The sequence below is a fragment of the Dunckerocampus dactyliophorus genome, chromosome 10, assembly GCF_027744805.1.
Source record: "Dunckerocampus dactyliophorus isolate RoL2022-P2 chromosome 10, RoL_Ddac_1.1, whole genome shotgun sequence".
NCBI classification, from domain to species: domain Eukaryota; kingdom Metazoa; phylum Chordata; class Actinopteri; order Syngnathiformes; family Syngnathidae; genus Dunckerocampus; species Dunckerocampus dactyliophorus.
In genome coordinates this window covers 10,976,468-11,259,203 of record NC_072828.1, presented here as the reverse complement: position 1 = coordinate 11,259,203, position 282,736 = coordinate 10,976,468, and the positions used below count along the sequence as shown (strand labels likewise).

The following is a 282,736-nucleotide window of genomic DNA, read 5'->3' as shown; positions in this document are numbered from 1 at the left end:
GTGCGGTGGTGACTTGTCACTGGAAGGGATTTCGCAGCAACAGCGCAGGGCCGAGCGCTCAGCATCTGAGCTCTCCTCTCCGGAGCATAGCAACCGGAGCTGTTACCATAGCAATAGTAGCCAAAAAATCCACCACAACCCCCTCCTCTCTGTCTCTCTCAGGCTTTCCATCAATTTCCCACAGAATAATGCAGTGGAAGTATATTTTACTCACGCGGCCTGCCAAACGAGCAGAACCGCCAGCGTAAAAACCCACCAACATGTCGGCGGAACATGGCGTTCTCGGGAAGTCATTCGAGAGGTTCCCGCCCGTCCAATTTAACAGCTGCCATCTTTAGATTAAAGGGCGGCCCACGTGGTCGCACACTGGCATCCCACACATGCCTCTGGAGGCTGTTTTGTGAAGAGGGCCGATGCACTGACCTGTTTTCAGTTCTAGGTGAAGTTTGTCTGCGTTGGCGTTGAAAGGCCGAGACAGCGTGAGCCATATGACGAATGTCTGTCCCCTTCGCACGATACAGTTGTCGCTTTGGTAGAGATCAGTGTGGTGCTCCAAGCGGTTCTGTGCCATTTTGCCATTTTTCATCAGATCTATTGATTTCACATTGAGGGGTAGCTCTGTGGAATGGAGCACGGAGGACATTGGAGTTTAGGCGGAGACAATAAACAATACGTGGGAGATGCCAAGTCGGTACCGCTGAGCTCGCTATCTTCCGTCGCAGGTTTTTCGCCGGCCTCCCCATCATCCACCGCTGTGACCAGCGTGTCCTTGATGTCGTCCTCCTCCGACTCGGGACAGCAGCACAGGCCGACGCCGCGCAGCCACCGCCGACACGCATTGTCCTTTCCTTCAGGTGCCTCCTCGTCATCGTCAGCCAAAGCCAGGTTGACGCTTGGAAATCGACCCACGGCTGACGAGTCTCTGAGCGAGCGCGTCTCCACGGGCATCCTGGGGACACAGCATCTGTAAACAGCTACCGGGTGGAGACAGCTGTCACTCAGGCTCAGCCCTAATTGGAGAAGTCAACAGCTTCAGCTTGGTTAAAAGCTCAACATCTGCAGTGACCGAGGAGTTCATTCAATTAGTGCAATCATGTGGAAGACCTGATGCGTCGGTTCATTCAGCTGAGCTCAGCAGCTCCTATAAGCCATCTTATTAAAACGCCAGCCATTACGGATGACTCACTGTTAATTAGCGCTATCCTCCTTTTTGTTTCCTGACAGCGAGGCCACCTCCTGATCGCACTGAAATCCTCAGACAATGTCTGCTGTTGCTTTCCCAGTAAATAAACCCTTGAATCATCTGCTGCAGAAAATGATCAACATGCTCCAAAAAAAAAAAAAAAAAAGCAGATAGAAGAGAAGCAGCATCAAAAGCTCTTTTCATGGCTGAATGAACAGTGCAGCATTAGGGCAATGACAGCCATGCTTTTGTCTCTTCACAATCCTCTGTAAATATTTGGTGACAACATTGGATCAGTTACGTAATTCACAATTCACTTGGAAAGAAATGTGAAACTATTGACAATAAAGCGATGCTCAAACGTGCAACTGCGAATCGAACTAAAGCAGGGGTGTCCAAATATTTTCCACTGCGGGCCACATACTAAATGAAAGTATGCAACGGTCACAAAATTTGGTAATGCTAAGAAGTTGTACACATATATATATATATATATATATATATATATATATATATATATATATATATATATATGTATATATGTATATATATATATATATATATATATGTATATATGTATATATATATATATATATATATATATATATATATATATATATATATATATTTCAAGAAAATACTGCATCTCAGCTTTGTAAGATAGGTGAAAAAGCCTAATTGTTATCAACTTCACTCGTTGCTCTTTTTTTTCCCATTTTTGCTGTTGTTTTTTTGTGTGTGTTTTTGTGTACATTTGTTATATATATGTCATATATATATTATATATATGACTTTATTCACATAAAATTACAACTTTTCCCCCACCTAATGTTCCAAAAATTACAACTTGTTTTTTTTCATAATATTAAAATTTTTTAAATAACATATTTTTTTCTTAATATTTATAGTATAGAGTTTCTTCTTCTTAATATTTTGACGTCATTCTCCTAAAATTACAGCGTTTTTGGAAAATTAAAACAACAAACACATCAGAAATGTTGTTTTAATTTTCCAACTATTTCAACTTTTTTCTTGTAGATTTTGTTCTCAACATTCCCATAATGTTTGGCTTTTATTTATTTGGTTTAATCTGGTTTAATTTAATTTCGAACATGCATATGTCCGAAAAGGAGTAGGAAGGAGCAGAGCTGATTTAATCCTATCGCCTTTTTGTAGCACATCAACTGCTAATACATACATGTGTGTACATACACATACAAACACGCACATACATATATATATACACTTACATCTGTACCTACACAAGTACGCACATATATACATATACAGTATACACATATACAGTATACAGGTACACAAATGATAAAAAAAAAAAAAAAAAAAAAATTCCTCCTTTTCCTTTCCTTCTGTTTATCTGTTTATCCTGTCCTTCCTCTCCTGTTGATATATAGTCATATGATCTTTAACATGTTCCCAGATCACTGATGTCTTGGACAACAAGCACTCTTGCGACTCCTGGACCTCCTTTTAGTTTGATGTAGATTTTCCCGTTAGTGCTCCAAGTGCTTTGTATCTTTCCCTGCTTCCTCAGGTCTCATGCTTTCTTGGCGATGTCGGAATTGCGTTTTGTGAGATGCTAATTCATGTAGACGTTGGTGCCTCTTAGCTTCTTTCCCTGTTTCAGCAGTGCTGTTTTGAATTCCCTGTTGGTGAACTTAATGATGACAGATGTGGTGTTGTTTCTGCCATGGAGTGGGACGCAAGTGTCAATACTGTTGACATCGACATCCACCTCCTTCGATTGTAGGAAGTTAGCAATCTATTGCTTGATTGAGGGAACATCTCTTGACTTGGGTTTGATTTGGAGCCCTGTGAGGACCACATCATTCATTCGTGCCATCTGATCCATCTCATCAATGAAGTTTGTAATTTGCTCTTTGATATTCTCCTTTTCTTCTTTCTCTTCCTCAAGTGTGGTGCGAAAGTCAGCATTGTCCTTCAATAGTGCCTTGATATCATCCTGTAGAATGTTGATATCATTGCATAATGCTCTATTTTCTTCCCTGGGGTCTTTAGCGTCCTTAAGATCAGTACATGAGGTGGCTTCCATATGGTTTATAGCTTCCTTGACAACAGTGCACAAGGCAGCGTTATCTTCCAATAATGCCCTGATATCATCCTGCAGAACCCTAACATCCTTGCATAATGCTGTATTTTCTTTACGGTTTATCGCTTCCTGAAGAGCAGAGCGCAAGGCAGCATTGTCATTCAGCAGTACCTTAATGTCGTCCTGCAGAGCCTTGATATCTTCCAAAGGGTATTTAACCTCCTTAAGAGCAGCAGTTTCATCTTGCAACTTCTTGACTTCTTTTCTTAGTTTTTTGATATACTTGTTCTGTGCTCTACTTTCTTCAGACTGTATCTCTGCCGTTGAATGCAGCTTCTCAATTGCTCGCATTATTTGTGGTAGAGTGATCTCTCTACTCTTGAAGCTACTATCTAAGGTTTCGTTGAAGCTCTTGACAGCATTTTGCAACTCTTGGTATCCTGGACTAGCTAGGTATTCTGCCAATGTTTTTATTTCCATGTCCACTTTGAATTCAGAGCCAGAATCATTTTCCTCTGCAAGTTCAGAGCCAGAATAATTGTCCTTTGTGTTTGACATTGTTGCTAAGCAACCTCTTTGAACTTCAGCAGTTCGCTAGTTAGCTAGACTTGCTAGCAGTATCGATACTTGTATCTGTACCTCTCGACTATCCAAGTTAAAGTTGGGGGATTCAGCCAGCAGCACTGATCTTGTGTTCATGAAGTGTCGTCAGGAAAGCACCAAAATAGTTAAAATTTCCAGTATCATCAACAGAGCTCCTGCCATACACGTCCTTCCCCCGAAAAACAAAAAATATATATATATAACATTGTAACTTTTTCCACAACCTAATTTTTCAAATATTGCTTTGTTTTGTTGCTACTCATAATATTATGACTTTAATAAAACAATGTCTTTGTTTAATATTTCAACTTAATGCTACTACAAGCACATTCCATTTTTTAGAAGATCCCGCAGGCTAATAAAAAACAGCTGCGGGTCACAAAAGGCCCCTTGAACTGAACTGAACTGAAGTGTAAACGTCATCCTATTTGCACATTCATCATTTATCATCTTTCCCCCAAAGTCAGCTGGGATCGGCTTGTCAGCTTGCCCACATAATGACGACAAGCGCTATAGAAAATGGATGGATGGATAAAAAAGTTTCCAATTGACAAGGTCAATATGATACTTTTACAAATATAATATGATTAAAGGGATAGTTCGGATTTTTTGACATGAAGTTGTTCCGCTGTGGAACACATACGTAAACAAGATGGCTGCGGCGGGAGACAAATATATAACGACAAGCGTTTTGTGAGGTATGATTTTTTGGAGAAGGCATTTTTGTGATGCAAATGTATTAATCCTTTGAACGCATATTGTTTTTAGAAGCCAAAGTCTTTACTTAATTGTCCCCAGCAACTAAGTGGAACTCCGTTCTTCATCACGGAAATCTGACCAGAACTGTACTTCGGAGACCAAGTGGGGGGTAAGTCTCTGTTATTGGACTACAGTGCTGATGGGGACGTCATACAACTTCATGGCAAAACATCCGACCTATTCCTATAATAGTTGCCTTTAGACAGTGTTTAGGTTCATGTGGAAATTTTGATATTCACATGTGAAAATGACAAATTAGGACTATTAGGAGTATTCTTCTAACATTACAACTTTATTCTAGGAAGATTTTGCAATTTTTGGGGGGGGATTTTATTGTTGTTATTGTGTTCCGTACAACGGTGGCACAGTGAAACGGTTCAGAGCTAGAATTGTTATTTCCCCCGTATATCAAATAAATTCGTTCAAATGCCATATTACACGTTTCATGTGACTTTGTTTTTGATATTAGGACTTTATACTTTCAACATTATGACCTTAGTCTTGTAACAAAGAGTCCCCCCCTCCCCCACCACACACACACACACATAATTTTTCTTTGTGTTATTCCGCGCAGTGTGACACTGGCATAATTACAGGAGTTGAGAACATTCAGAGGAGGATTCTCTCATTCTGAAAATAATAAATATAATTTAAAAAAAATAATTAATTTTTTTAAAAATTTAACTGATTTTTTTCTTCTTTTTGTATTCTGCTCAATACAACATGAGCATGGAAACAGGAGTTCAGAACAACAAGAGAGAAATCCTATTCCATTCAAAATAATACTTAAAATGCCAAAGTTGTTCTTGTTGAATTTCCCCACAGTTGATCAAACAAATTCAGTAAAATGTCACTAACTCTACATTATTACACAACTTTTTGTCTTCATGATATTAATTGCTTTTCCCTTGCATCCCTGCTGCCTTTTTTTTTTTTTTTTGCTTTTTGTGTTATTCTGTTCCACGTGACACTGAGAAGGATACAGGAATCCAGAACAATCCCCTTCAAGGATGCAGACACTCACACCTGCCTTCACTCCTTAGTTTATGATGCCATCAAAAGATGTCCACATGTGATTTCTTGATGCCGACTTTGACTGATGAGTGGAACAAAGCCTTCGGGAAGTCAGTGTGTGCTCTGATTTACAAGTGTGCTCACACTGGCACGTCTTCCTAAGAGAGATTAGCACCTCCTTCCTGAGCAAACATTTCTCTCAATGTGCCAGTTTAGCCAATTGACTCATTTTCAACTGCAGTTTAATGCAGTGCTGTGAAGTCACAAACAGGGCTTTAAACAAAAAGCAGCAGCAACAATGGGCTCGCACCGCACTCATTTGAAAATGGCACTAAGACAAGGAGTGGGCTGCAGACAGGCAGGCAGGCAGGCAGTGAAGAAAACACCTCCTTGCAGCTCGAGTGTGTCATCCTGCCGCTGAATGGCTCGCGCCCTTTATCAATGCACTCACACAGAAACAACCTGATGAAGAGCCAAGATATGTGCAGAAGATCACATTCTTCTTTTGGCAGCACCATGAACTCTTGCTGGCAGCACAAAGTAGATATTTGTGCGATGCACTATTGAGTAAAGTAAAAAAAAAAAAAAAAAAAAAAAAATGTATCAAAAAACTATAAATATATTTTTGCATCTAAATTATGATGTTTTTTCTACTTGTAATATTTATCTCTTTTCATAGGTTAATGCAATTGAATTGTGTTAGTTTCTAGAGGAAATTATCTTTCATTTTTAAAAAATATACACAGTATTTTGCATTGCATTGATTTATTTATTTTAAAAATTTTTGTATTTAAAAAACAAAAAAAATCAGCATTTTGTTAGATTTAAATATTTATACATTATTGCATTTTTTGTTGCTTTTATTTCATTGATGGCATGGATGAATCATTTACTCTGTGACTCCCACCATAAGGGTTTTCAGCGCATTTTTTCCTGCGCGTATACGACTCAAAACGTTTTCTTACGATTTCAAATCGACCTTTGCAATAAAACATTGAACGTTGCTTAGTTCCAGCTCCAATCACACTCTCCTCTCTTAGTCGCCATTCTTCACTAGCGGCTAGGAAGGCTAACAAGCTAAATAGGCTACGAGAGTCATGGTTGCTCACTGAGTTGAATCGTTGACTCAAACACCACCCCTAGTGTTTCGGCTGAGAGTTCTATGGCTCAACCCTGACGCAGAACTTGGAAAGGATCAAGAAGGGAAGGGACTGGCGTCGTGACTACGCAGAAGCATAAACCAACCTGTACTTTGCAACTTTTTTCACAGCGTCGCCATCTGCTGGCCCTTGTGGATCACTGCTCCACTCAGCCTCAATACAAGCAGACTTGCAAAGAGGAAAAGTGGAAAGTCCTGCACCAAAATTGAATGGCTTCTTGCTTGGGCCAAGTGCCAACCCTCTAGAACGCTTTAAGTAGAGATGCACGATATCTTTTTTTTTTTTCAAACCGATATTGATATCTTTCCGCTTCTCAAGACCAATATGGAATCAATAACTGATAACCTTTTAATCGGGGTGTAACGATTAGTTGTATTAGACGATTCGATTCGTATCACGATTCGTGGTTGCTCATACAATTCAAGGACCGTATTGGTTTATTTAGAACGATACGATCTGAAACGATTCATTAACGATGACGTCACAGACTGAATCGAGTAATGTTTAACGTCTTTGCCGTTAAAAGTGCTCCAAAAACACACATCCATATAAAGCCTGCTGTGCTTAAATCCAATGCTTTATTTCCTAGTGTCGAGTCAATCGCTTGATTTCCTTTTAAACGATGTTAGATCGATATACTGTATGTCGCCCGTAATGGAAACTTGCTAAACACACATCGATGTAGTTGGATCATAGGAATCTAAATTGATGCATCGATGTAGTGGATGAATCGTTACACCCTTACTTTTTAATATCTACTTTTTAGATTTAAATGTAATTTGTGCACAACTGCAGGTAAGAAGGACTCAAACAAATTTGGGATTTGACCAACTGTACCTGTTGATTTGTCCGAATCAAATATCATAACATTACTACTACCACATTACTACACAGGGAGCCACCTGCTGTGGCCCAGCAAAGTGCACTATATGCAGCCTGTGTGCCGCCACAGAGGTCAGGAGAACCAGAGTATAGAGCGGGAGGAGCCACCCGGCGTGGCCCAGTAAGGTGCACTGTATTCAGGCACACGCTCCGAGCAGCCGTGTGACGCCACAGAGGCAAACCTTTTTCACTTTTCAAACCCCTTAGCCTTCAGGTGGCTGATAAGGTTTTTTGTGTGCTCAGTGGGATTTATTCCCCTCTTCGTGGCACATTTGGTACAACTAGCACGCAAAATGTCTTCTCCGGAAAGTAAATGTTCGTTTACATGTGGGGAAGTTATGACAGGCTGTTATGTCACAGGCAGGAGAAAAAAGGGTAACGTAATGGGTAATGTCGCCTCATTGGGGCATTTTTTTTCAAATGATGGGTTATCTGAGCTACTTTTAATGTTAGCGAATTTATCAGTAAGACGTCATAATTCCCTCCTGTCAAAAATTATCGGTCCGATAATTGTCATGCACCCCTAGTTTTAATGAAATCGATTGTGTACAGTTGGTACTACGAAAGCAAGCATGACAAGCACCACAAGAGGCCATAGGGCTGTGTTCCACGTGTGTACATTCCCACCCACGTACCACCACAAGCTGGATTTATAGCAGAATGGGCCCTCTCAGACTAAAGTGAAAATTTAATCCAAGTTGGCACTTGCCTCGCTGCCAAAAAAATATGAGGCAACTACAGTGGAAGGCGAGCGTGGAACAACGCTTTACTGTATAAGGGCTGGATTAAAGTCTGCTGCCGGGCTTTTTTTGACCGAGAAACGGGACAGACACGCCCACGACGCAGATAGCACAACTCTCGCATGCGGCAGCCAATTGATAAATGTCAGTGTAGTCACACATTTTTTTAATTACCTGGTGTGCAACATTCCAACCAACCAGGCGCCTGCTGTCACACTATTGCATCAGATCTAGAAAATTCCATGAATGATTTTCATTTGGCAAACAAACGCTCAGATCCAGCATAACATCGTTTCCCTGCAGGAGGGTGGTGATGCAGCCAGGCTGCACCCTTCAACTCGCACTCATGACCAATTTGCCTGCAGGCTGCTCCTTGTGCACCGCTGGGACTAACAAAGCAACATTCACTCTTGGCATGTTACACTTAGAAGCTTCCCAGGGTTCCTCGCACTGACTCGGTATGCTTGTTATGATCTCGTCATAGCGTCATTCCACACCGTCGCACACGCTGTACATATTTAATTACACGTCACTGGATGTCGGTGTCTTTAAAATATTACCTGCTACTATTACATACACATGTACCATCATTTCCGGTGTGTGAGCCGCTACTTTTTTTCTATTTATGACCATGTTCTAATCTCATGACATCGCTTTGAGGGTTGGGCATCGTTTGAATCTGAGCGATTCCGGTTCCGATTCAGATTCTTTTCAAAAGGTAAGGTCATAAAAGTTTGCATGGTCTAAATGAGGGCGCTAACCAAAGTTCTTATATGAAATGTCTGACTGTCTCCATGACGTTTTCTTTAATGATATGAACTTTTTAGGAATCACTTTACTGTGAATATCTCACAGGGCTGTTATTAACCAATATCTAAATATCCAACAATTGAACATGAACATAAATGTTTCTTTACATAGGAGTACACGTTCACAAGGCATTTTTACTTTTGCAAACCTCATGAAAACAACAGGTACGCATACAGGTACATATCCTGTTTATGTGTTGGAGAGTGTCTTGTGATGCAGAATAGAGAAAGTGTGACTTGACCATGAGTTCCGGCTAACCTGCGTGCAGAATATCAAAGAGGTAAGGTGAAATCGAGTAACACTTAATGTGGGGTGTAGTCAACTTCCTGGCTAAAGCTAGCCTTAACATCAGGTCAAGTACACATTATGTTAGCTGGATATTGGAGTTGGCCACCGTATTATTTTGCTGCTTCAACGTTGGCATAAGATCGACATAATTTATTGTTTTACTGACAGGTTGGAAGTAGTCCGGCGTAGTGCGTAAAAAACGGGGCACTCTGTACAGCATGAATACAGAGGTTTTTAATCTTGTGAGGGGTGCACCATTCTTTGCATGATGGCGTCGCAAATGTTTCACGGCGCCGACCGTTCATTTTTTAGCAGGATTTCAGCAAAATTTTCCAGCGCGGTCGCACACTGTCCATAGCTGAAATGGGTCCACACAAATGCTTCTTGCCGTTTCTACTTCGTGGGTGTTTGCCGACTTCTTTTTGGTTGGTGTTATGCGTCCACTTTGCCGCTCAGCGGGCTGGATCACCAAATGTAAGGGTTGAAATTTTTAAAAAATGATTCCGGGAGAATCGGAATGTAAGTCCCGGTTCCCATTGATACTCGATGCCCAACCCGCCTTGGCTTCAGAACTAATACTAATCATTTAAATACTGTGCCGCTCGCGAATCAGTGAGGAAACGATAGCTTTCTTTGGCAGGAGCCAATCACGAGCTATAAGGGAACTTATGACGAGCTTGTCAACGCATCGGAAATCGCAGGTCATTCCTAAAAATAACAGTCTGACTCACGATGTCATCTTGAATAGAAGGCTAAAATCGTCACACAGCAACTTAACACTAAAAAGGTAGCTAAGAAATATACAAGAAAAGCACCAATACAAGTTTAAAATAAAAAACTCTTAACGTCTTTAAACAATGCATTTCTTCCCAGCACAGCAGTTCATTGGCCAAGGCTGCCTGGGCGCTGCGATGATTCATTCAGCTGCCTGTGTCCATCAGAGGAAGCTCATGAGCAAGGGATGCTGTGTTACTTTCACTTGCAGCCATTACCTCAGTTCAGAGGAGTCCCTCACCCATAGTGGCATTTGGCATGGTACCCCCAACCAAACCTTTCACTGCCATCCTATGTCACCGACATTGTGGCTTTTCTCAGCTCGCTTGCAAAGAGGGCTGCCCTAATGTGCTGGAAGAATTGGACGCATTAATATAACCGCCATTATTATTATGAAATAATAAAATTATTATTACCATTCTTCAAATCATAGTTCAACACAGATTTCTTCCAATATATCAGTTACTACACAATCGCATCGTCATACTGTTAGTATCGGTGACATAATGTCACTATTATACTGTATTGCGATTCCCTTCCCCGTGGTTTTATCTAAAGCATGTACATCCAAGTTTTTATTTTTTCCCCCCTTTCCGATTTAAGATACAATTTGGGGATACAGTGTTCCCTCGCTCTATCGCGGTTCACCTTTCGCAGATTTTTTTTGTGCTTTCCCGTATGGACACTGTTACAGGCCGAGCCCTGGCCCTTTAAAAAGAAGTGCATTGTGGGAAGTTGAGTGTCTCTCTCTTCCCTCTCTCGTCTGTCTGTACTGCCCATTGTCTTCTGCGCCCTGATTGGCTGTAGACCATTGTCAATCAATCTCCTTCGTGCCGCCCTGCCGTGTCTCCTGTCATCGCTAGCTTGCTTGCTTACCAGCTTGCAGTCTTTGCAAGTTTGTTTGCAAGTTTCTCAAAACCCACAACGTCGACGAACATTTCTGCATCCAAAAGGAAGAGGAGGATGCAAACCATCACACAAAAGCTTGGACGTCTGGACATGCTGAAGGAATGTAGCACTTACGCGGCTATACGGCGCCATTGTGGAATACTGTAAATGAGTCTTCGGGTTGAAGGAGGACTGCAACAGGAGGAATACTGCAGCAATATGTTTTAACAAGGATACAAAAACGCTACAGCACAGCGGAACGGCGCCAGGACAAAAAGGCATAGAACTGAAATGCACGTGAGTCACTTCATAATTTCTTGTGTCCAACCTGTAGGTTCATCATTAAAATTCAAACGAATGTTTGAATTTTTTGAGAGTTTAAACAATGCGAGAACATGTTATTGCCTTTCTGGGAAAAGTGTATAAAGTGTATGATGAGAGGGTTTACAGCCTTAAAACATATATAATCATTGTAAACAAATAAAGTTGGCTATTCCGCAGATTTCACTCAGTGCGGACTATTTTCTGAACCTATCCCCCATGATAAAGGAGGGAACACTGTACATGTTTGACATTGTGCTGCAACAGCTGTACTATATTGACTAGTCTTTGTGACTCTTGCTCTGTAAAAGATGCTATTCCTTGTTTACCCCATATACTGTAAATGTAATATTTTATGTACAAGGAAAGGCAATCAAATGGCAACCAGTGAAAGTCATTGCATACGATCGATCAGCGTGGCAATTCAAACAACACTTTGAGTGAATTATTGTGCATGAAATCTGTGGGAACTCTTGTTTAGCAGGTTTGAACGCACAATTATTTCTTTTTCATTTATTAAACAAATGCTATTACACACAGAGACACAAAGTCACACTCACTCAAGTCAATGAAGGAAGAAATCGTCTGTTCCGCGAAGCTTTGTGGTTTTTCCTCTCTTGGACCAGTTGCATGTTCACGTCTCTTTTAAACACATGGGACACACTGAGGACACACCCTCTTACTGTACACGCACACGCATACATGCACGCACATGCACACAATGGTGCTGGGAGTTTCCATAGTGGGTCTACAACTAAACTACTTATTCCTGATGACACCTCTTGTATACTCAGAAAAAATGCAAGTCTGATATGAACCCCCCCACCCCGTGATCCTAATAAGGAGAAGCGGCATAGAAAATGGATGGATGGATATTAAAACCAAAACTTTTTCAAGATTCTACAACATTTTGATGCTTTACCTCTGTGCATCCTCTTTGCTTGTCCTGTCGCTTTATGTCAACACCTGAGTCACTTTGTAAGAGCAAGGGGGGGAAGAGGAGAGGACGAGGTGGCGGTCCATCTACTATGCAATTAGATCGAGACGACACAACGTAACGTCAATGAGTGATTCATCTGCTATCCACACAGACTGGTTAAGTTGGTTCTTGCAAGAATTCGACGGAGCAATAGGTTAACTCAGCAAGGACACAATTCATAGAGGGTACATAACAAAAGGTTAAGTATTTGTGGAATGCCACATTTTAGCAGAGTAAGTCATTTCACTGTCATGCCAAAGTGGGTCAATGTTGTTAACAGAAGTGGCTTGGTGATAATCGCTCACTGGCCTACTGTCACGGTATAACAATTGAAGGGTGTGACAACATTAAACAGAATAGCAGCAACTGAGTCAGACAACACTCCTTTCAAACCTGAACACACATTCGTAAAAAATACCAGAGCATGTAATTCAATTATGGAGCCACACATAAACCACACAAGAAGCTTTCAGATAAGGCAAGTGATACAATTTAATGTTTTTTTTTTTGTACATATATATCTGTGAGTACCGGGCGTTGTTTTTCTTTTTTTTTTTTTGGACATACAATAAATGGTTTTGCATCACCACTTGAAAACGTGTGACAACGATAGGCAACACCGTGATCATCGGTTATAAGCTTCCCATGTTAAAGCAACAATAAGAACATTTCATAAAAGTTACCGCAAAAAAATCTGTTTAGTTTGGGGCAGCCTTTCTGCCATCCTAGCTGAACACTGACTACTCTAAAGTATATCCAAGTTTACTTTCTGTAGTATTGTAGTATACGTTCTGTAGCTTCAAATGATATGCTATAATAAAATACTTGAAACGTGAGGGTACTTTTGTAAGACACTGTACATTCAGCCGTCCCTTGTTTATTGTTGTTGGTTTATAATTGGGTCCAGAGTCAACTGCAATAAGTGAATTTCAATTAGAATAAATGTAATATTTTCGTAATTATGGCATAGAAAACCTGTTTACAATCTTCTAAATATGGTTTAGAGCCCTCTAGAGATGAAATAACACCCGTGTAGTCACCTTTACATTTGTATTACCCAGTATAGTACAGTGGTACCCCAGTTCACGTCCACCCCGGTTAGCGCATTTTTCCGGTAACATCCCAAATTTTTGCTAAATTTTTTCCTTGGTTTGCGTCCTGCCGATGTTGGCATTCAAAATGGGTGCGGTTTGTATACACCGCTATGACGAAATCTCGCGATTCTTGCACATGATCATGCAATGCATTGTTCTGTGGCCAAAGAGGGATACACGACGTAACAAACACATTGAACGCCCAAAAGACAACGGTGATGGACCGTCCCAAGACATTTCAGAGGTATGTAAACACATGGCCGCGCTGTGTCGGCACAAAATGACCGCACTCCTGAACAACTTTACACATTGTCAAGTAGTGTTTACGTATAGCGCATGAGTATGCATTGTCACCACCACTTCCCGCTCAAGTCTGGTCCTTGTCTCACCGAACCCCGATACCCAGTAGCTAATTTAGAATACCATTCACAATTACAAAGCTTCTTCTGCTTTGTATTGGTATTTCAGTTCATTTAGTTAGATTATTTAGCCATTTTTATGCTTGAAAATTATTAATGTAGGCCAAGAACAAGTACAATTTGCTTAAAAATGCATTTCTTTTTTTTACTAATAATAAGCTTTATTCAACCATGAAACAACGCTAATTTATTAATTACTGAAAAACGTGTGTGGGCGCAGTGTTCGAACCGTGATGTAGCAAGGGACGTCTGTGCTATTTATATAGGAAACACATTTATTAATGAATGCATTAATTCATGTATTTAGCCCCTTTCACACTGCCTGCAAAAGTGAACATTTTACCTGCCTTTTTTCCTACATCACTTTCTGTATAAGCAGCACTGACACAAATGTGGAGGGGGACGAAGTGTGGGAAAAAACCCAATAATTTGCCCCTTGTCTGTGTTATAGATCTATAACTGCATTTTAAAAACATTTGGATGAGTAACTTCAGCATGACCCAAGGATTAACTGTCAATCACAACCTGGATGCAGAATTTGAACAGCTCCATTCAATTTCCTTACTGTTGCTTTAACTAATTTAAAAGCTTATAAAACACACAGATGCATCCACATACAGTCAATTAGATCCATGATTGAGGAGGAGGGTTTCAGCATGCACTTGGAGGTATTACGAGTCCTTCATTCATACGCACATTTTCAGAAATGTAACAGTGGTGATGACTCATGCACGCACGCACGCACACGCACGCACACAAACAACAAATAGACTTTTCATTAAAGTTGTTTTGATATACGCCTTCAGAGGCATTCAGACGTGTGGGGGCTGTTTTGAATTTCTACCAAACAAGTGGAAGTGACAACACACTTGGAAAAACATCCACTCACTCCTTCACAAACGGCCCGGCGGTGTCGGCGGTGGCAGCGTTTTGAGTGGCGGCTCCCGACTCCTTCCCCTCATCAGAGCAGCAGACACGTGACGGCAGGCAGCAGCTCTGACAGCTCCGATTCCACGCCGGCCACCTGAGCAACGGGGTTTCCACGAAGATCCAGGTGCCTCAACTTGGGGCAGGAAGTGAGGGGCTGCAGAGCTGCCAATGTGGAGATTTCTGCACAATTAGGTTAAAGGAGAAGCCTTTAGGCGACGTGGTGTGACAAACAGGCCATCATCTGGGCTGAACACGGCCCAGTGACACACTAAATCAAAACATTCAGGCCAAACAGAGAAACAGATAATGAACACACCCATGTTAAAATAGCATGAAATATAGACCGCTATACTGTAAATCATTTCAGAACTGGCTGCATCAGTGTGCACACCCTCAAACCAATACTTTAATGAAGCACATGTTGCTTTAGGATAGCATCCGGTGTTTTCGACTCGATTACCGTGGCACAGCTTGACTTCTTTTGCCTTAAATGTGTCAGACTATGAGGGCATCTCTTGCGCAAAGTCCCTTTTACACACCCCAGCAGGTTTTGGATTGGATTTACAGTACAGAGGAACCTCTGTTAGCATCATAGAAGGTCCGACTGAAACCAAAATGTATTTTAACCGAATAAATGCTTCCCATAAGTAATAATGCAAATCCAATTAATGCAACAATGAAAACAATGCAAAATACATATAAAGACATTATAAAAGACAAATTAAATGGATAAATGAACATTTAAGGTCCCTTTTACCTTGACTAAAGGCCTTTGTTTACAAAGGCAGTGATGATGTGCAGCGAGGGAGCAGATATTCACACATATGACGGCTTCATATTGTGAGTTATTTCTTCAATTCAATAGTGTTTCTCACCTTCTTTATCAAAATGCTGGCACTTGCAATTTTCTTGGCTCCATTGTGGATATTTTTGCAGTTGTGATCAATCAAGAAAGTACAGCGCCAACAGCAGATGACGTGATAGACGGGCGACGGCGCTAGGGCACAATGGCGCCCGGTTCCGGTTTCCATTCTGCGAGCATGCTTAACATGCTAACGTTTTGTAATAAAGACACGTTATGAAAACAGATGGACTCACGCACTGTATTAGCAACATGACAAGGTGTGCACCATATCTTACACTAACGTACGTGAACTAAGGAAACATTTTCGCCGTAAACCAAAAAACCGGGGTGTACGCCGACCAAACAGGGCCTTTCTTCCGACAAGTGCCCTTCTCACAAAAAGTTAGGGATAGTCTACTTGAGTCCAATTTCAGGATGAACCTAAAATGCCCTGTTACAGTCTCACCATAATTCTGTTGATGACACTCTGACACCCTCAAAGGAAAACTACTTTTTTGGGAATTTTGCCCATCATCCCCAATCCTTATGTGAGCTCATTACTGCAAGTACTGGGACACACCAAGAGCGCTATTAAAACACCTCCAAAAACCTTCAACAATGTTTTATGGTTTGATATGCATGCTGTAACCATGTAGTAACAGGTCTTTCATGATATCATGTAATACTTTGAGTATTTTGCCGTATTTTGGTCTTTTTAAGCATTACCGGAACTCCCTTCCTGGGCACATTGATTTCATATAGCAAAATAGACACGCCTACACCTAGCATTAACTTTCCAAAGTCAAAATTAAAGAAACAGCAGCAGTGGCAGCCGCTGCAATATGTAGCATTACCTTTTTGGTAGTGGTCTAGGGCATTGAGAGCGCGACGCTGACGCACTGTGGGCAAGTTTGTGGTGAAGCTAGTCGCTAGACGACTAGTGGCTAGCCGGTGTGGTGTGGCAAGGTGTCAATACGCCAGTAACGTAGATAGATCGGCTAACAATGTTAATAATGATAACAATATCGCTGTACCTTGGTTTATGTGCACGTCACATTATATGTAAATGGGACGTTTTTGGCGCTTTTTGGAGTGTTTTCAGAAGGCTTTATAGGTGGAATAAGTGTTTCCCCATTACGTGCATTCTTACCTGCGTTTTGGTTTTTTTTTTTTACCTGTTTTTATATCTTTAGACCGCACAGAAAAGAGAAAGACATATCTGTTCATATCTCACATAAGGATCGTGGCTGATGGGGAAAAATTCCAAAAAAGTGCAGTTTGCCTTTAGGCTCAGTGGCCACTTCCTTCTGAGAGCATCCTGTTTGAAGCCTGGCAATGGCGAGGTACTGTGGATCAACTGTTTGGTGTTGTCTTGGTCTCATGAAGGCAACAGCATGATGAAGAGTACTGTTATCGTGCATTTGAGGTTCATTTAGATATGTCATACCCCTAACTTGTTGTGAGTACATTTTGTTTATGTTTGTGGAACGAAAACACGCTGTACACCACCAGAAGAACGCCACAGGCCCAGTGAAGCATGACGGTCATTGTGAAGATGGAAGGCCTTATGAGCAGCTCCAAATTGGCCCAAGACATTCAGACGCCTGCCAGAGCTGAAGAGACTGACATTGAGAATGATGTTGGCAAGCACCCAACCATATTAACAATAATGGTTTCACCAGGAGAAAATGTATGCTTTGGAGTGGCCCAGCTGACCTAAATTCATCTGAAAATGTGTAGGTTGTTCTGAAGCGAGGGGGCTCTCAGAGTCTGACACATTTTTGGAGTGCTTCTGCCAAGTCAAGATGCTGGTAAAATACTGTCATTAAAGCAAAAAGTGCTTCAACAAAGTGACAAAGAAAAAGAAAGGTATTTACTCTCTACATCCATTGTATTTCCACACTACACCTGTGCAAACAAAGACAAACAATGTGTATACAACATAAGCACCCTAACCTGCAAAGCTCATTAATCCCCCCCCTAAGATTATGAGAGGAAATGAAGCGTGAAGGGGAAGGTGCTGCGCTGATTTCATGATGCTGTTTGCTCTGCGAAATGGCAAACTTGAGTTTTAGTCATTCAAACTCTTAAGTCAGGGAGAAAAAAAAAAAGTCGTGAGAGTGCCGCAATCTCTCAAAAGTCTGTAAACAGCATTTTTCCTTACGTGGCGGTGCTCTTCACACACCACCGGATGCTAGCAGTCTTCTAGCGGGGTTGTTTTGCAGCACTGAGCCTGGCACTCTGGGCTGATTCACACATTTCCTGAGTCACTGCTAACTGTGAGTGGGGAGGAAATAGAACACTGAACTTTAACACTGCTGGTGTCCACTAGATTCTATGTTTTGATTTTGGCACGTATTAAATTTCCGATCTCGCCTTAGTGTGGTAAAGAATTTCCACTTTGCAATCAATAAAATGTAATAAACAGAAAACAAGTTTTTCTGTTCCGCTCCAATCATGTGGGTGGCATTAATGAATATTACAAAGGACTGGAGTCATGTCAAAAAGCACACACAACATTCTTGATTCACTTCCCCACTTGGCCCAATGCAAGCGGACTGTAGCAGCGTAAAAAGTGAAACTAAACTCCTCCATTTGCACTTTTATACCGATTTGTACAGTATTTATCAGCTTCTCCTTGACCCATGTACAAGGGTTAAAACTGGTTATGCCATCCTTCTATAACCAAATAAACCTGGGGTGTCCAAAGTGCTGCCCAGGGGTTCGTTTTTTTTTATTGTCCTGCGGCACACTATAGATTTTTTTTTTTTTTAACTAGGAAGGAAAAAGACAAAATGTAAAAAGAGAAAGTTGAAATATTGATACTAATAATAACACAAAACTTTTCTTAATCATTAAAATTTTTTATATTTTTATATATTTTTTACAATATTTAAAAAATATATCCGAGTGCGCCGCCCCCCATCCTTTGATTTTACCATATGTGCAACCCTCAGTCGAAAAAGTTTGAACACCCCTGTAATAAGGCATGGGTGTCCAAAGTGTGGCCCGGGGTCCATTTTCTGCAATTTTTATTTTAAAAACTGACCCAAGCCATATTCTGAAAATAAAATATTTATTATATATGATTGGATATTATACCAATTTGTTTTATCTCCTATAAAACATCCTAATGTGGATGTTTTGCTCAGATATCTTAGCATACACTGACTTACATTGGATTGTTTTTTGCATTTTCAATGCACAAAATGCATCAAGGTAATCCCCACATCCTTCAATTTTTCGATATGAAGCCCTCGGTGGATAATTTTTGGACACCCCTGTAATAAGGTAATAAATACATCAATCATGATTATCTGGTTTGTGCCTCCCCCAAGTGACCAATAAAACTTGGAAGGATACTGTTATTCTTCAAGAGGACCTCCTCCAGTTTGGGAAGGCAGTAGACTCCTTCCAAGTGTTCTATGGAGTTCTCATCCGCCTCCAACACCTGTGGTGAAAGTCAGGGATGTAAACTGGAATGCAATATACAATACAGGCCAAAGGTTTGGACACACACAATACTACCCCATTGTCCCAAACCCATTAACAATGCAAGAAATTCCACTAAGTAACCCGGACAAGGCACACCTGTGAAGTGAAAACCAGGTGACTAATTCATGAAACACAGTGGTTTGCAGTGCAATCCAAAAAATTATAAGACATAAAATATATGTCTAAAATATAAGACATATTTAGAGTTATTTAACACTTTTTTGTTAAGTACATATTTCCACATGTATTTATTCATAGTTTTGAGAATCTACAATGTAAATAGTCATGAAAATAAAGAAAACGCATGTAATGAGAAGGTATGTCCAAACTTTTGGCCTGTACTGCACTTCAAGGCACATACACAATAACAAATATAAAACACAAGCAGAAACTTTAGGGCTCATTTTTCACCTCCAGGCACTGCAACATGGCAAAGTGAGCGGGAATGCGCCGCAGCTGGTTGGAGGACAGGTTGATATGGGTCACGAGGAGCAGCTGGTCCAAATGGCACAATGTGGTCAGGTTCTGTCGGGGATGTAAAAGCTAACAGTGACTTTCTGAACAAAAAAGAGGGTTTGGTTTATTGATCATTTGATGCAAACCTTGTCAGCTACACTGAAGACGCGCACTTCGGCATACTCCATTTTCAAAATGGTGTTTTCGATCATGAATTTGCTGCACAGGTCACTGTAATAGGCTGAGCGCATTGAATCCACTTCCTGAGGGAGAGGAGGTGTTGTGTGTGAAATAAATTAATCTTCAGTTACTGTAAACGGACATTAAAATTCCCTGTGCTCACTTTGAGAGTTTGGAAATGAGCGAGCGTCTCCTTCTCATATCCGAGGGGGTCTAGCGCCCTCATCAGTAGGATGATGGTCAGCAAGCACCCTGCAGAGGAAAACACAGACATAGAAACTCATAGTACTTGTAGCAGTTAACTAACTTAACAGAATTACCTCAGCCCAGGTTCTGATGATGAAACCACACACTGCCAAGTTAACGGACACAAGCCAGATCTGGTTGGCCCTAGACCAATGGCCAAACCTAGAGCTCTCTGCTGCCCTTCCTGGGAGGCAGCAGCAGCAGCATGAACACCACCACCACCACCACTGCAGCCCAGGCCAGGTATGGGTCTGAGCCAGCTCCGGCTGATATTAAAAGCCAAGTGCTGAGTTCTGGAGGAATCGTTTTGTGCTCGTGACAGATGCATTGGCCAGAGAGCCACACTGATCTCTCTGCAGTGGGATTGAATTCAATCGCAAACCTTCTGTTTATGCAGACTGCATTTTTGACTCATGTGAATAGCAACAGGGCGATTTGAAGGTGACATGAAATGATAAACAATCGGTCCAAGTGTTCTTCTTTCAACACATGACATGAGTAACACCATATCTTCTACAGTACAGGCTGTATACAGACAAAAGTATGGAGATGAGGTTGGACTAGACCAGTGGTTCTCCAACTTTTGATACCAAGTGCTACTGGTACTTCAAACATGTTTGCTTCGCAAGTAGTACCGCTTACCATCACAGTTTAACTTGGAACATGTGGCTTGGACTCACAGGTTTTTGGCTTGTGCCGTATAAGGTGAGCGAAACATTAATATTTCAGCAAAGGAATTTAGTTTTTTCAGCGAATCTTTGGTTAATACATTTGTATTTGTACAATTATTGCATAATGTAAACGTAATAAAATATGATCCGGTTTTCCTGAGTACCACTAAAAGGCGTAACTGTACCACCTGTGGTAGTCAGACTGCAGTTTGAGAATTCATGGGCTAGGACCAGTGGTTCTCAAGTGGATTGGCTGCAGGACCCACCATCACCCCTTAATGACAAGCGGAGAACCAAAAAGTAGATGTAAAGGCTATCAATACATGGTTATCTGGGGATTTGAATAAGAACAACTGGACTTGGACCTGGAAGTTAAATACAGTGGAATCTTGGTTGCCGTCATTAATTGGGTCCAGAAGATCCAACTCTAACCAAAAGGGAGGCTAAAGGAATTAATTTTTCTCATAAGAAATTATGTTAATCCAATGAAAATTCTGAATGAAAGGGTTAAATGAACATTTAAGTTAACTTTTACCTTAATTGGAGCTGTGATTGTTGACGTGTTCCCAAAGAAGCCATGTGGCAGTGAGCTCAGCACCTTCCTCTTAAGCGCCACCTTCCTGTTTTGCCAAATTGAATTCAATAGTGTTTCTCACCTCAATAGCTCAAAATGGAGCCAAAGAAGGTCAAAGGTAAAAGTAACCTTATCTGTTAATTTAGCCATCACATTCATTTGTATGTGTATAGAATTGTTTTATGCATGTAAAACTAGAATTGTAAAACTATAAAACCGTGTTTTGTGTTAACATTTTTGCGAATCAAATGCTGATGACATCATAGACGGGTGACAATTGAAAAATATTTAAATATACAAATTTAAGGATTTAAAATCTTTTACATTTTTTCTCTGATTAACTCTGTAAGTTTAATAATAAAAGAGGGACATTTCTTCTGTAGACCACCCCTCTGCCTGAGCCAATAGATCAAATTGGGCATGAAACACCCCCAGTTCACTCTACTGTCATACCTGGGAGTCTCAACTGTGGGCGTAATTCCCCCAAGGAATCCAACGTGCGCTGTGGGGATGAGACAGGGTCTCTCTTATGGAGCGCTCTTCTCCCACTGCAGCACCCCACTACTCCTTAAGTCCCCACTCAATGTCCTTTCCCGCCCAATCAAGCTTGACAAAGTCGGCCATCAAACATGGCATGCACCTCGTGGCGACATAGCAAATAGCACAGACAAGAACGCAAGGCGCATTCACAAACAACGTGCAGTTACGCTATTTTCCTTTTTTTTTTTTTTGCCTAGGGAAACACCCATGACCCACCAGAAAACAGGTCTGCGACCTACCAGTTGAGGATCACTGAACTAGACTCTTTGTTTTAGCCTTCAATCTTAATTCTTCATCCCAGCAAGATATTTTGCACAGTTGAATGCGTCCAATTCTGTGGGAACAGTTTGCGGCAGATGTTTGTCTGTTCTCAGCGCACTTGTGTGTCTTAGCCCTGTGTCGGAATACATTTTCTCCACACAGCCCAAGTGCAAACTGCACCTTTGCTGCAAGGTGTTTATAAAACATATTTCTTAATCTCTCTTAACAACCCCCCTGTACTGTACAGTACATGACTTCTCAGCTTGGTGAAGGACAAGAACAAAAAAACAAACAAAAACTGAGTTAAAAAAAAAAAACAACTTACACTTATTGAGCGGCTCCAGTTCTTGTAGCTGATTGCATGATTGTAGCTCAGACTGCAGCACAGAGCTCTTTTCCACAGAGAGCTCACTCCTATGGAAGAATGAAGAACACTCAGATAGTCGATTAAATCCTTGGAGGGGAAAAGAGAATCACTATTTCATGATCTAATATATAATTACCTGAACAGTTCCTGATCAGTGGCAGAGTCACGACACCAGCTCTCAGTTCGACCTGAGAAAATCAACTTTGTTTTTAAAGCTTCCAGAACAGTTGCGGTCTTTTAAATTTGCCCAGTCTGCCTTAGTCAAAATGGATAATAGAATCAAAAGGGGTACAGCACAGAGCAGTGGAAAATGTCAAGGTGATACTTAAACACTGAAAGTTTTTTGAGCTTGTACAGTGGAACCTCCAAAGTCGGTCAAACTACCGTAATTTCCAGTGTATAAGCCGCTACTTTTCTCTCATGCTTTTAACTCTGCAGCTTATACAGTGATGCGGCTAATAAGGTCACGTTCTGGACTCGTGACATCTCGTGTTCTTCCGAGCACTGTCCTCATCATAGATAAAGTGTGGAGAGGTGCCGAGAAGACCATGCAGTAAACTGTAATCCCAAATGTGACCAGCTGATATAGTTATATCCTCAGTAATGTTGAGCAAATGTCTGAAGAAGACGCTTAGTTACATATTCTGGCAAGAGAACATGGCAGCAAACCGAGAGCCTGGAGAGTGTGTGTCCAACCACAGTGCACCTTGCTGGGCCAGGTGCCATGTTCCATCGCACGCTCATTCAACAAGATGTCTACTCTTTTAAAGAGAAGGATCAAGACGGCAATAAATGTGCAACTTTTCTGGTGGGCTACTGTTTACAGTCACGACGTGGAAACATGCGGCTTGTAGACGGGTGTGGCTTATCTATTGAAACATCACTTTTTTTCTTTAAATTTAGTGGGTGCGGTTTAAATACCGGCATGTTCTATAGTCTGGACATTACAGCAAGTGTTTTCGTTGAAAACATGGCTCAGAGTGTGATGATAACCACAGAACCAGACAAAGCATTTACTGCAACATAGGAAAGGGTCTTTTTTTCTTTAAATTTAGTGGGTGCGGTTTAAATACCGGCATGTTCTATAGTCTGGACATTACAGCAAGTGTTTTCGTTGAAAACATGGCTCAGAGTGTGATGATAACCACAGAACCAGACAAAGCATTTACTGCAACATAGGAAAGGGTCTTACTGGTCCGTCCAATATTATCAATACAGTCAATTAAAGTCTAGGTCACAAATGGACAGATTTTTTTGATTGTACGATTTGTGACGCTCCACAAATTGCAGCGGTTTTTTTTTTGGTCATGCAGAACATAGCTGTGGTGACCAAGAAGGAGTAAGATCACCGCGCACCCAAAGTAAACAGTACAACTGAACGTGCAGACCACGCACAAAATCTGAGGCTGACACTAGCATGCTAAACTAAGCTAACCCCACTAGCTTCCATTCCCGCTCCGTAAAAGGAGGTTCCGCCATGTTTAGTTCAGGAGGAGGCGGTTTAGTGTTTATAATGCCACGATTTAGCGGTCCGCCTAGTAAATACTTCCCCACACGAACGTTCCTTCTCCTTACAAAGACAGAATTTCATTCACATTATGTCAATTTCCGCGAGATTCCATGTTAATCATTAAATTCTGTTTTTATTGGCCAATTCCGCGATTCCATTGACACGGAAATCAGAAATCATAGGGCCCTATATAAAAGGCATAAAGTCTGAATTCAACAGTTTTAACAAAAAACTACTCAGAGTTGAAGAAATATTCTTTGAGCCTTTGTGAGCTACTCAAAATCTATGTAGTATTCTACACTGGTCACTAGGTGTCAGTAATGCTACTGTAATGTTCGGTGAGACACACAAGCACCAGACTTGATCAACAGAACAACAGGCTTTTATTGCACGTTTGAATTATCCCAGGCACGATAATCCCTACTAAAAACACAAGCTACTGTTCTGGCCATAACCCATGCCAAAGTAAATCTCAACTCAGAACCCCCAGGTTCACTTCCTGTCCGTCCCCCCACTCCGCTCCCCTAGCACCGGAACACATTTACAGCAATATACACCAGCACGAGTCTTATTTGTGTCTTAAATGGCTTATTTTTTGTTATTATGTCCATTATATTGGGTAATAAGAATGTAAAGGTGACAAAAGGAGTGTTATTTAATGTCCAGAGGGCACTAATAATTTAAAAACTGTACAGTATTTGGAAGGTTCTATACAGGCTTTCTATGCTCTAACTACGAAAATGTCTAAATTAGGAATCCTACTTTACAAATATTAACTGATCACGGTTGTGTCTGAAACCAACTGACTGTGATAAACGAGGGATTACTGTAATAGGAGCAGTACCTATAAAATGCCACGTGGTGCCAGTGTTGCTGTGCAAACACCTTCGTGCTCCCTCTCCCTGAAGAGTCTTCTCCTGAAGAGTTATTTTATGATAAAGTTAATTTGTTTTGATCCTGGGAAAAACACATATTTCCTATGGGAAATTCAGTTTCAAATTAGTATCTCTTTTTGTCCTCTCCCTGTCCTAAACTTGAGTAGACCAATTCCATGTTAACAAACATTAGCTCTGGTTTATCACACGACATGCACCCTTTTGCCCATTTAATCATTTAGACCAGTGATCCCCAACCCCCCAATTTCCATGATGTTTTATTTTGAAACGTGGCCGGATTCTCTCTGTTACATCCGTGTCACTTGACGCATGTCCATCGTGCGTGTGCCAACTTTCTCTCTACTGCTGCTGTATTTTGGGCATTTTTCTTTCACCTCATATTTGGTCTCAAATGCTGATACTATGTGGGAATGCATAAAGGTAAGTTTTGATGACTTATTGAGTGCTAATGTGCACATTTGTCTCAAGTTAATTCATGCTAGCATACTGCCTTTTACCACACATGTCAAACAGCGATGTAATAATCTCTCTGGAAAAAGTCCAGGCTTGAACTGGTAGATGGTGGGTCGGCATTCATTGTGTGCTTTTAATTTGATGTTGTTCATGTCTTAGTTTTACACAAAACATAATAAATCGTTATAATGTACGAACTCGCCACCACCCAGTCCGCGGGAGATTTGTGGGAACACAAGCCGGTCCATGGGTCAAAAAAGGTTAGGGACCACTGATTTAGATCCCAAAAGACAGATAGACCAAATGTGGCAGAACATGCTTTACCTGTGTATAGCGCACAGTCTCTATGAATGTATTTTTCGGACCAGTGCACCGTCACATTGTGCTCATTCGCGATGTCACCGACAGATCCAGGAGGAAGATCACATATCTGCGCAGTAGTTAAGAAAGTTTACCAGAGCAGAGAAAAACTCACACCAAATTTAGACAAAAAGTGACAACGGAAAGTTCAGATCTAATCAGCCATGGAAACAGAAAACTTAGGGGTCCTGCAGCGTCAGTCTGCATACTAACGTGGCTCGTTACTACAGACTTGGTGTTGAGGGATTTATTTCTGAAGCCACTAATGGCGGAACACTAACTTAAAGCAAGCAGTCTCAATCACCTGCACCTCTCAAAGGATATTAGATTTATGCCACTGCTGGTTTGTAGGTTTGCAGGATTAAGTGGCTGATTTTTACAGGACAAATAGGCCAGAGGATCAGGTATAGGAAAAACACCAGCTGCTCTGAAGTGGACATTTCTGCCGTCGTACGGTAAGAACTTTCTGGCCTGTGTCCGACTGCCCCAGTGAGTCCATGAGCGTGAGAGGCACATGTGTCTTTGCATTAACTTTGCTCAGCGAGGCATAACTAGAAAGATTCAGTCTGTGAATTTTGCGAAGGTCTTTGTGCAGCGCTGGAGTGCAGAACGTGGCATGATGACAAAAGCAGAATAAAAAGCAAGGAAGTGTAAACGCTCACTGTATCATATCATAAAACTACATTTCATGACAGACTACAGTGCAATTGCGGCCATGTTTTTATCTGGTAAAATAAAGCATTGATGCTGAGGACAAATTCCTCATTAAGTCGATTACAAATAAGAAAGGTGACCAAAAAAAGTGTGATTAACTGACTTTTCCAGAAGCTCCAATTTGAGAGAGGACCCCGGTGAGTTCAAGTTCAGCAAAACGTCCTAAAATAAGGATCGCTGTAGAATGACATACATTTACAAAATATTTGCAATGTTGTTTGACTTTCTCATTTACAGCAAATTGTTGAGCAATTAGTAGTGTCGTGTTCACCGTTCACTGCACATAAAAGGGTAAAAATGTGCCAAAATATTCACCACCACTGAGTTGCCGATGCTGTTATTGTTTTGACAACCCCAAAGTTTGACCTCCATAAGTCAGATTGAGGTGAAATTTTTCACACCACTCTACAAAACACCTGCTGAAATATTAAGGTCCAATCACAATTTGGTACAAATCTTTAGGGGACTGCACATGTGTAAAATTTGCCATCAAGCTAAATATCTTTAGAGGGGCACAGGTGGGACTTTGCAACTAACTGCCCATAAGTCATTTGTCTACTGATTATAAAACTTTGATGACATTTGTATTACATGTATACTCATGCGTTCCAAAGCATTTTGACCACAATCCATAGGGGGCGCCACGCCCGTCATTTCTAATCACGACAGTATCTGGCTTTTCGTGGAGGTACCAAAGGTTCAATTGTCACTCAAAGCAATCACCCCATGATAGACTGGTGACCAATGCAGGGGAAAGATGCCTTTTGCCTTATGTTCGCTAGAAAGCAGTTCGATGAAAAACTTCTTTCTACGTCTGGCTATGGACTTACACCGCCTTCTGCTTGTGTATGTGCTGCAGCGAGCCAGACCTACCTGAAGAGCTGCAGGGAAATCAGAGACTTAATGGAACTGCACTTCAGAAAAGCAGGTCCCTCCCAAAAGACATGAGTTGTCTATGTGTCTAGGTTAACACAGCAGTGAATGTGTCAGCATTCCCAAACAAGTTCAATAAAGAAAAGCAAAGTTTTTTGCTATACAAGTAAAAGCAAGAACATTTCATTTCAGTAGCAGACAATCTTATCAGCATTCAAGGAGTGTGTGAAGGGTGTCACAAGTATTCTGTTCAGGTATTCACTACACTTGGCAGCAACCAGCAACAGGGGACGCAAGTAATTCAGGTATTCAGGTAAGTAGTTATCTGATTAAAAAGACTGGTGCAATATTTTTTGGAATGGAGTGAAAAGGATACCCATACAGGACTGTGTTTAAAACGTGGATGGACACTCCTCCATTCCACTCTCTGTGGCTGACCGTCAAGCACCAGCAGAAGGCCACCAGACTGTGCCTAAACAGAGACGCAGTGAGGAAGGTCATTAGCTGTAAAACAAAACAAAAACAAAACAAAACAAAAAAAAATCAGCTCCTAAGTGTACACTCACATTGACCGGCCTTGAGAAGGCAACGGCCACCCTTTCCTCATCACGGCCGATATAAACACAGCTTATCATCTCTTCACGCTCAGCTGTCACACAGAAAGAAAGTTGCATTAGGTTTCATTTGTGACCATAAAGGTGCTGCAGGCGTACACACACACCTCTGCCCAGCAACCAACGGTAATAGAACCAAGCGCTCTGGTCATTGGGGTCGGTGAAGAAAGCATTCTGCACAAGCTCATATTCTGGACAAACAAAAAGATCATTAAGTATAGTCAATAAACAATTGCAGTATATTACTTTTTACATGACTGTATGTCTTTGTGGGTGTAAGCTAACACTTCTACTCCTGAACCACTGCACACAAAAGGGTGAAAATGTGTCACAACATGCACCCTACTGTGTTCTCTGTGCTGTTATTTTTCTGACAAATACACGACAATGGGGCACTGTTATTAAATGCCCAAATTTTACCCCATAAATGTGATTGATTTGAAATTTCTCACACAGCTTAATATGCTCTACAAAACATCCACTGTAACTTTAGGGTGTTTAGTTGACTCACCATAGAATTTGGTACACACCTTTAGGGGACTGACAAGCACATGTGCGCAAAATTTGAGCAAGACTGATTGAAAAACCTGGCCACCATCAAGCAAAGCATCTTTGCAGTGGCACAGACAGAACTTAGCAAGTAACTGTCAATATGTCATTGACCATTTGTCGAATGACTATTCAACTTTGAGGATATCTGCAGTACATGTATGCTAGCATGTCTTCCACAGCATTTTGAGAAGCAACTAACATATTAGCATGGTATCACTCTTTTAGAATCACACTGCCGCCTGTGGGTGGATTTGATGTATTGCTGGCTGTATAACCTTAACCTTTGAGTAGCTGTTCTTCACACACACGATGCGAGTGTGTTTGTGGTGAGGGCGGAGATGAGGTGACTTCAGGAGACTCTGGGTGGAGCAATGGCAGTAGGGTGCTGCGGTAATGCCAGCTGGAGTAGTTGGAAAAGTTGGAGCCAATCAAACGATGTGTAAACTCCAACTCCTTTTCTACAGGAACGGCAGACTTCTTCACAACGATCCGGCGGTAATCCCAGCAGTGGACTGGTGGAGATAAAGAAACATGGGCATTAAACCAGCAGCTCAGGGGAATAATTTTTAATGGCATCACTCACAGTTGCGGTCATCGAGGCTGAGGCAGCGATCGCACAGACTCAACTCTCGGGACCAGTCCATTTGAGGTACGCGTTCCGAGATCCAGCTTCGATGGTGCCAGCTGCCGTAAGACTTCGGGTTCACTTTCAGGCAGGACTCCAGAAATGACAGCTCAGACTCGTACATCTTTTGCACTTCACTCTCATCTCTGAAGCAGATTGCCGCAGAACCAACACATGATCTCTTTGAATAGACTTTGTAGGCTTTTAATATGAATCTGTATTGGAGGGGGTGCTTACTTGACAGTCTCCTGATGCGTAAGGATCTCTCTTCTGTAATTCCATAGGGTTGCAAAGTCAGGATTAGATGATAGTAGCTGCTGGGTCAAGTGGAGGGCCTCTTCATCACAAACGCCCTCCTTCCTCTGTCATGACAAGCACAATCTTAGCATGAAGACTCTTTCATAAGTCAGGTGTGTTGGCTTAAAGCACCTTGGAAAAACAAGCATCCCTTGCCGCTGTGTATATCTTCAGTTTCTTCTCACGTTCCTTTCTTTTCTCCTCCTCTTGCTGGGCGGTGGATTTAACCTTGACTCGACCGTGCTGCCAAAATTACCAGGATTGAGAATTACAATGAATGGTTGCATTTGTAATATACAAATACAGCACTCTGAATGACAAGTTAGAAACAAATGGGAACTAGATCTCTCACCATCTTTTATTTTTTTATGCAGACTTCCCTCAGTATCTGTCGACACATACGAGGAAAGACACTCAAGGTTAGGCCTGAGAAATCTGACAGTATGACGAACTTGCTTATACTGAAGTAAATAAAATGAGAACAACGAATACACAACAGAGAAGGGAGTTGGCTTGCGAACTGGCCGCGTTGCAAGTAAACACCAGAGCTCTTTCAATGAATCCAGCACAGAATGACATCACTCTTCTACTGAAAACAGAACCATGTTGTCATACATTGCGACTAAATGAATCGCTGTATTGCGGTATTCGGAAAGCGCTCACCTTTACCGTGCTTTGCCTCGCTGGGTGTGTTTTTTAAACAGAAATTTGGTTTGTCATGACAGTCATCAGTGTTGGATTGTTGTACTTCCGGCTCATGAAAAGGACGTCACAAGGTGTGCCTCCGTTCTCACGGTAGTTTGCTGCCCTCTAGTGGAGATAAAAACAACACCGGCACCACTGCAATTAATTAAAATGTTTTATACAGTATATACTGTATATATAGTAACGGCCGCATCAATTAATCACGTGATGGGTTAAGATTCCTTAAGCCTACATGTTGGCCAAACCTCATTCTATGTTTCCAACTCCATAGGTGTACTGAACATGCGTTTCCATGCTGCTTTTGTTCACAATGTATGAGTTGTAGTATTCTACCATGCACCACTGGGTGTCAGTAGTGTTACTTGGATGAGACAACAGCCATTGGCAGAACAGAAAGTGAAACAAACAAGGAACTGATGTTATTCCTCATGCCTTATCGTTATTAACTATTTATGTAAAAAAAAAAAACCTAATGTAATGCCATCAATGGAAATCGAAGACAATATAAAAATACTGTTTATTGAAGAGAACCAAACAGTATGTGGTCACATTAAAAGACAGCCTGTTTTAAAAATCATTTGTCATAGGCAAGGCAAGAAGGCAAGAAGCAAAACGCACGATAATGAAAGTCATGTGACACTGTTTATTTTACTGCTGTTGAGAGAGTGAACCACACTTTGTCAGAGAATAAAAAAAACTTTTCTGCTTTTGGAATTGCCTTCAAATAAAGACCTGACTTGGAGGAGGCCTGGGGTTTCCTACTGGAGAGCCAGGAGCACTGGGCGCACACTCTGGGAGACGCCGGGAATAGTTTAGTCCACAGGAGGGAAAGAATTGTTTCACTAAACTGCAAAAAGGGTGTAATGGATAAAAGCCAGAACAGAGCAGTCCGTATGTGCGGCACAAACCATAAAGAATAATCCAGCATCTCCCAGGTGCAATCCCTCATCTTAAATGAGGTCGGCGATCATCAGGGGCAGGTGCGCCCAGTAGTCCCGCCAGTCAGTCCACTTGTTGAGTAGAAGCTGTGTTATCTAGCGTAGCCATGGAACTGTATTCTGACGAGTGCAAAAGGTTGGAGGTCATCTGATCAACTTTCCATTCCAGCCATTCCAGAACATTCTCAGAGTCTGGTGGTCTTGTGCTCACTGCAAATGGAGGCATGACATTGTGAGACATTCATTGGTGATTCACATGCACATTTCAATAAGATCCAATTCAAACAATAGTAGTAATATTATGATGCTCTGTTCAAAAAATAAATGTGAGACATAAAAAATTACAAACAATGGTTCACCGTGGTGTACAGCAGCACTGCATCATGGTGACAGCTGTTTGTAATAGTAAGCAAAAATGTTAATAAAGACTATTCATATTCTTATATTGTATAATAACATTAAAAATGATTACAACATTATGCAATAAACCATTGTTATACATTATATTGCCATTTTTCCCAATTAAGAGTTCCCTTACGTGTATATTTTCATAGAGAATTTTCTTTTTTTCCTGATGACAAATAAAAAATGAACTATGTAAGTCCCAGTTTCATAATGATCCTGTTTCTATTCTTAGTCTAACAATTACAGAACAGAATAACACTCGCACACTTGTTAAACAAAGCAGCATTCATTTCAATATAATACTGTATATAATATAAAGTGTACATACTAGTAGGCTGTAGGAAGTCCATGCTGTTCCGATTTGTTAATTTCATAACAGCCTTATCCAGCTCTTCAATCTCCTGATTAATTTTTGACAGCACACACTCCTTCTTGTCATTGTCCTTTCTGGTGATGCCTTTGTCAAAAAAAATGTCAGGAAAAAACATGAAACCGGTGGAAAATGTACTTGATTTGTCACTGAATTTAATGGTACTCACCCAGCAGCTTTTGGTGGCTTCCGCCAGGTAAGTCAGTTATGTCCTTTTGCAGCTGCAGGAACTTGTCTTTGAAGGATACCATCAGCTGCAACTCACGCCTTCTGAACATCTCCTCCATCACATACTCCAGCTGATTTGTGACTTTCCTCTTTTGGAACTTTTCTTCAATCCTGAGGTTGATGTCCTTCATGTCAGGGCGGAAGAGGTGGCCCCCGTTCTTTGCTGACATCTCTTCTATCTTCTCAAACAGTTGGGTGAGCTGGCTCGAGCTTGCTTTCCTTGTGACGTTCAAGTAGTGGTATTTGTTTTGACACTTGTCCACCAGCCACTGCAGCGCACTGTGCTCCAACTCAATGTACTCCTCTAGTGATATATCCGCCAGGGTGTCCATATTTGTGAACAGAACCATAGTGTGGTTCCAGATGGTGTCACCAAAAAGCTTCATATGATCCTCTAGGGCGTCCTGCTCAGCCTCCTTGAATTTCATGTCTAATGGGATCACAATCAGAACCGCGTGGACACCCTTTGGGCTCAAGGTCAGACCTCTGACTATTTCTCGGTCCTGCTTCTCGATGCAACGTGAGGAGTCACGATACCAACCCGTGGTGTCGACCACTGTGACCTCCTTATCAGCAACCTGCGCTGTCCCCACCCGACACTCGTCATTTGGATGGGTGGGGAACAAAATGCTCTGCAGGAGGTAATTTGCTACTGATGTCTTTCCAGCTGTCTTGTGACCAAGTATCATTAGTCTCAGCTCTTTCAATTTGCGGGTGGGACCTAAGAGGAAACCAAAAAAAAAGTGACACATTACGGCACATGCTGCCAACAATCCTTTACATTTTGGAACAGTGAGGCCAATTCCTTTATTTTTGATGTAGGTTTGACATCAAAAGACCAGACAGCAACATTTCAGCTTTCATTTCCAGGTATCCAGTCTTTAACTGAGTGGTGACATTCAGTGTTACTTAGGATTGACTTGACACCTGTCAGTCACATGTTCCAATACTTTTGCTCACATGTAAAACTGGGATGGGTTCAATCAGAAGCTGCCATCTTCTGAATTGTGCATCTGACCCCGACGTAAATACCTGAAAATAATACCTAAAATGTTGCTCTTTGGTCTCATATTTGTCTTTTGATATCAAACTCCAATTGTTTCAGTCCACAGCAAAATAAAGGAATTGGCCTCACTGTTCCAATACTTCTGAAGGGCGCTGGGAATTCCTACTAGAAAATCCTGCCTAGAACACCAAATATTGTAACCATTACAGGACCAAACCAAAGTGCATTAACAAATAAGCCAGGGAGAGCAGTACCTTTCCCAATTTCTCTTGTAGCCTTCACTTGACTTTGTCTCTGTTTGGCAGCCTCTTCCACTTGTCTTTTTTTTGCCATCAGGGTCACCAGCATCTGCTTATTAGGTACAAAATGCCGGCCTTGGTTCCCTGCCGTTGTCAGAGCGATTTTCTCCATCAGCTCGTTGACCTGAGTGCCATCATCTTCGTTGCTGTTGTCCAGAACGTGATATCTGTTGCCGCATCGATCCACTAGTGACTGCAGGGCTTTCCCCTCACCCTCGATGTATTCCTCTATGGTGCGCTCTCCCAGCCAGTCCCCTTTGGTGAAAACCACCATGGTGTGTTCCCACACGCCCTCCCCAAGTAGCTCCACATGACTTGTGGCTGCATCCAGGTGTTTGGTGTTGAAGGAGGCTTCTGCGTCTATCACCAGCAGGAAGACGTGCGGCCCTGGAGAACACATGAACATGCTGTGCTTCACCTCATCCTTGATCACCTCTGGGGTGTCGCAAGCCGGGTAGCTTTTCCACCAGCCCGGCGTGTCCACAATTGTTATCTCAGTCCGACCCACAGAGCCCTGTTGGACAAGCGAGCGAGTTGTCCTTCTTCCTTCTTCATGCTCTGTGATTCCCAAGATGGTGTTCCCTACGGAGGTTTTTCCCACGAATCGACTGCCCAGGAGAACTAGCTGAAGTTTTCGAATGGGTGTCATTTCTACATGTGTCAGACAAAAGAAGATATTTCTTTTATTTCAAACTTGACAGAAGTTCATTCATGATATAACAAATCAAGTTCCCGATGAGCCTGCTAAATGAGATACAGTAAGTCACAGAAGTCATGGAAAGTCAGTGCAATAGATTTGGTTATTCTATCTCATCAGGTAAAACAAAATAATTGCAATGCAACCTCTCTATGCTGACATTCTGAATTTGAAATCAAAACTAGCCATTGCTTTCACATCTATTTATGACTTTGGCCAGAGACATCAGGAGCATGGGTGATGATAAAGGATTTTTTAACCTCTGGCAGTTTGTTAGCATTTTCCTCCATTTGTTCACATTTTTAATCCCCTGTTCACGGGGGTTATGTTGGATGCATTTTGTTAGTTACTGTGGTTAAGACTACCATGCCTTTATTTTGAAGCTTGCTTTGCACTGAACAGGAAGTCACTGTATGCATATTTTAATGCTGTGTAACTAGACAGTAGCTATGTTGCTGTTGTCCTTTAACGCTGCCAAGCAACAGTGATTAAATTGGCGTTACTACAACACGTCAGCATAAATGAACCAATTTTTCATAGAAATGGCCCCTTTGGGTCTCAGCCATGTATGCTGATGTTGACTTAAAGATGCTGTCTGCCTTGGTTAAGTACTGCATTGTGCTAACTTTCCAATGTTCTTTAAGCATTATAAGCCTGCCCTCTTCCTGCTCTGCCGTTGTAAGCCATGCGCCATGTAACACACACACACGCACTGGTTATCTTTGTTGTCAACTAAAAAACAGCAATTTTAGCCGAGTTTAGCTACTAACACTAGCTATTATTGAATTTATAGCCTATCATAACCACACAATGACTTCAAGTTGTCAGTCTCTTCTCTGATATTATGAATACTATTTGTTTTAGACACGCTTAACAAGTAACATTAAGGAACATCGCGTATTTACATTTGCACAATTCATGTCTAAAAAGGAGTTGGGAGAAGCAGAGACCATTTAAACCTTCCCCTCCTCCATCTCTATCACTGCTAATTCATTCACACCATATCTTTTACATGTTGACACTCTAATACACAGGTGTCAAACTGAAGGCCCGGGGGCCAGATTTGGCCCGGCAGATCATTTTATGCGGCCTGCGAAAGCCTTGAAATAATGCATGTCAAAAGGACAGTTATTTTAATATTTTAAAAAATATTTGTATATATATTGTAATTTTGTTATTAATATTAATTTTGTCTTTATTTATTTTTCATTATTTTACTTTTATACTATTGTAAAATGACATTTATATTATTGTATTTTTATATGTATGCTGTATGCTGTAATTTAATATTTTTGATTTAATATAAATGTATTTAAATAAGTCTGTGCCTGTGTAGGCTCTCAGTCGTACAGGAGTTGTCCGAAGAAGGTGTCGGACGTCCGACACCTTTTTCACAGAAGTACAGATGACATCTCAGAAGCCTTTTCCTCAATGTATTTAAATAAGTAAAAATTTGTATATATAAAAATATTTTTACAATAATACAAAAAAATGTAATAGTTAAAACATTGTTACAATAATGTAATAAACATTTACAATAAATAAAATAATATATTAAAGTAAAGACAAAATTAATATTACTAACAAAAACAACTTTAAAAAATATTTTTTTCAAATCAAAAAGACAAATGTATTTGTTGTCAATATTGACAGAAAACCTTATTTTTTTTTGTTGTCAAATCCAATTTAAAATGACTTTTTTTTTTATTAATGAAAAATGTATGTAATAATTAATTAACGACATCCTAAAAGAGAATTATAAAAAGTGGCCCGGTGAGGATAACCATAACTGCGATGTGGCCCACAGTGAAAACGAGTTTGACGCCCCTGCTCTAATATTTCAATTGCTCACATTTTGTCACTTCCTGTGTGAAAAGAAAAGAAACGGTGTAGAACCTAAAATATATATGAAGAAGCAAATAGGAGTTAAAATACTGACACCACAAACCTTGTACAGTGTTAAGGAAAAGCAATTTGGGGGTAAGTCACTGTTGATCGACTACACTGCTGATGGGGATGTCATTCAACTTCATGTAAAAAAACTATCCCATTAATAAAAGTGATAAAATACAATACATCCAAAACATTGAGGATAAATACATGAATACTAGAGTATACAATTTATTTACAATTTATAAGTCATATCTGTATATAAATTGGGGCTACACGGTGACCTAGTGGTTAGCATATTGGCCAATACAGTAACAGTCTGGAGATCGGCAAGCCTTGGGTTCGATTCTCCCTTGGGCATTTCTGTGTGGAGTTTGCATGTTCTCCCAGTGTGTGGGTTTTCTCCGGGTACTCCGGTTTCCTCCCACATTCCAAAAACATGCATGTTAGGTTAACTGGCGACTCTAAATTGTCCATAGGTATGAATGTGTGAATGTGTGAATGGTTGTCTATATGTGCCCTGCGATTGGCTGGCGACCAGTCCAGCGCCTGTCACCCAAAGTCAGCTGGGATAGGCTCCAGCATGCCCTCCGCGACCCTAAAGAGGAGAAGCGGTATAGAAAATGGATGGATGGATATAAATTGACCAACGGCTTATTGGTGATAATCAAGACATTAAATGTGTTTCTTAATATTGTTGAATTTGTCATCATCTAGTGTATGTTATTGTGGAGTTGTTATTGTCGATTGTTGTTTACTGCCAACTTCCTACAAGTCTTTGGGAGTTGTGTCTCTAATTTCCTTGTAATCGAGATGATGACTCAGCAGGAGTCAGGACGTCAAGCGTAACTCCAGAATCAAGCGGCGCTAACTATACCTCATTTTTGCATATCTGCTTAGTCTTTCGGTCTAGATACTACCGTTTACGTCAGCACCTGTGCCATTATGGTACCGAGCATTGCTACCCATACCTGTTCATGAGTTGGTCCTTTTCTTTATTTTGTGTTTTTGGGATAAAGGAGAGGTTTAAGTGTTTTCTTTTTTTAGTTAATTCATCAATAAACTTGGTGACTTGATTTTCCTCCCCTCCTGTGTCCTCAATGAATATGTTATGCTCCCCTGGGTCGCAACACTAATGCTTACCTGACCTGACCCCTTCCAACTGCTTTCTTTGCTCATCTGCCCGCCTCTTTCTCTCTACGGCCCTCTTAGCCACTTCTTCTTGCTTTTTCTCAATGGTGAGAAGTGTGTGCTCGTCTAGCTCGTAGAAGCTGTCTTCATTGTCCTCCACCAGCTCATCAATCTTCTTCATCAGCTGAGTGACCTGAGATAAGTTGCTCTTATCCTTGTTGCTGAACACGTGATACCTGTCGTTGCACTTCTCTATCAACCACTTGAGTGCCGGGCCCTCGCTCTCGATGTGCTGCTCAATGGTCTTCTCTGCCAGGAAGTCTCCACAAGTGAACAGCACCATGCTGTATCTCCACGCCCGCTCCCCCAGGAGCTTCATGTGTTCCTGCACGGTCTTCCTCTGGTCAACAGAAAAGGCTGAATCAATAGGAACGACAAGGAGGAAAGCATGAGGTCCAGGCAGGCATTTGGAGGCGTTGAGTTTGAATCGCTGTTTGTCTCCCTCTGGGATCTCTCTGAGGGACCGCGAGGTCTTCCAACCCGGAGCATCAACCACCACCAGATTCCGGCCCTCCACTTCTTCATGTCTGACTTCGGACTGAGTTGTTCTCGTCCGGCCACACTCAAAACTTTCTTTCCTCAGTATGGTGTTGCCACAGGAGCTTTTACCAGACCATCGATCACCAATCAGCACCATTCGTCTCTCGGGTATATACTCTGCAAAGTAAAAAAATATTGAAGCTTTGAGTTAATATTAATATTGGCTGTGCACCAGAAATCATAACTATCACTTCCCCAGGCATAAATTATTTTTTGAAACATTTGTTAGTGGTTGGGATGGGTATGACAATCGAGAATTTGTAGAATTTGTTATAAGGAGAGGCAAAATGCAGTGCACTGATGGCTACCACCGAAAGAGACGCTGTAGCGTCCATTTCAAGTACTTAAGAAGCACAACTATGGAAAGTTGAACTACAGCCAAGCAGACCTCCGCCTGGCAACATTATTCTGTTCAAAGAAACAGGAGTTGAGAACATGCCACTCAAAATAATACTGATACAATAATAGTCAATTAATACATTGGAAAATTAGAAATGTGGCAATGGGGGCCTGTATGCAACCTGCTCCAAATTACATTTTTTGGAACCAAAGAATATAAGAAAAACCACCACCACCGGCTAGCATGTTACCCATAGTGGTTTAAAAAGGAAATTGTACCAAAAAAAGTCTATATTTTTCCCACAATTACGAATTATACTGCATAAAAATTGTTGTACATTTTTGTTCGCCACAAACAAATCATGGAAGTCACTCAGAGCTGTTGGCATTCTTGTATATGGCCATGGCACGTACACACACACACACACACACAAAAGCAGTCTATTTGAAGCAATCAATAATTTGCAGTCATGTTGTTGTTATGATAAGCTGTTTCGTCAATGATAGCTAATGTTATGGCTGAATTCTGCCAAATTGCTATCAATGGCTGACAACAAACAAAGCGGGAAGAGGTGGGATTTCATGGTAGCAGTATGTTTCAGTGTTGGAAGAACTTGCTGCATGTAGTGTCTTTAAAACGTCACAATAAAGTAAGTAAGTAAAGTAAATTGGAAAAATATAAAAGACCGTCACACTTATTGAATACATTCCCTGTTTCTGAAAAACAAGTCACACCAACTCTATCTTCCTCTTACGCCCAGTTTCATCAGCAAAGCACCAACCATGCATCCATGAATCAATTTGCTTTACTGTCTATACTTTTCATGGGAAAGTTGGAACCTATTCCAGAACATACAAATACGGTATTGCAGTATTTATAGCATATATAAAAACAAACTACAGAATTTTGTACATAGTCAAACTTAAGTTTTCATACGCCCCGGTGTTATGATTTTTGACAACATTTTGCCAAGGTTTTTGTACAAAATTGCACGTAACAAATTAGTCCATTTGCCCTGTACTGTATTGTTCCCACCCCATGCATTGCTGACTCACTGCTAAATAACCCGCCATCGGGCTAAAGAAAGTTGTGAGTGGCAGCAATTTGATAAGGAAGGTGAGAAACACTATTGATTTTGATCCCATCAGGAAATTCTGCGTCAACAACAAAGTTCCATTCATCCATCATTTATAAATATTTTGCATTGTTGTGCTCCATGTAAAACTATCATAATTCTATGCAAAACAAAAGTATTTTCATTAAAATTTTTGGGGCTCTGGCACGGATCAAGGGGATTTACATTATTTCGTATGGGAAAAATTGCCTCGGTTTTCATAGGTTGCATTTTTCATAGAACCTTTTGGCGCAAATGAATAACTAAAACCGAGGTACCTTTGTAGTCTTGTTTGTGTCAGTTATCTACACTTTAATGAAGGGATACTCACTCTCCACATTGCTTAGCTTCTGCTGTGTTTGGACTATCATATGTTCTTATGTTTTGCAACTAGAGAATTTACATCTGATTTTGTCCTCGGAAGAGTTTTTAAATACAACTTTAGGCATCTCAGCACACAAACAACACACTTGTCTCGAGTTCAAGTGTATCAAGAGTTCTTGTTGTTCCTGTCTTTCAACTTCACCACCAAATATGTTCTTGACCAAAAATCACTCCACACTCTGTACTGTTCCTTAGTATTACCATATCTAACGTATTGTGTGGAGATATGGGGAAATAATTACAAAAGCAATCTTCACTCACTCACTGTACTGCAAAAAAGATCTGTAAGGATCATTCACAATGCCAAGTATAGAGAACATACAAACCCTCTATTTTTAAAATCGCAGATATTAAAATTTGCAGATTTAGTACACTTTCAAATCGCTAGAATAATGTTTAAAGTTAATAACAACTCGTTACCCCAAAACCTCATACAGTATTTCTCAATCAGAGAGGAGAAATATGATCTTAGAGGAAAATTAAACCTAAAACATTTATACGCGAGAACTACGCTGAAAACCCACAGCATTTCCGTGTGTGGAATTAAATTATGGAACGGATTGAGTAAGGAACTCAAACAATGTACAGAGATGAGCAAATTCAAAAAACAATACAAGCAGTTGATGTTTGCTAAATACAAGGCAGAAGAGTCTTGATTGTTCTGTCAGGTTTGTTATGTTTTTGTTTTTTTTGTTTATAAAAAAAATCTTTATTTATTTATTTATTAATTATTGTTATTATTATTATTATTATTATTATTATTATTATTATTATTATTAATGTATATGTATATATATATTTAATTTTTTTTTTTTTTTTTTGGGAGGGCTGTCTTACCGTTATCTATTATGTATTATCCTGATTATCACAGAAAACACGACATGGAATGCAGGAAGTGAACTACATGTACTGTACAAGATGTAGATTTGGATGGGGGGTAGGATTAAATAAGCTTTGCTTCTTCCTACTCCTTTTGGACATGTGGAACTGTCAAAGAATGATTCATGAGATGTATTCCATTGTAACCTTCATGTTCAAATAAACTAAACCAAACCAAACTATTTAGACTAAGTTACCATTCCCTGCAATGACAGATGGTGTGTCTTGGTGCACACCCAATGCAACCAAATAAAACAAAGAATATACATCGTGAAAAGATATTTTACTCAACTAAATATGTAAAGCTACTTACTAGTATATATACATTACACTAGGTTCCCAACTTACGAACACAATTGGTTCCAGACGACCGTTCGCAAGTCGATTTGTTCGCAAGTCCAACAAAAGGTAATTTACCAATGATATAGGTACTACATGTACGTGTATACATATATGCGTATGTATGTAAATATGAGTTTGGATCCAGTAGTAATATCAGCAATATGATTATAGTTTTTACAATGATATGCATTATAGTTATTGTCATTCTGTTGACTATCATAGTTCATTTCATGGCTACTATTATGTGTGACTGTTTCAATGCTGTATTGTCACTGTAGTTGTTTATATTATTTTGTCCTTTCCATCATGGTCTTTATCGTCATCACAGACATTTGCTGATGTAGTCCTGTATGTTTCTGTTGTTGTTGTCACAATTGTTGTTGCTGTTGTTGTCCTTGTCTCTGTCTTTTTTTTTGTCCCCCTCTTATCTCCGCACACCCCCCTCTGTTTTCTTTTCTCTTCTTCTCTGTCCCCTCCTGCTCTGGTCCGGCCGCTCCAAATTTGCATAATAACAAGCATCCAAGTCAAATAAATTCTGTATAACAGGGGAAGTGTATATCACACTTCTCCCTGGCAGAGTAAATCTGTTGAGCACTTGAGGGCATTTAGATCTACAAGTCTATCTGCCTTAAAGGCTGGACAGGACAGGGGAAGCAAAAAAAAAAAAAAAATAGTAGTAATATTAAACGAGGATAATGAAGAAAAGAAATAATAATAAAAATGATATAATAATACGTAATGAGAAATGTTATTTACCTTTGAACAGGAGTGGCCGAGCATACGTCGTTGGTTGTACAGTAGTGGTGGTGGAGGAGGAGGAGTTTTTGAAAAAAGTAAAAATCATCGTCGTCGTTACACTCGTTCAGGGGAAACTACTGAGGTGGAAGGAATTGGCGACGAAGGTGTAGGCATTGATGGCGAGTCACTTGGTGACGACGGTGCAGGAGTAGCAGATCTACGTTTGAAGAAGCTTTCAATGGAAGTTTGTTTGGTCTTCCTTTTCTTCTCCTCGTAGATCACGTGTCAAACTCATTCCATGGAGGGCTGCAGGTTTTCTCTCCAACCAGTTTCTTCAGCAGGTGATTTAATTGATGAGCTCCTTCCCTCAAACTGAAAGTGTTGATCATTAAAATCACCTGTTTTAGTGACTGGCTGGAAAGAAAACCTGCAGTGTCTCGGCCCTCCATGGCACGTGTTTGACACCCCTGTCGTAGATGATATGGTAGCACTGTAAAACGCCATTTTCTGTAAAACGCCAAAATATCGCAATTTTCGACAAAATACATGAAAATATAGACCAGTCAGCTTGCGTTCGTATCTCCAAATGTTCGTAAGTAGAGAACCCAGTGTATATAATAATACTGTCTATATATAAAAACACATGAATCTATTCCACAATATGAAGAACAGAGTTATACTCACCCCTGTCTGCCATTCTTCTCTTCAGGGTCTTTAAATGAAATGAGAGCCCTGCCAAGTCAAGGAAACATTGAGAAGCACCGGAGTTAGATGGCGTTTTACCTTTTATCACTTGTCCCAGGACAAGTCTGACAAGCTACCTCAGGTCTGGATTATGTGGTTGTTGAGTTGAGGCAAAGCTGTCTGACCGGTTTAGGTCAAGAAGATTTCACTTTCACTTTTTGCACGTCCTGATGTGACATTAGACTCAAATGTCCTGTACTTAAACACCAAAATCCAGACATTTGTTGTCATTCCAGACATTCCACACACACAAATATTGTAGTACTATTACAAAACTTTGTTATAACACAGTACTTTAATACTGTTAGGGATGGGCACTTTTTTGTGTGCCTCACAATGCTGTGTTTTCAGGAAGCGGCTGATTGGCCCCGCCCTCTGTAGAACATACCAATGTGTGCAGGTGTGCTTTGCTCTGTCGCTTTGCTCCCTGTTGAACAGGAAGAATCCCAAAGTGTTTGATACAATTAACTCTCTTGTATCCCCAGCTGCACCGATTAACCATGTATTTTGTAAAGCTGACAGCAATGCCTTCCTGAGATTTTTTATTGACAAAATCAAGACGATTAAGGATAAAATCTCACTCCTTTCATGTGGTACCTCTGCTGTCGGTGAGCTTGCCCCCGGCATTTAAGGCAGTGAAACTTGCGGATATTTCGGCCCTGGTATCCAGGATGAAACACTCTTCATGCTTATCCCATGTCCTTCAATTCAGGCCTTTTTCAAAAAGTGTTTGTTGTTATTGGTCCCTGGGTTACTAAAATGGTAAAAATGCTCGCTCTCTTCAGGTGTGTTTCCCAATGTTTTTAAACACGCTATAGTGGAGCCTTTATTTAAAAAAGGCAGGGTTGGACCTGACTGACCCCAACAACTTCAGGCCTATTTCCAAGCTCCTGTTCTTGTCTAAGATCTTAGAGAAGGTGGATTTTGAGCATCTTGACCGATATAATATCCATGAGGCATTTCAATCTGGTTTCTGTAAATTTCACTCCACGGAAACTGCTTTACTGAAAGTGCTGAGTGATATTCTGATGTCGATTCAGGGAAATGCACTGTCTTGGTCCTTCTGGATCTGTCGTCAGCTTTTGACACAGTTGACCACCAGATCGTGTTGGGAAGGCTGACACATCATGTAGGTCTGTCGTCAGTCCTACTTTGGTTTGCTTCCTAACTATCTGGCCGTAGCTTTAGTGTTGCAGTGAACAAAGTAGAGTCTGATTCAGCAGAACTGCTGTGTGGCGTCCCTCAAGGTTCTGTTTTGGGTCGTACTCTCTTTGTGTTGTATCTGCTCCCCTTGCGAAAGATCATCCAAAAATTCAGGGATGTTTCTTACCATCTGTTTGCTGATGATATCCAGCTTTACTGCTCCTTCAATTCATCTGAGGTTCACAAGTTTGACTCCCTGAAAAGCTGTTTAGAGGAAATCAAGCATTGGTGGAGTGCTAACTCCCTGCAGCTAAATGCTAACAAAACTGAAACACTGATTATTGCCCCGGATGACTCAATCCCAGGAATTAAGCAGTACTTAAGTGACTCAGGCGAATTATCGAAAACCGTCCCTAAGAAACTGGGATGTTACTTTTGACAGGGACATGTCATTAGAGCAGCACTGTAAACAGCTGATGAGAAACTGTTTCAATTAAGAAAAATTTCCAAAGTCACAAACATGGTGTCACATGACAATCTGGAGCTAATCATTCATGACTTTGTTTCTTCGCGACCTGCCAACAGGTCCAAGGAAGGACGATGTTTTGGTAATCCACGTCATTGTTATTGTTCACTGTGTCTATTTAAGGGTGAACGGAATAAACGGGGTATCCTTTTCCCTCAACTGCATACGAGTTGTGTTGTGCCTCTTATTATTCCACAACAACTACTGTCATAGTCTCTTCTCATGTCTAGGCAAGAAAGGGCTATCTCGCCTACAATTGGTGCAAAACTCTGCCGCAAATAGGAGGACATTCTAAAAACTCGTCATTGGCTGCTAGTTTCCTATTGAAAACATTTTAAAATTCTAGTTCTTACTTTTAGAGCGGCGCATGGTCAGGTCCCTTTTTACAGTGATCTGATTCAGCCCTATACCCCCGTTCGCACTCTGAGGTCTGTGGATCAGAAACTACTGATGGTTCCACATACTCGTTTCCGGACCAGAAGAGACCGATCTTTCCAGGCTGTTGCTTCGAGGCTTTGGAATCATCTTCCTCTCTTTCTGCATTCATTAGACTCTGTTGATGATTTAAAATCCCAACTTAAATGTTTATTTGTTAAAGCTTTCTGATTGGGCTGATGTGACTGTGTTGTTTTATTTGTGATTTTTAAAATGATTGTCAAGCACTTTGTGACTTTGTCTGTGAAAGGTGCTACATAAGTCAATTTTACTTACTTGCTTACTTACTTACTGTTCTGCTTGTGCTGAAGGCTCATTTCCAACTCCTCGTGACGCTCAGTGCTCCTCCACTAGATAGCAGAATGTCATGAGCTTTGGGTAGTGACCGAAAGGACAAGACTGCAGGTACAAGTGGCCCAAATGAGTTTTCTCCGTAGGGTGGCTGGGCTCTCCGTTAGAGATAAGGTGAGAAGCACTGTCATCCGGGAGAAGCTCGAAGTCGAACCGCTGCTCCTCCGCATTGAGAGGAGCCAGGTGAGATGGCTCGGGCATCTGCTCAGGATGCCTGCCGGACGCCTCCTTAGGGAGGTGTTCAGGGAACATCCGACTGGTAGGAGGCCTCAGGGAAGACCCTGGACACATTGGAGAGACGATGTCTCTCAACTGGCCTAAGAACGCCTCGGGATCTGCCGGGATGAGTTGGACGAAGTAGCCGGGAGACAGAAGTTTGGGCTTCCCTGCTTAGGCTTCTGCCCCCACGACTTGACCCCGTATAAGCGGAAGAAGATGGATGGATAAAGCACTGTTTTAAACAGCAATAAATTAGACAGTGATACTCCAGTGCTGTGTTTTACATATTTTTTTTCAACCAACAATGCTTTTCTCTTGTTAAGGGGTACTTGGCTGAAATACATATTCTTCAGGGGGTTGGTTGAAGATAGATACTTTATTTATCTCCAAGATTCCAAGATTAAGAGACTCAAGGAGGCGAGGCGAGCTGACAAGCACATTGAGTGGGAAAAGATGTAAAACGCACACTGCCAACCAACAAGGATGCACGGCAACACAAAGACAAGAATCCATACTGGACATACTGTATATAACAAATATGAAGTAAATGTGTTTTATGCAAAAATGTCACACACAAATTCAGACTGCTGAGTCTTTGAAATGAAATCATTTAAACTGCCATTTAGCTTGTTGGTGCATATTTGACAAATCAAAGGATTACTACAGTATGCTACATAGACTTGTACTGTAAATGCTCAGCTGCTTATCCATAATAGAGGTGAGAGAGAACCTTCATGTGTGCGAGAGTAGATTGGACATCTCCATCCAGGACAGATCCCATTGTACCTCTGTTACATCCTGCTTGGTGGCTGGAAGCGCCGTCGCTGGAGATTCCTCACCAGAAGGCGTCCAACAGCTCTGGGTGTAGATCATCTTGTACCTTCACATGAAACGACAAAATGATTGTCAGTCCCTCAAATGCCTTTTGTCTCCCAGTGAGAACTCGGATGTCTTATATCAGGGGTGTCCAAACTTTTTCCAACGAGCACCGCATACAGAAAACTAAAGCATGTGGCGGCCACTGTGATACATTATGTACATTAAAGGTGCTAAAACTAGGCTGCATGGTGGCCTAGTGGTTAGCATGGACTCAGACAATGAATGAATATGTGAAGGTGCTTAAACCAATCCAATGTAGGTCAATATATGGTCAGCTGTCTGAATAAAACATCCACATCTTAGCCTAGTGTCATAGGTGACATAGCAAATTAATGTTATATCTAATAATATATCTCATTAAAAATGACTCAATTTTATTTTTACAATATGTTGAGGGCCAATAAAAACGAGCTATGCCCACACTTTGGACACCCAGCATGTCTTTGAAAGGCCACCTACTTGAAGTAATGAATTAGCCAGATAGCCACCAGGATGAAGAGGATACAAACGCATGAACCAATCCAATATCCTGTTGAGAAAAAACACTCATATTTGTTTAAATACAGGTAGTCCTCAGGTTACAAACAAGTTCTGTTCCTAGACTGTGATGTAAGTCGAGTTTTTAAGTCGAATCTTATACCTAATTTAACTCCTAAGTCACTCACGCTGTACACATAATGCATGAAATACAAATAAAATAGAGTAATAAAAATACAACATACAATAATTAAATGAAACCGGAATAAAAAAAGAGAATTCCTTACTTTTATCCCCGTGGTTTTCTTGCACACTGGGCGGGTGTTACAAAACGTGAGAGACAGGCTTATTGGGAGGAGGAAATTTCAATAATGAGACTACTATGCCGTTATCACTGTCCTTTCTATAGGAGCAGAGCCTTTCACATGTTCAAGAACACCATCTTTATCCTCCATGATGTTTGCTACATTTCAGCAGCTTGTACCACGCATGCAACCAAGATTGCTTTATCCACTGAGTGTATTTCAATTTTACTTTCACGCGCTACCCCAGACAAGTCTTGGGTAGCCTTGGGAGTCATAATGGAGGTTTAACCTAAATAGTTAACTAAAAAGAAGGAAAGTGACATTCTCCTTCCTCGGTGTAGCGACGCTTTTATCCGCCAGTGCGCCAATGTATTCATCCGGTTTCACATTACTTTGCCGTGACCAAGTAACTACTTTATTTTATCTTGTACAGTATTAACGGCAGTGCATACGTAACTACGAAAACGCCGTAAACCGGAGACCGCCTGTATGTACTAGGGCAGAGGTCTCTTTTATCCTCCTGCTGTGGCTCCAGCTGGTTTATGCTTCTGTGTAGTCACTAAGCAGTCACTTCTGACGCCGTCCTGAGCATTTCAAAGTTCTGTGTTCAGAGTTGAGCATGTGCCAAGCAATTCTGCACCAAAGTGCTAGAGGCAGTGTTGAGTCGGTGAGAAACCACGCTGGTCAAAAATTTCGCTTGTTAGCTTCCTTTGTCGCTAATGAACAATGACAAGCAACATGGAGAGTGGTAGTGGAACTGAAACATTTTTATTGTGAAAGCTGATCCGAAATCAGTAAAATATTACAAGATAAAGTAATACTTTTGCAAGATCTATGTGAAGCTACAGGACACACTTCCAGTCATGGCTTGCCTTCACATCGTAAAAATAATCCCTTACCGCACAAATGTAGCGGTATAAAGTGATACTGTAACTACAGGAACCAGTTTTCGATTCCATGATGGTTATTCGGTTCATCTTTTGAAAATAAAACGCTAACATCCGGTTCGAGCTTGTGTTGCTGGAAAGATATCTCTTTGAGTAGTGGTACTCGAAAGGAGCCAGTACATCAGATTCTTTCACTTGTGTGCACCGCTTGTGCTATAAGTAAACAGTCATATCAGAAACTCAACATCTGCTCTGAACATGGAACTTTTGCAAGATCTCGCAAAAATCCTTTTTTTTTTTACCCGTTTTTTTTTTTGAAAAGTTGTGGAAGTTTTCCGATTTAAGATACGAGAGAGAGGTAGCTGTGCCTAGCAGTATCCCCCTATGACCTCTACATCGACGAGGAAAAGCAGCCGCTTCACCCTTCTCAGCTTGAGAGACCGAGGGGGTATACGGCGAAAGTAGCTCCACAAACCCAGGCTGGGTATGCTGGAGCCTATCCCAGCTGACTTCGGGCGTGAGGCGGGGTACACCGTGGACTGGTCGCCAGCCAATCGCAGGGCACATATAGACAAACATTCACGCTCAAATTCATACCTATGGACAACTAATCGCCAATTAAACTAACATGCATGTTTTTGGAGTGTGGGAGGAAACCAACACATGCACGGGGATAACATGCAAACTCTGCACAGAGATGCCCAACAGAGAATTGAACCCAGGTCTTCCGTGGCCAACATGGTAACACATGCCCGAATGCGCAAGTTAACACTGATTATTATAAAAACTATACCCTACTAGTCTTTTCATTTATCAACACTCAAAATTGCACAACTTTGACATATTAACACTTATCCATTTAAAAAATATATACATTGGAGCAACAACTTTTGTTTTTAATGCTATAAGTTGACAAAATATTTGAATCTGTATCTCGTGACCACTAGATGGCAGTGTTTTGTGTGTGACGTGTTTTGTGGAGACTTCCCCCCCCCCTTTTTATAATAAAACAAGTGTTTTAGAGTGTTTATTCAGAGTGTTTATTCCTCCAGCAAATATTGGAATATAAGAAGACTAACAGGCTTAGTGTTCACGCAAGGACGGCAATGACATTTACATCAGCTAACATTAATTTTTAGTATTTTATATTGCATTTTATTTCTGGTGCTTGCGTGAGCATATCTAGCGTATTCCCTCATCTGAAAATCGATCTCACTTAGAGATGGATAATATCATCAGGGGATGCTCTTTTCTTAATTTTTTTTCCCCATGTCCCCTCGAGAAACTCATAGGTTCGAAATAAATGGTGAAGCCATCTCTGAATTAGTTAAATAGTGAAACAGCGGCACTTTCATAGCTGATTTTAAGTATGGGATGACCTTTAAGAAACACCACCAGGTGTGGCTCATCACTCCGCCAGGAGGAACAATTTGGTGGAACCGGGCCCAAATGGCTCTTTTGATGCTGAAGGTTGCTGACTACTGTGCAGTAGGGTCAAAGTATTATAGTGCAAACTAAAAGTGAAGCGATGTAGTGTGAAGCAATGGCCATAACCCAAGCTAACAATGGTCAAAGTCAGTTTACCAGGATTGGAGCCAGCTGACAAATCGGCAGATAATGAGTGGCCTAAAACACACAACAGTAAGCTTTTAGTGACTAACTTGCAACACAAAAAAAAACACAACAATGTATGGCTTACGTCTAACTGATAACCAGCTCTCTGCGCTCTCCAGCTTTCTGTCCTGAGAAGCACACTTGTAGAAGCCTTGGTGCGCCTCTGTCACATTCGCTATGGTCAGCTTTATGTCTCTACCAGGACTGGAAGAACTGGTAGTGCACATTTCAATACCATTCCTGAAAAATGTGCTTTTAGTGTGGTTGCCTCTCCAGTAGTGACAGGATAAGACGGCACTACTCCCCTGTGGTACAGCAAAGGCAGGAGTCCTCATAATGACCGGACCAGCTGCGGGACACAGACACGATGAAAGACTACAGTAAGATGTGTTACGTGTTATGCTGTGTTCCCATCTTTACAAGACTCACAGCTTACGGTGATGTGGACGGCCTTGCTGCGGCCTTCAGCATCCTCGCACCAGTACAGCCCGGCATGCCTCCTCGCGGCAGAGAGGACACAGGTGCCAGATCTGGCTGCACCAATAGAGCCCTCCAGCGGTGAACATGCAGCAGTCTTGGAGTCATAGGTCCTTGTTCCGTGGCTGGGGGAGGTTTGCCTCAGCACCCAAGATGAGGAACTTGTCTGAGGCTCAGGGCACCGGATGGTGAAGGTGTCACCAATGAACATGTGACGTGTGCTTGGTGTCAGAGTGAGTGAGGGAAGAAGTAGCTCTGAGGCAGACACAAAGAATTAAAGCAACAAATCAATTAAATGCTCATGAACCAAGGATCATCACAGGCCATTTTGATACTTCTAATTCAGTTTTTTAATTTTATGTCAGCTTTGTGTTGTAGGTGACAAAGCATATTATTGTATCAAAATATCAGCCTTTTCTCATTGCATTAAGCATTTTTACTCTTTGTTTTTTATCTTTTTCTTGGACCCCCCAAGTTTGCAAGAAAAAAAAAAACTGTAAATCATACGAAAATAACGCCAAGAAATTCTACGGTAATATCCATGACAAGAACATGTTGTAACTGCCGTATTACAATAAAAATGTGTAACGTTACAAGAGTAAAGTTGTAACATTACAAGAAAAAGAGATATTGCTGTAACATTATGAGAACAAAATAGTCACAAGAGCATACTGTAAATGTATACCAAGATGAGGACTGTGCAGAATTATAGCTACATAATGTTCAAACATATCAGCATGATGTAGTACATCGCTGCAAACTACAACTACAACAAACATTTTGTTGAATTTATCCCTCTCTGACAATGTCAATGTATTATCTTATTTGTAAAGTGGTTGCAGTGCTGTGGGTGGCACAGGACATACAGTATACAATACATACAGCCGTACGTACAGCGTGAGTCTGTCAAATCATTAACTACTGTATTTAAATGTATGTTTGCACTGGACTAAGTGATCTTTAGCTTCTATATACAGTGACCAACATGGCAAATGTGCAGCAACATTCAAACGCTCCAAACAGAATCACATCCAAAACACAATGCAAAATAAAATGCAAGTTCAAATAACAAAACAGAAGTTAGCCCGGGCACCAGGAGAGCCACACCAGAGGGATGTGCGTCTTTCAAATATATTCAAGAAAGCTGGCTGACTTTTGAAGGGGCGGAATGAAAAGGTACATTTTTCTTTATGTCTCTGTTCAACACCTGGGTGTAATATTCTACAATATTATAGAGACTAGGAAGAAAGAAGAGAGAGGGACATGAAGTTGTTCATTGTTCAGTGTGAGATTTATAAACAAATAAGTTTAATGATTGTGTTGTGCATTGAGAGTGTTTTAAGCTAAGGATTTTATTTATTTTTTTATTTGTGTGCTAAATGACAGCCGCTCTTATGTTGTACTGTGACTTATCAGCTATGAGCCTGTACTTTGTTTCTTGACTGGATGCACTGACTAGTACAGGGGTCACCAGCGTTTTTCCTTGTGAGAGCTACTTTTACAAAATGAAAATGGCCAAGAGCTACTCATTTTTGTAACATTTTCAGAGCTTATTTTAAACCCAAACAAAGCAAATATGCTTGTTTTACCAGAACATTAACAAAATGCTGGTGTCCACAACTCTCATTTTGTATTTCAGAATGCATTTCTTTCAACAGTTCTTTCATTATTAACTGAAAAGCTGAATGAAAAGCAGGCTTGCGGGCACCTCATGTGGTCGTGGGGGGCTACCTGGTGCCCGTGGGCACCACGTTGGTGACCCCTGAACTAGTATATGTGCAGTTGAAATATGAGCCACTGGGTTTTTTTTAGCAACAATTTTGTCAAGCATGTGTTTTAAAGGTTTGTGTGTGTGTTTTTGGCATCATTTTTCTTTTGCATTTGTTTTTTGAGCTTGCCGAGTATGCGATTGCGGCATTTATAATTATCAGCATTTTCCTGTTGCGTTTGTTTTATGGTGTTTTGTGTGGGTTTGGTTTTGATCATTTCTGTGTTTGGAGGGTTTTCAGACGTTTTTATTTTTAGCCGTATGGCGCCTCCCAGAGGAGGATAATGTGATAAGCTCGTGGCCAGGACAGGAGTGCTCCTTTCATTCATCTAGTTTCACAGTTATCTTCAAGAACAGGACATTTTGAGTTGTGTCCCTGTCCAAACAAATTCTTAGACACTAAAAATGATATATTTAAAATGGTATAGTGTGTCGCAACGGCCATGAGAAAATTAAGTAGTAAAATTGTACAGTGCACAGGTCAATATGCGTGATTATGCTTTGCTGATAGGCAAGACCTCAGAGCATGCAGTCCATTGCACAGTGACTGTTACTATGCCTGATATAACATAAACATGCAAAGGTTTTGTTTCAAATCTGATGCCACTGTTCTCCTACTCACCAGACACACTCAGCGTGGTGGGTCCACTCAGGAGCACCACGGTGCCGTTGCTGTCGGAACGCTCGGCCCGACACCAGTAACTCCCTGCATCCTCCCACGTCACAGCCGTGATTGAGTAGCTGCCTCCAGAGACCATGTGCCGTGGGTTCTCTTGAGTCTTCTGGACTGTGTCGGGTTTGTGCCGGAACCAGCGGTAGCGCCACACGAAAGTGGAGTTCGACGCCACCGTGCACTGCAACAGCACGCACTCCTCGAGGAAGACCTCTGACCCCGGCGGCCACACGGATACGCTGACCTTCAAGTCTTCTGGTTTGAAAGTAGACTTGTTTTTATGGTGTTATTTTGCGAATGGTGAGAAACAATCAATCACTCATACTAATGTCTGTGTAACTGATGGGGGCATGGGTTTTACTGTAGATTGTATCATTTTTTTCCCCATGCTCCTAGAGCAGGGGTGTCCAAAGTGCATGTTGCAATGTATTGCTATAGGCATAACAGGCCTCAGATCATTTTGTCATTTCAAATAACTCTCTTTTCTGACGGACTTTCAATTAATGTGTCATTGTGTTTACCTTTAGATGCTGTAGCTGGAAGCACAAATGCTGCTACACCTGAAATAGAAGGAACTTATTTTACACATACAGTCTCAGCTTGGTCTTTTACAAAAAAACAGGCTGCATAGTGTGTAATGTGCTTTGCTGCCAGTCAAGCATAAAATGAATAAGACTGTTAATGACCTTCTATACAGGGGCACACTATAATGTTGCTGCTAGACTGATGTAACACAGCACTTCTCACTCGTTAAGCTAAATTTACAGTCTCTTTGTCCCCATGGGAACGCAAAGAATGTGCATGCACTCTGTGTTTTGCTGTTACACACACACACAAACCCACATACAGCACGCGATTCATTAATTAAATCATTTCCATTCACAAGAGAAATGCATAGTTGTAGACAATAACAGAGCATTCAATTAGCTAGGTTACAACATGGCAACCGGAACCGGAAGTTACTGTACATTGCCCATCTGTGATGTCAGTGGTTGTCTCAAAAATGAACACAATTAGTTTTACAATTATAGTTTAGGAATATGCCAAAGGAAACGGATAAATGAACTGATGATCTCCTAAGGCCACACCCTCCCTCAGTACACACATGCACATCACCTGGTATGCTTCAACCCAATAGGCATTCAAGTTTATTCAGCTTGGGGTTGGAAAATATGCATAAAAATGACAATATGGTCAAAATACTAATTTGCCTAATAATTGTGCACACAGTGTAATGAATTTGCTCACCACTAGACCACTGTGACAATTTGCATACCCCTGGGGTACCCCACTTTGGGAAGCTGTAGAGGGACATGAATGTACCGTAATGTATTTCCCTGATTCCACATTTCCCTGCAGTGGGATACTAACAGTGGCAAGAGTTTTAGATAAGTCATCAAAAAGCATTTGTTTCTCAAGCAATTATTACACACACAAACAAATAATGTTCATGATGTAAATACTGTCGATAGACGTACTCACCAAACAGTGACGACATGAGGATGATGTTCATTCCTTCCAGCGTTTTGGGATCTATTTCACCAAAAAAAAAAAAAAAAGTTAACACTGTACAGTATATATACAGTACACTATGTTTTTTTTATCGCTAATTTGTCTTGTCCGACTCGCGTGTTTCAATTTTTGGAGTCGTGGCATCAGTCTCGGGAGCGACAGTGGACAGTCACAGCAGACAGAGATGGTCATCTTGGTGGAGACATTTCCTTCCTGTGACAAACAGACGGAGCCTCACGTAACAAAAACAGAGCCTCACAACCACTTTTCAAGTAAAAGGACATGTCATCAGAACATATTGCCTCGGTTACTTAGTTCTGTCTGTACAGTATTCTGTAATACCAACTTTAATTATTTGGCTTTTGTACAATATTACACTTCAATTTAAATACATAATTTGGTTAATATAATGATTTCTATATTCATTAATTCAATATCTAGTTAAGGCACATTATAACAGTTCAACGACAGCTGTGAACCTCCAGCTTAGCAAGCGGGAGCTAAGTCCAGACAGGGTCAAATGAATGTAATATTACAAAGAGAATATACACTTAAGACATCTTACATTCAAACTATGTCACATAAAACCATCCCAGTATCACATTTATGATTACAATTGACCGCAACCTAGACTACTAATCACTGCTAACATGTCAGCATACACTTGTGTTTTGCATTATAGCCGTTATCAGCAGTAGCATTAATAATATTCCACATCTGGATATTAAAAAAAAGCACACTTTTTTGCCCAAACAATGAACAGCTTTGATGTTTTAGGCAAGAGTTGTGAAAGTTTCATCCAGTGGCTGGCGTCGAGAAAGGGAGCTCACCTGATGGTGATTGGACCCCAATGCAGAGAAGGCTACATACAAAAACAAAATACAAACTAAAACTAGCGGGGGAAGTCACACTAACCAGAGAACAAAAAGCGCTGCTGGCAAAAGCCAAGCAGGAACAGAAGTTAACATACACTCAACAAAAATATAAACGCAACACTTTTGTTTTTTGCTCGCATTTTTTATGAGATGATCTCAAAGATCTAAAACCTTTTTCACATACACAATATCACCATTTCTCTCTCAAATATTGTTCCCAAATCTGTCTAAATCTGTGATAGTGAGCACTTCTCCTTTGCTGAGATAATCCATCCCACCTCACAGGTGTGCCATATCAAGATGCTGATTAGACACCATGATTAGTGCACAGGTGTGCCTTAGACTGCCCACAATAAAAGGCCACTGAAGTGTGCAGTTTTGTTTTATTGGGGGGGGGCACCAAACACGCTGTCTGCCATCTGCCCTGAACAGTGTAAACCAGGATTCATCCTTGAAGAGAACACCTCTCCAACGTGCCAGATGCCATCGAATGTGAGCATTTGCCCACTCAAGTCGGTTACGACGACGAACTGGAGTCAGGTCGAGACCCCGATAAGGACGACGAGCATGCAGATGAGCTTCCCTGAGAGGGTTTGAGAGAGTTTGTGCAGAAATTCTTTGATTATGCAAACTGATTGTTTCAGCAGCTGTCCGAGTGGCTGGTCTCAGACGATCTTGGAGGTGAACATGCTGGATGTGGAGGTCCTGGGCTGGTGTGGTTACACGTGGTCTGCGGTTGTGAGGCTGGTTGGATGTACTGCCAAATTCTCTGAAACGCCTTTGGAGACGGCTTATGGTAGAGAAATGAACATTCAATACACGAGCAACAGCTCTGGTTGACATTCCTGCTGTCAGCATGCCAATTGCACACTCCCTCAAATCTTGCGACATCTGTGGCATTGTGCTGTGTGATAAAACCGCACATTTCAGAGTGGCCTTTTGTTGTGGGCAGTCTAAGGCACACCTGTGCACTAATCATGGTGTCTAATCAGCATCTTGATATGGCACACCTGTGAGGTGGGATGGATTATCTCAGCAAAGGGGAAGTGCTCACTATCACAGATTTAGAAACAATATTTGAGGGAAATGGTGATATTGTGTATGTGGAAAAGGTTTGAGATCTTTGAGTTCATCTCATAAAAAATGGGAGTGTTGCGTTTATATTTTTGTTGAGTGTAAATTTTAACAGAGTAAAAATACAAAAAGCTAACCAAAAATGCAAGATAACAAAAGGAGAAAGCTAAGCAGAACAAATTACCCAAAATGCTAGTAGAGCAAGTGTACAGAAAGTAGCTACACACATGGAAGCACAACACAAAGCAATGGTTGAGCAGAGAATGAACGAAGTCAAGGTAACAATCTGGCAACAGGTGAGTCTCCCAGCATGGCTTATGAAAGCCTGATCATGATTGCCTTCAGGTGTGCTCAGGTGGTCACAGGCTTGAGGCGGGACACGTAGAAGACCAGGTGCAACTTGAGTGACGGCGGCAGCTTGAGCTTCATCGAGGGGGAGTTGATGACAGAATCGATGACATAAGGTCCCACAAACCAAAACTTCTTGCTGGTACCTGAGAGCCTCCTGAGAGGTAAATAGCGGATACCCGCTTCAAGATTGTTGATACCTGAAGGCAGATTTAAAGGGTGACATACCTGTAGCCAAACAAGTGAGTTGTGGGCACACTCAACCCAAGAGAGGTGGGAGGAGCAGGAAGAAGGGTGTCGGTGACATACGCAACGATGCGCCGCTTCGAAGTCCTGATTCGCTTTCTCTGTCTGGCCGTTGGTCTGGGGGTGGTAACCAGAAGATAGACTGGCCGAAGCACCAACGCGCTGCAGAAGGTCTTCCACACCAAGTCTATCGGTATGCCGTGAATGCGGAACACATGTCTCACCAGCAGTTGGGCTGTCTCCAGGGACGACGGCAATTTAGGCACAGCAATGAAGTGTGCCATCTTGGAGAACCGATCGACCACATTAAGGATGACCGTGTTGCCACGAGAATGGGGAAGGCCAGTAATAAAGTCCAGTGTGTGATGTGAGACCAAGGGAGAGAAGGGATGAGCAGCGGCCCCAGGAGCCCAGCAGGCGGACGATGAGACGACTTGCTCCTGGTGCAGACAGAGATAGAAAAGTCAAAACGAGTCAAGAATAGGGACCATCGTGTCTGGCGTGAATTGAATCTTTGCGCTGTGCTGTGCTCTTGTGATCGGTTACCACCAGGAATGGAAGGGCCGCGCCCTCCAACCAATGCCTCCAACCCTGCAACGTGAAAACGATGGCCAGCAGCTCCCTATTTCCCAAGTCGTAGTTACCCTCAGCAGAGGTTCTGCGACGCAAGAAGAATGCACATGGGTGAGCTTCTGGTCCACTGGGAAACCCTGGGACAGGACCACTCCCACTCTTGTATCTGACACGTCCACTTCTACAACACATTGCAAAGCGGGATCAGGATTAGATAGTACTGGAGCAGTAGTAAATAGTACTTTTAGCTTAGCGAATGCTGTCTCCGCTTCTGGGGTCCCTACAAAAGGTACTTTAGTGGATGTAAGCCTTGTAACAGGTTTGGCCTTGCTGCTAAAATTGCGGATAAACCGTCTGTAAAATCTGTCTCTTCATTGACACATAGCATGTATTTAAAAAAAATAAAAAATACAGTACAGTGTTTTTTTTCTTTTGGTAGATTGTAGCAAAACCATCATGAGAGAAAAAAAATAGATTCTTCAAAATGATCAAATTATATTTCAGATTTTAATCAATTAATGGACAACTGAATAAACGTGTTCATGTTTTACTTATTTATTTGGTTTCTCCAAATTAAATTTGTCAACTTTTTACGTTTAAAACGTAAATACTCTCCCACAGGTGACCCCGCCCCTCCCTCCTCCCTTCCTGTCTCCCTCCCTCTTTACGTCCTCTCCTCCCTCACATCCATTCTCCCAGCATCCATAGGTTTTCTTCCAGGAAGCGAGGATGCTCTGCAGGAATGCCTGCAAGACAGACCATTGTTTTTGTGTGTGACTGAGGTGGGGAGCTAGAAGGGAGGGTGAAGAAGAAGAAGAGGGTGGCTACATACGACGAAGAAGAAGGACTGCGAGCTGCAGCCATGGCCGCGAAAGAGATCACCGCTTTCGGCTTCGTGTGTGTGAACAAGGACATGACAGGTGGGTCTTGTAGTCCGCCTTGCTGCGGACTCGAACCTCCTGCTTGGAGTGCCCGCTTCTCTCAAGCGACCGAACACACGCAGTTGTTGTCATGGCATCCTTTTTTTCTGTGCATGCATGCTTGTGCAGAATGCACGGAGGGAAATATGGTCCTTAACATGCAGGTTCTTTCAAATAACATCTGCATTGGCCTGAATTGAGGGGAAGAAATCACGGGTGCATGGTTTTTAGGCAATATGGAGGTGATTTATTCATATATATATATATACTGTATATGAGTGTGTGTGTTAGTTTTTGTTTTTTCTTCTTAATCCACGCCAGTAAGCCACCATATGAAGGAGGAGGAGTGGTTGTTGTGGTGGTGGTGGTGAGGGGGCCCTGAGGCAGATGTTCAATGCATCTGGTCAGCAATAATACCTGAGCAACGCCCAAAAGTGTTGTAAATTCGGAGTATTTTGTGTTTTCTAATGACCACTCATGCTGTGTTAATTAGTCCTAATGGCTCTTTTAGTGAGGATTTAACCAAGCACCTCTTAATTTAAGTCCTGGGTAGGCTTAGTAGGGCTGCTCCCAGTCTACCCTAGGTTCCGGAGTGCTGCAGGCCGGCACAAGGTCATCTATACTTGATTTTTTTTTGTAATTTTTTTAATGGAGCAACATCACTGCCACATGCCAATTTTTGTCAACAAAATTTTCGAAAAGAGGACTTTATTCATCATATTTTAGATTTTGAATATAAAACACAGAAGAAGGGAGATTAAATAAATTCTGCATCTTCCTACACCTTTTCAGAGTCTGTTAAATTGTGCAAATGTAAACATGTGATGTTCCTCAGTGTACCTTTTTCAGCATGTCCGGAACAAATAAACCATTACCATTACCATAATTTACTGCAGTAAAAATAGAAAGCAGCACCTCACTGTTGATGATGAAAGCAGCTCAAGAGTAAGACATCTCTCCTCCTTTCTGTCTCTGCTGAGCGTTGCACATGTACAATCCATTCAAAGGCCAGCCTGGTAACAAATGATATCAAGTTGAGTTCACAAACATTGATGGGTCACATTGCATTGCATTGCATCACGGCAATGTGCTAAAAAGCCATTACTAAAATTACATCTCTCTTTCATCCACAGAAAGCATCAGGAAGATTATTGAGATGTCGTCCATCAAGTTCATTTGTGGAATTAAGCTGGACACCAAGGGTGGTAAAACAGAGGACCGAATTTTGGTAAGTTTGCAACCATCACAGGAGTAATATAGATGGGAAGATACTGTACCTTACTTCCTTCTCATGGAGCTGGATTGTGATTTTTATAGTTAAAGTCTGGATTGTTTGCTCACTTCAGCAGTGTTTCCCCTTACCTGTCCAGTCCGCTTCAGCTCGCCGCGGTAGAGTTTGTAACTGTAAATCCAGGGATGCCATCTACTTAGTCGTGACTTTGGCCAGAGACATAAGGAGAATGGGCGATAAAAGAACTTACCACAGTTTGTTGACATTGTTTTCCTTCTTTTGTGCATATTTTTATTTTTATTCTAGTTTATACTCTTATCTAACAGCTGCTGTGGTAACTTTGCTGTATGTCTTGACTGCCATGACAATAAAGTTTTCATACATGCGCACATTTTTCTTCCTGCGACTAACAAGCTAAAAAAATTAAATGGGTGTATTTTATTAGTTGCTGTGGTAGATTTATTTTGACGCTTACTCTGCACTGAACAGGAAGTCACTGTGTGCACATTTTAATGTAACCAGACAGTCGTATATTTATTTATTATTATTTGTTTCAAGGTGCTCAGCGATAATGACCATGAACAGATCTCTTTTTTACAGAAATGACCCCTCAACATCAACTTAAATGAATACTATTATCTTAAAAACACATATTTTTGTTTGTCTTTTGGGCTCTCGTCCACACACTAATGCAAGTTTTTGTTCTTTAAAACTGAGCTTTTGGAAAACTCAAGAGTGAAGAGTTTAAAAAACGCAGACTCGGCATTTGTGCATGGATGAGTAAAACTGAGCTTTTTGGTTTGTGACATAATAAATGTCACATTATCTCGTGTTTTTTAACCTTATTTAACAACAGAACATGAAGTTATTGTCTTACAGGTGTTGGTTTCATTTTGTGTGTGCCTTATAACACAATTTTTTGATAAACTACTGGATATTCGTGTTTGCGTGGACACGGCCTTAAGCGGGCACTTTTTAGTAATAAAAGGGTGATGAGTTGGGTGACATAGAGAGACTGTTGATATAAGCGGGACCGTTTTAAGCAGGTTCCACTGCAGTACAACAAGGAATTATGGAAACCACGCCACCTTGAATGCTAACAAACAACAGCAATGGAGGAGGGGTCTGTTGGCCACAGTAAGGAGACATTTTATCCAAGAGGAGACTGAGGGCAGCAAGAAAACGGAATGCTGAAGTAAGAATGCTGGAGTATAGAATACTGCAGTATAAGTACGTAGTATAAAGAGGGAGTGTCGGTAGGTTTTCTCGGTGCGTGGATGACTCTCAGCCCTACCATGGAATCAGTGGAGAGGGCTGAGGGGTTCACACCGTTTGATTCCGGGCCTCTTTCATCTGGAAATATGGGGCAGAGATGCAAGATCTTTTTTTTTCCAGGAGTGAAGCAGTGCCAGCTATCTAGATTCAATCTGGGGCAATCAGCTTGTTCTCTATGAACTTGGGACAGGAAGCTGGAAGGTTGAAGGAATACCTCTATCTCATCCATCTCAGCTTTTATTTATGTATAGGAATCAGATCAGAATTTATACAACTTTATACAACAACGGCAAAGAAAGTCAGTTTTGGTTTTATAAGCTAAAACCTACAGTAGCCCCCGTTGGCCTTCCTGCAAACCCCAGTAGAGCCAATGAGCTTTCATCCCAGGCCGAGCGTGTCTTGCCTTTGGCAGCTTTTTGCTCCATGGATGTGTTAATGATTCATCGTGTGGCAAGAGCAGACAGTTATTTTTTTTTTTGGGGTTGCATGTGCTTCCTTTGATTTTGCCACTTTGATATGTCTATCTAGCGGAAAAATCCTCCCCATCATCTTCCTCCAAAGCACCTCTCATTTACTGCTTCCTCTTCTAAAAAGGTGAAGCCGGATTTATGCCGCCCCTGCTGTGCTCGCGTAGTAGAACTTTAGCGCTAGATCTGAGCTTGATCAGTCACGCCGGCTAAACGTGCTTTCGTGTCGTGCACAAACTCCACAAGACCATCGGGTGGGCGGATTGACCGGAGTGCGAAGTCGGTTGAGTCAAAGATCTGTGCTAGTGCTCGACACATGAAAGAGTGTAGACGATCTTTTCAGAAGACTTCGCTTCTGTCGTAGTAGTGGTGGTAATGACATCCCTCCTGCTGTGTCTGCATGCTTTACATCCGCTTACTCTTAACTATACCTCCAACTGCCAACTCATTACTGTAATGTGATACAATCAGCTTTAATCGACCCTGTCTATGTATTGAGCGGGCTTCTCTTGCAAGCACTCCACCTCAGAAGACAATGGACAAGAAACACAACAGAAAATCAAAACAAACAAACTTGGTAAGCCGCTCTATGAATAAGCTAAAAAAATGCGGAAGAATGCTGGTTTCTAAATCACAACACACCACAGCAATACTCAACACCTACATAGGCGCTGTGCCACATCGTTGTCCTTTTCTAAATACAGTAATCCCTCGCCAATTTGCGCTTCGAATTTTGTGGCTTCACTTTATCACAGTTTTTCAAAAATATATTAATTAATGCCATTTCACGGTTGAATTGGTTGCCTATTATTAGTAAAATTATGCATATTTAAACAAAAGTTGCATATTCTTTGCCTAAATTAAGCATTTCCAAGCATAAAAATGACTAAAAACTAAAATACAAATATAAATGCATACAGAACACGCATTCAGAGAGGTGATGATATATAGTACACTAAGTCCCCAACTTACGAACACAATTGGTTCCAGACGACCGTTCTTATGTTGAATTGTTCTTAAGTAGGGGAAAAGGTAATATTACCAATGATATAGGTACTTCATGTACGTGTATACATATACAGTATATGCGTATGTATGTAAATATGAGTTTGGATGCAGTAGTAATATTAAACGAGGATAATTAATGAAAAAAACAATAATAAAAGTGATATAATAATACGTAATGATAAATGTTATTTACCTTTGAAGAGGAGTGGTCGAGCATACATCGTTGTGGTGGAGTTGGAGGAGGAGTTATTGAAAAAAGGACAAATCGTCGTCTTCGTTACACTCTTCTAAAAGAGTAGTGGTCTGTGGGTGGTGTAGAATTAAGCAGGCCTATTAACACTTCATGAACTTTAATCACACGCTCTGTCCGGGTTGTATAATTTAGCTTTTCATTCTGCATTAGCAGTGTCACAGTGCCCTCTACTGGTCAAGCATGTACAGTAGCAGTATAAATACTGATTGAGCGACTGACTACAAGGCAAAATCAAATAAAATTTAGACCAGTCGGCTTGTGTTCGTATCCGCGAGCGTTCGCTACTCGGGTGTTCGTAAGTTGGGGACCTAGTGTATTCTATACTGGTCACTAGGTGTCAGTAATGTTATTCTAATGTTCAGTAAGACACACAAGCACCAGACTTGATCACGGGAACAGCAGGCTTTTATGGCAGGTTTGAATTTGATTTTGAAAACAGGCACAATAATCCCTAATAAAAATACAGTCTACTATTGTGGGCGTAACCCACGCCAAGCTAAAACTCAACTCAGAACCCCCAAGTTCACTTCCTGTCCGCCCCTCCACTCAGCTCCCCTTGCACCAGAACACATTTGCAGCAACACACACAAGCATGAGTTTTAATTTATGTCTTAAATTGCTTATTTTCTGTTATTATGTCTGCTATATTGGGTAATATGACTGTATAGGTGACTAGAGGGGTGTTATTTCATGTCTTGAGGGCTCTAATAATGTTAAAACCGTATTTAGAAGGTTGTATACATTCTATGCTCTAACTACGAAAATATTCTATTTATAAATAAGGAGTCCTACATTGCGGAAAATCATTTATCACGGTTTGTCTGGAACCATTTACCAATCGTAATAAATGACAGATTACTGTACAGTATATCAGAAACAAATTTCTCCTTTAAATTTAATAAAATCATCGGTCAAATATGCATTTTTAAACTTAAATGTGTTTACTTAAAACTGCAATAAAGATGTGCTAGAATGAGAATGCTACAACAAGTACTTTGAGCATTGATCTGCAATTGAGTGAGTTTGCTATCTGACGTGATCTCTCTTACCTCGGCAGTAGCACAGATGCTACGGTAAATCTTCACTGAGCATCAGCACATGGAAGCTCACAGCAAGGAAGCATGACCTTATTTGGATAAACAGCAAAAAACGTCACGTTATTGGGAAGCTGAGCTTCACTGGGGGTCTACGGAGCAGCGGGCCCTTCATTTTGACTGACAGCAGCCATGGCAGTGAGCGGCGTGAGCAGTTTCCCCTGCCCCCGCATGTGACACAGTCACGCAGATTCAGCGGTCAGGGCAGACGTGAAGATTGTTCCGGAGGCAATTATTTCACAGCTATTCAATTCTACAGCTATGTACTCCCTTTGTACATACTACATTGTAAACGACATAATCCCAATGTTATTGTCTTTTGTTTGTTCATTGGTTCATTAAATCATACCACCGTTGAGGGAGAAGTACTTTGCTATTCAGCCCAGCCGCAACGTCAGCAGCCAGCGTTGCTAAAATCATATTAAATGGATGTCAGGCCCCAATGAGCTTCCCTTGTTTCAAGAGCCAGTAGCTGCCACTGATCAGAACCAACATGTTTTTTAGACTTAAAGAAACAACCTCTCCAGTTTTTCATTCAAATCCATTGAAGAGTCAGGATGCCATTAGGTGCCACTAAAAGAGGGCCGCATACAGGGAAATTTCGGTACTTTGATATGTTTTATGCGTTATTATTATCCAATTTCACTTACTTGCTCAGAAAATTATTAGTGTTTATGTATATGTTTGTTCGTCTAGCTATGACAGCGATGCATAGTAACATGCCGCCAGACAGCAAAAGGTACATAATTAAAATGTGTATCCACCTGTTGCTATTCAACATTTCTGTATGGTGCTGTGCAATGAGATTTTTCTAATATAAAATATGTGCCTTGTCTCAATGAAATGTTGGGAAACACTGCATTTAAGATGCTAAAACCAATCCAATGCACGTCTATAGATGGTAATCTATCTGAATTACTTTGCGTTACAGGTGACAAAGCAGATTAGTGTAAAATCGAATAATATACATTAATAATTAATTGATTTTATTTTGACAGTATGCCGATAAAAAACAAGCTACAGGCTGGAAATGGCCAGCAGGCCATACTGTGGACACTACTGTGTTTAAAGCTCATAAATTAAAATGGATGTATGTTCAACCTCGAAGCTTTCCAAGTCGTAAACAAATTGTTTGTAAAGAGATTGTCAGCACTGGGGTTGGGAATTGCAATCAAGACCATTTCTGTATAGATCAATGATTCTCAGCTGTTGGGTCTGGACCCGAAAATGGGTCGCGGTTCCATTCTTGGTGGGTTGCAGACAGCTAGTCAAAAGTTACATTTAAATATGTAATATACAACCACTGTCTGAATTTTTTTTCAGTAAAATGTTTTATTTATCTTCCTTATTGGTCTACTGCATACTCATTGCACAATAATAAGTAAACTGATTTTCATGGTTTTATTTAGTGCAATTTTGTACATTTTTCCTTAAAAGTTCCTTATTAAGTTATTTTAAAATGTGCTTTGGATATGTAATTATGTGTAATAATGTTTAAAAATGACATTTGCTTGGTTTGTCCTACATAAAAGTGGGTTGCGACTTATTGATTATTAGGAAATGTGGGTCCCAAGTTGAGACCATTTGAGAACCTGGTATAGATCATTCTCAAACTGTAATACGAACTTTGGCTCCATACTGTGGTACAGTAATCCCTTCTTTATCACGATTAAATGAATTTCCACAAAGTAAGATTTAATATTAATAAACTGAATATTTTCATAGTCAGAGCATAGAAAACCTGTTTATGACTTGCTAAATATAATTTTTTACATCATTAGAGCCCTCTAGACATTAAATAACACCCCTATAGTCTTTACATTCACATTAACCTATAAAGTAGATATAATCAGAGAAAATAAGCCATTTAAGACATAAATATGACTGGTGCTTGTGTGTGTTTCAATAAATGTTTTCCAGTTGTGTGGACAGGAAGTGACGCCGAGGATTCAGAATTGAGTTTTAGCTGGAGTACGGCCACAACAGTAGCCCATGTTATTATTATGATAATGATGATGACTATTGTTATTATGCTATTATTGTTTTGTTTATATAAATAACTATAAAATAATAAAAACCTGTCGTTGGCAATCAAGTCTGGTGCGTGTTACTAGTGACACCTAGTGGCCAGACCACAGTTCATCAACAACTTGTATTGCCTTTAAATGTACTTTAGTTCATTTTTATTAATTCAGGCCAAGAATACGTAACATTGGCTTAAATTTGCAATTTTTATTTTACTAATTATAGGTCAAATTCAACCATGAAAAAGCGATCATTTATTAATTAATTAATTTTTGGAAAGCCACAATGGAGTGAGGGAGCAATGTTTGAACTGCCATGGAGCGAGGGACAATTGTACACAATAGAAATAGAAATATATACATGCAATATGTATTAAATAATCATACAAATACAAATGCATTCACCAAAGATTTCCTGAAATTCAAACCGAATTCTCCTTTGAAATATTGTTAAATCACCTCAAGTGGTGTGCTAAACTGCGACGGCAAGTGAATGCAGCAAAACATTTCTGATGTGGTACTTGGTGTAAATGGTGTCGATGTACCAGCCATTTTGCAGATGTCACAAGATGAAGATATAATGCGAAAGATACAGCAAACCACAGTTTTTTTGCCTGAATCTATAAACGACAGGCAACACATCGCCGACCCTGAGGGCTTTTAGTGGGATCAATATGTGAACATGGAAAGAAAGAAAGAGTGCAGTCATTGTTATTGTGCAGATCATCCTTTCACTACCATTACAGCCTTTAAAACCCCGTGACTGTTTTCTTTAGGATTGAGGAGCAATTGTTTTGCCCCGTTTATCAATATGTCTGTCAATAGGTGCTGACCACGTGGCGTCTCTACTTCCTGGCGCCCAAGGTTCCCGTCAAGGTACACTTTTTTTCCAGTTGGAAGCATTTTTTTTTTACATTACTGGTCTTTATTGGAATCTAACTTAATATTTGATGACAGATCGAGTCCACGTTTAACTTCTTGGAGATCCGAGCTTTGAATTCTCACCCTGAACACCAGGTAAATTATTATTGAGTTTTGTATCTATGCATGCCCGGCCCCTGCAAATTGTTGCTTTGTTGAATAAAGATAACCCCAGAGATGAGCAATACCCACAATACAACAGTAGGTACACCAATAATATTCAATGCAAAAGCTGGATCCAAAATTCTGCCATTGAAAAGATAATAATGCACAGTTTTGATTGGCTGTGTCATCAAAACAATATGTTTGTTAGGATTTTAATATGGTAACAGGCGGCAAAGTTCTAACCAGATCCAGTATTTCATTCTGGATAAAAGGGAACAAAATGTCAAAACTACAGTCAAAGCTCTTCTCATTGATAATACTCATTCACTTTGAAAACTGTGGATTTTTGATGCAAATCTTGTATTGGATCTCATTATATTGTACAGGTGTAGCTAATGTACAGTATGTTTGTTGCATGTTCCGCGCAGGTCATTATTGACACTGACAAGTCCAGCTGCTCCCTGAGGTTCGAGTCACGTGATCACCTCAACCACGTGGTCAGCCACATCAATTACGCTCTCTCGCGAATATTCAACAACTCTGTATTCGCGTAAGCGTCACCAGATGAAAATGAAATACTAAATGAAATAGTTCACAGCTTACCTCTTTTGCGTTTTCTTACCTTTTGCAGCCCATCCATCTGCCACTCAGACAGTGACCTTTCGGACGGCAGCAGGAAATATTCACCCAGTTCGGAGACGTCGGTGGAAACCCAGCGGGCGTGCGGTAAAGGAAATATTAAACATATAAAAAACACATTAGAGGAAGTTACAGTATCTCACATAAGTGATTACACCCTTCATATTTCAGCCAATATTTTACTACAGCTTGATACTGATATACAAGCTGTACACAGACTACTGTAAACTGTATCCAAGTTTACTTTCTATAATGTTGTCCCTTGAGGAGATACACTCTAATAAAAATGTTTGATGGAATGTGAGGGTCAACTTTTGTCAGATACTGTTGCTCGCACTCGCAGACGTTCTTTTGCATTATACGTTTGTTGCCGCCCTCAGGAGGCTTTTCAGAGACGTACGCCGCATTGTGCGACTACAATAGCATCAGTTGCAAGGAGGAAGTGCAGTGGGTAAGAGTTGCGTCTCTCTTGAGGTATTTTGGAATGCCGCACGACTCCCCACGGGCTCATGGCTGATGTCGCCCTCTAGGACGTGGACACCATCTACCACTCCCAAGACAACCGAGAGTTTAACCTGATGGACTTCAGCCACCTGGAAAGCAGGTAAGACTGTAGAAAAACTGCAAAAACAAAATCAGAAACTGCTACAGTAAATCGCTGCTATCTACAGGGGTGATCTTCCAAGAAAAAAACACTACCCAGCAAACATGAAAAATACTAAAAATGCCCATTTTTGATACTCTCAACCTTATAATATGGCTCTCACACTTAACACATTTTGAAAGATTTTTTACAAGGGATGCTCTGATCGATTGGCCACCGATCAGTACCAGCCGATTTCCATGAAAAATCACGTGATCGGCATACGCCAATAAATGCCTTTCGATGCCGATGACAAATGCCGATCTATGGCTCGTACTGTTGCAGCCTAGTGCAACCCCTGCATGCAGTCTAGTGGCTTGCCCTATCTAACGTCTTTGGCAGCATCGTCCTCCCACATTCCTTCACACTGCGCAGAACAAAAACAAAAACAATACTGTAATTTCTGCCGTGTGGAACTTAACTGACAACACCTGCCACAAAAACTATTTTGCGGGGGTAGCACGTTAAAAAGCTGAATACGGCATTTGAAGAACACTTGACGGAGTATGGTGAGTTTTCAAGGCTCACGATGTGATCATCTGTCAAACGGCAGCTAACGCAGCCAAAACGGTGGACAACACCCGCCCGTATGTGGGTGACAGTCAGAAGGCTAAGCAAATAACTCGAAAAATAATTGAATTAATCGGAAGAGATGACCAGCCTTTCTCAGCGGTAGAAGACACTGGGTCTCCGACTACTCTCTCACTTACCTGGAAGTCCTGCTAGAGCTCCACCAATGTACTCTCACATCTAAAGTCCCCTTAAAGAAGCCGTCTCGTCCTCTGTTTCACTAGTGATATATGGTTACTTGAAAAAGTAAGTAAAATATGTTTTTATTAAGGTGATTTTATGGTTCTTTTTTTCATATCATATAGCTAGTAGCAGCAGTGCAGCCAGGAATTTTGGGTCCAATGGAAAAAAAATCACGTTGCACCACCTTTATTAATTAATTACTAATTTGATTAGTAATTATCTATTTTTGGGCCCCCTGGCAGTCAAGGGACTTTGGGATTGTCCTGACTTTTCTCGTTTATACGGCACCCCTGGCCAACAGCAGTCATTATAAATAAATTGAAAAATGTATAATTAATGTATAATTGATCCTGCTGATTTCAGTCCTGGATGATCAGTATCGGAATCGGCAGCATAAAACCCTGATCGGAACATCCCTCAGTTTTTACACATTAACAAACAATTATAGGCATACAGTGTACAGTATTTGTGCACTTACGCAACATCACGTCTTGTCAAAGCATCTTCCTGCTGGAAAGTATTGAGTGAATTGACAATGCCCTGTGCTGGATTCATGGATGCAGTACTCTTTTTTTCCCCTGCAGATAGAGCCATAAAACCACTTTCTAATTAAGTTACCATTAAAAAAATAATCATTATTTACAATTTAAAGCAGAGAAAAGAAGTCTGCGAATAGGTGGGGAGCTACAGTACTTCCGAAAGGTGCCGCTGGGTTTATCTGATGTTTGTCGTCGGCAGGGATTTGGCGGTGATCGTAGCTTCGGTGGCGTACAACACGTGGTTCACTAAGCTGTACTGCAAAGATCTACGATTGGTAAGTGGCAGCTATCTTACACCTCTTTGTTTCAGGGAAACTGACGTGTTGTTATGTGTTGACTGGTGTTAGGGGTCAGAGGTCATGGAACAGGTCCTGCACACAGTGAGCAAATCATCCAGCCTGGAGGAGATCACACTGGAGAACGCCGGGTTAAAATCGTAAGCTTGAAAATCTTTTTTTTTTTTTTTTTTTTTTTGTTAAACCAGAGGGGCTCTACATCAAAGTGATCTCAAGTTGAACTGCAAATATTTAGCACATAAAACTTTGGAAGAGCTTGAATGGAAAGCCAGATGGATACTAAGCCGCGCCCGTGCCCCTGAAAAGACATTTTGCTAAAGGGGGCCTGTGTTTTTCAACCAATCTTGCTTAAGTTCTACACACATGTGCTTGTCAGTCCTGTAAAATGGCTAAATACCCTAAAGTTCCAGCGGGTGTTTGAAGAGCTGTGTGAGAAATTTCAAGTCAATCCAACTTTTCGGTTTAATAACAACACCACCATGTGGTGTATTTGCAAAAGAAATAATAGCACAGGCAGCATAGTGGACTCAGTGGACCCAGGGTAGAGGTCAGCGCTAAATTGGAACACCCAGGGGTAGAGAGAGTCATAGGCAGCAGCTTGAGAAAATTAAAGAAAAAAAATCAGTTTCAACTGTATAGTGGAACCTCAGTTAGTGTACACCCCAGTTAGTGGATTTTCTGTTTTTATGTAAAAATGTTGCCTCGGTTTGTGTATATTTCCCGGTTAGCATACAATATGGCGTACATCTGGTTGTGTTATTAATACACTGCGTGAGTTCAAACTGTCCAAACTTTCCGTCCCCCAGCTTCGTTGCCCGTCTATGACGTCACTGGCGGTTGACTCTGTAGTTCTTTGCTAACTAACACAGTTACGACTCAACAATTGATCACGGCTGCAGAATAACCCACAATGGAGCAAGAGAAAGTTGCAAGAGCCAGTATTTGATAACAAAGGTGGGAAACCCTTTGGAATTCAAAAAATAACTCATTAGCAAAAGACGAAGGCGGTGTCGTTGTGGATCTCGCCTCATACCCATCTTTGTCAACAATCACGTCTTCAGTCGAGGTAAAAATGATGTTAAATGTTCATTTATCCCTTTCATTCGTCATTTATATGGTTTACAAATCGTTTTCTACATCTGAACCTATAAAAAAAAGTGTTTTGTGTTATGATTTTGGGGATTCCGAAAGGGATTAATTGGATTTACATTATTTCTTATTGGAAAACTTGATTTGGTTAGAGTCCGTTTCGGTTTGAGTCGGACCTTCTAGAACCGAGGTTCCACTTTATTACCTCATGGGCCAGCCGGGTCTGATTTGGGTGTAGTCACATTCGGAATACAAAAATCCAGGAAAGTGTAATTGTCTCGCCTTATAATAGGCACTAAAGGTGTGACTGTCTTGCATTGAGTGAGACCCTAAATTTGTTGGCCTCTGCAGAGACTTCCCACAGAAGATGTCGGCTGCTCTCTCTGAGAACCCCGCCTCTGTCATCCATTCGCTCAACCTGTCCCACAATTCTCTGGACAACCAAGGTAGGGAGGTGGAAGTAACCAATCACATCATCGTTTTTACATTTGCAGTGTACGATAAGAAAGAAGTGTTTGAAAAAGCAATAGGCTCTTTGCTGGACTGTCACTACAAGGAGGTGCTAGCGTCCGTTATCAAAACAATCAAATGCTAAATGCGCCTGATGAACTGACTGTCACCACGCATGACGGCCTCTTGTCGCTACCAGTGTGTGACTGTGACTGTGGGTGTTAATGTGTGACTGGCTGAACAGGAGGCAACACTTATCAGACATGCTGTATAAATGTCCTCTCTCCTTCTGGTTGCAGGCATGGCCAACCTAATCCAGCAGATGTGTCGCCTCAGCAAGGGTCTTCGTCTCCTCAACCTCTCCAAGACCTCGCTCACCTCCAAAGGTTTGTCAAGAGGCCGCTTTCGCTGTTTTTATGTGATATCCTGCAGTGTCATACCCATCAAGGATGAAATGTGGAAATTAGCAGAAAGAGGAAGCCACAGCTGACAAGGATAGGACAGGATTAGAGGGCGAATTCATTAAAGCAGGGCTGTATTTACTCATTTTCGAGGCCCAAGGCAAACCTAGTCATTGGGGCCCTCCGCATCCTTTTTTTATTTTATTTTTTACTAATTTTGTATGTAATTTAGGCCACTTTTTTCTAGCTCTTGAAATCTGTTACAGTTAACAGTTACACAGCCATGTTTATATACCCCCCCAAAACGATTTTAAATATTAATGTTTATCATCTACTAACAAATCAAAGTCTTAATATACTCACATCTTTGTGATAAAAAGCATCAATCTCAGCTTCATATCTAAAACTACTGCATCCTCAGCTGCCACTCATAGTAATATGTACTTTAAATCGAATTTAAAAGTCAATTCTTTTTTATGAGACGTTTGGGGGCCCTGGAAATCACGGAGCCCTTGGCAATTACTTGTGTTTGCCTAATGGTAAGTCCTCCCTTGCATTAACGCAGTAGTTCTCAGTTATTTTCTGTCATGCCATCATTGTCAGACATGAAACCAGCAAAATGCAACAAAATGGAGAGCAGTGAAGCATACAAGCATATTCAAGGGTCATGCTGAGTGATTGCATGCTGAGTACGACAAATTCATACATGTTGGCAGGTCTGCAGTAATATTGAAAGTCCTCCCTGACTCTCACGCCCCACCCGACAGTTCACCGCACCCCATACACGTTTTGGCACATTTTCACCCTTTCGTGTGCAATTAAGTAGCGCAAGTAAGGAACTCAAACAATGCACTAAAATGAGCGATTTCAAGAAACAGTACAAGCAGTTGATGTTTTTAAAGTAGAAGGAAGAAGACACCTGAACCACTGTGCACATACAATGCAATGTCTAACCAGTCTTGCACTGACTACAAACTCTTCATTTTCGGTGGGTACATTGTCTGTACTCACTCACCATCAAACTGAGTCTCTGTCAACTATTCCATCAGCTATTATCAATTTCTTACCATGATAAGGTCGGTTGTACATTGAACAAATGTATTGCAACTGATGTGAAACTGATGAGGGGGAGGATTAAATAAGCTTTGCTTCTTCCTACTCCTTTTTGGACATGCAGAATTGTGAATTGTGTTATGTGATGAGATCCACTGTAATTGTGCACATGTTCTAGATTAATTAAACTATTACCATTACTGTCTTCAGAAGCAGAGTAAAAAAGTTCCACCATGGGGTATCCTAATTTCCTCACGACTTTATGTACTATATATGTAACACTGAGCAGTAATTCAGCAAATTAGGAATTCATTTTCACTGTTTTCAGAAAATGCCCATTATTCTTATAGGTAGTGCTGCTTTTGGAGTACAGTAAACCCTTGTTTATCAAGATCGTGAGAAGTGAATTTCCGAAGTAGGATTCCTTATTTATTAATGAAATATTTTTTTGTTACAAAACCTGTTTTCGACCTTCTAAATATGTTTTTTTAACATTATTAGAGCCCTCTACACATGAAATAACACCCCTATAGTCACCATTACACTCACAGACATAAAAAGAGAAAATATTGTTTGTATTTTATTTACGGAATAATTTGTTCCGGTAATAGGGGAGCTGAGTGGGGAGCAGATAGGATGTGACGTCGGGGGTTCAGGGTTAAGTTTTAGCTTGGCGTAGGTTACAGTAGCCTGTTGTTCCGGTGATCAATTGTGCTTGTGTGTCTCACCGAACATTAGTTACAATTCTGACACCTAGTGACCAGTGTAGAATACTACATATCATCACAATGTTTTTGAATGCGTCGTCTGAATACGTTTTGTATCTTAGTTTATTTTTATGCTTGTAAATATGTCATATGTGCTTAAATATGTATTTTTTTTACTAATAATAGGCCCTACTCAACCTCAAAACAGCATAATAAATTATTTATATTATTAATTCTTTTTAAATTATAATTAATTAATATATGTAGACAAATCTGAAGCTGCAATATTTGAAGCGGTGAGGGTTTACTGTACTGTTTGGCAGCCTTGTGGGCATGACTGGCTGGTATATGCCATTTTTTTTCTTTCATGCACAAAGGACGACGCTCCATGAAATCTGACTAGCAACAAGTGGTCAGGAAAAAGAATCCAAGCAATTGTTGGTAGATGTTGTTGCAAATCTTGGCAAAAAAACTGTAGTAGGACAGCTTGTATCTCCAAATTTGTGCACCTTTTTTATGTGAAAAAATAATATTGGTTGTTTTTCTGATACAAATTGTGGCAATTTTCTTTGGTGGCGAGAGAACCTGTGCTCCACCTTTTCCGTACAAAATGTCACTGATAAGGATGCATCAGGTTAGATGAGAGTTTAGTAAATTTGTCATTCCACTAATCTACCCTAATCTACTAATTACCTTCAGGGTTGATGTCGCTCTCGCTGGCTCTGAACTCCAGCGACCAATACTCCAACTCACTCCTGCACCTGGACCTGAGCAAGAACCCTGGGGTCCTGTCTGGTGATGATGCCTCAGTGAGGAAGCGCAGTGCAGGAAATGTGTTTAATTTAGGCACTTTTCCGTCTTCATATGATGACTGTGTCTCTCTGTGTTTGCAGAGCTTGTATCTCTTCCTGTCGCAGCCCAACTGCCTGGTGCATTTGGACCTGTCAGGCACAGATTGCTCTGTGGACTCAGTAAGGCTTTCATGGCGGTGCTTTCAAAAGAAATGCATCTGTGGAACCAGATTAACCATTTCCCCCCCTTGTCTTACGCAGCTATTTGGGGCTCTTCTGAGGGGGTGCTGTGCTGATCTCGCCTTTCTGAATCTTTCCAAAAATTCCTTCTCCCACAGGTTAGTCCCGTGTTGGTAGGGTGGTCCGGGCACTGAAGGCTTAAACCTGGGGAGAACTTCATCTGTCCTTGTCTCCTCATTTTGCTGTGATTTACCTTCCAGATTGAGAAAAAATGCAAAGTGGTTTAAAAAAGAGAGTTAGGGTACCTGGACTGGTCGCCAGCCAATCGGAGGGCACATTTGTATCGGCAGCTCATTAATAATTAGGGGTGTTGCAAGATTAAAACGTGGCAAGAGTTCTCGTTCAGAAAAAAGATGTCTCATGAGCACTAAATGAGGAAAAACATATTTAAATAAATACAAAAATTCCTAAACAGAGTCAGTGGTGGGTTTTTGGGGACGAACCTTCCTGATTGTTAACAAATGCATATCAGTTTAAAAAATGACATTTTATAACTGGAGGGGATGCAAAAATGCTTTAATGGGGAATCATAAATGTGAAAATCCCTGTAATTGTGTTTTTTTTCCCTATGGCTGCGGTTAAAGAGCTCTCAGCGTGCATGAATATTTAAGTAGCGTCAGCCATCATTTGACCTCACTCATTGGCTGTCTTTGCATCTTTTGTATGCCGTGTGTGTTCTCTGCACTCAGCATGTCAACAACGCCCGTATGGCCACTCTCATCCATTTCCCTCCATTATTCCCTCTTACAGGTCTTTGTTGTTGTTTCATTTGACAGAAAAGCGAAAGACACGCTGCCGTTATTCCGTCAGTTCTTCAGCTCCGCCTTCAGCCTCACCCATGTCAGCCTGGCCGCCATGAAGATGCCCCCAGAAGTTCTCAGGTACACGCCGCCATTTCCACTTTTCTATGATTCTGTGAGGTGAGAAATGATTTCAAGAACATCACAGCACATCAGGGCAATAAACACAAAGAGCCTTGAGGCAATGCCAGGGAACCATTGGCAGAAAAAATCCACTATTAATTAAGTGACACACAACAGCATCCTCACAACAAAGGCAGACTTAAAGGGTCACTGACATGATTTATCAACTTTTCTTAAATATGTTGAATACTGTACTGATTGTTATTATGTTCTACATTGTTTGTTTTTTGACAGCGAACAATAAATTTGCCAAAAATTACGTTTATAGGCAGCCATGACGAACACGTTGCAGCAAAGCGTAATTTCCGGAAGTGACATAAACGGAGTAACACCTCTCAACTACACAAACATAGTGGTGTGCAAGACAGAGATTGTTTACAGCGAAAATTTGTGTCAATAGTTTTTGAGGAGAAAAGAAGGGAGAAACATTTGGAGATGAAATAGAGAACTTGCAGAACATGGACTTAGCCTTAAGACATGAAGATGAAGATTGGTTGCCTTTAAAACACAGAATGGTAAGTGTAAATTACTCTGGAGTTGCTTATCCTTCAATTATTGTTTTAAATCGGCTTATTAATGAGCATAAAGGGGTCTTTACAGCCTGATTTATTTCATATTTCGTCACTGCCGCCGCCCCGCACCATCAACATATCGCTATGAAAAGATGTTTATATAACATGTATAATGCTTTGCAGCATTGTCACTATGGTAAAATAATGTTTAGAATACAATACGTAAACAAGACATGATTTAACTCTGTTCTGTGGTAACTTTGACGTAGTGGCCGTTCCTCTCTTTTTTTCCCCCGTGTACTGGCCAGTACTGTTCCGCGGGCGGAATAGCATTCTTTTCAAAATGTGTTTATACAGTACTTTCAAGCCAAATGCTTCTTGTAAAGGTGTTCCTTCAAAGCAGTCATCAGTGAAATGAACACTGCAAAAAAAGAACTCCAGGTGCGCTTCCATCTGTCTCTCTTTCTCTGCACTTATTTCGTCCATATTTGTCATGAACCTTCCTCTTTTGGAAAAGAAAAACTTAGCGTATCACTCGGATACTGTAAACATCCAGCAGCAAAACAACATTTTGGCATGACTACTATTTTGATGAAAAATATACCGAACAAAGTCCACGAGCTACCTCGAGAAGCGTTTGTTTGTTCGGCTTTAGCTGAGAGGTGTTACTCCACTGATGTCACTTCCTGAAATGACGCGACAACAAGTTCATCACGGCTGGTGCTATGGACTATAAATGTATTTTTAGCAAATTTACCATTTGTTTTAAAAAAACGAACAATGTACATAGTAAACATAATTACAAACAATATATAACATATTTTGAGCAAAGTTGATAAATCATGTCAGTACTCAGGTTCTTCCTCCTGGCTCCACAGGGCTCTCCTAATGGGCTTAACATCCAACCCTCACATCAACGACCTCCACCTGGACATCAGCGGCTGTGAGGTAAGCATCCACAATGAGACATCCATCACAAGTGGAGAAATTCAGTGGATGATTCTATGACTGACATATCATAGTTCTATATGGTCTCGCGCTGGTAAAACAACAAATCTATTTTTCAACTATTTTAGTTGTGGAGGTCCCACAATAGTGTATTAGAAGTGTGCTGGCCAAAATATAACCTTCATGCTGGAATTTTGACAGTTTAAAAGTGCTTTTAGTAAGCCCTACAGGTAATATGCTGTATTATGTGTCTGTAGCTTTCATGCTAATGAGCTGTTTGTCCAGAGTGTGTCTTCAAAATGCTCTATTTTATTCACTTTTTACATTTATACCATACTGTATATCACACAGAACAACGTAACATTAAGGAATGGGACAGGAGGACATAAACGTTAGCGACACAGCATAGCTATGTGAGCTACTGTGCTAACATTACAGTACATTCACCTTTCAACAGCAACATCATGCGAGGTGAGACTATTCACAAAAAAAAAACAAAATGATCAAACTTCCGAAACTCCTACGTCTGTAGCTGACTGACGGATAGGGTTGGGAATCGTTTGAATTTGAACGATTCCAGTTCCTTATGATTCTCAAATCCGATGCTTTTAAGAGGCAGGGTCATAAAAGTTTGCATGGTTTAAATAAGCCAGAGTTCTTTTTGGATTAAATGTTTGAACTTCCCAATGAATTTTTTTAATGATATGAACTAGGGATGCCCCGATTGGCTGCCGATCCGCTGCATTTTGAAGATCCGGTTGCCGTATAACGCTGGTAACTCTAGGCCACATCCCAACATGGTAGGTGCGGTAATGCGCCTCAAAGCTGGTTGCCACTCAACTCCCGCCACTCGCAAAAAGAAGAAAACGCAACATCACCGTGGTCAAGTTACTTTCACGTTGGACGTTGGATATTGGGCTCCATAGCTACAGCGGTAGTTCCCCCTCACTGTGCCTGGACTGCTGTGTCATTGTGCGGGGAGCTTGCACGGGAAGTGTCGCTGTAACCGCTGGTTGTTTATACTAGGGACCGTCAATAAATTACTATTGCATTGAAGAGACTTTGTCAAAAAAGAAAAAATACATATATTTATTCAAAATCACACCACAAATTGATCTGTGACCATGTCGAATGATTAGTCCTTCCCTAAAAGTTTTTTGCACGCCCATTTTTTCCAGTTTTATTTTTTATTGGATGGACTTTTATTGGATGTTTTATAGGATTAGGGACCTGACTGAGAGAGGTTTGTTACAAAAGCCAAACAATATTGTTGGTCATGCTGTGTAATAAAAAAGTAAATTCAGCAATAGTTTGGTTGCATTATTTTTAATGCTTGTAAGAGCTTTTTTCATAACCTTATTGAATTCCACAAATTCATATTTGTAACAAAAGCTTATTACTACATAATTTTAAAAAGGGATCGGTACCGGATTGGGTCGGCAACAATATTAAAAAAAAGTCTCGGATCGGAAGCCAAAAAATCCCTAATATGAACTTTTTATCAACTTTACTATGACTTCATCACATATCTATTTTCACCTGACAACACTTTCACAAAAGATGTTCACTTCTGAAAAGTTAATGAAAAAACATTTCCATATATGCTGTTGTTTATGTGTTAGTGAGTGTGTGATGCTGCGGGCACTTAAACAGCAATTCTGCCTGGGTGCAGAATATCAAACAACTTGTAAAAGCTTTGTCTATGAGTTATGAGTCTTGTCCTACCATATTAGCACAATGACGTCTGATTTTTAACAAAGTGATGGGTGTATACACAGGGCATGCTCATCTAGCTAGGGACATGTCAGAGAACATCATTTAAAAGTAATGTATGCATATTGGGTGACCTTTAATGACATCCTTGACCATTTTCTTCAGCAAAAGTGCTTGTGCTTCATACCAATGACCATAGCAGCAGCTATCCATCCAGTCTCACATATATATATATATATATATATATATATATATATATATATATATATATATATATACATGAATAACTCCACAGTGACCCTCAATGAATAACTGTGTTTGTTTTGTTTGTCCTTTTCATCCTCTGCTTGTCTTCTTATCTTAGCTACGATCTGCAGGAGCGGCTGTTCTACAGGAGCTCTTCCCCAGAGTCTCCTCCATCGGCACTCTAGATATCTCCGACAACGGTACACCGGTGACATGAGGCGACACCTCTCTCCTCTGACCTTGACTTTTTTCCTTCTTGTTTTGTCCTGGCGCTGAGCTGTGCTTGTGTTGATAGGTTTGGATGCAGACTTACTCACGGTGCTGCCAGCCCTATCCAGACACTCTTCCCTGAAACACCTTCATCTCGGCAAGAACTTCAACATCAAAAACAGGTGCTGCCGGTGCTCTGCTTGGCTCGCTTTCATGCGGTTATTTGCGCCTCAGTTGTGCGTATGCATGCATGCAAAAAAAGAGAAAAACAACACATTGGAGTGCAGCATATGCCAGCCTGAATTAACGGTTCTGTTCACTCTACTTCACTTTTTTCATACGCCGCTGCTCTGAGTGCAGCTGCAGGAAATGGTAATAATTAACGTCAGCTCATTCAGTCTCACGTCTTACATCCGCAGGGTTCTGGATGAAGTCCTGCAGAAACTGGTGCAACTCATACAAGAGGAGGAATGTGTGAGTGAGGACGGAATAACCGTCCTATATCTTTGTGCAGGGGTAACACTGACCGAGAAGAATGCCAATAACTTTTGTTGTGGCTCTAGATAGCAGCTCCATGAATTTATTATTATATAAAAAAAACCTCAAATGCACAGAAGATAGCATACATGACTTATTCACTTTTTCTTCCTCTGGTCAAGCACTTTCAAATGAATACTACTCCCAATTGGATATCCTGTATATGCAATTACACTTACTATGGATCTACTTACTTACTCTTGGTCAGTGTACAGCTTTTATAGCAGTGTAGATTTACTTTCCACTGAAAATTACTGTAACTACAGCTCCCCAGTGCTGGCAGCACTTGTGCAGCCCCAGAATGACGCTACCACCACAATGCCGACTGTAGGCGAAACACAATTATCTTGCTACTCACTTGTGTTGCCAGCTATTTAGACAAAAATGGCTGGGTGTTCACACATTTTCAATGCATAGTAAATCTATACTGCAATGCAAGCTTTAGACTGGCTACTCTGAAGTATACCCTTCTGTATGGTATTGTCCCTTCACAACAAAACTAAACTGTAGCAAAAATGCAACATTAATTATTGCTGTGTTTGCCCCTTCTCCATGTCACTGCACACACATATAATCAATAATTCATACATGCAGTATGTGAAGTCGTGTCGACGCGTGTTTCCAATGCACATCCTGTGTTCATCTGCAGGCTCTGCAGACTCTGTCACTCACCGACTCGCGCCTCCGCTCTCGAGGCACGGTCCTGGTCAACGCCCTGGGCAGCAACACCTGCCTGAGAAAAGTGGATCTGAGCGGAAACAACATGGACGACATTGGCGCCAAAATGCTGAGCAAAGCCCTGCAGATCAACACCACGTTACGGTAAAGCTGTGTATAGGGTGAAGGGATGTAGTTACACACACACACACACAGCAGTGGGATTGTCTGACTTAAAAAAGGATGTGGTAGTGTTCAACACGACTTCTGCCCTGCAGGAGCGTGACATGGGATCGCAACAACACCTCCGCATCCGGATTTCTGGATGTAGCCCGAGCACTTGAACAGTAAGAATAAGCATCTGTTTTTCTATGTTTATCGCGAGAGAATAGTCGAACACCCACAAAAGACCAACAATTTGTCATAATTTGTCCCTGTTTAGTCATAAAAACTCATAAAACAGAAGCACACCGTTTACCCTGGCCAAAGACCCTTTATATGACACAAGTTCTCTGATTTTTTTAAGGACCCACTGCAAAAAAAGCTATTTGATGATCCTCTGTATGACAGGCTCCACTGAAACAATAACAACACCAAAAAAACGCAAGTCAAAGATCCTCTTTCTGGCTGGAGTGCTCTGCTGTTTTTAAAAACCTACAGCAAAAAACACTAGTCAGAGATCCTCTATATGGCAGGAGAACTCTGCTGTTTTCAAGAACATGCAGCAAAAAAAAATATGATCCTTTAGGTGACAGTGCTGTGCTGCAAAAATGTTAGGCCCAAGTTTTGAACAAAACTCTTGGGCCAGGGCCGCCAGTTGAATAGCTCTGACTTGAAGGATTATCTCCACAAATGCGGTTTGCTTTTTCTTTGGCTTTTTTTGCGTTTTTGTTGATGCCATCTGATATGTGTCATTTGAAAGTAGATGTAATAATACTAGATAAACTATTTGGGCTTTAACATAGATGCAGCCTCAGCCCAAATCGGCAGCATGAGCCCAGCAAATAGTTGCTGTCCACTTTCCTATCTTTAAAGGTTCAAGTTTTCCTTCAGGCCAACTTGAAGAGAGCATTACTCCGTAGTGAAGTGGAATATTTATGGGTTGAGCTTGTCCAGTGGGGATATTGAACTTAACCAACCCTTAAATATGGAGGCAACTGTGGAGGAATGATTTTAAATGCTCATCTTTGACCAAAGAATGATTTGCCCACACATTCATGGCTGAGGTGCTCTTGAGCAAGGTGCATATTGTGTGAAATGCATGTAAGACATAGAATTGTGACAATAAGATTATGAAGTAATATTTTATCCTCTCTCAGTAATTTCACCCTGCAGTATATGCCTCTTCCCCTGAGTGACATCAGCCAGGCGTACCGCAGCACTCCCGAGAGGACGGAGCAGGCATTGACCAAGGTGGGCACCCTCCTGGTTAAGAGCGCTGCCTCTGACTGCAGAGCTTAATTCCTTGCTTCCTCACTCATGCACAGATCCAGCGGGCTCTAGTGAGGAACAACCAGACTCAGCGCTTTTCTCAGCGTCAGGCTCTGCGACTGCACCAAGGCCTGGTCACCAGCACCGCCGAGCAGGTAGCGCTGGTGGTGTTTAGTTGGGTGGTTTTATTTGGAACGAACAGAGGGACCATTTCATTACTGTCGGTAGGCTAGTATAACTATCAATGTAAATGAACTCAAATGCAGATTCTATTTTCTGGTCACACATTTGAAAGACCAGTGTTGCTAGTCAGTCGGTAATGATAGCATAATAGCTTTTTCTTGTGGATCTGGTGTGGTATAGCCACTGTGTGTTTAAAGGTTATACCATTTTTTTAAACAATTTTAAATACGTGTCCAAGGCTTGATGCTGGAATTTAGACAGTTTTAAAATGTTTTTATTAACTCCTACCGGGAACAGAGCATTCTGTGTGTCTCTGGCTTTAATGCTAATGAGCTGTGTTTGTCCACGCCTATCTCCAACAGTGTGCGGCTCCAAGAAGCGCTATTGTGCACTTTATACACTGTAACTCCGCACTCGTCCAACATAATAGACGCCATACTGTATATCACATCAAACAACGTAACATTAAGGAGTAGGAAAGGACACAAACATTAGTCACACTAGCATAGCTATGTGAGCTACAGTGCTAACATTACATTGACATTATAACCGCGACATCATGCTAGGTTTGCCTATTCACTGAAGAAAAACAACATGATGAAACTTACAGCTCCCACGTCTGTAGCTGACAGACGGACAGTTGGCAGAGCTCCACGCTGCATTTTAAGATGTGTAGCAAAATTTTATTTTTAAAAAGTGGTGGGTGTGTACACGGGCTCATCTAGGTAGGGGCGGGTCAGAGGCGGTCTTCAAAAGCGAATGTTCTCGGACACATACAGTATTGCTGTTATTACCTTTAACTCTCCTGCCTGTGTGTGTGTTTGTGATTCTGAGGTGATGGAGCGGCTGTGTGCACGTGTCCAGCAGCAGGTGTGCATGCTGCGAGGTGTCGGAGAGGTGGAGGACATTCAAGCTGCCAAACAAGTGTTGAAGGAGGCTAGGAATTCCCGTGCGGTGAGCGATGAGAAATTCACGAAAGGTGGCCATGTGTGCTTGTGTCACTGGCAAAAAAATGAATGCATACTTCCTCCTCAAGCTGTACCCCTCCCTGTGTGAGCTGGCCCACGTCCTGTCCGTGGAAGGGCCCGTGCGTCAGAAGCTGGACTCGCTGGCTGGCGATCTTGCCAAAGCTGCAGACAAGGAGCTTCAGGTGCCTTCATAGCTCCTTTACACCATAATGTGTTAATAAAGTGATGATACTCAGTGGTGGCATTCTATGCAGGTGATTGTCGACTCCATGGTGTCTCTCTGCCGTGAGCTTTGTCCTTTGTCGTCTGCTGCAGCGGAACAGCTGAGCCCGCCACTTTCATCTGTCTCGGAGCGTGTGTCCATCCCACGCTCCGCCATCCGCACGGCCTTGACGGAACGAGCAGCGCAGGACATTCACCGAGCTTTAGAGTAAGACGAGTTGCAGAAGTACTGTAAATGCAATTCAATTGACTGCAGAGTCTCCTGTAGTCGCCCGGTGCGTTGTCAAAATTTAAGCCCAGGTCTCTAAAGAACATTGCCATTAACAGCTGTTATTATTATGGGCGCCCAGCAGCATTGTCTGTTACTATTATGGGCGCCCGGCAGCATTGTCTCGCTCTGCATGCGCTTTAAAATGTCAGTTGTACCACTAAACAAAACACATGCATACACTTGCCGTACTGTTGTTGACAATGAACTCATCAGTGCTATTCATGCTGGCTGAGCAGGGTGCTCCTTAAGGCTATTGAAACATTGGTTTTGGTTGATGCTGTGTTGTGCAATATACTTGTTAATAAATGACCACGTGGTCAAAAATAACTTTCTCATGCACTCACAAGTCATTCTAAAAAAATTAACCTGTTATAAAAGAGAGTTTTATTGTCATGTGTAAAAGATGAGTTCTGTCCTAGTCAGGCCTGCTTCCAATTAACACCTTGTCCTCTTTGCAGTTTAGGTAAGTCATGTTATTAATGGCGGTAGCTCGTTCTGCAAGAACATGGGATTTGGGATTGGGTGATGCAAGTTCAAGACCCACAAATGACAGAGACAAATTGTAGACTGTTGGGACGAGTTGTTACAACTGATTATTTTTTTTCTCAGCTTTTTTGTCTTTATTTTCCGCAGAGAAGTCAAGCTCTCCGTGGTCTCCTATCTCACCAACTCCATCGTCGACCAAATCCTGCAGGAGCTCTACGCCACCCACAAGACGCTGGTGAATACGGACTTGTAAAAGATTTTATGAGGCTGCAAGGCCAAACTTTAACAGCGCTGCCCATCTCAGACCAGACAGGTGTCTTGTCATGTTAAACGCTGGGAGGGGATGTGCGAAGACGGGACAGGCTGGAGGTTCAACAGGCACCGGGACTCTCTGGACATCACGGATGAGGAGCTCGGCACCAGCATAGTAAGTGAGGGGAAACTGTGAGGAAATAGGGGTTCTGTCCCTGTCGCTGTAACCTACAATTATCTACACCAGTGATTCCCAAACTTTTTACAGTCGTGTACTCCTTCAGACATTTGACTTGAAGCCTTGTACCCCCTACCGCCGCACACTTAAAAAACATAAACCATTTTTACATTTCATTAAATTGAAATATTAAACATGATTAATTGGTCAATTAATTTTTATAGTAAGAAATCGTGGTTCAAAAATTTGTATTGTTCAAGGTTAAATTTTTATAAAGGTTTTACATGAGCACTGATAAATAGATGTGAAGTTCTCTTGGAGATGAATAAAGTATCTAATTATTTGTCCTACATATCTTTTATTTCAGCCGGTGTCAGATAAAATATGAACCCTATAAAATTTGCACCGGTTTTGCGGATGCTCTAAAATCAGCAGTACCTATATGTTTTATGACGCTATTTTAATGAATCTGTCCCCTAACTCTATAAATGGGTTGAACTTCACTTTTGTCCACTTGCAATCGCTATGATTTAAATCTGCATATTAATTTGATCCCAAATTTAAAGGGAAAGTTGAACAAATGAACAAACATGATAAAGCAGTATACAAAGTACAAAAATACATATAAGCAGCAATAAAGCCTCATTTTCAGAGGAATCTCCACTCTCTCGTCCTGACGCACATACATTGACAGGTTTTCACAGTGCAGGGATTGAAATATCAATATAAATTAAACCTTGAAGATTAATTAAACACTTTTAATACACAACATAATCATCAAACTTGCTTAATTATTCACATAACTCACACAGAGTAATGAAGAATTTCATGCCCTGTCTCCTTCCGTCTTTCTGCTATGATGGTGCACGTTCAGGTGCGCTCATAATTGTGAGTGTTAGGCGCTAATTGTTTTTCATTTTTATTCACGTACCCCCAATGACAGCTGGCGTACCCCACTTTTTCTCGTGAAAAAAGGTATGTCTGCAAGTTGAATGTTCAAGTGTCAAGATTTATTTATAAAGCATATTTAAAACCCCAAAGTGCTGTACAGGTCAAGAAAATAAAACATTTAAGAAAATAGGAAACATGTACCAAGTTATTAAATAAAATAAAATAACAGGAACAAGTATAACAACAAATAAAATGTTTGACACAAAGAATTATAATTACATAAATAGATAGTCAAAAAAACACTGCGTGATTAAAAAAAGATGAAAGCCAGTGTATAAATGTGCGTTTTTAGGGCTGATTTAAAGCACTCTACAGAAGGAGCAGTTTTGAGTTGCAAATGGATAGAGTTCCATAATTTAGGGCCTGCCACTGCAAAAGCTGTCTCCTCTTGTTTTTACTCTAGTCATGTGACAATGTAAAAGAGACTGGTTGCAGGACCTCAGTGCAAAGTCAGCAAATCAGTGGAGTGAAGCAAGCACAGGGGTAATGTGTTCATAACGTTTTATCCCAGTGAGTGCGAGCAGCTGCATTTTGTACCAGTTGAAGTCTATGAATGGAAGACTGTAAAGGGACAAAGTAAAGGGAGTTACAATAGCCCAGATGTGAGGAAATGAGCATACTAAGACCCTTACAAATTGGTTTACAGGTAGGTATAGCTTCACCTTAGCAAGAATCCTGAGCTGAAAGAAACTTGCTTTGATCACTGAACTCATTTGGTTGTCAAGATTAAAAGAGCTGTCAATAAAAACACCAAAGTTTTTAACAAAAGGGCGGCAGAAGATGAAAGACAGCCTACAGCACTGTTTTATACCAGAGAGGACTGTGTCACCAAAAATCACAAGCTCCGTTTTCTTTTCATTTAGATTGAGAAAATTGATAGACAGCCAGGTTTTTACATCATGGAGGCAGTTTTTTAAGGCCCTAAAGCAGGGGTGTCAAACTTGTGCCATGGAGAGCTAAGACACTGCAGGTTTTCTTTCCAGCCAGTCACTAAAACAGGTGATTTTAATGATCAACACCTTCAGTTTGAGGGAAGGAGCTCATCAATTAAATCAACTGCTGAAGAAACCGGTTGGAGAGAAAACCTGCAGCGTCTCGGCCCTCCAGGGCACGAGTTTAACACATGTGCCGTAAAGGAATCAGTTTTGTGTTTTAGGGGTAGATATATTTGGATATCATCGGAAAAACAATGAAAGGAAATGTTACGTTTTTTAAAAAATTGAACCCAATGGCAGCAAGTACAATAAAAAAAAGACAGGATCTAAAATAGAACTTTGGGGCAGCCCATAGCCAAGAGGGGAAGTCTTTGATGAAAATGGACCAAGACTTACAGAGAAGGACCGTTCAGTTAGGTACGAGTGAAACCAATGGAGGACAGTCCCTTTAAGTCCTAGACATGTCTCTAGGCGGGATATGTGTACGATATAAATACATATGTGTAGGGTCATGGAAAAAACTACAGTATTAGACCACCCTTGTTTCTTCAGTTTCTTGTTCATTTTGTATTGTATTTGTACTTTATTTATTCCACAGCGAGGAAATTCACTTGTTACAGCAGCAAGCAAGATACGCAAGTAAAGAGTACAGTGTAAAGAATGCATATTGACTACAACATGGTTCAGGTGGTGCAGGTGTTGTAGAGCCTGACAGCGGTCGGTATGAAGGACCTGCGAAACCTCTCCTTCTTACACCGTGGGTGTAACAGTCTGCTGCTGAAGGAACTGCCCAGGGAAACAACAGTGTCATGTAGCGGGTGAGAGGTGTTGTCCATGATGGATGTCAGCTTAGCCAACATCCTTCTCTCCCCCACTTCCTCCACGGAGTCCAGAGGACCGTCCAGTACAGAGCTCGCTCTCCTGATCAGTCTATTGATTCTGCTCCTGTCCCTGTCCGTGCTGCCCCCTCTCCAGCAGCCCACAGAATAGAAGATGGCCGAAGCCACCACAGAGTCATAAAAGGTCCGTAAAAGAGTCCTGCACACACCAAAGGACCTCAGTCTCCTCAGCAGGTGGAGGCGACTCTGGCCCTTCTTGTAGAGGGAGTGGGTGTTGACGGACCAGTCCAGTTTGTAGTTAAGGTGAACACCCAGGAATTTGTAGCTGTCTACCAACTCTATGTCCGCTCCCTGGATGTTCACCGGTATGAAGTGAGATGTTTTCCTCTGGAAGTTAATGATCATCTCCTTTGTCTTGCTGGTGTTGAGTTGCAGCTGGTTAAGCTCACTCCAGCTGACAAAGTCCCTGATGACCGTCCTGTATTCCAGATCATTCCCCTCTGAAACACAACCCACAATGGCTGTTTCATCGGAGAACTTCTGGATGTGACACTGTGTGGAGTTGTGTGTGAAGTCCGAGGTGTAGAGGGTGAAGAGGAAAGGGGAGAGCACCGTGCCCTGACGGGCACCTGTGCTGCAGAGTACCATGTCAGACACACAGTGACGGAGCCTCACATACTGTGGTCTGTTGGTGAGGTAGTCTATAACCCATGCAGTCAGGTGTTGTCGTCCATGTTGTGAAGATGGAGAGTGTGGGAGTAGACCAGGTCTACTCCCACACTCGCCATCTTCACTCTGAGTAGTGACGGCTGGATAGTGTTAAAGGCACTGGATAAGTAAAAAAACATGACCCTCACAGCGCTCCCGCTGTTTTTTAATGCCAGATACTAAACTAAAGGGACCTTTGTTTGGACAAATATAACAATGACAACAAAAATAGCTCATAAGATTTCAATTTTTGGCAGTACAATGCTCTAGCTATTCATGTAAGATTGATTTTGGTTATTATCAAGAAAACCATGGAAGTTGCTAGATATCAGCTCTTCAATTCAACTCCTATGATCTATATTTGTTATCATCATAATGTTTGTCCAAACAAATGTACCTTTAGTTGTTCAAGGCATTCAAATGGATCAATAAGCTGAAGAAACAAGAGTGATCTAATCATTTTTTCCATGACTGTGTGTTGGACTTAAAGGCACTGTCAAGGGTATAAAGGCCTTTGAAGGGGACCACCCATTGACAAGACTGTTGCCGGGTGAACCAACATCCGGCAAAATTCATTTAGCTTATATTGTTGAGCTTTTTAGAGCAAGTCTATTTTAGAGCAGGGTCCATTTTTTGTCATTTTAACATACAGTAGGTGTGCAGTTGCTCAGTAAACTTATCAGGATTTTCACTAACAAGCATTTAAGGACTGTCATGTTGGTTTAGAAGTTGTTCTCAGCATCGCTCGTCTTACTGAATGGAAGGTTTTTGCACATCTATGCTTTCAATAGAAATGCATTAGCATTAGAAATGTCATGTGCCTTCTTCATCGCTATTTATATTTAGCTCTTTGTCGCTATTTATATTTAGCTCTCCCTGTTCAATTATCATCAACATTTGTACAGAACATTGCTCAAGGCGTTCAGTATTTTCCCTCTCTTCCAGGACACAATAGCCATTAAGAAGCGCAGCTCAAGAACAAGACGGATACGTCCTGTCTCCACCAGGCTGAGTGAGTACTGCTCGTCTGCCTCCTCTTTCCCGTCAGAGCGCCGACCCCATGCTGTGAAAGTAATTGCTCCATTAGTGAACTTTTCTGATGAGTCTTTTTTTTTTCCTGTCTTTCCATTTGAGAAGTGACTTCATGGTTGTGTGGTCGAACTCCGGATGGGCATTTTTGAAGAAATGATTGATGACAGGCAAATGTGATGATGAAAGAATGATTGATAACAGTAACATGAACCTTATGGAACTAAAGCAACTCTGAGGTAAACGTTAATGGGGGTGTAGGGCTTCATACATTATAGCGATCTAATGCTATTTATTTATGTCTTGTGTAAACCTAAGCCAGGAACAGCATCAAATTAAAAGCACAAAATGAATATAGATCCACCATCCACCAGTATGAGCCTGGCGTTTATTTTTCAGAGAGAAAATTATAACATCTCTGTTTGGTGTGTGTGGGAACAGGCAGTGTGCTAGCATGAGTTAACTAGGGTTGGGCATCGCTTGAATATAAGCGATTCCAGTTCCGATTCAGATTCCTCATTTCGATTCCAGTTCCAAACGATCCTCGATTCCGATTGTTTTCAGAGGTAGGGTCATAAAAATTGGCATGGTTTAAATGAGGGCGCTAACCAAAGATCTTGGATGAAGTATCTGAATGTCCGCATGATTTTTTTTTTTTAATTATATGAACTTTTTATAAATTGCTTTACTATGAATTTCTCACATGGCTATTTATATATATATATATATAATAACCAATAACCAATATATAATAACCAATATATATCTAGAAGATACAATGTTTCAAAGTCTCTTTACATAGGGGTAGATGTATTTTTGAAAAGCTCATGAAAAAATGAAATGACACATATCCTGTTGTTTATGTGTTGGAGAGTGTCTTATGATGCAGAATACACCAAGTGTAACTTAACCATGTTACTGAGGTGCTACTAACCTGCGTGCAGAAGATCAAACAAGTACAGTGAATGGAGTAACACTTAGAGTAGCATAGAGTCTGGTCAAGTTCCTGGCTAAAGCTAGAGCTAACGTCAGGTCGTTTGTCTACGGAAAAAGTACACAGCCTTACATTAGCTGGATATTTGAGTTAGCCACCGTATTTGGAGTATAAAGTACAATGGGTTTGCTGCTTCAATGTTGGCATAAGATCAACGTGATTTATAGTTATATTCACCTGACTGGTTGGAAGAAGTCCGGCGCAGCGTGTCAAAAACAGAGCACTCGGTACACCGTGAATCCAAAGGTGTTTTAATCATGTTAGTGGTGCATCCTCCTTTGCATGATACGATGGCGTTGCAAATGTTGCATTGCACCGACATTTTTTTGTTGGCGGGGTGGGGGTGGGGGGTGGGTTGAGAATTTCAGCCAAACTAGCTAAGTCTGTCGCACACTGTCCATGTTTGAAATGGACGAACACAAACGCTTCCTACCGCTTCTCCTTCTTTGTTGTTGGCCAGTTTCTTCCGCGTTGGTGTCCTGCTGCCATTTTTTCCTGTCAGCGCGCTTGTCAATAACGAAGGCATCAAAATTTTAAAAAATGAACCATTCCAGAAGAATCGGAATGTTAGTTACGGTTACCATCGATGCCTCGAGTTAACACAATGAAACAAAACAACATAAACATGCAAAAATTATGGGATGTCTAACTGCATATTCTTTTTTGAATAAAATAATTGCTCATATTTCTAAAAAAGGTTATGCTTTTACATAAAATTCAATGGAGTTATTTACAGATTTATTTTAGTGTGTTTTGGTTTTTTTTATCATTCGGCCTGAAAGTTTCCCTTGTTACCCTGGCCGAGTGGTTGGGGACCGCTGCTCTACAATATGTCGACATAAACGGACCAACTTTTCACCTCTTGGGGTCTCAAAGTTTATCAACAAAAGGGGTTGACCATATATGCCCACGTCGACTTAAGCAGGCACTTTAGTAATAAGATGAGTTGGTCGACAGACAGTTTGGCAACAAAAATGGGACTTAAACTGGTTCCACTGTAGTTACATGCATACGGTGATACTGTATATCAATAAATGGATTTATCATGCCAGTCCAATTATGTCATATCCGTCGTCTTGGCCCACAGGCCTCTGTGACGACTCCAGCTCCTCACCACCCCCTTCCATACCACCCTACTCCACACCGCTATCCCGTTCTGCATCCTGGGAGGGTCTGTCAGAGCTACCCACACAGGGACTGCCTCTCCATCACGTGACACGGGTCCGTCCGAGGCCTCCGCGGAGGCACAAAGGAGGATACCTACCTGCCGACATGGTAAGGGCCGTTCATTCCGGGAAGCCTTTAACTCCCAAGTACCTACTTTCTACTCCTGACATTCCTATTTCTCAATGCACATGCCTGCTGGCAGTGCCGGCTGTCTCAGTTAGGGGTGATCTATACAGATTAGACGGTTGCATATGGATTATGTCACTTTACCGGAGATAGTAATACATTTCTTTGCTTATATGCAGAACATTTAGAAAAGGAAGCCACTCTAAGTGGCCTGTCAAAAACAGAATGTATTCATCTTCTGCGTGTGTGCTCAGCATTGCAGTGAAAATGGAGGAATAAGCCCTTTGGATGACGGACTGCCAGATTTCTACACTAAAAGAGTCCTTCCCGATAGGCAAGTGCTTCTACACTGTCTCCACATGTGCAACTCACAGTGCATAGTGCAGAGCCCAATCATGATGTGCAGCAAATTATGCTTGATGGGTAATTTTTAAGTAACAGAAACAGAAACAGAAGTCCTAATATCTGAATGATTAGTTATTTAATAGAAGAATGTCTGGCAAAGATAAACCACTGTGTACCGAACAAGAGCTGTTGCCTAGCAACAGTCCAGAAGCTGCTGTTGAGGCGACATAGAAGATAAACACCCAGCGTGATTAAATTCGCTGAGATCTTGGACATACTAGGAGATCATTCCAGACAGAACCGCATGTGTGACATACAACCTCTGACCTTCTCCAGTCAGCTATCCTCTCTGCACACCACGCACTCGCTGAGGAGGAAGAAGAGGAAGAACGTTCTGGCCATCTTTGGCTTCCGCAGAAACCGCAATCAAACTCTGTCCAACCAGGAGGCGGAGTTCGACTATTATGCTGATGGGAGTCACACCATGGCCACAGCACCCACAGGGTTTGTATACTTATAGTTACAGTATATTAATAATTATTTCAACCTTGGAAAGTTGTTGGCTTTTCTGTTTGATCTTTTGTATTATATTTCTTAATAATTCAATACCCACCATACAAATTCCTGCCCACCATTTTTTACATATCAAATTGGTATTTTTTATGATGGACAACTACAGTATTATCCAAACAATATCCCCATTAAATATAGTTTTATTTTGATTCATTTTATTTGCAAATGTGTATTATAATTTATTTTTTTAAGTTGCATTTTAAGATATTTTTTTTCATTCCATCCCATTCCTTTCTTGTGGGTGAACATTTAACTGAATCATATTTATTAAATTGTATCCTATTATCACAAAAGTTGTCCTTGGATCAAATAAATTGAATCCAGATTATCGAGACAAACTTTTACAATCCCATTGTAAAGGATTTGTTGCACTTCCTTGTTGACCCCAGAAGCGTCCCAACATGCGCCCGAGGGCCATTTTCGGCCTGCAGATTGCTTTTTTATTGGCCCACAGCACATTCCAAAAATTAAGTTAAATAACTTAAATATATATTATTAGAAATTACACTAATTTGCTTTATCACCTAAAACACAAAGCCAGCGATTTTCCACCTTTAGAGGTAACGTATGTCGTGGATAAATGAATGCTGCAATGCCAGGACCAGAGTTAAAATTTTAACACTAAGGACTCACTTCTGACCTGTTGTGTTGAAAGCAATTGCCACTGTCCACCAAGTATTTTTTGCATCATTGCAGAAATGACCTGATTACAGAATGCCGTGTCGCTGCGTAGAAGTGCAATATCACGCTTTGCTAGGTTCTGTCTTAATGGCAAAGGTGGCTGGCTCACCGGATCTCTGTGTGAAAGATGCTGTTTATTCTCAGTAGACTCTCATCCTTGAACATTCAACTCAGTGTTTCTAATGAAGCACCAGAAATGAGGTCTTATGACACAAAAGATATTCAGCTCCACATTGTTATCAAATCTGTGGTGCTTCATGGTTTGTTTGAGGACAGCCATGAATCTTAATGATCCCTGAAAAATATCTCCCTCATCTTTCTAAATACACCAAGCGGCTCATTTTGTTTGACCACAGTAAAGGAAGCGTGTGTACACAGGTGTAGATGACAGCCGGCGGCTCGCATCCTTAATCTGGTGGCGCTGTCATTCAACACCCAAACTTTGACTCACATAAGTCGTATTGACTTGAAATTTCTCTCACAGTTCACTGCGCTCCACAAAACACCCACTGTAACTTTAGGGTGTTTCACCACCAAATTTGGCACTGACAAGCCCGTGTGTGTAAAATTTGAGCAATTGGTTACAAAACATGGGCGCCATCAAGCAAATCATCTTTGCAGAGGCACATGTGAGACTTAGCTATTAATTGTCCATAAGTCATTGACTATTTATGTAATGATTATAAAACTTTGAGGATATTTGTATTACATGTACTTGTATGCAGTCATGTTTCCCTAAGCATTTTGACAACAACCACAGGGGGCGCCACAAATGACATTTGACAATTGGGATGCCCCATGCTGTAAGTTGTGCTGTTGATGTGCTTTTGTGTTTTATCTTCAGGACTGCCACAGAGAACGTTTACACTCTCCTTCAGCCCCCGAGGTCCTCCACCAGAGCTGGGTCTCCCGGAGACGTGGCTGATGGAAAAAATACTCTTGTTTTGAGTCCTCCGCCTGTGCCGGGCATGCCGCACCCAGGTGTGGGAGGAAGCAAACACCCCTTTTACTCTCCTACTGAGGTACATTCACTGCATACCCACCTCACATTTGGACCTTCAACTAAAACTTTCAAAATCATTGCAATTATTGTTTGTGTGGCTTCTACCTTCTTTTTTCGCCAGCGATCTGAAAAGGACACTGTGCCAGAACAGTCCACAGAGGCCGACAAGTACTGGGCGGACGACAAGCAGAGGACGAGCGAGGTGCTTCAGGCGGCGGATCTTTGGATGGACGGCAGGCGGACTGATCAACACGCGGAGAAATCGTCAGAGAGACGGCGCTCGGACGAGAAACTGCACGAAAGAACTTTCGGAGAGGCGAGAACCGTGGACAGGCAGTGGACTGAGGGAAGACAAGTGGACAGACAATGGACCGTGGACAGACATACACAGTGGCAGATTGACAGAAAAATGGAAAGACAGTGGATGGGCGGCAGACAGATAGACCGCTCGTGGTCGGAGGGCAAGCAGACGGACGTACAGCCGGACCCTCAGTGGACAGACAGAAGTGGCTGGAGGACGGACAGACAGGCCCAGGCACTTCATTTCGCTCAAAGGCCGCTGCCACCGTACCCTTCAGACAGAACGCCTTCGCCTAAACAGGAAGTAAACATCGGAGTCGACTCACAAGGGGAAAGGCGTTTAAGTCCAGATGCTGAAGGATGGAGGGGCAGCATAGGAGGAGCCTACACAGGGCGCCCTGCCCCCTGTGGGGCAAAACCCGAACCCCCACCTCAAAGTAGCAAGCCTAACTTGTCCAAACTGAGGCAGAGAAATCGACTGGAGAGCTCTGACACGCTACCTGGTAGGACATATGTCGTGTTTTAATGTTAAAGGAAAACTGCACTTTTTATTTTAAATTTGCCCGTCATTCACAATCCTTATGTGAGACATGAACACACACGCCTTTCTCGTCGCTGTGCGTTCAAAAGATATAAAAACAGATAAAGAGACTCTTACTCATTACTGCATGCAGTGGGACATACCTCTGAGGCCTACAAAGACCGCTATTATCTGAGGCGTTGCTGATGCGCTGCCGGCGAGTCTGTGGTGAGGCTAGTTGCTAGTGTCAGTGTGCCAGTAATGTAGTTCGATCGCCTTAACAATGTTAATAATGATATACTGTAACAATGTCGATGTAGCTTGGTTAATATGCACGTGACATTTCATGTAAATGGAGCCTTGTTGGTGCTTTTTGGAGCCTTTTTCAGAAGGCTTTATAGGCGCAATAAATGGTTCCCATACATACAGTAATGAGCCGTCTCTTTTTTCTGTTTGTATATCTTTATAAGGCACAGAAAAGAGGAAGACGTGTGTTCATGTCTCACATAAGGATTATGGGTGATGGGCAAAATAAAAAAAAGTGCAGGTTTCGTCTAAGGTCAGAAATGAATGACGAAATGATTTCTTTGTAAAACATTTTTTGAACATTCTGCTTAATGTGTCCCTAAAGAGGAGGACGGAGATGCAGAGAAGGATTTTACAAAAATGGACAAGCTAGAGCGAGAAAGGAGAAGAGATCTAGAGAGTCAACCGCCCCCCATTCCTGAAAAGGTGCAGGTCAACTATTAAACTCTATATTGTGCAAGTTAATGATCCCATATTATGACATCTTAAATGAGTCTCAGAGGTCCCACAATAGTGAATTTGGAAGTGTGCTGTCCAAAATCTAGCCTTCATGCTGGGATTTAGAACATATAAAAGTACTTTGCATCACATACAACAACGTAACATTAAGGTAGTGCTTCTAGTGCAGACCTGCCAACATGTATGAATTTGTCGTACTTAACATGCAGTTTGACTCTTGAATACGTTTGTATGCTTCACTGCTCTCAATTTTGTTACATTTCACCGATTTCAGTTTTGAGTTCAGTCTTTACAACGCAGATAAATAGATATTATCAGTTTCTCAATAGTATTTCAAATCGAGGGGCGCAAAAACATTTCTGTCCCCCAGTGGGGGCGTGACAGAAAATAATTGAGAACCACTGCATTAAGGAGTGGAACAGGAGGAAACAGTCATTAGCAACACTACCATAGCTATGTGAGTTACAGCTCTAACATCACATTTTAACAGCAACATTTCATCATGCAAGTTTAGCCTAAAACCAAAACAATTGAACTTACAGCTCTCACATCTGTAGCCGACTGAGCGATTGTTGGCAGAGCTGCAGGCTGCATTTTAAGATCTATAGCGAAGCCTGCTTTGTTTGGGGTTTTTTTTAGTTGCGGGCGGATACAGAGGGGTTGTTTCACCGAGCTAGGGGCGAGTCAGAGTCATGAAAAGCCGCAACTTCAAAAGCAAGCATTTGAGTGCCTCTTCTCTTAAATGTGGCAAAAACAAGTGAGGGAGATGACTAGGGACACATACAGTAATACTGTTAAAACATCATTAAAAAGTCACTTTTGCATAATAGGGATCTTTAATGTGCCCTTGTGATTCAAGTCTTCTTCTTCTGTTGGGGAAAAACAGCCAAAGACAACTTCATATGTGACCTTCCCAAAAGAATCAGCCATGGATAGGAGCTTGCCACCTCCCCCCGTGCCCCCTCCTGTCAGCAGGCCTCTGCTCGGGCTGCCGGACAGAGCCGCAAGTCAAGGTCAGTGCAGCAGCCATCGACTCAGCATGCATGATCAACATGCACTAATTTAAGCCTCTTTTGTATCAGTTTGGTAGCTCACTCCAAACGATTTCAATTTCTTTGTAATTTTGTTCAGCCCCTTAAAAGCGCTGAGGGACAGTAGGTGACAATCAGAAAGACAGCAGTGTCAATGTTCTCATTTTACTATAAATAGCCTATTTTGCACAATGCTTGTCAAAACCTGAGGTGAAAATAACACTCTCTCATGTAACAACAAAAATAAAGGATTGTTGTTGCTCTGCATTACATAAAAATACACACTTTTCATTACTGTAAAAATGCTCTCATTATATTATTTATTTACCTAAACCGTAATGATGGAAGCAGGCAGAACATTTTTGAAATGTGATTTTTTAATTTTAATTTTTAGTTTTAGAGTACATGAGAAAGTAGAACGGAAAAAGCAGCTCCCTTTGACCACATGGTCATTTATTAACAAGTGTATCGCACAAAACAGCAGCAACAGAACCAATGTTGTAATAGCTGTAAGGAGCAAACTGTTCAGACAGCATTAATACCGCTGACAAAGTCATTGTAAACAACAGTACGGCAAGTGTAACTTAGAGTTTCACACCAGCAGCAGAGTAGCGCAACCAACATTTGAAAGTGCATGCAGAGGTAGATAAAACTGCTGGATGATGACCACTCAGTGTACTTCAAATGCAGTTCAATTTTGTGGCATTAGTAAAAAAAAACATCAGGCGGTTGCCAAGAGCCACAGCTTTTAATGCCAATGTTATTTTGTCACCTCACTCAGGCGAAGAAGGACTGAGACCGCAGGCGCCCGTGAAGCCACAACGGAGCCGAAAAGCGATGTCATGTGACGCAGGTATCATGGTCTCTTGTAGTAAATGACAGATAGGTACCAACTGTAGTATATCTAATGTTATGTCCGCTAAGTGTACACGTCGAGCTGTGTGTATATCTAACCTTGCTATAACGTTGCTTCATGCCTCCTGTCCTTCATGTCTCAACTCAGGCACTGACAGGGAAAGCCCCAATAACATTGAGAAGCCCCCAAATCGCAAACCCCCTGAGAAAAAACCTAGACTGCCCCAAAACAGAAATAAGTCACTGGACTTGTCTGGTATATGTTTGTTTTTATACATATATATGTGTGTGTGTGCCAGTCTGTGCATGTGTGTGTTTGTTTCAGTGTATTGGCTGATGTTTGTTCTGGAAGTATGCTGCCCCCTACTGATTTGGAGTGAACCTGCAACGGCCAACAGTCATTGTTGCTGTCCAGTGACAGCCCGCCATGTCCAATTACCATCGTTTTTTTAAATCAGGATTTTTAAAATTACAATGTTTCATAAAAAAAAAACACTACAAATTGGACAGGAAATGTAAATCTCGGTGTTTGCATGTTTTTATGAATCGTTTAGCTCATCTTTCGACCAAACATGGAGGACAATGTGGATTATCTGATAAGAATACTGGTAAACAAAAGTTTTCACACCAACTGCTGGGTAGCACAAACAACATATTAAACCCCATGCAGAGGTAGATAAATCTGATGGATGCTGACCACTCATGATACTTCAGATTGATTTAAAAAAAAAACAAAAAAAAACAGGAGGTTGCACAAAGCCGCAGCTCATTACAATGTTTGTTTGTTTTTTTTTACCCTGGTGGTTATTTGCTTTTGAAGATACAGCGTAGTCTAGTCATTGGACAGCAATGATGTGTCAAAAATGCCATATGTAAGCCAAACATGATGCAGTGGATGTATTGTGTATGCCACTGCATGAAAACAGTACCTGTCATTTGTTGAGTTTGTCTGAAGCTGATGGTGTCTTCCACAGACTGCTTCAACACAGGACCGGGTCACAGTGAGCTGGTGTGATGATGGCCTTTCAGCATTTCCTTCAAAGACAAGACAAATAGGGAGGAGTAACAAAGTGTCAATCACACACGCTGATACACTCTTCTCGTGCTGCCTGCCTCGTTTTAACAGTGTTTGCTTCTTCAGAGGATCCATTATCATTATCACCCATCCCTTGTCTTATGGGAGCGCTCCACTTGTGGCTTGTAAAGTGTCTTTTTTATTTTATTATGATTATTAGAATGTGATTTCTACAACTTGAGTGCATTTTGAGCTGCTTGACACAGCCAGCCGACTGCCTTGGTCCACACTTGAACATGAGTTGCTTCTTATCAGATGAAACTTGAGGATTTATATTAGGAAAGGTAATAATATATTTTATAGAAAAAAACAATATTGTCTATGAGCACCCCTCTCAAACACACACTGTATAAATAAAACTGGAATGGAGGAACACTTTTTTCTTGTTTTTTTTTTTACAGTTCGTGCTTGCTGTACTTAGATAAAAGTGAACCTAGTTCATCTCGAAGGTGTTCAACAGAGAGATCATCAAACAAATGTAAATATTAGTCAAAGACAACACAAACACAAAATGCAGTTTTTAAATGTAACTTGTTATTATTAAGGGGAAAAAAATCCAAACATACATAGCCCTGTGTGAAAAAGTGATTCTCTCCCCCACCCTTCTAAAGCTTAGGGACTCCAGCGAACCACAAGGAGAGCCATTATCCACAAATGGCGAAAACATGGAACAGTGGTGAACCTTCCCAGGAGTGGCCGGCCAACCAAAATGACCCCAAGAGCACAGCGACGAATCATCCAAGAGGTCACAAAAGACCCCAAAAACATCATAAGAACTGCAAGCTTCACTTGCCTTAGTGATCATGACTCTACCATAAGAAAGACACTCGGCAAAAACAGCTTGCACGGCAGAGTTCCAAGACCAAAACCACTGCTGAACAAAAACAACATTAAGGCTCGTCTCATTTTGGCCAGAAAACATCTTTATGGTCTGCAAGACCTTAGGGAAAATACTCTGACAAGACAAAAGTTGTAGTTATTGGAAGGTGTCCCATTACATCTGCCGTAAACGTAACGCCGCATTTCAGAAAAAGAACATCATCCCAACAGTAAAATATGGTGGTGGTAGTGTGAAGGTCTGGAGCTGTTTTGCTGCTTCAGGACCTGGAAGACTGACTTGCTGTTATAAATGGAACCATAAATTCTGAAGGAGAATGTCCGGCCATCTGTTTGTGACCTCAAGCTGAACGAACTTGGTTTCTCCAGCAGGACAAGGATCCAAAACAGCAAGTCCACCTCTGAGTTGCAGAAGAAAAACAAAATGAAGACTTTGGAGTGGCCGAGTCAACGTCCTGACCTGAATTCTATTGAGATGCTGTGGCATGATCTTAAAAAGGTGGTTCATGCTGGAAAAGCCTCCAAAGTGGCTGAATTACAACAATTCTGCAAAGATGGGCGAGCTAAATTTCCTCCACGGTGCGGTAAGAGACTCATTGCAAGTTATCGCAAATGCTTGATTGCATTTGTTGCTGCTAAGGGTGTCCCAACCAGTTATTAGGTTTAGGGGGCAATCACCTTTTCACACAGGGCCATGTAGGTTTGGATCTTTTTCTCCCTTCATAATTAAAGGTTTATTTTAAAAACTGCATCTTGTGTTCGGTTATGTTGTCATTGGCTACATTTACATGTGTTTGATGATCTGAAACATTTAAGTGTGACAAATATGCAGAAAAATAAGAAATCAGGAAGGAACACTTTCTAACACCACTGTAGTCTCTGAGAGGTAATAATGATAATAGTGATGCTGAATGACATGGGAGGCAATGTCAATGGAAGAAGAGATAAACAGCATGATGACATGCAGTACTTAACGAAACGCATTAAGGAAGTGAAGAACGATATTGCATCAATTCATACGCAGATGGACGTGCTGGAAGAAAAAGTGGTTGTGCTTGAAGAGAAAGTGGACGCTTTAAAGAAGCTAAATGTACCTAAGAGTTGGATAAAGGTGCTCACCGATGTGTACATGCAAAAGTTCTTGTCATCCAAAAATGATTTCCAAAAAGTGTCAGTGAAGCGGCTCGCATCAATGACCAAACCACTCCTGGCTCCGACATCCACCCACACGCTCCTCTGAACAGATGCAGCAAGTTCTCCACAAACTGCTATAGCCAAAAATCTTGCCCTCTTTCTTCTTAATCATTTGCCGAGGAGAGCACAAATTGAGGCAAACTTCATAAACACACGGCAGGAGCGTGTGACACCGCTCTTTTGTGCATGACACTTTGCATTCACAAGTCGCATTTTTCGGTAATGTTAACGACCACATTAAAGATGGGATTTTAACAAAAAATCCGAATCGGGCATCATACCCTGCAGTGTGAACGTAGCCTTATAGCAGGGCAGCTGATTACGAGATGATGTTACTTCACAGAGCAGCAGCTGGCCAACTTTCTACAATCCAATAGGGTGGATGCGGATATCAACATTGCTTCATGCCTTCCATCGACTTCCAGCAATAACACCACACACGTCATCATCATAAAGTTCACCACCAAAAAAACAAGGTAGCATTGCTGAGGCAAGGAGGCATGCTGGAACTAATGTTTACATCAGTGAGCATCTGACAAAACGCAACGCTGACATCGCCAAGAAAGCACGCATCTGTATTTATATCTTCTCAATGTCTTGCTCTACATATCATGAATGTCTACATCGATTTATTTATTTGTTATTATTTGGAATGTTTATTTGAACATGACAACAAAATGTATTCCAATTTTATTACTTTTGTTACATTTTAATCTTTACTTTAGCCTTACTTTTAGCATTTATTCCTTTTCCTTAACGTTGCACAAACACCTCCACCTACAATATTAACCTAAAGAGTCACTCCTGATACATTAACATGTCCAAAACACTACGGCTGTAAATGGCATCTTCAAAGTTGCAAATCGCCACATTATCTACCTCTAATTAGTCCACTAGCATTTTAAAAAGGTGGTAAACATCCATTGGAGGCGCTAATGACTTACAAGCGGCTGCTTTGATTTTCATCCTCACAGGTGGATGCTAAATATACTCAGGAGAAATGCCCACCATCAGTTGGCATGGCAACCGTATTTCCATCCACAAGCCAAATAATGTAAAAAAAAAAAAAAGAAAGAAAGAAAAAAACAGCAGGGGGCGACTAATCCTTACAAATAGACGCAAAGACACACACACACACACACACACACACACACACACACACGCACACACGCTGTTAGCGTAGAATAGCAGCCTTACGCGTTGTCATTAGCAACCGTGCCCTGACCTTTTCTCCATTTCTGCTGTAATGAGTCAGAAACAAGTTGGGACACGGCCGTCCAGTGCAGTTTGGTGAAGAAAAGGAGATCAAAGCCAGAGACACACACAAAGTTTAAATACGAAGGAAGATTTTTAGATGGCCAGGTTTCGACACGTTAAGTAATCTCTACATCATTCATCCTCATCTGGTGCAGCTCCTCTAATAGTGGCCTCCACTCTAATAGATGCCGTCCCCCAATTAATTGCCATGTGATACCACTTGGTAACTTTACTGTAACTACGTTTCCACCAAGCGCACGGTTCGGTTTGGGTACAAAACACCCTTATTTGGCTAGCATGTTCATGAGGCGTTAACTCAAGAGACATTGCTATCACAATACTATTAATATTATAATATAGCAATCGATATACAGTATATTGAGGGGAAATCTCATAATACCAGAAGGGAAGACTACAGAATTAGGCTATTTTCATCAAAAATGTAACCATGTTAAAATATAAATATAACAGCAATTAAATATCTACACATACTGCAAGTATTCAATCTTTACTGGAAATTAGCTTTTGTATAAATAGATGCACAATTAAAGAAAAACTTGATTCTAATACTGCATGCGATGTGTTCAGCTATCTAAATTTTTCTTGTTTTGTTTTGAATGTGTACTGCAAGCTCATAAACTTTGCAAACAAATAGAATTTACAATGAGGAGTTGAATAATTTGGGGTGTAACTGTGTTTGATGAACACTTTGCGTAGTTAAACTAGATACTAAAAACATGATATAATGAGCAATACGTGATATTTGATAGTGGGGTATGAATACTACAGTACAGGGCATTACAGTATTACCTGTATATAGCAGATCCCTGCTATTCATGGGGGTTACCTTCCAAGACACCCCATGAATGGCACAAAAAAAAAAGTGATTCATGGATGCACCCATTAAAAGCCTAAGAAACGATTTTTTTCATATTCTAAACCTGCCTCTCACAGTTATTAAATGTTTTAAATTCAGTTTTGCACATTAAAAAATCAATTACAGTCATACAGTACACAGCATTGTATTTACAAAACGTACAGTTACACAACATAACATCTTGCCAACGCATCTTCCGGTGCTGATGTTGCATGAATCGACGTGTGAGACGGCACCCTCTGCTGGATTCATAGCTGCAGCACTCTTTTTCCACTGCAGGTAGCGCCATCAAACCGTTTTCTACTTAAGTAACCATTACAAAATATATTTACTATTCAAAGCAGAGAAAAGAAAAAAGCATGGGAGCGAATGTTCAAAATTTTATTTAAAAAAAAAAAAATTACACATCAGCATGGTCTCACAGCCATACAGCAACAGCAAACTTCAACATACAGTCGGTACCCGGGAGTCATATGTGACAGTGCAGAAACATGATAGTTTGAGGGAAGAGTTGCTGCTTATATCGCTATCGGTAATGATTTGCCAAACAATATGGATATATTGGATATCGGTAAGCAAGCCAATATTGAGTATCTCTAGTATTATCCTATGGAATGAGGTCGAAACAAACTGGCCTATCAACTTACAGCAGCGTGTTTAGCTCCACCCACACAAAGCCATTTGTACAGATGAAGACCTCTCAAATAAAAGCCTGAGTAAAAAGAGGTTATACGCTGTTTTGCAGTGGATTCATCTGTACGGTCTGGTGATAAGTCCAATTTAACAGCCTCTTTTCAAGCAACACAAATTTGGATATATGACATGATTAGAGTTTGTGTGCTGTTGGCCCTGCAACAATGCAGTGAAATACTACAAACACAAAGACAGTGTGTGAAGTTTTAAACACTGTCCGCTTTGGATCGGTGTCATGTCATACTTTTTTTTTTAAAGAGGAAGTGCCTCATTCATCATCGAGTTGTCTTTCAGCAGGTGACGCAAAGGCCACCACCATTATCATCATCATCATCATCACCACAGGAGGCGCCCAAACACATCCTCCTTTTTCCTCATCATTCTTTGGGTCGTTACCAGGCAACATGATCGCATAAAGGCCCAGGGAAAACGGGAGCTGGCTGGATGCAGAACATGTGTGGGTAGAGGATGGAAGGAGGAGAAAATAAATGGATGTGAGCTTTTTTTTTTTTTTTTTTTTTTGGTCAAGCCACGTGCACCATGTTGCTCGTCGTTTGCACAACCCCCGTACTACCACGCACACAAATTCTGGGAGATTGCCACTGCGCACGACCTGATTTAACGCTGAACACATATACCAAATATCATCAAGCATCGTGTTGTGAAATGACGGCTATCTGACCAGGAGGGGGCGCCCGTGTCTGTGGAAACACAAGAGGAAACTCGTGCCAGGGCGGCGGCATGGCTCAAGAAAACAAAAAACAGACTGCGATAGGATGCAGACTAGTTTAATGTGGTTACCGCCATGTGTCTACGAAAGGTCATACGTGGGCTGCTCTGTCAGGTCGTCATGGGAACCGTCTTCCACAATGGACGACAGGGGCCCGCCTTGACGGATATGGATGCAGGATGATGTCATTACATTTCATATACAGTAGATGGATGCAGTACCTCACAAAAGTGAGTACAGCCCTCACATCTCAGCAACCATTTTATTATGTCTTGTCAAGGGACAAAACAGTACAAATAGGAGTAGTGAACAGCTTGTATAGCAGTATAAATTTACTATCCACTGAAAATAGTCACAACACAGCCATTATTGTCTAAATAGCTGACTACGTAAGTGAGTTCACTGCACAGTGATGTCCAAATTGTGCCTAAAGTGTCAATATTTAGTGTCAGCACCATTGTTATCCGTTGTAGTGTTTCACACAGGACTGTGACCTATCTGTGGCAGTGTGTTTGGGGGGGTTAGGTTCATCGTCTAATTCACAAAATTGGCTATGACGTGTCGCATGAATGCTTTGAGGCCATGAACGCACAAATATATTTTAGTTATAAATATTTTAAAAGTTTTTGCCTGTCGTCCACATGCAAATGTAGTTATTGTCCTTCAAAACTGAGCTTTTGGAAAGCAAATAATAATACATTTTACTTCTATTGCACTTTTCATTTTAGCAATTTCAAAGTGCTACAGAGTGAAAAAAAGGGTCATAAACAAAGCACAAGTATAGTTATAAAATCCAAATTAAAACTAAACCTATACACGATATTTAAAAAAATGCTTTTTTAAAAAGATGGGTTTTTAGGTCCCGTTTAAAAGCCGCTACAGTTTGTGGGGTCCTTACGTGGTCAGGGATGGCATTCCACAGCTTTGGAGCCGCAGAGGAGAAGGCCCGCTTGCCCATGGTGTGAAGCTTGGTTCTGGGGACTTGAAGGGTGTTTTGGGTTATAGACCGGAGGGTGCATAAGGAAGTCTGAGGGGTGAGGAGTTCCTTTAAGTACTGGGGGGCATGTCCATGAATGCACTGATGGGTGACGAGGAAGACCTTGTAGTCCTTTCTAAGTGGGACTGGAAGCCAGTGAAGAGATTTCACAACGGGGGTGATTTGATCATATTTGCAGATCCTCATTAGGATCCTGGCAGCCTTGTTCTGGATGTACTGTAGTCTCTGTCTGCCCTTGCCAGGGATCCCGGTGAGAAGTGCATTGCAGTAGTCCTGCCCGGAGGAGACAGAGGCGTGGACGAGCTTCTCTGCATCTGCCAGGGTAAGTGGCGGATGAAGTTTGGTGATGTTCCTGAGGTGGTAGAAGGAGATCTTACAGGAGATATTAGGTAAGTTGAGGATCCATTTTAACAACCAAATTAGTGATGGATGTGGAAAGGGGGATGTTTTGGCCAGAATAAATGACACAGGTAATGGTGGAAGAGTGGAGCTGATGTGGTGTACCAATTAGTATAGCTTCTGTTTTGGAACTGTTCAGCTGAAGAAAACTGAGCCTCATCCATGCCTCTATCTCCTGCAGACAGGTGGTCAGTGTAGATGTTGAAGAAGAAGAAGAAGTGGGGGTTGTTCCTAAATATAATGTGTCATCAGCATAGCTCCGCACAGAGTAAAGATTTTCAAAACGCCGCCTCAGTGTTTGTGTGTGGAGGGTGGAAACTGAGCTTGTGTCATATGCAATATGCAACATATTTTTAAGCCTTTGGGCATGATGATCACTTATTAACATAAATGCACATGAAGATCCAAGAGGCTACAGAAATTACTTGAGAATTCCCCCCTTGCTCCATGCGGTAGGGGAAAAGTATTGTTCACAGTATTGTTCATTCGCGTTGTGTTCACGTTGCATTCAAAACTAGTTTACGGAAATTATGCGTGCCACAAATTTCGAACATTTCCAAATTTTCTTTGCACACGCAGCCCCGCACAGTTTTCACTTACTTCCCCCTGTTTACGACCAATTTACTCATTGGCACACAAAATTGCGTACTACTGATGAGACAAAATGCGTGCAAGTGTAAACCCAGCTTTACCATGCCATCTACTGTTCAGAGTTGTGACAACATGCCACACAGACAGTCCCATGTGTTTATGAGCGAGCAGGTAACGCCAAATCTATTTGTGGTCGTCAGCACTCGTGCGGCCCCAGACCATGATACTACCACCACCATGTTTAACTGTAAAACACAATTATCCTGCTATGCACTTGTGTTGTCAGCTTCCTAGGCTGTGAGACATAATCCCTCCAGCGTGTCCTAGGTCTGCCCCGGGGCCTTCTCCCGGCTGGGCATCCGGGCTAGATGCCCGAGCCACCTCAATATGAAGGAGCAACGGCTCTACTCTGAGCCCCTCCCAGATGACCGAGCTCCTCACCCTATTTCTGAGTCCAGCCACCCTACGGAGGAAACTCATTTCAGCCGCTTGTATCCGTAATTTCGTTCTTTCAGTCACGACCCAAAGCTCATGACCATAGGTGGGGGTGGGAATCGGCCGGTAAATTGAGAGCTTTGCCTTCCAGCTCAGCTCTCTCACCACGGCAGTCTGGCATAGCAAAGGCATTACTGCAGACGCTGCGCCGATCCGACCTCACGCTCCAAACTTCCCTCACTCGTGAACAAGACCCCGAGATACAGTACTTAAAATCTTCCACCTGTGGCAGGACTTCATTCCCAACCCGGAAGGAGCACTCCACCCTTTTCCTACTGAGAACCATGGCCTCAGATTTGGAGGTGCTGAATCTCATCCCAGAAGCTTCACACTCAGCTGCAAACCAGCCCAGTAAACATTGAAGGTCACAACCTGATGAGGCCATCAGGACCACAACGTCTGCAAATTGCAGAGACGAGATCCTAAGGCCCCTGAACTGTACTCTCTCGATGCCTTGGCTGTGCCTGGAAATTCTGTCCATGAAAATTATGAACAGAATCCGTGAAAAGGACAGCTTTGGAGGAGGCCAACGTTCACAGGTCGACTTACTGCTGGCAATGCAAACCAGGCTGCTGCTCCGGTTGTACAAGGACCGAATGGCGCGTAGTAACCTGCCACCAATCCTGTACTCCCGGAGCACCCCCCACAGGACATCGCGAGGGACATGGTCAAATGCCTTTTCCAAGTCCACAAAGCACACGTAGACCGGTTGGGCAAACTCCCATGTACCCTCCAGTACCCTTGCAAGGGTGTAGAGCTGGTATAGTGTTCCGCGACCAGGACAAAAACCAAATTGCACCTCCTGTAGCCGAACTTTGACAAATGGTCATACCCTTTTCTCCAGCACCCTGGAATAGACTTTCCCAGGTAGGCTGAGGAATGTGATCCCCCTTTGTTTGGAACACACCCTCTGGTCAACCTTCTTAAAAAGGGGGACCACCACCCCGGTCTGCCAATTCAGAGGTACTGTTCCAAACTTTCACGCAATGTTAAAGAGACGTGTCAGCCAAGACAGTCCCTCAACATCTAGAGCCTTGAGAAATTCAGGGCAAAACTCATCCACCCCCGGAGCCACTGGGGAGCATTTTCACTACCAGATACCTCAGCCACAGTGATGGAACTCTCCGCGTTTGGCTCCTCAAACTCTGCTTCCTCTCTGGAAGGTATGTCAGTGGGATTGAGAGGGGCCTCAAAGTATTCCTTCCACCATTCAACTATATCCTCATTCGAGATCAGCAGGCTTCCTTCCTCACTGTAAACAGTGTGGACCGGCCACTGCTTCCCCTTTCTGTTTAATGAGAAGGATTTGATATTATGTGGCCTGCAAACACAGATTGAAAATGTACAATCACAGAATAACAGCCTCAAGTGGAGTTTCTCTGAGATCCAGGATGAGGTCAAAAGCCTTAAAGAGGAAAACAGAGCACTGGGCAATGAAATCAAGGTACTATAGGATGATAATGCTGCCTTGTAAGGTGTTCTTAAGGAGGTAAAATGCACAAATGAACAACGTGATTCTCACAGTTTCAAATTATACCCAGGTCAAATGCCAGGGCAGTCCAGAACAGTGGAGATCCAGATGAAATGAATTTTGCTTCCACAAAGCAACAAATTGCCAATTTTCTACAATGAAAGGAGGTGGATGTAGATATCAACACCATCGATACATGCATTCCACTGTTAAGTTCATCAACAGGGAATTTAATAGCGCACTGCTGAAACAGGGAAAGAAGCTGAAAGGTACAAACGTCTATACAGTATGAATGAGCATCTGCCAAAACGCAACGCTGACATCGCCAAGACAGCACAAGACTTGAGGAAGCAGGGAAAGATATCAAAGATCTGGATAAAGATCAAAGATCACACCGTGACAGCAAGGAAAATGAAAGACACAAACAAAGAACGATGCAGTTGGAAAGATTATTTTCATCAACATTTGACATTTGATTTGATTTGAAACATTTATTTCATTCAAGAAAGAAGAAAACAAACAAACAAACAGTATTAGAACAATATGACATTAAAACAAACACTCTTCAAACCAGAATGAAAGGGAGCAGAAAGAAGACAAGTCTTATTATCTCTGCCCCTTTTTCAATCACAAACACGGACGTACTTAAAAACAACAATATAAACAAAAAATATACATATAGCAGCCAGCCACGCAGATGGTTACATATGTCCTCAATTACAACTCAACCAATGCCATTTCCCACAATAAAAATAACCATAGTATGACAGTCGATATTATTTATTTATTTATTTCATATTTCCTCAACAGACTCATTTTAACCATTTTTTAAAAATATATATCTGACTTGGATTCTTTAGTCTCTTTATTTAGATTGTTCCATAAATTGACTCCTTTTACAGAAACACAACGTTCCATCATTTTAGTCCTGAATTTTGTTTTTTTGAAAATCACTGTACCTTTAAACAAATACTTGCTTTCTCTTTTTTCAAATCTTTTCTGAATATTAATTGGCAAAGTTTTTTATAAGCTTTCAGCATAATTTGCAATATATTATAATCTACTAATTCATGAAATTTCAATAGTTTTAACCGAAGAAATAATGGATTTGTTGGGTCTCTGTATTGTTTTCTACTAATTATCCTTATTGCTCTTTTTTGCAAAATAAATATTGACTGAGTATATGTTTTACAAGCATTTCCCCATACTTCAATGCAATAGGTCAGATATGGAACAATCATGGGATTGTACAACATATACATTGCTTTGTTATCCAGTGGATCCTTTACTTTATGTAACAATGCTATTATTTTGGATATTTTTACCTTCGTATACTGTATATGTGATTTCCAACACAACCTGTCATCCAGAATTACACCCAAAAACTTGGTTTCCTTTACTCAATTAATTTCAATACCATCTATATTAACTGACATCACTATCATGTTGCAAGGGCCTGCTCAACAAGATGTACTTAATTAGGAACCCATATGTCTGCATTGAACGACATTCACAACTTGGAAGACTTGGAAGTGGAAATCTTTTGCTATCCAGACTGGATTGAAGAATGGTATAAGCCGAGGTCACAACGAAGCATACAATTTTTTGATGTTCTCCAAATCGCTTTTTTTTTTTGTTCGTGGAGGACGTAGTTGTGGTGACCATCAAGACGTAAGATCCTGACACGCATGGAGGACGTACAAAATATCTGAACGTGCATTGGCCGCACTAATTCTGTATGTGGGGTGTACGACACACACATACGAAAAAGTGAAATTTTGCCCAAATCTGACACCAGCAAAACGTACGAATGACACACATTGGCCGTACGGACCACACACGAAGACATACGTATTGCGTACGTTTGTCTTGCAACCTGAAAAAAAGGTAAGCACCCCAGTAGCGTTTGAGATGACAAAGAACCTCTGCGTACAGTCTGCGGCTCGAAAATCAGCAAGTCACACATGCGTCCTCCGTGTGTTTCTTGCGTTTCTTTGCACGTAAACAAGCCATGGAAGCCCATACGACTGGTTGTGATCTAATCTATACATACCATATATTTGTACATACCAGACAACAACAAAGGATTTATTTAAAATTAGAAACTACTGCTTTTATAACATGGAGGAAAAACAAAACAATAACATTAAACCCGACAAGAAATGATCAGTTATAGATATCAGCAGCAGCAGCACGTATGGAAACGATAATAACATCAAGCTATATTTGAGACAATTATTTGAACCCTTCAAAGTAATTGCAATCTCAGAAACTTGGAACAGGAACAATAAGAGTGGAGGGAACATTCAATTATTTCTTGATCCACAAACCATCGCTCTACTGTAACACATTGTTTATACATCCTGATCCTTTTCTTACGTTACTTCAGATTTGGTAAATAGTATATGTTGAATACAGGAGGTGAACAAATGTATTAGCATTTGATGTGAAAAGGATTAAAAGATTAAATAAGTGCTGCTTCTTCCTACTCCTACATGTGGAATTGTGATTTGTAATGAGTATTCCGATGTAACCTGTATGCATGTTCCAAAAAATGATACCATAACATACCTCTACGCAAGCTATACGCTGACTACTCGAAAGTACAGTCGTCCCTCATTTATCACGGTTAATTGGTTCTAGAGTCGACCGCGATAGGTGAATTTAGGATTCAATATGAATAAATATAGAATATTATTGTAATTATGGTATCGAAAACCTGTTTACGATCTTCTCAATATGTTTTGTAACATTAGTAGAGCCCTTTACACATGAAATAGCACCCATATAGTCACCTTTACGTTTGTATTACCCAATATAGTAGATATAATCTGAAAAAATAAGACATATTAGACATAAATAAGATAAGAGAACTCACACTTTAGCAGTTCCTTTTTTCTGGACAGTGTATTTCCTGCGGTGGCTATTGTCTCATCAATGTATTCTAATGGCGGCTTTCCACTCATATTACCATATATAGTAGACATAATAAGAGTAAACAAGCCATTTAAGACGTAAATAAAACTCCTGCATGTGTTTTGCTGTAAATGTGTTTCCAAGGGGACCTTAGTGGCGGGCAGACAGATGTGTGCAGAACAGGAAGTGACCTCTGAGGTCTTAGCTTGTCATGGGTTATGGCCCCAACAATAGTGTTATTATTATGATTATTACGTTATTATTATTGTGCCTGTTGTGAGATAATTTAAACTTCCAATAAATGCCTGTTCTGGCAATCACGTCTCGTGCTTGCTTCACCGAACAATCACTGACACCTAGTGGCCAATGTAGAATACTACATTCACAATTAGAATGCTTCTTTTGCCTATAGTTCATGTTAGGTTAATCGGAGACTCTAAATTGTCCATAGGTATGAATGTGAGTGTGAATGATCGTTTGTCTATATGTGCCCTGCCATTGGCTGGCGACCAGTCCAGGGTGTACCATGCCTCTTGCCCAAAGTCAGCTAGGATAGGCTCCAGCATAGCCCGCGACCCTAGTGAGGACAAGCAGCATAGAAAATGAATGAACGAATGAATGAAAGTTAGTTAATTTAGCAATTTTATGCTTAATTTAGGCCAATAATAAGTACAATTTGCTTAAATTGTGATTTTTTTAAAAAATAATAATAGGCTCAAACACAAAACAGTGATTATTTATTAATATTTTTTTATAAAACTGCAATAGAGTGAGGGCACGATGTTCAAACCGCAATGTAGCGAGGGATGACAATCCAAGTTTAGTTTCTATATACTGTTGTCCCTAGAGAAGATATGATAAAAACGGCTGCTGAAATGTGAGGGGTGTACTCACATTTGTCAGATATGTTTCAAATCTGTGTGAGGATGAGGGAGAGGAGCAAGAGAAGGGGGGGCTGAGGAGGAGGAGGGTGCAACAGGGGGAATGAATTAACAGATTTAGTGTCATCTCTCAGTCTGGGAGGGGAGCCAAAGTATCGACCACCTTAATCCCCTCATCATCCCTCTCTTCCTCCTCCTCATCCGCCTCTACAGTTTGGGTCTGTCTGCCGCCACCCCCTGATTTTCCACCTCTGTTCATCTGTGTGTTTTTTCCTTACCTTCAGATTAAAGACATTTGTTTGTACGTGTCAGCGTCTACGCTCTAAGCCTATACCAGACTCAACACGACTACAGATGCCCTTATAGACACTGGCGACTGGTCATGGTTTTATTGGTTTCGGACATGCTTAACATATTACATAAAAATACAACAACATGTCTGAAAAGAAGAGGGAAGAAGCAGATCTTATTTAATCCGACCGCTTTGCCCCCATGTCTAAGCAATTACTGATAGTTTGTTCACTTCCTGTGTGTAACATGTCACCATGTCAGGGCGGAAAAAAGAATGAAGAATGTGTAACAATAGATGCAGTGATGCAAGAAAATGGAATAAGAAAAAGTAGACAAACATAATGAATACAGGAATAAAAAAGTGCCAACGATTGTGTAATGCAAGCTATATCGCAATTACCTATTAATCATGATACATGAATGGAATACATTCCTTCATATTGTTGCATCCATGCCGCTGAAATGTAAAACCGATCACTTCTCGTCAGATTTAATATTGCTGGTGTCGTCCACAAACAAATTCATATTGGAGATGTTTTTGAGAGGCTACATTCATAGAAATATGACTTTCGAAAACTTTAGAAATGTTCCTCTTACTTTTTTATTGACTGACTCACGGGAGGTCCGACAGGCACCAAGATGTCAGCGTGTGAACGGAAGCGGTTCGATGGCGATAAGTGGGGGCATTGATCCGAGGCCCGGATCGACGGTCGAAGGCGCTGGGTGGGGGCGGGGGTGAGGTAATAGCCGGGGGCTCCTCACAGCTTATGTCTTCATTACAGACAGTTTATGAAGACACGGGTATCTGTTAATCTGACACTAGTTTCAGGGGGAGAATCAGCGTTAATCCCATGACTAGCCTGATAAGTCCACTCACAATAAGACCCCACATGTGGACACCAACGCACACAAACATAAACAAGTGGTGTGTTTGTGTCAGGCGCCATCAAGGGTGGAAAAACAATAAAAAAAACATGTTACTGACATTGACATTTAGTGTTAGATATTTTCAGATATAATTCACACAAGGTCCTTGAGGAAAGAAGACTACAGCTATCTTGGAAAAAAAAGGGATATCAATTCATATCAGTATCATTTTTTTCTGCTAATAATAATAATATCACAGCCGGAGTGATGACGCACATGACACAGCAACAAGCTGGCTAGCTTAGAATGTCCGTGTCTGAAATGATTTCCAAGTTTCACCTTTGGATTGTAAATATGCAATTTGCAATGGTGGTAAAGTTGGCTATGTGTATTCCGTTAATAAAGGGGTGTCCAAACTTTTTCCAGAAAGGGCCACATACTGAAAAATGAAAGGATGGCCACTTTGATATTTTGTAAAGCAACACGTAGAGATATGCTAAGAAGCTATACGTAGCTCAACAAAAAACATAATTTCACCTTTGTAATAGGTGAAATGCAACTAAAAACGATGTTTTTTTCCATAATAATACGAGTTTATTCCTGTAAAATTGCGACTTTTGTTTTTCATTCGATTATGACTTTTTTTCTTAATATTTTGACTTTATTCCCATAAAATTACAACAGTTTTTTTCCCATTTCTGCTGGGGTTTTTTTCCCAACTACAGTATATCATTTCAGCTTTCTTCTTGTAAATTTTCTTCTCGTAATTATAACTTTAAAATGTATCTTTACTTTATTTCAACATTGTTACTAAAATGATATTTTTCCTCATTTTACAAGTTTATTCTCAGAAAATCGCAGTTATTCTATTTTTTTCTCTTAATATTTTGACTTTATTCTGGTAAAAATTCAGCTGTTTTTTGGTATAATTTTGTAAATATTTCAACTTTCTTTGAATATTTTGACTTTATTCCAATGTTATAAATTTACACACAAAAAATACAACTTTATTCATTGTTTTTGACTTTTAAACATTTTTTTTTTATTTCAACTTCATGCTACTAAAATGAAATTTTTCCTCATACTATTACCTTATTCTTCTGAAAGTATGGCTTTTTTTCCTTGCTAGATTACAACTATTCTCTTATTTTTTTTACTTTTGATTGATTTTCCCATTCTTGCTGTTGTTTTTTTTAAGTTTCCTTGTTAAATTAAATTTTTAGACTGTGCTGCGGGCCAATAAAATCACAGCCGCGGGCCGCAAATGGCGCCCGGCCCGCACTTTGGACACCCCCGCTTTAATACTTCTAATCTAATATATTTTGTTCATGTTGCGTTATTGCAGCAAAATAACAAGCAGCCACATGTGATGTGATGAATGAGCCCATTTTATAATTTCACTGATTGTATTAGTTCATAGTTTCATACTTTGCACTTTACACTGTTCTTACACGGATGTTTGTGCCACGTAGAAATGTGCAGCTTTCCAAATTGTATCATTTCCAGCATTATTTATTTGGATTCTTACTTGTGAATTTATTAAGACTAACCTGTCTTACTTGTTGACAGAAGAACAAGTTATTTTAGCTGACAATTGTCACGATTCTTTAATGACTTTTGTTGAGACAGAATGTTTAAAATAAATGTGCGTATTTACATTGCGTATTGGAGTATTTGTATTATTTTGCTGTTTATTCATGAAATGCATAGAGTCATGTCACAGTAAAAAAAAAAGCATCATGTGTTCATTCATTACAGGGCATGTGACCTGACATTAGTTTGAGGCAGTGGTGTCCAAAGTGCGGCCTGGGGGCCATACGTGGCCTGCGGCTGTGTTTTTATTGGCTTGCGGCACATTCTAAAAATATAATTTAACAAGACAAGTTAAAAAAACAATCAATAACAAAAGCAAAAACTGAGGAATCAGCAGCAATTTTCCAAGCATAGAGTCAAAATATTAATACAAAAAAGTTGTAATCTGATGAGAAAAAGTCGGAAGAATAAGTCAGAGAATAACGTTGTAATGTTAGGAGGAAAAATAACGTTAAAAAGCCTTTTTTTTTTTTTTAAGTCGCAATATTATGAGAAACAAACAAAACAACGAATAAAGTTGTGATTTTTGGAAAATTCGATTGGGGAAAAAGTTATAATATTGTGGTAAATTTAGTATAGTTGCTAAATTGTATTATTTGAAGTTATTATTACAATTTATTACACTACATTTTATTATTTAGTATTAAGTTATTAAAGTGAATGTCATATAGTTGGAACATTTTGACATTTGCTGAAAAACGGCTGTAACGTTAATAGATTAAAGTGAAAATGAAAAAAGTCGCAATTTTAGAAGAACAATAACAATATTATGCCAAAAAATAATATCATTTTAGTAGCGTATATTTGATATATTGGTCATGATATTATTAAGGAACAAAACTAAATAAAAATAACATTTTTGGAAAATTAGGTTGGAGAAAAAGTTATATGAGTGGGCCTTACATCCTTTCATTTCTCAGTATGTGGCCCTTGGTGGAAAAACTGTAGATGCTCCTGGTTTGAAGGAAGAGCTGCAGCCAATATTGAACCGGTGGATATCGGTATCAGTAATAAAGTGTTGGACAGTATCGGTATAATCTGATATCGGCATATCAAGCATCTCCCATTCAAATCAATCCAGTGTAAGTCAATATATGCTAAGCTATTTGAACAAAACCTCAGCATCTTAGCTCTGTGTGTGACAAACTAAATTAGTGTAACATCTAATAATACATCTCATTAATCATTAATTCATTTTTACAATATGCCGAGGGCGCACTTTAGACTCCCATACCCGTCACACAGTCTTTTGCCACTTTATTGTGTCATTTCCAACTAAACGTTACCCCGTCAACAAATATAAATTCACTTTAACTTGAAATTTGACCAGTGGCGAAATAATCTTTTTTGTCGTCATTTTTTCACGACATTTGCGGCGCCCTCAATGGGCTAGCATGCTATCATACTGAATACTGCACAATATGTAGTTTTATAATGATTAGACAAACGATCAATAACTTATGGGAAATTAGTTGCTCAGTCCTGTCCGCGCCCCTGCAAAGTCGTTTTGCTTGATGGTGGCCATGTTTTTCAACCGATTTTGTTCCAATTTTACACACACATGCTTGTCTGTCCTCTAAAGCTGTGTACCAAATTTCAGATCATCCCAACTTTGAGGTTTAATAACGTCACCGTGTGGTGTATTTGTCAAAAAATGTCCCGTGTCACAATAATGATGACACATTTTCACTGTTTGGTGTGAAGCGTTTCAGAAGGAGAAGCATTAGCTCACACGAGCAAATAAATACATGCAGTATGTGCAGGCTTTTCACATTTATTGACATTATGTTAGCTAGTTTGCCTTTGCGATGCCACTTTGAGGCATCCTTGAGGGCGCGAGCTGCAAATATAAGTTGTCCCTTTAAAAATGGCTATCCCCCGTCATTGGCCCCTCTGTCACCTTGTTAAAAGCTTTGATAGCCTTCATCCTTTATCCGCTGAGTGGCTCTAAAGGTCAAGCGGGGTTATGAAACAGGAGCCCACACGATGGAGTGAATCTCAAGCTGTTTCCTTATAAGAGACATTATCGTCAATACAAATATAATGTAATGAGGGCGTGACAGCACTATGAGGATAGACTCCGGTGGTGGTAATCGTTGGGGCGAAGTGGAGAGGTGGTGGTCCGCAGGATCTCAACTAACTCGGCCTGATCCCACAGATACATGTCCTAATCCGGGCTAACGCGACTACAAGCATCAAGCTTACACGTCTCACCTCACAAGGGGCCACCTCCCACCCTCGCACTGACGAGCTGTCTCCTTCACTCTCTACACACACGTGGCGCACACACACGCGCATGCAGAAGCTATTGATACGTTAGTGGTAAGAAAACTAAAGGGAGTTTGGTTCAAGTGTCCAACAATTTCTTTGAAAGCTTTGAATTAGTATGTACCGCTAGTTAAATACTGCTACTATCTCCAGTGTAGCCATGGGCCGGGTTACCAGTTTCAAGGTAAACCACGGTATGAAAAAGTCACGCTTTCAATACCACTAAATTTGTCCCTCATACCATTTTTGCGGTATGAGAGAAAGTGGAGGTCCAGCACGGCCACTACGTGGAAATGCTTTGCCACATTGTTCGCAGTTGGAACTGGGCTTTGCTGTGTTGCCAAAAGTAGGGCATAGACAGCACCGGCGTTAGCTGCCTCGTTAGCACTGTTGTCGCCGTTGTCGGTCGACATTTTACTCATGTCGTGGGCCACCAAGTGTGGAGATGCGATTCAGAACGACTCAAGAGTCGAGGATAAGTGGTATGAACAGTTTCCTCTCTACTGACCAACAAGCAACAACCACTTAACAACATCTCAGTTGCTAATCACATGACCCAGAAACAGACCCAGAAACAGACGTTTGGGGAAAAGTGTGACCTGCACATTCGCCACTATAAAATAACGTAACATTGCAAGACTTTTTAAAAAATACATTATTTATGTTGTGACCTTGGTGGCCACATGATTGCATTTATTTGCATTTTAGTTAGTTTTTTTTGTTTTTTTACTAAGGAAATATTTATTGTGTTGTGGATTAGCCACAGTAGACTGCACAGAATTCAGTTATTGTTTTCTTTTTTAATTCATACTCCACTTTCATCGTGTTTTGAATTTCCTTTCCTTTATCAAGGTACATTTTTTGGAGCTGTAACTATAATATATAATATATAATAGCCCAAGGCTATCATTCTGTCTGAATCTCATTCCGGCCCATGGCTGTTCTAGTGTTTACCATTCATTCATGTATTGGTGGTAATGACTACTTCTCAAAGGTCTTCAGGACTTTGGATTCTGCTAAAGTGCTACAAGCTACTGCGAACGAGTGCGCTACAAGCTAAGGCACGGTAAGCATACCCCCGCCTCCATTTATTTAACAAAATAGTTTAGGATGCACTTACAGACTAACTGTGTTTGCAAATGCAGGAGGACTGACGGTGTGTTGGACATGGACTATGAGGTAAGTTCCTCTGTGTGCCTCAGACTCTTTGTCCCTCACCCTCGCTGGAAGCCGTGTTGGTTTTGCCGCTAAGCTTTCCTCCGGAAACACAAACGATTGTGAGATAAAGAGGTTAAAAGACAGGACAAGAGGGGGGAGAAACTAAAAAAAGGGAGTAGAAACTGCTCCAAAATATACTGTATGTAGTGATGTCTTTTGAATGCCTGGTGCTACCGTTTAATGGCTTGCTTGGTAAATCTTAAGGAAAATTCCAAGGAAATGCACAACAACTGCTAAAAAAAGGAGCTTCATTTTGTCATGAGTCAGCATGTCAGTGTGTTGGCTGTGCAAATCAGATTTGTAAAAGGCACTATTTACTCACTGACTCCTTAACGAGACACCATGAAGACACACAAGAGATTAACAAGTTTAGCTTTTAAGGAGTGCTGGGAAATGCTTGTTATGCATTTCTCTGTCTCATTGACTTAGATGGCTTGAGGGGGAAAAAAAACAGAATTAATTAACAGATTTTGAGACTAACCACAAGAGGCAGGACAGTGTGGGCAAAATAAGGGGGGGGTTGCTAATTTGAGAGAAGGACAACAAACCAAAACTTTGTGGCGATCTCCAAAATCTACCATGGAAACATACAACCATAGATGAAGACAAACTTATTACAATTTCATTTTTCATATGAAAATGTATTATTTATATATTTTTTTATTTCTTTTTTTGGAAATATGAACCAATTATCCAAAACTACAGTCCAGTTAAATGTTGTATTTTTAAAAATGATACCACTTACAGCCTGAGAGTAGTATGTTAGAAAATGTATTAGATAAATGTCTTAACTGTATGTTCTATTTTATTTTTGTTATTATCATTTTACAAATTATAGTAACATCGACTGTAGAGCCATTAAGAATCAACTAAATTCCATAAGTACGGAATGTGTAATAAATGACCACATATAATTATTAAGTGTGAATTGTAAAACAAATTTCAGAAAAAAAACACATACAAATCCATTATATGAAACATTAGTGTCAGATTATGACCCATCCTCATCATTTTCTATTGCGGAACTAGAAAAGCACTCGGAGAGCGCAGGCCTCTGCCAAGCGCCATAGTGCCCTCATATTGTAATTTACGCTATAAATATTAGTCATAGATTTATTGTATCTACATATTCTAATTGATAATGTTAAACGTTAGCATGCTAACACCTAGCATAATAGTGTTAAGTGTTTATATAATGTGTCTAGCTTTGAAAATGGCTAAAAATGCTACTATGCTAATGTTGGCATGCTAGCAATGCAACATGCTAACACATGATAGTGCCCAATCTTTATATAAATTTCTACCTATGAAAATGGCTAAAAATGGTACTATACTAATGTTAACATGCTAACAATGCTAACATGCGAATGTTAGCCTGCTAACACCTAGCATGACAGTGCTAAGTGTTTATACAGTATATGTGTCTACCCATGAAAATAGCTAAAAATACTACTATGCTAATGTTAGCATGCTAACGTAGCATTACAGCGCACTCTACAGGGAAGGCTAAATGTCCCGAATGAGTTGAGAATTTTGACTTTGGAATGGTCTGAATCGATTCAGAAATTTGGAAGTAGTAAGAACTGTTTAGATCAAAGGCATTTTGTACTCCGAAAAATGGGAATGTCAAGAAAAGTGGCAATTCTTGTGGAAAATGGCATGAATGTCCTTCATTAGTTGAATACTTTGATGTTGGAGTAGTGTGAATCAGTTGAGAAATGTGGAAGCAGCTAGAACTCTAGATCAAAGGTATTTTGCATTCCGGAAGAAAACATTGGGGAATTTTTGTGCTGCTTATAGCGTGAATGTCCTGACTTTGGTGAATTGGTTGAGAAATGTGGAAGTAGTAGTAGGTAATAGCAGTTTTACAGAAAAGTGTGAATTTTGGGAACATTTTGAATTCTTTTTTCAGTACAAACATAGGTAGCCTGAATGTCCGGAATGTGTTCAACAGTTTGATGTTGGAATGGCTTGAATCGGTTGAGAAATGCGGCAGTAGTAGCAGGTAGTAATAGTTAGTTCTACGCAAAAGTGTGAATTTTGGGAAAGCTTTGGATTTTGGATCACCCCCAAAATTTTATCAGTTATTCCATATGCCGTTTCTGACAATTCCTGAAAATTTCATCCAAATCCATTCAGAACTTTTCAAGTTATTTTGAACACAGTAAAACAGATAAACGCCGGCAAAAACATAAACTCCGCGCTGCGCTTTGCGGAGGTAATGAGCCAAAGCAAAGGGGTTGTTATGCTGTAATGCTGCAAGTGTCCACTATGAGGTAGCACTGAGTCAGCCCACCTGTACTCTGAGTGTGTACTGTATATTTTTGTATAGTCAGTCTGGCTGCAGCTATCAAATATTTTAGTATAGGGGGATTCTACTGAAAATTCCTTCAATTAATCAAACAATAATAAAGCATATTTTTGCTTGGTTAATGAGCAATAATAATAGAAGAGAAAATAAGACATTTCACTTAATAATGGACAACCAACTGGTCTCTTTTTTTTAGCGAATCAATAGTTTCTTAAATTCACATTGTACATTACGATCAAACTGTATTTTTCCGGGTCTGATGGACTGCATCAGTGATTCCCAACCAGGGGTACGCATACCACTAGGGCAGTGCTTCTCAAATAGTGGGGTGGGCCCCCCTGGGGTAGGGCTCCAGACTGCGAGTATACAGTAAATGGTTGCATTTTGCGACTAAAATATGAGCCATCGCATGTAAATTTTTCATCTACTCGTGCATGTGCGACCAGAAAAAAGAACACTCGCTGATAAGACACCCTTATTACCCTGAAGTCTGTAAAATGTGTAGTCCATTGACGACAGCTTGTCACACGCTAAGCCTTCATTCCCATTCGATCGACTTTTTACCATCTTTGTTTATTTTTTGCTCTCAGCTCTTGCTCTCGCTTTGAGTAGCTCACCAAAGAATATTTACTTCAACTCTTAGAGTATTTTTATAACGCTTCAATTCAGATATGATGCCAGTATTGAAAAATGAGCACAAAATAGCATAAAGACAATGAGCCCACTGTTTGAGTGGAGATGTGCTGTGTAAATAAAAGTCAATGTTGGCAGTCACATAAAACACAAATAGCTCACCTCTCCCTTCTTTTTGTCAAAGTAGCTTTAATAGTGCTGGAAGTAGGATGCAGCTGCTCTATCATAAACCTGCACACTCATTTTGTACTCTTTTATACTTTCCTGTTTAAGCAGGACAGATTTCTATAAGAAAGATATTCAAATTGTTATTTTATTCTGTTAACTGTGTTATTTTTAAACAAAACAATACATATGATTGAACAATTCCTTTCCCATGTAAGTATTACTCTAAAACAGGCATCAAATTCAATTCAGGTTTGTGTCAAATAGTCCGTTTGTTTCACACAATTAAAGGCAAAACCCCCCAAAACCAGCAGGTTGGCTGGCCCTGCCAACAAGGTGTCCCTTCATTATTTTTACAGAAGCTGGCTACCTTAGCAGTTCATTTGCCCATTTTTTTTATTATTATTGAATATGTTTTGTTGCTGACAGACTTGTGCTCCACGGTGAACTGTCAAGGGGGGCATGAGAGGCAGAAAGGACTTTCAATATTAGTGCAGAGCTGTCAATGAATTTGTCGTCATTTGCTCTTGAATACGCTTGTATGCTTCACTGCTCTCCATTTTGTTGCATTTCGCTGCTTTCAGTTTCGAGTTCAGTCGGTACAGTACAGATAAATAAATAGATATCAGTTTCTCAATAGTATTTCAAATCGGAAGGGGGGGGGCGCGAAAACATCTCTGTCCCCCAGTGGGGGCATGACCGAAAATAATTGAGAACCACTGCACATACGCAAGCTGCAGGGCGTACATGGAAACATTTCATTTCCAACATAATAAGTAAATAGGCCGCACGGTGGCTTAGTGGTTATGTGACATGTTGGCCACACAGTCAGGAGATCGGGAAGATCTGGGTTCGGATCTCCGTTCAGCATCTCTGTTTGGAGTTTACATGTTTTCCCCGTGCGTGGGTTTTCTCCAGGTACTCTAATCGGCGACTCTAAATTGTCATAGGTACGAATGTCAGAGTGAATGGTTGTTTGTCTATATGTGCCCTGCGATTGGCTGGCAACCTGTCCAGGGTGTACCCCACCTCTCGCCCAAAGTCAGCTGGGATAGGCTCCAGCGTACTCGCGACTTTAGTGAGGATAAGCAGTTGGATGGATAAGTAAATATTGGCAGCCATTTCAACCTGACAATAAAATGGAATATGTGCACTAGAACTACAGTAGTTTCCCCAGGGAGACAATAACCTGTAGCACAGCTGCGCGAAACAGTTGTGTTACATTCTACTTTTGGAGAATTATCAACACGTATGAGTCAAGGGGTACTCATCCTATGATCAATACACGTCACAGTGCTGTGACTTGCTGTTTAGCCTGAAATGCTCCCGCACTTTTGACATTTAACAAAAGAAAAATTATTTTGTTACTTAGTTTTCCATCTCTTTCGTCATCATTGTTGTTTTCCCTTGCCTCTTCCATCTTCTTGCTCCTTCAACCAAACATCCGCTTCTTCCTCTGCGTGGGTGACATACGCACGACACGTGACAATTTCTCGAGGTAGAGAGAAAATTTATCTTATTTTTTTGTAATCGAGGTATTCTAATTACTGGAGGAATCGTTTCACCCCTACTTGTCAGCCCACTTGTATGCTACGTGTAACAGAAATGACATACAGGTATGTTTGAGTGTATGTGTGTTTGTGTTTATTGATCTGAAATTCTGTCCCCCCCATTCAAATTTTTTTAAACTGAAATTTTCTGAGGTCCCTGACATGCCCCCCACCATACGGCGTCCACATGTATATACTGTAACATGTAATGGATGTGTGTGTGAATGTGTATCTTTTGATGTGTTTATCATGTTAATCATGTCATTGTTTGTGTAAGCTAACTCTTCTACACCTGAACTGCTGCACACAAAAGAGTAAAAATTTGTCAAAACATGCTCCCCTACTGTGTCACCTGTGCTATTAATTTTCTGCCAAATACACCACATGGTGGCGTTGTTATTCAATCCCAAAGTTGGACTGACATGAAATTTCTCACTCAGCACTACAAAAGAACCTGCTGTAACTTTGGGGTATTTGGCTGAATCACCATGAAATTTGGTAAACACCTTTAGGGGACTGACAAGCATGTGTGTGTAAAATTTGAGCAAGATTGGTTGGAAAACATGGCTGCCATCACACAAAAAGTATTTGCAAGGGCACAGGTGGGACTTAGGAACCAACTGTCCATAAGTCACTGACGATTTACCAACTTTGAGGATATCTGTATTACATGTAGGGAAGGCCAGATACCACTATTCCGTGTTCGATACCAATACAGACACTGCAGCATTGTATACTGTACATCAGGCTCGCCAAGCCTCTTAATCTGGCCCACCGGGCATTCCCAAATTCCTTTTTTTCCAACCTTTAACATCGAAGCTGTATCTGGCAACATGACTTGCAGTACTATTGTGGCACACTTGAGTCGTACAGGAAATAGTCAGATGTAATCTGTAGCTTGTACAAAAAGGCGATCCATTTTGCAGTGTTTGTCGCATCGGTCGCAAAATATGTTGAGGAGGTTACAACACTCTTGATAGCCAGTGTTCTATTGTTTATAGCTCATATTGTTGTTGCTACTGGACTACCCAGCATGCCTTGCAGGCACTTATAAACAACAGTTGTAAGCTATGTGTTATGTTTAGTGCTTAGTTGTTGTTTACCACCCAAGTAGTAGTAGTATTTATGTGATGCGTTAACTTGCTGTGGATGTGTTTTAATTTGGTTGCACCGTCAGGAGGTAAACATAACAATTGAAGTTTACGGGGTGCTACTTTGATACACTTTGTACACTGAAGATGGTAAAAACCAATCCAATGCTTTTGTCAAAGCATTGTAAACTATCTAAACAAAACACCTACAGTGCATCTTGGCTTTGGGTTGCAGGTTACAAAGCAAATTAGTGTAATATCAAATACAATATCTCATTAATAATTCATTAATTTTATTTTGACAATATGTCAAAGGCCAATAAAAACAAGCTGCGGGCCGCAAATGGTCTCCAAGCCGCACTTTGGACACCCCTGTGGTAGCGTGTCTTCCAAAGTATTTTGACCACAACCCATAGGGGTGCCAAAAAACTGTATGTAACATGCGATGGATAGAACATAGGAGGCCGTGCGATAAAGGTGTGGATGCAAACTGTGTGTGTGTGTGTGTGTGTGTGTGTGTGTGTGGACAGGGAGCTAGACAGAGGGAGTGAGAAAAACAGTGTGGGGGGGTGCACATGCCAGCAAACCATGTGAGGGGACATGGCCGGTGTGGTGGAGCTGGGGGGTGGGGGGGATTGTTGCAAACAGGGATTTGCAGCAGTGGGGAAAGAAAGAAAGGGGGCAGTGGCACTCAGTGCATTATCGACACTCACACACTCTGTCAGTCACACAGTCAGTGCGTCCATTATTTGTGTGTGTGTGTGTGTCTGTGTGATGTTGACAAGCGCTCATCCTTCATCTCTATGACTGACGGTAAGTTCATACTTTTCTTTGCCAGTGTGTGTGCGCGTTTGTGTGTGTGTGTGTCATGGTGATTCTGGTCCAGACCCTGACCAAGGCCTCGGTGCATCACATCACTTGTTTGCTTTCCGTCCCCGTCCAGCCATAGGGGTTCAAACTAATGAGGCGTACTGCAGAGACACAAGTCAAAGGTGTTTTTTTTTTGTTTTTTTTAATTACATGTTCATTTTGATCACAACGATTTTATCTGAAGGCCTGTAATTAGCGCTGGAATAACTTTCCTCCTACGCTGCTGGTATGTCAGCTGAAACATTTTACATTGTCTGACAGTTAGAACTTATATATACAGGATATATATATGACTGTTTCAAAAGTGTTTTTTCATTGCATATTAGAGGACATCCACTTGTAAACCCGACTTGAGGAGATACATATTTAGCATCATTTTGCAAATTAAATAGTTTCACCTCTAAAAGTGTGGTTGGGTTCCTGCTGAAAGTATGTACTCTGGATTACTCAAACAGTAATTGGATTTGGCCTCTGAGACTTGTGAATCTTTGTGTCAAAAATGATTAAGCCCTCTCAGAGTTCTCGCACGTCGACATATCTCTCACATATTGAAATATTAACAATTATCAAGCCTTATTTGAAATCTTCGTTTCTTTTTGGGATGATTAGTTTGTGCGACTTGTGCTATTGTTAAATGTGTTAGATAGAGGTTTATATCATTTCACATACTGTATCATGTGGAAAAACTTTTCATAATCGTTTTTTGTGACTATGACTATAAAGGACATTGGTGGCGCCCCCTATGGGTTGTGGTAAAGATGTTATAGAGGACATGCTAGCAAACATGTAATACAGATATCATCAAATCTATATAAGCGTTGCACAAATGGAGAGTTAGTTGCCAAGTTAGTTGCGAAAGCTGTGTCCCAAATTCCATGGCGTGGGTGTTGTGTGAAGCGCATTGAGCTGTTTGAGAAATTTCAAGTCAATCAGACATACGGGGTCAAACTTTGGGTGTTTAATTTGTATGAAAAATAACAGCACAGGCGACACAGTACGCATGCATGTTTTGACACATTTTCACCCTTTTGTGTGCAGCGGTTTGCTAGTACAAGAATTAGTCCACACAAATACAATAAATGAACATCTACCTCCTGCCTACGTGGATTGACACAGATTGAGCGTTTCGTCACTGTGAGATTTTTTTTTTTTTACATAATTTATTTATTTACAGGGCCAGTGCATATTAATAAATATTTCTGTCAATATGCCAAAATTAGCCAAGCCTAAAACATACCAAAATGTTAACTTTTTTGTGTTAGTTTAGTTATATGTATTTTAGTTGTGATTCTGTGCATGTATTTTTTATTTTGTCTTGGTTCTTATTCTATCTTATTCAATCTTACCCTGTTCTTATTTGCTATAACCTGTTTTTACCCTTGTGAAGCACCTTGGCCACCATTGGGATGTTGTTAGGTGCTATACAAATAAGCTTTGATTTGATTTAGATTGGTATTTGTTCAGAATTAACATACATCCTGCTCATTAGATTTGATTATTAATTATTACTATTGCTATTATTATTATTATTATTATTATTATTATTATTATATCCCAAACATTCCACTTTGTGCCTAATTTGATGTGATCTTTCCACTGAAAAAAAATTGTTTTTTTCACAACAAAAAACAAAACCTCCAAAAAAATCGCTACATCAATGATTAGGCCTGAGGTTGTTCAAAAGATTTAATGTGGTTAAAGTGAAAACCTATTTATATATAACATTTTTATTACACGTTAACATGCACGACCATTTTGAGACCCAACGGTAAAAAGATTAACTTCCAAGGTTAACTATATGAGCTATTTTCATGAGCAATGCGTGGATTTTAATGAGTTTTGGCTGTGATGATAGTTTTTGCTAGTATTGATGATATAACACTTCTCTGACTTGCTTCTTTCCTCCAGGACTAGAAAGACAAAGCCAAGGACACAAGGAAGCCCAGTTTAAAAAAGAGGAAGCTTCTCAGTCAGTCTACTCCCTGTCACCCGCCCTGCTGCTGTCTATGAGCCGCTCTGAGGTGCTGAGTTGGATTTCCCAGCGTTCCTGACAGTAGCAGAAAGCCTGTGGAAGCAGCAGCAGCAGAAGACACCATGTCCTCACCTTCCCTCCCCATGGCCTCCCTCCCCTCCAGCCCGCTGGCCATGGAGTACCTCAACGACTTTGATCTCCTCAAGTTCGAAGTGAAACCCGACACGCCTCCGCTCTCCGCTCAGTGCACGTACCCCAAATCTGGCCTCCCCCATGACCCTTCCAGCTCGCCGTACGCCGGCCACCCTCCACAGGACTCCAGTTTGAGCTCCAGCCCTTACAACTCATTGCCGCCCTCTCCGACGCTAAGCGACGCCCACCCTCCGCCTTCGGGCTCATCCTCCCTGTCTTCGTCCTCCTCCTCCATCTCCTTCCCGCTGTCCATCTCCAACAGCTTTACGTCGGGCGTCAGCTCCGGTTCTCAGGGGAACGTAGACGGAAGCCCGGCACACAGTGGGGCTCAGGGCCCCACTCCGGCCTCACTGGAGGATCTCATCTGGTTTGCGGCGCTGCAGCAACAGTTTGGAGGAGAAGTCACGGGGCCCGCTACACTGCTGGGCGCGCTGGGGGGGAGTGGCGACAGAGAGAGGGCGCCAGTCAACAGTTTCCTGGGCTGTGAGGACGCCGTGGAGGCGTTGCTGAACTCGGCTGCTGCCGCCGTCACCTCTCAGGTACCTCTTGTCTCTTTAGTCCATCATCCACCTTCTGTCATAAGGCAATCTTTAGCTTCCATCCCTCCATCCACTCAGTTTCCAGGTCTTTCTCAGAGCTCCAACAGCAATCTGGGCGACTCGGGCAGCGACAGCGGCGCCGACGTGTCCTGCGCCAAGGGGACAGACATGTGTCATCGCCCGCTCGTCTTTCTATCCTCAAACACCCCCTCACTGCCCAACGCCACCGCCACCTCTGCTCCCTATCCGCAACCACTCAGCCCTCAGGGCCGCCTCGTCCCCCACCAGCATCACCACCATCATCAGCACCATCTTCACCACCCCATGCATGGCGGCCATCACCATCATCATCACCCACAAGTCAGTCAGGTATTAAGCTGTTAATAGTCTCAAACAGGACTATTTCTGTCCCTGAAGGTCTAATGTGTCATATTGCACTAAATAAATATATAACTGTTGTAAGTATTAAAGGTGCCATATTGTACGGTTTGTCACTAACCGTAAATACTGTAAGTCTCAAAAGGCCCCACAACGGTGTATTGGTGCTTTTAGTAAGTCCTACTTCCAACATGCTGTTTTGTGTGTGTGTAGCTAATGCTAATGAGCTGTGTTTGTCCACGCCTGTCTCCGACAAGAGTGTGTCTCTAAGAAGCACTATTGTGCACTTTATCCATTTGTTGCATAGTCACTATAAAGGCTGAACTATGATCCAGCATAGCCACTGCGCCGGCGTCTTGATCCTGTTAGAGCTCTTCAGTGTGCCCTGTGCACATGACTTGCAAATTCTCTGCCAAACTGCCCGGGGCAGTGTTTTCCCGAGAGTGAGCAACCACAACTTTCGTTGACTAGCTATTTAGCTTGAGTAGTACTAGTGAAGAACGGCAACTGAAGCGACACACAGATCATCGTTGAATCTGAAACTAATCTTTTTGAAACAACAGAACAACACTTTTATTGTACGCGCCTCAATTTGCTCCATTGTTTCTTGTTTTGGCGGACTTTTCGGCACTTTTGCTTTATGGGAGGTGCCTGTCAAGCTCCACCGCAGGGTTTGGAGTGGGAGGAGCAAGCCGGCATGGTGATGCTGTAGCATAATGAAGCCTTAACTCTGCACTGGTCCAATCTACTGTAGTGGATGCTATATTCGGGGCGTCCAAATACAACCTTTTCTACTTCTGATATGATACAGATATTGTAGCCTTGAGTATCATCCGATACCGATATCAATCTGATCTGAAATCAGCACAAATCATGCACAAATGTATTCCGTATTTTGTAGAATGTTAGAAAAGGCTTGATGGAATGATATTACTCCAAAAGTGAATAACAGTCAGCAACAATAGGTATGAGAAAAAAAACATTTTCTCACGTTCGGAGCATGTTTCAGATGGGGGCGGGGCTCTCGTAAGGATCCTCATGCTGTTTTTTGGATGCATGATGTGGTTGGTTGTGTTGAACTTCCCCGGTTTTGTGCCACCGCGAGGGACTTGTTGCGTATGGCGGGTTTTGCAGTCGGCTGCGACATCTTTTCCGGACTTTGGCGAAGGGTGCTGCCATTTGGTCGACCCTGCTCCTTCCTTGTTAGTACTGTTGTTGTGATCACATGGTGTCTGCATGGACTCGGTGCTTCTGAATAGAAATACTGGAGCAAAGTCTGGAATAGACTGCTTCCAAAGGAATGCTAATATTGTACATTTTAGATGCATGCCAATATACTCCTATTCAGATCAATATTTAGTCTTGTAATCAAACCTGTTTTTGTTACAAAGCTATCCCTCCACTTCAGTGCCTCTTCTCTCCAAAGTGGAGCAAACAAGTGAGGGAGATGATAGATTTTTCTCATGTTTGCGGCTCATAAACAGGCTCTAGGCACTTATTGCTGTTAAGACATCGTTAAGAAAAGTCACTTTTGCATAATAGGGGACTTCAAAATTCAATTTAAGCACAGCGATGCAGTGAATTTTGTGTTTTATGAGGGTAAATTGGAAATGAAAGCCTGGGGACTTGCTGGTTGAAGTTAATGATGCAAAATAAAATGCTGGCTTTCAGAGAATGTACTCTATTGCGTGCACGCAGCATTCAGGTATTACATTTCAGAGTACTTGTTGATGGGGATGTCTGAGTGGATCTTTGAGAGCTCTATATGGAGCGCAGTGCAGGCTTATAATAATATCTGCTATTATTGCCTTGCGTAATCCTGATAACTGTCACCCACACTTAGTCCGATTACGTGACAGATTATGGCCATGTGCTGCTGAAATGTTCCCTCTGACAAGCCACAATAACACTCGCCATAGTATAAATATATGCAATGCCAATCATCACTAGCATGTGTAGCACTGAATAAACAACATATTCTCCATCTGTTCGCAGTGTGGCGTGAACGAGCGCTTCTCCGACGAGCAGCTGGTGAGCCTGTCGGTCCGCGAGCTCAACCGCCACCTGCGGGGCGTCAGCAAAGACGAGGTGGTGCGCCTGAAGCAGAAGCGACGCACCCTCAAGAACCGCGGCTACGCCCAATCCTGCCGCTACAAGCGCTTGCAGCATCGTCATGCCCTGGAATCGGAAAAGCATGTGCTCACGCAACAGGTAGATAGATGGATCCCATATCTTGGTGCCAGCACAATTTGAGTGGGATTATTGTAATGTGATTTAGGCCTGCAATTATTAACAATTATTCTCTTCGTCAATTAATCTGAAGCTTGTTGTTTCAATTAATTGAGGAATCGTTAGGCCCTGAATAGAAAGCAATATGAACCAAACACAAAGAGCTATCGTTTTGGTCCGCAACATAGCAGAAAAAAAGACAAAAATGTTGATGACTGTTTTCCAAAGTCAAAGCTGATGTGTGTGAATATCTTGATTTGCCTAAAACACACAGATTTTTTAAAGAAATTTAAATATATTCAAATTTGAGAGGCTGAAATCAGAGGACATAAAACCAAACTAGTTGTTGATTAATCGGATGATCGATTAATCATCGATTCATGGATTCGTTGTCGCTACTCTCATGTGATTGGTGGCAATACTTTGTGGGGTTAATTTAACTGTTTTAGTTTTTTTAATGAGTGTGTGAAAATGATAAACCCTAACCTAAGCCTGACCAAAGGTGCTTAACTTTGTTTTTGTCCAAATTCCAATTTAATTTACATATACTGTGGTAGCTCGGTTATTAATTCGGCCCAAAAGGTCAGACAAAAACCCAAACGCACAAATACCGAAGCAATTTTTCCCATAGAAAATTAATTAAATCCAATTAATCCATTCCAGACACCTAAAAATATGAACAAAAAAAAAAACACATTTTATAGAGAATAATTATTGTTTTACATGCAGGAAACACAAAAAGTATACTGGAACACCAGAACTCTTAACACAAACGTTTTCCACCGGGGGCCACTTACAGAAAAATTCAAGGTTGTGGGGGCCTTTTCGATATTGTTCCCCTTTCATTCACTAAACACATACAACTACTCTGACATTGGATATATTTAAAGCAAAAAACATCTCTGTGTGGAGGCACATATTTCTCATTAAAAATATCTCAAGGGACACTACCAAGCATGCCATGTCTTACTGTGTCAAATGGCAACAGGTGGATACACAGGTTAATTGTGTACCTTCTGCCATCAAGTGGAACAGCATTCATTGTTCTGCCTGTCAGGATACATCGCTGGGATAGATAGATGAACAAAGATACATTATTTGTAGTAAGTGAATAATCATTTTCCAACCAATTGCGTGATATTGGATAATATACCACAGCACACTGATGTGCCAAGGCACGGTGGCACACTATTACTGATGGCAAAGTAAATAATTAGTAATGAGATATCCTGGAGTACTTAACAGTTAACAGTTTCTCACAACCTTTTATGTTTTCTTTTCGTGCCACTGTGGTGCTATTGTAACTTGCCTGCTTCACACTGCTGGCACCGGGGCTCATAAGGCTGAGGGAGTGAGGTTTACCAACTTACACTTACGCAGCCGCACTGGCTGGCGTCCGTTATATTAGCATTCCTTTGCCAAATTGTGATGCGGGTTCTACGATACACCCGTGGACTAACAAAAAACACGCCGCGGACCGGAAATGGACCGCAAGCCGGACTTTGGACAACCCCGCGATTTACACATGCTGTGCTTAAACACAGCTAAAAGCTCAGCAAAAACAATTGCACGACAACAGAAGACGATTCAAACCACAAGTATTTAAATGTAGAAGCGAACAGTCCATAAATCATAACTGCAACAGATACAACGACCTAGCTTGAACACTGACGTTAGCCGCTCCGAACGGTGTTAAGTATATTCCTCCTACACTTAAAACCTACTGGACATAAAGCAAAACAGTCATATTAAGAATCGATAAATACAAATTTTGTCTTACCTTTGCTGTTTTTCTGTTCAGAACTTTGTTTCATATGACTGAAGCTTCGGGCTAAGCCATTGTTTTGTGTTACATTGACATGACTCCGACTACGCAGACTTCCGTTTTCTCGTAGGTGGACACACCTTATTATATTTATTTCTAACAATGGGGTGTTTTCCAAACAAGTTTTAGAGCAACATCTTTCATAGCAATCAAATATAAAAAACAATATTGACCAAGAAATAAATGCAACAAGTGTTGGAAGAAGTGAAAGGTGGAATATTTTGACATGGCACAGGGTTTAAGAGGTTAAAGATTACATATTATAGTAATTTTAGTCTCAGAGGGACCACAATAGTCTATTGGAAGTGTGTTGTCCAAAATCTCGTGTCGTGTCGTGTCGTTTCGTTTCGTTTCGTTTCGTTTCGTTTCGTTTCGTTTTGTTTCGTTTCGTTTCGTTTCGTTTCGTTTCGTTTCGTTTCGTTTCGTTTCGTTTCGTTTCGTTTCGTTTCGTTTCGTTTCGTTTCGTTTGAAAGTACTTTTAGTAAGCCTTACTGGGAAAATGCTGTCATTCGTGCCTGTAGCATGCTAATGAGCTATGTCGTCCTGAGTTTGTAAACAATATAACAATATACAACATATTTGAACAACACAACAAAAACACACAAATATTTATGAGCATAAACATAGAAGAAAAATGAAAAATATCAGTCACCACGCTCATACCAATACTACCCTGGTATTGACAATATCGATATTTGGATGGATCCACTTTATAGCAACACTAGCATAGCTATGTGAGCTACAGTGCTAACATTATGCTTACATTTTGACAGCTAGCTAACTATTTGCTGTAGAAAAACATAATGAACAAACTTACAGCTCCCACATGTGTAGCTGACTGACGGTTAGTTGCGCTCCAGGCTGCATTTTAAGATGTGTAGCGAAGCCTGGGGGAGGGTGTTTTCTGTTCATGACGTCATGACAACACAACTTCTCTCAAAAGCGTGAAGTTATTTTTGCGTAAAGTCATCCTTAGATGCCAACAAATGTAACTTGTTTTCCCTTCCTCAGCTGGAACAGCTACAGTGTGAGCTGACTCGGGTACTGAGGGAGAGAGATGCCTACAAGGCTCGGTACGAGAAGCTCCTCGGCAACAACCACGGCGCCGGCGAGGCCCGGACAGGCCGCGGCGGCAGCCCGCCTTCGCCACCATCCGACTTCTTCCTCTGAGTGGAAAAAACATGTGATGAGAGCAAAATGGACTGTTGGTTTTAGTTGGGCTGAACTCAGCTCTAGGCTGCTTTTTGGACTACACTGTGAATGATCGTTGCACTTGCTCGGAAAGGGGGTTGGGGGGGGGGGGGAGATACACTATATGAGCAAAAGTCTTGGGACGCAACCGTTAATCAATCAGTGGTTCGGCTGGATTGTAATATTGTAATTATGCACATTAGCAAGACATTTGAGACAATTCTTCCAGCATGACTGTTCCCCATCATTCTTCTGGATAAAGAAATTCACTCCAAAAACTCCAGATTTTACACTTTTGTCCATATAGTGGCATGTGAAATGGTTTTATTTTGTATTAACACTGCTGAGCATTTTCTCTATGCAATAATAATAATAATAATAATAGAGTCTCCAAAGACTGAGGCTGGAAAAATGTAGTTATTATTTTTTTAAATACTGTACAAGAGGCTGCTAAAAGCTGCAGAGATGTGAGTAGTGCAGTGGTTTGGACGACATATATACAGTACATATATATATATATATATATATATATATATATATATCCATGGCATCCAAGCTGTTGTTCGCCAGCTAATATTTCACAGTTGCCTACCAAAGTGTTCACAGCTCACCAGGACTTGTTATTTCTTTTGTAAGATGAATCACGGCACGTTGAAGAATGTACAAGGATCATGGCCAATCTTCCATGAATAGTGGGTCAATTGTGCTTGTTTTCAAGCAAAAAAAAAAAAAAGATGTATTTTGTGCTAGCTGGAAATGGCACCTTTGAGTTCTGCTGTTTGCTTGTGGGTTTGAACATACAAAGAACTGCTAGTTGAGGTGTGCTGTAATCTAAAGGCGAGGGGAACCCCATCACAGCAGAGTGTGCTTTGTGTGCTGGAGTCCACTTCTAAGCTAGTCCAAAAGCCTGAATGTGGCACTGCTGTGGGCTACACCATCATCATCATCATCATCATAAATAACATTGCAGGGAAACAATCAATTCATGGAGACACCCCTCTTAATTGTCCCATGAAGGCATTGCCAGGGTTTATGCATTAGAGCTATTTATTTTGTTTTGGGTGTATTTATTCATTTATTTATTCAGTATTTATTCATTGTTTAACTCTGTACTCATTCTAATTCACTCATTGTTATCCCATTAGTGTGCATTTGACTTTCTTACGCGACAAGCTGACCCAAATTAAGATTTTTTTTTTTTTTAATATTTAGAATGACTATTACAAAAAAGAATAATAATAATGATGGCCATTAGGAAGGGTTCCTGCTCCTACTCTAGTGTGGTTTCACATGAAATAAACTTGACAGACTTCAACATACACTGACTCTGTTTTTATATGAAATCAACTCTACACTGCAGCAATTTACTGACCCCTTCCCATGTGCAGTCGTCCTGCGATAAATGAAGTGAAGTAGGATTCAATATTAATAAACAGAATATTTTCGTAGCTAAAGCATAGAAAATCTGTTTATGACTTTCTAAATACGTTTTTACCATTATTAGAGCTGTTTAGACATAAAATATTTACTATACTTCTATCGTCTCCTTTACACTCCTATTATTCTTTGTTTACACCACATTGCACAACACTAATGCGCAGACTACGGGATCACTGCAGGGACATAAGGGGCCGCTCATAGCATAAACAAAGCTACCAACTAGTTAGCCTCTCCAGTTTACTTATTCTAAACTTTAATATGTTTCAAATGGAGTGAAGGACAACGTAAAAAGCCAAAAACTTACCACTTCCACACGGAATGGGAGTATAACCTTTTTTCACTCTATCATGACGGACATGCCATGGCTGACTCCATGCACTGTTCTGGTAATGTAATTTATGTCATGTCTCATCAATGTAACTAATTACTGACGCGTAGTCACCAGAATACTACATATGACTTCAATATATTTTAACTAATAATAGGCCATAGTCAACCGCAAAACAGAGGTCATTCATTAATTCATTTTTGAAAAAACACAATAGCGTGAGGGAGCGATGTTCGAACCGCGATGTACAGTAGTGAGGGATGACTGTATTGTAAAAAAAAAAAAAATTGCACAGAAAACATTTTGACAACTGTAAAACTTGACAACAGAAATAGAGTACTATTATTAAGGCATATCAAGGCAAAAGTAAAAAGAAAAGTACAGTAGATCCCCTTTTTTCACAGAGGTCAAAGTCAAGGGCGAAAATCGCAAATAATTGATATGCCCATAAAAAAAGTCTTTTGACACATAGCTTGCTCCTGAAAACTTATAAAAAATAATACAGTAGTAATACAGTTGCGTTCTTGTGTTCACCTCGCTGCGAGTTTTGAGGCCCCACCGAATGTCAAAGCTCGTGCTTCCGTAGCAGATTTTTGTGTCTCACAGCTAGGGTGCATTCAAGAACCAGCAACCAAGGTGTGAAATCTCAGTGCAACCCGAAAACATTATCAGTGAAGAATACAGACATAAATATGTAAAAACAGTGGTGCATGTATGCTGCACATGTTACCTGTACTATCACATATTTATAAATTACCAAGATGTATTTTCTGCATTAAAAAATGCCTTTTTTGGGAGAAAAAACATTTTTGAAACCAAAATGTTGAATGTTTAAATTACGGGAGGGAAGAAGTACCACAGTTGCAAGAATACAGTCATAATATTACAAGACAAAACGTTGAAGTCTGAATATCATGAAAATAAATATGTAATGAGTTACAAGTTCTCACAGTATTTTTAGCGTAATACTGGGAAGTCATTCCATTTATTGAGGTAAATTACATGTTTTTAAACATAATTTTAATATGTTAAATATAGGTTTTCCTCTTTATAATATGACTTCATCCGTGTAACACTTTTTAAGACAAATTTACAACTTCATTCTCTTAATAGTCTCAATGTATTCTCATAAATTATTTTTTCCCTTGGCATATACCTGTATATGTTTTTCTTCATTATTTATAAAATTACAACTGCTTTATTTTATACTACGACTTTTCAGTTTATATTTATGATTTTCCTTTATTCATGATTCCACTCTTTTTTCCATGCTTGTGATATTGCAACTTTATTGTTTTAAAATGATGACAATATCGTGCAAAATCTTTGGCCGCTATTAGATTTCTTGTCATTTTCTAGATTGCAGACCTCGGCCAAGGCTTAGACAAAAAAATACTGTATATATATATATATATATATATATATATATATATATATATATATATATATATATATATATATTATTTCATTGTATTTGTGCTGTGGTTGAATAATTCCATTGATTACGACTCAAGCAGTGAAAATTCCTGTACCCACGGCCCATGAGCTAACCCTCTACAAAGTTTTGTGGAAATCGTTTCTTTCCGACAGTTTACTATTACAACACTGCTAGCATTGCCCCAAAACTTTTGCACAGACTTTCTTGGATTGGTGACATGTTTGTATGGCTACTTGTTGCTAGGCAGAGTTCATAGAGCTCAATCCTAACAGTCCCATAGAGCAATGAAAAGAATGTCATAGATCGATTACGCCCGTAACACCTTTGCGAACAAAAGACAGTTTCAATGATTTGGCAATACAGCGTTTATGTCGACGCGCCTCAGAATGGCTGACTGACATCGAAAGAAGCAGTTGTCGAGATCAACTTAAGCGGGCATTTTTTTAGTAATAAAAAGAATCCGGTGCATCAGGACTTGAAGAGTTGGTCCACATAAACGCAGGGCATAAGCAGGGCCAACTTAAACAGGTTCCACTGTCGCACCACTGCTCTGTATTAACTATAGAACACACAATGGCCCTGATGCATTGTCCCCCGTGCTGTGGCTGTCTATGGTGTCATATTGTAGCTTTCCATTCAGCCCTCTGAGCATCTGTCAGTCTTGTGCAACCATCCAGGCCTATTCTCTCCATCCTGCCCTGCAGCCTTTATCTGTGGCCCTCTATTGGGGGGAGCCAGTGACCCCGCATGGGATGACCTCATCTTCAGCTCTGCCTCCCTCTCTGTGGGTCTCTCGCTCTCTCTCTGGACGGTAGAATATACGCAGGATTAGGGTTATAATAGCGGCCTGGCAGCTCACTGCCGGAGTCTATTGTGCCTTTGTGTGCGTGGGAGGGGGTGCAGCACTCGTGGCCACACTTGCATTCTGACTGGGAACATGCCCAAATATGCCCTGGATTAGAAAAGAGGTGGACAAAAAGAAGAAACGGGTCTGACAGCCACAAAGGTCACATGTGGACACAGAGGGGTTGTGAGTGTCGGTTAGACCTGGAAGACCCAGATAACAAGGGTTCCGTTTAGGTAGGAGTCAAGCCCCCATAAAGCACACCTGAGCGCCCACAGAGACAGTCAATCCACACCCTGTGGGAGTCTTTATACGTGGTTTTAATATATTTTTAGAAAAAATATTGCATTTTCCAGTCATATTGGAGTCACTGTCTGAGCTGTGTGGGGGTCGCCACATGTTAATGTTCACTTAACATCATTTTTTTTGTTTTAAATAAGTAAATATTTCTTCTTCACCTTAAAGCTTGAAGAATAAGTCATTTTTCAGAGGCATGTTATTATTATTATTTTAATCCCATAAATTTGATTTATTTTGAATTATTATTTTAAATATGCCAATTTTTTTCTAATGATATTATTACTTACCATAAATTACAATTTTGAAATGTAATTTTTTTTTCCCCACTTTCAAGGGGTCGCCACAAAGAGTCAACCACATGAATGGTATAAGCTTAGCTTTTTGTTGGGTTTTTTATGCCGGATGTCCTTCCTGACGCAAAGAATGTACAAGGATGACGGCCAACGCACGCCCGCTGCCATGAAAGGCAAAAGCATAGAAGCGTATACGTTTTAAAATGTAACATTACAACAATATTCTTGAAATTATGAATTTATTCTCATAAAAAATAACAACACAACTTTATTTGAGTTATATTATATTATACTATTTTCTAGTAATATTTTGACTTTATTCCCATATATTACACATAACTTTTATATAATTTTGCAACTTTGTCTGACAATATTTTGACTCAATTGTTGTAAAAATATTTTTTTTCAAATAACTTTACAAATTTATTTTTGTAACATGATAACTTTTTTCTCGTAATAACATGACTTTATTCTCATGAATTACAAATAAATACACATTTTTAAATATTATTTTTCAACTTTCTTGTAGCAATATTTAGATGCGATTCTCGTGAAATTCATTAGATATATTTTTTAATACAACAGTTTTATTTTTGTAACATTACAACTTTTTTCTCATAAATACTCTGACTTTATTTCCATGAATTATGCATACATTCAATTTTAATGCAATTATCCCAAAATCGATATTATTTTTCCTATATAATACTTTCCTATAATACTGCAACTTTATTTATATAATATCCCCATTTTTTAAACATAATTTTACAACTTAATTCTGTTATTATAAATCGCATTTTCTCACATAATATTTGTCCTTCTCTGCCACCGGCAATATTTTACTTTGTAAACGACCACTTGTGCTATGAATGTTACATTTTTAAAGTGATGGTCTTATTTGTCTGAGTGAGACCGCCATAAAGCCCAGGTGTATTCGTCAAAGCCCAGACATTGTTGGACTGCACCCCTTCACTGTGGCTAGAAAAGCCTTAACGAGGATTTGTGTTTTTCTGCCCCCTAGCGGGAAGCTACTACATTGCACCCACCTTATGGAAAAATCTCCACTAAATATCCGCTTTTTTACATATTTGAGCATTGTTTGTTGTTTGAGCATTGTTTGTTGTTTGTGTGTATTTTGCAAACGCACGAGCACTCACCCTTGCTTGGGTCAGCAATATTTGTTCATTTAAAGCAGGAAAATTTTGATTTTGTACAGATAGAGTGGGAAAAAGAGGCGGGCAAAGGCGCACGGAGAAGTGAGAGAGAAAGAGTTAGGGAGAGAGTGGCAGAGAAATCTTATCGTGTGGTAGAGGCAGAGAGCCGCCTGACAGGTGAGGAGGGATCACTGCCTTGCACGCGCTCAGGTGATCAACGTGAGTGGGTTCGGTGGAGGATGTAGTGGTTTGTGTTGTCTTCCTCTTTCCTCCACCTCCTCATTATCATCCACGTCGTGTCTCAGTGTGCAGATGCCGACAGATGTGCCCGAAGACGGAATCAGAAGTGATGAGGACCCGGTCAAGGTATGGATCCATTTAGTCAATCAATCAATGTTATGTGAATGTTAAGGTTTCCCTGCCTAGTTAATTCATTTAACTGATGTTATAGCCCTAATGTTTGTCCACCAGAGGCTGCCATAAAGACACTCTGGAGCAGCCATAAAATTATTGTGAGTTAATCTCTGGTGATGCAATGATTGCTGTGCGATCAAAGGCATGTACTGTATATTGTCTTATATACACTCTGTGCCCAATGTTCCAACTCCATGTGATATAAACGTGAATGCTTATTTGATTTAAGCAGTTGGGTAAATAAGGGAGGGTGTGGTCTCAGGAGATCAAGGTGTGCACAATTATTGGGAAGCTTTTTTATTTTAAAAAAAATGCATTTAGAGGTCCCCTATAATGTAAAAGTGATGGTGTTAATGGTGTTCTACATGTGATATGTGTCCAAACATGGGAAAAAAATGATCATCTCCTTTACTTGTTTGCTCCACTTTTGAGAGAAAAGGCGCTCAAACGCTGGCTTTTGAAGCTACGCTTTTCAAGATGTCATGAAGGAAAACCTCCTTCCTCATGAACATGATACCACCTCTCATCCCCTCCCTAGCTAGATGAGAACCCTCCCCGTGTATACGCCCACCACTTTGCGAAGCTTTGTTGGGGGAAAAAAAAGTAGCAGGCTTTGCTACACATCTTAAAATTACCATCAACTATGAGTCAGCCAGCTACAGACGTGGGAGTTGAATGTTTGATCTTTTTTTTCTTCTTGCAAATAAGCTAACATAGCATGAGTTGAAATTGAATGAAGTGCAATTGAAAAGTAAAAAAGCAGGCTTTGCTACACATCTTAAAATGGCTATGGACTATCTGTCAGTCAAGCAGACTTGGGAGTTGTAAGTTTGATCATTTCGTTTTTTCTTCAGTGAATAGGCTAATCTAGCATGATGTTGCTGTTGAAATGTGTAATGTTAGCACTTTAGCCCATATAGCTATGCTGGTGTTGCTAGTGTTTGTCTCCTCCTGTCCCACTCCTTAATCTTACGTTGTTTTATGAAATATATGTCATCTATTTCATTGGACAAGTGCAAAGTTATAGTGTATATGTAAAAAGCAGTGATGTGCAGTCAGGGGAGGCAGGTGAGGCAGAGCCTCACTTGTAAGACTTAAAAAAAAAAGAATAATAAAATTAAAAAAAAATACTAATATATGTCAATTGAACTGTATTATAAATGTATTGTCTGTAAGAGTCTAATCCTTTTTAACATTTTTGTAAGTAAAAATTGCTGAATTTGCACATTTCTTGGTCAAATAAAGGGCAAAAACCTAACATGAGGCCACCGTGAGCATGGCTTCACAGTTAGTGTGCAAGCCCCGCTTGCCGTCAGGGTGCAAATTGAGTGGGATCGTGGCACCTGCAAGTTTCTATTTGTCAGCATGGGGCCAATAATATTTGTGGGATGTAAAGTATATGAAAACAATTTGAAAAAAAATGTTTCAACCAAAGTGAATTAGTCTCTTTTTGTTGGTTATCCTTTTAATGAGCAACCGGTATTAACATGAAAAAACCTCTAAAAGATGAACTTCACCACACGTTACTGGTAAAAAGTGGATAAAGTGCACAGCAACGATTCTTGGAGACACACACTCTGTCGGAGACACAAGCACATCTCATTAGCATTGAAGCTACAGGTACACAAAACCGCATGTTCCCAGTAGGGCTTACTAAATTCATTCATTCATTTTCTCTGCCGCTTGTACTCACTAGGTGCCTATCCCAGCTGACTTCGGAATATTTTCATAGCTAGAGCATAGAAAACCTGTTTATGACCTTCTAAATACGTTTTTTATCATTATTACAGCCCCTAGATATGAAATAACACCCCTATAGTCATCTTTACACATGTATTACCCAACATAGTAGACATAATAATAGAAAAAAGTAATCTTAGACATACTGTAAATAAGATAAGATAGACATATGTTAGCATTGACAGCTCCTGCGGTGGCTATTGTCTCATCAGTGTAACGCTACTGACACCTAGAGACCAGTACTACCCTACTCCCGCTGTTTATGGTTAAGGACAGACTCATGATGCACTTAATTCGCTTTATTGACAAGTGGAGTACACACACAGTGAACATTCACACAGGAGCTGCTGTCGGCCACTCTCTACACTGCTAACCTGCTGCGAGCACTCAGCAAACAGTCAGCTCTAGACCGCTGACGTCACACACGGCACTTCCCCGGGCCCCGCTTCTTAAAGGCGCACACAACAAGTCACAGATGCTGTATTACACTTTATATCACTTCTTTTGAACGTCTTATATTTTTTATTTTTGCTCATTTAGCCATTGTTATGCTTGAAAATGCTTAATTTAGGCCATGAACACATCAAATTTGCTTAAATGTGCATTTTTTTAAACTAATAATAGACAATAACAGCGATCATTTATTTATTTATTTATTTTTAAACGCGATAGAGCGAGGGCGCGATATTTGAACCGCAATATAGCGAGGGACGACCGTATGTGTCAAAAGTGGATAAAGTGCACAGTAGCGCTTCTTGGAGCCACACACTCTGTCGGAGACAGGTATGGAAAAACACAACTGATTGGCATTAAAGCTACAGACACACCAAATGGCATGTTCCCAGTAGGGCTTACTTTAAGCACTAAATTAAATTCTAAAGTCGAACTTCCAACATCAAGGTTAGACTTTGGGCAACTACTTTGAATACACTACTGTGGGACCTCTCAAATATATTTAAAAGGGTTGAGAAGTGTTGTAATATGGTGTCTTTTAACAGATGAAATGAAGAAAAGATGGGGAATATTGCTTATTCATTTAGTTGTCCGATAATTGTGCACACTAATACTTGCCCAGTGGTTAACTATTCTCACAAAACGTCACTTTTAACTTTCCTACCTTTGAGTTTAGCCTTGTTTGGTTCATCTGACCTTGTCCTTATGGACGTCAATGTTCTCGTCTCCTCCAGTGTGACACCATGACCCTGTCCAACACGCCGGCCATTCGCAGGGGAAGCACCCCGCTGCCAATCAAGCACCAGCTCAGACGGGAAGAGGCCGTCCATGATGACTGCGATTGGTCCTCGGATGCCGCTGGACCGTCAGCTTCCCCGATCCGCTTCAGTCCCGCCTTGGATGACACGTCGCCGGTGACAGTGGAGGGCAGGCCCGATGGCCCCTTGAGGATCGCCCTCCTGGGGCAGAACGGCGTGGGGAAGTCGTCTCTGGCTTTTGCCCTGGCAGGGGATGTGGACAGGATGGCGTCAGTGGATTCTGACGGTACAAAGATGTTTGAGTGTTATTATCTTTGTCATTTTTTGTGGGCTAGCAAGGCTAACTGCTACTGCCCCTGTCCTCAGGGGAAGGTCACATGCACGCCGTCATTGTGGACGACGAGGAGAGCGCCATTGTTATCTACGACAGCTGGAGACATGTGAGACAATCCCTTCCGTCCACACAACCACAACAATAAAAGTACAGTAGAACATCCAAATAGGTCAAATGCACCAAAAGTGGCAAAAAGTTGGAGTTCAACCCACATTTTCTCGAAAAAATGCTTTTTCTTTGGCCTTTTATTGGTGAAGTCACCACAGAAAGGTACCATTAGTAGCAAAAAGTAATTAGTAATTATGTGCTGATAACCTTAGAACAGGAAATGGCTTTTACTGCAACATAGGAGAAGAGTTCAGTGCATGTCATGTTGAGCATATAATTACTTAAATACTACTTGCAGCAATACCCATACAAGGCCACTAGATGACAGTATGCAAACACCCTCCTTTTTACCTTTTTACTTTTACTTTATTGTCGTTTTATCCAACAGTTTAGGGATTATTTGTGTTATGATATATTAGCATCTCTGACAGTGTGAGTCAGAATGACTCTCTTTGAACACATGCTCATTCATTATCAAGTATATTGCACAACGCAGCAGAAAGAGAACCAATGTTGTAACAGTGTTAAGGAGCAGACTGTTCGGCCGACAATAATACTGCTGATGAGTTCATTGTGAACAAAAGTATGTGACACACACAAATGTGTAGAAGTGTACATCAGGAGGTTTACTACAGCCACAGGTGTTAATGCCAATATATTTAGACCCGCTTCTAATTAGAGACTTTGGCAGTTATTGCTTTTGCATCTATGGGAGACTTGGCGGGTAACTTAATGGAGGCGTCAATATGGAGTGCACTACATGGCTGCAACCAGCAGAGGCGCTGTTTAGTTGCCCATCCTCTCCAACCATTCTCTACAAATGTGTGTGTGGCCAAGCTTTGAACATTAACTACTTTAATATAGGTAGCATATTAGCATGTGAACACATCATTGTGTGTCCTTCATTCCACTTCTATTGTGAAAAAAACAAAAAACAATTGTCTAGATCCCAGAGACGTCGTGACGAGACTGAATGTGCTCATTACCGCTTTGTTTTGCACCTTCTCCTCTTTCCCCTAAGGCACCATTCAGAGGTGTGTGTGTGTGTGTGTGTGCTGGCCACAGATGTGCAAAATGACTGCATTAACGTGTCCAATTCCTGTGGGAGTGTGGCAACACAAACAGACACAATCGAAGTTGTTTTTTTTCTGGTTCACTCGCGGTGCGTGTTAAAGAAAATGTAGTCTTCACATGTAACTGTTTTTCATTTCTTAATTTGAATAAGACGCTATTATTACAAATGCACTTTAAGATTTGTTCCTAATCTCTTTGGCTTGGAAAGAGTGAGTGTGTATCACTGAGAATTGAAGTAGATGTTGTACAAACTCACTTCCTGTGTGCATTACTTCCACCAAGGAGGCTATATTTTCATGGCCGTCTATTTGTAGGTTAGTTGGCAGACAAAAACCTATGAACTACCAATTTCCACAAGACTTTGTAGAGGTGTGAGACAGGGGAAAGTAAGGAATACATTCAATTTTCATGCTAACATGGATGTAGCTGTTTTGTTAGATGTTTGTTTAGATTTCACAAAAACTATGCAACTAATTTGCGTGAAACTTTGTGGAGGGGTGGCATGTGGTGGGCAAAAAAAAACATATTATTTTGGTGCAAATTCGAGTAAAAGAGTAAATTATAGTAAAATATGCTCAAGATTACCAACAGTGGCGAAGCCAGAAATTTTTCATTGGGGTGGCCAAGGTGAGACCATTACTTACACAGGGGTGGCAATAAGTTGACACCTGCAATGTCTAGATGGCCAGTGGGGTGGCCTGAGAGTGACCAGGAGTCACCACCAGGGGCCACCACTGGCCACCCTGTAGCTCCGCCACTGTGTATTAGAGCAATTAATAGCTGAGCAGTGTGCCGAGGCCATGTTTTCAATGCATAGTTTCTGGATTCTGCTCACCATCATGGCGGCCAAACCCGTGCTGGGCATAATACGGAAGTGGATGCCGATCGGCACTCCTGTTTTAAATCTAGACTTTAGAAGCCTACTCATGCTACTACAGAGAGCTTCCATTATGAACAGATTTATGTGCTGAATCACCCTTCAGAATTTAAGTCAAAGTCAACATAGTGAGACAACTTGACCGGAACCGACCAAAATGGAAAACTTACGTATCGCTTGCAGTTCATGCAAGACGCGGCCAGAGAGTGACCAAGAGTGGCCACGGCCGCCCCGTAGCTCCGCCACTGATTACCAATAGTTGCCTTGGGGCAAGTGTTGCAGTGATCACCCAGATCCACCAGGTGGAGCTGCAACTACAAGCCAGAGAGGGGAATACAAAATTAAATTCAAAAAGTGATGTTTAGGATTGCTCAGTAATACATTTTTAAGCATCAAGAGTGTGTGTGTTGTCAGGACCTGTCGGCACTGCAGTGCGAGGTGTGCGTGCTGGTGTTCTCTGTGACCGACAGGCGGAGCTTCCACCGCACAGCTCAGCTCCGCCTCCTCCTGCGAGAGACGCAGCCGCAGACCCCCATCATCTTGGTGGGCAACAAGAGCGACCTGGTCCGCTCCCGCGAGGTGACCTCCCAAGGTAAAGACAGACATTTAAAAACATGGATGTCAGTGTCAGTAAAGGGATTTAAAGGGCAGTAACAAATATAGAGGCAGTTTTATCAGAACATAAATGTAAACAGTTCATGTTGGTTCATTACAAGGCTTTTTAAAAACATCATTCAGCATTTTTTTTTTGGCCTTGTCAATGTCATTACTTTTTTCTCTCATTCCTGTGGTGTCAAGCTTTGTTATTATGAAAAAGCCACTTAACCAATGAGGAAAAACTGTTAAAAAATGTTAAATTATGAGAAAAAAGATGGAATGTTACGAATATAAATTCATATGAGATGTAGTTATCGCTGCCTTTTTTGTAATATTCTAACATTTTTCTCAGAAAATTGAGTTTTTACGATTGCAATAATTTCCACAACTTTTTTCTTAAAAAAAACATTCTTACGCTAGGAATGTACTCAGGTAGCATTATGACTTTTCTTGTACAAATTACTTTTTTCTCTTAATATTACAACTTCTTCTCTTAATACTACAACTTTTTTCTCATAAATGTGTTACTTTTTTCTCTCAATATTGCAACTTTTTTCTCATAAAAACGTAAAATCTGTTGTGTACATACATCTACTGATGCCTGGTCTGGACACATCTTCAGTGATGTTCCTGGGATCTTAAGGCGTTTCGGGTCTTTCAACATCATACGCCCTCCTCCAGGTGACCCAGCCGGGGCTGATCAGACCCCAGCTTGTGTCAGGACGGCTAGCTAGCTTCCATGACTCCATGGCTCCCCTCTTTTGAGCCAAAGCCATCTTGAGGCTCTTTCTGCCGCGTCGGTGGAACTGCGGATGGCTCTCCTCTTTCTCTCTCCCTCGATGCCTAACCTACTGAAGGCTCTGGCCAAGGATCGGGCTGCAAAACCCCTGCATCCAACCTCCACAGGGAGACACCTTGTTCTCCAGCCGGCCTGCTGGCAGTCGCTGACCAGTCCTGCGTACTTGGAGAGCTTCCTCTCAAAGGCTTCATCCAGTCGATCTTCCCACGGGACTGTCAGCTCCAGCAGCACTATTTGCCTGGTGGACTCTGACACGAGGACAATGTCTGGTCGCAGGGTGGTGACGGCAATGTGGCTGGGGAACTTCAGCTGATGTTCAAGATCCACTAACAACTTCCAGTCTCTTGCAGACATCAGTATGCCTGCAGATGTTGTTCTTCTGACAGGAGTTGGCTTTTCCCCAGCTCTGACAAAGGCGATGGTTTTCTTGGAGGGACGGAACTGCTTTGCCCACTCCAGTCCTGAGCTGATGGCCTCAGCGATGGTTTTAAGGACTTGGTCATGCCTCCACCTGTACCGTCCATCTCCAAGTGCTCTTGTACAGCAGCTGAGGATGTGTTGCAGGGTTCCTCGCTTTGAACACAGTGGGCATGCTGGTGACTCTACTACACCCCATGTGTGCAGGTTTGACGGGCTTGGAAGCACATCATACACTGCCTGGATGAGGAATTTAATGCGGTGAGGCTCAGATTTCCAAAGCTCTGCCCAAGTGACTTTCCTCTCGACCGCATTCTCCCATCTCATCCAAGCTCCCTGATGTTTCATTCCCACTGCCTTGCAGATTCTGGTCTCCTCCACTGCTGCTCGCACCTCCTCCTGAACAAGGCGTCGCCTTTCCTTCCCCCTGATGTTCAATTGGGGACACGGAAAGGAACCTAGCCCTGCTCGGCTTCGTGTGACGACTCCCACCAGGCTCCTGTGGTGCAGCCTAGCATCAGCCTCTTGAACTGCATCCTCTGCCCTCCATTTCCTGCCCGTCCTTACTTGGATCCCTGCTTTAGCCACCTTTGGATCACATGAGTCCCTGTACTGAACCACTTCCCTGGCTCTGGTTACCTTAAATTCCTCCTCCAGGGATTTGAGAGGCAGTTGCAATTTGTTGGTGTTTCCATAAAGTGCAATGCTACTCAGGCTCCTTGGCAATCCAAGCCATCTCCGGAGGTGGTTGCTGACCCTCCTCTCCATGGTTTCAACTGTCGAGATGGGGACTGCGTAAACAAGGAGGGGCCACAGGATCCTGGGAAGAATGCCATGTTGGTAGACCCAGGCTTTAAACTTCCCAGGCAGGCCTGACTTGTCCACAGATTTCAGCCAGCCATCCAACTCAGTGCATGTCGACTGTATAGATGTTGTGTCTCTCAGAGAGCAGTCAAAAACCCTTCCCAGGCTCTTGACTGGTTTCTCTGAGATAGTTGGGATGGCTGTGCCTGTGATGTTAAACCGGAACCTGTCCTCTACCTTTCCTTTCCTCAGCACCATTGATCTGGATTTGTCAGGTTTGAAACGCATTCGGGCCCACCCCACCAGCTTCTCAAGCCCCTTCAGAATCCACCGACAGCCTGGGACTGATTCTGTCATGACTGTGAGGTCATCCATGAATGCCCGGATGGGTGGTTGCCGTTGTCCAGATTTCGTGCGGGGCCCTCTGCACTCTGGTTCAGCAGACTTGGTGAGCATGTTCATGGCAAGGGAGAACAACGTCACAGAGATAGTGCACCCTGTGATGATACCGATGTCCACCTTGTGCCAACTGGATGTTATTGCTCCTGAAGAGACCCTCATCCTGAAATTGTTGTAATAATCAGCGATGAGGTCTCTGCACCTGCTGGGTATGTGATGTTTCGTCAGAGTGAGCTGAACCAGCTTGTGTGGAATGGAACCGAAAGCATTTGCCAGATCAAGCCACAACACTGACAAGTTGCCCTTTTTCTCTCTGGCCTCCCGAATGAGCTATGTCACCACACCTGTATGCTCCAGACAACCTGACATTCCTGAAATGCCTCCTTTCTGGACTGATGTATCGATGTAGGTGTTCTTTGCCAGGTAGGTACACAGCCGTTTGGAAACAGTGCTGAAGAAAACCTTTGCCTCAATGCACAATAGGGAGATGATGCGGAACTGGTCAAGCCGGGTGGAATTTTCCTCCTTTGGGATCCAAACCCCTTCAGCAACTCTCCATTGGTCAGGGATCCTCCCCCTTCTCCAGAAGACTCGCAGGATTTTGCACAGACGCAGCAGGAGTTTGGGACAGTTCTTATACACTTTGTATGAAGTGCCACTCGGACCTGGAGCAGAGCTTGCCCTTGCTTTGCGGACAACCTCCCTGATTTCCGTTAGCTGCAGCTCTGACATGTCGAACTGCACTTTTCTGTTTTTCTGTTAATATTACAACTTTTTTCTGTTAATATTACAGCTTTTTTCTCATAAAAATGTTATATTTTTCCCTTAATATTACAACTTTTTTTCATAAAAAACATAATTTTTTTCTCATAAAAGCCAGACTTTATTGGCGTATGATTCCAACTTTTTATTTTGCAATGTTACGACTTGTGTCTTTTAAAATTACGACTTTATTCCTTGCGTAATTGTTTTTTTTCTCCTTCTTTTAAGTGTGGTCCTAATAATCCTTCGTAAAGCTGTGGACGTGTCGTCTTCTTAATTTATTTGTGAGTTATAAACTACTAGCTCATGCATTACCTAGAGAACGTGAGTAGAACACCACTGACTGCTTCAACTGTGTGACAGTAGCTGTTTTTGCTGTGCTTTAACTTCCTGGTACTCGAATGTTTCCTGCTGTACTTCTTTTTTGTATGGTAACAGCAGCCACTTTAGTAACCAAATATGGCTTCCTGCTGGTTAAAACTCCATGTTCTCTGTCTTCCCTCAGAGGCCATGTCAAGCGCTGCCCTCTTCAACTGTCTGTACTTGGAGATTTCAGCCTCTCTGGACCACCGTACCCAGGAGCTCCTGGAGTGCGCCGTGCGGTTAGCACGGGGCCAGCCCCCGTGGGCCCCGGGGACCAGCCCGGAAGACATGAGCGGAGGCGGCCAGCGAGAAAGCATCACCACGCGGGCCAAGCGTTTCCTGTCCAGCCTGGTTCCCCGGTACCAGCGCGAGCGGGACGTGGGCAAGTTCCTGAGGCAGAAGTCCCGCTCCTGTCACGACCTGGGGGCGCTGTGACCGGTACGATGGCGTTGGCTAATAGGCTAACTCAGCTAGCTGAATGTTAGGTTAGGAGTGAGTGTGATGACAAGCTAGTTTCCTATTTTGTACAACAAGGAAGAAGATGTGTAAATAAACGACAGTAGTGATACTCAATAAAATGCTTTTTTTCCTCTTTGTTCATCACCTTGTTCATCATCTCACTTACAGCGAGGGGAAGTACAGTAGTAATGCTGTTGACTCATTAGAGAGAGGAAGACCTTGCTGGTGAATCATGCTGTTGTGGTCTCCATGGCGATGGAGAGTGGGGAACCTCTGCATGGTGAATAGAAGGATTTTACTTTTTTTTTTTTAAAAGAGCGCATCAGTAAGCAAGCAGAAGAAGACTCAAAGGTAGATTATTGCGCGTTGAGCTGTTGTTGCCATGTTACGGTTGTCAAGGAGACCCCGGATCATAAGAGCCATGGTTGTTGTTGTAGTGAGGTTACGTGGTCTTACCGCCTCTGCTGCAAGGTGCCACTGCAGGTGAGGAAGGTTTATGTACACACACACACACACACAAATGAATTTGCAACTTTTTGGCACTCGTCCGCCATCTTCCCACTGTTTCACGCCCACCGGGATTTGGAACATCACAGGTCATTTAAATCATCAGCACAGAGGAGGAGGAGGGTGCTGTGCTATAATAGGATGCAAATTTACAGTGGTGTGAAAAAGTGTTTGCCCCCTTCCTGATTTCTTTTTTTTTTTTGCATGTTTGTCACACTTAAATGTTTCAGATCATCAAACAAATTTAATTATTAGTCAATGACAACAGAACTGAACGCAAAATGCAGTTTTTAACTTTTTATTATTAAGGGAGGAAAAAAAATCAAACAAATCAAAAATCAAACCTACATGGCCCTGTGTGAAAAAAGTGATTGCCTCCTAAACCTAACAATTGTTTGGGACACCTTTAGCAGCAACAACTGCAATCAAGCATTTGTGATAACTTGCAATGAGTCTCTTACAGTGCTGTGGAGGAATTGTGGCCCACTCATCTTTGCAGAATTGTTGTAATTCAGCCACATTGGAGGGTTTTCCAGCATAAACCACCTTTTTAAGGTCATGCCACAGCATCTCCATAGGATTCAGGTCAGGTCTTTGACAAAGTTTTCATTTTGTTCAGCCATTCAGAGGTGGAGTTGCTGGTGTGTTTTGGATCATTGTCCTGCTGCAGAACCAAGTTGGTTTCAGCTTGAGGTCACCAACAGCTGGCCAGACATTCTCCTTCAGGATTTTTTGGTAGACAGCAGAATTCATGGTTCCATTTATCACAGTAAGTATTCCAGGTCCTGAAGCAACAAAAAAGCCCCAGATCATCACACTACCACCACCACATTTTACTGTTGGGATAATGTTCTTTTTCTGAAATGCAGTGTTACTTTTACGCCAGATGTAATGGGACACACACCTTCCAAAAAGTTAAACTCTTGTCTTGTCAGACCACAGAGTATTTTCCAAAAGGTCTTGAGGACCATCAAAAATGTTTCTGGCAAAATTGAGACGAGCCTTAATGTTCTGTGTGTTCAGCAGTGGTTATCATCTTGGAACTCTGCCATGCAGGATGTTTTTGCCTAGTGTCTTTCTTATGGTGGAGTCATGAACACTGACCTTAACTGAGGCAAGTGAGGCCTGCAGTTTTTGGGATTTTGTTGTGGGGTCTTGTACGGCCTCTTGGATGAGTTGTCGCTGCGCTATTGGGGTAATTGTCCTGGGAAGGTTCACCACTGGACTATGTCTTCCACATTTGTGGATAATTGCTCTTACTGTAGTTCGCTGGAGGCCCAAAGCTGTTATATCTCAATTACATTATTTTCAGGGAGGGCAATCACTTTTTCCACACAGGGCCGTGTAGGTTTGTAGTTTTTCTTTGGATTTTTTTTCTCCCTTAATAATAAAAAAGTTTTATTTAAAAACTGCATTTTGTGTTCAGTTGTGTTGTCATTGACAACACTTTTTCACACCACTGTGTATGTACATATATATACAGTGGTGTGAATATATATTTTTATATATATCTTTTTAAATGGTATGATAGCGTGACTTACCTATTGGCTCCAGTCCAAACTACTGGAAGTGACTTGATGGTTAAAAGATGTAGACATGGCAATGTGGACAACTGGCTCTCTCTTGTGGCGGAATTGGTGTCCTACAAGTAGGTGAAGCTATATGATAAAGGATAGATTTCTTTATATACAGGGTGTCCCAAAAAATGTACACACCTGCTGAAACAGTCTGTTATGCCAAGTATTAGAGAAGACTTTGAAGATGAGGACTTTTATTTTCAGCAAGATGGGGCACGCCCACACTAACATCACGATGTTACATCCTTCCTTGATGAGATCTTGCCAAACAGGTGGATTGGAAGGAGGGATTTCGTTGGATCCGCGTTCACCACCTCTCACGCCACTCGACTTTTTTTTGTATGGGGATACCTAAAAGAAAAAGCCTACGCCAAGAGAGCTGCAACAGTCGTTGAATTGAGAGCAGCCACTGAACGTGAATGCTCGCAAATACCAAGGGAACTGTTTCGTGATGTGTGTGACTTCATTGCTGACAGTAGTGGCTGGACCAGAACGGATGTCAGTTTGAGAATAGGCAGTGACAAAACAATAAAATGATGTGTATAAATTCTATTAGACTTTGAAAATTGAACTAATTATAATAAAGACCTAGTTTACAATTATTTAAAGTGTGTATACATTTTATTGGGACACCCTATATATATGTATATTTATTTATGAAGAAGTATCAGCACTCTACAGGTCATAAGATGACTTACCAAAGCAAAAAAACCCCTCAAAAGACTGAATGTCATGCTGGAATCATCAGGGTTACTTTAGGAAAAAGAGTGGGTTGGTACAACTTGATTGGAATATGTACAATATAAAGCAGAGTGTACAATGAATTCCACAAAGGCAGAAATTACAATTTGAAAATAAATAAGCTAAATAATATAAAATTATAAAGAATGCATTAAAAAAAAAAGAAATATAATTTTTCAATTCATTCCTTTTGAAGGTGAAATAAAATATCTGTGCATTTACAAATAAAAAATACATCACTGCTGGTGACAAAGCCAAAAATTAAACTTTATATGAACAAAACAAGCAAAAAAATACACTAAAATATCTTAAAAAGTCATCCCTGTTCACCAATTAAAAAAAAAAAAAGAAAAAAAAAAAAGTAAAAATCCTCATCCTCCAGCTGCTGGCCACAAAGCCTAAACTACTATTTGTATAATGTACATAAAAACATAATATAAAATGCATTTTTAATGAATTTATCATACATTTCAGAAATTACTGAAAATCCTCCAAAAAAAAAAAAATTGTCAACCATTTGTACTATTGCATTTAAAAGAAAATATATTTGTCAATTTGTATTTCACAAAAATATGAGTTGTATTAATGGGAATTTTGTGCAGCTTTCAAACTGCACATTGTAATTGCAGGGAAAATGGTAGAGTTACAAGTAGTTTTATGCTTTATTGGTTTAATAATTTCATAATCAGTGCACACACAAGGCTGTGGGACTTTTGAGTGATAAAATGTAAGAAAAATAAGGCAGACCAAGTTTGTTACAAAGTTTATGAAATTGATTTTAATGGAATGATTAGGAGAGTTTGTGAAGCAAGTACAGATTCATGTTGTTAATCAGACTCCTAAAAAGGAGGATTAGAAGGATCATAACCAGCTGGTGAGGCGACGGTCGGCTCAGAGGCTGCAGGCCTGGAGCTTCTTGTCTGCAATCTTGAGGGCCACCCATGTGTTGAGCATGGAGGCCCTCAGCTTGCACCACACCAGGTGGTCAGTCAGCCCAAAGACCTGAGCCGCAAACTGAGCTGCCGCCTCAGGGGAGAGGATGGTGGAACAGCCCAGACCTGTGGCGAAACGGCAAAGAGAGGCTCGCTTATGCCAATCGAGCTCTTACGTCCAGAATGTGAGAAAAGTAAGGTCACACTTACCGCTCGGCATACGGAGGGAGGACCAAACATCCTGGGCGCCCCAGTCAGGTGTTAGAGGCGGGCAGTTGATGACAGGATAAGCCGTGTTTCCAGACATCACGGGCCCGAGGCCGTTGCTTCTACCAGCCACCGCCACAAACACTGTAGGAATGCCATCTCCTGAGGGATGGACACAGCTACAGTATGCTATGATGTCACGAAAGCTACTTCCTGTTAAGACGTCCGCTCACCTTCATATTCAGCTTTAATGCGCAGAGTCTCATCCGGGCCTTTGTGAGCCGAGGTGACTCTCAGCACGCAGGGAATGCCGTAGGAGCAACACGCCTTCCTGATCTTCTCGCAGTGGGCCATGTCTGAGGTGGAGCCCATCAGGACCACCACTCTGCCCCCAGACTGGGACTCCAGCAGCAGCTGGGGGGGGGGAAATATAGACCCGTTAGTCTGTGGGTAGTTTGAAAAAAAAAAAACAAAAAACATTTCGCCATGTGGTCTACATCAGTGGTTTCCAAACTTCAGTCGCATACCCCTTCAGACAAATGACTTGAAGCCATGTAACCCCGACTCCTGCACACTTAGAAAACAAACCTTTTAAATCTTCATTACTTGAAATATTGGACATGATTAATTGGTTAATTTTATAGCAAGTAAGTTATAGTAGTTCAAAAATTTGTATTTCGCATTGGTCAAATTTTGACAAGAGTTTTAGATGAGCACTGACGAACAGATACACGCATAAGTATTCCTCTTATATTATATATATATATATATATTATACTATATCTTATATTTCAGCTGGATGTTAGGATCCTTCTGTTTGAATGGGTTGACCTTTAGCTTCTCTTTTGTCCACTTGCAGTCGCTATGATTTAAGTTTGCATATTAATTTGATACCAAATTGAAAGGGAAATTTGAACAAACATGATAAAGCTGTATCCAAAGCAAAAAAAAAAAAAAAAAACACAACCAGCGATAAAGCCTCATTTTCAGGGGAATCCCCCCTTTCTCATCCTTACACGCACATACATTGACAGGTTTCACAGTGCAGGGATTGGAACACCAATATAAATTAAGCCTTCAAGATTAAACACTCTTAATGCACAACATAATCATCTAACTTACTTATTCATATAACTCACACAGAACAACAGAACTTCATGCTCTGTCTCCTTCCTTCTTTCTGCTCCGACTGTGCGCTCTGAGCTGTGAGGCGTTCAGGTGCACTCGTAATTGTAGTGTGAGGTGCCAATTGTTTTTCATTTTTATACACGTATCCCTTATACCAGGCGTGGCCATTACGTCGATCGCGAGCTACCAGTAGATGACCAAGGTAGTTTGGGTCGATCGCGTAAACGTCACTTTGTAGTTGTCATATGACATCAGTCAGCTGACATAAGCTCCCCTCCTGATTCGCGCTTGCTCCCCCACAGCGTTTCAAGCTACACACGAAGATGAATCTTTATTATTCTGATTAAGGATGAACTAACTCAGCGGTAAGATGTCTATATTTATAACAAAAAGTTATCTGTTCACTTGTAGCGGCTAGTTACGTAGAAAAAAAGTGTATTGTTTCCTGGCTTTGCTTGCCGTCATGAACTCTCTACTACAGAAATCAGTGTTTTCTACATGTTGGCTTCTTAAACTATTATTTCATGATGAGATTAAAAATGTGCCCATTGGTGAAACCTTTAATATGTTGCCCATTTTAAATTCTTGTACATGGGTAATGTTTGATAGCAAATGCTAACTGGATGTAATCCATGAACTGTGTGCCCTAATGAACGTTACATAGCTAATTTGACTGACATGTTACCGGTACTCAGGTTATGTACACAACTATTTAGGAGTTATGTGGAATTATCTTTATTTCCATATTGAAGTGAATTATGATAGCAACTACTTTGATTACCTGTCAACTTTGAAAATGTGAACGTGAAATACGAATCATTAATATTTACAAGAGAATTTCAGAGTTTACTGGTTACATTTTGTATATGTTTTATAGAAAGAGGTAGATCATTTTGACTTGTACTTGCATGCTGAGAAAGTGAGTGCACTCTTGATATACATGTGTAACATACATAAATACCTACTTATATTTTTAAAATAAAATAAATATAGTAGTACTAGTAGTAGTAGTTGTTGGTAGATCTTTGGGAGTTGGTCATTTTAAAAAGTAGCTCGCAGGCTAAAAAAGTGAGAACCCCTGCCCTATACAATTGGCGTGCAGGTATGGTGGAGCCTATCCCCGCTGACTTTGGGTGAGAGGCGGGGTACACCCTGGACTGGTCGCCAGCCAATCGCAGGGCACACATAGACAAACAACCATTCACACTCACATTCATACCTATGGACAATTTAGAGTCACCAATTAACCTAACATGCATGTTTTTGGAACGTGGGAGGAAACCGGAGAAATCCCACGCACGCACGGGGAGAACATACAAACTCCACACAGAGATGCCCAACAGAAATACCCAGAACCCAGATCTTCCTGATCTCCTGATTGTGTGGCCAACATACTAACCACTATTCCACCGTGCGGCCTGATTTGAGATGCAGGCAGATATAATCAGATATTGGGTTTTTGCTGATGTCAGACCGATATCAGATATCAATAACTGATAGGGATATCCCAAATCATCAAAAATAGCTCTCTGGTTATTTGTTATTGGATTGGGTAACATGTAACTGTATTGATTATCTAGCACACAAACTAATTTGAGCTTTAAAAAAGTTGTGTATGCTTTGCATTGTTACTGTAGTACAGTAATCCCTTATTCATTGAGGTTAATTGGGTCCAGACCCATCTCTGATAAGTGAATTTTCGCCAAGTAGGATTCCTGATTTATAAATGGAATATTTTTGTAGTTAAAGCATAGAAAACCTGTTTACAACCTTCTAAATACGGACTTCAACAGAGCCCTCTAGACATGAAATAACACCCCAAAGTCACATTTACATTTGCATTACCCGATATATTAGGCATAAGAGTAAATAAGGCATAAATATCACTCACACTCGTGTGTGTTGCTATAAATGTGTTCCCTAGGTGAGAGGAGTGAGTGGCAAACAGGAAGTGACGTCGGCGGTTCAGAGCAGAGTATCAGCTACGGCTGCAATAGCAGCCCATGTTTTTATTAGGGATTTTCTTTAGGGATTATTGTGCCTGTTGAGAGATAATACAAAACTGCAATAAAAGTTTGTTGCTCCGGCAATCAAGTCTGGTGCTTGCATGATCTCATCAAGTATTACAGTAACATTACTGACACCCAACGCCCAGTGTAGAGTACCACTGCATCATTATGTTTGTATTTTAGTTTAATTAGCCATTTTTATGCTTCAAAATACTTAATTTAGACAAAAAATGTCACATTTTCTACGTAATATATGTTTCGGCTAATAGGTCGTATTCAACCACGAAATTGCATGATTTCATATATTTTTGAAAAACTGATAGAGCAAAGCTGCCACATTTGAACCGAGAAGCGGCGAGGGACGACTATCGCTAAGAGGGGTAACCAAATGTTGAAAACAAATCAATTGGGTGACCTAAAAAGCACTTTGCACAGTTAATGTGGAAGAGTGAGTGCATGCCAGCAAAAGAGCAGATTAAAAGGAGTGCAAACAAACACCAAAAAGAGTCTCCTGATAAGCAGAATGGGGTTAAAAGGAATAAAGTGGCGCACCTTGACCCTTTCAGAAACCCACTCAAAGTTCCTCTTGACCATCTGCATTGCCTCGGGGGTGACCTCTTTGAGGTCTCTGTAGACCTGAAGAGAAGAGCAAAGTCCTGCTGTTACGCTTTTAAAAATCACTCCTAATAATTTCTCCGTTCAAATGAAAAAGCAGCAACACTGACCTGCTTATCTTTTTGTTGGCTTCTATCTCCAGCGGGCCACAGCCTCCATGAGTCGTTGTCGATCACATCAGCCAGAACGATCTCCTGAGTCTTCACGTTCACTCCAAATTCAATCTGGGGCCGAACAAAAAGAGCAGTTCAATATCAGCAGCCATCTTCAGGCTCCACCAGCAGGGGGCAGCGTCACACACACCTTCATGTCCACCAGCGTGCAGTTCTGAGTGGCCCATGCCTTCTCCAGGATCTCAAAGATGGCCACTGTGCTGCGGTTCATCACGTCCACCTCACACTGGCCGATGGTGAGGCCGGCCAGGCAGAATTTGGCCTCCAGCAACTGCTCCTCTGACCACTGGGGGTCATTGTTGGCATCGTCCTGGAGCCCAAAAGCAGATGGTTGCCAAAGGAGTTCCCCTATTTAAGTTTGCACTTAAAACCAGGCCACACCAGGGTTTGTAAAAATGTATTAATAAATGATCACTGTTTCATGGTTTTATTGGCCTATTAGCAAAAAATAGATAAATAAAAAAAGCATATTAAGCAAACTGTATCTATTCTTGGTCTAAATTACATATTTTCAAGCATACAGACTAAATGAACTAACATAAGGCAGAAGAAGCACTCTACTTGTGAACATACAGTCAAACCTGTCTTAGCGGCCACCTTTATAGAACGGCCACCTGCCTATAGCAGCCACTGAAAAATCCCCCCCAGCAAATTTACATGTTATAAACCCTGTGTGTAGCAGTCATCTGTCCAACGCGGCCAGCGGCCACCCATTTTGTCTCCCTTGGTCAATATCTGACTGCATATAGCGGCCAAATTACCAACTCAAGTAGAAGCTTCATGCACGAAAAAGTTTTGTTGTTCCAATCAATGAAGCCGTCGTGTGTAGACTTTAATTACTGAGTCCTAGCTCAGTCACAATCATTCACAAGATCCACACAAACTGTCAGTTGTTCCACATAAAAAAGCCGTCTTCTTTTGAGCTTGCTATTTCCTGGTCAAACATGTAACTTTAAGAGCATTTGCACCAAAACATTACCGCAAAGTAGGCTGGGAACACCAGCGACGCTACAATAATAAAAAAAAAAAAACATATGCTAGTATGCATGTGGCAGCGGGAGCAAAACTGAGTTCGGTTGTACTTAATTGAAGTATTTTAGAATGTACTCACGTTATTTTTCATCAATCCTCATCCACAAATCCATCAAAGTCCTCATCTTCTGTATTCGACACAAAAAAAGCCGTCTTCTTTTCCGTTCGCTACTAGTCTGTTAACTTGTCAGTGTTATTCAGCTCCGAAGCAAAGAAGGAAACTTCTCCTGTTTCTTCTGCCAACTTTATTTATTGAACGCTGCCACCAGACAGCAGCTCAGAACACACACACATCTCTCAGCATCGTCTCTCCTTCCTGCTTGCCCACAAGGCAAAGGTTAAACAAGCCCCACTACATAGCTGTCCCAGCAATACCTGTAACAAATGACACCGTTTATTTCCTGGTGTGCACTGGTCAATACTGTAATGCCGCTTGTTGTGGGGAAGGAGAGACTCACGTCGCCAATGCGCTTTAATCTTTATTAACAGCGGAGAACACTGCAGGACTTTACATCCACGCCAACATAAACACACTTCCCAACTCTCTCGAAACTCACAGCTAGCACTGAGCCTAGCTCTCCTGCTCGGGATGCCCACCATCATTTCCCGTCACTTCCTGATGAACTAAAGCTGTAATGACACTCTGCCGTATAAAAAGTAAAATATAAAAAACAAGCGTAAGACATTACTACCACAGCTTTGTTCTGTGGGTCGTGGATATATCAGCTATTATTAAGCCTCGAAGATCATAAACAGGTTTTAGACACCATAACTACAAAAAGATTCAGTTTATTAATACTGAATCCTACTTTGTGGAAATTCACTTATCGCGCCTGGGTCTGGAACCAATTAACCGCGAGAAACGAGGCACAACTGTATTTATTTCCCAAACCCACTGCTTTGCCAATCGGCATCAGCGATACCAAGCTCTGTGTTTTATACTGCTTCACTCAGTTCTTCTCCTGCCCTGCCGTCTTGAAAACAATTACTATCGTCTGAGGATTTGATACCAGACACTGGCACTGATGTCACGTAATAATCTGACAGTGGGATTTTGTGTGGCAGCGTGACAAAGCACAGTTCTGTGTGAAATGCACACATGATGCGGTAGCTACTGTTCCAGGTCTGTGTGAAAGAGGTGAGAGCGAGTGCTAACCACTGTGCCATTGTATCATAATGTAAACATGATGTTGCAGTACACTCACTTTAAAGAACATTTCCATCTTGAGGGGCGAGAAGCGGTAACCCTCCTTAACACCCGGGTTCCTCTTCAGGAAAGACCCGGTGGCCACCCTCCGACACACCCACTCGATGGGGATCATCTCACAGTGGGCCGCAATGAACGCCGTGTCCGAGTGTTGCTTCACAAAGGCCGTCTTGATGCCTTCAGGGGCGGGAAAAAAAGAAGAATGTGTCTCAAAATGAAAGGCAAGTGAGGTCGGTCACGTTCTAACTAATTAGACAAGTTATGAGTCACAAGGTTGTCATTAACACAACTTTGTAAGTCTCATGGCCCACTCATGAGCAGCAGATGCGTTACAGTTAACCAATTAATTTAACGTAACCATGTGTGGAGGCACACAAGGAAGTGATGCACATGACAGCATTTGTGTGGGCTATAAAGAGTCTCAAAAAGAACCTGCCCAGGCATTTCATAATTTTGAAAGAGAATGTTTTTCTATTTAATAATTTTACAAAATTTCAAATCATAATAATAATGTAAATAAATAACGGTGATTTTTGATAAATCAAGAAAATTAATCATTTGTACTGTGACTCGACTGATGTGTCACAAGCAAGGGTCAAGTGTCAAATATACGTGAGGGTTGTGACTGTTTCAATTGGTAAGAAGCGCTTACTTCCAACTATTTATCATCGCAGTGAATGAAGCTGCACTATTATGATTATTATTAATAGTAATGACACTAAATGTGTGTTTACCAGAATCTTGCAGCAACTTAAACACGCAGCTTGTCGTCTTGTTGGCGATAGCCGCTTTGCCCTCCATCTGGTCTTTCCTCGCTGCATTCCCGGCCGTGATCTGGTCTTTGGACTGCACCAGGACCAGTCCGGGCTGGTCCAGGAGTTCAAAGATGTGCTTGGTCTTTCCCTCGTTCAGCTTCTGGCCGATGCTCAACTCTAGAAAACAGAGCGTGCCATGTTGAGAGTTGCATTATTTTTGCTGTCAAATCTAAACCTAAACCTGTATGGATTGCGCTACTGTACCTTGCGTGCGAGCCATGGTTCTTTTCGGCAAGCCGTGGAACTAAAAGGACACAAAAACACAATGAACTTGAGAGTCGCACAACTTTGTGAAGTTGTAAAAGACAGGCTGAGCGCAGGAGGCGTGCAGAGAGGAGAAGCCGGAAGTAGCGCGTTTCTTACGTGCTGTGGCAGCCAATCACAGCCTTTAACTGACTCGGTTGACCAATCAGAACAGCGTATTAGTCGCGCTTGAGGGAGGAAGACGCCCTAACTCTAAATCTCGAAAAAAATTGACGAACTATGTGGATTTTATCAAGTGTCACCATTTTTCTCCTTTGAGTAGAAGACTGATATGAAACAAAGCTCCCCGCTATCAGTTCACGCCACTAAGGTGATTTTCTTATCAACTATCTCTCAAAGTCTCGTGCACTTCCAAAGATGCTTGATCTGAAATCTGTGCGATTAAAAAAAACACCAAAAAAGTAATGGCGCTGTTAAAAGCCATGCTTTGGAAGACAAAATCAGCTGTGTGGCTTCGTTTGACTGACTTTTCGTCTTATTTGTGTGTTTTTAATAGACAACTTTCTGTAGGAAAGAGACGTTCCTGTTGTCACACGTGCTCTGAGCACGAGCTGTGACAAGCCACGCTACAGCACGAGACGCCCCCACTCCAAGAAGAGCTGGTCAGTTAGCAAGTTAGCTAGCACGCTAGCTAACTACTTGGCGAAGTGACAGAGGGGAGGATGGAGTTCGAGGAGTCCGGCATCGGAGAGGAGTGCGGGGTGTTCGGCTGCGTTGCGGCCGGAGAGTGGCCCACACAACTGGAGGTGGCTCAGGTCTTGACTCTGGGACTTGTGGCGCTGCAGCACAGGTATGTAAAGGCAGCATCTTTGCTTGAACTTTTATGGTGCGTGGGTAAGTTGCTTAACTTTTTGGAAATAACTAACCTGATAACATGCCACGGCGAGTTACTTGTTGAATGAATGTAAACTTAAAAGTGTCGCAACTTTTGTCGTAATACAGCAAAGCGTTCCTGGCATTAAGGTGCGACAAGTTTTTGCCGATATAGTCATTGTGATGCGTTCATGGACCGACGCGAATCGTTTACGAGCATGGTAAAGAAAAAAGGACATTACTTCTCCCTTCACTCTTAGTCTTCTTATTGAAATAACGTCAATCTCTGCCATGTTTCAAAACTTTTTATTTCAGCAATGCCTAAGCCAGTGGTGGCCATCTGCGGTACATAGCTGTTTTTTTTATTGGCTCATGGCACGTTTGAAAAGTACAATTAAACAACAAAACGTTGATAAAATATAAAAAGTAATATAAAGTAATGAGAAAAAGTTTAAATGTTAATACTAAAAACTATGAATAATAACAGTAATATCTATGACACATTTTTTTAAAATAGTGTTGCCACAGGAGTATTGTATAGGGTTCTGAGCTGTGATTCAGGGGTTGGGCTGTATGGGGGAGAGATGTTTGCTACTCAGAGCCAACCCAGAAGTGAAGAAGAGCTGAGTTGGAAAAAGTTTGGACACGCCTGGCCTGAGCAATTTCCATGTAAAAATGACATTTAACATACCAAATATAGCAAATGCATTAGAGTGATCTTCGATTTAAGTCTGTGGTGTTTAAGGATCTACTGCAAAAAAACCCCAAAACAAATTATCTGCATACCAGGGGTGTCCAAGGTGCGTCCCAGGGGCCATTTTTGTGCCTGCCACTTGTGTTTTAACATGTTTTATTACACTACTTGCTTTGTCAACAACAACGCAAAGCTAAGATGTGGATGATTTGTTGAGATAGCTTAGCATATCTTGAGCTATAAAAACAAGGTTGGACACCCCTGCTCTATAAAGAGAGCATTTTCATTAAGTTTTTTCCACTCAAGCCAAATGTGACGTTATTAACGTTGCCTGCGATCACTATTCGAATTTGAATGCCCTAAAACAGGGCTAATAGTGTTTCTCACAGTCTTTATCAAAGTGCTGGTACTTGCAACTTTCTTTGGCTTGATTGTGAAGTATTTTGCAGCCGTGATCAATAAGAAAAGACTTGTGGCATAACTGTTAGTTTGCAAAGAACTACACAGTCAACCGCTGATGATGCCATAGAAGGGCGATGGAGCTTGGGGACAATGACCTCCAGTTCCGGTTTCCATGCTAACACGCTGTTAAAAAGGACGTTTTCTGGTAAAAATACATCAAGAACACAGTTGGACTCACCCAGTGTATTAATAACATGACAAGACGTGCGGAATATTGTATGCTAACCGGGAAATGTACCCAAACCGAGGGGAAATTATTGCGTACATTTTTGATGTAAACTGAAAAATACATGTATGCCATCCGAGGTTCCACTGTAGAAGTCAAATGTCCTCAAAGGGGGACGACGCACTAGTACAGTAACGTGACTTGTCCCCACACAAGGTGTGTAATTTCATTTAAACCATATTTCCTTGTGACCGTATCTGACTTTATTATGATGATGATTATTACCTGTGTCTCTGGAGGAGCATCTTGGGAGGCCATGGAGCAGACTGAATGGACTTCTATTATAGGAATGTGATTCTGCTCTTCTTTAATTGTCATGTTGTCACAGTCCATTTGTTTCATTGGTGTCAGAAAAGTGTTGTCTGGAGGAGAAAAAAAGGACAAAAGCAGGATTTTTTTAAATGAATGCCAAATTCAGTTGGAGGTTTCTTTCGGCGGTCACGTCATGAGTTGTCTGCTGTCCACGTTGACAAACGTCCCACTATAATCCAGAATTTCATTAAGAGGCGCCATGTGAAATCATGGGACTACGGAGTCGCCGAGTTTGACATTACAAAGGCTTGTGGACGTCATGTGATGTACAAAGTCGTTGCGAAATCAGGCACATGACTAACCTTCATCCTCAGCCTTTCTCTTCCTCCCCCTCTTGGCGGACAAGGTGTCGCCGTGCGCTTCTGAGGAGCCTTGAAATGTATGGAAAATATATTTTTTAATCACAATCACAAAAACACGCATGACTCATATTACAGCAGTATTATAACGCCATCTGTCCTCATTTTGAAATCCTTCAGATGTTATTAATCGGGTAAGACTGTCAAAGTATTGAACAAAACATTTCTACAGTTACCAGGCTAAATTTAATCAATTTAACTTGATTTATTGTGCTGACGAGTCCTGGTTACATTGTACAGTGGTAAAATGCAGAATACAAATGAAGTAGATCAACTAAAACAATAATAAAATAAAAAAATCAAACCCTAAATCTTTTTTGAACATTTTTCTGCCTTTTTCCGGCGACACATGAAAAAAAAGGTGGCATAGAGGATCAAAGTAGATCTGGCAATTGTGCGCCATTTGGAGGTAGTAACAAAGCCATAACAGAGGTGGGATGACTGTGCCTGTTGGAAAGGGTAATCCTCAGTGCCAGGACAGGGGTGTAAACTTTGACACCCAAGACAAATATTTTATGTCACACCAGACGCCGACGTCATCATGCATCTAATTTTCTTTTATCTTTGATTGTGTGATCCCATGTCGCTGTGTGAAAGTGCACAAAGTTGTGGCAATATCTTGCTTTGCCAGTTTCGGTATAAAAGGTGCAAGTCTGCAGGTGAAAAGATGTTGGATATACTGTTCGACTACTGACTCTGATGCGGCTATTTTGCAGGATCTGTGTAAAAGGGATTACATTGTGAAATGTGTTTTGCAATATGCACTGTATACTCATTAAGCTGTGGTATCTTGCTTACCTGTTCGTTGGTGCTGTTGGTCTAAGTGGTGACTACTTTCTGCTTTCACCCCTTGTTCTTCATGTGGCTTTGCTGTGAGGCTTATTGGTGAAGCCGAATCAGAGCTGCATGTTCTTTTCTCCAGCGCCGCCGTCATATCAGCCTTGGGTGAATAAATGTCCTCATGATGATTCTCAGAAAGTGGACCTAAGTCCATGTGGTGGTCTGTAGGTGAGCGCCTAGCCCTGCGATTCATAATTGCGTCCACCTCATCATAGAACTTCATGAGGCGCTTTGGGTCGCCCTCGTCGACCTTGCCCTTCTGTAGGGAGCGGTAAAGGTACTTGAGGTTCTTGTACTTGGTGTGGCACTGCTTCCAGTCACGCTCGATGCCCTGCTGCATAAGCCTATTGGAGATCTGTACAAAGATGTCCCTCTTTCTGGTCGAGCTCTCCAGTTGGAGTTGCACCCGGTCGTCAGACCAGACCCGAATCAGCGCTCGCACCTCCTGGTCACTCCAATTACGACCCGTGTCGGACACAATGACCCCATGGAATTGATCACTGCTGGACGGATGTAGATCTTAAAATGGACACCAGATAGAATAAATGAAAGTACGATGAACGCCCATATTCAGTTAACAGTCAAGTGTGTGGTCTACAAAAGCAAATAATCACAGAGTCTCTAATTAGCGGTGACAAAAAACATTGGCATTAACTTTAGTGGCTGTAGGCAACCTCCTGATGTAATTTTTATTAACTCTGCAAGATTGCAGTAGCTGCATTTTAAGTATCACCAGCAGTGTTGGGAATAACGCCATTATTCTTTTCCAGTAGCGGGTAATGTAATTACCATTTCAAATGTGCTGTATCTACCTCTGCATGCGCTTTATAATGCTGGTTGTGCTACTCAGCTGCTGGTGTGAACTTTCACTGCGGTTTAGGTAAATAAACATCCTGGCTAGAATTACAGCGTTTCTCTAATCACAAAATGCAGGACATCGCAAGCTTTGATGTTTTGTTTTGTGTTTTTTTTTTTGTTTGTTTGTTTTTTACCTTGTCCTTTCCATTTTGGATCCTTATCGCCATCCACATCATAATCGTTGCTGTTGTCATCTGAGAGAACAGGCAACAAATAATATAGATAAGCACAGCGGAACCTTTTATGTCAAACACAATCAGTTCCGAACACTGGTTTGCATTTTGGAGGTCGTATCAGAGACATAACAGAGGAGGGATGCCGCATGTCATTCATTCATTCATTTTCTATGCCGCTTAATCCTCATTAGGGTCGCGGGGGTATGCTGGAGCCTATCCCAGCTCACTTTGAGCGAGAGGCGGGTTACACCCTGGATTGGTCGCCAGCCAATTGCAAGGCACATATAGACAAACAACCATTCACACTCACATTCATACCTATGGACAATTTAGAGTTGCCAATTAACCGAACATGCATACTTTTGGAATGTGGGAGTACATTTGTAACATTTCCTGAAATGTTGTCTTTCAACCGTATTGAAAGGTTGCTCTTCTTTTTGCAATGTAGCAAGCGACACTATGAGCGTGCACCATTTTACGCCGTTTTGTTTATATTTACTTTGCCGACCAAACGCCTCAGTAAGAGTTGACTGTCGGGACAAAGGCTCTGCTGCACCTCCACACTGGCGTTTGTGCCTTCATTCATATTAGCCTTTGCCTGCGAACTTGCTGCTCGCACTCTGTCTGTAGCGCATCCACTCACTACTAGCCCCGCCTCCACATACTGGGACAAAGAGGCTGAATGGCTGACAGAGGGTCCACTCTCTCCATTCATTCCACTATAGAACCAATGCGCACAGACACATGCAGAGTGAACCCTCTTGTCATCTAGCCTGTGTGGTAAAGAGAGATGAGGAAAACAAACACACATACATGCACGTCAATTAATTGTGGCCGGCAAAATTATCGACTTTGGTTTTTTTTGTTTTCTTATTCTATTAATTGATTTATTGATTATCGTGACAGGCCTAATTGTCACTGTCAAACAAGTATTTCATACTACATCCAATTATCTGCAGTTCTGTATTAAAGGAAAAGGTGGATAAATGCTGGCTCATCAGTTAGGGATAGCTAGAAGAACATCAGAGAAAATAGCGGTCTCCACACATGCAGCGCCGCACACACACACATACAAACCCTCAGCCTGACGTGTTCACGGCTTCACAGGCAGTCGGACAAAACGGAACTCTTAACATCGGACATAATTTCCGGTCGCTTGTGTTTTGTGTTGTGTACATGTCCGTCTGTTGTGTGTGTCCTTGACCGTGTCAGGTGGCGCACTTGTGTGTGATGTGAGTGCGTGATGTGAGGACCAGGAGCTGCAGTGCATGTATGGCGGCAACTACAATTTCTCTTTTCACCACATTTACTGACAACACTAAGACACAGACACGGCTCATGGATTGGAAATCTCTGCAGGTGATGTCGGAAATTCCTGATTAGTCTGGTATCGGAACCCCATACTGATACTGGATCGGATTGACCCCATCCCTATCATCTGTTACATCTCTGATGCTGCTATTTTGCAGTGTCAAAGAGGCCCATAGTTGTCGTAAACAAGGCAACAAACATACCATCGTCAATCTCTATGACAACCTCATTTTCTGACTTTTCTATCTTCTTGCCATCACACAACCTCCCCTTCATCTCCAGAGACGTGTCCTCCGGGCCATGTTCCATCAGAATGGCCTCCACCTCGTCATAAAACCTCATGCACTTCCCCAGGCTACCGCCGCCCCTGGCATCGTGTGCGCTCTTAGCCATCTTGTAGTCGTACTTGAGGTTCTTGTACTTGGTCCGACACTGCTCCCAGTTGCGCACCACACCGTACGTCCGCTGCATCTGGCGAGACATCTCTTTGAAGATATACTTGTTGCGCAGCGTGCTCTTGAGGCTCTCTCGAACGTGGCGGTCTGCCCAGACGCGCAGCAGGGCGCGCACCTCGTCGTCTGTCCAGTGGCGGCCGTTTTCCTCCGCCCCGCTGGTTGGGGTCTTGACTCCTGTGTGCCGACATGTGACTTGAGATTGTAGCTTAATGATAAATGATCATCATCATCACAGCAGAACTTTTACCTTCCTGCATTTGAGCTGAGGAGATTCCTCTTTGATGATCTGCCCCCTCCTCCAGCCTACCATCCACCCCGGTGCCTGTCAGGCCGCCCGCTTGGGGCCTCCTGCTGTCCAGTCTCATGCTTCTGCACTTAGCCCTGCAGTCCCTCCAGCTACGCACCACGCTGAGCCGCCTCAGACGCTCTGAGATGAGCTGGAATGTGACTGTGCTCTGAGCCCCGTGCTGAGCCACCACCTCGTCCCACGCGGAAACCAGAGCCAACACCTCGGCCTCCCCCCATGGCCTCTCCATTGAGCCTCCTTCCTCCTCCTGTCCTTGTTGCCACCCTGTTCCTCTCTCCATATTTTGAGCTGACCTGGAAACGCTTTTATCCCCTCCTCCACCCTCCTGAACTCGTCTGTCTCTGCTGCTCGGTTTCCTAGGCAACCAGGCGGTTAAGCCTGAATGCAACGCCTCCTTGCAGGAAAAGCAGCCTCACTACTGGCTTAAGCTGTGTGCTGAGGGGGCGGGCCGAGTATGTAATTCGAGAAGGAGCTTGGTGGATAGACTGCAGCAGGCCACTCAGTGTCTGTGTGGTAGCTCCTCAGCTGCTGGTTTTTAGTTTTAATTTTCTGAAACCCTGCATACACATACAAGAACATTATATTTTTGCCTTTCAGCACCATGATACATGGTACTTACTAATTTAGCCCAGGGGTAGGACATTTCTCTCGGACATTTCTTAACACAATACAATTTGTTTATTTAAAAAAAAAAAAAAAAAAAATCAGTGACATTTTAAATCTAATCATTACAGAAATCAGTGTTTAAAAATAACATTCAAAATATAAAACTGTTTTGTGCATTTTAATCCATCCATCCGGCAGAATATATCCGATATTTTTTGGGTAAGACACCAAAACCAGATTATTATTATTATTATTTTTATTATTATTATTATTATTATTGGATAATGCAGTAGTCTACCCGGGTCATTAAGAGTTCAAGAAGTAAACTTACCTTTTTCAATCAAATAGTCAGCTAGCTGATTCTGTAGCGCCAACTCTTTTGACGAAGAAGATGGCAAAAGGAAAGAAAGATGCGGTGCAAAACCATGCAGTACCAAGTGTCATTCATGGTAAGAAGTATTTTATTTATTATTGACTAGCTTCAGTATAACAATGTTATTAAAAAGAATAAATTCAGAGACTTTTTGCATTATAAAATTGTTCGTCTTGCTTAAACATGCACACATTTAGTTGTATCTTAAAAATATTAATATGGCTCTCACAAAAATACATTTCATGTCTTTCATAGCCAAAAAGGTTCCTGACCCCTGCTCTAGCTGCACCATATTGTGGTGATATCACATCATTACAGCCATTTCAGTGAAAACAAGATGGTGGCAAAGTTAGCAAAAGGTTAAAGTGAAGGTAAAAATTCTATCCAAATTTTCAGAATGAAAATGTGTATTTTTGAATAATAATATCTCTAGCTTCACATTGCATTCAAATTTGGCACATTACTAGCTGTCACTAAATGCCAATGGCGTTAAGCATTTTTTTGGTGTTCCCATGGTTTAGTTCAATTTAAAAAGGTTAAAATTAGAAAGTACACTCACATACTACTTGAATATATTCAGTTTTTGAAGACCTAGTCTAAAATTTCTGCATTTGATCAATTTTGAGAGAATGGTACAAATGTCAATGTGGTGTAACTATAAAAAGCTATGTACCAAATACAGTCCAAACTGTCTTGGCGGCCACCTTTATAGAACGGCCACCTGCCTATAGCAGCCACTGAAAAATCCCCCGCAGCAAATTTACATGTTATAGACCCTGTGTATAGCAGTCACCTGTCCAACGCGGCCAGCGGCCACCCATTTTGTCTCCCTTGGTCAATATCTGACTGCATATAGCGGCCAAATTACCGACTCAAGTAGAAGCTTCATGCACAAAAAAGTTTCGTTTTTCAATCAATGAAGCCGTCGTGTGTAGACTTTAATTACTGAGTCCTAGCTCAGTCACAATCATTCACAAGATCCACACAAACTGTCAGTTGTTCCACATAAAAAAGCCGTCTTCTTTTGAGCTTGCTATTTCCTGGTCAAACATGTAACTTTAAGAGCATTTGCACCAAAACATTACCGCAAATAAGGCTGGGAACAGGACGTGCTCCCAGCGACGCTACAATAAAAAAAAAAAAAAACATACGCTAGCATGCATGCAGCAGCGGGAGCAAAACTGAGTTCGGTTGTACTTAATTGAAGTATTTTAGAATGTACTCACGTTATTTTTCATCAATCCTCATCCACAAATCCATCAAAGTCCTCATCTTCTGTATTCGACACAAAAAAAGCTGTCTTCTTTTCCGTTCGCTACTAGTCTGTTAAGTTGTCAGTGTTATTCAGCTCTGAAGCAAAGAAGGAAACTTCTCCTGTTGCTTCTGCCAACTTTATTTACTGAACGCGGCCACCAGACAGCAGCTCAGAACACACACACATCTCTCAGCATCGTCTCTCCTTCCTGCTTGCCCACAAGGCAAATGTTAAACAAGCCCCAATACATAGCTGTCCCGGCAATGCCTGTAACAAGTGACACCGTTGATTTCCTGGTGTGCACTGGTCAATACTGTAATGCCGCTTGTTGTGGGGAAGGAGAGACTTACGTCGCCGATGCACTTTAATGGCTTTATTAACAGCGGAGAACACTGCAGGACTTTACATCCACGCCAACATAAACACACTTCCCAACTCTCTCGAAACTCACAGCTAGCACTGAGCTTAGCTCTCCTGCTCGGGACGCCCACCGTCACTTCCCGTCACTTCCTGATGAACTAAAGCTGTAATGACACTCGGCCGTATAAAAAGTAAAACATTAAAAACAAGCGTAAGACATTACTAGCACAGCTTTTTTCTGTGGGTCGTGGATATATTCTATCAGTTATTATTAAGCCTCTAACTTCCTTTTTAGTAAGTAAAAACGTTGGCTATGATTGCACTACATTGTCATGTAGACCAACAAAGTACACTTGGAAGAACAAGAGGTGACTAAATGTATTGCAACTGATGTGAAACTGATGAGGGGTAGGATTAAATAAGCTTTGCTTCTTCCTACTCCTTTTTGGACATGCAAAATTGTGAATTGTACTATGTGATGTGCTACTGTTTGACTCATATGCATGTTCAGAATGAATTAAAACCATTAACCATGAACCATGATAATAACAAGCCTTGTAGTGCTGTACAACTTTTATCCGCAGTCCGCAGTGCCCTCTACTGGTCAACATTATTATTATTATTTTTTCCCGCTTTTTTCCTCTACTGGTCAACATTCAAACTGGACGCCAACCTGTCTATAGAGGCCACCTGTCTATAGCGGCCACTTTTGCAGACTCCCTCTAGTGGCCGCTATAGACAAGTTTGACTGTACTTGTTAAAAAACAGTGAAATTGTCAGTAGTAGACATTATCAACTAAGTAGGCATAATTCTACATTTGTGTTAATAAACAATTAATTATGTGGAATACTATTAAAACTTGCTGATCTGGTAAACATTCAAACAGCTAAAATGATGCATAAATCAAACAATAACCTGCTACCCAAAAATGTAATTAAATTCTTCTCAACAATGACCCTAGGAAAAAATTAAACTATCACAACTAATTTGGGGATTTGTCTCTGTCAAGTCAACTTTCTTAATCTCAATGCGGTGTAACCAAATATTCAAGGAGCCATTTTGTTCACTTGTGTAAGAAGACCATGCGGCAGGAAATTACAGTCATGTGAAAATATTAGGACACCCTATGGAAGCCTGTGTGTTTTCTAACATGTTTGGTCATATGGATATTTAATATCAATTTTAGCAATCTTGAGAGAAACAAGTAATAGAACTAAACAAATAAAACTGAAAAAATGATTTTTTTTTATAACTTTCTGTAAAATGTAATTTTAAATAAATGCAATTTCTGTTGAGGAATAAATTAGGACACCCCCACATTCAATCTCACTTCAAATGGCTAAAATCACACACAGCTGTATCACATCAGGTGCACATGATTAGAACATCATTACCCAGCGTTTTGAAGGAGGCTTGCCTTAATTAAACCTCACATTTAGTTTGGTGTGCCCCTGACTGTTGAAGTGAGAGAAAACACCATGGTGAGATCAAAGGAGCTGTCTGAGGCCTTCAGAAAAAAGATTGTAGACGCTTATGAGTCTGGTAACTGATTTAAAAAGATCTCAAAAGAATATAAAATCAGCCATTCCACTGTCTACAAGTGGAGGACATTCAAAACAACTGCCAACATGCCCAGGTCTGGCTGTCCAAGCAAGTTCACCCCGAGAGCAGACCGGAAGATGCTAAAAGAAGTCTCCAAAAACCCTAAAATGTCATCACGGGACCTACAGCAGGCTCTTGCTACTGTTGATGTGAAAGTGCATGCCTCTGGTAGGTGTGCAAGGAGGAAACCTTTGCTCTCCAAGAAGAACATGAAGGCCAGACTGAAGTTTGCCAGAGTGAATGTAGACAAAGACCAGGACTTCTGGAATAATGTTCTTTGGACAGATGAATCTAAAATTGAATTATTTGGACACCAGAACAGAGGACATGTTTGGCGTAAACCCAATACAGCATTCCAGGAAAAGAACCTCATACCATGCTTTGCTGCAGCAGGACCTGGCCAGCTAACCATCATAGAATCCACCATGAATTCTATTGTGTATCAGAGGGTTCTTGAGGAACATGTGAGATCATCTGTGAAAAAATTAAAGCTAAAGCCAAACTGGACCCTGCAACATGACAATGACCCAAAACATACCAGTAAATCCACCAAGGACTTGCTGAAAAGGAAGAAATGGAGAGTCCTGGAATGGCCAAGTCAAAGCCCAGATCTTAATCCCATTGAGATGCTGTGGGGTGACTTGAAACTGCCTGTACATGCAAGAAACCCCTCAAACATCTCACAGCTGAAAGTATTCTGCATTGAGGAGTGGGGCAAACTTTCTTCAGACCGATGTCAAAGACTGGTAGATGGCTACAAAAAGCATCTCACTGAAGTTATTTCAGCCAAAGGGGATAACACTAGCTCTTAGGTGGTAGGGTGTCCTAACTTTTTCCTCAGTTAGAATATGCATTTTTGTTGATATATTTTGTTTAATGAGTAAAACAATGTTATTTTTTTGTTGTTTACCTGCAATTAAATCACTTTCTTTTCCAGAGATAAAGAAAAACAAGATCAGACATTGATATGTGAACATTTCTTAATAAAGAACTGAATATTTAATGGGGTGTCCTAATATTTTCACATGACTGTATATCACAAAGAAGAAAATAAGCCAGTTGTGACGCTCTCTACTACTGTTTATGATGAGCAGTGAGAAGACACCTGCCAGCGGTGGGCCAAGAAAGACAACAAATATGTGACTGTCACACAACCAAGTGTAGTGCGTGAGTACAACTAAAAGATGGGAGGAGTTGACTTATTAGGATGATAAGATACTACCGAATTATTGTGTGACCATGCTGATGCACTTCATTGATCTTGGTCATGTCAGCTGGCTGCTATATCGCAGATAACCGGCAAAGTGGTACCCGAAGGAAAGCTTGTGACTTTACTCGGTGTTTCTCAACATGCCTGATGTTCTTCATGAAGACGCAGATGCATAGAATGAGAATTGAAATCTTCCACTACCAGGCAATAGATCTAATAAACTGGTTTATGGTCTTTGGTGTCATCCAGTAAAATAGACCCATGCTACTCATATGATGACATTTGACATGCTTATTGAAGAAAGCACTATTTACATGGACACTTGTGATCCCAAAACAGCAAAGAATTGATTTGAATGTTATGATAAGCCGACGGTCCACATAAACATAATATTTTGCAAACCCTACTTTCTGTACAAAGACAAAGTTTAGTTATACTTGTTAGGTCCTTTTTATCCCAAATATCAAGGAGAAGTAAAAAAAAAAAAAAGCGCACACCACACAAGCTCAGGTATCAGGAGGTTAAATCTTTTCATTCCTCCGCTATCAAACCTGTTTGCTTTGCCTCAAGGCTTGGCACTTATGTTACTATTGTAAATGTTCATTCATGTTTAGTCCTGCAGAGAAAGGATTATTTCAAACATGTTACATTCCGAGTTTCGAACGATGTGCTGCCGTAGTAAACGAAGCAGACCTACCCTTTCCTTTGTTGCAGTATCTTAGTTTCATTTCTGGTTATCATATTTCCTTCTTTGACATCCATCACTGTCTGTTACCATTTGTGGTGGCATGACAAAAAGCGAGTTCATCCTTTTGTCATCTTCATTTGTTAACATGTGTGATTGTGTCTCCTCAGGGGTCAAGAAAGTGCCGGAATTGTCACAAGTGATGGAGCCAATGCACCAACCTACATGACCCTCAAGGTAACACATCACACGCAACATAAAACTCAAGTAGGAAAGCTTCCAGTACTTTTAATAGTATCCCCTGCTATTTATGTCATAGGGTATGGGTTTGGTGAGCACGGCCTTCCCACCCGAGGCTCTGTTGAAGCTACGCTATGGCAACCTGGGCATCTGCCACACTCGCTACTCCACTACGGGCATGTCGGAGCTGCAGAACTGCCAGCCCTTTGTAGTGGACACGCTACACGGCAAGATAGCTGTGGCGCACAACGGAGAGCTGGTTAATGCACACGGCTTACGGAAGAAGGTTAGTCAGGACCAGTGCAACATGCAACATAGACATGTCGTATACTAGATTTAGTTGTCCCTCCGCACTTCAAGAGCCAAGTTGGGCCACTTATTATATATTTTTTTAAAGATAATTTAGTCATTTTTAAAGAAAAAAAATGTAAATTAGGGCGGTCAAATGATTAAAAAAAATTGTAATAAATCAGGTTAATCAGTTTTTTAATTAATTAATCAAATCACCATTAGCAAGTACTGTATGTCTGAAATATGCCCATTTTTACTGTACTTAATTAGCAGAAAGATAAATTACAGGACAGGATTATATATATTTGTTTGTATTAACAGCTCCAAATGAACTGAATATGTCAGTCAAGCTAAAAGATACCACGCAAGTCTAAAAATCTGTCTAACACTAGTCTCTTTAATAGTAGCAGAACATTTAAATCACACTTTAAACTGTTATTATGAGCAGTGAGGGGTTGCGTTCAAAGACAACACACAATGTATTTTCCACCATACTTAAATGTAGCAAATTGTACATCAGATAACATTAACGTTTGACTGTTAGTTGCAGATCGGTGCACCTTTTTCCAGACCTGCACCAAAATGTAATCGGCCCTATCTGTGTAGAATTCATTGATGTAATGGTGTGTTCAAGCAACTGAAGCAGAATGGAGTGCACTACCAGGCTGCAAACAGCAGAGGTGCTGTTGGTTCATTCTCAACTAGTTTGCTAGAAGTGGTTCATTATTCTGCTCAATACAACACTGCCATGGAAACATGAGTTGACGGAAGGAGTGATTTATGTGCCGTGGGCAGGTCATGCGTCACGGTGTGGGTCTGTCCACCAGCTCGGACAGTGAGCTCATCACCCAGCTGCTGGCATTGACTCCGCCTATGGAGGAGCTGGACGCCCCCAACTGGGTGGCCAGGTTAGTCTGACAGTTTATCCAGCAGCGATTAAATAGCTCTAAATGGTCTTTTTGTTTTGCAGAATTAAGAATTTGATGACCGAGACGCCAACGTCCTACTCGTTGTTGATGATGTTCAAAGATGTTATTTATGCCGTGCGGGACCCCTACGGCAATCGACCCCTCTGTATTGGACGTGTTGTCCCTATCTCCAAACTGCACAAGTCAGGTAGTCTTGATCATGTTTTTGACCTCACTGCCATTGATGAACTTGTTTGGCTGTCTCCTTGTCAGGTGGCGGTGAAGCGGACACTGAGGGCTGGGTGGTGTCTTCAGAGTCCTGCAGCTTTCAGTCCATCGGTGCTAAGTATGTCTTCATAATTACCCTATTAAGCCAATTCCCCATTCCTGCCACTTACCACTTCTTCGTCTCTCGTCAGGTATTACAGGGAGGTCCTTCCAGGAGAGATCGTCCAGATATCCCGACATGGAGTCAAGTCTTTAAGCGTGGTCCCTCGTCGTGAAGGGGACCTTCCTGCCTTCTGTATATTTGAATACGTTTACTTCGCCAGACCAGACTCTATTTTTGAAGGTGCCATGTTATAGTATTTTTCAACTATTTGAAACAGGTCCCAGAGATAGTGTATTGCATATCTAGCCTTGATTGGAATTTAGACAGTAAGCCCTACAGGGAACACACTGTTGGATGTTATCATCGTTTCGAAAAGGTAGATGTCGCCAGGCACATGACCCTCCACTTCCCCCAATTGTCCATCACGTAACAAGCGGTGAACATTCCTTCAGGGCAGACAGGTTCCCCTGAACCCGAGCTTCTTGTCGAGAAGATTTTGTCAATTGCGTTGAGACCAGTTAATCAATTCCATGATTTTGATTTGGAGAGCAGTGGGTCTTAGGGTAAGGGTCTTAAAAGTATGAGACAGGACAAAACAAGATGTGAGAAGCAAAGCAAAGCAGAGAAGATAAGGGAGAGGAGAGGGAAAAGATACGACCGCCTTCATTGAGAGCCATCAGAAGAAGAAAGGACACCTTTAGGGCTAGTCTTATTGGTTTTATACATGTTCCCCTGTGTTTACTGAACTCCTGAAAGCAACTGTCAAAATCAGGAGGCAACAACTCAGATAATACATAATAGCACAAATATGTTATGTACTGTACGTGTCGTCACAGGTCAGATGGTGTACACCGTCAGACAGCGCTGTGGTCAACAATTGGCCATCGAGGCTCCCACAGATGCAGACATGGTTAGCACCGTGCCAGAGTCGGCCACCCCCGCTGCTCTGGGTTACGCTCAGCAGGTCTGTCTGTAAACTGAACATCGACCCCAGCAGCTTCCTTCCTAACTAAGCTTCCTTCCCTTAGTCTGGCCTTCCCTACATAGAGGTCCTGTGCAAGAACCGCTATGTAGGGAGAACCTTCATCCAGCCTAACACCCGCCTGAGGCAGCTGGGAGTGGCCAAGAAGTTTGGCGCCCTGACTGACAACTTCGCCGGCAAGCGAGTGGTGCTGATTGACGACTCCATCGTCAGGGGCAACACCATCTCCCCCATCATTAAACTGCTGAAGGAGGCCGGCGCCACCGAGGTCTGTCACACATGCATGATATGGAACATTTAGACACAGTTGACTCATCTTTTTGAAAAATATTTTTAAGACAAAAAAAAGACAATTTCTTACCTGCTGGACAGTTTAATGACTTTGCTTCATTGATCAGAATTATTTTCAAATTAGCATGAAAACTTGTTGGCCAGCTTGCTCCTTTGAGACACTATTTTCCTGCATCTCTCCAAAATGCTCCAAGTCACTGGTGTGTGTGAGTGACAGGAGGAAAAGCTCTGACTCAAAGTCGTTTGTTGCCACCTGTTGGTTTGCGTGTATAAATCTCTAGACTACAAATATAAGATGGTCTGACTCTTTGAGGGATGACTCTATGACCTATATTTGGGTCAGTACGGGAAATTGCATTTGATTATTCTTTTTTATTCATCTTTTTTTCTTTTTTTTTTAACCAACAAATTTATGGATAACATACTTTTGAAATCAAATGTCAAGTTAGAAGACAAGACTTTTTGCGTCCAAACAAAAATTCTCACTTTAGGATTAAAACTTAAAAAAAAAAAAAAAAAAGTCATACTTAAGGATGATATTAGCATAAAAATTACACATCAGTTCATATTCGTATCAGCTTTTATGCGTCAGTGATGACGTCACACTCCACACAGCAACAAGCTTGCTAGCTCAGCATTACCGCAGTGTGGAATTATTTCCAAAATTTGCCTACGAATTGTAAATGTGCAGTTAACAATGATTTGTAAAGCACTGCAAGCGGGGAATAAGGGCTCTTCCTTCAATACTTGTAACCTAGTATCACACCTAAAGAAGAATCGTTCTGATTCACCGCAGCAAATATAAGCAACCAGTGCTGATCCGTTTTTCCAAATTTCACTGATTGTTTCATACTAGTTGTATATTTTGCACTTTGTATTTATAAGGATGTTTGTGCCACATAAAAATGTGCAGCTTTCCCAATTGTGTTGCCAGCATTATGTAATTGGATTCTTAATTGTGAATTAAGACTAACCTGTCTTAGGATAAGTGGTATAGAACAGTGGTCCCCAACCTTTTTTGGCCCACGGACTGGCTTGTGTTCCCACAAATCTCCCGCAGCCCGGGGGGAGGGGGTTCGTACATTATAGCAATCTAATTTATCTTATTTATTATGTATTGTGTAAAACTAAGACATGAATAACATCAAATTAAAAGCACAAAATGAATGCCGTCCCACCATCCACCAGTTGCAGACAAGTTTTTCCAGAGAGATTATTACATCGCTGTTTGACGTGTGTGGTAAAAGGCAGTGCGCTAGCATGAATTAACTTGAGACAAATGTGCACATTAGCACTCAATAAGTCCTCAAAACTTACCTTTGACACCAAATATGAGGTGAAAGAAAAATGGTAAAAATGCAGTGGTAGTCTGTGCGGCATGAGATAAAGTAAGCACACGCACAATGGACATGCGTCAAGGGAGACAGATGTAACAGAGAATCCGGACACTTTTCAAAATAAAACATAAAAAAAAATATGAAATAATGGAAATGATTTTTTTCTTTCTGTGCGGCCCGGTACCAAATGACCTGCGGCCAGGGTTGGGGATCACTGGTATAGAAGATGGATGGATGGACTAGCCTGTCTTGTCGATAACAGGAGAACATGCTGTTGCCATTTAAGTATATTTATAATTTGACAGCGATACTACAAAAACTTAATACTTTACACAGGTTTTACACAGGACTTCCTTGCTTTCTATGATAAAAGTCCCCCAAGTAACCAGCATATCGACGTTTTCATCATTTTACTGGCTATTCAATGAGTCAGTCATCATTAAGGTTCAATTCAGTCGAATTGGCCGTGGTGCTTTTTTTACGCACAGAAGTTTGTTAGCGAAGACGTTAAGCTTCTTCTCCCATAAAACAATGAATTTTATCTATGATTTGATCTCCTCTGCAGGTCCACATCAGAGTGGCCTCTCCACCTATTAAGTTCCCTTGTTACATGGGCATCAACATTCCCACTAAAGAGGAGCTCATCGCCAACAAGCCAGAGTTCCAGGACATCGCTGGTTACATTGGTATGTGCTGTGCAAGCGGTGACAAAAATGCCTTGTTGTTGCACAGTGGTTCACAGAAGCTGTGTGCTGATGTTGTATAGGTGCCGACAGCGTGCAGTATCTGACAGTGGAGGGTCTGGTGTCAGCGGTGCAGAAGGGGGTAGCCTCCCTGCAGGGTGATAGGATGATCAACTCCACTAATGACAAGTCAGGCAGCAGAGTGGGTCATTGTACTGCCTGTCTGACTGGAAAGTACCCCGTAGAACTGGAGTGGTAACTGCTGCGTCATACCCACTTCCTCAGTTCCATACATTAAAAATATATATATTCCATCCACATCAGATCATGTTACAGAAGCTCAGAATGTCACCTCTACTGACCTCTAATGGTTGTAGTAAGCACAACCAATGTATCTGTTGTCTTTCTTTGTGTGAGTTATGTAAATACGGTATTTGCCCCAGTCTTTCGTTTACCCATTTTTATATTCCAACGTTAAATGTAAAAAAAGAAAAACATGCACAAACTAGCGACCAAAAGTAGAAACTTTTCTTTTTATGATCAGATTTGAGTTTTGTACTAAAATTAACTTTCTTTGTCATCTCATTTTGAACATGAAAGACTGATCACAAATAAAGTTTGATGAAGCATTCTTTTGCTGTGTATCTTCCAGAAGAAGCATTCACATGCTTTTATTTAAATTAAGTCACATTAGTAAAGCACAAGTCATACAGTCATGTTTGCTAACACTAACAGTCTACCTACTACTACAACACAAAAAAACAAGACAGTTTATAAATGTAACATCTATCCATCTTCTATGCCGCTTATCCTCACTAGGGTTGCAGGTTAAATGTAACTTTCATACAAAATGCAGACTGAACCTTGTGAATGACATTTAGGACGCAAAATCTGTTGTCACTGATGAGATATCAGGCAGGAGGTCAACATCTTGTCACCATTTTCTGTTCACATGAGGGAGACAAAAAGGTTAGTGAATTTTCTGTCTTTTTAAACACCTTAAGTGTTTATTTATAGGCAAGGTGTTTAACTAAAGCGCAAAGACAAGGTGTTAATTGGAGAGGCTGTTACTATAAATAAGTTAATTTTTTTTTAATTTCATGAATTGGAGTGCATGAGAAAGTGAAGAGGAAAGTGTTGCTCTCTTTGACCACACGGTCATTTATAAACATGTATATTGCACAATACAGCAGCAGCAATACTAATGTTGTCAACAGTGCAGCAAATGTAACACGCATGAGTTTCACACCAACAGCTGAGTAACATTTTGAAGTGCAAGTAGAGGTAAATAAAGCTGCTGATGCTGACCACTGTTGATACTTAAAATGTGGCATTAATTTAAATTATAAAAATGTCTCCACCCCCTTTTTTTTTTTTTAAATATCTACACATGCACACACACATAATTTGTATATTTATTTTATATATTTATATATTTCATTTGTGGATAATGGCTCTCACTGTGGTTCGCTGGAGTCCCGGGGGGAATCACTTTTTCCACAGAGGGCCGTGTAGGTTTGGATTTTTTTCTCCCTTATTAATAAAAAGTTTAATTTAAAAACTGCATTTTGTGTTCAGTTGTGTTGTCTTTGACTAATATTTAGATTTGTTTGATCTGAAACATTAATTGTGACAACCAACAATACTCCCTTGGTGGCGGTAATAAAATACTTTACCTCTCAAAGTAGCTTGCGGCCATATCTGTCTTCCACGGGCTTCCTGTCAACGAAAGAGCAAAAAAGAAGTGAGGTGGGTGAGAAAATACCTGCTGAGTTATGAGGAGGAAGTTTACCAAGTCCGGAAGGTTCCGCCCAGCCACTGTAAGTATTCAACATGCTCCAATTGGAAGCTTCTGCATCAGGTGTGCAGAGGCGGCGCCTTAGCATCTCGTTGCTGTGTCGTTTGGACCCCGGAGAGTAGGGATGCCATCGCTTGGCCAGGGACTGGTTCTCCCAGACTGGGTCCCTGTGGCGCTTCCTCAGCACCAATCGTTGCGGGGACAGTGCCAGCGCCACAAGCGTTGAGGAGTGTTGCCGGGAGGCCTCGCAGCTCCTGGAGCACAGCCGGCAGGAGGGCCCGTTGAAAGATTTGTTCTGGCACACAAACTTGTGGTAGTGTCTGGCGAAGTCTTCATCTAGGTCCTTTTGGGAGTAAGTGATTTGGCCTGATTGCAGGTAGGCGTTGAAGGACAGGTGACGCCGACTCTTAGGGGTGGGCGGCTGAGGGGAGCGCAGGCGGGAGTCAGGGTGGAGCATCCTCTGGGGAACGAGGGGCTTTCGTAGCGGGGAGGCCAGCAAGACGGAATTTTCAGGCTTTCTGGGGCTGCCCAGCACACAGGAGAACTTGGGGCTTCTGGAGAAGGTCTGAGGTGACCTGCTGAGGCTGATCAGCTTCGTCTTTAAAGGACTTTGCCTCATTGGGGAGCCACAGACGTCGTTGCTTTCAGGAGGAAAGCTGGCAGAGAGCGAGAGCCTTTTGGACCTGAGTGTCATGTCAGAGGAGCGTGAAGGACTGAGGCTGAATGAGCCCAGCTGCTCTCTCACCGTGAAAGTCTCATTCAGGGGGATCCTTTTTGGTTTGGGAGATTCAATACAAGACAGATTCATCACCAGGATAGGCTTCTCTCTTGGCTCCCTCATGGGTGAGCGCTGCCAGCTGGCGTGATTGGTTCTGTCTCTTACATCCATGCTTTTATGAGTGCTCTCCTTCGTTGTGGTACGTCTGTGGTTCTTGGCGGCATGCCTGACTGTCACATTGAGGCTGTTGTTGAGGCCGCTCCTGTTTGACATCAGTCGCCACTTGCGGTACCTCCTCAGCACCACATCCGCCACCTCAGAGACGTGCTGCCGCTGTTGGGCACGCCCAATTTTATCTATCATGGCGGGGTAGAGCTCGGACAACGTGCTGCCTCCACTTCTAAGGCTCATCTCCAGCTGCTCGTCCTGGTCCTCGGGCAGGGTGTTCGTCTCTGAGAGGTTTCTCTGGCTGTCGTCCAGCGAGCTCACCGCTAACTGGGAATGCACACTTCCTGCAAAGGGAAAAGATGTAATTCTATCGTCCGCTGTCACTTCCTGTCGGGTTCTGAACTCCTGCTCTTACCGTCATCATCTGCACACAGCTGACCTAATATTTGAGTATCATCACCACCGTTTTGCTGCATGAGCTCCAGCTGTTGAAAACAGACTCATTGAAAACACATTATCCATTAAACTTGCCGCTAATGATGGACAACAATGGTGGAGAAGGAGGGCCTCCTGTATTAACTTCTTGAGCACAAATTTTATTCAAGAGGAGACTGGGGGCAGCGAGAAAATGGAGCACTGCAGCCAGGTGGAGACTATTGAGCATAACACTGCAGAGTCCAGGGTGAGGGCAGGGAAGTTGTAAATTATCCAAGAGGAGGCTGAGGGCTGTGAGAAAATATAGTACTGCAACAAAAAAAGAGGCTGGAGTCTCATACTATAGCATCCAGAGTGAAGGCAAAGCAAGAGGGCATGTTATCTAACAGGAGATGGAGGGCAGCAACATTTAATCGATTAATTTTACCATTGATCAATCAAGGAAATATCATCAAATTCATATTCCACATATGGACTAAGCCGGTGTTAGCATCTGTGTTTATTCTGGTAATTTTACTGGGAACAACACCTTCTTTTGTCTTCTTAACAGCGTCCTACAAGACAACAAACAACGTGAAAACATACCCTAGTGCTCCCGGTATCCTCTTGTGCTGTGGTGGGGGAAAATGACATGAGTAAACATGTCTATAGTAGCCACTACATGTCTCAACAGTGAGTGATGGGTGGATACATACGCTCTAAAACGTCCTCTATTGAATTTGACAGGCTCTGAGGAGAGATCCAATGTTATTTAACATGATGGTTTGGATGAATGCCTTTTTCAAATGAGATGATGGTACTGCACCTTTGATTCCAAACTCTTTATCTTCTTTTTTGATAGCTTCATGTAGCGCCCCAGAGCTTTATCACACAGATAGGACATTGTCGAAACATGCTAGATTACTTCGACTTTACGTCGCAACAGTTGTTTTCGTTTACCTGCCACATTGGTGTCGTTGAGGTCCACTTCTACTGCGTCTTGATGTTGAAGCTTTGAATACTGTATGGAATGTCAACATTTTAACATATGAAAGCAGTTTTATAATACACGTCAAAAGCAGCTTAGTTAAGCTAGTTTAAGCTAACTTGGAGCTCAAGATAGCCTCTCCATGGACGACGAGCACGCACCTTGTCTATAATCCGATCCAAAGACTTTTTGTAGATAAGGCCATTGATGTGTAATTGTTGCTCTACATTTGCGTCCATTTTGCAAATAAAATCAGTTATTTATTAAAATGTGCTCAACGCGGCAAATAAGGCAACGGGAACTTTTGAGGTTCAAAACGTTCCCACGTCTAATAGCGCGAAAGATGATTGGACAGGGGTCTTGTGGTGCGTTCATGACTTTCAGGAAGTTGAGAATACATCCACACAGTTAGAAAAAATGAGATAAAATCAAAAGGATATTATATGAATCTGAAGCCCTGAAATTCATCAGGTGTAATTACATACATTCTTTATTCATTTAATCATTTTACTAATTTCCTGCGGTATTTAGTGAATAGATTAGTTAGGAAACACACACAAGTACCTCTTCATTTTCATATTTTTAAATGAGGAAGCAGGAAAGACGTTTTTATAACCGGTGTAATCATTTTAAGAGACCCCTCGTCGTCTTCAACCATATTAAAGTTGTAACAAGTACAAGGTAATGCAGCCATTTGTAATTCGTCTCATCATCATCGCGAGACACAGCGAGAGCGCGTGCTTACCTGTACGTCATCATCATTCGACCATCAACAGGACTAAGATAGCTGACAAACCTGTTTGCTCAACAAAGTTCTGTACTAATTACACAAAAAGTACAGTAAATATGTTTTTTTCGTATGGCAACGTGTGAAGATTTTTTGTTTCATGGACTCGAGTGGAACTCTGCAGGGACTCGTAACCGCCGCCGCCTCGGTTTACTCCCACCGGGTAGCAGTGACATTTGACGGCGGCTCGTGGTCTGACGGCCCGGTGTGTCTGGTCTATAAGGAATTACTACAACTTTCCAGCGAACTTAGTCTGACTCTGAAGGAGAACTGCAAGCCCAATAATGGTATGATAGGATTGTGTTGCAGCGATGATCTGCTCACACCAGTCTGGATCCTGGGGTGAGTTGAACAAAAATACTATGGCACATGTTTACATGGGGTGTCATATTAGTTGTTTACTTTTTTCTGGGGGGGTAGGATCCTGCAGACACCTGCTGCCTATGTCCCGCTGGATCCAGGGGCTCCAGGGCTTCTCTCTTCCCGGGTCATGATCACGTGTGGCCTGGAGTACTGTGCTGTGAAGAGCGACTTCCTGCAGGTTTTAAGCATATACAAGTATTCATTTCTTGTCCTCGTATAGTGGCTTGGAATGTTTGTTTACTCAACTGCTGAGAGTATGAGGCGCCTACCTGTATTTGGGGGAGGCTTTTATCATTAAAAATAAAACTATACTGTTACTATTACAAATAACTCTATACATTACGAGGGCTGCACAAAAAGTTAAAATGTGTCTGTGTCTGTGTGGGTGTGAGTAAAAAAATGTCCCAGAGAATTGTGATCTCAATTCTAAGCAAGACAAATTGTCTTTCACATTTTTTGCAGAATCATTCAGCCCTACTCTACACTGTATGTACAGTATTGTATTTACAGTATAAGCTGATACTTTCTTTTCTCCACACATCAAAGCAATTCCACGCCGCTCTTGGCCAACACGTGACCGTAGAGGTTTGTGCAGTGTTGCCGAAGTTTAAACTCACCCTGGTTAAAGTCATGCCGCTGCCAGACGCCGAGCATAAGCAGGAAGCGAAGCAACCCGGATCCCTCCACACATCTGGAAAAGGAGGCTTGGCGTACGTGCTGCACACATCCGGAACGACCGGTCTTCCCAAGATCGTGCGAGTGCCACATCAATGTATTCTTCCCAACATCCTGCACCTGAGGTCAGGAATAATATGTTAACCATGCCCATTCTATCTCAGTGGGTGCTTGAATTTTTATTTAATTTGATTTTAAGCACATATTTTCAAGTCATTCATTTTTTTTGTATATAAGTACAGCTAATAATACTGAATTAAAATTTTATTAAAATTTTATGTTGCCTTGTCAAGGTTGGAAAGCTAAAGATTTAGATTTAGCATAGATTTAGCATTTAGCATAATATATTGTATAAAAAGTATAATTTATGTTACTACATTTAACCTGAAGCAGGTATATTAACTCAGTGAAATGTGCACAAACCTTGTCGTCAGGTCTCTGTTTCAGATGACTGCCGACGACGTGGTTTTCCTAGCCTCGCCACTGACTTTTGACCCCTCGGTGGTGGACATTTTCCTGGCATTATCATCCGGGGCTCAGCTCCTCATCGTGCCTGCCGTGCTCAAGAAGATTCCCATGCGGCTGTCCCGGTTGCTCTTCCGGAGAAATAAGACGACGCTCCTGCAGGTGATTTATTTAACAGCAAATTTTTTTAAAAAGTGTATTTTATGTGTTAATGTGTTTACCTCTACAGGCCACGCCCACACTGCTGAGTCGCTTTGGGCCGCGCCTCCTCAAACAGGACGTGTTCTCGTCCGGCTCATCCCTGCGTGTGCTGGCTCTGGGTGGGGAGTCATGCCCATCACCATCTGTGCTGAGTGCCTGGCGACATGAGGACAACAAGACGGACATCTACAACATTTATGGCATCACGGAGGTGTCCTGCTGGGCCTGCTGTTACAGGATCCCCCCGTCTCACCTGCAACAGTCCAGCAACATGTAAGACTTTGCTCATTTTCACAAGAAAAGGTTGCAACCCCATCAAGGACACATTTGCATCGTATGTCCTCTTGCAGCTCGGCATCCTCCGTGCCTTTGGGGACTCCTCTGATGGGCACAAGGGTGGAGGTGAGAGATGAAGATGGCGGCGTGGTGAAGGAAGGTGAAGGACAGGTGTTCATAGGTGAGTCCACGCAGGATTTAACAGAGCCGAGACTGGACGCTTTTAACGATGCTGGACGTAGGCGGAGAGGAGCGAGTGTGCCTCCTTGACCACGAGGAGTCTGTGGTGGCCGGGACAATGAGAGCCACCGGAGACTGGGTGGACGTCAGACACGGGCAGCTCTTCTACTTGGGGCGAAAAGACAGGGCCATCAAAAGGCACGGGAAACGTGTCAACCTGGACAACTTGCAGCAAGTAAACTCAATTTCTTTTTCGTAATCATCTCTTACAGTAAAAGTCGTGTCGTGTAAACTACTGATACTGTACACCATCTAAGCGTGACTATGAATGTATCAAAAATTAAATTCCCTTTTGATTGACACTGTCACAGATATGTTTTATTATCATTTATTACAAGTCATTACAATGTTTTAATCTAGTATTTATTCTAATTATTGTAGTTATTATATACTGTATGTATATTTATTATATTTTATTATTCTTGTAATTATTTGTTATGAGGTTTGCAGTGTCACGTAGTTCAATAAGGTATAATAATTGTATATAATAAAATTTAATTAAAATGTCATTTTAATAATACAAATCATTTCAATAAACACAATAATTAAAATGTATTGTTAAATGACTGACAATGACAATGACAATGTCAGTCAAGCAGTACCTAATGTTATATCCATTCATTATACTGTAATATTGATCGATATTGCTTATACTTTTATATCATGTATATAATTAATGAAAGTCATATACTTATAGCATATAAACATATAACACAAAAAATGTTTAAAAATAATTGCTTTATTAATTACATGTATTTTTTTTAGAATATACTAGAATAAAACTATTCATTAACAAGTAATTTTAAAATTGAAAGTTGAATAAAAACTTCCAGTGCTATCATGATGCAGTTATCGCAACAACTGAAATCCCAAATGTGTTTTTTGTTACAATGCTGTTGTTCGAGTCTTACCGCTTCATTCTAGCTGCTCCTGAGCCTGCCTGAGGTGGAGGCCTGCGCTGTGTGTCTGCATGAAGAAGCCTCCCGTCTGCTCGCCTTTGTCGTCACAGAGGTGTCTGCGGGCCGGAATCAGGCTCTACCCCCCTCCTCTGGGTGTAGAGGGGACCCGATGCGGCGCCTGCTGGAGCAGCTGACTCCACTGCTGCCCTCTTACGGTATTCCTGACACGGTGGTGCTCGTCCCGGCTTTGCCTCTGACTCCTCATGGTGATTATCAGTCATAAACTAAACATTTAATTCAATGAAATGTCCCTCTTTGTTTCTAAACTACATATTTTCAAACTAAATTTTAAGTAAGAGTTGGGAAATGTGAGCAGGTCAACAAGTAAATAAAAGTCAAACAGCTAAACACACATGCCCTAAAGATAGGAAAGTTGCTGATGCGCTTGCCTGCCAGGGGAACCTTACTCCATTCCCTTTCCACCAGGTATATAAATAAAGGTGTTGTAGTGCATATCATAAACATCCTTTATCAAAGTCTATGGCAGTCGAGCATGTCTTTAAAGTTCATGTGTGAGGCACATCATGTCTCTCGTTTGGCTGCAGGCAAAGTGGACATGCGGGCGCTTGTGAATATATACCAGAGGCAACGTTTCAATGCTGACCCTTCACATGTGGATGTCGCTGAACTTGAGCAAACTCTACGAACTTTATGGCAGGTACGACACATTTCCTCTTTTCCACTGCACGGTATTTACTTGGCTCAATTTGTTAATGAAGCGAAACTACTGCTGTTTGCTCATACATGGCTAGAAATGACAAAAAAAAGCACACATGCTAACATTACATTGCCCTGTTGCTTCAGTATTATACTCCATCGTCTCCACTTTGCTGCAGTGGCCCTCAGTCTCTTCTGGGATAAAATTAATCTCCTTACAGAAACACTCATGCTCCTGCACTGTTTCTCTCAACAGGACGCTCTCGGTCTTGAGTACAATTCAGCCTTTGACGAGGGGTCCAATTTCCTCTTCAGCGGAGGAGATTCCCTGAAGGCACTCCGACTGTGCGAGGACATCCTGGCTGCCACGGGAGCGAGCTCACCTCAGCTCGTGGAGGTCCTTCTCGATGGGACCTTCATCGACGTTCTCCGCCACCTCACCGAAAAACCTAGGCTTGACAACAGCCCCGAGGGCACCAAACGACGAGCTGAAACGGCGCTGGCTGCCCGGGCCAAGAGAGAACGCAGTTCAATATTCAGACCACATGGGGGAGCTGAAGAGCGGCAGACTGTAACAGTTCTTAGACGAGGTGGTGATTTTACAGAGATGAGCATCAGAAGAAGCATCCAGGCTGAGTCCACAGCTCTGTCCCTCAGTGTGAGCTGGTCCTCGGACACAGGCAGATGTGTGGACGCCTCCCCGGTGCTCCTCGTCCAGGAAGGACAAGATGGCATCAAAACAACCGTCTTCATCGGCTCTCACTCCCACAGGATGCAGGCTCTGGACCTGGACACTGGCAGCCTCCTGTGGGAGCGAGTCCTCGGGGGTCGAATTGAGGCGTCGGCCGCCGTGTCGCAGTGCGGACGCTTTGTGGTTGTAGGTCAGATCAACTTGTCGACGTCATCTCCAGTGATTGACCTCCATGCTGCTGAGCTCCTCTGGGTGTTATTTCTTCTCCTCAGGATGCTATGACGGTGGTGTGTACGTGCTGCACGCCTCCTCCGGGGAGACACGCTGGGTGTTTGAGACGGGAGACGCTGTGAAGAGCTCCGCCGCAGTCGACCCCCTGACGGCCCTGCTGATTGTGGGGTCTCACGATGGTTTCGTTTATGCCCTTAACCTGGAGGTGAGTCAGGAGGAGGTCATGTGCAGCATGCGCAAACTTTGATTGTTTTTTTGTTTGTTCAGCTCCTGCAGTGTGTTTGGAGGCGTCACTGTGGCGGCGGGGCTGTTTTCTCCTCCCCACACTTTGACCCCTCCCACCGACAACTTTATGTGGCGACGCTGGGCGGAAAACTGCTGTGTCTTCACCCAGTGAGTCAAAGCTGAACGCTACTTCACTTCGTTGTCATCATCAAACACTTAGCATCATGTGCATTTGTTGCCGTGGCAGGACAGCGGGGACGTGCTGTGGTCTCATAGTCGGAACGTCCCCTTCTTTTCCTCACCAAACTGCTCCTCGGGCGGCGTGGTGATCGGCTCGGTGGATGGAAACATCTGCTGCTTCAGTAACGTGGGCAAAGCGGTGAGAAGATGCTGTTGACACAAACCACTGCCAATACACACACCTGTAGATATCAGAGTCCAGTCTTTATTTTTTTTATGACAAACACATGACTTCCAATTTTTATTTATTTCTTTTGTGTAGGATGAAACCAAAACAAAGCATTAATTTAATCAAGTTTGGGACATTCAAAAAATGATTTAATTGGATAGGGACATAGTTCTATATGTGCCCTGCGATTGGCTGACGACCAGTCCAGGGTGTACCCTGCCTGTCGCCCGAAGTCAGCTGGGATAGGCTCCAGCATGCCCCGCGACCCTGAGGAGGAGAAGCGGTATAGAAAATGGAAGGATGGATGGATGGGACACAGTTGCGCCGTGCCTCGGCTGTGTAATACCTTTTCTGACCAGCTGAGGGCACCATGGACTACACATACTATCCATCCATCCATCCTTCAATCTATTTTCTATGCCGTTATCCTCGCTAGGTTCGCGGTGGTATGCTGGACGTCGGGCGAGAGGCGGTACACCCTGGACTGGTCGCCAGCCAATGGCAGGGCACATACTGTATCGACAATCATTCACCTCACATTCATACTTATGGACAATTTAGAGTCCCCAATTAACCTAACATGCAACCACTCACAGTGCGGCCCTACAGATAATATTTACATACTTTATAATATAGACATATACTTTTTTATCTGCTCAGACTGTGTTAATAATAATAATAATACAGTCTAATGGTATCCCGTTGTGATTTTTTAAAATCATTTTAATACATTTAAATGTAATAAATGTCCACAAAATGTAGTGTTTGTGTTTTGAGGTAAATTATATCTATTTTGGGACATCCATAAAAATGATTTAGTTGTGCCATTCTTCAATAGCTAAAATGTTTAATTCGCTTTTAAGATGAGACTTGCATTATAGTCTACAGATAATATGTACTTTATTATATAAACTTATTGACATAATTTGTATCTGCTCAGACTGTGTTAATAATAATGCAGCCTAATGGTATCCCATTTCAACTTTTAATAAATTTAAATTAATAAATTTCCCCCAAATTTTTAACATAAAATGTGGGAAAATTGAAGTGTGGTGGATCCTCTTTTTTTTTTATTTAAATTTGATGTGTTGCAAAAAAAAAAAAAAAAGATGAGAGTGTTTGAAAATGGGCTGAAGCTTTTTAATGTATTGCTTTTTTTGTTGTTTCTTTCAGCTTTGGCAGTTTCCAACCGAAGGTCCCGTCTTCTCGTCTCCGTGTGTCACAGCCGACCAGGAAAAGATTCTGTGCGGATCGCATGACGGCCGTCTGTACTGTTTGAACTCAGGCGACGGCTCTTTGCGTTGGACTTTCCAGACGGCAGGCAAAGTGTTCTCAAGTCCGTGCATGTTTGACGCGGGGAGACACGTGGGCGTGGCCTCCACAGAGGGTACCGTCTACATCCTGGACGGTCAAGATGGACACATGCTGAGCTCGTGGAAACTTCCTGGAGAGCTGTTCTCCTCCCTGGTGGTGTATGGACGCTCTGTTGTAGTTGGCTGCCGTAATGATTATGTGTATTGTTTAACACTGGAAACATAGCAGCATTATATCATAAAAGGTGTTTGTATATATTTATATATATATATATAAGTTTTTATCTGTAAAAATGAATTCCATCTAGGCACACAGAAGCAGCCAGCCAGTTCAGACATGATTTAATTACATTATTTATAACATTTTTCATCTCTTTAAGAATTTGTCTGCATGAATCTCTTTTTAAGTGGGACAAAAAAAAAGTGCAAATGATACCAAACATTTTGTTGTTACAAGTAACACTGCGTACACCACACTATTGTGCACGAGCATAGTTAGAAACAGAATGACAAAGTGACCAAGCTTTTTGTCTTACATACAATACATACTTACATACATACAGATCATTACACCAGTGAATGATGGGAGAGAAAGGCGGGTGTCACATTTATACAACAAAGTGATGGCCGACAAAGAAGGACTATCTACGTTTACAGAAAGCAGGAAGCTTAGCGAGAACCCCAAATCAAAATCCGGTTCTATCATCATGGCAGCTCGCTTTGTCACAGTCGTCACGGACACAGTGAACATTTTCAACGGCTCCTTTGCGAAAAAAAACACCACCATAACAACGGCGCTTCCGTCTGGATCAGGAAGCAGACTCGTCAGGGTGATGTTGCTGCTAGCCCTTATGGAGACACACCTTTTGTAACACTGGCAAGCTTCACCTCTTTAATCCGAGGACTTTCACATTGTGTTTCGTGAATTATTTACAATCCCAGTGCCGCGGTTGGCTACAAAATAATTGAAAAAATTGGCTCTTGCAGGGCATCTGCCATGTGATAGTTTTCATTCTGTGTTAGGACGTTAGCCGCATGCTTGCAACCTTTCTTTGTCATATATTTATATACTGTATATATAGTGTATTTCAATACTTGGATGCATCCAGTGTAGCTTTACAAAGTTGGGAATGACTTGTTCCACAGAGAGTGATGGGATCTTTTGTTGTGCAGTTAGTGTAGTCTCCATGCAGAGCCCAGTGCCAAGCTGGGGTGTGTGTGTGTGTGTGTGTGTTACTTGATGATCTGGGGACAGTCGCTCCAGGCTTTGGCCTTTCGTTTGGCCAGTGCCAGCCAGGCGGGCTCTGTGGACACCTGCGGGGAGTCGATGGAGGGGAAGCGCTTAGACACGTCCTTGACAGCAGGTGGCGATGGTGTGGAGTCTGCGATTTCAACTAGTAGTGAAGGGGAAACGTTAGTCACATGTTGAAAGCACATAGGCGACAGAAAACCAGTAAGAACTACAAAGGCTGTATCTCAAATTGAATACTTCCATTCTTACACTTCAATATGTATACTATGTACACTGCATACTTTGTTCCTGAGGGCACAATGCTGTCCCAAATAGATTATTGTCGATGTGCACATACTGGAAATGATGATCACAATATTTAATTTCATGTATTATTTAGCTTTTAATTATTAATTGCAATAGTCCCTCCCTTTCTACTAGGTAGCCAAAATGGTGACGATGAAGGGCGGTTAGACTCCATCACTGCACACTCACCATTTGGGGTTTGTTGAGTGCAACATCTGGGTGCTGATGGAGCGCTGCATTTTGCCGCACTTCTCAGTGTGACCGCACTTAAGTGTAAGTATGGAAGTGTGCCAGTTGAGACACAGCTTGTTTTTTGGCCTACCAGTGACCGAGCTGGGAAGAGTGTTTGCTTTTCTCAGTTGTTCTCTGCGCTCAAATCGTCCCAGGAGGCTGTCTGGTCTCTTGGGATCCTCCGGCGTCTGAGCTTTAGAACCTGGACTTCTGCTCCCGCTACCTTTGCTCTCCGTGGGGCTGGACAGGACAACCTGCCCACATTGAAAGAAGAATGAGGAGAACTGGTGGACCAAAACAGGTACCTTTAGGAGACCAACTCACACTCTCTCTGGCTTGTTTTTCAGCCAACTTGGCTTCCCGTTGGCTGCGACGCTCGTCACGGTTCTGCTGCTGCTCTCTGAAGCCCTTCTGCTTTTGCAGCGCCAGTGTGATCCACAAGGGCCCCGCCTCCTTCTCCTGGACCCTAGCGCTGTCCAGCGAGTGCCTGCTCTGTAGTGACGGCTTGTCTGCAGGACCAGGGGGAGACAGTGACAGCTAAGACTTTGTATGGTTTATCAACTGGACTGGTGAGACTGCAACTTTAAGACGGACCCTACTGTGAAGATTGTGGCATGAAATACAGTATTTGATCCCTACATTTCTAAACCTTGACAAAGTGACTCTGACCTCTCTTGATGAGCTCTGTTTTCCTGTCCGCCTTTTCCCTCCAGGGAATGTTGATGGACGGGAAAAAGGACCTCTTCTCCTTCGGCTCCTCCTCCCCTTGCATTTGGCTTTGGCCGCTCCGCTGCAACTGGGCCACCGCTGACGTCTGATTCTGGTTGGCCGAGTCTTCAGCCGCTGCCCTGTGCACCACAGCGGCACCGTGAGCCACTTTAGGTAACGGTGACGGAGGGGGCGTCGGAACGCCATCAGCAGGTTTTGGCGACGTGGGGGGTCTCCGGTAGAGAGTCGGCTTGGAAGGCACGCTTTCGCCTTCGCAGTGCGGCGTTGGGCAGGGGGACTTGCCCGACCCAGCCCGCAGCATGACGGGGGAAGCTGATGCAAGAGAGTACTTACCAAGGGCACCTTCTCTATGAGGCGAGGCTGGACTAGACTTGTCAGAAAAGACAGGAGAGGTGTCAGAGTCTGGCTCCATGGGGGTCAGAGGCGAAGGGACACCATCAAAGCTATCCCCAGCACTGTAGCGTTTCTTCCTTTTCTCCATGGACTGTTCGCTGTGGAATCGAAGAGAATAGTTGGTCCTCCTCAGCTTAATGCCAAAAGGTGAAGGCTTGTCCTCGCAGTCCAGACTCTGCCCATCGACCTCCAGTCTGCTTTCAGACTCTGCAGAGTCACTCCCATCCCTACTCTTGGATTCTGGCCCGTCAGGTTTGGCTCCTGGGCTGGGAACAAGGAAGGAGGGGAGGTCTTTGGCAAACACACATTCCTCTGACCCTCTTTCTACGATGCGGACGGTCTTACTGCCCTGAGGTTTACGGCTTATAGCCGGCGAGGCTGACGCAGACGCGTCAGACGACGTCGGTTCTTCTCCTGTGACTTTATCATCTGCGCTGAAACACTCAGAACTCCTGTTGGAATCTCCAAACTTCTTCTTTGCGGGGGTGATGGAGAACTTGGCGCTGGCAGACATGGTCTTTCTCAGGTGTGTGTGGGCGAACTCATGCTGGTCTTCATGGCTGACTTCATGTTGGTTCCTGCTGGGCTCCGGGTGCTCGTCGTACTTACCTTCCTCCACTCCTTTGAATATTTTGGATCTAATAGTCGCCCACTCCGCCAAGACGGCAGCACCTGAGGGATCTACACACAACGTGGACTCAGTGAGGGATTTAGTCTTGCCTGACTTGCGGTCCGGTGATGTCTTGCTCTTGGTGGGTGGCGGTGTTCCCTGGGTCTTTCTGTCCTCGCCAAGACCCAGGAGGGATTTGCAGGCGGTGTCCTTGATCTGGTCCAGATTGACAGCCGTCCCACACAGCTGGGCCCCCGTCACCAGGATGGCGGTGTGGGGTACATATGGAGAACTTTGCCGGTTGGGTGAGTCCGGTGCTTCAGATGGCTTGGTGCCTCCTCTTGGATCACCTACAGCACCACCATGGACGCTGGAGTAAGGAGTAACAGGCGTCAAGTTGACCTTCTGGAAGAGGATTTCTTTTTCTCCAGAGGACACTTGGAAAGAGAAAGGCCTCTGTCGCTCCTCCATCTCTCTCCAGCAAAGCTCCTCAGCTCTCCTCCTCCTCTCCTGGGAATCGGAGCATCCGTCAACATCTTGCGCCACAATCCTCTTCTGCTCCTGCTTTTGTTTTTCCTCAGCCTCCCGCAACCTCTTCTTCTCAGCTTCCTTCTTTTTCTTCATCTTCTCTTCCTCCCTCAGCTTCTCCAAACGTAGCCGCTCAGCCTCCATCTCCTGCTGCCTCCTCGCTTCCTCCTCCTGCTCCCGCCTCTTCCTCTCCTCTTCTTCCTTCCGTCTTTGCTCCTCATGCAGCCTCCTCATCTCCTCCTCCTCTCGCTGTCTGCGCTCCTCTTCCTTTCTCATCCTTCTCTCCTCCTCCTCTCTCCTCCTCTGAGCCTCCTCAAGAAGCCTCCTCTGTTCTTCCTCCTCTTGCCGTTGTTTTCGACACCTCTCCTCCTCGAGTCTCAGCTGCTCTGCTCTTTTCCTCTTCTCCTCCTCCTCCAGCTCTCTCTTCCTCTTTGCTTGCAGCCTTTCCTCCTCGAGCACTCTGTGTTTCTTAAGGGTTTCAAGGGATTCTTCCACAGAAGATCTGCGTTGTTGATCTGCAGAGACGCCTGCTGCTTCCAGATCCTCCTGCACCAAGCCAGGGATGGACACTTCTTGGAGGTCCTGGTGATGGGGAGGTATGATTAGAAAGGTTAAAAAGAGACACTACATAAATATAGCAAATATAGCTCTTCCTTACTTGAGTAAAGCGTCTATGCTTGCGTGAAACCCTCTGATTCTTGGGTTTGACAGACAGCTTATGCTTGGCAGCAGTGTTGTCCAGGAGAGGAACTGAATGTGGAACAGCGTCCAGGTTGACAGACTCGATGGTACCACTGGGCGGAAGAACTCTTTTGGACCTGGGGGACTTCACTGGGGTGCTATGTTGTCTTGCTTGAGGGGCCACCTGACACACACACTACATTACTTCAAAAGTCACTAACATAAAGCGTACTCAGGATAAAAACGATGACCTACCATTGGCTCCGCTTTTGCTGGCTCGGTCTCTACCTGTGCCATCACCCTCAGCGGGCTGCGGGGAACCTCCTCTTCATCTGAACTTCCCTCATCCCCCTCACTTCTCCTCAGAGAGGGGGGCTTCTGGCCAAACTTGATAGTCTGCGCAATCTGCTTCTGTACAAGAACAACAACGTAGCTTGTGGAGGACTGAAGAGATTTTAGATGTGGACTACTGAGTGAAACAGTGTTAATAAGACCAACATGGAGTAACATTATGCTGTATTGATGAATGTAATAATTCTATGGACAATTTACAGGCAGCATCACACCAGCAAGTAACCAAGTGCACTTTTAGAGGACGTCTTGGAAGTGGGAAAGCACCCCCCCCCCCCCCCCCATTGCTACAGTATTGTCATTGCCATGTGTGCTTAAGGACAACGAAGGAAAGAAGGCTTGCATTGATGCCTCACCTGCAGATTTTTAACTTTATCCGAGACATTTTCCTGGGACATGGTGGTGTGACACAGGCCGGCCTCCTGCACCGATTCCTCTGGGATAAAGATACTGTCGTGTGAGAGGGCTCGAGATCCAATGGGATTCAGTTCCCTGCAGAGGAATGGCAGCCTGTTCAGTTGTGCAACATAACCTTATAGTCTTTCATTCATGCAGTGTCGCCCCGTCAGTCGTTTTAAACACACACACACACACACACACACAAGCCACAATGCGCAGCTTTTTCTTTTACACATCAATTTAAGGCTAAAATCATCTCCAGTCTTTTATTAGCTGTCAGCGGAAGGCTTCAACCCTTTCCCAGAGTATTGCACAACTGCAGCTTTTTTATGAGACGTCTTGTGTCCACACTTTCATTTTTCGGAAAGGATCAATGGCAAGCCAAAGAAAATCACCTTTCATTCCATTGAAAGGTGAGACTCAAAGTGGTTCAAATGTGCAAACACAAGCTTTAATAATAACAATCAGATTGTGTTTCTTTCAAATAGGTGAAGAGGTGTCACGCACCTTAGACTTTGACTGGGCTCCTCCTCATCCGACACAATTCCATTGCACACTTCCCCCGTGGAAAAACTGGCCTTTAACTGCGGTCCATCAAGGCCACCTTCGGCCTCCCGCTTCTTCTTCTTTCCAAACAGACGTCTGAAGGGCTGGAACTTGCCCTGTCGCCTTGTCTTCTCTGCTGGCAAAGGAAGACACGTGATAACTGCAGCTCAGTGCAATCGTATAATCAATCTTTATATCTCCAGCGAGATAATGAGCAGGACGGTGGCCTCTGGGGCCGTGTTGACTGCGATGGATGGAATGAAATGTCGAGAAAGCAGACAGAATGAGGGGAAAATATAATATATGACCAGGAAGTAGAAGGGGAAAGCTAAACCCCATGCATAGGAACAGCGCCTTCAGCCACAGCAGCTTAAGACACCAAGCGGTGAAAGAGGCAATCATGATCAGCCACAGTGCTTTAGAAAGTCCATTCTGACCTGATCTGACTCTAAAATAATGGCTAACCTTCCTGTATGATATCAATGAATGACCTTATCACAAGCTATAAAACATGATGGTTAATAAGTAATAAAATAATAACTTTATGGACGCCTTTGATTGCGTTCCTGTGACAGGAAGTAACTTTTTGCCACCATCGTATTTTCCTCCTTCAGGTCATTTGCTATGTTTTTTTGGGTGAGGTTCTACAGCGCCACTCTACACCACTGTGCCGCCATGCAGTGACCTGACATGAAGGGCTCAAGCCAGTATCGCTTTCAGAGCTATTAGTAGCAACCGGTGTGGAGTTTCACTTGCTGTATCACGGGAAATGATGCGACTTCCTCGCGTTTAGGTGCATTGCTGGGAAGTTTATTTTCACTACGGTCACGACGGAAGCATCAAATTCTGCACAAATCGCCATCATGCATGCCACTGTCCATTTAGCGCAACAGCATGCAGTACTTTTAAATGAGGAAACAACCTGGACTCGTCTGACGTAGTGTTAGCATCGGTGCTAACACTACACCTTCGACGTTATATGCAGTGCTTTGCCGTTAATTCACGATCAGTTCTAACAAGATTTATATGCAGTAATCCCTCGTTCATCGCGGTTAATCAGTTCCAGACCTGGCCGTGATAAGTGAATTTCCACAAAGAAGGATTCCTTATTTACAAATGTAATATTTTTGTAGTTAGAGCATAGAAAATCAGTTTACAACTTTCTAAATTTGTATTTGTACTTTATTTATCCCACAGCGGGGAAATTCACTTGTTACAGCAGCAAGCAAGATACGCAAGTAAAGAGTACAGTGTAAAGAATGCATATTGACTACAACATGGTTCAGGTGGTGCAGGTGTTGACAGCGGTCGGTATGAAGGACCTGCGGAACCTCTCCTTCTTACACCGTGGGTGTAACAGTCTGCTGCTGAAGGAACTGCTAAGGGAACCCACAGTGTCATGTAGCGGGTGAGAGGTGTTGTCCATGATGGATGTCAGCTTAGCCAACATCCTTCTCTCCCCCACTTCCTCCACGGAGTCCAGAGGACCGTCCAGTACAGAGCTCGCTCTCCTGATCAGCCTATTGATCCTGCTCCTGTCCCTGTCCGTGCTGCCCCCTCTCCAGCAGCCCACAGCATAGAAGATGGCTGAGGCCACCACAGAGTCATAAAAGGTCCATAAAAGAGTCCTGCACACACCAAAGGACCTCAGTCTCCTCAGCAGGTGGAGGTGACTCTGGCCCTTCTTGTAGAGGGAGTGGGTGTTGACGGACCAGTCCAGTTTGTTGTTAAGGTGAACACCCAGGAATTTGTAGCTGTCTACCAACTCTATGTCCGCTCCCTGGATGTTCACCGGTGTGAAATGCGTTTTTAAACATTATTAGAGCCCTTTAGACACCCCTATAGTCATCATTACACTCATATTACCCAATATAGTAGACATAAGAGTAAATAATTAAATAATTTGTCATAAATAAGACTTGTGCTCGTGTGTGTCGCAATAAATGTCTTCCCTCGTTGGAGCTGAGTGCCGGGAGGACAGATAATAACGTTCAAAGTGGGGTTTTAACTTTGTGTGGGTTATGGCTGCAACAGTGGCCTGTGTTTTTATTAGGGATTATTATTATTATTATTTTTATTATTATTATTGTGCCTGTTGTGAGCTAATTCAAACCTGCAATAGAGACTTTCTTTGGTGATCAATTATGGCGCTCAGGTGTCTCAGCGAACATTACAGTGACATTACTGACACCTAGTAACCAGCGTATAATACCACATATCATTCACAGCGTCTTTTAATTCATCTTCTGAATGCCTTATATTTGTATGTTAGTTCATTTAGCCATTTCTATGCTTAAAAATGCTTTATTTAGGCAAAAAATACGTACAATTTGATTCAATATAATTTTTTTTTTTTTTTTTTTTTTACTAATAGGTCGTATTTAACCACAAAACTGCATGATTTATTAATTAATATACCGTAGTTTTTAAAAACCATGATAGAGTGAAAAAAATTGCAAAACTTGAACCACAAAGTGGCGAGCGACGACTGTACTTTGTTATTCCTGCTTATGCATTTTTAAAATAATAACCTATTTAATGACTCAACCATTAAAAACATGATACAATGATCAAAGGGTGAATAAAATAACAGGAATAAAACAGTACACAATAATAGTACATCTAGCATTATTGTTTGAATTGTTCTGCATTGCATAATTGTAATGTTTATTATTATAATAATTATAATAATCCTGATCAAAAGACCAGTTGAAAAACTGCGAGCATTTACGTTTTGCACTGTTGCATCTTAAGGAGGTTCCAAGTGGAGCTTCGAAATGTAAAAAGAAGAAATGAGAGTAAGAAAAAAAAAAATTGAGGAAGCAATTTATTGCAAACAGCCATTGAGATTAAATAGGCTGGTCATCAGCTGATCAAAAGTTTAAGACTACAGCCTTTAAAAGCCAAGAAATGTGGATTCAATGTCATTTTCTGTCAGGTATTCACACTGTCATGATCTCTTGATCAAAGTCATTGCTGCTGCGGTTGGACGCAGTAAGACAGTCATTTTAAGTTTCTTAAAAAAATCATGAGGGTTGTGGAACAAACAAGTCAATAGGTAAACTAAAAAAAAAAGTCATCGACCCTAAGCTGGAGGATCCGGTTGGCTTGTCTGTCAAGACACGGGACGATCCTGGGCTTGAATGAAGGTTGTTACTGGTTCCAATAGTCCAATAACCATCAGACGGCATCCGCGAGAAAAGGATTTTAAGAGCATAAATGTCTTTAAAGACCTTGTCTCCTTCAACGACACAAAATTGCCCATTTTGAATTTGTGCACCAAACAAGGTGGAAGACAGTTTTTATTCTCTGTTAAAAAAATGTTTTTAACCTTGACGGTCCTGATGGCTTCCAATGTTACTGACATGACAAGGAGATCCCGCCTGAGATGTTTTTCACACGGCACAGTGGCGGGGGGCGCCATCATGATCTGGGCTGCTTTTTCCTTCAATGGAACAATGGAGCTTCAGGTTGTGCAGGGGCGTCAAAAGGAAGCTGGCTATGTGGAGATGTTGCAGGGGGCATCCCTCATGACTGAAGGCCCTCGTCTGTCTGATTCGTCTGTCTGGTAGTAACTGGCTTTTTCCACAGGACAATGCTGCAGTTCACAATGCCTGCCTGACAAAAAACTTCTTCCAGAGGAATAACCTCACTCTTTTGGCACATCCTGCGTGTTCCTCTGATCTAATGTAACTCACCTGCTTCACACTGGCTGCTACGAGGCTCGAAGAGAGGACCTTCGGAATGGGAGTCGAGAGCGCTGACCGTTCGGCCAAAAGCCCGGACTGACGACGGAGCATTCAGCGCAGCAAGTGTACGTTTTACCAACGTACACTTGCGCAGCCGCACTGGCTGGCATCCGTTACACTAAATCCAATAGAGAACATTTGGGAATGGATGGCAAGGGAGGTTTACAAAAATGGACATCAGTCCCAGGGAGTGGACGCCCTCGGTGAAGCCATCTTCAACACCTGGAGCAATATACCCACTAGACTCCTGGAAACACTGGCATCAAGCATGCCCAAACCAGTTGGTGAGGTGATTAACGGTGGAGCTACTCATTACTGAGTGCTACTGACAACATTTTTTGTTCTGGTTCGGAGAGGTTTTTGTTATTTTTTTGAGCGATGGTCTTAAACTTTTGATAGGCTGGTGAACAGCCTAATTCAGTTTAATGGTTGTTTGAAATAAATTGCTTATTCAAAACATTTTTGTCTCACTCCCATTTTTGCTTTTTCCATGCTGAAGTTCTACTTCGAACCTCCTTAAAATCCAGCAGTGCAAAATGTAAAGTCTTGCAATTTTTCAACTGGTCTCAATATTTTCACCAGGAGTGCATAAAGCATTATGGTCTATACAGTATATATTTAAAAAATTAAGCATTTAAGAATCTCCATTCTTATATACTAAAGAGCTTAACAATGAACGTAATAGTTGTTTTATTAAAAAATTTTAAAAAATTTAAGTGTGGCCCAATTTTTTGTTTAATTTTTCATTTAATGTAACTATTATAATTAGCATGTCGAGGAAAATATCATTATTATATTATTATAGAATAATATGATAACATTATAAAGCCATAGAAAAAATGATTAGACCACTCTTGTTTCTTCAGCCTGGTACAACTAAAAGTACATTTGTTTGGACAAATATAATAATGATAACAAATACAGCTCATAAGAGTTGAATTGTTGTTGGCCACACAGTCAGGAGATCGGGAAGACCTGGGTTTGAATCTCCATTGGGTATTTCTTTGTGGAGTTTGCATGTTCTCCCCGTGTGTGTGTGGGTTTTCTCCGGGTACTCCGGTTTCCTCCCACATTCCAAAAACATGCACGTTAGGTTAATTGGAGACTCTAAATTGTCCATAGGTATGAATGTGAGGGTGAATGGTTGTTGGTCTACAAGTATATGTGCCCTGCGATTGGCTGGCGACCAGTCCAGGGTGTACCCCGCCTCTCGCCCAAAGTCAGCTGGAATAGGCTCCAGCATACCCCCGCGACCCTAATGAGGACAAGCGGCATAGAAAATGGATGGATGGAAATGATCAATTTTCTTGATAATAACCAAAATCACATACGTCCTTCCATAAATAGCTCTAGCATTGTACTGCCAAAAAATTGTGAACTCTTGTTGTCATTGTTCTGTTTGTCCAAACAAAGGTACCTTTAGTGGTATCAGGCATTAAAATGGACAAGAAACTGAAGAAACAATGGTGGTTTAGTAATTTTTTCCATGACTGTATAATATTCAAACCCACACAATTGTTATCATTATTATATTAGCCTATCGATGGTTGATAAACTGTGAAACGTGTGTTTCTACAGTACACTTGCAACTGATATGGATGGCAGGTTCAGTACTGTCAGACCAGCTCCCACCCTTGTCTGCGAGTGGCAACCCTGATGCCTGGTTGCCCTGCAGCATGCTCCCTCTTTCTCGTCCAGGATTTCTCCTTTGATACAAAGCCCGTAATGCAGTGCCGAGGGCCTGCTCACACACTCATGCGTGAAACAAGACAAGACGTCTTTTCATCCACAGTGTAGAATGATTCTACGGCAGCAGTGAAAACAGTCCCCTCACGGCGACCACTCAGTGGTTTGAGCCCTCCAGCCTCCTGCTGGTTTCTCACGCCGGCCGGCCATCTGATCGGTGAATCAGGTGAATGCTGAACTGGCCGCGAGCAGCAGGAGGCTTTCAGATGTAAAGGCTGCTCATTGATGGGACAGTCAGCAAAAATGAGTCGTCAAGTAATCTAGGCTCTGAAAGCGGCCTGTGACTTGAGAGCCTCTCGTTTGATTCCCATAGCCATTGGCTCTCAATTGCATCCTTAATTGCTCCCCTGGCACTGGAAAGCTTCCCACTGCTGCAGTGTGTCACTAATGCTGTGTTTACTGTTGAAATGAGTTGAACACAAGTCAAAAATGTATTCATCACAATATGAACGTCTTTTCTGTAGCGCTAGCAACAGTGTGTATTAACTACGTCAACAACAACAACATAGATACGTCGAGCTGGATTAAGTCACTTTCAAACCAGCTGCTGACGATGAGCTCAGCTCCAGGTTGCTAACCAGCTAACACGACACATATTTAATGTTAAGATTGATGCAAAACAATCACGTCTCGTTAAGAAGGAAGCACACCACCAGAGAACCACACCATGCACTTCTTAAAGGGACAGTGACCATAAATTATTCAAGGATCCTGGAACATAGTTTTGAACACTGTCTCTTTAAGACGTCGATACATATAATCACGCTTGCTTTTTTTTGTTGTTGTTGTTGTAGTTGTTTTGGTCCTTTTTACCTGGGCTTTTGGATTCGGTTACCTCTAAATGCATGCCATGCTCAGTCTCTGTGGCGCCTGTCGCCATGGTCGCTGCACACCTTGGCTGTGGTGAGGAAAAAGGGACGCACGTGAACATGAGGGGAAGGTCTGAACACTGCCAAATGAAGCAGTAAGGCAATACAGGAAGTGTCATATTATGAACGATATGTCATTGTTTTATGGACTCCTCCATAAAGATAAAGCAATAACCCTTTAATTGCTTTTCATAAGTGCACAGGAAGCAACGTATGAAGCCGTGCATTGCTTCTAGAACAGGAGTGAGCAAAGTACGGCCCGTGGGCCACATACGGATCGTTCTGTCGTTTGACCCGGCCCACCCGACAAGATTGTGGCGGGAGCTCTTTCTATTTTTGCGGGACTTTGTCTTCTCACAATTAACCATTGTTAAAACCCTTTGATAAAGATGTGACTTCAACGCCTTCGTGTGGTTCAAATAGCATAGTTTCCCAACGGAGCACAGTAGCAGTTGGCAGAATACTTGCCGTTCTATCAACAGGTCAGTTATTTCACGCATATCACTGCATTCCCATCTGGAATCGAATAAGTCATGTAAAATGCCAAGATGGTGACTACTGTCAACACACCTCTGAGAACCGAAACCTAACAGCAACAATGAAATGCATCAATATCATCAATTTAAGTCCATTTTTAGTACAAGTCAGAACTTATACTGAAACCATACCTAAATTCACATTGCTTAGATCAAGCATGCGTTTCTTCCCTTTCTAAGATTTTTACAACGTTGAATTTCACTTCCATTCTTCCATGGCTTTCCTTTTCTTTGACCCCCTGCCAACAGAAGAGTCTTTATGCTTGGGAGACATCATGACGAAGGGCAAAAAGTTAACAAAATTGAACAAAAGCAATGTTGTCCTTCCTTAGTGCAACTATGTGACAGCTGCGTATTCTTCCGCCGCACGCATGTCACTAGTTCTCCAGCGAGTCTCTACATGCTGTATGTATCCACGAGAACGCGATGGGATGAGAGTTTAACAATGTTAAGGAAAGTACAATGAAAAAATGTGACTGGGCAAGCAAACTCAATGGAGGTGCGTTTTGAAATATGTATTGTCCCACGAATGGACGCTAAACAATATTATTATCAACATTTTTTGCGACCAAAATAAACCAATGTTCTATTACATTATAATAATAATAATATATTAATAATAATACACGTTTCCTTTAATGTGTCATCTTTCACTCGGTAAAGTTGTCGAATCGGCGTTGTGACATGTATTTTCTCACAGGCAATTCGTACGGTCTGTCGAACATTTGCAGCATTTCTTGAAATGTTAGCTTTTCAATAGGAGTGTCAGCATTCATCGTTCCAGCTTGTAGTTGAACAATGCCAGCTCATTGTTTTTGTCTTATCCACTTGTCTTTGTCTGTTTACGTCAGGGCTGTCCAGCTGTCCTTTGGTATTTATTATTTAAAAAAATTAGTTATTGGTATCAACATTTAGTATCAGTATCAACATTTAGGTGCTCCGATCAGTGTTTAATGTTGCCGATTCCGATACCAATCATCCAGGCCAGATAATTTTTTCATGGGACCCAGAATTCCTGCACCCCTGCTACTGGCTATATGATATGAAAAAAGGAACCATAAAATCACCTTGATTTAGACAAAAACATATTTGACTCACTTTTTGAAGAGATCATATATCATTGGTGAAACGTGCAGAGGATGACAGGCCTTCTCTAAGGATACTTCGCATGCGAGAGTACATTGGTGGAACTTCCAGGCAAGTGACAGAGACTCTGCCAACTCTATGTCTTCCAGTGCTGAGAAAGGCTCGACGTCTCGTGCGGTGAATTCAGTTACTTTTCTGGTTGATAGCTTAGCTTAGCTTAGCTTAGCTTAGCTTTCTGACAGTCACGCACATACGCGCGAGTGCTAGCCAAATGGCTACATTAGCTGCCGTATGACTGATGATCACGCCGTGACCCTGGAAAACCCGTTTGTTTTTCAAATGTCGCATTGACGTTTTTTAGCTTGTGATATTTTCTTGCATGTTTTTCTTCATCAACTCAAACAGAACAAGTTAAACTTAATTTTAAGATGCACATTGTTTAGAAAATCACTTTAATACCTTTTTAAGTAATTTACAGTATAGGAGTGCATCATAACCACAAAACGTCGTAAGACGAGAAGTTATAAACTGAGGACCTCCTGTACTTGATCATTTTTAAATGGCCCAGCCCGTCTGTCACTTTTAAAAACCAAAAGTAGTCCCCAGAGCCCAAAAGTTTGCCCACCCCTATTCTAGAACATGGTCTCGTCCACCCAATTGCTTCCAGCCAAAAACAAACAAATGTCCTTCATGTGCCACCACAAGAATACCAGAGAACATGAGCCACTTCTGAGCGAGTCTGGGAAAACCCTGCTGCCTCCAGTGGGATCAGCTTGTTGTGGGCTTTCTTCCTGTGTCTCTCTCAGAAATGTCCCATCCCAGAGAGATTCTTTGTCCTTGCATTCATAGCAGGACATGGAGCCAACAGGCGTGTGTTCTGTTGTTGATGACGGAGGACACATTTTGGGTGAGCGGCGCTATAGATGAGATGAAAGAAGCACGAGGAGCAGCCATGTGCTCGACACAAGCAGAGGACGGAAGGGCGGACAGATGCGTTACAAGTCTGGCTCTGGCGTGTCACCATGCTGCAATACAGGCGCTTTCAAAGCGACCCCCGGGCGGCTCAAACATGGCATCACAGCGCTGCGCCAGAGTAGCTCCAGTGGTCCTATGGCATGGCTGAGTGTTGCAACGGCATGGCCGAGTGCCATGACCACCAGCAAAGAACAGCGGCTTTGCTGACAGAGCAGACGGATGAGCGTGTCACAGTTTACCTATTTGGGCTGCACAGCTCGACAGCGCTGCACACCACTGCAGTAAAACCTTAGGAAACATGGATGTGTTTTTGGTTTTTTTTTGGCACCAAGATCGTTTTACCCCTGAGGAAGGCCTCTGCTGCCTCAGCGACGGCGGCTTGGGAAAGAAACGGTGACAAATAAAGTAGAGAACAAAGACAAAACAGAACGTTTGATTTTGTTGGTTTATCAACATGTCACATGGAACATGATTGTGGCGTGAAGGGTGGCATGAAGGGGGTGGGTGAGGTGATGAGAACAAAAACCTAGCATGACAAACAACAGCCCCTTTCACACTGAGTGTAAAAGCAGGCTTTTCTATGCTGCTCTTCCACTCTGCAGGTCTTATGACAGCCGTAACAGAGGCGGGACGCTGCCACTTGGGTGTTACGCAACGTCAGGACAGGGGAGTTTTAACACCTGACACTCATGTCTCCTGCCGTGTTGTGTTGAAAGCAATTGCTGCTTTCTGCTCTATTTAACTTGCTAATTTTCATTTTTTATTCATGCCAAGCACATTTTGTCTTGTAATCCTTACAGTGTTCATGTTGGAGAAATGTCCTTTCCTAGTAGGCACTTTTTCGCTCCTCGTTTGCCGTGCTAATAGCCTAGTGGGCGTGGCGTTAGTAATTATGCTAATATTTCTATTGATCAGTGGGGCAGTTATGCTTGAGCCTTTTGAACTCTACCTAGCAACAAGAGACAAGCAAATGTGACGTCACCAGAAAGTATGTAAGTTACTACATCTGCTGGATAAATGTTATTTGAATATTACAATGAACCAGTAATTATTAATGTAGTATTTATAATGGAACAGAAATTTCAATGAAGAAATCCATCATATGGTAAGACTGTAGTGCTACTGCTGTGTAGCCTACTTGAGTGGTTGCTTAGAAAAAATGGCATTGGTTGTAACACTTCGTGCCAGTCTCTCTGCCTCTCTGAAGTTTTCAGAAGCCTCGGGTCTCCATGGCAACCTGTTTGCAGCAGGCAGAGGATGAGGATGCTTCACCGAATCAACTCACACGTCTTGTCACGCTCAGACGGGACCGAAATAGTTGGCTTGGCACGCATATGCGCAACCAATGCTCGATCCTCATGTCGAGCCTTTTGGCACCATCGACGCGCTCCCGTTAAGTGCTGCTATGTGAAAAGTGTTGGCATATTTACGGAGAATTAGTAACAGGAATGCGCGGTGATGATGCATCAGCACCTTCTTGGCACGCTGGGAGAACTTAATCACTTCAAGATTGTTTACATGGTTTCTTTAACCCGTTACTAGGTGAGGAACCATATCTGGTAGTTACACATTGTGGCAAGCAAGAGGCAAGTGCAATCTTTTAAGCAAGGGTGGCGTGTTGTAGCTTAGCTGTAGCAGCAGCAGGTTTTTCAGCTAAAATAATTAGCATTAAAGAACAGCATTGATATTTTTGTTTTGTTTGTCCAAAGCAATGGAGCACCGAAGATGCTAATATGGACATTTGTCATCGTATCACAGTTAAAAGTCCTGCTTAAAGGAAAGACCAGAGACCACACACACTTCTGTCACGAATGCAGGCAAGATGCTGCAAGGTGTTTGTGGTATTTCCGCATGTCCACCAGAGGGGTTGAGGAGTGGACAGACAATAGATTTTTCGGCATGCGGCGTGCAGCCTATCACATGACATTATATTTTCCACTCTGTGGTTAAGTAGAGCGCTCAAGTGTGCACGGAACAGCCTCCAGACTGAGCGTCCCCCTCCAAACACGTCTTGACCAAATTAGCAAGTGACGGCTTTGTAGGCAAAATAACGCACATGAAGAGACGACAGTGGTGATCTTTATGTTCGTTTTAGTATTAAAAAAAAGCCTTCTTACCGTCCAGCAGTGGTTCTGTGTGCAAGGCTATCTGGCAGTGTGAGTGTGTGTTCCACCTGCCTGCTGTCACTGTGCACCTCGGGCATTACCTGGAGTCAGGTATCACATGCAGTGACGCTTAGCAGTGTGTGAGGCTGCACCATACAGTGGCAACATCTCTTCATATTCTCACAAACGAAAAAGTCATGTACAGTCAGCTGATTTTTTTTTTTTTGTGCATGTCTCTGATAGTGCTGCTGTGCTGAGGAGGCACAAAGTGACACTTTGTGTCCCAGCTGGAGAGCCAGCGCGGGAGAACAGAGGGGCATTCATCGTTGCAATTGGCTGATGCGCACAGAGCCTATCATTGTGGCCTAACAGTAGGCATACTGGCACATGTGTGCTGATAGTCTTTTATGATGTGGTGCACCACACAGCTCCTTAGCACAACTACTGGCCACACACGCACGCACACGGGAAGCTGCAAGCATCAATGTTGCAGGAGTACATCGTACATCCGTGCAGTGACCCTCAGCACATGTTCCTTGTCACAATTTCCTACTAAACATTATGACAACTTTAGAAGATTTTTGTTACATATGGAAACAACAATACTTCCCTATCTCCCCGTATGGTGGCCAGGTGTGTTTATTTACTCAACAGCAGAGTGTCCGGTGTTTATTAGAGAAAAAGCCTCCATTTTGTATTCCTGCCCGATATATCGCTCGATATGTTTTTCCAATTCTTTTCAGTCGAATATTGAAATGTTGAGCCAACGGCAACACTTTCTCTTCAAACTTCAGCTTTACAGATGTCATGTCTGCTCCGTGTGTTGCAGTAATGACTTCCAAGATGTCACACGGCGGTATTAGATTTCAAAGGCAAGTGTTTGTTTTTTGGTGATGGTTAAATTGGTGGTGCTTATTTCAGGTGAGGCATTTATTTGTTCCTGTGCCCGGGAAGCTAATTGGGGCGCAACCTCTGATAGAGCTGGAGGCCACTACGATGAAAAGACCCAAAAAGACCAAGGCTGTAAAATGCAAAAGTATAAGTATGGAAGTGTGCAAATTCAGACACAGCCCAACATTTTTGTTTAATGGCTTTCAAATGTTTTAGAATTCCGTGTCAAGGGCAAAAAAAACTACTGATTATGAACAATATCCAATCTAAGATGCTTGAGGTGGCTAATATCATTTCAACACACAATGAAAGGCTCACTTTCATAAGGCTTGCAGGCCTTATTCTCTGCAACAGCACACACACACACACACACACACACACACACACACACACAAGTGGACCACATGTGATAACAGCTGCACTCCCACATTGATTTCAAAACCACACTAAACATTTTGAGACGTCAAAATGCATATTTGTCTAGGAAACAACATTTTATTATTTTTTGGCTCTGAAGACAACAGCCCTGTCTATTCAGGAGATCAATATCAATGAATGATACCAATTACCTGGACTGTGGCGTAAACAACACGCCGGGCTACTGTATGAGAATGGAACCAGCAGGTTTATCAGCCTGCAAGAAAACAAACACTTGCGCTGTAGGATTCATGTCACAACAATCGGTGCAAAGATTACATAACTAGATCATAACAATGCAAGCTAAATACAGACTAGCTTGCCCATGATAGGGCCATAAATACAACATCAGCAACCTGCATTTCAAATGCACATTCAAATACCATCAAGAACCCTGTGGCTCATAGCTAGTATGCACCCCCCAACACCACCCAACAAGATGACAGTAATGCAGAATTAATGCAAAGGCTTTAAAACAATCTAAAAACACTCAGTAAAGCAAATGTCATTTTCTGCATTCTGTAGGGTGGCGGTGGAGCGATGCGGGGGGGGGGAGGGTCACCGGCCTTCAAAACCCTCCTCTCTTGGCATGCTATCTCCAAAATGATGCATTGTCTTGCATCGAGCTTGCAGGACAACACAGCGGCTCGTCAATAGGCACCCTTAAGGGCAGATTAGCGGATGTGAGCCCCGCGTGGAGGGCCTATATCCGACGAGAAGGGACACGGAGAACAAAGAACGTGGCCCCGTGCGTTTCTCTACATTCAGTGGCGTTCACTGTGTAACGTGATGATTAAAAACCCGCGATGGGTTACAACCAGGCCCGCTTATGGGCGTTTGCGCATTTTGGGCTTCCGAGCGAATTTCCACGCTGCGCTGCGCACCCGCGACGGCATGACTGCGTGAGTGGGGAGGATGGAGGTGATGACCAGTGCGGGTCGGTGAGGGATGAGATGCGGTGACAAGGTCATGGTGGACGGACAAATAGCGGGGTGCGAAAATGAAAAGACTCACGGTGATGAGGCGGTTCCCTCCTCCTGGTCTCCACCGAGGTGGTCCCTTCGTCGCTTTTGTGCCGCTGATGAAGATGAGGAGGATGAGGATGGCGCGCGTGCCAGACAGAAAGAAGCAGCACGCACAGCTGCACGCGCCTGAAGGAGGGAGGGAGGGCGTGGCGGCACGAGGGAAACAGAAAAGAGAAGTGGTGCGGGGGGGGTGTCACTGTAAGAGCTTGATCATTTCCATCCATCCATTTTCTATGCCGTTTCTCCTCATTAGGGTCGCGGGGGCATGCTGGAGCCTATCCCAGCTGACTTCAGGCGACAGGCGGGGTACACCCTGCATCACACAAAAATACGTGAGCATTACACAATATCTCTAATGCTAATTTACATAAATTTAAGACTTATACAATCGGAAACATTATGCTAATTAGCATAATACATGGTAATTGCACAATAAGTAACATTATGCTAATTAGCATTTAAGTGCATGCTTGTCTCACCTCAAGACCACACCGGATGTCTCATGAACAAGGTCTAGTCTGCAGTTTTTTTGGCCAAGCCTATTGTTGGTCTAAGGCAGTGGTTCTCAATTATTTTCTGTCATGCCACCCCTAAGGGACAGGAATGTTTTCACGCCCCCTTTGACCCCCCACGATTTGAAATACTATTGAGAAACTGATGATCTGTACTGTACAGACTAAACTTGAAACAAACCAGGAAAATGCAAGAAAATGGAGAGCTGTGAAGCATACTAGTGTACTCAAGAGTCAAATTGCATGTTGTGTATGATACATTTGTACACGTTGGTAGGTCTGCCCCTTTATTTGGAGAAGCACTGGTCTAAGGTCTGAGTCAAGTCTCAAGTATTTGAGCTTGGGTCTAACCCCAAGTTGCAAGTCTTTCAGTAGAGTTACATCGTGACTCTTTGGCTCTAATCAGGAGTCGATTTAAGTCCTGAGTCTGAATCAGTTGATACTGTGAATCCAGGCCCACACTAGTACTGAATATACTTAGTGTATATACTGAGTGTACTTTTGACTTTGTGGAATATTTGGTTGATTTAAGTCCTGGGTCTAGTCTGCAGTGATTTGGTTCAAGTATATTCGTGGGCTCAAGTCAGGCCTGAGTCAAGTCTCAAGACTTTGAGCTCAGATCTAAGCTCAATTTGCAAGTCATTTGGATTCAGTTTAGTTTCTGAGTGAAAGATCAAGTAAACCTTGATTCCTTGTCCGGAGTCAGAGTCAGGACTTAAGTCTGAGTCAGTTCCCTGAAATAAATCCAGGCCCAGTTTCTAGTACTGGATATGGGTCTCAATTTTCAAGCTTGTGTTCTTGCTTCAGTCTGATTCCAGTCATAGACATCTTGTCAATCATGAAAAAAGTTGCAAGTCTTGCAAGGTTATTTTGACGAGTAATGTTTCCCTATTGTTGTATTTGTTACTATTACACTAGGCGGCAGTTATTTTTAACAACTCAGAGTAGCACCACTGATTGTACAACACATTCAGGTTAGGCACCTATGATTGTGATTGTGCATGACAAATTGTGGTTTGAGGTTGACGACGCAATAGCTGGGATGTAAATGTTCAACTCCTAACTAGCCCACAGGGTGAATGATCAAAATGAAATAGTCTGTTGTGTTTTTACAGTAACAATGCTTTTAGCCCACAGTGACAATGTAACTGCGTTAGATTTGGGGTCTCAAAAACACAATATGGAAATAAGGAAGAAAAAAAACAGCAGTAAAAGTGTGAGGTGCTGCAGGCGGTGTGAAAAGATTAAAAGATTACCAATGGAATCTGCCACAAACCATGCTAATAGGCTTTAAACTCATAGAGGAAAAGTGAATACATATGCGACTGGAGCCTTGAGGGACGCGATAAAATGTACATGTACGTAGAATAAGTCAAGATAAATAATAAAATAGAAATAGAAAATGAAACAGAATTTCATACGGCATTTCTTTCACAAAGAAACAAACTGAATGTGTTCTACTCTGACCGTTCAAATATTTTCTTTATTTTGAAATTACAAACCGGATATTTTCCTTTTTTGAAGTATGGAATTGGTTTGTTGGAATGGCAGTGTAATGGAACATTGCAGGGATGTACGTGTCAATGTGGTTAAGGCTTTACTCTCAGTCGTAGATTTGGATAAGGGTATTTAACGTAGCTCAAATGTTTGTTGAGGTGTGTGCTTTAGCGGGGTTTTATTTTGAAGTTCCGACTTGAAGCGGCCCGTCTACAGTTGTATTTCGGGGAACTGAGTTAACAATGTGTACGTGGTAGCTATAGTCATAACTTCTTTCTGGACCTTGCGGAGTTTTAACAGTTTTAACATCAAAAAGACGGACTACAAGCAGTAAAAGCAACCAGGCCGGAATTCCACGATGGCTCCTCGTGGACAGGAGTCGGTGAAAAGAAGCGGCGGAGTTCGTGGCGGCTCGGTTCTAAACTTTCGGGGGACGGCGAGCCCGAGCTCGGTTCGTCGCAGCTCCGCTGTGCTGCCGTCGGTGCTGACGTTTCTGGTTATCGTAGCATCCGGAGGCCTGCTGGTAATGATCGAGAAAGGAATGCTCAACGGCGTGGAGACGCCTCCACCCCGGGGGAGCAGCAAAAGGCTGAATTTCATCCGGCAGACGGGGCAACACGACCGTGCTGCTGTGGACGGGGAGTCCCAGGTACTGTAGGCTTGAAGCAAGGCGGCGTTAAGGTTGTCTTGTGTATTTAACAACATGCACCGCTAGCTATACGACACTTTGTTGCTAAGGCACACAAACACTCAGTGGCCACATTATAGTAGGCTACTTCTCTTGCAAACTGTTGAAAAATCAAAAGTGTATTTGGAAGGTTCAAAAGTCTAATCAAATCTATTAGAGATGGTGAAGATGATGAGCAAGTCTTACTGTGAAGTACTACATAACAGTTTCACAAACCATTGTAACCTACCACTCATTAAGTACGTAACTGTACTGTATAAGGTAACATAAATATTTTAAAATCCCTTTGTGCAGGAACTGTTCCCGCTTGACAACAAAATATTAAGTTTGGGAAAGGCTTGCACTTCTTGTCACCTTCATGTTTACTTTGGCGCAATGCACAACTCCTCACCTGAAATTTGTCCATAATTTCCCGTTTCCTTTGCCATCCCATTCAGATCCTCCAGGAGATCAGGAACCGCACCATCAGGACCATGTGCAACCAGAAGAACATGCCCCACAATGTGTGGTCCTTGCCACTCCTGCAGAGGAAGACCTTGCTGCAGCACGTGCTGGTGAACGACGAGTACCGCTTCCTCTACTGCTACGTCCCCAAGGTGGCCTGCTCCAACTGGAAAAAAGTCCTCAAGGTCCTGAGCGGGGCGCTGGAGAGCGTGGACGTCAGTGTGAAGATGGACCACAAGAACGACCTGCTTTTTTTGTCGTCCATGAAACCAGAGGAGATCCGCTACCGCCTCAAGCACTACTTCAAGTTCATGTTTGTGCGTGAGCCCATGGAACGCCTGCTGTCCGCCTACAGGAACAAGTTCGGAGAGATCGAGTCCTACCAGAAAAAGTACGGCGTTGAGATCATCAAACGCTACAGGAAGGGCCGCAATAATAACTCGCTGATAACCGGAGATGATGTCACCTTCGCAGAGTTTGTCCGTTACTTGCTGGATGAGGACGTGGAGCGCATGAACGAGCACTGGATGCCCATGTACAACCTGTGCCAGCCTTGCGCCCTCCCCTACGACTTCATCGGCTCCTACGAACACCTGGAAAGTGATGCAGAGTTTGTGCTCCAACGAATTGGGGCTCCCTCGCACGTGCGCTTTCCAGAGAGGCAGTCATGGTACAAGCCCGTCACCTCAGAGACACTACACTATTACCTGTGCAGCCTGCCACAGAAGCTGCTGAGGGAACTCCTTCCAAAGTACATTCTAGACTTCTCCCTCTTCACTTATCCCCTCCCCAACACAACTACTGAGCATTGCCGGCATTAAAAAAAGGCACTGTAGCAGTGTTTGTTTAACAAAACAAACAAAAAAAAAGAGAGACTAAGTTGTACTATATTTTTTTACTTCACGGGGACTGGACTGGGGATGCCCCGTGACTGTGGACTGGTTTAAAACATGCTTGTGGATTATTTTCAACTCATCTTAAGTTACAGACCGTTTTAATACACCCGATGCAGCTTTGCTTCGCTGGTTACCATGCCAGAAGCCTGGCTCTTTAGCGCCACCCAGATGATTCAGTTCACATTCCAATTGAGGGTATGATGTGCCATCTTTGCCACATCATTAGAAACATTTCAGTAGAGGCAGGGGGACCTTAAAAACAAAGTAATGGGGAATTGTTTTTCAACGGGAGTGAGGCTTAGTTCCTTGCTCAATGCCACTTTGTGCTCTAAGCTTGTCCCAAATTCCAAGGTGTCCAAAGCCATGTCTTAATAGACAGAGCTACTGCCACCCTTATCAGTAAACCTAATATAATCATTTAGTGGGCTACTGTTAGGATGTGTCGACAGTTACTTATTAAGATTCAGCAAGAGCTCCATGCTCCTCAACATGATGGAAGACCTTATATGCGGATGCCTTCATTTGAGATCAATCCTGGAAGGTCACACGTCTGGAAAACAAAAAGACAAGATATATTAGGTTTGGTGTGATTTGAAAACTAAAGAAATCCCTTAGATGAGTCATCTCTCAGGTTCACCACAACAATCCTATCACCACATCTCATATCAGAATGCGCTCAAGGCATTAGTCATGTGACTCACTGCTCGGGGCGTTCTGCTGTAGTTCTCGTTTTCAGGCTGTTCGTCTCGGTCTGATGCTGACAGACCCGACCCTGAAGGTGGGACACCTGCCTCCTGTGGCCGCAGTCGCCACTGACAAGATACAAAACAATATTTTAATTTTAAGTGAGCCTTACATTCACGTTCATGGTTTTATCATTTTCCAGGGCGGCCTGGGCGTAGGGTGGGCTGTTAATTGGAAGCAGGCTGAGCAGGAAAAAAAAGATTAGAGTATCACTGAAAAGGTTTTTGAATTCAGGAGTTCAATTCAGACACCCGTTAAAGGATCAGGAAGTTTTTGTGGTTCATTTGCTGATTAGAGTGTGAACCACCAGTTGACAATATTCAACTTTTTGACAATTTTTCAAATGTTATGACACAGTTGATTGTGGTTTTATTAGCCGTAAGCTATAATCATCAAAATTATTAAGAAATAAAAATATACACTCTTGAAATATTTTACTGTGTGTGTAGGGAATCTATAGAATACAAGACTTTCACTTTTTGAATTGAACTACTGAAATAAATTCATTTATTATTATAATTTATATCTTTTAATTTATTGAGCTGCATAACAACTTCATTTTTAATAATGATTTGGAGTTCATGAGAAAGGGGAAAAGAAAACACAGCTGTCTTTGACCGTCATTTTTTTTTTAAACAGCCTGTATGCAACTCGCTCCGTATTTTTTTAAACCAACAAATACTTGTATAACACCACCGCACTATATGTTATCAAAAGTTGTTTAAAAGAACAGATTGTACAAAAAAGTCCATATTTTTCACAATTAAAAATTTATCTGCATAAGAATTTGTCTATTTATGTTCGGCCTGTATAAAATAACTGGCGTTCATGTGCTGTCACACACGGCTCTTGGTATTCACGTACATGTACATGGTGTGGACACACACACACATACAAAAGTCTCAGAGAGATTATCACCAATTTGCAGTCATGTTGTTACAATAGACTATACAGTACATTCCATGATAGCTAATGTTAGTAGCTAAACTTTGTCAAATTGCTATCATTAGCTTACAACAAAGTAGTGCACATGCATGTGTTACATCGGCCTTGCTTATGTACTCAAAGCAGGAAGAGGTGGGATGCAATGCCTTCAGCACATTTGAATGTTCGCTGTTCACTATGCAGCTGGAGGAACCCATTGCACAACAAAGCAGCAACAGAACCAATGTTGTAATAGTGGTAAGGTGCAAATTGCTCATTAATACCAGTGATGATTTCATTGGAAACATTAGTACGGCAAGTGTAACACGCATGAGTTTCACGCCAACAGCTGAATAACGCAATCGATATTTTAAAGTGCACGCAGAGGTAGATAAAGCTGCTGGATGCTGACCACTCATGATACGTCAAATGCAAACGTGTGGAGCTGATAAAAACTACATCAAGAGGTTGCCTACTGTCACAGCTGTTGAGACCAATGTTTTTTTTACTATAGGAGACTCTGGAGTTTATTGAATAAAGATGGTAATTGGAGTATTTACTACAAAACCAGCAACCATGTGAGGCTGTCTTACGTCATATTGTCAGCCGGAATGAACCCGTCTTGAAGGAATCTTAGCTTTGACTCCCTCATGCTGGCGCTTTGAAGAGTGGTGGAGAGCAACGTCAACTTTTCTGTTTCCAGTTGCTTTCTTAACTGCTCTGCCTCTGACTGGACATCTTCCAGTTGGTCCTTCACCTGGTAAAAACATAGCTCACGATACATGATGGCTCCACAAAGAGCCAAGTGACAGCAGGACTTACCAGCTGAAGCTCCATGCTCTTGGACGTGATTTGACATGCGGCGAGTTCGCTGTTCGAGTTCAGTTTGGCGTTGAGCTTCCTGGCAGAGGCCAGTTCAGAACGAAGAGCGGCCGGCTGAGTTTTGTGCAGCTCCAGGCCGATGGAGCTGAAGAGGTCCTCGTTCTGCTGCAGCTTCTGATCTCGTTCTTGTACGTCAGAATGGGCTTTTCGTAAGTGCTCCAGCAGGTTTAGATTCTCCTGCTCCTGGGGGCAACACATCACAATGACATCCAGGCACAGTGGATTTATCTTATGTGTGCTGCTTTTTGTCTTGCCTTTGTCTTCAACAGGCTCTCAATCTCGGACAATGTAGTGATGTAAGAGCTTACTTTGAGTTTAAGTTCATTACGCTCATATAATACATCCTCCATCCAAACATGTTGTGCAGCCTAGACATGACAAAGCTTAAGTTACGACAAAAATAAACATGTCAAAAAAAAAAATGCAGATTTCCATCTATTGTTATTACTTGCTTCTGTCTGGTCAGGTCATCTTGCAACATACTGTCTTTTGTGACAATGCATTCTTTGTTTTGTGTGAGTCCTGCCACATTCTCCTCAGAGTCATCCAGCTGTTTTGGCAGGCTGGCCAGCTTCGACTCGTGGCTGTTTGGAGCCCCCTGCAGCTCACTGCAACACAACGCATCGCACCATAGGGAGCAGCTGAGATTTGCTCGGATTTGAAAAAAAATTTTAACATAGAAAAAAATAGAAATAATCTTTTCCAGGTTCTAACTGAAGCATGATTTTAACAGTCCGAGCACACAGGCAAGTTAACCACAAGTTACCATGTAAAACAACCAAGCACTCTACCTTGTGATGACACTGGAGTCTTTCTATTTCATGGAAGTTTGCCTACATGCAGAGTTTATCCTTTAATGCTTGCCGACGTCATGCAATTCTCATTCTCGACCACAGTTTCAATTCTTTAGTCTAACTATACAACATCTACAGTATAATTGCATGCAATGATGTCAAATTCTGGCTGCAAGTGTCTCTAGTATAATGTTCACAAAGACACCTGCATGAGACTGCCTCCTTTGTTCTAGTTAGTCTTGTAGGTTTTTTGTTTGAATTACAACAAACCTAAATGAGTGAGCTGCAATCTGCTGCTTTGCTGCCGGCGTCTCCTCTGCATTCTGAAGCTGTGCAGCAGAGTGAATATCCATCTGCGTTTCCGCATCCCGCTTGCTGTCTCTTAGCATTGAAAGCTGTGAACGCAGGTCTAGTCTCTCCTTCTCCAGCTTCAACACCGAACATGCAAAGACAGTGGAATTGTAAGTATTGTGCAATAGATGTAGACGTGTGGATGCTTACAAACGGAGCTGAAAATGTCAATCAAAAGTGTTCTTCAATAACAAAATGTTCACAGAAGGAAGTGAGAGGCCAACATTCCTACAGCAGAGACACAAACTGCAACGATTACAAAGAAAACATGATGACCAACACAACAAACTCAAGGTCTAAATTGTCAGGATTGTTAAAACACTCATCAGACTTACACTCTGAACAGCCTTTTCCAGGTCAACAATGCGATCCAATCCGATGAAACCACTTGAGCTCATCTCTGGAGGTTCCTGAGGTTCCAAAAACACAAGAGTTGGAACAACTGTATCACCGTTTTGTATACAATTAATAGATATTTAATGGATATTATATAAAGCAACTTACAGCTCTTATTCTTATAAGGTTGTCTTCCAAGTCTTTAATGACCTCCTGCTGATCAAGAATGACTTCCTGTGGAGAGGGGAACAAAAATCATTTTAGCTTGTAATTTCCATTTTCATTTTATGTTTTCCCGTGCTCCCGTATTCTCACTTTGGAAGTGTACAACTTCCTGTAAGCGATACCCAATCCTCGCTTCTTGTCCATCTGGGTCTGCTTCACCATGTTGTTCTTGTGCGCCACTTCTCGACACAGTTCAAAGTTCTTCAAGGAGAGGTCGGCCACTTCGTCTGAGAACTTCTGCTGCAGTTCCGCCAGCTTCTGCTCTAACATCTTGTTGCTCTCTTGAAGGTACTCAATCTGTGTTACATAAGACGACTTTTAGCGCGCGCACACACACAGAATGTGTTCTGCATTGAGTGACATGCTGACCTGAAGGTTAAGATAGGCGATCACTTTTTTATTGGTGTTGTTCTGAGCTTCTAAAGAGACGACATCGCGGTGTCGCTCTGCATGAAGTGCATGATTCAGACTCTCTATCTCTTTGTCCCTCTCGGCCACCTGAAAGAAATGTTGGTAAAACTCAATGACAACATCCCCTACAAATATGCCAACCATGTGCTGTTGCCTTACTTGGGCGAGTAAGACTTTTATACATCCATGGGCCTTTTCTAGGTCAGATTTGATCTTGAGGACTTGGTGACTTGGTGACAAATGATAGGCAATAAATTCATGCACATGCAATTAACATATGTAAGCATTAAGCACTTAAATACAACAAACCTTCCATCTGCTACATACAGCCCATCAGGCCAGGATGCGGGATGAGCGAATTTAGGTGGTGAAGGATGAAGAGGAGGAGGTATGGCTTCATTGGCCTGCATTCTCTGACATCTGAAAAGAACTCTGGGCATTTTCCCCACTGAAAGAAAACAAGTCTTTTTATTTGACTTCACCTTACACTACACTTGTATTTGTCAAATACATAAAGTTAAAATTGTGTAACACGTTTGTATAGGTCCAAATACAAATAGAGGTTTTGCACAGCACTTGAGAACTTGATTTAGAACAATGATTTATGTCCTTGCCTCGGGTGACATGGTCCTTCTCTCTCCTTCACAAGGTGGAGCTCCTTGACTAGCTGAGCACCATCTGTCCTGTTTGGTCGCTCACAATTTTGTTCCTCAGCTTTCTTCCCCGTTGACAGTTTTGCATTGCACAGGCTCTCGTGCGGAGGAGGAGATCATTGAAATGAAGTGATTAGCACAGCAGATGCATTGCATGCTGGCATGTTGTCGATCATGTTTCACCCGAGATGGCTTCTCGACTAACGGCAAGGATTAAATTCCAAGAGGATGTGCAGACCTTTCCCTCAAGTTTCCCAAAAAGTGCTCGATTACGTAAATACGCTGCACACGTTTAGTTCGCAACGCTGAAGCACAGTTGTTACCCCAACCAATTTCTCTTTAACTGCCAGCCTTGTGTGACATCATCAACTAGCTTACATGAGCTACAGGTTGTAACGTATTGCTGTCTTGCAGGTGGTATAAATATACATATATTTATGTGTGTATATAAATACAGTGATGCTATTTCCGCTGTTTCTAACTTTGTTAAGAAGGTACGTTGGTATTCCACCCCGAGGTGTCATTACCATTAAGAGTGTATTTTTTTTTTTAGATTAAAATGAACGACGTTGCAAGTCACATGATCAGCGCTTTGAACAGTTGCTGCAGAGCGTCACAAAGACCAACCTTCAAAATAATATGGTAACCCGGCCTGTTTTACATAAAAAAAAAAACTTTCTGTAAAGTCATATTGCCTGAAATGTAATAACAGCTGTTTTTTTTCGTGAAGTTTATTGACCGTCTTAATCGTTCTTCGCACCTTAGTGACAGATGTGAGCCATGGACAGCAGAACTGAGATGAAAATGTGCAAACTAAGGAATCATCTGGACATGCTAGGCTACACTGACCATCTAGGAGCTGAGTCGCTGCCACTTGTTGAGAAACTTTTCAGGTGTGACCATCTCGCCCTCACCACCAACTCTGTGCGAGTAGATCCCTGCTGACTTTTCTTCTGTGTTGCAGTGATCTGGTCCACACCACTGAAAGACTGCGCCAAGCCAAGCGATTAGCAGGCAAGTCTGAAAAAGAAATCCAAAACTGTGATGTCCTTTCGGACCCGTACAGAAAAGATAATGCTCAGGTGGCCCAGGAGAACCATCAGCTTCACCTGGAGCTTGTGAGGGTGAAAGAGGAGAAGGACCATGAGACTAGAGGTAAGATGAACAAGACTTGAGCATCATCATCAAGCCATGAAGCCCCCATACAACCCCATCTCTTGTTTCAGAGATGAAAATGTGCATCACAAAGCTGGAAGATGAGCTGTCTTTCCTGGAGTCTCTGAACAACCAGTATGCGCACCAGGTTCGCTGCTTGGAGAAGGACAGCAAAGAGAAAGCTAAACGCCTCCGTCACCTGCAGAAGAAGAATTGCAGTGCAGCGGTGCATGCCAGAGGTAGGCCTTGGATCACAGTGTGAGCAATGTGTTTCACTCAGGCTCAACTATTAATGACTGAAAATAAGACGACTTTGTAAGAAATATACAGTATGGATCTTGACCTGTTCCTGTGTGTCATAGAGGAAAAAAAGCTCAGCGTTCCCTCTTTTCCGCCATCTCCACATTCCCAGTCTGATGATGCGTATGGAGCCGACCTTTGGCAGGCAGAGGGAAGGTTTGCTGTGGATTTGACCTTCTTGTTGCTAGATGATTGCAGATGTGTGCGTTTACATGAACTCTTCAAACATCCTAATGATTTCTAGGATTCTTGAGGTGCATTACGAAGTGAGAAAATTAAAAGAGGAGCTAGGAAATGCTCAGGGTCAAGTACAACTCTTAAACAACCATGTAAGTAACCTACAAACATACTATATGTGACTATCATGGAGAACACTTGTTTTTCTAAGTCTCTTTGAGTGTTGGCTCCCTAGATCGAGGACATGCAAGTGACCAACAAGCAACTAAAGAGGAAGTTGGAGGGACTGCAGCAGAAGTCCTCCACCAAAGTGGCCGACCTCGCCTCAAAGAACCGTGAGCTGTGTGGGGAGCTCATGCACATACTCCACCTCGCCAGGCAGATGGAAATCGATAAGAAGCAAAAGCTGAAAACAGCTGACATGAAATTTCAAGACATGAATGTGAGAAAGTGGGAAGGCCTAGAAGAAGACATACTGTTTAAAGCAAGAACTAAATCACTAGTTACGGTTTGTTTCTCCCTCCCACAGGAAGTCATTAAAGATTTGAAGGGTCAACTCCAAAAAAGTGTGGTGAGGGACAACACGGTTTTCCTTTTCATTCTAACTCTCAAGAGCGTAAGAGTGAATCCTGTACATACAATGATTCCAACTGTTCTACAGGTTGACCAAACGTACGCTCCCGCAGATGGCCAGGAACAGGAAAAAAGGACTGCCGACCATCAGAATGGCATAAACAGCGTAAGCTTTTAAAATGACTTTATGGATTTGAACGTGCAATAATACATTACCTTGATGTCTGCCTGATTATGTACTCAGTGCTTGTGCAGCCAGGAGGAGACTTGGGGCAGGCCTTGGATATGCTGAAGGGACTATGTCTCACAGCTGGCCTGGAAAAGCCTTGGTGTCCTCCTGGTGGAACTAGAGTTGTCCCATTTTTCTTGTTGCTTTGATTTTAACGATTGGGGATTTGTGTCTCAGGAAGCTTCAGAATGGGAGTTTATAAAATCTCATCTTGGAGACCAGCTGGTGGAGCTAAGAGAACAGAATGAGAAATTGGAGGGAATGGTGGATTTCCTTGAGGCTGAGAAAAGCAGACTGCAGGACAAAGTGGAGAAGATGATGTCCGTCGGTAAGCTGAAGTTTGTCGATTCATATCTACAGTGCAGTCCTGGTTCCTCCTGTGTATGTTGGTGATCAGTGAGTTGCTGTTCTGCAGAAAGAGTCTTGGTGCTGGAGTTGGAGGGCATGCGAACTAGATATGGCATTTGCGGATGGCAGCGCTCTCCATCACGTCTGGATGCCTTTGTCAAGAGTCTGGAGGAGGAGAGGGATCACTATCGGCAGGAGGCTGAACACTATAAAATAGTTAGAGTGCCCAGCAGCCCCAGTCACAGTCACAGTCCAGGCAAGCAGAGGAGTCCTAAGTACCAGGTAATCAAGGTAAGATAAGACTTAAAAAGGAAAGAAACTTTCTTTGTCAAAAGGACCTGTTGGCCGACACTTCCTGATTTCCTAATTTGTAGCCACAGCATGACTATGAAAGCTCCAATCAGTCTGCTGAAATATTGAACCTGAAAGTTACGCTCAGACTGGTCGAACAGAAACTCCAGCAGGTGACAGCTGAAAAGCACTCTCTGATGGAAGAACTGAAGGTTTGTGCCAGAACACTCCGGATTTCAACATTTTTTTGTTAATTTCATTGTCAATGCTTTATTTCCTCACCTGTAACAAAAGCACTTGCAGCAGACCCACCACAGCTCAAACACACCTCCTGACAACTTGACACTGGCAGAAAAGCTCAGAATGGCTGGCAAAAAGATGGAGTTTGAGGTTCGTACTGATGGACTGCTTATCTTTACAGATATGAACACTACAGTAATTATTTCCTAATCCGTAGCAGTTGCAGCCCCACCAACCTTCAAATACATCCACTAAAATCTCGAACCAGAAAGAGGAACTTCCAGGAAACATCCAGGGGGTGACGGAAGAAAAAGAAGCAGAGATGGAGGAATACAAGGTTAGTAGCAATGGCTCTCCTAAATGTCCATACAGTCTACCGTTCTTTGCTCTTATCTTTCTCCATATGGTACACAAAAATGCATTATTCTGAGAAATGGTGTGTTAAGTGGCATAAATGCATGAGTGCTAATGTTTTCGCCCATGACTGTTTTCCAACAAGAGCAGCAGCAGCAGCAGCAGCATGAGCAGCACACCACAAATACATCTTCTGAAATCCTGAACCTGAATGAAGAGCTTAGGAAGACAGAAGGAAAAATCCAGCTGGTGACAGCTGAAAAAGACTTACTGATGGGTGAAATGCAGGTTGGTATAGTAGTAATGTCGATTCAGCATTCATGGCCCAGTAAATTCACAGATTTATGGTAAAAAAAAAAAAAAAAAAGAAAATAGGCCATTGTTTTGGTTTGATTCCCTGTCAGGGTTGCAGCCAGCATCCAACATATATAATAATAATGTAGGATTTGCTGCGTAACAATTTGGATTTTTTCAAGCGTGGATTTCCTAAATTGTAGCAAATGCAGCTGCATTGTGAGCAACGCACCTCGGAAATAGTGACCCTAAAAGAGGAGCTTAGACTGGCAGGAGAAAATATCCAGCAGGTGACGGCTGAAAAAGACTCACTGATGGAGGAATTTCAGGTTAGCACAGCAGGACTTTTGATGTACTTTTGTTTTCTACACATCTGTGTGTAACTTTGCGTCTTTTGTGAATGGTAGCAAAAGCAGCTGCAGTGTGAGGCCCACACCTCAGAAATAGTGAACCTCAAGGAGGAACTCAAACTGGCAGAAGACAAAATTCAGCAGACGATGAATGAAAAAGATGCCCAAAAGAAAACATTCAAGGTTGTTACTGAATCACTTCCTGTCTTACACATTTGTGCATTATTATTTATTTTAGCTAATACATTTCTTCTTCTGTAGAAAATGCAGTGGCAGCATGCACACAAAACCTCAAATACATTTGATGAAATAATGGACCTGAATCAGCAACTCCATCAGGCAGAAGAAAAAACCCGCCAAGCAACGACTGAAAAAGAGTCATTGATGGAGAAATTGAAGGTTGGTACTGGAGGACTTCTTGTTTTGTCATCATGATGGATATTTTACAAATTGAAGCGTACCAATACTACATTTCTTAGCAAATGGAGCAGCAGCATCAACAGGACATCTTAAGTACATCTGCTGAAATCTTAAAACTAAAGGAAGAGCTCAAATTGTCAGAAGGAAAAACAGAGCAGGTGGCAGCTGAAAAAGACTCACTGATGGAGGAATTTCAGGTTAGCACAGCAGGACTTCTGATGTACCTTTATTGTTTTCTACACATCTGTGCGTAACTTTGGATCTTTTTTTGAACGCTAGCAAAAGCAACTGCAGTGTGAGGCCCACACCTCAGAAATAGTGAACCTCAAGGAGGAACTCAAACTTGCAGAAGACAAAATTCAGCAGACGATGAATGAAAAAGATGCCCAAAAGAAAACATTCAAGGTTGTTACTGAATCACTTTCTGTATTACACATTTGTGCATTATTATTTATTTTAGCTAATACATTTCTGCATCTGTAGAAAATGCAGTGGCAGCATGCACACAAAACCTCAAATACATTTGATGAAATAATGGACCTGAATCAGCAACTCCATCAGGCAGAAGAAAAAACCCGCCAAGCAACGACTGAAAAAGAGTCATTGATGGAGAAATTGAAGGTTGGTACTGGAGGACTTCTTGTTTTGTCAGCATGATGGATATTTTACAAATATATTAAAGTGTACCAATACTACATTTCTTAGCAAATGGAGCAGCAGCATCAACAGGACATCTTAAGTACATCTGCTGAAATCTTAAAACTAAAGGAAGAGCTCAAATTGTCAGAAGGAAAAACAGAGCAGGTGGCAGCTGAAAAAGAAGCACTGATGGAGAAGTTGAAGGTTAGACCCGGAGGACTTGTATGCCTGATGATGTATGTTACATGTATAATGCATTTGTCACCACTGCATTTTTATAGCAAAATCAGCGGCAGCACAAAGAGCACAACTCAAATACAGCTGCAGAAATCTTAAAACTGAGGAAGAAGCTCAACCTGGCAGAAGATAAGGTCCAGCAGGTGGCTTCAGAAAAAGACACACAGATGGATGATCTTAAGGTGAGTTCTGGTGGACTTCCTGTGTTGTTACACATGTACACGTACTCAACAAAAATATAAATACAACACTTGTTTTTGCTCTGCTTTTCATGAGCTGAACTCAACCATCTAAAACGTTTTCTATGTACACAAAAGGCCTATTTTAAATATTGTTTACAAATCTGTCATCTAAATCAAATATGTTAGTGAGCATTCATAATTCATCCACCTGATGATTAGACAGCATGATTATTGCATGGGTGTGCCTTAGGTTGGCCACAATAAACTGCAAAATATGCAGTTTAACTATTTACTGTGAAGTGGACGAAGTATGAACGCTCACTAACATATTTGATTTGTAAACAATATTTGCGAGAGGTAGGCCTTTTCTGCACATAGAAACCGTTTTAGATCTTTGAGTTCAGCTCATGAAGAATGGGAGTAAAAACAAAAGTGTTTATTTTTTGTTGAGTACAGTCGGCCTTCGTTTATCGCGGTTAATTGTTTCCAGACCCGGCAGCGATAAGTGAATTTCTGCCAAGTAGGATTAAATTTTAATAAACTGAATATTTTCGTAGTTAGAGCAGGGAAAACCTTTTTATGTTTTTTTTTTTTTTTTTACCATTATTAGAGCTCTGTAGACATAAAGTAGCACCTCTATAGTCACCTTTACACTCCTATTATGCCTTTGTTTACACCAGTGGTTACCAAACTTTTTACAGTCTCGTACACCTTCAGAGGTTTGAGCTGAAGCCAGGTACCCCTATCCTGCACACTTAAACTGGTGTGAAAAAGTGCTTGTCTCCTTCCTGATTTATTTTTTTTTGCATGTTTGTCATACTTGTGTTTATATGATATGTTTCAGATCATCAAACAAATTAAAATATTAGTCAATGACAAACACAACTGAACACAAAATGCAGTTTTTAGGGAGAAAAAAAAAATCCAACCCTACATGGCCCTGTGTGGAAAAGTGATTACCCCCTAAACCTAATAACCGGTTGGGACACCTTTAGCAGCAACAACTGCAATCAAGCGTTTGTGATAACTTGCAATGAGTCTCTTACAGCGCTGTGGAGGAATTTTGGCCCACTCATCTTTGCAGAATTGTTGTCATTTAGCCACATTGGAGGGTTTTACAGCATGAACCGCCTTTTTAAGGTCATGCCACAGCATCTCAATAGGATTCAGGTCAGGACTATGACTAGGCCACTCCAAAGTCTTCATTTTGTTTTTGTTCAGCCATTTAGAGGTGGACTTGCTGGGGTGTTTTGGATCATTGTCCTGCTACAGAATCCAAGTTTGGTAGACAGCAGAATTCATGGTTCCATTTATCACAGCAAGTCCTGAAGCAGCAAAACAGCCCCAGACCATCACGCTACCACCACCATATCTTACTCTTGGTATGATGTTCTTTTTCTGAAATGCGGTTGTAATACGCCAGTTGTAATGGGACACAAACACCTTCCAAAAAGTCCAACTTTTCTCTCGTCAGACCACAGAGTATTTTACCAAAGGTCTTTTTGTGATCATCGAGATGTTTTCTGGCAAAATTGAGACGAGCCTTAATGTTTTTTTTTGTTCAGTAGTGGTTTTGGAACGCTGCCATGCAGGCCATTTTTGTCCAGCGTCTTTCTTATGGAGTCATGAACACTGACCTTAACTGAGGCAAGTGAGGCCTGCAGTTCTCCTGGGAAGGTTCACCACTGTTCAGTGTTTTCAACATTTGTGGATAATGGCTCTCGCTGTGGTTAGCTGGAGTTCCAAAGCTTTACAAATGGCTTTATAACCTTTTCTACCTGAACTCAGGTGTGATAAACCAGGTAAGTTACGTTTTAACTTGTTGGACAAACACTTTTTCACACAGGGCAATGTCGGTTAGAATTTTTCTTCTCCCATAATAATAAAAAGTCTCATTTAAAAACTACATTTTGCGTTCAGTTGTGTTTTTATTGGCTAATATTTACATTTGTTGGATAATCTGAAACATTTAAGCGTGACAAACATGCAACAAAATATAAAAAAAAGAAATCGGGTAGGGGACAAACACTTTTTCACACCACTGTAGAGAGCAACAACTGTATATATGAATATGCAACATTTCCTAATCCATAGCAAATGCAACTGGAGCATGAGGAACAGAAGTCTGCTGAAATTTCAAACTTGGAAGAGGAGCTGAAACTGGCAGAAAAAAAAATTCTGCAGGTGACGGATGAAAAAGAGACGCTGATAGAGGAAACTGAGGTTGGTAACCGATGACACATCACTGCATTTTTCTTATGGCTCTTATGGAACAAATAGAACAGATATAAAGTTGCCAAATGACACAAATCCACAGCAAATACAGATGGAACAGGAGCAGTCTAAATTAAATGCATCTGAGGAAATGTTCAACTTGAGACAAGAGCTCAAACAGGCAGCACAAAAAATCCAGCAGGTGACTGCTGAAAAAGACTCGCTGATGGAAAAACTGAAGGTAAGGCCCACAGGACTTCTTGTGTTGTTGGTAATGCAGTGGTTCAGATAGCTGATATTATTTGTAGCTGGTGTGGGAACCTCCTTTATTGGCGAACAAATTCTGAACTTGTCAACATTACATGGACTCCTTAATCTTATCAAAAGCATCCGCAGCATAAGCAAGATGCTTCAACAACATCTGAGGAAATCTCCAAGCTGAAAGAGGTGCTCAGACAGGCAGAAGACACAATCCAGCAGGTGATGAGTGAAAAAGAAGCACAAATGAAAGATTTTAAGGTTAGTAGCGGTTCACGTCCTGTGATGTGGTTACACATCTGTGCCTTCATAACACGCTATCGTTTCCTCATCCATAGAAATTGCAGATGCAGAATGAAAGCCACAAATCCACAACACTTGCTGAAATTTTAAATTTGAAGGCGACGCTCAGGCTGGCTGAAGAAAAAGTTCAGCAGGTGACAGCGGAAAAGGACTCACTGATGCAGGAATTGAAAGTTGGTACCAGAATATTCCATGTGTTGTGCATCTATGCTTTATAATGGATATTTGAGAGATATACTTGTAGTCCAACCTGTTGATAAAACATTTACTACACTTCAGAAAATGCAGCAGCAGAAAGAACAGGAAATCTCAAATACATCTAGTGAAATCTTGAAACTGAAGAAGAAAGTCAACCTGGCAGAGGAGAAAGTCCAAGAGGTGGCTTCAGAAAAAGACACACAGATGGAGGAATTGAAGGTTAGCACTGGAGGACTTCCTGTGTTGTTACGCTTATTGGCTCATTACATATGTCAATACACTACATTTCCTAATTCACAGCAAATACAACTGGAGCTTGAGGAACAGAGGTCTGCTGAAATAGCAGGCTTGGAGGTGGAGCTGAAACTGGCAGAAAGAAAAATCCAGCAGGTGACGGACGAAAAAGAGACGCTGATGGAAGAAGCTGAGGTTGGTAACTGGTGCCGCATCTGTGCATTTTTTCTTGTGGCTCTTAGGACTGACATAAATGTGTCAAAGTTGCGTCGTTATCCGCAGCAAGTACAAGTGGAACAGGAGCAGTCCAAGTTAAACACATCTGATAAAATCTTGAACCTGATAGAGCAGCTCAGCCTGGCAAAAGAAAAAATCCGTCAGATGACAGCTGAAAAAAATTCACTGATGGACGAACTGAAGGTTAGTAAGCACAGGACCTCTTGTGTTGTTGCGCCAAATTCCACTGGAATCCGTTCACTGCATCATTTTTACAGCTTTGAATAAATGAATCTATACAATATTTCCAAATTCACAGCAAAAGCAGTTGCAAAACGCCCGTCACAACTCAACTACATCTGCTGAAATCTCAAACCTGAGTGAGAAGCTCAGAATGGCTGAAGAAAGAATCCAGCACTTAACAAGTGAAAATGAAAAGGTTAAGGTCAGCACTGCTAACGAACAGTACCAAACCCACCCTGTGTTTGCATACTCTCATTTAATTTTCTTATGTTTCAACAAAAGCAGCCACAGCGAGCTGACCAAAACTCAACTACATCTGCCAAAGTTTTGACTCTTAAAGAGAAGCTCAGAGTTGCAGAAGAACAAACCCAGCAGGCGACAGCAGAAAAAGACTCACTGATGGAGGAATTACCGGTGAGCATTACCCTGATATTTGCACTTTGTTATAATAACTGGAGATAGTTACTGTATCCGGCTGCTTCCTGGTTCACAGAGGAGACAAATGGTGCTATTGTGATTATTGTATGGATTTATATTTTTGATGATGTGCGAGCCACACCCTGATTTATACGCTCCTACATAAGATAGAATCTGCTTTAAAAACTACAGTGGCACTTTTGTCAAGTGGTTTTATAACTTGGAAAACATTCAAATGTTTATCAGGTTGGCCTGCCCTCTGCTCTCTCGGGCGTATGTGGAAAGGAGCAGAGGATACCTGACCTGCAGCATGTCATCAAGAGGGTAAGCATGACAGGAGCTCAGTGTGACATTTGTCAACAATGCCACCTTTCCTAAAATGTAACATGGGATTGAGTTATGTACAGTCAAACCTGTCTTAGCGGCCACTTTTATAGAACGGCCACTGAAAAATCCCCCGCAGCAAATTTACGTGTTATAGACCTTGTGTATAGCAGTCACCTGTCTAATGCGGCCACCCATTTTGTCTCCCTTGGTCAATATCTGACTGCATATAGCGGCCAAATTGCCGACTCAAGTAGAAGCTTCATGCACGAAAAAGTTTCGTATTTCAATCAATGAAGCCGTCGTGTGTAGACTTTAATTACTGAGTCCTAGCTCAGTCACAATCATTCACAAGATCCACACAAACTGTCAGTTGTTCCACATAAAAAAGCCGTCTTCTTTTGAGCTTGCTATTTCCTGGTCAAACATGTAACTTTAAGAGCATTTGCACCAAAACATTACCGCAAATAAGGCTGGGAACAGGACGTGCTCCCAGTGACGCTACAATACAATACAATACAATACAATACTGCCTGCACGCTAAAACATGCTAGCATATGTTTTTAAAAAGCAGCGGGAGCAAAACTGAGTTCGGTTGTACTTAATTGAAGTATTTTAGAATGTACTCACGATATTTTTGATCAATCCTCATCCACAAATCCATCAAAGTCCTCATCTTCTGTATTCGACACAAAAAAAAGCCGTCTTTGCCGTTCGCTTAACTTGTCAGTGTTATTCAGCTCCGAACCGTAGTAAGGGCGACCTGACTCCAGCAAAGAAGGAAACTTCTCCTGTTGCTTCTGCCAACTTTATTTATTGAATGCGGCCACCAGAGCGCAGCTCAGAACACACACACATCTCTCAGCATCGTCTCTCCTTCCTGCTTGCCCACAAGGCAAAGGTTAAACAAGCCCCACTACATAGCTGTCCAGGCAATGCCTGTAACAAGTGACACCGTTTATTTCCTGGTGTGCACTGGTCAATACTGTAATGCCGCTTGTTGTGGGGAAGGAGAGACTCACGTCGCCGATGCACTTTAATGGCTTTATTAACAGCGGAGAACACTGCAGGACTTTACATCCACGCCAACATAAACACACTTCCCAACTCTCTCCAAACTCACAGCTAGCACTGAGCTTAGCTCTCCTGCTCGGGACGCCCACTGTCACTTCCCGTCTCTTTCCTGATGAACTAAAGCTGTAATGACACTCTGCTGTATAAAAAGTAAAATATTAAAAACAAGCGTAAGACATTACTAGCACAGCTTTGTTCTGAGGGTCGTGGATAATAACAAGCCTAGTAGTGCTGTACAACTTTTATCCGCAGTCCCACAGTGCCCTCTACTGGTCAACATTCAAACTGGACGCCAACCTGTCTATAGAGGCCACCTGCCTATAGCGGCCACTTTTGCAGTCTCCCTCTAGTGGCCGCTATAGACAAGTTTGACTGTACGTGTTTGTGCTCCTTTCTAGTACAGTCAGACTCCATATGTGATGCAAATCAACTAGCTTTAAACATTAAAAGTTGTGCTTTGTGAGTATTTGCTCATGTGCTGGGTACCAGCTCCATTGCTGTGTTTACTGTCGAGTCAGACTCAGTCATCTTCACCCAAGACTTGGCTCACGTTGTTCAAAACAGGAAAGGGTGTTTGTCTGCTGGTGTTAGCGTCTCCTGTCTCCTCCCTCATAGAGTCCACTGTCCAAAGGTCTTGTATGAGTTTGTCAGTGTGATCCCAGTTCAGCTTGTTGTTTATCCATTGACTTGCGTTGTGTGATTGGACGTGAAGCTGGAGCAGGAGAACCTGGAGTTGCGTTCACAGTTTTCTGCACTAAAAGACAGCAAGCAGGATGTGGAGCAGCAGATGGATGTTGAGGGTCCTGCGCTGGTTCAGGATGCAGAGGAAGTGGCGGCACAGCAGAGGAGAACAGCAGCCGCTGGTCTTGGGTATTGATAAGACACAAAAATCAAATGGCGTTCCAGTATGGTATTCATTTCATTTGTTGATGTTTGCTTTCTGTACGTCATCCTGTCTAAAGGCTACAGCAGGAGATTCGGCACTCGTTTCTGGACCTCCAAGAAATGCTTTCTGTAAGGACCCACGAGTTGCATGCTGCTCATGGACAAATGGAAAAACTGGAGGACATAATCGGTAACGACTGGACTTTTTCAAGTCAGTGGACTCTTACATTTTTGCTTGATATTTGCTGTGTGTACATATGCCAGGGGCACTAAGACAGCAGGCTTACCTGTACAAGCAGGAAGCAGAAGTTCTACAAATCTCTTTCTCTGCACTCTGCATGAAGAAAGACGCTCTGCAGGAGGAGGTGGCGCAAAAGACCAAGAGGCTGGTTGTTCTCCAGCAGGAGCTCGCATTGAAGGTTGTCCATATCCTCCCGTACTGTTGTTTTTCATGCCATCTGGACACTTAGATGCACTTAGAGCACACCATCTTTTGTCATGAAAAGATCCTTGAGATGTCATGCAGAATTCCACAATAATGAAGACGCCTCTGATGTGAGTATCTCCAAGACACTAACAGTTGAAGGCAGTTCCCAAGATGACTCTGTTAATCTGATGTTTTGTGGCTGTTGTTACTTTGCAGTCAGCTGCAGGGGGAACTAAAGGGCTGTGAGAGGGAGCTCACCACTCAGAGGACGTTGGAGGTTTACCAGGAGGCGTTGGCACGACTCAAAAGAGACAACGACCTGATAATCCGAGAATACAAGAGACTGCAAGACGACGTGACCGCAGTGACCATGGAGAAGCAAGTAAATAAAAGTGCTGGTTGTAGAGACATACTCTTGTTTTCCACACTCAACACAGAGGTCTGTTGTGTGTGTGAACCATCTTGTCTAGGCTGCACATGTGGAGATGGAAGGCGCTTTACACGAGAGGAATGAGCTGCAACATAGAGTCTATTCTTACTTGAATACCGTGTCCAAATTTGAGAACCTCTTGAAAACAAAGGTAAGTGAGGATTGATGCACACAGGAGCTGTAGTGGAATCTCTTACATTTTGGTTGATTCAGGAGCAGGAGAATCTCGGCCTGCTGGAGCGCTTCCACACGGCTCAGTCTGACATGCAAGAACGTGAGCAGAGGCTGCAGCAGGTCGAGGTCCTCAACAGCTCAATCCGCCAGGAGCTCCTTTCTTCTGAAACGGAGCGCAGGCACCTCCACGAAGTCATCAGCCACAAGGAGCGAGAGATCCAGCAGGTGAGGTGTATGGCAATCCAAGGTGCTGGCATGGAATCAAGTGTACATGTCTCTGCCTTTCTAGTATATGCAGGGCTTGGAGGCTTATGAGACACAGATGCCCGCGCTCATTCAAGGAATGTCCCGACTTGAGGAGGAGCTACGCATCGTTCAGGAGGAGAAAGCTGCTCTTCTCGCTGATCTTGCCTCTGTCAGGGAGCTGTGTGTCAAACTGGATTCGGACAAGGAAGTCACTGCCCGCCAGCTTTTATACAAGAACATGGAGGTTGAGAGGGTGAGGCCTGCTGTCATTTCTCTTGTTTTTTTTGCAGATTTTCTCATGTGCCCTTCCACTGCATGCTCTCCAGGCCACGACGAGACAGGACGATGCTCTGACAGAGGCGGCGCTATTGAAAGAGCATCTGGCGAGTGAAAAGATGACTATCCAGAACCTGGAGATAGTGCTTGCCACCACTCGGAAAGAGATGTTCCAAGCCCACCAGACAGCCAGAGAAAAAGAATCTGAACTGAAGGCCCTACGTGACAGACTCACCCAGGCCGACAAGAAGATGTAAGGCATTCTTTGCAACCTTGATGATACAATGGGAAATGATAAGATAATGTAACAATGAAGTAATATAATTGTGAAGGTTTTTCCTCAGTCATAATAAATAATAATCACATAATTAGTATAATAAATTGGAAAAATCATAGTTTAAATAAACATAACTGAACTTAGTTGTAATAATAGGCGAGTACTGAGCAATGAGTGTCGTAGTGATTAGACATAGCATTTTGTGCACAGTGGTTCAAAACTCTTCCTCCTTGTATTTTGCAAACATCAACTGTCTGTATTGTTTCTTGAAGTCACTCATCTTCCTGCATTGTTTGAGTTCCTTACTCAATTCGTTCCATGATTTGATTCATCCACTGAAGTGCTGACGCAGTTAAGTGTTTTAAGTTTAGTTCTTCCCTGAGATATTTCGCCTCTCTTGTTGAAAAGTATTGTATGACATTTAATTTTAGCTGTTTGAACATTTACTAGATTAGCAAATGGTAATATTTGTGATTTTAGAAATAGAGGATTTGTATGTTCTCTATATGCGGTATGGATTATGGATTATCCCAACTCATCTTTTTTGCAGTACATTTAGCGAATTGGGGACCTTTAAATTGGTTTTCACTGTGTCACAGCGGCGAGCATGTGAGGGAAATTTCCAATCTCCGCGGTCAAGTCTCTCAGCTGCAAACAAAGATGGAGGCTCAGCTTCAGCGGTGAGCCCTCTTTTTTAAATTTGATCCCACAGTCAGTTTGTTTTCTTTTGAACGTCGTGATGTCACTGTGTCTCTCTTGATGGCAGTGAACACGCCTCTGAGGAGATACCCTCGCAAGAGTTGTCATTCAGGCCTCCGAGGACCTCATCACCAGTCAACCCCATGACCACGCCTCATCTGCGGCCCCCTAACGTCTCCTCTATTAACTAATCAGCAAAAGATGACTTAAAAGACACACTAACAGGATATCCTGCCATTAATGTCCATCAGTGATGCTGCTATATTAGATTGTGATACCGTTAAATTATCATTCACTCACAATGAAACAGATGTTACTGCTGATTCCTGTAACGAGGACTTTTAAATTACAAACTACTGCTGATAAATTGTAGTATCGAGATAACATTTTCAGGATTGTAGGAAGCCAACTTTTAGCATACCTTAACATAACAGCTGTAGCTAACATTAATATTATATTGTACACGCTGCTTTTATAGGGTAAGGTACCATATTTGGATGCATATTTGAATTGTATGTTTTATCTGCACATTCTGCCTTCCAAATCAGCACAGATTATGCCAAATATTATAGCTAATGCAGAGCAAGAGAAACAAAAGATTGTTCACTTAATTCAGTGCCTGCATGGTTTATATGGTGCTAAATAATTAACAATTCATATGGGGGTTTTATAATTAACGTTTAATTTTAATGCTACCTTTTTATAGGATTATGTAATCATAAGTGTCAAATAGTGTGTGGTATCATGTACGAAATTCCTGAAGAATAATGTGCCATTTTTTTTTTTGTTACGCCTAGTTGAGTTTTTCCAGAGGTTTTCATATTAATAATTGTATTAAATTTTAAGTCCACTCACCTCATTTCAGGAATGGCAGCTGGATTCTTTGAGAACTGCAATCGTACGAATTTTGATGACACTCTGTAGGAGGGGGAAAAAAAGGGACTAATGCTACAGCTGGCAGTGTGCTGTTTTTGTACAGAAAAAGGTGCTGATGAGAGTCCTACCACGTCAGCTAAGACGCAATTCTCAGCTGTTGTCATCACACACATATCACCAAAGAATTAGCGATAAGGGATAAGGTGTTTTTGCGCCGATGGTCTGAGGAAAACAAAGGTAGAGGGAACTAGCGATCAGGGTCGAGACTCTCTCCTTCTGATCAGGAAGCCACGGGAGGACGTGAGGAGAGACAGTTAGCACGGATAAACGAAGAATGTGAAATTATTCTGTCTGAATTACTTTCAATACATTTTGTAAGAAGTTCATCTCCAACAAACATAACTGGTTTATCACACCTGGGTTCAATTTCTCTAGCCACACCCAGGCCTGATTACTGCCACACCTGATCTCAATCAACAAATTACTTAAATACAACCTGCCTGACAAAGTGAAGTAGACCAAAAAAAAATCCTCAAAAGCTAGACATCATGCCAAGACCGAAAAGCAATTCAGTAACAAATAAGGAAGAAAGTAATTGAGCTTTATCAGTCTGGAAAAGGTTATAAAGCCATTTCAAAAAGAGGTCACAAAAGACCCCACAGTAACATCCAAGAACTGGTAAGTAAAGATCAGTGTTCATGACTCCACCGTAAGAAATACACTGGACAAAAATGGCCTGCATGGCAGAGTTCCAAGACGAAAACCACTGCTGAACAAAAAGAACATTAAGGCTTATCTCAATTTCGCCAGAAAACATCCCCTTTTGCAAAAAGAAGTTTAAGTGTACTATGAGTATATTTTATTCTAAAACTGAGTAAGTATACTTGAAGTTGACTTTTTATAAACTATTCCATATAACTTAAGAACAGTAAAGTGAAGTATACTTGGCTTATACTGGAAAGTATAAAGAAAAGTCTAAGACTAAGTAAATTAATACTAAGACTTACACTTGTACTTTAATGCTAAAACTTATACTTGAGTACACATCTTTCTGCCACAAAGTACTCATACTTAGTAAATCTTGTTCCAAGTGCATAAAATTTCACTTGTACTGTATATCATTTTTGATTTTCACTCCGGTTTCCTCCCACATTCCAAAAACATGCATGCTCAGTTAACTGGCGACTCTAAATTGTCCATCCATGCTCTTGCGCTTATCTGGGTTCGGGTCGCTGGGGCAGCAGTCTCAGCAGGGAAGTCCAGACTTCCCGGTCCACGGCCACTGCTTCAGCACCACTGGGAGGACACCCAAGGCATTCCCAGGCCAGCTGTGAGACATAAACCCTCCAGTGTGTCCTAGGTCTGCGCTGGGTCACGGGAACACCTCACCAGGGAAGTGGGAGGTACCCAGACTAGATGCCCGAGCCACCTCAACTGGCTCCTCTCGATGTGAAGGAGCAGCGGCTCTACTCTGAGCTCCTCCCGGATGACCGAGCTCCTCGCCCTCTCTCTTAGGGTGAGTTCAGCCACCGTGCGGAGGAAACTCAAACTGTCCCATCGGTATGAATAGGAGTGTGAATGGTTCTTTGTCTATATGTGCCCAGCGATTGACTGGCGACCAGTCCAGGGTGTAACCTGGACTGTATCAGCTGGGATAGGCTCCAGCATACCCCCACGACCCTAGTGAGGATAAGCGGCATAAAAGATGGATGGATTTTTCATTTTCTCAAATGAGGACATGATTTCATTGGCCTTTGTTTTTGAAATGTTTGAAAATACTGTATAGTGAACTTTTCAATATTCTGTCTTGTGATTTAGTAAACGCATCACATTCTTGTGTACACACAGCATGAGTAAACTTTAAGAATACCTTAGGGAGTACATTTCAAGTATATACTGTAAATTGTAAGCTACAAGTAACAGTCATCACTCTCATCTGCCATTCAGAAGGTCCTGTGTTCAAACTAATTTTTTGGGGTCTACCACTTGACTTTTTTGTTCCATAATGCTCAGGATCTTTCAAAAAAACCTAGGCAGCAATGGCACGCTGCGAGAGGCCTTGCTTATGCAGCTCGACAATCCGACCACGTTCAAAAAGAGAAAGCTTAGCTTTAGCCATCAGGAGGTCATGACAGTGTGAATGCCTGACAGAAAATGAACATTTTCAGCAGATTTTGGCTTTTATAGCCTGTGGTCTTAAACATTTGATCAGCTGATAAAACAGCCTATTTCAGTTTAATTGTTGTTTTCAATAAATTACTTTTTCAAAATGCTTTTTGTCTCACCCCCCTTCTTGTTTTTGCATGTTGTAGCTCTACTTAAAACCTCATTAAGATCCAAATGTGCAAAATGCAAATTCTAGCAATTTTTCAACTGGTCTTAAGATTTTGATCAGGAGTGTATATAAATAAATGAGTGTACTTGTTGTACACTCTAAAGTGTACTTTTGAAAAATTTTAATGAACTTTAAAAGTATACTTTTATAAACATAAAATGTTCCAATTTAGTCTACAAAAGTATTAAATTAGTATACTTTCTAGTACACAAAGTAAATGGTCTGTAGTATACTTGCTATACTTATAAGATGTGTGTCCCATTACATCTGGTGTGAATGTAATGGTACATTTCAAGAAAACAACATACCAACAGTAATGTTGGTATGTTGTAATCTGGTGGTGGTGGTGTGATGGTCCTGGGCTGTTTTGCTGCCTCAGGATCTGGAAGACTTGCTGTGACAAATGGAACCATGAATTCTGCTGTCTACCAAAATATCCTGAAGGAGAATGTCCGGCCATCTGTTGGTGACCTCAAGCTGAAGCCAACTTGGGTTCTGTAGCAGGACAATGATCCAAAACACACCAGCAAGTCCACCTCTGAATGGATGAAGAAATACAAAATGAAGACTGGAGTGGCCTCATCAAAGTCTTGACCTAAATCCTATTGAGATGCTGTGGCATGACCGCAAAAAGGCGCTTCATGCTGGAAAACCCTCCAATGTGGCTGAATTACAACAATTCTGCAAAGATGAGTGGGCCAAAATTCCTCCACAGCGCTGTAAGAGACTCATTGCAAGTTATCACAAACGCTTGCCTGCAGTTGTTGCTGCTAAGGGTGGCCCAACCAGTTATTAGGTTTAAGGGGCAATCACTTTTCCACACAGGGCCATGTAGGTTTGGATTATTTTAGGGCTGCAACTAACGATTATTTTAATAATCGATGAATCGGGCGATTATTGTTTTGATTAATCGAATCGGATAAAAGAAAAACAACGCATTTTTAATTTCTGCCTCTCAGCAGCAATCCCTTTAAGAATGCATGAATGCACTTTTTCCCTCCCCAAAATCATAGCAAAGAGGGCAAGGAAGTAGAGAAGTATAAGCAATCAACTGACAAGCATCACAAACACTCTTATGCTAATCAGCGAGTCACTGTCACAGACTGCTACATGTGCATCATCAATAAATAAATAAACTTTAGGAGCAGGCTTTGCATTTGGCATCGGCTCATCTGCTCTGGGGAAGGGGGGTGCCTTGTTTGATGGTCAAGTTGTGAAGCATGTAGCAGGACAGGCACAGCCATAGTTATTTTTTCAGTTTCACTTTTCTACCAGGTTTTGTGTGTACGCATGGTAATAGTTGTGCATAAATGTATGCAGTTTCCTACGCACAAGTACAAGCGGATAAATCTCTATGCGTGTGAATGTTTTTACGCACGCTCTATGCACACATCTCTGCAGTGGTTTGCTTCGTAGGATATCAGAAAGGCAAAAATGTTGATTGCTCTTTTCCAAAGTCAAAGCTGATGTGTGTGACTATCTTGTTTTGCCTGAAACACAAAGATAATGGGTCTGCTTTTATGGATGACTAAAGAAATAAAAAAAGTCACATTTGAAAAGCTGAAATCAGGATATTTACAGTACATTTTAAAATGAAACCATCGATTACCAAAATAGTTGTCGATTAATTGGATAATCGATTAATCATTGATTAGCTCTAGATTATTTTTAATTTAAAAAACTGCATTTTGTGTTCAGTTGTGTTGTCACTGACACATTTTTACAATTGTTTCATGATCTGAAACATGCAAAAGAAAAAACACTTTCACACCACTGTAGGTTCTCATGAAATAGCAACATTTAGTTGTATCATTATTTTGAATTGTACATCACTTAGAAATTGTAATAATTAGTTTTATAATTTGTGTAAAAATGAACAGAACCTCAGAGTAAAATGTACGCTTGTCATGTATGCATGTATAATTCACTCACTATTTTATCTGTCCATTTTAGTGTAAAGTGTATAACAAACAGGCTGATATTTATTCAATAAAAGTAAACATTCTCACATATAAAAACAATCATCAATGTTGCATTGACACAATGTACATTAAACCACATAATATGCAGCATAATTCTAATGGCTCAATAAATACAAGTTACAACATGTCAAGGTTCATAGTGCTATTCCACATCAACAGGAAATGACTAACATAAAAACTATGCCACCACATCTAATTGGCAGACTTGTCACTGGAGCTGTTCAGGGACGTGTGCTGGGAGCTGGTGGAGGCGTTGAGAGACAATGAGCACCGCAAGGGAGAGAAAGACATGCCTTGTCGGCGCATCTCCTGAATGGCCCTCTCGCTGGCATCACACAGACAAAACCCGAAGTTAAGTTATTAGTTATTTAGCTCGCTCAGTCTGTTACAGTGGAACCTCTAAAGCAAGGGTGTCAAACTCATTTTCATCGTGGGCCACATCGCAGTTATGGCTGCCCTCAGAGGGCCACGTCTAACTGTGAAAGCAAGTATATCGGTAATCGCCTCATGATACATTTGATTATTTTCTTTCATTATTTATTTACTTTACATTGAAATCATAAATCAAGGTCCCAAGCAGAAATGTTACTATACAACTAGGGATGACCCGATCCGATCTTTTCACGAGATCGGGCCGATCCGGTTGCCGTATCACGTTCGTATCTCTTGAGCCACACTCCAACATGGTAGGTGCAGTAATGCGCCTCAAAGCTGGTTGCCACTCGACTCGCGCCACCCGCAAGAAGAACAAAAGGCAACACCACCATGCAGACATGTCTTTGGTGAAGTTAGTTTCACGTTGGATGTTCGGCTCCGTAGCTACAGAGGTAGTTCCCTCTCACTGTGCCCAGACTGCTGCGTCATGGTGTAGGGAGCTCGCACAGGAAGTGCCGCTCCAATAGGGACCTTACAAATACTACTAAACATGTCGAAACAGCGGCAAAAATTCTGGAAACTCCTCCTTTAGGAGCCTAAATGGAAGCTAGCGGGTTTCGCTTAGTTTAGCTAGTGCAGCTGTGTGTGTGTGCGTGCAACTAAGGCTGGATGAGTATATTTTCAGTGTGTTGTGTTTGGCTGCTGTAATGTAAGGACAATTTCCCACTGACGACGTGCAGGTTCTGAGTGAAAAAAGACGAGGCGTGTTTATCTTGCGCCCCACGCGTATCAACCGTCAATTGTCATTCTCAACACTCACAACACAGAATTACATCTGTGACTCCATCTTCGTTAATCACAAGCACGGGCAATACAGTTTGTTGAAAATTTTGTAGCAATATGTGCTGAAGCTGACCCCCCATTAGAAAAGTTGGCTAAACTACATCCATTCCTCAATTACTAGAAAAAAAAATGGGCCAATGATGTATTGCATCAATAAATGTAAGGATTTTTGCATTTTATTCACTGACCCAAATAGCAAACAATCCATGCTGGTAGTTATTCTAAATCACATCACAAATTAATCTATAACCATGTCAAATGATTAGCCCTACCCTAAAAGTATTTTGCACTCCCATTTTTTTTTTCTTTCCCCAACTTTATCTTCTGTTGGATCATTTATTGGATTAAGGACCTGAATCACAGGGGTTTGTTACAAAAGCCAAACAATATTGTTGGTCATGCTGTGTAATAAAAAAGTAAATTCAGCAATACTTTGTTTGCATTATGTTTAATGCTGTGAAGAGCTATTTTCATAACCATATTCAATTCCACAAATTCATGTTTCTAACAAAAAGTTTAGTATTATTAAAACAAACAAACAAAAAATACGGATCGGAAAAAAAAACGGAAACACGGAAAAAAACGGAAAAACGGAAAAAACGTGGATCGCGACATCCCTATATACAACTATTGTATAAGTCATTTCAAATGGGTTTTGACAACAGAAAAGTAACTCCAGTTGCATGCAGTACACATTTGCTGTCAGAATTGACAGAACAAATACACCTAGTAAGAAAGATTGTTTTATATTTTTAAATGATTTGTAATATTATATATAAATTTGGCCTGTCAAAAATAACGTGTTAAGGGCGGTAACTAATTTATTTAATTACTCATGTTACATTTTGTCGCACCAGGGCAAGCACACCTCTCTTATGACGGGAGGCGGCACAGTGTAGAATCCCCACAGTCTGATGCGCTCTTTCTCTTCATTCTGACCTGAACACATCAACAGCAGAGCAATTCCAACACAATACATGTATCTCCAACTTACAAACGCGTCTCTAGTCTGTTCTTCCTCGGAACGACGCTCATCAGTCTCATTACAAGAATGTGAGATGTATTCAAGGACCCTCAGAACATCACAAAAACAGCTTTATTATGCGTGTATGTGTGGTCCAAGTAAACAGAAAGACAAAGAAAAACATGAAGTGGATATTGTCATCACTCACTTTGTAACTCTTAATGCAAACGTACAATTTGCTGCATTTAAGTATGCATGGAAATCCCAGAAAATACACTCTTAACATGTACATGTTGCTCATAATAACATGGTTTAGGTGTGATTCAAATGTTCTGCTACTATTAAAGAGGCAAATAGATTTTTAGACATGTGTGCCATCTTTTGGCTTGATTTAAATTTTCAGTTAATTTGGAGCTGTTAATACATACAAATATATATACTGTATAATCCTGTCCTGTCATTTATCTTTCAGTTAATAAAATACAGTAAAAATGGGCATATTTAGACATAGCTGCAAATGGTGAGTAATCATGATTAATTCATTTAAAAACTGTGATTAATCATCGTTAATCATATGTTTTAAAAAGTGTCTTTTTGACATTCATTATTTCCAGGCTTTGTGGACCACATAAACCGATATGGTGGGTCAAATCTGGCCCCCGGGCCCTGAGTTTGAGTGTGCTCTAAAAGACTGAACCCAATTTTCTTGCATTTAAACCTAATTTTTCCCCTCATAGGAAATAATCTGTTCCAGGGTCAAGCTGTCACCATCATAGAAACGTTTGACAATACCGGCAATGTTTTACAAAACATTTTAGCATTCTTAACGTCATACAAGTGTAAAAAGAAGTTAATGAAATTACCGAGTTCGCTGGGAGGGTGTGGAGTGATGGGGGTCTCTTTACATGACGAGTGAACAGAGACGGATTTTCTGCGCTGTTGTTTTATTATTTAAGCTAAATTTATTTTAGCTTTAGTCATATTGCACTGAGCAGCCAGGACAGAGTCGTGTGTAAATTCCATTTAAGCATCGGTGGTCGTTTTTTGATTCTTTGCCATCACTTATTCTTTTGTGGCGGGACCACAGAAAAGAAAATCGAAACACACTTGTGATGTGTTCAGCTTCAGAGGTTCCACTGTGATTAATGAAAGAAAATAAAACAGCCAGTAAACTCACCGCTCAAAGCGCTCCGAGGTCAGCTGTCTGTTGAGCACATCCATCTCTGTCTGCAGCTGAGAGACTTTACCACGGAGCTTGGACACCTCCCTCGAATGCTCGGCGCTGTAATTCAGCAAGTAAGCAAAGTACATTTTAAGAAGTCTGTGAAACAGTTCAAATCGGCAGACCAAATAAAGTCGTACTTCTTGTTGTCGGCCAGGGTGAGCCTATCGCGCAGGACTTTCAGCTCGGACTCCTTCTCGCTGGCCGTCAGGTGGATTTGGACCTCCTTTTGGCGATTGTTGGAGAGCAGCGTCTCCAAGTTGCGGACGATCAACCTCTCGCTCGCCAACTGCTTTTTCAGCAGCTCCGCCTCCGACCGAACGTCTTCCAGTTCTCCTTCAACCTGCAGGACAAGCAAATTAAACTACAGTCAAACCTTGCTTTCCGTGTAAGTTTTCGTATGATTCGGTTTTCGTCTGGAATTTTCATTCAAATTTTGCCTCATTGTTCGTGCAATTATGCATGTAACAAAGTAGTCTGTCTTGTACTGTATCGTTTCGCGAAATCGAATGCCTAAACAAATCACCCTACGAGTTGGTGACTCACTTTCCGGGCATTTTTTTTTAATTGAGTGCGACAGCTAAATAACCTGCCATGCGGCCAAAGAAGGTTGCTAGCTCCAGCAGTTTGGTAAGTAAGGTGAGAAATACTATTGAATTCCATCTCGCCACAATGTACTGGAAGTCCACATCAACAAAAAGCTCCATCTATTCAGTTATTTTGCATTGTTTTCTGCATGTAAAACTACAATTATCGTTAGAAAATGTATTTTTTGTCACTACTTTTAGGTGTCTGGAAGGGATTAGTTGGATTCACATGATTTACTCTGCCAGGGAGAAGTGTGATATACACTTCCCCTGTTATACAGAATTTATTTGACTTTGATGCTTGTTATTCAGCAAATTTGGAGCGACCGGACCGGAGCAGGAGGGGACAGAGAAGAAGAGAAAAGAAATACAGTGTTTCTCTGTTAAGAAAAACTTTCTCTCACTCCAATAAAAAGCACACACAACAATAAATATAATATAAATAAAATGGAGTATCAAGTCTCTGTAAACAAAATTGCACTTGAATAAATAATGAACTTTGGGTATTATTGCTTAACAGGAAGGGTTAACATATTGCGAACGATACTGTGAGTTTGCGCCATCTTGTTTATATATCCTTTGCTGACCAAATGCCTCAGTAAGCGATGACTGTCGGGACGAAAGCTCCGCTGCCCAGGGCACCTCCATCGGTACATTTTTTTCTCCGGTTGGTAAAACTGTCAGTGTCGGTCGTCGGTGTTCATGTGCTCACCTTCTTCCCTTCTTCATTCTGTTTAAAACCGAAATATTCTTGTCCTTGTCTATCTTTTTTTTTTGTCTCCCTCTTATCCCCGCACCCCCCCTGTTTTCTTTTCTCTTCTTCTTTGTCCCCTCCTGCTCCGGTCTGGTCGCTCCAAATTTGCTGAATAACAAGCATCAAAGTCAAATAAATTCTGTATAACAGGGGAAGTGTATATCACACTTCTCCCTGGCAGAGTAAATCTGTTGAACACTTGAGGGCATTTAAATCTACAATTCTATCTGCCTTGAAGGCTGGACAGGACAGGGGTAAAAAATAAATAAATAAATAAATAAAAACTGATATATTCCCACACTGAGGCTGTGGCATTCGCCTTAGAAACCGTTGCTTCTGTGCCGTCATCTATGTTACTATATGCTGGCTCACGAGGCTAACTTGCTGATAGCGCTCTGTATCCGCTCAATAGTAGCCCCGCCTCCACAAAGACGCTGAATAAGAGGAGGGTTCACTCTCTCCGTTCATTCCACTACAGAACCAATGCGCACAGTTCACAGATATAGAGTGAACCCTCTTGTCATCCAGCCTGTGTGGTTTAGAGAGACAAGGAAATGAAACACGCATACATGCACATGTCAATTTATTGAGGCCGGCATAATTATCGACTTAATGGAATGATTTTTGAAAAACGAATTGATTTATCAATTATCGTGACAGGCCTATCTTTGACCTTTTGGAACTCCATAACAAAAACAGGGGTACAACTGTATGTTATTTTATTTATCGTAATGGTTGCTTGTACCAAGATTAAAACGGCAAAAGAAAGCCGGACCCACCCTCTCGAGCTCCATGCTCTTGGATGTGACCTGGCGAGCTGTGAGTTGCTTGCCCGAGTCCAGTTTAACGCAGAGCTCCCTAACAGTGGCCAGGTCGGAGACGAGACCGGCTTTCTCCTCCTGAGCTTTGCGTAACTCCTCCTCAAGGCGGGACATCCCTCGAGTGAGTGTCGACACCTGTGCCTCGTACGCCTGCAGGGCCTGTACATGCTGGAAAAACAGCAAAGACACAAAAATGCTCCAATTTATGCCTCAATTTAATTAAAAAGAGTCGCCAGATGCGTGGTCCTCAAAAGCAAATAACCGCCACAGTGTCCAATTAGTGCCAGGTTAATTGCTGTGGCTGTAGACAACCTCCTGATTTAGTTTTAATGAACTCCACAAGATGGCAGTAGCTGCATTTGAAGTATCATAAAGATTCAGCAACTTTATCTACCTCTGCATGCGCTTTGTAATGTCAATTGTGTCACTTAGCTGTTGGTGGGAAACTCATGCGTGTTGTACGTGCTGTACTGCTGTTTACAATGAACTCATCAGGGCTGTTAATGCTGGCTGAGCACTTTGCTCCTTACCGCTATTACAACACTGGTTATGTTGCTGCTGTGTAGTGCAATGTACTTGGGTAATAAATAGGTATATGGTCAAAGAAAGTAATGGTTTCTTTTCCACTTTCTCATGCACTCCATATAATTAAAGTTGAATTTATTAAAAATTAAGCTGTTGGAAATTAAATCCTCTCCAATTATTGCCTGCTTTAGGACACCTCGGCTATAATTAAAGGCATTAACAATACTCTGCTTGTTGGAGGACACCTTACCTGCTGGATCTCTAGCTCCTTGTGGCTGACGGCTTCGTGGAGGTGCCTGCGTTCCGTGTCGGAAGAGAGAAGCTTCAGGCGGATGGCGTCCTTAAGGTCCTCGATCTGCTGCAGCCTCTGCTCCTTTTCCTCCATGTCACTGTGGGCTGTGCGGAAGCCCTCCAGCAGGTCCAGATTCTCCTGCTCCTGTGGGTAAAGCCATCACAGTCAGCTGACACCAGAATGCCCTTCAAGCAGGGAACATTCTGAATTCATCTCCAACAGTTCTCTCTTGCCTTTGTCTTCAAGAGGTTCTCAACCCTGGATACCGTAGTGATGTAAGAGTGGACTCTCAGCTTTAGCTCATCCCGCTCTCGTAAAGCCTCCGCCATCTCCACGTGGACAGTCTAGACACCGCAGAACTTGCTGGTTAATTATTGTGTTTTCTGAGCAACAGGAATAAAATAGAAACTGAAATCTTTACCTGATTCTCTCTTGTCATCGTGGACAAGTCGTCTCGAAGGCTCTTGTTTTCTCTGACTAAGACTTCTTTGCTGTTTTGAAGTCCTGCCAGCTCCAGCTGAGCTTCATCCAGCTGTTTCCTCAGACTGGCGAGCTCCCTCTCACGGCCGTTTAGCGCCCCCTGCAGCTGACTAACAAAACCCATCAGAATAGACAAGTCACAAACTTTAGTGTAATGATGCCTTTTGGGGTCTACTCACGCCAGAGATTTGTCCATTACGCTGACCGTGAGCCTCACATCTTCAAGCGTTTTTTCCTATGACAACAAAATGATGTTTGTGTTAAATTATGACAGTTCGGTATTTTGATAATATGAGGGAAAAAACAAATCCAAGCTACCTTCTTTGCAAGCTCCTCCTGAAGAACAACCAGCTTCTCTGTCTTTTCATCCACCTCATCCTGCAGAGCGTCTTTGTCCTTATCCAGTGCGGCAAAAGACATCTGAAGAACCTCCGCTTCCTTCTTGTACTTGGAGACCTGCTGAGTCAGCTCCCCTGGAAGACAAGCAGAGAGAAAAAAAATGGTTAAAGTAATTTTAAAAAAACAAAAACAAACAAACTATGCTGCAGCAAAAATTATGCACCTATTGTCTCCTCCAGTGTTTCCATCTCCTCATGAGCAGCATGCAGCTCGTTGGTCTTCACAGACAGCGCTTTTTGGAGATCGTAAAGTGACTGTTGCGTCTGCTCCTGCTGTAGCCTTTAAACACACCAAAGTTTGGTGAAAAGGAACGCACAAATTACCATCCTATTTCATCATTTGCATGAAATAATTAATTCAATATTACATATTTCCTAAAAAATAGTGACTCTGCAGTTCACTACAAAAAAACTTGCCACTATTTAAGGAAATAACAGTATTTGACCACTTAAGAACACACCTGAGAGCCAAAGCTGCTTTCCTCTGGTGTGCCGCCTCCTCCACGTTCTGAAGCAAGGCAGCAGACTGAACATCCAACTGCTGCTCCACGTCCCGCTTGCAGTCTTTTAGCGCAAAGAGCTGTGAACGCAGCTCCAGGTTCTCCTTCTCCAGCTTCAACACATAACACATACAGTATATCAGCGTTTCCTAATCTTTTATCCGCAACTCACCTGATTATCTGTCAAAGATAGATTTCTAAATAAATATAGATTTTCCTGTGTGTAAGCCTCTACTTTTTTTCTCATGCTTTGAACCCTGCGGCTTACACATTGATGCGGCTAATTTGTGGTCGCGTTCTGGGGTCTCATTTATAAAGCTTGCGTACGCACAAAAACAGGGCAGAAAAGTTGGGTATGCCGTTTTCCACGCAAAGTATGTGATCTATAAAAAGACAACCTGACATGAGAATGTGCACACCGGTACCACCTTTTGTAGCTGGAGACATGGCAAAAAGGGCGCGCAGATTAAGTGGTGGAATGAAATCATATGTTAGAAATAAACATGCAATGGAAGCCAATAAAGATTTATTCATCATTGGATGAAAACATCATGCAGTTATTGACTTAAAAACATTTTTGGACAGTGTTACTTTACATGACACTGATGGATATCATTTGTCATTTCTCAAACACCATTACGTACCAAAAGCCCCCCAAAAAAAGCCAACAAAAATGACAAAAGCCACCAAACTGAAGAGTTCAAGAGTTCACCAAAATAACAACTCAGTGACTTACTATATGTGTAAAGTCATGCGCCCTCCGAGCTCGGTGGAAGGTGACAGCTTTCGCTACATGATGAACACTTTAGAATCCCGTAATTCCATACAGTCCCACCAACACTTCACTGATGTTGCTTTTCCCAGATTGTACAAAGTAAACAACGATGTGCCGGATGATCTCCGATTGTACAAAGAAGTAAAAAACGATGTGCTGGATGATCTTCATTTTGCCGAGCTAGCTGCATTAACTTGTGATGCCTGGACTTACAGGATGTTTTTACATCCTTTTAGGTACGTATGTCCCTCGACCACATTTAAGCAGGTTTGAAAATGGATTGCACTGAGAATTTCTATATACTGTTCAGTTTAAACCTAAAACACAGTCTGCAGCTACAGTTGCTATTGCAGTTATGCTTCTGACATTTCAGATAATAAAATATTTCATACAAAATTGCTTTTGAATGTGTACGAGTTTACTAATTAGTTGTTCCCAGAGTCAAATACAGTATTTTTAAAAATCACAATAATTGTCTTGCATGTAAGTATCAAGATATATCGAAATCGAACCGAATCGTGACCTATGAATTGTGATACAAATAGAATCGCCAGATACCAGGTAATGCACACCCCTACTACACATCATAGAGAATGAGTGGAGAGGCACATTGCATGCGGCTTTCAGGTTAAAGGAGATAGATCTAAGGGCTTTTGCTCGGGTCTGCCGGTGGATCTTGGCAGCGTGCAGCGGTGCTGGGAGGTCCGCTGTCACTAGCATGTTTCATGGGCTGGACTGCTGCCTGCTGGAGAGGACAGCACAGGCTCTGGGGTTCATTTGCCACGGGGCGTGGGTGACACTGGTAGTGACAACGAAAGAAGGACAGAGATTGGCGCCATGTGTGCTGAGGGAATTGTGGGGCTGTTCGGTCCCAACACTTGAAAACAACGCTTTTTGTGGTTTTACTTCCCAGAAGGAGGGTGAGGACAGCAATGAATAACTTTTCTGGTAGGCTACTATTTAACCAGCCTTGTTACATGCACTGTTCGGCAATGTTTGTGGAAAAAAAGCATTTATTTCATTAGAAGTTTTTTAAAAATCTTCCTGTGTACTAAATATCCCATGTTACAAAGTGGACACCTGCAACCTGGACACTCTTTTTTTCCTCTTTAAATTTACAGGGTGCGGCTTACATACTAGTGCACTCAATAGTCCAGAAATTACGGTAGTTTATCTAGGTATTTATCTTAAAATTCACCACCAAGCTTACACTGTGAAGGACATCCTGCAGGTCAAGAATTCTCTTTTCCTGTCCATGTCCTTCTGGAAGAGCGGAAGTCTGTCCAACCTGAATGAACACAAAAGTGATTTTTTTTTTTTTTTTTAAATAATGTTTGGTATGGTATGATTTATTTGTTTCAGACAATTCTTGATAAGTTACATTACGGAACGCCACATGTTTACATAATTTTGCATAACTCAACATGTCCAAAAAAGTGTAGAAAGAAGAAGCGGCGTTTATTTCATCCTACCCCTTCTACATGTCTATTGCTATTGATCTTTTACATGTTGACACAATATTCCAGTTGCTTACATTTGTCATTTAAAGTTTGATCACTTCCTGTGTTTCTAACTAAAAAGAGAAAAGAATAGCACATTCGTAATGATGGATAAATGGCTTCTGAAGTGAATAAGGAAAAAATAGAAGGTGTTGGAAAAAAATAAATACTAATAAGCTACAAAAATCTGACAGTAAAAATCTTGTGCAAAGTTAAAGGAAAAAGAAATAAAAAATGAATACAAATAATTGAATGGCTATGAGTAAGTACATGAAACAGATTATATTAAACTTGGACAGAGGCTACAGTCATTCAATTGTTGAAGATGAGGAAATCTCGTAAAATAAATACAATTCATAGCGATGGACAGATGCGTACTAACCTTAAATTCCTCCATCAGTAAGTCTCTTTCCGCCTTAACCTGCATGATTTTATTTTCTGCCAGTCTCAGCTCCTCTCTCAAGTTCAAGATGTCATCAGATGTGCTTGAGCTTACACGGGCATCCTCCAGCTGCTCTTGTGTCTACATAAAACAAGAGTGTTACATCCTATCAGGTATACAGAAATAATTTGGGATACTGTATGACGTGGGTCATGTGCTCTCTATAGGTCACCTGATAAAACATCATTTTGAAGTGGTCTCTTTCAGCGCTGAGGGCTTTCACTTTTGTCTGGATGTCCTCAGTGTGCTTCTCCACGTCCAGCAGAGCTGCCTTCAGCTCATCTCTTTCCTTCACCAAAGCAAGAAACTCAGACTCTGCAACGCCTCCCTGAAAAGGCATCAGCAAGTTCAAACAAGTAAAAAAAAAAAAAAAAAAAAAAAAAAAAAAAAAAATTATATATATATATATATATATATATATATATATATATATATATACACACACACACACACACACACACACACACACACACACACGCACGCACGCACATATATATATACACAGTATACATACATATACTGTATATACATACAGTATAGACTAGGTCCCCAACTTACGAACACCCGACTAGCGAACACTCGCTGATACGAACACAAGCCGACTGGTCTATATTTTATTTTATTTGGCCTTGTAGTCGCTCCATCAGTATTTACAGTATACTGCTACTGTACATGCTTGACCAGTACAGGGCACTGTGACACTGCTAATGGGACCACCAGACGCTGGGCAGAGAAAGCCACCCGTAAATAGAAAGCTAAGTTTTAGCTGTATGATACAACCCGGACAGAGCGTGTGATTAAAGTTCATGAAGAGTTAATAGGCCTGCTTAATTCTACACCACCCACAGAACACTACCTCTTTTAGAAGAGTCTAACGAAGACGACGATTTGTCCTTTTTTTCAATAACTCCTCCTCCAACTCCACCACAACGATGTATGCTCGACCACTCCTCTTCAAAGGTAAATAACATTAATGATTACGTATTATTATATCATTTTTATTAGTTTTTTCATTAATTATCCTCGTTTAATATTACTACTACATCCAAACTCATATTTACATACATACGCATATACTGTATATGTATACACGTACATGTAGTACCTATATCATTGGTAATATTACCTTTTCCCCTACTTAAGAACAATTCGACATAAGAACGGTCGTCTGGAACCAATTGTGTTCATAAGTTGGGGACCTAGTGTACATACATATATATACACACACACACACACACACACACACACACACACACACACACATACATATATACACAGTACATATATAAATAAAAAACATCCATTAATTTCATCGAAGTGTACGTACAGTGCATAACTTTATTTAGTGAATACATTGTACACTGTTGTGCGCCTAGCCCCCCCCACCTCTCTTGCTCACCATCATGGACTTTCTGCTCCATGGCGTACTACACTCTGTTCTATTCATTTGTGGCCGACTGGAAAGTCCTATTCATTTAGCGTCCTTGCTTTGCACCTCACTAACATAAAAAATAAATAAATAAAAATCGCCTCTTACCCTGATTACCTTGCGCCCAGGACTCCTGCTCTGGCTTGGACTCCCGCGACTGGGGCTGCTGGCCCCTTGGAATTTCCTGCAGCGTTCAGCTTCCTGGCGATAGTGATCCCTCTCCTCCTCTAGACTCTTCACAAAGGCATCCAGGCGTGACGGGGAGCGATCTCGTCCACAAATGCCATGTTTGGCTCGCATAGCCTCTAACTCCAACACCAAGTCTCTTTCTATAAAACAGCACAACAATCAATACAGGTGGAGAATTCCCTCTGAATATTCAGAAGATCACCAAACTGCAGCTTACCAGCGGACATCATCTTCTCCACTTTGTCCTGCAGCCTGCTTTTCTCAGCCTCCATGAAGTCCACCATTGCCTCCAGTTTGTCATTCCGCCCTCTGAGCTCCACCAGCTGGTCAGCCAAAGAACTTTTCTCAAATTCCCTCTCAGAAAGTTCCTGGGATATTAAACATTAAGAATGGTGGTCAAATAGAGGAGCATCTAAGAATATTGCTTGTGTGGGTGAGCGTATTGCAGGATTTGAGTTATAATTTCCATGACTCGTGTTGCACATGTACATATGTGCGCGCATGAGTGAGCAGACCTTGGGCTTTGACTTTGTGGATTATTTTGAGTCTTTCTATTAATTCCGATTATACAAGGCATTGGTTATCATTTGTAACTGGTGGGTGGAATGACAGCATTAATCATGTGCTCATGTGCTTGTGCATGAGCAAGCACACCCATGGGCTTTGAATTTGTGGGTTATTTCGGGTCTTTCTTTAATTAATTTCCATTGTGTAAAGTGGAAGTTATCATTAATAACTGGCCAAAGGAGCATTATTTACTTGACTCAAGTATTGCACATGCACATGCGAGAGCGCACCTTGGGCTTGGACTTTGTGGCTTATATTGAATTATATTTCACAAAAGACTCACCCCTCTTATTTTTTTAAGGTTGTCCTCCAAATTTTCAATGACTTCCTATGAAAGGGAAAAACAAAGCTTCAACAAACCAAACATGGAAGTTTCTTTTTTTAGCTTAATATTTCAACTCAATGCGCTCACTTTCGTGTTTTGCAACTCCTGATCAGCCATTTCCAACGCCCGCTCCTTATCCATCTCCATCTTCTTGGCCAGGCCGTCGATGTGTGTCAGCTCCTGACACAGCTCAAAATTCTTTAAGGAGAGGTCGGCCACTTTGGAGGAGGACTTCTGCTGCAGTCCCTCCACCTTCTGCTCTAGCATCTTGTTGCTCTCTTGCAGGTACTCAATCTGTGTAACAAAAACATAGACTTAACACACACATACACCAAAAGAATGCAGGATAATTCTTCAATGTGGGTCTCACCTGAAGGTTAAGTTGCGCAATCAGTTTCTCATTGCTGATGTTCTGAGCCTCCAAAGAGATGACATCACGGGCGCGCCCTCCATGAAATGAACGATTCAGACGCTCGATCTCTTTGTCCCTCTCGGACACCTACAAGAAATGTTGGGAAAAGCTAATCAGCCTCATTTAATGGCAATATACAGTACATAAACCAGCCATATCCCTGTTCGCTTACTTGAGTATTTAAGAGTTGTGTGCGTTCATGAGAATCTTCCAGCTCACACTGGATTCTTGTGACTTCTTCCTGCAGCTCAAGAATCCTATGAATCAAAATGGCGTAAGCACATCATGGAAACCATCTACAATAATCACACACAGCAAAAAATAATGAATACACAGCAAACCTTCTATCGGCTAACTGCAGGAGATCGGCTATGTATGGGTCATCTGGCTGGGGCACGGGATAAGCTGATGTCATGGGAGGAGGAATGAGCTCATCTGTCTGCATTCTCTGACGCCTGAAAGGGATGCTGCGCTTTCTTCCACCTAGGAAACAAGTCACAGGCCATGTAATATCGATGTATAGTTCTCATTACATCAGGTTTATATTGCTCCATCCTTACTAGTATAACCACAGCATTGGTGTACAGTAGATATAGAAAAGTGAACAGTAAAAACACAGGTTATTCTAACAATAAATCAATTATAGGGGGAAAGTGTACAAAATGTGTACACAGCTCCAAATGTCACATTCAGCACAACCTGCCTTCAAGTCTGTCCAAAAGATTTGCAATGGGATTTAGGTCTGGGATCTAGCTGGATCACTCACTTTCATGTTCTTCTGGTGATTTAAGATTTACAGTATCATGGTGTGTTCATGTTCTCTTTGCACTGTATGATGCAAACTATTATTACAGTTGCATTATGATCATCATGGATTGGATGCTACCTGGCGTCTGCACCACTGCTTGCAAGTTCTTCTCCTGGAGCTGCAGGATGCGCTCAGCTTTGGCTTTGCCGTCTTTCTCCAAGCAGCGGACCTTGTGCATGTATTGATTGTTCAGAAACTTCAGGTCACAATTCTCATGTTCCAGTTTTCTGACGCGGGTTTTCAGCTCTGAAACAACGCAGGCAGAATTGTTTGGGATCATAACATTATAGTTATGACCTGGGGATAGTATTGATAATGACGACATCTCACCCCTGTTGGCATGGTCCTTCTCCTCGTTCACTTTCAGAAGCTCCAGGTGGAGTTCATTGTTCTCCCTGACAAGCCGGGCATTATCTGCCCTGTATGGCTCCAGAAGGACCTCACAGTTAAGTTCCTTCTCACTCTGCCCTGCTGACAGTTTTGCATTGCGCAGGCTTTCAGTAGTGTGGACCAGATCACTGCAACAGAGAAGCAATTCGTTTAAATTGATGGATACAGCTATAATGAGCGCCAAGAGTGTGTTTTACCTGAATAGTTTCTCAACTAATGGCAGTGATTCAATTGCAAGAGGGTGTCTGTAACCCAGCTGATCCAGACGCTTCCTCAAGTTAGCATATTTCCTCTCCAAGCTGCTTTCCATGGCTTTAATCGAAAGATAACATGAGAAAATATACAACAGCTATCTTTTACCACTGGATACTGAGAACATGTAGCCACTTTTTTGCTAACTTCGCTACATCGGCTAGCATCTAGGGGCGCTCGCTAGCTAGCAGCTACAGTCCGAAGTAGCGAGTTACTAATATACTTTACTCGTTATCGGCTTGTCACTCGTCAAAACATACAATATAAACGTTCAGAACATGCCATATGTCAGTAAGTCCTAAATTTCATAAATATAATCTCAACATTGTCTCCTACTTACCTCAGACGGAAGGAAGCAGTTTTGTCTGACAGTTTCACCAACGACTATTTAGACCCGCGTAAGTGCCTTGTTTGGACGCATTCATAACGACAGAACAACTGTACTTGCAAATGATATATTTAGGATTCAATTTTAAAGTTTGATGAACGGGAAGATGACGTTTTTTAAGTGGTTGGAAAAAAGTTTGAAAAGAGCGCCGATGGGCTCAGGTTTGGATTCGTCACCATGGATGAACGACAACAACCAGGGGGTGTGCGTTAGGGATGGGTCGTACTCGAACAAAACGGTTTTATACGACGGCTGTTTAACGTGAACGAGCTGTCGATTTTTTCGAATATTTTCCTGTTGCAGCCGCACGTAATTGGTCAAAATGTGTGGTGTGTGTGTGTGTGTTGACACCAAGCAGAAGGGGAAGGGATGGGTTACACGAGATGCTGCTTGTTCTTCTAGTTTGAACATTTTAATTTATATTAGGTTGTGTAATGTTTTGTTGATGTTATTTCACTGTGACTAGACTGGACCTTTTTATTATATTACGTTAGAAATTCATTTTACACGCATTTTGGTATTAAATATCAGCAACACAAGACAATCTGATGAGCCGTTTGCGAGCAGAATGAGTCGGTTCTTTTTATAAAACCGAGCCAAATTAAACAACTCCCTCTTGAAAGCGCCGAAATTCCCATCACAATTGTGCATGTTGTGTTCACCAGCGTCGCCCGTGTTTGCTTCGGTGTCAGCCAGCCATACAGTCATAGAAATTACATTATTAGACCGCCTTTGTTTCTTCAGTTTATTGATCCATTTTAATGCATGGTACAAGTGAAGGTACATTTGTTTAGACAAATGTGACAACAAATATAATGATAACAAATATAGCTCATAAGAGTTTAATTTAGCAACTAAGTTTAATCTAACAACTTCCATGGTTTTGAAAATAACCAAAATCACTTAAGTTCTTATATAAATAGCTCTAGCATTGTACTGGCAAAAATTTTATTCTTATGAGCTATTTTTGTTGTCATTGTTATAGTTGTCCAAACAAAGGTACCTATTCAAATGAACAAGAAGCTACAATGCTGAAAAAAATCCTTAAAATATATACATACCAGTACAGTATTCAGATCTTGCACTGGTGGATTATTAGCAAAAACACACTGCAAGCATTATGGCATCAGTACACAGGCTGCGCTCACTGACTTGATCTTTTCCTCTACCCGATGGCTGAAGAACTTGGCCTTGATGATTACAGGTTGCTTGGGCAGCTTGCCTTTGCTCAAAACTTTGTAGCAACCAGCTCGTACAGCATCGATGATGGGAGAGGGTCCATCGGTCTTCTTGCTGTAGGTCAAACTGGTCTGCTCGCTCACTAGCGTCCGCAGCTTGTCCAGACTAATGGTGGGACAGTAGGTTGTGTTCCTCTTCAGGTGGTAATGTCTCATACCCACCTTACCAAAGCAAACGCAAAAATAAACAGGCGCAAGGGACAAACAAATTTCAGTTTGCAATCTACTGAAAACTTTTGTAAAACTGAAAACAGCCTGTTCATCAGCTGATCAAAAGTTCAAGATCATAACCTTAAAAAGTAAAAATCTGCACAAAAAAATTGAACCATGACTGTTTTCTGTCAGACATTCACACCGTCATGACATTCTAACATCTCTGAATGTGGCAGGATTGTTGAATAACCAAAGGCCTCTTGGAATGCACCATTGGTGCTGCCGAGAATGGACGCAGTAAAACGGGTTACATTTTCCTAAAAGATCCTGAGGGTTATGGATCAAAAACATCAAGTGGTATACCCTAAAAATTAAAGACAGATGATCCAACGGGCTTGTCTGTGAAGACACCTGCAGATCTACGACACAAATTACTGATGTTGATTGCAGCCCAATAACCACAAGGCGCCATCTGTTAGATAAGGGTATTCAGTAAATTGCCAACAGCCTATTTTTTGCCACTTGCTCTAGTTTCTTCTACTTACAATCTGGTTACAATCTACCAGTGCAAAATGTGAATACTTGTAATATTCCCCCGGTTTAAGATTTTGTTCTGGAGGGTATTAGCGATACAATTACAGGTTCCATCAACCATTGAAGAGTTAAAAAAATAGAAAGATGAGATGGCGAGTGCAGTTTTATTAAGAATTAATAAGATATGTGCACAAAAAAACAAACTATGAAGGAATAAAGTGACTGCTATATATTCGGCCAGTGTATGGCAGTAGGGAGTCATTGTTCTTGTCAGCCTGGATGACAGCAAAGAGACTAAATTAATGAGACTGAGCGATACTGGAGAAATACTCCAGCATGTCCTGAATGGTGAACTCCATGGTGATTCCAGATCCAGGATAACATCTGCCGATTAAATCTTCAAAGTGCTTGTACTGGCGGATGAACTCGTCTTGTGTGGAATGCCACACCACCTGATGAGAGCGCACAGTGGAAAAAAAAAAAAAAAAAAACTAAAGAAAAAAGTACCGGCCACTTTAAAAAGACAAAATATTGACAATATCTCACCTGTAGGAGACTTTCTTCTTCACACAAATGTTTGTCAACTTTCTTGTAAAGGTTATCCAGTCCCTTTTTGACCTCTTTGCCGGGGTATTCTTTGATGACCTTGCGTAGTTCTTGCTTGTTGAAGGCCAGCTGGTAGCTCACCTCCTCCTCACGGATGCCCTGGGCAACACGGGCTTCTACTCCCTCGAAGAAATGCTGCAATGGAGCCATAATAATCAACCAGTGCGTGCACAATGTCTTTTTTTTGTGCCATATTTCTCCTTACGTTGAGTTTCTCCAGAGGTTGGCCCAAGGAGTTGATGACATAGGACTGCAGGTGGTCAGTGTACTTATACTTGGCGTCTCGCCTCTCTGCATCCAGGCAGGAGATCTTCAGTCGGGACAGCGTTGAAAAGATGTGGTGGAAGTTCTCCATCATCACAACATCCCTTGGTGTCTTCTGGCTTTCATTGGCCACCTTCTCCACTGATAAATTATTTTATTATTAGAGCCTCTACTTAAAAAAAGTACATCAGTCTCTGGTGTTCTCACCGTTCATGAAGACTGCCCTAATAAGTTTGACGTAAGCTTTATCTAGGTCCCCTCGGCGTTCCGCATTCCGGAAGATGGTTTCAGCCAGCTCCGCAAACTCTTCAAAGCCTGTGACGAAAGGCAGAATGCCCACTTTGCTTTTCTTGGAAATCTTCACCTCCTCCATTTGTCTAATCTGACTGGACTGTGAAGAGGAAATATAGATTCTGTTAATGAATCAATCATACTGTATTTTCAATCTCAGCCATATATTACTAGTTCTATTGCTACTTCTGCGTTACTTTCAGCGGAAGTATGACATTTCATTTTAATACAATCGATGGCTTTGAGTAGGACAACAATGCCAAAACAACATATTGCAAATGGTAGTCGTCATAATAGGACTATTTCCTATGAACCTTTGTACTGCTTCACAAAACTCAACATTACCATTTTTTTGTAATTTTACTGTAGTCAACATCTGGCCAAATTAAACAAAAATAAATGTTAAAAACTGGCGGGGTACACCCTGGACGGGTCGCCAGCCAGGTAACAATAAGTTACACTTAAAATGTAAACATTGTGACTGTGTCTGTGTGGTGTGATGGATTTTTAAAGAATAATGCATCAATAGGCACTAAAAAGCTAGCTGATGACAGCGTATGTAATGACTGGCACAGAAACCCAAGTCACAGTTTGAAGAGTAATGCATGTGGACTAGTGATTGGTCGTTCACGAATAATAACTTAATTATAACATAATTATATTTTCATAATTATATTTCATAATTATATTTCATGTTAGAAATTCATTTTACATGTAATTTGGTAATTAATTTAAGCCACAATTTAAAAATAATACAGAGATTAGACATTTTTGTCTAATTGAGATGGGTCTTTATGTATTGTATAATTTGTTTTGGTAGCAAAATAAAGCCATATCAATAATAAAAACTTAACATCATTATATTTATACGAGTCCGAGGACATGAACAAGGACAGTTCCATCACCGTGGCTGAGGTATCTGGGGTAGTCAAAAGGCTCCCTAGTTGCTAAGCTCTGTGGGTTTTGCACTGAATTTGTCAAGGCTCTGGATGTTGATGGTCTGTCTTGGCTGACACGTCTCTTCAACATTGTGTGGAAGTCGGGAAAGGTACTTCTGGATTGGCAGACCGGGGTGGTGGTCCTCCTTTTTAAGAAGGGTGACCGGAGGGTGTGTTCCAACTATAGTGGGATCACACCCCTCAGCCTCCCTGGGAAAGTCTGTTCCAGGGTGCTGGAGAAAAAGTAACGACCGTTAGTCGAACCTTGGAGGTGCAATGCGGTTTTTGTCCTGGTCGCGGAACACTGGACCAGCTCTACACCCTTGCAAGGGTACTGGAGGGTACATAGGAGTTTGCCCAACTGGTCTACATGTGCTTTGTAGACTTGGAAAAGGCATTCGACCGTGTCTCTCGCGGTGTCCTTTGGGGGTGCTCCAGGAGTGCGGGATTGGTGGTACGCTACTACGTGCCATTCGGTCCCTGTACAACTGGAGCATTGCCAGCAGTAAGTCGAGCCTGTTCCCGGTGAACGGTGGCCTCCTCCAAGGCTGCCCTTAGTCACTGATCCTGTTCATAATTTTCATGGACAGAATTTCTAGGCGCAGCCAAGGCATTGAGGGAGTCCAGTTCAGGGGCCTTAGGATCTCGTCTCTGCTATTTGCAGACAATGTGGTCCTGATGGCCTCATTGGGCCGTGACCTACAGCATTTACTGATGCGGTTTTCAGCTGAGCATGAAACTTCTGGGATGAGACTCAACACCTTCAAATCCAGGCCATGGTTCTCAGTCGGAAAAGAGGTGGCTGGGACCAGGAAGTCTGAGCTTCCCTACTGAGACTGCTGCCCCCATGAGCCGGACCCAGATAAGCGGAGGAAAATGGATGGATAGATGGATATATTTACACGCTAAATTTGACACAAAATTTGGTCACATCAATTTAAGCAACAAAAAAAATCTGAGGAGCTACTTGGGAGCTGATAAAGCCGGCTCTTTTCAGTGAGCCAAGGGAAAAGAACTGGCTTTGAGGACTGAATTGATGGAACAGCAGAAGACACTTTTTACAGAAAAGTGGGCATGGAGAAAAGCCAATCTGTATTATGATTTTTTTTCTCTCCTAATTATTAATTAATTATTGCATTGCTAATAGTTAACTGTGACTGTAACTGTGTTACTTTGATAATCCACAGAGACAGAGGATGAACACTGCACTTTAATAGTATACATTCGGGGACTGCGACTGAAACCTGATGTCACTTAATTCATTAAAGAGATCCCCACAAAAGTGGAACCCTGGTCATAGGAATAATCTGCTCTCACGCTGTATACTCACGATGCATTTGTCAAAGTTCCTCTTGACAGTGACCAAGACGTTTCCCAGCGTGGTGCTGAGGTAAGAGGCCGGGTCAACGTTCTCTGCCGTCCACACGTGGTGACTCATCTTCACCAGCATGTACAGTGAGTGGAAGCTGTCAATCTTGTCCCCCAGAGCGATGAGGCTGTTGAGCTCTGTCTCTATGCTCTGGAAGATTTTGTTCATCATCAGCCGCACCACGTCTTTGCTTTGGCAGGGGAGAGACCAGATGGGGAAGCGTGAGCTACAGAAGTGTGACGCTGGTTGACATTTGCCATTGAAGCTAACGGCGAACTCACTCTGATGACAAGGAGTGTCTGTGTTCTGCCTGGGGAAGCATTCTTAACGGCGTGCTGCCATCCGATTCCTCTGCCTCAGGCTGACAGGACAGCAGAAATAAAATATGACAACTCTTAGAAGACATTCGCTGACGCCTCTTGAGTGATGAAAGCATGCCAGTGTCTGTTATTGCTTCACTAGTTTATGTTTTCATAAAGACAGAAAGAACAAAGACATGCATCATTCGGCACTCAGAGATGCCAGAGATGTACTTTTACTTTGTAATAGCAAAAATTAAAGTTTCTTAACAAAAAAAAAATCTATGTAGCAGATACAGTGGAACTTCCAATACAATCCGTTGTTGTTTTATTGCCGAAGAGTGAAAATAAGCCTACCGATGTTAACAGTAGCATGCAGAATCAATATCATTCTCACTTAAATGAAGACAGTTGAATGTGTTGCGGATATAGATCACTTTTAAACATTTGTTTGTCTCACAAGTGTAAAAAGAAGTTAACCACTTAGAACAAAACACCCCACTTTCATTTATAACTGAAAGATTTTCTCTTCACACCTCTTGTTGTTGAAAATCCAAACCAAAAAATGCCAAAGAACCAGCAAACAACACCCCGAGAGTCAAGAGGGAGATGCGGCAGCACGTTTTCTTTTTTATTTTGTAAAGAGAGTAAAAAAAAACAAATGGCCCCTGGGCCGCACTTTGGACACCCCTGATTTTACAGCAACAAAGCATTTTGGTTTGTGTCAGAAGAAATATGTGCAACATTATTTCCTGATTTTAAACCAGTGTTGTTGAATGACAACGATGAAATTATTATTATTAATTTGTTGACGCTTTTTTCATAACAAAAACGAGACGGCGACGAGCTAAACATGGGTCTTTGATGACTAAAACCTGATGAATTGTGAGGGAGTTTTCATTGACGAGATGAGGCTAGACAAAAATGTTTGTGGGTGGTCTATCAGACATTTAAATGCATGACATTTCTGCCTATTGTGTATGTAATCTTTCAGTCAAAAATAAAATGTAGCAATGCATCCTAACTTAGCATGCAGCGCACTACTTGCTCAACACGCTGGTGGCCGGTGACGTGGGCAACAGGAGCACTTTTGGTGGATGTACTTTAAATGTAATACATCAGAAAAAAAAAAATTATGCATGCGGCGGTAAACATAACTGCAATCTTGAGCAGCACATGAAGGCCCATCACACTGATATTCTTTCGAAGGTTAGTTAAAGATATCATATACAATGTTACTTGACAATTGGCTGATGATAAATTTCATAGTACACCTAAAGCGTTCCACATAAGTCCTGGTGCTAACATTAGGCTAAAGTTGGCTTTGTTGGGCAAACGTCAATGCATTAGTTTATATGTGTGTTAGTTATTTGTTTATTTATTGTTTATTTGATGTGGACATCACAATTACATTAGACAGACCAGATGCATTGTTTGAGTGTTTTAGCACATGTGCTAATTCGCAACACTTGTCCACAGGAGTGCTTTTGAAAATCTAAAAAACATTAAAAGTAACAAAATTACGTGACTGTAGAACATGCATGGATTGTTGACTGGACAGCAAATGGAATGTTGAAACATGGATGTGGAAAGAAATGGAGCATTTCAGACTAGTTGCTAATGAACACATCATTTAGCGTCATGTATTGCCGTGTTTACGTTCAGTGATGGTGTGGCCGTCCCTTTGTATGTTTATGTTCTGTGAAGTGACATCATGCAGCCCCTAACATGGTGTGCTAAAAAAAACCCACTGTACTGTAAAAAACAAAATGTGAAATGTTGTGAAGAATTTCCAAATAAAGTCCTTTGAGTACAGTTACGTTGAATTGTTTTCATGAAACCCTTCTTCCCAGAGTGGCAAGACTATCTCGCATAAGAACACTGACATACCTGAGCAAGAGGCGGCGATACAGTCGGGTGCTGCTGCTGCAGCTTGAAGAACTTGCTGACGAAGTCTTGCTCTGCGAGGCACAGCGGCTCCAGTTCGCTGAGGACCTGCTCAAAGATCTGAAAACACACACGGCATCCATCCCAGTTTATGACTATGCACATAACCACATCAGATCTCCTGTGTGGTGGGCTACCTTGTCAAACTTGGTGCGGTCGGCCACGTCCAGGTCGGAGGCTGACATGTTGCCCATGTCTAGCAGCGAGGACGACTGGGAACGCCGGCTGTTGGAGCCTTGCACAGTCAGCTTGTTCAGGCTGGACGTGGAGCCAGTCAGCTTCCCTGAGCTGCCATGAAGACCTGATTGCAAAATGTACTGTGTTCATTACTCCATACGCAGTAGACACCAAAGCTCACATTAATATTAATGATATTTATCACCATTTATGTCAGAATACATGATGCTGTGTTCAGGGGTTACTGTGAAGATGTAACATAAGCATAAAGGCAGGCGGCTTCACATCAGTCTGGGGTTCTTTTCAGTGTACGATAGTTATGGAGTAAGGCGTGTGACAATGACTTCTAACTTCATGTCTCACTTACTTTCTGTCTCCTGTTTGAGTGCACTCTCTTTCCGCGGAAGCGTGGCTGCAGCCAGTTAGAAAGGGCAGGCATCAAAGACAGAGAGGGGTTAGGCTTAGTACAGTACATGCAGCACAGGAGGCGGCGGGCTCAGTGTTAGATGGACAACAAGCTAAAGTGCACTGCAGTGACTCCCAACATGGGACAAACCTTTGGACAACAAATCCTTGTTCTGTTTTTTTTGGTTTCGTTTTTGTTTAACATGAAGTGCAGTAAGCCGAGCTCAATTTATATATTAGACATTTAACATAGCAAGGCATTGATTATCACAACTGGTTAATAAAAAGTATCTAGAGACAGGTGAAATAAAATCTTCACACTTGAATAACACATAAGGATTGTTGAAATTGTGTAGTATAAACTACTAGTAGTTTATTGGACGCTGTATCCTCATTGAATTAACTGTGATAGATAACTACATTTTAATTCATTCAGCGGCTCGGCACTTAGCACTTCGCATTTCGCACAACAGGCACACTAATCCCTAACAAGGGGTTACTGCTGTGGCCGTAACCCATGCAAAGCTATGGGCCAACTCTAAACCCCTTCCTGTCCTCCCCGTACTCATCTCCTGTAGTACCGGAACACATTTACAGCAACACACACAATCATGAGTCTTATTTATGTCTTAAGTGGCTTATTTTCTATTATTATGTCTACTACATTGGGTAATAAGAGTGTAAAGGTAACTATACGGGTGTTATTTCATATCTAGAGGGCTTTATTAATGTTAAAAATATATATATTTAGAAGGTAGTTAACAGGTTTTCTATGATTTATGAAAATATTCCATTTCTAAATAAGGAAAATTTTTAATAAGAAAAAAAAAGGAAAAAATTTCACTTTGTGGAAATTCACTTAACACAGTCTGGAACCAATTAACTGCGATAAATGAGGGATTACTGAAAACTAAAAGTACACCTGCAAAGGCTGAAATTAATGATTCCTGATTCCTAACATGGTTGCATGTAAACAATATGCAACCATAGACTCAGGGAATAATGAAGATACCCTAAGTTTTAACACTTAAGAATATGCTACACTGGTACAAGTATGAAGTTAAATGCCGAAAAACAAGTCACTAACATACATAATATGACAGCCCTATCAGACACAAGTACTTCAAAGAATTTGAAAGGAAAATCAACAAGACAATAAGACGCATCATTTCATTAAGGGAATGGCTTCTTGAGACGTCATCTGTACTTCTGTGAAGAAAGTGTCGAACGTTTCGCTCCTCATCCAAAGAGCTTCGTCAGCGAACTAACAAGTGCTGGTAGCCTAGGCCTTAAATACAGTAAGAGTGGGCGGAATTGGTGTGCCAACCCCCTCCTCCTATGGTTCCTTAGGCTAAGACTGGGCGGAGTAATCCCGCCATTAGCACCTCTGAACAAAGGGAAGTGTAGCTCCCTGTAGTTGGGTATGAACGACTCTGATACTGGCTAGTTAGCATCTATCCATCATTCCGATTCAATGATGGGTAAACAATAGAACCCATCATTCCAATTCAATGATGGGTAAACAACAGAACCCATCATTGAATCTGAATGGTGGTTTAAGGTTTAATTTGGACCCTGTGTTCAGCAGGTTACTGAGACCAAAACCCACAGCTCTTAGTCTTGCAAATGAGGTAGAGCCAGGGCCAAGCCAGAACAATAGATGCTAACTAGCCAGTATCAGAGTCGTTCATACCCAACTACAGGGAGCTACACTTCCCTTTGTTCGGAGGTGCTAATGGCAGGATTACTCCGCCCAGTCTTAGTGTAAGGAACCATAGGAGGAGGGGGTTGGCACACCAATTCCGCCCACTCTTACTGTATTTAAGTCCTAGGCTACCAGCACTTGTTAGTTCGCTGATGAAGCTCTTCGGATGAGGAGCGAAACGTTCGACACTTTCTTCACAGAAGTACAGATGACGTCTCAAGAAGCCTTTCCCTCGATGGACAACTCCTGTACGACTGAGAGCCTACACAGACACATCATTTCATTAAATGCATCCAACACCTTACCAAACTTGCCCTTCGCCTCCTTGCTCGTTCCCGCCATCTTTATTTTGGCAATCTCAAAGAAGTCTTTGATTTCTCGCTCATACAGTCGACTCATGTAGTCCACATAGGTCTGAAAACAAAAGATGATCCCACATTTACACCACTTTTGAGTTGTTTACACAACAGCACAATGTGTTGATGTAATTACTTGCAGGTCAACAGGCTTTATTTTAAAAAATAGGTTCTTGACCACTGAGAGGCGAGCACACTGACCCTTGACAGGCCCTCGTACTTCTCCCTGTGGGTGTTCTTCAGCCACTCCATGAGCTTAGCGTAGCGCAGGAGGTCCCGGTGGAGGGGGCTGTGTTTGGGCAGGGTCAGTTCGGCGGTGTGCTGGGACAGGGTGGAGCTCTGGTCGTGGCCCTGGATCACAGAGGGACATATGACCATTAGGACTACATCAAATAACACATAAAGTATTAGTAAAATCACACTGCATTTTCACAAACACTTGCTGATAGAATACATAATTCATTTTAAATAAACCCTCGATTGCAATGTATGCGTCTTGTTGTCCTTCATTTGCAACAACACAATGCATTAAGATAAATGCAATTCCATGTTAGCACTCAGTGACTTGCAGAACGAGGCCTCTCCATATTGGAACGGAGTGGCTATTAGGTGGTTAGAGACAAATCCCAAGCAATGGACAGTGTGTACGACAGGAAGGCCTGGATTGGCTGGTAGTGGTGGAGGTTGGGGTGGGGGCGGTGTTTAGACTTAAGCTAAGGCAGGGAGCTATGGGAGTGCGGTGAGGGTACTTACTGGAAGTGACAGACAGGAGGACCTATAGAAGTGAGGGATGGTCATTTTGAAGTGACTGAAGTGGTTGAACTGACAGAGACAGAGCAGAGAGCAAGAGTTTGGGATGATTCAGAAGGGAGCTACATTGACAATCCATAGCAGGAAGGAAAGAAGGAAAAAGGGAGGTCCTGGAGACCAAGTCAGTCAGCACTAAACAGGAAGTCCGGAACCAGAGAGAGAAAGAATGGAGGCCTTAAACATCAACAACGCTGATGCTAGTCTCTTCTTTTACTTACCATCTTATCTAATGAGATCCCATACTACATACCGTAGTACATAAGTCTGTGTGTTGGAGCTTGCAATGGTGTAAAATTGCAGTGTATTATACTGAGAAGTCTTTATAATGTTTTGGTTACTGCAATTACCTAGAAAAAAGTAATTAACTAGATATTTATGGTCGTAGAAGACCACAATGCATCCCACAGGGCATCCTCCAATGTTTGTTACAGTACTTGTGTATTTAATTGGGGTGTCACGAGACACTGAGTTCATGAGACGAGACGAGACGTACACGAGATTGGGTCTTCCAGAACGAGACGTGATTTTAACATTACTTTTAATAAATGTACAATGAAAAAAATACATGACAATATATTGCATTAATTTAATTTCTGCTATGTTACACTCTACTGCAATCCATGTGTATGCTACCGGCGCTGCCTCCACCCACTGAGACAAAGAGAATGTATGACAAAAGGGCTCACACCATTCATGCTGTTGTTCTATGCAACAAACATGGCAAGGCACAGAGTGAAACCTCTTCATGCCTGAGAGATCAGGAAAACAGACAGGAATGCGCATTACAATATGTTTAGGCAAATTTATCAAGTTCATTTTTATTTATTGTGTGATTAATTTATCATCATCCCAGGCCTAGTGCCCACGAGACATTTTTTTTCTGAATGAGAAATCTTGTCACATTTTACTTACGCAAAATCTAATGACATAAAGATCTGGTGACACCCCTAGTATTTAGCATAAAAGTTGCTCAACTGGTACACATTTGTTAGGTTAACTGGCAACCCTAAATTCTCCGTGTGAACGTGAGTGTGAATGATTGTTTGTCGATATGTAGCCTGCGATTGACTGGCGACCAGTCCAGGGTATACCCCGCCTCTCGCCCTAAGCCAGCTGGGATGGGCTCCAGCATACCCCTGCAACCCTAGTGAAGATAAGTGGCATAGATAAAACTGCAAACTGTTATGTCTGCTTTATCTTTGTAAAGCCAGCATTTACTTGAATCGCTCTAACATAAAATTATTAAACTGTGCAGGTCTACGGAGCAGTACATTTGGTGGGTGTACTGCATTGTGATGGCGTGCACATTACCTGGTGCACAAACACATTGTTGAGGTGGTTGGTGAGGCGGCGAGCAAATGTGTCCCTTAGCTCTGCGAACAGGTGCTGCTGCTGTTTCACCGCCATCAGCTTGTCGTGGCCTACACAAGCAAAATGGGCAGATCTCATAGTGTTTCTGACAAAGTACTCCTTTCGCATTTCAGCAGCTGTGTTATTGTATTTTCTAAACGGACATTACTATAAAAATTAAAATTTCGTGTCGCCACTCTACAGTTTGTAAAGCAGCATCGCTTTACTGTCCTCTGGAAATACTGTAAGTCAACACACATTTTCTTATTTTTCTTCATCTTGCAGGCGTGTTTGGACTCCTTATCATGTTGGAAAACTGCCATATGGCGCAGTGTCCCAATGGTGGGGATCATGCGCTGCGTCACAATGTCACAAAACATGTTGGAATTCACCTCGGTGCTTGACTGTCAGTAGGACACCATTATCTTGCTACTCACTTATGTTGACAGCTATTGAGACAATATTGCCCCTTGAGAAGATACACTGTAATAAAAATGCTCGCTGAAATGTGAGGCTTATGCTCATTTTTGTGAATTATTGTACATGTATCTAGGATTTATTGTTTTCATTTGTGGCAAGTCTAAACAGCAAAGCACACCTGGAAGAAGCGCCACGTTCATGCACTGCAATAGGGCTTCGGCAGCGTTGATGCAAGCCTCGATGCCTTTCGGGGAGGTCAGGTCTCCATCTTGCAGGGCTCTGATGTGTCCCTTAGAGAGGTCCATGTTGTGCTGCGTGAGGAGAGATGACACAGTTGCCAAGCAACATGGGGCGGCACTACAATTAGAATCGACTCCATGAGGATATCCACACATTTCACTGTGTTGCAAATATAATTTAATCACAGCTGCTTTGTTGACAAAAAGATTAGAGAGTGATTAGGTCATAATAACAGTGTATGGACAGATGCATACAAAGGAACAATAGGCATGCAGGTTTAGTTTAGCCAGTGGTGTCAGGACCAGCATGGCCTTCCCTGAACACTTCTAAACACTGACCTACATTTACAACTTAAATTCTAGCATTTGTTCCATGAAATTGTGTTAATTTATTCCCCCCCAGTGTCACGGTTTGGAGTTTGGCGTTGTTTCGAGATTATGTATGTGTTAATTGGTTCCAGACCTGACCGCGATAAGTGAATTTCCGCAAATTTGATTCAATATTAATAAATGGAAGATTTTAGTAGTTATGAGCATAGAAAACCTGCTTATGACTTTCTAAGTATTATTTTTACCATTATAAGAGCCGTATAGACAAGAAATAACACCCTTAAAGTTAACTTTACACTCCTGTTATTCTTTGTTTACAACACATTGCTCAACTGTACTACGCAGGCTTTGGGATCACTACAGGGACACAAGAGACACCCGCCGCTAGCATATGAAGCTCTTGAGCTAACTAGTTAGCTTCTCAAATTTACTTATTCTAAAGTTAAAAAAGTGTTTTAAACGGAGTGGGGGAAAAAGGACAATGTAGAAAGCCAAAACATTACTACTTCCACACGGAATGGGAGGAGAACTGTGTGTCAGCCATGGCATGTCTGACTACATGCAATGTGAGGGTAATCTAACCTAATGTCTTGTAACATTACTGTTGCCTAGTGGTCAGAATACTACATATAACTTTTCATTATTTTTATAATACATTTTTTATAATAAATTTTAGACAACCGCAATATAGTGAGGGAGCGATGTTCGAACCGTGATGTACCGAGGGATGACTATATTGATGGTCTGCATAATTGTGACATGATAGTGGTGGTATTAAGAGGTGGATTATGTCGCTTAAGTCCCCACTGAAGGTCCAGGTACCAAATTCACTGCCCGCAACTGAGTTTAGCATCAATCAAAAAGTGTTCCTCACCACTAAGAACTGGATCTCATCTAGCAGTTTGCCATTGTTGGTGTTGCTGATTTGGATGAGGCGGTTGCTCTGCGAGATCTGGTCCATCTGCTCCTTGACACTTTGCAGCATCTCCTCGTAGCTGCTCAGCTTGCCCTCGATGGTGTCCACCTCGCCCAGGGCCTCGTCCAGCAGCTGCATTAGGATGTTGACCTGCTTTTCTGACGCCATGATGGACTGGATATTGGCCTGTAAAGTTAAGGATGGGCACATAATAACGCATATGCTATTCTGACTTCACGGTTGCCATTCTTTCCCGGGAATTATTTTCCAGGATACTCGCGACACTTTTTAACTTACCGATGCTAATTTTGTCTCGAGGTGTTAAGTGCTTAACAGGGTCTGAAAAATTCTTAAATCTAACAACAAAGTCAATGAGAAGCACTAGGTTGCAGAACTAAAAATTTGTTTGGCTGGTAGCATCACGTGGGGCACTGTGCAGCTCGAAGCAGAGATGCACTGTGCCTTAATGTTGCCCAGAAGATAACGTGACAACAGACATGCATGCGCTTACATTTTAAATCGTTTTCATACACAAGGCATTGGGAGGATAAATAATTTATCCAGGATAACATCAATGTTTCCAGGACATTTGACCATTTTTTTAATGACTGGAAAAATGGTCAATAATTTTCCAGGTTTTCCAGGATGCATGGGAACCTGAGTTTATTTTATTACTCCACTCACCCCATCTAGCACCTGCAGCTCCCTGGAGAGCTGCTCTGCAAAGGCTTCGGCGTTGGAGATGGCATAGTCGCACATCTCCATCATGCTCTCGATGTCCTGCTCCTCACGGGCACTTAGTTCCTGGTAGTCATCCAGAGCATCCTCGTCGCCCCCGGCAACACTCTGGCTCTCGCCACTGGGCACAGACTCTTAAAAGAAAAAAAAAAAAAGAGGAGAAATGCAAAACATTGGCATATATTCTGTTGATTTCAATATAAACTGACGTGTTGCTTTATGGACTTGTAAAGACAGGTGAAGACATTCAGTGACAGATAGGCAACTGACCTCATGATATTTTTGTCTTTCAGAATAATGGTGTTATGAGAACCATACTCATTCACCACAAGTTGGTCATTTACCAGCAGTGATGACAATCCAGCACAAGTATGAAGCTGTAAAATGTCTAAATAAAACTCAAGTACTCCAAAAACACTAGAAAAATATACAGTATTAAAAATGTCTGGTCAGCAAAATGTGTTGCTTGAGCTTTAAAGTTCTGTTAAACTATAAAATCACAATACCGACAAACAGTGTTTGGTTAAAATACGTACACAATTAGGAAACAAACATGTTGTGGTCTAGACGTGTATGAGTTAATGCATATAACCATCGTTATTTAGTGGCAAGTTTATGGGGGTGAGTGTCTAATAATGAGGGCAATGGTTTGACATCATGAAGAACAATGGAAAGGTGGGAAGAGGAGGGTGGAGGTCGTGGGGGAGTTAAGTCCTACCAACCTTCCGCTTTAGGAAGTTCTGGCCAGAGAAAGTTTAAGAGAGAAAAGTGAAAAGATATTTAAAAGCCATAGCATAAAGCAAAATAAAAAGATAATAAAAAGAGCTTTGACGGCTCAGTCCATAAACATGCTTTTTTTTATATAAATCCAATCAACACAGCAAATCAGAGAGAGCGAGAGAGAGAGAAAGGGGGTAAGTTACGCACCTTCTAACAGCTGGGAACTGACATTGACAAACTCCACCTTCTTCCTCAAGTAGCGCTGGTTCAGCTTCCAGATGCAGGATATAAACGAGTTCTTCTCTGCGGTGCTGCTAGCCACCCAGCGGTAGACCTTCTCGAAGTGAAGGTCAAATTCAGGATTTTCCTGAGCCAAGGGAGAAGGAAAAAAAATGAAAAAATGAAAGCCATACTGGCCTAAATGCTCTAAATGATAGCTGGTGAGTTGATTTACCTAATAAACAAAGATGTTAATTGGAAGATTTACTGGACAAACAACTTCATTTTTTTAACTTAATAACTTAACTATAATAATTTAAAGTGCATGAGAAAGTGGAAAGGATGGTCCTTTATTGAGACGTATACTGCACAACAGAGCTGCAACAGAATCAATGTTGGAATAGGTGTAAGGAACAAGGAACTGCATGTGCCGGTTTTCAAGGTAATTGTTTCAAGGTTGCAATGAAAAAGTCACGGTTTCAAAACCACTAATTTTGTCCGTCATACCATTCGCGTGGTATTAGAGAAAGTGCAGGTCCAGCACAGCCACTATGTGGAAATACTTTGTCATGGACCAAAACTGGAAAAAGAGATTCCAAAATTCTGGACAGTGGAGGGAAAGAATGAAACTATAGACAGGAACCCAAATTCCATGTTCCTCACTGATGTGACAAAAAAGGAACTCACTGATATTGTCAATAAATGTAATGCAAAAACATCAACTGATTGTAATGGAATCGAAATGGAAACGATAAAAAGGGTTATCAACGAGGTCGTAGAACAGCTGACGTACATTAGTAATTTATCATTCCAGACTAGTAAATTTCCAGACAAAATGAAAACAGCTAAAGTAGTTCCAATTTTCAAAAACGGAGACAAACATCAATTTACAAACTACTGCAGTTTCCTTATTAGCCCAATTTTGTAAAATTATCGAGAAGCTATTCAATAGCAGGTTGGACAAATTCATTAATAAGAATGAATTACTTGCAGGTAGCCAATACGGATACAGAGCTAGCATTTCAACCTCCATGGCACTGTGACTGATTCACGGAGGAAATTACCAACGCTATAGACCACAAAAAGCGTGCGGCTACAATATCTATGGATCTGACAAAAGCTTTCGATACAATGAATCACAACTATTTACAAAATTAGAAAAGTACAGAATCAGATGGTTAGTTTTGAATTAGGTCAAAAGCTACTTAGCTAACAGGAAGAAATATGTGAAGCTAGGAGAATACACATCTGCAAGTTTAAATATTATGTGTGGCGTACCCCAGGGGTCAATACTGGGACCAAAACTATTCAACTTGTATATCAATGACGTTTGTAAAGTGGCTAAAGACTTTAAAGTTAGTATTATTCCCAGACGATACTACTGCCTTTTGTTCCGGAGAAAGCACACAAGAGCTAATTTAAAAAAGTAACTGATGAAATGGCTATACTAAAAAGATGGTTTGTTAAAAATAGATGATCCTTGAACCTAAGTAAAACTAAAATAATGCTATTTGGTAATAGCAGGAAGGATACACATGCGCAAATACAAATTGATGGTGTGGACATTGAAGTGACATTGAGTGAAGAAAAATAATTTTTTGGAGATCATAACCGCAATATTGAGTAAAGCTAAATTTGTCCTTGACCAAAAATCACTCCATACTTTATACTGCTCTCTTGTATTACCATATCTAACTTATTGTGTGGAGATATGGGCCAATAACTATACAAGCAGTCTTCACTTGCTAAATGTACTGCAAAAGAGATCAGTTAGGATAATCCATAATGCCATATATAGAGAACATACAAATCTTTTATTTCTAAAATCACAAATATTAAAATTTGCTGATTTAATACATTTTCAAACAACTAAAATTATGCATAAAGCAAACAATAACCTGTTTCCCAAAAATGCCATACAATACTTTTCTACAAGAGAGGAGAAATATGATCTCAGGGAAAAACTAAACTTAACACTTTTATGCGAGAAAAAATGCTAAAAACCCACAGCTTTTCAGTATGTGGAATCAAATTATGGAATAGATTGAGTAAGGAACTCAAAGCACCAAGATGAGCGATTTCAAGAAACAATACAAGCAGTTGATGTTTGCAAATACAAAATAAACAATAAAAAGACGAGTCTTGACCTTGTTCTGCTATGTCTATTTGCATTGATTATTATTTATTATAAAACTGATTATTACCTTAACTATTAACCTTAATTATACCTTAACAATTATATTACCACAATGTTACATTACCTCATCACTTTTCTACGTACAAAAGAGATCACATATGAATTGCATATTGCAACATATTGCAATTGATGTGAATCGAACGGGGGGTAGGATTAAATAAGCTTTGCTTCTACCCACTCCTTTTAGACATGTAGAACTGTGAATTGTACTATGTGATGTATTCAATTGTAACTTGTTTGCATGCTCAACTAAAATGAAACCACTAAACCATTACCATTAAACCATGTCCTGTGTTATTCCTCGCAGTTGGAATTGGACTTCGATGTGCTGAAACCATGGGCATGAGGTGTGTTGCCAAAAGTCGGGTAACTTAACTGTCATGGCATAGATAGCACTGACGTTAGCTCCCTTGTTAGCATCAAGTGGCGCCAGTGTGACGAGACATGTGCCTCCATCGCATGGCATGTAGATTTAGTGTGTACTGTATTTCATTTGGCTTTGCAGCTATGAAACTAATGTGTAAGCACATCACACAATTTAAGTAAATTTCCAACATGTTCACGTAAATATCAAACTCTTAAGTCACAAATGTCATCGTTTAATCGCTTGTAGCGTTAAAAAAATTAATATTAAAAAAAATTGCTTGTACTGTAAACATGTATTGGCACTACACGTTGCGGAGTAAAATGCATAGTAAATAACAAAATACATTCATATAACATTATTTTGTGAAGTGTACAATATGCATTGTTCTCATGTGAAAGTTTCTTTCAAAAGGGATGCACATTTAGAAGATTTACTCCATTTCCAAAAGGTTGCTTTGCATGCTGGGTAGCGCTAGGTTGCAGACCAGTACGGCCATGCTGTTGTCATAGTTGTCAGTCGACATATTCCTCGTGTCGAGGGTAACAAAATGTGCAGATGTGTTAGTCTTTTGGACAAAAAAAGCTTCTTGTTTTAGTCACATTTTAGTCAGTTCTATGTGTTATAATTTTAGTCAACGAAAACTTAACGTTTTAGTGAGTTGGATTTTCCATCCATCTTCTATGGGGGTAACCTGGAGCCTATCTCAGCTGACTTCAGGCGAGAGGCGGGGTACACCCTGGACTGGTCGCCAGTCAATCGCATGTCAGTTCACTTTTAGTTAAAAATAAAAAATCATCATTTATGTCTAAGTATTGGAAATTGGATGAGGAAAAAAACAAAGAGGGGATACAATTACTGGGTTTCTCTTGGAGACCAATAAAGTATCTATATATCTATACAAAGTACACCACCTGGAAAGGTCTAGAGGTGAAAACATAATCAAATGTAGGTATAGCAGATCTTAAAAAACCTAATATACACGTATGTGTGTATACATTATATACATATATTACACATGTATGTATATTTATTTTGCACATAATCATGTTAAAAAAATTGCCTTAACTATAAAACACAAACAAGCAAAACAAAAATAGGTTTTGATAGCTTATTAACCACTTGACTGGCACCCACAGAGTCCTGAAGCCTTCTGACTGTTCTTTCTTTCTGAGCAATGACCAAAATTATAATGTATCTGTACTGTTGAGTTTGTTTCACGAGCGTCCCATCTTTATTGTAAGTGCACCATGGTAAGGGGCTGCATGACGCCACTGATGTACCTTTGTGGCTTATGGCCCAAAGCTAGCAGACTCGATGTATGACAACAAAGCACGAAAACTTCACCTTTTATATATCGCAACGTGCTTACAGAACATAAACACACCTAGCGATGACCACACTGTCACTGAATGTAAACATGGCAAAACATGATGCTAAATGATGTGTTCATTAAAACACATGGGGAACAGCAACAGGTAATGCTCCATTTCCCTTCACATCCATGTTTCAACATTCCACTTGCTGTCTGGTCAAAAATACCTGCATGTTCTACAGTCGCGTAACAGTATCGCACACATAAACTAATGAATTGACGTGTGCACAACAAAGCCAACATTAGCCTGAAGTTAGCACTAAGTTTGCACCAGGACTTATGTGGAAAGCTTTAGGTGTACTATGAAATTTATCCCAAGCCAATTGTTGAGTAACATTGTATGTATTTGACAACTTGCTGTCACTCTCCTTTGAAAGAATATCAGTCAGTTGAGCCTTCAGCTGCTGCGGCCACATTTACTGCCGGCTCTCTGCACAATGCATCCAGTTTTTTTGGGATGGATTACATTTAAAGTATATCCACAAATCAGTACATCGTCGAGCATGCGCCAAAAGTGCTCCCGTTGCCCACGTCATCGGCCACCAGTGTGTTGAGCAGGAATTGCACTGCATGCTAAGCTAGGATGCATTTCTTCATTTTAGTTTTTGACTGAAAGATTACATTGTATTGTATTGTTGTATTGTATGTACTTTATTGATCCCACAGCGGGGAAATTTACTTGTTACAGCAGCAAGCAAGCAAGACAAGTAAAGAGAACAGTAAAGTAAAGCATCGTGACTACAACATGGTTCAGGTGGTGCAGGTGTTGTAGAGCCTACATACATACGTACATACATAATAAGGAGATGTGTCATGCATTTTAAGTGTCTGTTAGACCCACCACTAACATTTTCGTCAACAAAAACTCACTCATGACCAATCACATTTTAGTCATCAAAGCGCCATGTTCAGCTTGTCACCTTCATGAAAACAAAACAACTTTGTCAACAAAATAATTTTGTTATTGTCATCATTGACGAAAACAACACTGCCTGAATAGAGGTGTGAGTTGGATTGTATGTATGCATTGTATGTTGATGTTCGCTTTCAAGCATATATGGTGTCTGTCACTTCTCTGACCTTGCTTGCATCTTTGGCATCCACTTCCGTCAGGTCGCGAAGCTCCCAGGTCAGCTGTCTTTTGTAAAAGTCCCCTTTGTCAGATTTCTTCACCTTGACTACTTTAACCTGCACAGGCCGCTCGGTGGTAACTACAACAAAACAAACATAAAGGAAAAAGCAATTCTCAGCAGACATTCATTCGTTCTGGTTCATGTTTACAGTAGGATCTCGAAGGTCGTAAAGCTTCCACTGTTTATGATCCACGTACCTGTCGCACACAAAAAGCAGTTCTTCTTCTTCTTTCCCGCCTTGCACACGTTCACAATGCCAAGCAGACGCTCGTCGTTGGGCGTGAAGATGTCCCTCTGGAGAGCGTGCTTGATGGCCGTCATGGTGGATGCTGTCATACAAAACAGAAAAACATTCATTATTCATGGTTACACACATACAACTTTACTGACTAAATATTTTTGCTTCACTGCTGCTGCTAATAACACAAACACATAAAACAACAAAAAAGGTGGTCCACCATTCACAGTAAGACATCAGGGAGAACATATGAAAGTAATGTTCAAGTGCACATTAACGGTTTATTGTGTCATCATTTAAAATCCACTTGTCTCAGTGGAGGAATTACAGCAGTACATACGAACAATATTGGCGTTTATGCCTCCAGAGGACAGCGGAGTCGGGACTTGGGTTTATATCTATATCAGCGACGTGAAAACGCGACCGTAGAAGCCAAAGGTGCGCTTGGTTAGGACAAGTAAGGCCATCTCGAAATGCATTGACAACATCCTCACTAGCTCAATGCTAATGCTCGCTTGAACGCAATAGCGATCGCCGTTCGCCTTTAATGAAAAACACTACGCCAAAAACACAACTTTAATCAGCTCCCATACGGACGTCTACATTTCAGAAGGATTAATTAAACAAATAACTGAAAACCATTACCTTGTTTGAGTGTAGCCCAGCACCACCACCAGACCTCTTGAACAAGCAAGCACCGCCCTCCCACTTCCTGGTCTGTGAGAATAATAGTCACGTGGCCACGACAGTCATCAGCATTTACGCATGGAGTCGGCGGGGGCGCTGTTGCTACACACAACAGTCACAGCTAAAAAGGCACGGTACAATACAGTACAGTAAATATCTAATACTAAAGTATTTTATTGTATAAATTGTGTATAAAGTGTATCATTCGAATTTGCAATTGTCGTCAGTGGTCCACTTGCTGGTTTAAGGCAGACAGAGTTGGTACCACATAAGAAAAGGCAGCACAATATCACTGCTAGTCCAGTTGTTTTTCAAATAAACATTTATGTTGAATTAAGCCCTTATAATATGCAGTGTTTATCATACATCACAAACACAAAAAAACACCCATTGCCGACAATCTGTACTGCTTCATGTACGTGTAATTTTCAGTCCTGATTGGTCCTGATCAGAGCAAAACTGTTCAAAATAGCCTGTAGCGATCTGGAAATAAGGATGGATTTTGTCTAGAAATAATCAGTGTCTCTGGTGTGTATTATGTACTTCATGAAAATGTTCTATGTTTATGCTATGTTATTACTAGGGCTATCAAATGATTTAAATTTTTAATCAAATGAATCAGTTTTGATATTAATTAATCTTGATTTCATCATTCGTAACTATGTGTGAAACAGCCCTAGTTATTAGGTAAATATTGATTCTGAACTGCTCCAGATGATGTTGCGGTTTGGAGGTAGGTTTGGAGTTGTCTGATGCTGTTTTCGTATGTTTCGGTTTTCGTTGGACCTTATGGAACAAATTAAAAACAAAAACTGAGGTACAGTTTTAATGGTATTCATCTGCAATATGCATAATGCCTCTCTCTCCTGTTATATTGCCTTTTGGATTTTATGGATGTTTATATAGTTGTGACATGATAGCGGTGCTATTAAGAGGTCGGTTAAGTCGATCTCCGCTGAAGACTCAGGTATCAAATGTACGGCCCGACACTGGATGAATTCCATGGTGTGCCGAGAATGCCATGAGTCAGATGTGTGAACCTTGATGTTAAGCCACCAATTTCTACAACGTTACGTTTGGCGTTCAGCCAATGGCCTATGAAGAGGACAAAAACCAAGGTGTAGAGAAAAAGTTTAATACAAAAGATGTACTTCAACGGAATAAGAAAAAACATACAACACAAAAGCAAAGTACAACTCAAAAATGGCGGTAAAGGCACGCAAAAATTAAAACAAAAAGTGCTGCTGGAAAAAGCCAAGCAGGTAATAAATACTAGTAACTAAACAGGAACAAAAAGTGCTGCTGGAAAAAGCCAAGTAGGGAAGTAATGCTAATACGACACAGAACAAAAAGTGCTGCTGGAAAAGCCACGCAGAAATAAGTACTCACCAGGATGTTAGGAGAGCAAGTGACCAGAAAGAGCTACACACGAGAATGCACAACACAAGGTAATGGTTGAGGGAGGAGCGAGTCAAGTCCATTAAAGAATCTGGCAAAGAGTTCCAGCAGAACATGACAAAATGATTAATACCATTTCTGGTTTGATGTTATTGTGCAGACACCACTGGATTCCTCACATGCCGCGTACACTGTCAAGCACCGTCTAATGTCTTTTCTGTCTTGCAGCGGCAACAATACCTTAACATTTTGTAGTAAAATACACTCATTCGGTTGGTACTTCCGTACCTAGTGACATCAATCCTGTCACATTGGTACATTTTCACTTTTTGTAGACAACTTTATGTTTATTATAGAGGTTGTCGTGGATGATGCGGTTTCTACTAGTCTGCTCCTTCCACGTACACACAATATCTCACAATGGTGAATACAAACCCCAAATGCCAGAAAACATTTTTATGACAATATATATTCTCAAGGGACAGAAATTAACCTGGGATATACTGTCCAAGTAGATGGCATCACAAGTCAATAGCAAGAAAACTGTTTCAAGAGCAAGAAAACAGTCAAGCATAGTGGTGGTACCGTCATGGTTCGGGGTTGTACGGGTGCTACCGGCTCTTGGGAGCTGCGGTTCATGGAGAAAAGCATGAATAAATATGAATACCATGATCCCCTTTTTTCGGAAATTGGGCTGGTTGGCCAAGTTTAATTTCTCGGCCAAGTTCAGGATTGTCTCTTGACGAAATACACAAATATAATAAAAATGCTTGCTGAAACGTGAGGGGTGTACTCACTTTTGTGAGATACTGTATGAACTATACCCAACAACAAATAGCACCATTTACAGAGGTGGGCCTGGACTGGGCATGATTGCTCAGCTATGAGCACACGCATGGGCACCCAGTGATTGTTCTTCCCCTTGTTTATGATAACCCCTACTTTACACTATAGAAATAAATAATCCACAAAGTTAAAGCCCAAGATTTGTCATGTACAACAATACATACTCAGAGCAGGCTGGCCCATTGGGCAATGTAGGCAGACGCTAAGGGCGCCGTGGCCTCCAGGGGGGTGCCAAAAAAAAATTAACCTACAATATATTACATTAAGACTGGTTATTACTATTAACTCTTAAAATGGAAAAGCTCACTTATTTAGTTTTTATATACCGTATAGTTGCCCTGCAACTGGCTGGCGACCAGTCCAGGGTGTACCCCGCCTCTCGCCTGAAGTCAGCTGTGATAGGCTCCAGCATACCCGCAACCCTAATGAGGATGAGGTTACTGCAGTGTAAATGTAGCTTATATAGTATATAGAGTTATTGTATGCAAGCTGCGTGGTTATTTACATTTTTGATGTAGATTGTTGTATTTATCATTTATTACTATTACAATTTTATTTATTTGTTGACAGATTTATTTATTTGTACATTTATTTATATTATACAAATGTATTTTATTTATTAATTTATTTTTATCACAAGTTGCTAATATTATTAAATATTACAATTACTAGATATTCACTTATTTAAAATATTTTTATTTTGTGGTAAGGGCATTTATATTTATATTTTAGATTTATATTTCAGACACTTTTTCTTACAAATGGAACACAATGGTAAAAACAATGCAATTCAATGTCTTTTGTAAGCTTATGTAAACTGTCAATGGAGGTGTGCGCCATATACAGGTAAAATCTTTACAAGGGATCCACTTTGAGCATGGCCGGCTTTGCACACAAGACCATACGACTGTAAGACCTTGCTGTCATTTACATTCATAATACAGTATCTGTTCTTATGTTAAGATAGTAAGAGATGTCATAATGTATGTGGTTGGGTCAATGTGACTGTTTTCTTCCATTGCGCTTTCCATCACGTAGTCATGATTCACCCACTCCTCTGTGCCGTTCCCCTCTTTAATTTTATGAATGTCAAAAGGTTGACAGGGCTGATGTCAGCCCACCGAGCTCACGCCAAATATAACAAAACTCCCAAATTGGCCTGATTGCGGAAGTTGTTTACTTATTAAGATAGAGTGTAGGTCCTGCGGGGTGAGTGCCATCGCTGCAGCACAGCACTCAGCATCAGATGCAAGAGGTTTTGTTTTGGGAGCTGCTATGTGGCCGCTAGGGAGCCCACCCCAAACTGGTCTTGACAAGCGCCAATGATGATGTGCAGGTACGTCTCGTAAACAAAGGGGGCTTTTCAAAGCAGCTCTGCAGCATCGGTGGAAGCTGATTACATCTGTGTAATCTACATTTGACATTCACACTGGTGATAAACGCCAGGATAGCCTTTCTAATTCTGCTCAGAATCAGAACTTTTCTATCTGGATGGCATTTTGTGCAGCCCTTTAATGGGGCCCCAGATTGCATCACAAAATATGAACGCAGGTGAACACATTTGCATGTATACAGACTGAATTCATCCTCTTAGTTGCAATGTTTTGGAGGGCTGGCTATTTAATGAAGGAGATGGAAACTAGAATAGCACTCAGTAGAAAAGAGACCTCCTCCAAAGCATCATAAATGTTATAGGACTCAGAGGTGTCAAACTCGTGCCATGGAGGGCAGAGACCCTGAAGGTTTTCTTTCCAGCCGGTCACTAAAGCAGGTGATTTTAATGATCAACACCTCCTTCAATTTGAGGGAAGGAGCTCATCAATTACATCACCTGGTTGGAGGAAAAACCTGCAGTGTCTCAGCACTCCATGGCAAGAGTTTGACACGTGTTCAAGGTGATACTGTTGCACTCCAGTACTGTACAAAGTGGGTATGAGCGGCCACACAGCAAGCTCCAATCCTAACGGTAAAAAATGAAAATAGTAATGCAGCAAAATGGCTATGAAAATACTACCTCAACTATGACTCCCCAAAGACTAACCAACAAATCAACTTCTACCCTTCTTTAAAGCAGTGGTTCTCAACTGGCTGTGGGACCCACCATCACCCCTTGGTGACCCATCCATCCATCCAACTTCTATGCTGTTTATCCTCACTAGAGTCGTGACTATGCTGGAGCCTAACCCAGCTGATTTTGGGCAATACCTATGGACAACTTAGAGTCTCCAGTTAATCTAACGTGCATGTTTTTGGAATGTGGGAGGAAACCGGAGTACCCGGAGAAAACCCACGCACGCACGAGGAGAACATGCAAACTCCACACAGAGGTGCCCAACGGAGATTCGAACCCGAATTGGTGACCCAAATTGCGGGAATTTTTCAATTCAGATTTATCGTTTATCTTACATTTTAAAGGGACTGTTTTCAACACAACATGAGCTGCAGCGCTAAGACGTTGTCTTTCTCTTCTCTAGCAGATATCTGCAGCTAGAATACAGGCCAAAAGTTTGGACACACACAATACAACCACATAGTCTCAACCCCATTAATAAGGCAAGAAATTCCACCAAGTAGCCCTGACAAGGCACACCAGTGAAGTGAAAACCATTTCAGGTGACCACCTCATGAAGCTCATTGAGAGAACACCAAGGGTTTGCAGCGCTAACAAAAAAAAGCTACTTCGAGCTACTTTGAGGAATCTGAAATATAAGACATATTTAGAGTTATTTCCCACTTTTTTTGTTAAGTACATAAAGCCAAATGTGTTCATTCATAGTTTTGGTGCCTTCAGTGCAAATCTAGTCACGAAAATAAAGAAAACGCACTGAATGAGAATGAGTGTCCAAACTTTTGGCCTGTACTGTATGTGTCGGACGGATGCCACATTAAGTCTCCACTCGATGTCCTTCCTGTCCCACTCAAGTTTAACACTTGCCCAGAAACATGGCATCCTTGCAAGCAAATCGTGCATTCACAAACATTGGGTCATTGCATTATTTTTTCTATTTTTTTTTCCCAGGCAAAGACCTGCGACCCACCGAAAGTGGCTCCGCGACCCACTTTTGGGTCCCGACCCACCAGTTGGGAACCACTGCTTTAAAGCATGCCGTTAATGTGCCACTCCTGTCCTGTAGGTGGCACTAATGCGCAAAAAGGGAAAACACTTTTCTCCATCTGCAACGTTATCTGTGCCAAAATACAGGCGATAGGACCTCTCACATGAACTACTGGAAATGATCTAATTAACACTCTAATTAACACCTCCACTGAGTTTCCAATAGTTGCTGGGTGTGTGGTCTCCAAAAGCAAATAACCGCCGGAGCCTCTGCATTAGAAAACCTTTGCGTTAAAAACTCTGGCTGTCCGCAACCTACTGATGTTATTTTTTTTCGGTACTGGCATTTGAAGAATCATGATTTGTCAGTATCTAGAGGTTTTATCTACCTCTGCATGTGCTTTAAAATGTTAGTGGCTACCCAACTGTGGGTGTGAAACTCATGCATGTTACACACCCCTGGACTGTTGTTTACAGTATAATGAACTCATCGGTGCTATCAAAGCTGCTTACATCTACTCCAACATTGGTTCTGTTGCTGCTGCTGCTGATGAAATATACTTGTTAATAAATGACCATGTGTTCAAAGGGAGTCATGTTTTCCTTTCCACTTTCTCATGCACTCCAGTAGCTATATTTCTTTTCTAAATTGTGCATGCAAACAAATTAACTAGAAAATTTCACTATGCACTTTTTTACGCTTGAAGGTAGCAAACAGAGCACCTCTTCAAACATATCCTCATTTAAGTAGCCCTCTGCCAAGTGCATACAATGTGTGACCCCCTGACTGGTTCCTACACAAGAGGGGAAAATTGTTAGCGTGAATGCCCTACTTGGATAACCTCATCCCAAGGTGAGGCCTTCACTCGCCGTGCTCCAAATTGCACATAAAGAGGCGTGCGGTGGTCCTCCTAAAGGGGAGTACAAGCACGATAGCGGTGGATGATTACATGAGCGATGGCTCACGCAGAGCGATGGCTCACGCAGAGCTCTTTGCTCGTTCGGGAGGTTGGTTGTGCGCAAGATTTTGTTTTAAAGCAATCATGTAATTTCAAGTGTGTGACATGGAAAGAGCATCTAAGAGTGTGTACAGTGATGAGCAAAAGTGGAATACAGGCAGATAAGGGATTGTTGTCCATGGATTTGTTGTGGATATTTATCAGAAAAGTCAGAGAAGGGATATGATAAAATATTATTAGACTGTTCTTCATTCCCTTATTTACACAAATACTTTGTTTCAAAGTCCATGTGGATTGTTGTTTTTTAATAATGATCCTAATTAATATGTACGTGTTGTTTAATCTACTGTAAATTCTAAACGTTTTTTTCTGTTAGTGTGGATTTATTATTGTTGCATTATGTTGTTGTGAGGCACAATGACATTTCATTCTATACCTGTTGTGCAATGGCAATAAAGAGTTCTGTTGTAGTGTAATTCAACAAAATGTCACGTGAGAGTCAGTGAGTGTGTTTTGCTTTTTTGTGAAATGATAATGTGGAAAAGTGTGATGATAACCATAAAACCAGAACTCAAACTTATTGCAACATAGGACAGCGTCTGGCCATAGGTGTCTCGAGAGTCTGTTGAGACCCTCAGCATAAATTCACAGGGGGCCCCGTTGCTAAGCACCACTGCTTTAGGAAGTTCAACGTTTGCCAGCAGTTGCAAAAAAAAACACCACTAGGGGACGGTATCGCTCTGCAAACAAACTTCTTGTTCTCTCGTCATTACATGTTTTGATGATGGCAACAGTTTGACCCTGGAACAGATGAATTCACCATATCATTTTGGAATTCCAACAGTTTAGAGGTCAGCCAGCGTCACTGAATGCATGGCGTTTGAAAAGTTGATGAATTTTGCAAGGATACAGTATGTGAAAAATAATTGAGTAGCATTTTGCACCAATTCTAATGGACTGTAATGAGTGGAAAACTGATGAATTTTGGAAGGTTATGTGAAAACAAATCCTTCATAATGTTATGAAAATGATACGTCCTAATCCTAAACGTCTAAACCAGGGGTGTCTAAACTGTGGCCAAACTGCTTTTTACTGGCCTGCGGCACATTCTAAAAATATAATATATGAACAAGAAAACTAAAAACAAATTATAAAAATAATCAGAAGTAATTTTACCAGAATAAAGTAAATTATTAAGAGAAAAAAGTTCTAATGTAACAAAAAAAAAAATTGCGAGTAAAGTAAAATTACGAAGAAAAAGTCACTTTATTAGCATACCGCTGAAATATTAAACTTTTTTTTTTTTGAAGATGTAATATTATGAGAAACGGGCCGCACGGTGGTCTAGTGGTTAGCACGTTGGCCAATACAGGAACAGCCTGGAGATCGGGAAGACCTGGGTTCGATTCTCCCCTGGGCATTTCTGTGTGGAGTTTGCATGTTCTCCCCGTGTGCGCGTGAGTACGCACGCGCACACGTTTATCACGTTCTCCGGGTACTCCAGCTTCCTCCCACATTCCCAAAAACATGCATGTTAGGTTAATTGGAGACTCTAAATTGTCCATAGGTATGAATGTGAGTGTGAATGGTTGTTTGTCTATATGTGCCCTGCCATTGGCTGGCGACCAGTCCAGGGTGTACCCCGCCTCTCGCCCGAAGTCAGCTGGGATAGGCTCCAGCATGCCCCCGCGACCCTAATGAGGATGAAGCGGCATAGAAAATGGATGGATGGATGGATATTATGAGAAACAAAACAAAGAATCAATGTCCATGTAATTAAATTTAAAAAATCATTTTTGTGAAATTAGTTTGGGGAAAAAGTTATAGTTGGAAATAAAGTCATAAAGTTACAAGAAAAAAAAGTTTAAATATTTGTGAAATTAACAACAAAAAAACCCCAGCAGAAATGGTGAAAAAAAGCTGAAAATTTAACAAGAATAAAGTCAAAATATTAAGAGAAAAAAGTTGTATTCTGAAAAGAAAATCAATTT

General features: G+C 41.6%; 17 protein-coding genes and 1 long non-coding RNA gene across 58 annotated transcripts in view; 7 read left to right on the top strand and 11 right to left on the bottom strand.

Annotated features, from left to right (window-relative positions):
* Positions 1 to 12,138, bottom strand: part of LOC129188479 (protein-glutamine gamma-glutamyltransferase K-like) — a 51,392-nt gene extending 39,254 nt beyond the window's left edge. For 5 of the 9 annotated variants that reach the window (XM_054789061.1, XM_054789063.1, XM_054789060.1 and 2 more), the window contains exons 1-3: positions 12,051 to 12,137; positions 696 to 974; positions 424 to 618 (exon numbers count right to left, since the gene is read on the bottom strand). In XM_054789061.1, the coding sequence (XP_054645036.1) occupies positions 424 to 618; positions 696 to 948 (448 nt within the window). In that variant the 5' untranslated portion in view covers positions 949 to 974; positions 12,051 to 12,137. Of the gene's footprint in view, positions 1 to 423; positions 619 to 695; positions 1,011 to 12,050 lie in introns of all 9 variants that reach the window. The other 4 variants (XM_054789069.1, XM_054789066.1, XM_054789067.1 and 1 more) reach the window with 4 other exon arrangements.
* Positions 12,139 to 13,014: 876 nt separating this feature from the next.
* On the bottom strand, positions 13,015 to 30,219 carry rabggta (Rab geranylgeranyltransferase subunit alpha). Of its 5 annotated transcripts, none has more exons than XM_054789070.1 (18): positions 30,104 to 30,219; positions 29,938 to 30,026; positions 29,793 to 29,828; positions 29,573 to 29,683; positions 29,381 to 29,505; positions 29,102 to 29,289; positions 28,800 to 29,030; positions 28,074 to 28,157; positions 27,919 to 28,001; positions 27,729 to 27,824; positions 25,730 to 25,835; positions 22,683 to 22,734; positions 22,505 to 22,593; positions 20,051 to 20,139; positions 19,854 to 19,970; positions 19,663 to 19,776; positions 19,120 to 19,207; positions 13,015 to 15,092 (listed from the first exon to the last, which is right to left on the bottom strand). In XM_054789070.1, exons 3-18 carry the CDS (start codon positions 29,793 to 29,795, stop codon positions 14,944 to 14,946), a joined length of 1,725 nt encoding a protein of 574 aa, XP_054645045.1. In that variant the 5' UTR covers positions 29,796 to 29,828; positions 29,938 to 30,026; positions 30,104 to 30,219; the 3' UTR covers positions 13,015 to 14,943. The 5 variants fall into 5 exon arrangements, with proteins under 5 accessions (XP_054645045.1, XP_054645048.1, XP_054645047.1 ...); XM_054789073.1 differs by having other exon boundaries at positions 30,110 to 30,195; XM_054789072.1 differs by having other exon boundaries at positions 29,938 to 30,029; positions 30,104 to 30,192.
* Positions 30,220 to 30,672: 453 nt separating this feature from the next.
* On the bottom strand, positions 30,673 to 42,365 carry LOC129188655 (uncharacterized). Its single transcript, XM_054789498.1, has 6 exons — positions 42,191 to 42,365; positions 37,122 to 37,826; positions 33,347 to 34,042; positions 32,028 to 32,807; positions 31,817 to 31,945; positions 30,673 to 31,293 (listed from the first exon to the last, which is right to left on the bottom strand). Exons 1-6 carry the CDS (start codon positions 42,201 to 42,203, stop codon positions 31,148 to 31,150), a joined length of 2,469 nt encoding a protein of 822 aa, XP_054645473.1. The 5' UTR covers positions 42,204 to 42,365; the 3' UTR covers positions 30,673 to 31,147.
* A 2,671-nt stretch (positions 42,366 to 45,036) lies between these two features.
* LOC129188656 (sialoadhesin-like) lies at positions 45,037 to 59,236 on the bottom strand. 2 transcript variants are annotated; one of them, XM_054789499.1, is made up of 11 exons: positions 58,468 to 59,236; positions 56,606 to 56,813; positions 56,042 to 56,499; positions 53,487 to 53,729; positions 52,526 to 52,564; positions 51,954 to 52,259; positions 49,516 to 49,818; positions 49,172 to 49,435; positions 49,057 to 49,098; positions 46,263 to 46,332; positions 45,037 to 45,804 (listed from the first exon to the last, which is right to left on the bottom strand). In XM_054789499.1, exons 4-11 carry the CDS (start codon positions 53,515 to 53,517, stop codon positions 45,657 to 45,659), a joined length of 1,203 nt encoding a protein of 400 aa, XP_054645474.1. In that variant the 5' UTR covers positions 53,518 to 53,729; positions 56,042 to 56,499; positions 56,606 to 56,813; positions 58,468 to 59,236; the 3' UTR covers positions 45,037 to 45,656. The 2 variants fall into 2 exon arrangements, with proteins under 2 accessions (XP_054645474.1, XP_054645475.1); XM_054789500.1 differs by lacking the exons at positions 56,042 to 56,499; positions 56,606 to 56,813; positions 58,468 to 59,236 and adding an exon at positions 54,082 to 54,433.
* On the top strand, positions 57,314 to 97,534 carry LOC129188654 (capping protein, Arp2/3 and myosin-I linker protein 3-like). Of its 3 annotated transcripts, XM_054789494.1 has the most exons (40): positions 57,314 to 57,552; positions 58,686 to 58,780; positions 65,730 to 65,780; positions 65,862 to 65,921; positions 66,359 to 66,480; positions 66,562 to 66,656; positions 66,950 to 67,020; positions 67,100 to 67,173; positions 68,704 to 68,779; positions 68,852 to 68,940; positions 70,241 to 70,335; positions 70,639 to 70,725; positions 73,200 to 73,309; positions 73,394 to 73,471; positions 73,553 to 73,629; positions 74,308 to 74,412; positions 75,845 to 75,914; positions 77,992 to 78,073; positions 78,169 to 78,265; positions 78,503 to 78,557; positions 79,270 to 79,442; positions 79,556 to 79,624; positions 80,597 to 80,690; positions 80,765 to 80,863; positions 81,726 to 81,845; positions 81,928 to 82,041; positions 82,114 to 82,289; positions 82,986 to 83,073; positions 83,143 to 83,265; positions 87,647 to 87,713; positions 89,812 to 89,999; positions 90,272 to 90,351; positions 90,699 to 90,866; positions 92,461 to 92,638; positions 92,741 to 93,422; positions 94,071 to 94,171; positions 95,091 to 95,217; positions 96,017 to 96,088; positions 96,239 to 96,346; positions 97,065 to 97,534. In XM_054789494.1, the coding sequence occupies exons 1-40, from the start codon at positions 57,495 to 57,497 to the stop codon at positions 97,103 to 97,105; spliced, it is 4,515 nt and encodes a 1,504-aa protein (XP_054645469.1). In that variant the 5' UTR covers positions 57,314 to 57,494; the 3' UTR covers positions 97,106 to 97,534. The 3 variants fall into 3 exon arrangements, with proteins under 3 accessions (XP_054645469.1, XP_054645470.1, XP_054645471.1); XM_054789495.1 differs by lacking the exon at positions 96,239 to 96,346; XM_054789496.1 differs by lacking the exons at positions 57,314 to 57,552; positions 58,686 to 58,780; positions 65,730 to 65,780; ... (4 more) ...; positions 67,100 to 67,173; positions 70,241 to 70,335 and having other exon boundaries at positions 68,721 to 68,779.
* A 24,767-nt stretch (positions 97,535 to 122,301) lies between these two features.
* On the bottom strand, positions 122,302 to 130,499 carry LOC129189275 (uncharacterized). The gene is made up of 4 exons (XR_008572775.1): positions 130,451 to 130,499; positions 129,641 to 129,736; positions 127,433 to 128,619; positions 122,302 to 126,212 (listed from the first exon to the last, which is right to left on the bottom strand). It is a non-coding gene; the product is annotated as an uncharacterized LOC129189275 (long non-coding RNA).
* On the top strand, positions 123,145 to 132,639 carry nrl (neural retina leucine zipper). 4 transcript variants are annotated; one of them, XM_054790805.1, is made up of 5 exons: positions 123,145 to 123,303; positions 125,269 to 126,063; positions 126,142 to 126,423; positions 128,437 to 128,652; positions 131,507 to 132,639. In XM_054790805.1, exons 2-5 carry the CDS (start codon positions 125,455 to 125,457, stop codon positions 131,663 to 131,665), a joined length of 1,266 nt encoding a protein of 421 aa, XP_054646780.1. In that variant the 5' UTR covers positions 123,145 to 123,303; positions 125,269 to 125,454; the 3' UTR covers positions 131,666 to 132,639. The 4 variants fall into 4 exon arrangements, with proteins under 4 accessions (XP_054646780.1, XP_054646777.1, XP_054646778.1 ...); XM_054790802.1 differs by having other exon boundaries at positions 126,142 to 126,432; XM_054790803.1 differs by lacking the exon at positions 123,145 to 123,303 and adding an exon at positions 123,334 to 123,482 and having other exon boundaries at positions 126,142 to 126,432.
* Positions 132,640 to 137,458: 4,819 nt separating this feature from the next.
* Positions 137,459 to 147,932, top strand: LOC129189362 (GTP-binding protein REM 2-like). 3 transcript variants are annotated; one of them, XM_054790986.1, is made up of 6 exons: positions 137,459 to 137,660; positions 137,789 to 137,849; positions 140,825 to 141,134; positions 141,215 to 141,288; positions 143,656 to 143,833; positions 147,525 to 147,932. In XM_054790986.1, the coding sequence occupies exons 2-6, from the start codon at positions 137,796 to 137,798 to the stop codon at positions 147,815 to 147,817; spliced, it is 909 nt and encodes a 302-aa protein (XP_054646961.1). In that variant the 5' UTR covers positions 137,459 to 137,660; positions 137,789 to 137,795; the 3' UTR covers positions 147,818 to 147,932. The 3 variants fall into 3 exon arrangements, with proteins under 3 accessions (XP_054646961.1, XP_054646960.1, XP_054646959.1); XM_054790985.1 differs by having other exon boundaries at positions 137,459 to 137,693; XM_054790984.1 differs by having other exon boundaries at positions 137,459 to 137,702.
* A 3,495-nt stretch (positions 147,933 to 151,427) lies between these two features.
* Positions 151,428 to 166,182, bottom strand: paics (phosphoribosylaminoimidazole carboxylase, phosphoribosylaminoimidazole succinocarboxamide synthetase). 3 transcript variants are annotated; one of them, XM_054790405.1, is made up of 15 exons: positions 165,802 to 166,182; positions 165,303 to 165,728; positions 163,747 to 163,806; positions 162,713 to 163,273; positions 161,858 to 161,926; positions 161,469 to 161,605; positions 158,989 to 159,028; positions 158,704 to 158,901; positions 157,968 to 158,146; positions 155,861 to 156,040; positions 155,668 to 155,781; positions 155,495 to 155,578; positions 152,039 to 152,219; positions 151,809 to 151,964; positions 151,428 to 151,724 (listed from the first exon to the last, which is right to left on the bottom strand). In XM_054790405.1, exons 1-15 carry the CDS (start codon positions 166,139 to 166,141, stop codon positions 151,558 to 151,560), a joined length of 2,892 nt encoding a protein of 963 aa, XP_054646380.1. In that variant the 5' UTR covers positions 166,142 to 166,182; the 3' UTR covers positions 151,428 to 151,557. The 3 variants fall into 3 exon arrangements, with proteins under 3 accessions (XP_054646380.1, XP_054646379.1, XP_054646381.1); XM_054790404.1 differs by having other exon boundaries at positions 151,809 to 151,967; positions 165,802 to 166,179; XM_054790406.1 differs by having other exon boundaries at positions 151,809 to 151,967; positions 165,506 to 165,728; positions 165,802 to 166,019.
* ppat (phosphoribosyl pyrophosphate amidotransferase) lies at positions 159,198 to 177,647 on the top strand. Its single transcript, XM_054790409.1, has 12 exons — positions 159,198 to 159,358; positions 159,545 to 159,838; positions 172,124 to 172,190; positions 172,273 to 172,479; positions 173,280 to 173,392; positions 173,455 to 173,600; positions 173,666 to 173,738; positions 173,812 to 173,963; positions 174,560 to 174,687; positions 174,752 to 174,973; positions 176,899 to 177,019; positions 177,100 to 177,647. The coding sequence occupies exons 2-12, from the start codon at positions 159,711 to 159,713 to the stop codon at positions 177,273 to 177,275; spliced, it is 1,533 nt and encodes a 510-aa protein (XP_054646384.1). The 5' UTR covers positions 159,198 to 159,358; positions 159,545 to 159,710; the 3' UTR covers positions 177,276 to 177,647.
* si:dkeyp-117h8.4 (uncharacterized protein LOC572032 homolog) lies at positions 177,581 to 181,414 on the bottom strand. Of its 2 annotated transcripts, XM_054790407.1 has the most exons (9): positions 181,264 to 181,414; positions 181,075 to 181,135; positions 180,941 to 180,996; positions 180,831 to 180,864; positions 180,721 to 180,746; positions 180,116 to 180,185; positions 178,809 to 180,044; positions 178,693 to 178,735; positions 177,581 to 177,960 (listed from the first exon to the last, which is right to left on the bottom strand). In XM_054790407.1, the coding sequence occupies exons 1-9, from the start codon at positions 181,339 to 181,341 to the stop codon at positions 177,951 to 177,953; spliced, it is 1,614 nt and encodes a 537-aa protein (XP_054646382.1). In that variant the 5' UTR covers positions 181,342 to 181,414; the 3' UTR covers positions 177,581 to 177,950. The 2 variants fall into 2 exon arrangements, with proteins under 2 accessions (XP_054646382.1, XP_054646383.1); XM_054790408.1 differs by lacking the exons at positions 180,721 to 180,746; positions 180,831 to 180,864; positions 180,941 to 180,996; positions 181,264 to 181,414 and having other exon boundaries at positions 177,582 to 177,960; positions 181,075 to 181,132.
* A 450-nt stretch (positions 181,415 to 181,864) lies between these two features.
* Positions 181,865 to 190,601, top strand: aasdh (aminoadipate-semialdehyde dehydrogenase). Its single transcript, XM_054789290.1, has 14 exons — positions 181,865 to 182,231; positions 182,310 to 182,430; positions 182,799 to 183,052; positions 183,362 to 183,554; positions 183,622 to 183,866; positions 183,944 to 184,050; positions 184,112 to 184,284; positions 185,034 to 185,274; positions 185,614 to 185,726; positions 185,982 to 186,606; positions 186,689 to 186,852; positions 186,915 to 187,040; positions 187,120 to 187,251; positions 188,455 to 190,601. Exons 1-14 carry the CDS (start codon positions 181,990 to 181,992, stop codon positions 188,818 to 188,820), a joined length of 3,102 nt encoding a protein of 1,033 aa, XP_054645265.1. The 5' UTR covers positions 181,865 to 181,989; the 3' UTR covers positions 188,821 to 190,601.
* On the bottom strand, positions 188,920 to 208,250 carry cracd (capping protein inhibiting regulator of actin dynamics). Of its 3 annotated transcripts, XM_054789289.1 has the most exons (10): positions 207,988 to 208,058; positions 203,800 to 203,938; positions 194,561 to 194,732; positions 194,011 to 194,146; positions 193,559 to 193,714; positions 193,281 to 193,487; positions 191,032 to 193,204; positions 190,687 to 190,871; positions 190,454 to 190,616; positions 188,920 to 189,988 (listed from the first exon to the last, which is right to left on the bottom strand). In XM_054789289.1, exons 2-10 carry the CDS (start codon positions 203,858 to 203,860, stop codon positions 189,828 to 189,830), a joined length of 3,414 nt encoding a protein of 1,137 aa, XP_054645264.1. In that variant the 5' UTR covers positions 203,861 to 203,938; positions 207,988 to 208,058; the 3' UTR covers positions 188,920 to 189,827. The 3 variants fall into 3 exon arrangements, with proteins under 3 accessions (XP_054645264.1, XP_054645262.1, XP_054645263.1); XM_054789287.1 differs by lacking the exon at positions 203,800 to 203,938 and having other exon boundaries at positions 194,561 to 194,735; positions 207,988 to 208,250; XM_054789288.1 differs by lacking the exon at positions 203,800 to 203,938 and having other exon boundaries at positions 207,988 to 208,250.
* Positions 208,245 to 213,547, top strand: chst14 (carbohydrate (N-acetylgalactosamine 4-0) sulfotransferase 14). Its single transcript, XM_054789293.1, has 2 exons — positions 208,245 to 210,656; positions 211,133 to 213,547. The coding sequence occupies exons 1-2, from the start codon at positions 210,366 to 210,368 to the stop codon at positions 211,958 to 211,960; spliced, it is 1,119 nt and encodes a 372-aa protein (XP_054645268.1). The 5' UTR covers positions 208,245 to 210,365; the 3' UTR covers positions 211,961 to 213,547.
* Positions 211,105 to 220,784, bottom strand: LOC129188568 (centrosomal protein of 135 kDa-like). Its single transcript, XM_054789291.1, has 14 exons — positions 220,711 to 220,784; positions 217,012 to 217,150; positions 216,862 to 216,931; positions 216,661 to 216,789; positions 216,382 to 216,588; positions 216,235 to 216,300; positions 216,066 to 216,140; positions 215,650 to 215,807; positions 215,034 to 215,193; positions 214,840 to 214,953; positions 214,526 to 214,768; positions 214,297 to 214,460; positions 212,737 to 212,847; positions 211,105 to 212,585 (listed from the first exon to the last, which is right to left on the bottom strand). The coding sequence occupies exons 2-14, from the start codon at positions 217,140 to 217,142 to the stop codon at positions 212,564 to 212,566; spliced, it is 1,650 nt and encodes a 549-aa protein (XP_054645266.1). The 5' UTR covers positions 217,143 to 217,150; positions 220,711 to 220,784; the 3' UTR covers positions 211,105 to 212,563.
* On the top strand, positions 216,489 to 232,930 carry LOC129188564 (centrosomal protein of 135 kDa-like). 11 transcript variants are annotated; one of them, XM_054789277.1, is made up of 44 exons: positions 216,489 to 216,579; positions 217,909 to 217,997; positions 218,121 to 218,248; positions 218,320 to 218,510; positions 218,582 to 218,749; positions 218,873 to 218,966; positions 219,055 to 219,139; positions 219,223 to 219,429; positions 219,517 to 219,558; positions 219,649 to 219,726; positions 219,967 to 220,117; positions 220,205 to 220,428; positions 220,512 to 220,640; positions 220,723 to 220,818; positions 220,886 to 221,005; positions 221,173 to 221,310; positions 221,520 to 221,645; positions 221,724 to 221,849; positions 221,928 to 222,065; positions 222,146 to 222,283; positions 222,366 to 222,491; positions 222,570 to 222,707; positions 222,792 to 222,929; positions 223,007 to 223,144; positions 225,239 to 225,367; positions 225,462 to 225,599; positions 225,746 to 225,877; positions 225,955 to 226,092; positions 226,199 to 226,336; positions 226,418 to 226,546; positions 226,634 to 226,771; positions 226,887 to 227,012; positions 227,093 to 227,224; positions 227,474 to 227,551; positions 229,338 to 229,495; positions 229,588 to 229,700; positions 229,775 to 229,929; positions 230,158 to 230,319; positions 230,408 to 230,518; positions 230,581 to 230,766; positions 230,831 to 231,040; positions 231,114 to 231,316; positions 231,940 to 232,020; positions 232,107 to 232,930. In XM_054789277.1, exons 3-44 carry the CDS (start codon positions 218,136 to 218,138, stop codon positions 232,228 to 232,230), a joined length of 5,685 nt encoding a protein of 1,894 aa, XP_054645252.1. In that variant the 5' UTR covers positions 216,489 to 216,579; positions 217,909 to 217,997; positions 218,121 to 218,135; the 3' UTR covers positions 232,231 to 232,930. The 11 variants fall into 11 exon arrangements, 10 of the variants coding, with proteins under 10 accessions (XP_054645252.1, XP_054645257.1, XP_054645256.1 ...); XR_008572666.1 differs by lacking the exons at positions 216,489 to 216,579; positions 232,107 to 232,930 and adding exons at positions 217,551 to 217,628; positions 231,613 to 231,691 and having other exon boundaries at positions 231,891 to 231,975; XM_054789282.1 differs by lacking the exon at positions 216,489 to 216,579 and adding an exon at positions 217,551 to 217,628 and having other exon boundaries at positions 220,889 to 221,005; positions 221,176 to 221,310.
* Positions 232,931 to 237,163: 4,233 nt separating this feature from the next.
* cep135 (centrosomal protein 135) lies at positions 237,164 to 252,650 on the bottom strand. 3 transcript variants are annotated; one of them, XM_054789619.1, is made up of 25 exons: positions 252,422 to 252,650; positions 252,027 to 252,141; positions 251,770 to 251,957; positions 251,518 to 251,685; positions 250,973 to 251,114; positions 250,804 to 250,888; positions 250,590 to 250,718; positions 250,307 to 250,513; positions 250,178 to 250,222; positions 249,545 to 249,695; positions 249,256 to 249,467; positions 247,882 to 248,037; positions 247,650 to 247,790; positions 246,979 to 247,056; positions 244,955 to 245,106; positions 244,658 to 244,773; positions 244,414 to 244,568; positions 244,275 to 244,330; positions 244,037 to 244,205; positions 243,849 to 243,959; positions 243,574 to 243,759; positions 242,757 to 242,966; positions 240,777 to 240,979; positions 240,592 to 240,696; positions 237,164 to 237,557 (listed from the first exon to the last, which is right to left on the bottom strand). In XM_054789619.1, the coding sequence occupies exons 2-25, from the start codon at positions 252,137 to 252,139 to the stop codon at positions 237,425 to 237,427; spliced, it is 3,411 nt and encodes a 1,136-aa protein (XP_054645594.1). In that variant the 5' UTR covers positions 252,140 to 252,141; positions 252,422 to 252,650; the 3' UTR covers positions 237,164 to 237,424. The 3 variants fall into 3 exon arrangements, with proteins under 3 accessions (XP_054645594.1, XP_054645593.1, XP_054645595.1); XM_054789618.1 differs by having other exon boundaries at positions 237,165 to 237,557; positions 249,247 to 249,467; XM_054789620.1 differs by lacking the exon at positions 237,164 to 237,557 and adding an exon at positions 239,180 to 239,389 and having other exon boundaries at positions 249,247 to 249,467.
* A 1,891-nt stretch (positions 252,651 to 254,541) lies between these two features.
* On the bottom strand, positions 254,542 to 274,510 carry exoc1 (exocyst complex component 1). 4 transcript variants are annotated; one of them, XM_054790673.1, is made up of 20 exons: positions 274,446 to 274,510; positions 273,760 to 273,891; positions 273,510 to 273,640; positions 268,482 to 268,641; positions 268,277 to 268,294; positions 267,501 to 267,688; positions 266,775 to 267,002; positions 265,510 to 265,642; positions 264,873 to 264,982; positions 262,953 to 263,102; positions 262,701 to 262,809; positions 260,653 to 260,697; positions 260,246 to 260,409; positions 260,052 to 260,168; positions 258,144 to 258,223; positions 257,824 to 258,052; positions 255,472 to 255,655; positions 255,206 to 255,405; positions 254,941 to 255,135; positions 254,542 to 254,846 (listed from the first exon to the last, which is right to left on the bottom strand). In XM_054790673.1, the coding sequence occupies exons 2-20, from the start codon at positions 273,881 to 273,883 to the stop codon at positions 254,694 to 254,696; spliced, it is 2,718 nt and encodes a 905-aa protein (XP_054646648.1). In that variant the 5' UTR covers positions 273,884 to 273,891; positions 274,446 to 274,510; the 3' UTR covers positions 254,542 to 254,693. The 4 variants fall into 4 exon arrangements, with proteins under 4 accessions (XP_054646648.1, XP_054646650.1, XP_054646649.1 ...); XM_054790675.1 differs by lacking the exon at positions 260,653 to 260,697; XM_054790674.1 differs by lacking the exon at positions 268,277 to 268,294.
* Positions 274,511 to 282,736: the final 8,226 nt, after the last annotated feature.

What these genes read in the sequence shown, in the direction of transcription:
- rabggta (XM_054789071.1), bottom strand. An exon ending in TCTTCAGTGTAGCTGACAAG is followed by an intron (nt 19,777 to 19,853) that starts GTTTGCATCAAA and finishes CATCCCCGACAG; the next exon opens with AACCTGACCACATTGTGCCA. An exon ending in CCATGTTGCAGTGCCTGGAG is followed by an intron (nt 19,208 to 19,662) that starts GTGAAAAATGAG and finishes CTTTCACCACAG; the next exon opens with GTGTTGGAGGCGGATGAGAA.
- LOC129188655 (XM_054789498.1), bottom strand. An exon ending in AAGCCACCAAAAGCTGCTGG is followed by an intron (nt 31,946 to 32,027) that starts GTGAGTACCATT and finishes TTTTTGACAAAG; the next exon opens with GCATCACCAGAAAGGACAAT. An exon ending in GGACTTCCTACAGCCTACTA is followed by an intron (nt 31,294 to 31,816) that starts GTATGTACACTT and finishes CTCCATTTGCAG; the next exon opens with TGAGCACAAGACCACCAGAC.
- LOC129188656 (XM_054789499.1), bottom strand. Translation starts at nt 53,517, where the DNA reads ATGAACATCATCCTCATGTCGTCACTGTTTG. An exon ending in CCTCATGTCGTCACTGTTTG is followed by an intron (nt 52,565 to 53,486) that starts GTGAGTACGTCT and finishes CTTCTATTTCAG; the next exon opens with GTGTAGCAGCATTTGTGCTT. An exon ending in TCCAGCTACAGCATCTAAAG is followed by an intron (nt 52,260 to 52,525) that starts GTAAACACAATG and finishes CTTTCAAACCAG; the next exon opens with AAGACTTGAAGGTCAGCGTA.
- LOC129188654 (XM_054789494.1), top strand. Translation starts at nt 57,495, where the DNA reads ATGGCCGCGAAAGAGATCACCGCTTTCGGCTTCGTGTGTGTGAACAAG. An exon ending in CGCCCCCCATTCCTGAAAAG is followed by an intron (nt 94,172 to 95,090) that starts GTGCAGGTCAAC and finishes GGGGAAAAACAG; the next exon opens with CCAAAGACAACTTCATATGT. An exon ending in AGCGATGTCATGTGACGCAG is followed by an intron (nt 96,089 to 96,238) that starts GTATCATGGTCT and finishes GTCTCAACTCAG; the next exon opens with GCACTGACAGGGAAAGCCCC.
- nrl (XM_054790802.1), top strand. Translation starts at nt 125,455, where the DNA reads ATGTCCTCACCTTCCCTCCCCATGGCCTCCCTCCCCTCCAGCCCGCTG. An exon ending in CTGCCGCCGTCACCTCTCAG is followed by an intron (nt 126,064 to 126,141) that starts GTACCTCTTGTC and finishes CCATCCACTCAG; the next exon opens with TTTCCAGGTCTTTCTCAGAG. An exon ending in AGCATGTGCTCACGCAACAG is followed by an intron (nt 128,653 to 131,506) that starts GTAGATAGATGG and finishes TCCCTTCCTCAG; the next exon opens with CTGGAACAGCTACAGTGTGA.
- LOC129189362 (XM_054790986.1), top strand. Translation starts at nt 137,796, where the DNA reads ATGCCGACAGATGTGCCCGAAGACGGAATCAGAAGTGATGAGGACCCG. An exon ending in GGCGTCAGTGGATTCTGACG is followed by an intron (nt 141,135 to 141,214) that starts GTACAAAGATGT and finishes CCCTGTCCTCAG; the next exon opens with GGGAAGGTCACATGCACGCC. An exon ending in TCTACGACAGCTGGAGACAT is followed by an intron (nt 141,289 to 143,655) that starts GTGAGACAATCC and finishes GTGTGTTGTCAG; the next exon opens with GACCTGTCGGCACTGCAGTG.
- ppat (XM_054790409.1), top strand. Translation starts at nt 159,711, where the DNA reads ATGGAGTTCGAGGAGTCCGGCATCGGAGAGGAGTGCGGGGTGTTCGGC. An exon ending in CACACGGCTTACGGAAGAAG is followed by an intron (nt 172,480 to 173,279) that starts GTTAGTCAGGAC and finishes TGCCGTGGGCAG; the next exon opens with GTCATGCGTCACGGTGTGGG. An exon ending in ACCAGACTCTATTTTTGAAG is followed by an intron (nt 173,964 to 174,559) that starts GTGCCATGTTAT and finishes GTGTCGTCACAG; the next exon opens with GTCAGATGGTGTACACCGTC.
- paics (XM_054790404.1), bottom strand. Translation starts at nt 166,141, where the DNA reads ATGGAGAGAGGAACAGGGTGGCAACAAGGACAGGAGGAGGAAGGAGGC. An exon ending in ATGCTCCTCCAGAGACACAG is followed by an intron (nt 159,029 to 161,468) that starts GTAATAATCATC and finishes GTGTCCTTTTAG; the next exon opens with TTCCACGGCTTGCCGAAAAG. An exon ending in CATTAAAGCTGAATATGAAG is followed by an intron (nt 151,968 to 152,038) that starts GTGAGCGGACGT and finishes TCCATCCCTCAG; the next exon opens with GAGATGGCATTCCTACAGTG.
- si:dkeyp-117h8.4 (XM_054790407.1), bottom strand. Translation starts at nt 181,341, where the DNA reads ATGGACGCAAATGTAGAGCAACAATTACACATCAATGGCCTTATCTAC. An exon ending in TAAAGAGTTTGGAATCAAAG is followed by an intron (nt 180,865 to 180,940) that starts GTGCAGTACCAT and finishes ATCTCTCCTCAG; the next exon opens with AGCCTGTCAAATTCAATAGA. An exon ending in AGGATACCGGGAGCACTAGG is followed by an intron (nt 180,186 to 180,720) that starts GTATGTTTTCAC and finishes TGTTTTCAACAG; the next exon opens with CTGGAGCTCATGCAGCAAAA.
- aasdh (XM_054789290.1), top strand. Translation starts at nt 181,990, where the DNA reads ATGGACTCGAGTGGAACTCTGCAGGGACTCGTAACCGCCGCCGCCTCG. An exon ending in TGAAGAGCGACTTCCTGCAG is followed by an intron (nt 182,431 to 182,798) that starts GTTTTAAGCATA and finishes CACACATCAAAG; the next exon opens with CAATTCCACGCCGCTCTTGG. An exon ending in TTTGCCTCTGACTCCTCATG is followed by an intron (nt 185,275 to 185,613) that starts GTGATTATCAGT and finishes GTTTGGCTGCAG; the next exon opens with GCAAAGTGGACATGCGGGCG.
- cracd (XM_054789287.1), bottom strand. Translation starts at nt 208,222, where the DNA reads ATGGATGGAAATGATCAAGCTCTTACAGTGACACCCCCCCCGCACCAC. An exon ending in GAGCCCAGTCAAAGTCTAAG is followed by an intron (nt 194,147 to 194,560) that starts GTGCGTGACACC and finishes ATTCCTCTGCAG; the next exon opens with GGAACTGAATCCCATTGGAT. An exon ending in AAAAACAAGCCAGAGAGAGT is followed by an intron (nt 190,617 to 190,686) that starts GTGAGTTGGTCT and finishes CAATGTGGGCAG; the next exon opens with GTTGTCCTGTCCAGCCCCAC.
- chst14 (XM_054789293.1), top strand. Translation starts at nt 210,366, where the DNA reads ATGGCTCCTCGTGGACAGGAGTCGGTGAAAAGAAGCGGCGGAGTTCGT. An exon ending in CTGTGGACGGGGAGTCCCAG is followed by an intron (nt 210,657 to 211,132) that starts GTACTGTAGGCT and finishes CATCCCATTCAG; the next exon opens with ATCCTCCAGGAGATCAGGAA.
- LOC129188568 (XM_054789291.1), bottom strand. Translation starts at nt 217,142, where the DNA reads ATGCCCAGAGTTCTTTTCAGATGTCAGAGAATGCAGGCCAATGAAGCC. An exon ending in GGAAGTTGTACACTTCCAAA is followed by an intron (nt 216,301 to 216,381) that starts GTGAGAATACGG and finishes CCCTCTCCACAG; the next exon opens with GAAGTCATTCTTGATCAGCA. An exon ending in ACCTGACCAGACAGAAGCAA is followed by an intron (nt 214,954 to 215,033) that starts GTAATAACAATA and finishes TGTCATGTCTAG; the next exon opens with GCTGCACAACATGTTTGGAT.
- LOC129188564 (XM_054789277.1), top strand. Translation starts at nt 218,136, where the DNA reads ATGGACAGCAGAACTGAGATGAAAATGTGCAAACTAAGGAATCATCTG. An exon ending in TACAACTCTTAAACAACCAT is followed by an intron (nt 219,140 to 219,222) that starts GTAAGTAACCTA and finishes TTGGCTCCCTAG; the next exon opens with ATCGAGGACATGCAAGTGAC. An exon ending in CACAGATGGAGGAATTGAAG is followed by an intron (nt 226,337 to 226,417) that starts GTTAGCACTGGA and finishes CCTAATTCACAG; the next exon opens with CAAATACAACTGGAGCTTGA.
- cep135 (XM_054789618.1), bottom strand. Translation starts at nt 252,139, where the DNA reads ATGGAAAGCAGCTTGGAGAGGAAATATGCTAACTTGAGGAAGCGTCTG. An exon ending in CGATGACAAGAGAGAATCAG is followed by an intron (nt 243,960 to 244,036) that starts GTAAAGATTTCA and finishes TGCGGTGTCTAG; the next exon opens with ACTGTCCACGTGGAGATGGC. An exon ending in ACCCTGGCCGACAACAAGAA is followed by an intron (nt 240,697 to 240,776) that starts GTACGACTTTAT and finishes GCTGAATTACAG; the next exon opens with CGCCGAGCATTCGAGGGAGG.
- exoc1 (XM_054790673.1), bottom strand. Translation starts at nt 273,883, where the DNA reads ATGACGGCCATCAAGCACGCTCTCCAGAGGGACATCTTCACGCCCAAC. An exon ending in ATGCCAAAGATGCAAGCAAG is followed by an intron (nt 268,642 to 273,509) that starts GTCAGAGAAGTG and finishes CCCTTGGCTCAG; the next exon opens with GAAAATCCTGAATTTGACCT. An exon ending in AGACACTCCTTGTCATCAGA is followed by an intron (nt 258,053 to 258,143) that starts GTGAGTTCGCCG and finishes CCCCTGCCAAAG; the next exon opens with CAAAGACGTGGTGCGGCTGA.